This window comes from Cheilinus undulatus, linkage group 12 (genome assembly GCF_018320785.1).
Source record: "Cheilinus undulatus linkage group 12, ASM1832078v1, whole genome shotgun sequence".
NCBI classification, from domain to species: domain Eukaryota; kingdom Metazoa; phylum Chordata; class Actinopteri; order Labriformes; family Labridae; genus Cheilinus; species Cheilinus undulatus.
The window spans coordinates 30,778,535-31,040,936 of NC_054876.1; the positions used below are offsets into that span (position 1 = coordinate 30,778,535).

Genomic DNA, 262,402 nt, shown 5'->3' on the forward strand with positions numbered 1-262,402 from the left:
ACTGGCAAATGGAGAGACAGGAGGTTGTGTCCTCAGTATTCTTGGAATCACATTACTCAAGAGGAGGCCCTGGCTGACTGCTGTATACACCAGAAACAATGTGTAATGGTGGATCCCCTCTATAGCTGTTCATCTCTATATGATATTTAGAAATTCTGAGAAAGCATATAATTGTGACTTAAGGATTTCGGGGGAAGACTTTGGGTAGAAGGAACAGACAGATGGCAACCTTTACATTAAATTGTATTTGGGAGATATTCCAACCTATTCTCATATCCAAGGGTTCAGTTCCTGACCTATACTCAGAGACATGAACCCCCTGTTAATGGAACAGAAAGACACACTTTTCATATGTCTGTAGACACCACTAAAGGGTTTCAATATTGGAGAACACACCTTCAAACTCTCATTCAACAAATTGGACAATTTCACTGCTTTGACTTCATGATAACCACTGAGCTTGTTCAAGATGCCAATCATGAAAAACCTAGACTGATTTTGATAGAGCCTTTTCTGGCTTAAACACTGATTTGTCTCCTCTAAATATAGCTGGCTCCACTTCAAAGTGTGTGACAGCGGGAGCAGGGGATTGGGCAGTAATCATAGATACTCTAATTAGTGCTTTACGCCTTATCTTCTGCGGTGTGGGCGCACAATAGCACTGCTCATGCCTACATAGACACACTGTACACTAATTCACCACATATTTTGATGGGAAGTAGCCAGTAGGGGTAGGCAGCTGCACAGTTAGAAGGGCTGTGTAAATGGTTTGTAACAAATATGATCAGTTTGCATACTGACTCTGCTTCTCTGTCTATTATACATTTTTTCAGTGGTGGTTTTAGAATTGCTGAACTTTTGATTGACCTTTAAGGGTTTTTTTGGAGGAGTAAGCCACCAGTGAAGCCACCTTGATACTGTTATGCATGACTGCAATATGAGTCTGGTTTAGCTGTTGGTAGCACTTTGGATTCCAATCTGGCAGAAGAATGGCACATAAGTAATTGGATGCAAAATTGTGAAGATGAACAGAGATGTGAAGAGGAGAGGGATGCTAAATCTGGAGGGCTGTGGCAACACATTGGGGGGAAATTTTAAATAGGATGAAATGGGGAGAGAGAAAGAGAAGAGATAGAGAAAGAAAGAAGCTTAAAAAGATTGATGCTGTGGAAACAAGAAAGTCTGCAAACAGAGCATTAAAGGATGTTTAAATCTGTATTTAAATGGCTATTTTTGTCGGCAAAAGCAGTCTGTATAGCGTGAAACATTTTACAGATGATTTCTTTGTGTCTTTTCTGAGACAAAATTCCCCGAAATATCCTTAAGAAAAAAGGGAATTTTGCAAGGCAAAAATACTGTAATGTTGTACTGTTGTTGTAGAGGGAAGCATTCTTTTGAATCCAATAAGCAAATGGTACTGTGCAAAATTGTGCAGCAACTTTGGGGCAAAAAATGAGGCTGAAATAAGGCATGCAATGGGGAGTAAAGCCCAAAGGAGGATTGACACAACCCAAGCCATGCCCTGGATGTCCTTGCATATTACCAAGGGTGTGGGATAATAATCTGTTGAAAAAAATAAAGTCCATACCTTAAGGATGGCGAAAGGGTTGAATGTGGCAAGTGAGATAAATATTGTCTCTCTGCATGTTTTACAATGCCCCTCTGCCCACCCTGCTTTGTAGGAGTCTTCTCAATCAAATTAGCAACCCACACATTTATCTCTAATGGCTGAAGAAGCCATTAGAATCTCATCATCTGCAAAAAGCAGAGATGGAATTCTGCTGTCACCCAACTGAAAACCCTCCTCCCTTGGCTGCGCCTCGAGATCCTGTCCATGAAAATCACATACGTAACCGGAGATAAGGGGCAGCCCTAGAGGAGGCCAACACGCACCCGGAACATGTTTGACTTCGGGCCTATATGTGAACACGAATCTCACTTTGGTTATTCAGGGACCTGATGGCTTGCGAGCAGTGTTTGCCAAACTTTTTTTCTGGTGACCCATTTTTTTTTACGAGGTACAAGCCATCGCAACCAAATAACTTTATTTGCTGTATGGTATCGAGCTGATGGCTAGTACTAACTTGGATAAGGTTTATTCTGGACTCAATATGGTCCTGACCTAGTGCTTCTCAAGCCTGGAAGAAGCCACTTCACCTCCATCACATAGCCTTCAACGCATGCTCAATCCTTTGGTCTTTAGTGGCTGTCTGGTCTGGAACAATGCGTTTCTTTCCTATAATACTGAGCTTTGACTCTGTTCTCAAGAAAATGGTTATGCTGACCTTGTGCTCAGATTATGAACACTTGTCTTGCTTTGCTCATACAGTGAATACATGTTTTCAAACTCTTAAAGGCAGGGAGAAAGGCATGTGGCCTTGAAGATAATGGCCATCCAGTTGCTGGTAGAGTCTTACTTTGTGGTTTATTTTGGTAGGGAGGGTGAGTGTTATAGGGTGGAGCTCCACCATGTGGTTATAACGTGTACTGCAGACATAAATGTCACCTTAGATACAGTGGCAAAGAAATTTTGAAAACACATTTGGCAAAAAAAAAGAAATGCTGTGATTAATCATGATTAATCACAGCATTTCTTTAGTTTTAGTAATTTTGAGATTTTTAAACATTCTTATTTTTAAGTGTTTATTTTCATTATTTTAACTTTATGTACAGCACTTTGAAAGTGCTTTTTAATAAGAAAAATGCATTATCATTCTTATTCTTCTTATTATTATTATTATCATTATTATTATTATTATTGTCTACAAATTAACATTTAAAATACTACCATTTATTTGCATTTTTTTCGATAGATTAGTACAAGTATGGTGTTTAAATGAAGAAATATTAAACAAACTAGAGTTTTTCAACTTATTTGTGGTTTGTAAATCAGAGTGTCTTAATTCACTGAGCAATTATTTACAGACTGCAAACAAGCCCAGCAGACAAACACATCAGGTGCAAAATAACTTCTGCTGTAAAATGAATGATCAGGTGTGCTGTTACCTCGAGAGATGCAATGTGTGTGAAAAAGGGTGGGAAGATCAGTCTCAGGTGAGATCTCGGACTAAGTGGGAATAGTTGTGAATCACAGGATTTCGCAGTTACTATTTAGTTCTTACTGGTTTTGCTCCTGTCTCCTTCTCCTGTCTTGCTGTTTCTCCATTTCCTTGTGCTGGGTGGCATAAGCTCTCTAAACAGCTCAGATTTGTTTGGAAATTGTGAGAATAGACTGACAAAGAGTGAGAAAGAAAGCCATCTACTGGTGTATTCTTCAGCTGAGTGTATTTACCAGAAATGTCTGGTGAAGAAAAAGGGATCAAGGGCTACCGCTGCAGACATGAAGGCTTTTGGAGAGTGAATCCCAAACTCCACACAGACTCAGACTTGAGGTGTGTTTTCAGTGTGTGTGAGTGTCACATTGTGAAATCAACAGGTGAGTGAGGGCTCTATGTGGACTTCTGACAGCAGATTGCTCACCTTCTGTGAGTGCATATAGCTGCAGACTTTCCTGTGGTTTTACCCAGAATTCATTGCAAACTTGACGTGCAGAAAGTGATCATATAGGCCCTGTAAAACAAACAAACATAAGCTAAATGAAGCAGGATTCAAAAAAGAAGTTAGATCAAGACAAGCTGGAACATTATGGAAAACCAATTAAATTTAAAGGGGGAATTTTATGCAAAAAACACTTTTTCAGGCTTTTCAGGGTCCTCGTGGGCTCACACATCAGACACCATTAAATCCGATGAGCGTTCAGTGCTTAGGATGTGATAAGCTGAGAGCAGACCTCCGGACCAAAACAAATGCTCTCTATCCTCTCTATCCTCTCTCCAGTTTCCAGCCTGCTCTGTCCTGTTTCATCACTCATGATTTATGACATCCTTTCTGAGACATAAATATATGAAAACAAGATCCTGCAATAAGTTTCAAGAAATGATATAAAGCTCAGACTTCATTGTGTTGTCTCATGAAGGCTTTTTAGTCAGAATCCCTTTCCAACGAGCAGGATTGTTTCATGGATGGAACAATACGTTTTTTATAGATGACATCATGAGTAAGGCAATGCTTAAGCCGTTTACAACTATGCCAAATGTTCACAGTGCGACAAATATAAACATTCTTAATTTCCTTAAGTTTTAAAAATCAGAGAAACAGCAGCAGGCAGGACTGGAAAAAACACCATCTACAGGCTGTAGTCCAGTCTGGTTCAGTCTAGTTTAGTCAGCACATTAAACTCTGATCTCACCAGTGTTTCATCAGTTGATGTCCATCTCACTAACCTCCAACCTCGATATTAGCGATATTTCTATGTTGAAAAAAAAGGTAAGAACCAACCAGATTATAGGCATGGTGATCTGGGACTGGCTAAAAGAAACACCTAGATTGTGAAGAACAGGTTTTACACAAGAATATAAGGTACCACGTTGTTGTAGTATAAATGGTACTAAGCTATCTGGGGCACATACGAGGACCTCAGTTTTGTCAGTATTAAAGACCCTGTAAAGTAAAAATGAATCCATGTTTAGGTTTGTTGCATGACAGGTCACTGTGTTATGAACCCCTTCATCAAATTTCAGTCGACTTAAACATCTCTTAGTTTATGAAATTAAGCTTCACCATCATAAAAAATGCAAAATCTGCTCTAGGATGGTGTGGGCATGTCTGTTGAATGAGATGAAGCCACGCCCACTCAGGAGAAATACGATCCTCTTAGATTTAAAAAATGTTACAGTCTGAATGTTGACCTCATGACTGAAATGCAGCTGCCCGGCTAGAGAAGAGTTTTCTGGCTCAAATCTCTGTTATGATGCTTTAAATGATCCACAGGTCACTGTAGCTGATAGATTTAGCAAATTTACCTCACAATGAACAAAAAACAGCATTTAACTTTCAATTAAGGCAGTGACATCAGCTAACAACAGACTGTACTGAGATGAACTGCTCTGTGATTTTATATTGTATAGTTAGAGGGGCGGGGTCATTCCCTACTGTGGGCTCAGGACATCATGAGCCCACATATTGGCCCTGCTCACATGAAACCAGACCAGGAAAGAGTCAAAAAACTTTCTAACACTCCAAATCGAGAATTCAGTCACATGTAGATCTCAGTGTTTTCACATGTTTACAGCAATTATCCGCCATCAGATCTTTAATGGCACTCAACTTAGTATTGACACTTTTGAGAAATTTTGAGTTGTAAAAGCGATATGTAATTGGATGTCATCCACATAACAGTGGAAAAAGTGTATCTTCAAAGCTGCTGGTTATGTGGCTGAGTGAAAGCAAGGAGAAAAAAAGGATTTGTCCCGGGACTGTACCTTGGGGAACTCCACAAACCAGGGAAAGATTTAGAAGCAACAAGCTGAAGAAAGTGGGAGCCTGCCAGTGTGAACACAGAGCTGAGAACAAGAAACTCAGCGGACCTTTGACACTCTTTTCAGGTGGTGGTTATTTTACCATTTGTTTTCTGTATATTTGACATTATAAAAGGCTTATTTGGAATTTTCTTTACTAACATTCAGAATTACAAGTTTAACAAAGTCAGATTCAGTCCAGTCTATTTCATTATAAAACTTTTGACAATCTAGAAGCTTTTGCAAAGGAAGCAGACACATTTCCCAACATAATAATGATAATTGTACACAGTGATTTATCTTAGAGTGGCAATAAACATGTGAATGACTAATGATTGCAACGTCTTTTAGTAAATTATTCTGAATATAAACAAGCATCGTGCATACTTTACCTTCATAAAAAGGTGACTGAAATTACTTTCATTTGTTGCTGCTAATTACCAGCAGACTGGCATGCTGATTTGTTACCAGGGCCTCACACATACGCACACTTCACACAACCTTTCCACATTTTCAACACTGTTCTTTCTGCCCGACTGCTGCCTTCGGTTTCCTTTTTCTCCTCTATCTTCTCTCCCAACACTTATCTTCAGTTTACGCTTCATAACCCCCACACTGTCTCCATCAATCTTCCCGTTACTTTCAGATATCCATGCATCCTTTTCACACTAGTCCGCAGCACTTCCTTACGGCGTCTGATCCATTCTGAACGAAGCATGGGATTAAAATGGATGCTTGTCTGCTCATGGCTGTTGGCCTTTAATGTGCTTCTGTCTTGACATCTCTTTGACAACCTCTTTTCTCTGCTGCTACCTGAGCTACAGTCTGTCTGCAGAATTGATATGCTGCCGACTGCAGATTGTAAATGAGCACTGTGTGTGAGAAGAAGGGGTCATGCTGTGAGATAAGACACACATTTTTTTACAGAGAAGAATCATCTGCCAACACTGGGTATAAAGAATATTACTTATGTAATACGGCGCCTTGTTTGGAAATATGAAATAAATAGGATCAAGTTTGTTCTTTTTTTTTTTCATTCCCTAAACCCACAAAGCATTCACCTAACTAAATCATTCTGTCATGCATCATTAAATTGTGGTAACAGCATCTGTGTGTGCATATGCCAGAGTTTGCTAGACAGACGGAGAGTGTGTTTTAATGATATATGTATTTGGCTTCTAACTTGCACCCTTGATTCATTTTGTCTGGTCTCAGTGCACGGCCAGGATAATGACTTGTCTCCTGGAGAGTGTTGGGAGAGTGCATTAACAACAGGAAGTTTAAGCACATCTATCAATAATATTAATAGCTGTAGGAGACGGTGAAGCAGTGCTGTACATCCAGGAGTTATTGACCATACAAACAATATGCCAGAAAACTTTATGAGGTCACAACGTACGCCTCAATGTTTGAGCATATTTTGGGAAAGCTGCTTTTGCTTATCATACCGCCTGTGTGTTTACACAGCCCAGAAACTCTTCTCAAAAGCTCAAATTTAATTACAACCTACGCTGTGGATTATGCAAAGTGATTAAACATTAGAATAGTGACACAGGAGGTTTGTCACCGGAGGCCTTTCTGTCAATGGTTTCGCAAAGATTATTCATCAGCATGATTTATTGGAAATTATGGGCCAGACATGGTGATTAGCATTGTTGGAAAATCTTTGATGCTGTCATTTCTAAGGATGTGACGATACACTCAACCTGCAATTTGACATATTAAGATACTAGGCTTAAGTGACCTTTCTAGTTTTAACTTAAGCTCTATTTGCATGGCATTAGTATTACCTGGGACCTCTGATAACTTGTATTAATCCCAGAGGACATCTATGTTTTTATTCCCATGTAAACCAACCATTTCTGTCATTTGTAAAGTAAAACTTCAGGGAGAGGAGTCTGGCTGCGGACATTAGATCTCAGATGCCCCCTCTCGCAGACTGTTACTGTGAGATGCCACATCTGTCAGAACATAAATACATGCTGACACTTTCAAAATAAAATCAGATTTAACTTAAGGTATGGTCAGCGTAAGGGTAAGGGTTAAGGTTAGCGGGAGGATAACAGAAGTTTAAAGTTACAACACACTGAATAAAGTTAAGTAAACAGTGTACATACATAAAAAAAGCCTGTCCTCCACAAAAACATGCTAATGCAGCTCTGTAAGCTGCATAAACTACGTAGATAACTGGGCTATAGAGCTATGAAGCTAACATAGCTAAAGCTAAAGCTCAAATAGCTGATGGATATCGATACTAACAAAGCTAACATTAGCTACGTTGCAGTGTTTTCTTTGTAGCTTACATAGCTATGTTAGCTTTAGCTAGGTTTACTAAAGCTCACATCACTATAGCTAACTTAGCTACATTGGCTTATCTAGCAAGATATAGTGCACTAGTGAATATGCCATTTTGTAGTGGTGTCCAAATTCTGAGTGAGCATTGTTATACACTATATAGTGCACTCATTCTATCCCACAATGCATTGTGAAAAGTAGTGAACAACTAATGGTCACTAGCCCAGCACTATTTACCATCATGCATTGCGGTTGCTACTCTCAAACATGACAGACAAATGAGGGGAGCATCGGATCTAGCATCAGTACTTTTTTAAAAGGTTTTTTGGTTGTTTGGTTTTAACTAAAGTATGTAATCTGTAAGAAAGTGTTAGCAGTGTCCTAAATCATTTTTGTGTTTTGCAATTGAGTCCATTATATTGTCCACTATATGCTGCTCACTATGTAGTGGATAGGGAGTAGAGAACGAGCGTGTGGTTTCTAACACAGCCATTAACTACGTAGTTAGCATAGTTATGTTAGCTTTAGCTACACTAAAGCTAACAAAGCTAAAGCAAGCCACTGTAAAAAAAATCTACTTTTAAAACGGGTCTTTACATAATCTAATCCGTGGTTACACCTCTTGACTTTTTTCTCTGTTTTATGCATGAAACGTTGCTTAGCCTGTTATGTAGTTATGTAGTCTGCAATGTAGTTTTTTCAACTGTATGTAACTGCCAGACTTTGTTTATGAATAAAGCTGAATATAAAAAAAATCTAAAACTGGAAATAGGCTGTGCTGGTAAATTATGGCACGGCTGTTCTGACAGAGACAGCGTCTCACAGTAACAGTCTGCAAGTGAGGATGTCTGAGATCTATGGTACGTAAACACATGCTAACACTTTCAAATTAAAATCAGATTAAACTTTAGGTATGGTCAGCGTAAGGGTAAGGGTTAAGGTTAGAGTGAGGGTTAAGGTTAGGGTAAGGAAGTTAATAGTTACAACACATTGGATAAAGCCAAGTAAACAGTCTACAAACATGAAAAAGTGTTCTTCATAAAAACATGCTAATGTAGCTCTGTTAGCTGCATAAACTATGTAGATATGAGGACTGAGGACATAGCAGCATTTTATTTGTAGCTTACATAGCTACATTAGCTTTAGCTATAGCTATTAAATGCCTATAAAGTCGCCAAAATGAGTTAAAAGTGGCAAAAATAAGTTTAAAGAGGCAACAAAAATGGGATAAAGCAGGAAATATAGGTTATGATAGTAAGAAAGTAGCAAAAATGGGTGGTAAAAATGGTGAAAACTAGTTATAAAGTGCCAAAATGGGTTCAAAAGGGAAAACACAAGGCAAAAAAGTGCCAAAAAAGTGGCAAAAAAAAATGGGTTAAATGTGGAAATAAATGTGGTAAAATGGGCAGAAACAGTGATGAAAAGGGGCTAAAAAGTAGCATGGATATATAATTTTCAAAGTCAAAGTTTATTTATATAGTACATTTAAAAAACAACCTTAGTTGACCAAAGTGCTTTACAGGCTTTGACAAAACAGTAAAAGCACATAAACAGTTTTGAATAATTGGCACACTTTTTGGTCCAATTCCAGGAGATCTGCCATGGCATTTTTAAGGTATAGTTGCTTATCTAGGTTTACCTGACTTCCTGTATGAACCCATCCCGTTTCTCCTCCAGAATTTTCTGATAAAGCAAAATTTGATAGTTTGTCCACAACACCACTCCTCTAGTTACTCTGCCCTCCCTTCCTCCTTCTGTACATGCAAGCACCACAGGGGACAGCGAGTGACGATGAAATTGAGGGATTTAAAGAATGTTCTTAGTTTGAGCTTATTGGCCAACAATGTCTAGGACTAAGAGAGAAAATCCAGGAAGAGACAATAAAGAGCAGGTAAGTGGATACAAGTAGGACACAACAAGTCAAAGGCAGATTTTGTAAGTGTGAAAAATGACATGCCAGTGTTGATTAATACACTAAAACCCAGCACCTTTTTCCTCCACGGTATTAAAATAAAATGGGACCAAAATAGAAATATCAAGTTATGAGTCATGATGGTTGTGGATGGATTCTGTATCTATGTAAATATATATCCCTAACCTTTTGTCAGTAACAACACCATCATACCAGTTACCTATATCACATCACTTAACATTACATCTTCTATGTAGAGGATTTGATCAAATAAATGGAATTACTTAAATTTGTAAAAGTATTACTCGGCTGCTTGAAAGCCTACCATTTTGTTTAAATTGGCACATGACTATTGGGATATATCAGGCCAATAAAGGATGCTTCCCATGCATCCTTCATTTGCCGAGGAGATGATGACACATTTGTTGGCTGCATTTAAAGTAGTCTTCAAACTTGGACAGTCTAACTCCCTAATTCCATGTTCTCTGTCTACACAGCACTCCACTCCAGTTGCACCCTCACTCATTTCTTGTCAACCTTTGTAACTGAGCAAGTGATCATGGAGTAATACCAAAGTGAACGGTCTCAGAAAGGCAAAGTAACCTGTTGTTTACATGTTACTGTCACTTCATATGAGGTTGTTAATACGTGATATAGTTTGTGTGCAAACTTGTGATATCTTCTTTCAGCTGCTCTTGTCTGTGCTAAACTTCAGATACAGACATAGTGGGCAAGGATGATTGCTGCTGGTCAGAGAAAAAACAAAGAACGCATGAAACACTGCAGACATAGACCATGTCGGATTTGCAGGTTAGACACGCCTCTGTGACATGATTGGTCTTCAAATGTGAACTTTGTAGAATGCAACTCCTGGATTTGGACACAGAAACATTGTTTCTCAACGTCTGCTTTAGTCTTATGACTGTCAAATTTCTCTTTAATGACAGTCCAATGTATGAAATATAAAACTGCCTATATATCTGTATATTTTTAGACCCAAATATACAAAGATGTGCTGGCAATTTAGATCACGGACTCATGCACACAAGTTGGTTGTCTGAAAGAATCAGCTAAAACAGTTTGACCCCTCTGACTCTGAATGCAACAAGTTTGACTGGTGTCTGCATGGCACAGCATTAGAGGATTAGATGTTTTTAGAGTGAATTCACCCAGATGATCTTAAAAAGGGAAAATTAACACTGCAGTTATGACAGCCATGAGAAGATAATCCCTTTAAGTCATGGTTATGTAAGCCTTTCAGACAACAACACAGCAGTGTGTGATAAATTTAGTCACTAAACTGTACACTTTTCATCGACAGAAAGCATGCGAAATACGTATTTTTCATTTAATTGTTTAATGATATCGTTGCTTGAACTATGAAGACTACGACATAATGAAAGACATAAACTGTGTGAATATTCTGCATTTCTATTCTTGAGCCATATTTATTCACAGTAAGCACCATTAATAAATTCATCCAATTTAATGCTGTGGTTCAATTTATTAAGCATAATGATGATAATAACAGACTTTTGTTAGCTTTGTTTAAAGGTCTATTATAAGAATAAGAATACTATTATTTGATTACACTGCTAATGAGCAATGCTGTTAGTTTGAAAAGTTCAAATGAAAAGATACACACAAAAACAACCTTGATTTACATCTTTTATAAATTATTTTGATATGTATTAAGATGCAGTTCTTTCACTTGACAAGTAAAGGGCCTATAAAATGTATTCACTCTCTCAGATGTTTTGCCCTTTTAATGATTCTATTGATCAGCCATGGTCAATTTAATTTGACTTTTCAGAAAAAATGACAAAAAAGCCTCTTTAAAGTCAAAGTGAAAACAGATAACAACAAAGTTATGTCAATAAAATAAAACTATGTAATGTAGAATAAATTACTGCATCCATTTTCACTCTTTTTAAAGTGACTAATCCAATTAAACATAGGTCCAGCCAATTGGTGCTCACAATTAGTGAAATTTGGATCACCTGATTGTAGTGAATGTGTCTTATGTGATTGTAGTATAAAGATGCCTGTGTCTGGAAGGTCCAGTCATGGGTTTATCAGAATTCCTGACTACCATTACATCATACAGACAAAAGAACACAAGCACCTCAGAGAAAGGGTTATTAAAAATTATAAGTCAGTTGATGGATACAAAAATAATCCAAGGCACTGAACATTCCTTGAATTCAGTTAAGGAGTTACAAGCTTCAGCAGCTGAGATGGGAGAGACTCTGCATACAACAACTGTTGCCCGGGTTCTTCACCAGTCAAAGCTTTATGGGAGAGTGGCAAAAAGTCAGACACTTCTGAAGAGGCTTGTAAAGGTAGGGAGTAAAATGAACGTGGCTGAATATAGGAAAATCCTGGAGGAGGATCTTATTCAGTGTGCAAGACAACTGTGGCTTGGGAGAAGATTTTTTTTTTCAGACAACGACCCAAAGCATACAGTGAAAGCTACACAGAAATTTAGGTAAATGTTCTGGAGTGGCCGAGTCAAAGCCCAGACCTCAATCCAATAGAGAATTTGTGGCTGGGCTTGAAAAGGGCTGTTCACGCCTGATCCACATGCACCCTGGTAGGGCTTGAGCATTTTTGCAAAAAATAATGGTGAAAAAATGCAGCAACCAGATGCACAAGCCTGATTGAGACCTATCCACACAGACTCAGTGCTGTGATTGCAGCCAAAGATGCATCCACTTAATACTGACTAGAAGGGGGTTGAGTATTAATGCTATCATTGATTTTACCTATTTAATCCAGATTACTTTGTAGAAATCTGTCTTCACTTTGATGGTAAAGAGTTGTTTTTGTGTTTTGTTTTGTTTTTTCAAAAAAGCCAACTTATGTTGACTGTGATTAATTTATAAAATCAAGGAGGGGAAAAACTTCAAGGGGGTGAATACATTTTGAAGGCACTGTATATTGTAATATGGTTTGCCCTCCCGGTGACCTTTTGCCCCAGCATTGCAGGTCTGTTTGATAAGCTAAGCCCATGCTTAAAATCACATCTTAACTCCCACTATCAAAAATAGCATGTTGCCAAAAGGTTACGGGCTCCATATTTGGGCATTAATTATGCATAGCCTCCATATATCAGACTTTATCTGGGTACATTTAAGTGCCGGAACATGGGGAACAGAAAGCTGGCGGCTATATGCAGCTTTAAAACAGGTCATCTGATGATTTTCTGGTATTTTCAGCAGAGGCAGAGGAGAGGTCAGGAAACAAATGGAAGGAGTGAGACTTTTTGAATATCTACATTTTGCCCTTTCATAACACTTCAGTATTTCTAGGGTCATCTGCTTGTCTTTTATGCTATATATCCTGACTGAAATAATTTGGAATATAAAATCCCTGAATCAAAAGCAGCACATAAAAATCAGACAACTTGGAGCTCTGAGGAATTACTGTGGGGGTGGTTTGTGGAGTATTTGTAGCAACAGAATGTCCTACACATAAATCGAGAGGTGTGTTTGTAAGTCACGGAGTTCTCTAACTGTTGTTGTAGACACGGATATCTCTTAAACCGTGCTCAGCTTACCAATGGTACTGGCGTTGCTTGCTTTTTCTCACTGGATCTGTGCTGGTGTGGCAAGTATGCCCTTTACCTGAGGCCGTGTCAATATCTCAGTTGAGGCAGTGAGAAATAATACAGACAGTTCCACAGTGACCTTTTCCTGCAGTTATAAAAACAGCACTTGCATGCACATGTTTAATGCATGCACAGCAGACCCATATGTGCAGGTCTGTTTGTTTTTGAGTGCATGTGCACACGTTCGCATGTATAAGCAGCAGGATCAGCATTGATTACTGTTATATTCCTGCAGGTAATTGGCATTTTTCCTCTCTCTATGGGACCTGCCTTTGGTGTGCTAATAAGCTCTTCCATGGCAGACTGCAGTGGCTACATTCAGTATTTGAATGCATTTACAGGAACCCTCAAAGGGGATGATGGACAACTGTCATATTTGTGTCTATCCTTTCTGCTTCAAAGCAAATATTTCAGCTTTACCACTATAATACACAAAGACAGTGCATAAAAAAGTAGTTTCTCTGCGAAGCCTTGTTCCTTATTTGATCAAGGGGGATAAAAACAGGGAGACACTTCAACAGACAACTTCATTAAAATGTTCTGCAACTTAGATTTGCTGAATTAAGTGACAATTTCACGCTAATTTACATCAGATTAAAGAAAGCTGAAGAAATCTTTTAAATGTTTTTGATTTTCAACATCTCGACCCTACATGACTCCTATACAACCCTACGTATTCTCCCCCCCCCCCCCCCTTTTTTTGTTACATAAACTGCTGTAAGCCGTCCTTTGTTCTTTTCCAGCTTTACCACATCTTCCTCTGCATTTGTGCTTGTTTCTGGGGAACACCAACCACTGAAATCCCAGAGGTGTGAACCTGAGTGTCTGCACTGTAACTCTGAGTCATCATAATGAATCTGCTCCTATTCTCTTTGCTGGCTGTCGTTCCACTGCCTCTGCTGCCTCTCTCTCGTTCTTTTATTTCTCTGTTCCTCTCTCTGCTCCCTCTGTGCAGCAGAGAGTTTCTTCAATCATGGGCAGAATCACAGAAGCTCGGATTTATAAGCAATTAAAAAATGTATGTTTGATTTTTTTATCATTTATGGATTTTTTTAAAGTTTGCCTGCATGCCTTCTGGTCTTGTTCAGGAAATGGAACTCTTCCTTCCTCTTCCTTTCACATATTTTGTTGCAGCACTTCTCGTCTCCTTTCACCATAATTGGACTAGACTGATGCAAGCAGCGTGACTTGATTGCAGGGGCTGATATTCAGCATATGGCCAATTTTCCATATTGTTTTTTAAATTTTTCTGATCACAGATCAATTTAGTTATTAAAAAATTGCACTACTAACAATTTTAAACTTAACAATGGCTTATTCTTATTTTAAGTTCATACCAGTTATCAGCCTCATTGACTACTAATAATCAGTATTGCTATCAATCTTTGAAAAACAATTTCAGTTGACCACTCTCTGTCTGGTGTTGCACGGTATAGGCCTACTGAATTTTTGCTAATTTTCTGTATTTTTAATCAAAACAGTATGATACTTGAATTTCCTGATGTTTGGTACAATTTGTAGGGCAAAGATGGCTCTGGTGCTAGTGGCCAGTAGAGTAGTAAGCAAGCTGGAAGAATTAAAACGTTTTATGTGGGTCTCCACAAGATGGCAGTGTAAGCAAGGTGGGCAGGCGCAGTGTCAACGGTGAAGTACACAGCTGTCAGCGGCTCAAGACATCCATTCAGTTTAATACAGCATGTGTCTTAGCCACAATGAGAGAAATGCACATCAACCACTTTACCTACAGAGCAGACACTGGTGGCTTACCAATGGATTTATTGGACCTACATGCTAAGGATGCGCACGGTTAAAATTTGTTTATCAAATTAGCTGACTTAAGATTTATGTGTCAGCTAAACTAATTAACAGTCTTTTTTTTTTATAAACTCAGGCTTGAAATCCTGGTCTATAATGCTCTTTTACACTGTAATGAACCTCCCGCCACTAGAGGCCCCTGTAACTTCAGTTTATGGCTGCTGCCTTCATTTCTGAGTGTTCCCCCAGCACTTCACCAAATGTAAATATGAGAAGCTAGCAGTTAGCCTGTAGTAGGAACAGCATGGTATGACAGTGTTTCAAGTTATTAATGGAAATAACATGGTATGTTCTGAGTCTGTCAAGGGTTTAACTAATATATACTCAAACGAAGTGAAAAGAGGCCACATATCAAAAATGCTATTAAACTGCAAAGAGGAATGAAGGCTGGCAGAGCTAGCAGCTAATGTTAGCCACGCTGTACGTATATCAGGCTCACATCATACCAGCTGACAAAATGACTCTGTAAGGAATTGGACTGTTTTCTAAGTATTTTCTCCTCTTTAGACTAGAAGGTCAAACACAGTTTAAATCAGCATTTAGCCAAATGGGGAAATAGGGGGACATCCCTACAATGTGCTTAAGGAGCTTAGAAGCAGTGTCGTAGCAGCAAGCAAACACTTAACAGCTCACCCTAGCACCTTAGTGACAAACACACCTTTCTATGGAGTAGCTAGGCTATAAAACATGGCAGTAGTATGATAAGGTCAGGTCAAGTATGGGAGCATGTACCGGTTTGACACTTTGCTGCATCACCTCTTGTAAACATCCTACTTCTGATTCATTAGGTATCAAGTATTGAACCAGTAACGTTCAGTTTCTAGTTTTGTTTCAGTGTCCAGTATTTCCATGCCAAACTTAGTATCAATATTGAAGTTAAATTTTGATATGCTGGCAACACTAACACGTTGACAAAAAGGATGCATCAGAAAGTGGCATACTTGGATTGCAGAAAGCAGAGACTCTGCCAGTGCAGCCAGACAACCAATTATCTAATCATTTAAGACACTCACCTGCTTTGCTACATCAACCAGGCTCAAAATTCTTTGCCAGGATTAGTACTTTGCTTAGTACACAGATTATCTGTAAACCAGTAAGTTTTTCCAGATTAAATAATTTAGTTCTTCTTTTGTTATAATAATAATAATAACTTGAATTTATATAGTGCCTTTCAAGAAACCCAAGGACGCTTTACAGGAACACATAGACATGGACAAACTGTTTGTTCTATTACATTGCATTGATTTGTGGGCTAAACATAGAAAATCATATTTTAGAGGGTTAATGCTGCCCATCATACTCTTATAGCCCACTGTAAAAACCCTGTAAAGGTTTGTATTCATATTAATTTTGCTACTGTAACGGGGGTATGTCCATGGGGATTGGCCAGGTATGATACGGGCCAAACAATTAATTAGTTTCTTTTGCTACAGGCAGGACCTATGTTCAAACCAACATGGTACACTGTTTTTAAAAGGCTGCTGCTGGTTTGTTGTGGATCTTTTTACAGACATCTTGTTGTTTCAAAAAGAAATTCCCTGCTCTCTTTTTTCAATTAAAAAACATTCAATACCAACATGACAACAACAAGATAGGATTAAATGGGACTGAAAACTAAATTTAAGAAACATGGTATTGATATCTGCCTTCAATAGAGCATAAAAACAAATTGCTTTGCACGTAAAGACAGAAAAACGTGAGAGATAAACTATTTCAATAGGTTTAATCTGATAAAATATGCAGTATTATCTTTTTTCATTCGTCTTTAGGGACTTTGGCCTTATTACACAGTTACATTTTAATCAAGGCATGTTCATAGAGGTGACATGACCCTGTATGGAAATACAATTAATGATTGCCCATGTTCAGTAAAAGCAAATTTTTCAGACAGAGAAATTTTTATTACTTCATCATCACCTTACAGAGGACATCCTCTTATCTCCACTATGCCAAAGAAAATGCTTGTGCGCGTTTTATGGTCCTTTACGGCAAACGTTTGGGCGTCTCATTTAAATGCCTGTCCAAAACCAGCACAAATTTACGTCAATTTCTCGACAGTATTATACTATAGTAGAGCAAAAAGCTAAATTAGAAACATATAGTGAAAACATGGGGAATACAGCTAATACGAATTTATAAACGTTGTTCAAAAACAGGGTTTGAAGGATGACGTGTATGTACGGGTCCTTCGGACTTCCGGGTGTGTATAAACAGACAGCAAAGGGAGTTAACTCGCTCTAAAGATGTAAGTTTCTGCTATATTGTCAATATTATACCTGAATGAGTTTCACGTTTAGTTGTCTGTATCAAGACGCTGTTAACATTCATGTCGTCCTCTTCGGTAGGTCTAAAGTAACGTTTAAAATCACGCTGACGTCGGATCCCCGGCTACCATACAAAGTGTGAGTACACTAAATTCTCATCAGCTGTACCGTTGCATTCAGCTACAGTTCATTTCTGTTTAACTAATTTTAGACCACCGCTGCCATAGATTTTGTTTATCAGTCAGCTTTTGAATAACATAATGATGTATTAAAATCTAGTCGTTGTAATAAGGGAACAGCTGTTTGCTCAGGGCTGTGATTCACGTGCTGACAGTGATTACACCTAGAAAAAAAGAGTCATGCTTTACATGAGTTTTCATGTATTCTCTGGCCAAACAGTGTAATAACATAGTATGTGAACCTGATATAACAGGCTGATCTTAGCAGACATCGTGGTTGAAAATAACGGCACTTTTTCATCGGACTGCTCTTTCAGTTTGTGATTATGCTTTTTTATTGTGCTTTTGTTCCACGCAAGAGTCTGTTTCACCTACGAACACATGTTTGGACACATCTGCTGGCAAGACACCTAGTGTACTCAATACTGGACACAGAATTAGCTCTCTGTAGCTCTATGGCTGCCCAAAAGTCCTGTACTATTGTGAATCAATGGACCCCAGTCTTTATTGCATCTCAAGCATCTATTACCTCTCCTATGCTAACATTTTTGATGGAGTTTGTCCATTTGTCCAGTGGACCTCATAAGACCTAATAAGACGAACCTCTGAGCATTTGTGCCAGGCAAGAAAATGGAAAACCCACACTCCAGTGTGGTTTTAACAAGCGACATTTTCATCTGCAGATGTTCATTTTGATCTTAATTTGAGGAGCTACCATACATTTGAACTGTACCTAAAGCAGATGTTATTTCAATTGTTCATTAAAGCTCTACTTTTATTGTGGTTAATGAAGATTATGGTAACGGTGCATCCCAAATATAGACTTCTATAGATATATCGAACTAATCATTAACACTGTACATAAAAGACTCTTAGAACCAGTGATTAAATAGCTTAGTTGAAGGGAAAAAGGCATCTTAATATAGACTTTGAATTAGGAATATAACATATTGGATTTTTGCCGATATCCGATATGCTGATATATCCAAATTGTTTTTGCATGTATCAGCACTGATTTATTATTGCAGTTCAGAGCTAAAACGTCAGCCCTTAAAACACATAATTCCATTTAGGATGAACACATTGATAATGTCAGTCCTTAAAACACACTTCAAAATGTAAGGAGGGATGATGCAATAGAGAAAAAGACTTCAGCTGAGACAGGTCTGTTGGACCAGCCTAAGACGCCACTAACTTACACTATATTGCCAAAAGTATTTGCTCACGGGGAGCAGGTGGCCTAGTGGTTAAAGGCGCTCCCCGTGTACACGGGTGGCCCGGGTTCGAATCCGGCCTGAGGCCCTGTTTCCAACTCTATCCACTGTCCTCCTCTATCTAATGAAGGCACAAAAATGCCCAAAAATAAATCTTAAAAAAAAAAAAGTATTTGCTCACCTGCCTTGACTCGTATATGAACTTAAGTGATATCCCATTCTTAATCTATAGGGTTTTATATGATGTCCATCCACCATTTGCAGCTATAACAGCTTCAACTCTTCTGGGGAGACTTTCCACAAGGTTTGTTTCTGGGAATTTTTTAACCATTCTTCCAGAAGCGCATTTGTGAGGTCACACACTGATGTTGGATGAGAAGGCCTGGCTCTCAGTCTCTGCTCTAATTCATCCCAAAGGCGTTCTGTCAGGTTGAGGTCAGGACTCTGTGCAGGCCAGTCAAGTTCATCCACACCAAACTCTCTCATCCATGTCTTTATGGACCTTGCTTTGTGCACTGGTGCACAGTCATGTTGGAACAGGAAGGGGCCATCCCCAAACTGTTCTCACAAAGTTGGGAACAGGGAATTGTTCAAAATCTCTTGGTATGCTGAAGCAATCAGAGTTCCTTTCACTGGAACTAAGGGGCCAAGCCCAGCTCTTGAAAAACAACCCCACACTGTAATTCCCCTCCACCAAACTTTACACTTGGCACAATGCAGTCAGACAAGTACCGTTCTCCTGGCAACCGCCAAACCCAGACTCATCCATCAGATTGCCAGATAAGCGCAATTCGTCACTCCAGGGAATGCGTCTCCACTGCTTTAAAGTCCAGTGGCGGCGTGCTTTACACCGCTGCATCCGACGCTTTGCATTGCACTTGGTAATGTATGGCTTGGATGCAGCTGCTCGGCCATGGAAACCCATTCCATGAAGCTCTCTACACACTGTTCTTGAGCTAATCTGAAGGCCACATGAAGTTTGGAGGTCTGTAGCGATTGATTCTGCAGAAGGTTGGCGACCTCTCCGCACTGTGTGCCTCAGCATACCCGCTCTGTCATTTTATGTGGCCCACCACTTCGTGGCTGAGTTGCTGTTGTTTCCAATGGCTTCCACTTTGTTATAATATCACTGACAGTTGACTGTGGAATATTTAGGAGCGAGGAAATTTCGCCACTGGACTTGTTGCACAGGTGGCATCCTATCACAATACCACACTGGAATTCACTGAGCTCCTGAGAGCGAACCATTTTGTCATAAATGTTTGTAGAAACAGTCTGCATGTCTAGGTGCTTGATTTTATACACCTGTGGCCTTGGAAGTGATTTCAATTATTTGCATACATGAGTGAATACTTTTGACAATATAGTGTATGGGTTCATATGGCCAATATTAACAGCTGATAGCGACACATTTGTGGAGCTGGAATATCAATTGTAAATATTGGCTGAAATTTTATTGATAAATTGCTTTCTAGCCTAACATCTGCTGATACATTTATCATGCTGATAATATCGGATGTTTACTGTTTACTCTGCCAGTATTTTCTCAGACCGAGTAAAGGTATTTCAAGGGTACTCCCCAATAGTGAGTACAAATATGAATACTTAATACCTCTGTGTTGATTCTGATAGCTATTTACATTTAGTCTTTAGATTATGGTGTTCACTTGGTTTTGTCACATTTTAGTAATTTACCTTTTAAATTTGTAGTCTCCTTTTAGCCAACAAAAACTCAAACACATTTTATCTGGTTTAAGTCAATAAAATGTCCTTACATTATCTTTTATTGAAAACATTCATTTTCTGTATACTAACTTAAAAAGCCAAATTGTGAAAATAGAAGTGTAAAACACTCGGGATGTTGCAGCAGCAATACTTGCATTAATTCAAAGTAAACTGATATGAAAACTGACTTACTTGAAGTAAGGACTTAGTATTAGTATAAAGCAACTGGGTTGAGATTTTTATCTACATTTTTGTTAATCAATACCTTTATTGATAGTCTTTAACAATCCAAGCCTTTATTGATAGTATGAATACCTTTTATCATTTAGTGCAAAAATGAGGCAACAGTTTGTTTTACAGAACTCGTTTATTGGTTTGATATCATTTGGAAAACAAACACATCTCTTCTACAAACTCTCCTGTTTTCACCAAGATTACAAAATTAGAAGATTTGAAAACATTGCTTGATCTGATGAGTCTTGATTTCTACTGGGGCATTGTCATGACCATGTCTGCATAAATAAATGTATGGTTGCTGCCATGTGATTGGCTGGTAAGATATTTGCTTTAATGAACAGTTAAACAGGTGTAGCTACCTAATAAAGGAATCAGCCACCTTTTCTGTCCATTTACATAGTCCAGTATGTTCAGTGTTTACCCTGCCTGTGGACATTACTAACAGGAGACCATGAGACAGTTTTGACTGAATTACACAAAATAATACAACTTCATTACAACTGCATACCTCACCTGTGTCTATCTTTGAATGTCAAATACATAACAGCCACTAGCCACAGTATACCATTTCTGTACAGCTCAAACAAATAAAGAAAAAAAATGTAAAAAAAATCACACTGAATATCCATTCATATTTGGGTTTGATTTTATTCCCTCAACCGTTCAATGCTGCATAATGCAGAGCCAAATTCCCTGACAGACTTTCACACTGAATTAAGAATTGAGTCATCGCAATTAAATAGCTCCAAAATAACAAGTCCATGCAGACCACTGTAGCCTTAAAGTGTTGACAGGGAGTCGGCTCTCTAATGAGGTCAGACAAGGCTGTGCTGCAGCTGTTAATGTTTTAGTATGAGGAGAGGCGATAATAATGATCATAAATGAGGCATCATGTGAATACTGGCAGAGGACTGAACTTCAGCTCACCATCACTTCGACTGACTTGCTCATAATTCACATAAAAGAAGTAGGAACTCCCTCTCAGTTAAGATGGTATGGTAGGTTTTCATAATTAGAAAAGTTTCATTTTCATTACTGATTACAACAAACAACGTGACACAACGAACAACGCAGCTAGGAGCTAGGCTAACTTTAGCTAACGTTAGAGATGTTAAAGATAACTTTATATTTCTTTCCAGCAAAGTGACAATATGCTGCCTCAAATACAATGTTGGCTTACCTTAGAACAGATGTTGTTCATTTTATCCACGTTGAGTTGATGTTGTGGTCTACCGCAAAACTTTTATCCAAAGAAGACACTTTTCTTGGTTCAGATGTGGCTTAGGAAAGGGTAAAAAATACACTCCATTGCCCAGCCTCTCAGGATACCTTGTGCTGGAGTCGCATGTACCTCATGAACACCGTTTGTCCATTTTTAAACTTAAAATTTCAAAACAAACCTCATAAAACCCGACGAAAACTGACTTTCTCCTCTTCATTTCAATGGACGTCCAGGCAGCCGATGTCTGAGCGTATTGGAGTGGCTATATGCACTGTGATTGGCTCATCGCGTTTGAGGGCAGGACTTAGCCATAGGTCAGTTGCATCCCTGATATTTAGGTTTTAGTATTTATGTGACTTTTTTTACATGTTGCCTTTTGCTTGGTACAGTGGTTGTGGAGGTTATTGAAGATGCTCCCAACTGGAAGTCTCTTGATTTAGAATGGACTCTGGCAAAAGCAATGTTACGGTCAATTGAACTCTGAAAAGAATTTTTGCTTTTGTTGTCTTCTAAGTCAAAGTAAATGGGCAGCTACAGAGCTCATATGAAGTGTAATTGACTTTCTTTGAACCAGTAAAGCATCCCGGGCAGCTGTCGATCGATGCCCAGGTCAGCAAGTTCAAAGATGATATTAAATCAAGAGCTGTTAGTGCTTTTAAAGCAAATTGTTTAACGGTGAGTGATGTAACACTGGATTTAATGGGCTTTTGAAATGTTTATCTACAGATTAAGTGTCCCAGAGAGCACGCCGTTCACAGCAGTGTTGAAGTTTGCAGCTGAGGAGGTAAGCTTTCTTTCTGTGCTTTCATTGAAAAAAAAAAATATCATAAGCAATTGAATATTACTGAAATAAATGTCAGGATTTGGCTGTCAAAATCTGACCGGAAAAGGCAGGGAAACAGCTTCATCGAGTGTGAAAATAATGACTATTTGTTTTGGGGGAAAATCTTTTGTCACAAAGCTTTTAAGTCACAGTATGATGATCAGACCAGGTGTGAGCAGTGGTACTTAGAGCTGCATGGGTGTCAACAGCCAGGATTCACTGCCCTCACAGATAGCCCCACTCACTCTCTCTCATCCAGACACTATACCAGCTCTACTCGCATCTTTTGCCTCTATGACTACATTCACTTTGATTTATACTGAGAGTAACATCTTCAGGATTTTTTCCCTTCACCAACAGTGTGATCATGTTCATAATGTAAAGAATTGATCGGTGATGGATGCATAGAAATAGTGTAGGCACGTGCCCACTGTAGCTCGATAATGTCACACTACCCAAAGGACTAAAACATGGCGGCCTCCTGATGAATTTATAACTTCAAATTTTCTCAAAAAACAGGTATCTAGTGTATGTTTTTTGTTTTATGTACATGTGAGATAAATGTCTATCTAATGAGATGAACTTGTCTTATCATGTAGGGCTCCTTTAAAGTTCCTTTGGAAAAGAGAAGAAGAGTGGGGCATAGTTAGAACTTTCTTCTGCAGACTCTGTAGGGGTTTTTGGAAAGTGTTGCACCATAGGAAGTTTATTAAGTTATTTTTGTTTCACAGAGAAGCATGTACCAGTGAAAAACAAAAACAGCAACAAGAAAATACTGGATGTTATTGCATAAGATCTGCTTATGACATAATCAGAGAAATAGACAGAAACATCCTGACACTGTTGTTCAACTCCTACAGCCACAAACTAGGTTTCAACAATCTGCCCAGGGGAATGTAGTTAAAAAGAAGCATACTGGCTGTCACTGGCACATGAACAGAAATGTTCTTAATGTGTGTTATAATTAAAGGTCATGAAAAAGCTGCAGTGCCACAAACAGCAAACACACAACTCTGACCTAGAGCCTGTCTAATACAGTGCCTATAGAAAGTATTCACCTCCTTTGATGTTTTACCCTTTCATTGATTTTATAAACCAATCATGGTCCATATAAATTTGCTTTTTGGCAAAAAAAAAAATCCTCTTTAATGGCAAAGTGAGAACAGATTTCTACAAAGTAATGTGAATTAAATGCTGTGTAATTAGCGATTACATAAACATTCACCCCCTTTAAAGTGACTGATCTAATTCGACAGCCAATTGGTGCTAGAAGTCTCACCTGGGTGCAGTGAATGTGTCTCACATGATTCTAGTAAAAAGACGTCTGTATCTGTAAGGTCGAGTCACTGCCTAATCAGTATTCCTGGCTACCATTACACCATGAAGACAAAAGAACACTTGAAGCAGCTCAAAAGGTTCTCTATGGAATTCAGTTCAATATATCATCAAGAAAGGGAAGGAGTATGGCACACGTGTAAGTCTGCCTAGATCAGGCCAAGAAGGAGACTAGTAAGACTAGTGAGACTAGTAAGGCCAGCAAGACACTGATGTGGAAAACTTGTGTCAAATCTCGACTAGATTTTACCAAAATGCATGTGGGAGACTTCATGGTCAAGTGGAAGAAAGTTCCAAAATGGTCTTTAGTCTGATGACACCAAAATGGTGCTTTTTGGCCATCAAATAAGGCGCTATGTTTGGTGGACACCAAACACTGCACATCATCACAAACACATCATCCCCACTGTGAAGCACGGTGGTGGCAGCATCATGCTGTGGGAATGCTTCTCAGCAGCCTACCCTGGAAGGTTTGTAAAAGTAGAGGGTAGAATGAATGCAATAAAATGTAGGAAAATCCTGGAAAATTGCATTGTCCACTTGATTTTTTTATTTATTTATTTTTCACAAAAAGCCAATGACACCATGACTGATTTATTAAATGCAATGCACTTGTAAAAAATCCAAGGGGGTGAATACGTTTTATTATTTACTCTGGATTTCTATGTTTTCTGCACATGTGCAGACAGGGTTTTAATTTGTTTCTGTTGTAAAGTTGCATGCTCATAGATTGTAATGATTACTTATGACTGGATATACATTTTTTACTTTTTTCTGTGGCAATCAACTGTGCTTCATTTCTGATTTTTAGACATCTGTTTTTTGCAGAACTAATCCAGGAGTATCATGTGCAAGGCTCAAGTGCCAGAGTAGTTTTTTAAGTAATTAGTCAGTTTAAAAAAAAATAGTATATGTAAATTTTTAACTCGTGTCTTAAAGGATTTTTATTTATGTTATTTTTTGTTTGACAGAGGGAAAGAAAAACCATAAGCTTAAAGGAAAATTACAACTTTGTCTATTTAATGGTACTGACATCTTTACCATAGTCATTTTAACTAGATTTTCTCGGCCACTTACATGCTACATGAAACAAAACATTCACTCCAGATTTGTCCTGTTCCATATGCTACTTGTGCTACCTGGCAGTAGTTTGTAGAGCAGCACTTAGCTAACCTTATCTACCCGTCAACAGGCTCTTCCCTGCACCCTTCACTGCAAATCTCAGCAGCCCACATCCTCTTTGGTCGTAACCTAAAGTAGGACATTTATTGTGACCATGCTGAGTGATTTTCTTCCAGAAATTCAAGCGTTGCTATCTTCTCCTCAAGCTGTCTCCTGACTGTTTGCATAAGTGTATGTGTAAATACACAACTGTTAGCAAAAAGATATGTTTGTCAAATGTTTAAATGACAGAAACAAAATGTCTTAAATACTATTTTCTTTTTTTCTTCTTTTAAATTGTGTCTGAAGACATCGTAACTGTATGAATCTCAGTCTGCATCTTCAGTGGATGCAGCTTTCTTTCTTGATGATTTATTCAAACTGTCTTCAGGCTGAGTGGGGTTTGATGGCAGCATGTCTCTGGTTATTAAAACCAAAGTATTTCAGCCATGCTTAAATCTCTGAAATGTCAAACAGAAGCTTTTGTTGTCAAAGTCTCAAAGAGGGATTTGAGTGTGATCATTTTCCTGTGCTTCATTTTCTCTTACAGTTCAAAGTGCCGCCAGCAACCACTGCAATTATAACAAACGGTGAGTTTGGAGGGTTCAACAAATGGGTTTATGTCTCTTCAGCAAAAGACTCTAAGCCCAAAAATGACACGTTTCCTGGACTTCTTAAGAAATACCAACCTTCAGAAAGACTATTAAGTCTTTTATAAACTCTGGATTTGAAATATTTGAAAACTCAGCTGAGTTTGAGTCAACAAGAAGCTGTGAAGTGTGCTTTAGTCTAAACAAATTAGTACAGGGGTAACCAATGGATGATAAGATTTCAAGTTAGCAACAAATTAGAAGTCTTTGGCAACTGGCATTGGGTCATTTCTGTCTAAAATTGTTGTGCAATGTAGATAAAACTATCTGTCTTTGTCACGCCAGTTGAAAAAAATAGATGTGCTTTTTTTAAAGAATTATTTTTGGGGTTTTGTGGCTCTGTTTCATGGGACGATGGAGAAGAAAAGGCGCGACTGGGAAATAACATACAAGAACGGAGCCACATAATGGACTTAAATCATCAGCCACTGGCACTCCATTAAGCTATTCTTTTCTTCTTTTTTCAGTACTTTTTGATACTAGCAACTATTAAGATAACAGAGATTTTATTGTTTTAAAACCTGGGATATAAAAAGTATAGAAGAATAAAGTATTAAGATGAACCTTGAGTGAAAAATGTTAGAAATGCTGTCTTAAAATCATCAATCATTCATTTATTACATACTCAGCCAGGAGAAAACAGACACAATCCCCCCACAGTTTTACTCAGTTTGGAATTAAGGTTTGATAAAATGTACCAAAACAATAAACAAATAAATTATTAATGCATTTCAAGCCCAAGATGAGCTTCTCTGTCTCCACTAATTCTGTTTAGGAAACACTGAGTAATCTGTGGTCTGCATCGATCTGTGTTTGTTCTCTGCAGGAAATGCAAACACACTAATACCACTTGTCTCCTGCCAACTTAGAAGCCACATATTGGCGTAATATTGACCAACATTATGTTTTCACATTAGAAACTGAACACTGGCTAATTAGAGCTGACCTACAGCAGGAATGGTTATTAAAGATTTAAGAGACAGGGATTGAAAATGAATTCTCTCTCCATTTGTATGGCTAAGTAGAGCATAAGAGTTGAAAAGGTTTAATAAATGTACGTGTGGAATAAATGAACTTTTAGCCTGTAAAGCCAAAATGTTTTCCAATGGACTGAACCTTAACAAAACATGTACTACCAAAGTCATAATTATAAGGGGAACAAGCAGTCAGTGAATACTGAATATACTGTAAAAATCATCTTTGTAGGAATAAGTTTGTGGAGTTTGAAGTCAACAGACCTCAGTTTAAGTCTTTTTCTTTGTCCTCATTCCTTGAACATTAAGTGTGTTTTAAGGACTGCATATTTAGGTTTGAGCAACATTTTTATGTTAGTACATTTATATACTGTATATTTAGGTGTAGTTATCTCTGCTTTACTTTCACACTTTCCGGCAAGTAAAACTGATAGAGTAGTGCTTCTCAAAGCATTGTAGACATCAGACTCTGATATCTACAGTCTGATGATCAGATGTATTGCAAATGGGCTACGAGAGGTCATTTACAACAAATAAACACCGTAAACATAATTTTTAAGATAAAATTATGTGTTAAATGACCATCTAATACTTAAATACATGGTAACAGTGCCTATAAAAAGTATTCACTGCCTTGAATGTTTTACTCTTTTATTGATATTGGCAGCATCATGCTGTGAGGATGCTTCTTATCAAATCAGTCTGCAGGAGAACTAGCAAGACATGAACCAAAGCAAACAGCAAAAGCAACACAGAAATGGTTTAAAGACAACAAGGTGGATGTTCTAGAGTGGCCAAGTCAAAGCCCAGACCTCAATTCAATAGAAATTTTTTGATTGATTTATTAAATTAATAATGAGAGGGTAAAACATCCCCCTGGGTGTACTTTTATAGGCATTGTATAAATACTTTCTTTAGGTCCAAAAACCAAGGAAGCTATCATGGGAAATACATTAAGATGAGATTTGTGTAAATATAGCTGAGATATGTCAGATATTAGATTCATTTTAACCACTGCAGAATGAATTCTCCAATTTTGTGTTGTCTCCTGTGGCATGTTGTTTTTTTTGATAAACTGCTGATCTTGTAAATTTTTTTGTGTGTCATGTTCTGTGCTGCCGATTGTCCCAAAAAGTTTTATTCACATTTTTTTTCCTGGTTTTCTTTTCAGATGGCATAGGAATCAACCCTGCTCAGACAGCAGGTGAGTTCCTTTGATTACCTTTGAAAAGCTAACTGTCCTCCACACAACCCACACAAACACTTTTAATGTTGTTCTACCTCTCTCCCTAGTAAGTGTTAGGTGCTTTTCCCTTTTAGTTAGATGTATCAAAGTGCATGGGCCTGCTTTTAAGAAACTTTTCCATTTGCTGTCATCAAAGCGTTAATAACCCAAGGCATCATTTTGAGGCTCTAATAATGTTTCATTATGCATTTTGATAGAGCTGGTAGTATTTTTTATAGTTGAAAAGATGAATTTGACAAGGCCCCCACAGGCTGTGGCTGCAGTAGGTGGCTCAGTGAAGACACAAGGCTTAATATTAAAAGCTGCACTTGAGGGAACATAACGAATCGATCTGGGATCAAGTGGTTCCAACTAATCTAATCAGGATATCAGGTTTGGGGTTTTGTAAAGCACACTGAAGATTTCAAGCAGTGATGCAGAGTGTTGAGGACAAATAATGTGTGATACAGAAAAAGTTGTCAAAGGTTAAAGGCAAAAAACAAACTTAGAAACACTAACTCTGACCAAGACTTTATAAGAAATAAAATCACCCAGTGGCGTGAACTATTAGTCATATTGCACCAGATTGCAAAGTTACATCACCATGAAGCATGGTCAGTTAGGCATCCACGTTCCTGTTTATTACAAGCGTGGTTTGTAGAGTAGTTTCATTAGTGTCAAAAGAGGCCTTTTTTGGAATATTAAAGGAAAAAGGCAAGGCAAGTTTATTTATCAAGCAGTGTTAATAGAAAGACCAATTCAGAGAGCTTCACAGATCTAAAAACAGAAGTTTTTGAACATCAGGAGCATTAATAGAAATAGGCAAGGCAAAATTGACACAAAGCAAAACACAATATATTGAGCAATTTAAAAAAAAACAAGAACAAGCATGATTAATGACTGAATTAATGATTTCAGTAAAGGAGTCAACAAAGAGATGATAATAATAATAGATAACACATCAAACATTACTACCGGCTCCCGCACTGAATGCCATCCACTTCCACCTCCACCTACAACAGGTGTGTCATACCCGGCCCACATCCCGCATGGATTCTGACAATCTATGTTAAATATTCAGAATAATGGACATTTAATTAAAGGGAATATTGACATTTTTACATAAGCACCACATTAAGTTTTCTCTCTGATTACAACAAACACATCCTCATCATGCATAACACTGCCACACATTGATTAAGAAAACAAAACAGGGTATCTAGTAATAGCTAGGATACATGATATTGGATTTTTGCAAATATCCGATATGCAGATACTTACAGATTATTGTAACCGATACTGATACCAATATTTAAATATGCTTTTCGGACAAGAAATTCAAGTCCATTTGGACACACTTTAAAGTTTGAGGATGGCCAAGGAAACAAACTTAAGTCCTTAAAAAACACTTTAAAGTTTAAAGAATGAGGATAAATAAAGTAAAAGACCTCAACAGACATAGGTCTGTTGTTTCAGCCTAAAACTCCACTAATCTATTAGTCTATATGGACAAAATTTGCAGTTGATATATGCTGAAATACATGGGCAAAATATCGGATGTAAATATCTGCTGATACCGACATTTGCCTTTTCACGCTAATATCTGCCGATACCGATACCAGACCGATAATGTTGTGTATCCCTAGTAATAGCAATGTCAAAGTAATATTGTCCAACCTTATTTATACATAATTTGTTTTAAAGTCAAACAGAAATGATATTGTTTCCTGATCTCTGGAAAGTCTATCAGCTTCCATCAGCTCTTGCTGATGTATTTATGCCGTGTTGTTACCATCCTCATCATTAGAAGCTTAATGCAATAAGGTAAATTTGCATGGAAAAGTTTGGTTTTCAACCAAATAACTGCATTGTAGCTCAGCATCTCTGTGCCCCTTTGCGTATGTGCGATGATAGGCCAACATCACAATAAGTGGAGCAGTACAGCTGTGCCTTTTGACTTATTTACAAAGTTTTAGTGCAGGCACTTTTAAGTGGAGCTTTAACAAAGCATCATGTGGCTCACCTGCCCTGTGATGCTGGCTGCGCAGGGACAGACCCATGTTCAAATATGTTTACGCAGAACCAGCAACTACAGCAGACAAAACAGAAATTAAACTGTGATTCTCAGTGAATGATTCTAACAGCAACACGTGTCACATCTCCTATATTGTCTTGCTTTATATGAGTGCAGAGGAGAGCTTTAAAGAGGGTTTACTTTAATCAGGGATCTTGGAGCAGTTGTATCATCTCATCCTAAGTCCAGTTGTTTTCTGGCTCTGTCACTTACTTTTAAGAGCTCGTAGCAAATGGAATACATTCAACTCATCATTCCCAGCTCTGATATCCGACTTCTGAGGTAAAGGGAACGCAGCAGAAATTGAATGATGACTTGCTGCAACATTTGGGGATTTTATAGAAAATCTGTACATATTTATTATTTTATTATGGCACCAGTCTCCAACCTGTACACCCAAGAAGTCTTCTGAGAGGTCTCAAGGACAATGGAACAATGGTGTGGTGTGCAAAAACAGGCACACAGACAGACAGGCCGCCAATTACAGTAGTAAGATAAAGTAGATATAAAAGTATTTAAAATACATGGGTGATGTGCATAATGCAGAAAACCTAACTACACTTGCATCTCTATGTTTGCATTCTAGTCATTACCATGGAGATTGTGTTAACTGATTCTTAAAAGCAGATTGATGCCCTCAGAGGCCGTTTGTAATGTTGAATTAAAACATAAATTGACCTCTGACTGGAGGCGTACGAAACGCACCAAGCTGTTAAGACCGTAACACTCTACTTTAGATGAACACATTATTGAGGACGCCTGGTGAATCATTTTTCTGTGTCAGCCTTTTTCATATTTCCCTGAGGTTCTTCCTTAATGTGTGGCCCACCTCTCCTCATGTAAAGTCATCATTCTTCACAAAGATAGGCTGCGCATGAGTGGCCTGTCTGCATAGAGCGAGGATGGGGTAATGCCTGTTTGACCAAAGGCAAGATGGAGTCTTTTCTGCTAAGAAAGCAAAGAATTGTGGGAATTCATAACAGCCTTGTATCTGTGAAAAACCATCCATGCTGTGTGCGTCCGAGAATAGCCTCAGTAGAGACACCTCTGTCAGACTGGCTCTTTTTTTCACCCGCTGGAGCCACTCTTCCTCATGTTCACATGATTGAGCACACTAGAAAGACTCAAGCTTTGCATCATACATGTCCTGCTGTAAACCACAGTGTACTTCCACTGATGGCTATGGTCAGGAGTTGTGCAATATGAGAATAATTGCTGGTTAAATGGACAAATGGATAGAGGAGTGTGAGATCAGTGATTCGCTGATAATGCTGTGAGGTTAATTATCAAAATGACTGTTTCATATGCACTCAGTAAACAATGTAAAAATTAAGCAACTAACATGCAGGCTAAAAATGAACTTTTCCAAGAGAGTTGTTTTTCTGTTCATCCCAACTTAAGTTTGATATTGTATATTGAGTGTTAGCTTTACTCCTATGAATTTATTTTGGCTAAACTTAATTGTAATATTATCAAATTTTAATGATTAAGGGACATTTTTAGAAAGTAAGTTCTATGAAATATGAGAAAAATCCTAAAACAACAGCACTGATAGCATAATATGGTGTGTGTTTTATCTTGAGTAGACATACAACCCATCTTCTCACTCACAGTCATCTTCTTAAAATTAACTTGCTTCATAGTTTTCAGATCACTGGGACAGGGAACTTTGAACACGCATGAAGTGGTCAGCTCGTGGGATAAATTTGCCAGTCGGAAAGCTTGCCTCACCCCTTGTTTTGTTGAACAAAGTGAGGCACACGTGATAAAAGGGGATTTGGTTGTCATCCAAAAGAGTTTGAGCATCCAAAAGGATATCTTAAACCATCAAGGATAAGTTTACATTTTCATACTTGAGGAAATCTGCAGACCTCATACTGATGGGCCAGTTATAACATAAATATGACATAATCTTGGGGGCCTGATTTGGCCCCCGGGCCTTGAGTTTGAAATCTGTGGTCTAAGTGGTAATTCTGTGTAAGGATGGAAACAATAGCAGAAAGACTCAAAGTATGGTGGGTTAGTTTTGATGAGGTAATATTTAGTTTTGAGCTATTTTACTTTACAGTAGCGTCATTGTAGAGGTGGGAAAAAGGCCCAGATGATTTACTTTAGAAAAGAATAGTGATAATACTCAGGGATGAAATGTTACATGTTAAGTCCTGCATTAAGAACTTAATTGGTGTATTATTATTAAGGTACTGGTGTTTAAATAAGGCTCATCTTTAAGTAGAATTTCCTGTTATGCTGAATATTTTACAAATCGATATACACCCAACAACTGAATATTATTAACATCCATAAAAAATGAACTCTTTAACAATTCTTATTTTTTATGAGAATTGCTCATCACAGTCTCATATGTAGGGAAATATTTTTTTCTGTAAAATAAAATTACAGGTTTGTAGGAGGACTTGACAACCACTCCCAAATATCACATCCTAAAATTGCCCCTGCTCACAATGGTACAACATTTGATGTGTTATTGATCATAGTAATTTTAAAAATGAGTAGTTTAATGTTGAAGATAATCTCACAAGAGAATTGTGTTGCATTGTTGCATGCATTGTTGAAGTGATGTGACTGCTCGGCTATTTAGCGCACAGCTTTCACTTGCAGAAAGCGTTGTTGGAGAAGCAACTCAACCTCAACATCCACACAAATGTTAGTGTGTTAGTCATTTTTGTGCATTAACATTTCACTGCCATCAAAACATTACCTCTGAATTGGATCTCTTTTGAAACTGAAAATAAATAAACATTGTTTTCTTTGGATGGTTTTGGCCATAGTGTTTCAGCAAATGCCAAAAAACTGTAGTTTGTTGGCCCAAATTGTTTTAAATATCGGCTGTTTGTCCCAGGTTTAAAAGTAACTTTCAGAAATGATCCTGGAATCTTTTTCAACTCTTCAGAACTTAAAAATAAAAAATTTAAAAAAAGGAAATGGCACATATTTTCAGGCCAAAACAGATTATTTGTCTGCTCCAAGTTCATAAACACAGGAGGAATATTTTAGAGAAGAATGAGAAAATGTTTCAAAAGCACAGTTTTTACTTGCCTTCAAAGCATTTATTAAACCTTTGCTTGAAATCACAGTCATCTCACTACAAGCTGTGCAGCTTTATAAACAAAGTCTGATTTTCAACCACAGTTTTGTCTTCCTTTATCTTGCTGAAGTTGGAGGCTAATTAGATACAATTAAACTTACCACAACAAAAGTTTTCTGTGTTGGTAATCACTATCTTGTGCAGCTCATCTCATCTGGGAGTAGAAGCTGTATTGTTTGAAACAGAGCTACTTCCCCTCCCAGCTCATAGGTTGCATTGATGTAGGCTTTGTTGGCAGTAAAACCCTTTATTAAGGATCACAGGTAATAAATTATGAGCTTTCTGTGTTTTTCTGTGTTGTGTTTCAGGGAACGTGTTTCTAAAACATGGCTCAGAGCTTCGCATCATTCCCAGAGACAGAGTGGGAGGACAAGGAGACCGATGCTGCTTTTTTTCTCGTTGACGGCATAATGACTCACCCGGCAGAATCATATAACACTTGAGACCCAGGAAACACCTCAACGTGTGTCATGTATTTATTTTCTGGCCCAAAACTGACAGTGACTCACATGAGAGTATGGATATATTTAAACTTGATGAGGACATGCACTCACTCTTGCATGCTCCCTGCTTCCTCATTTTTTCCCACTCACTCTATTTTGATCAAAAGATTAAAGTGACATCAAAACTTCCCCGAGGTGCTGATTAATTAATAAATACACACACAGAAATGCATCCTGGGAAAATTTTTAGCTTAGATTAACAAACAAATGAGTCAGTCAGAGCTTTTGTATGTTTGTAAATGAAAATAAATCATCAGTATAACCATCAAAAAATAGTTTTTTTGTTTTGTTTTGTTTTGTTTGCCTATGTCTTAATCAGCACCATTGATATTTTTAAAACTGTACAACAAGCTTGAAACAAATCATTGTTTTAGGTGTCTGTTTAAATGTAAAATGTATGCTTTTCAAGTCAAACATTAGCATAATAAAAATAAATATGCACCTGAATCTAGACTGAACTTGTACGTTGGGCATTCGATAACTTTTAGGAACATTTGCAAATGTAAAATTTTGATCTACTGTCATAAATGTGATTTATTTATTTTCTAATCAGTCAAACTTTGCAGCTACATGGATCTTTGCTGCCCTCTGTCAGGCCACATTTAAACATCAACAGTATTTCAAGCCATTAAATATCAGACAATAAAGACACAATTACCTAAAATAAGGTGATTTTTTTTTTCCTTTTTCTTCATGAATAGATTGTAATCGTACCAAGGAGGACATTTCAAAAGCACTGATTTAACTAAGGCCTAAAATGTTTTACAATGACAATCATTGCCTTTCATCTGTAAAATAATGCTGGATTCCACTCGATTCTCTTTAATAGTCTATTAGATTTTTTTTGTACTGAAATGTCTTAGGAAAGTTCTAAAAAGCTCCTTTGCTCTGTCTCGATTTTTGCTGATATTTATTGAAACCCATTATGTTTCAGTTTAATTGACCTTCATCAGATATGAGGGCAGAATACAAACAGTTCAGTAAATAAAAAAAAAAACTGCCTTGCATTTCAGTTATCCAATCAGGGAAACACTGGCATGAGTGATCACCTGGAGCTGGTTAGTTTATCATCATACATCTTCACAGTTCATAAATTAGTAGATATATAAAGTGAAACATGTCCTTAAATAACAACATTAGAAAACTTGAAAACTGTAAACTTTACCTGTCTTGTGTTTGCGTGAATGGACCCTGAGTCTGAAATAAAATCTATCTATCTATCAAGGTTTACACAGAAAAGGAAAGGCTCAATGGGTTTTTTAATAGATCTACAACACCAGCATGGGGTGGAGTGTCACATCAAGTGTTTCTTAAGCCACACATTTAAAACCTACAAATATAAAACATCTCTTTAAAACATAATAGCATTGCATTTAGCTAAAGACTGAAGGGACTAAATGAATTACAGCCAAATTAAATTTATCATTTCGTCCCTTAGGAGCTGAAGTGTGCATAGTGAATAACCAATAAACCTCCCTTTTTTTCAACAGCAGGTCGTTATCTCCACTCCATTGCTTTGCATGTATTGGTTTTACCAATACATGCAAGGAGACAAGGGCAACTTTCAGTTAGACTGAAATGTTGTGTGTTTTAATCGATTTCAAAAATAAGCTAAACCACGCTGGAGTTTTTAAATTTTTTTTTTACTTTTGTGAGCCTTATCCTTCTTTGACACACCTGTCACAGCTTTAATATTGCACTGAAACGTCTACATTAATTCTTATTTATATTTTATACAGCCTAAGGTAAAACAATACCTCAAGTAATTCCTAACAGTTTTCAAATTCAGAAACAAACTTAGTTTTTATAGTTGTAAGGATCTATGTCTTGTCATGGCATCTACTATGAGTTCCAGGACAAATGCTAATTGTTTATCATTGCCACAGAAACAGCAGACATCATGTCATAGATGGGAGCTGCTACTACTGTATCTCATTTATGTTTTGAGCTGCTTAATTTTGATGGATCATGATTATTCTCTGCCAACAGCTACTTGATCTGATGGTCAGGTTTCTCCAGTAAACCAGAACTCCACCCCTGGCCACTGTAATACTACAGTGTAGTCTTGTGGTGCCTGTTATAAACTGCACTTCCATATTAATTACACCTAAAAATAGGCCTTTTGTATTTACACTATGACACTTTTCAAGTAGTAAGGAATTACGAAATAATAATGGGGGCAGCAACCTGATAATGCTTTGTGAGTAGCTTGCAGTGCTAACAGGGTGAGCCACTTTTAAACAGCTTTCCTCCTCATTATGTGGTATTCATCTGTGTCAATAACAAGTTAACAGCAGAGATGGGTGGGGCTCGTCTCTTCTGGTCATCTTTGTTTGACTAAGGTACCCCTGTGTCAGGAGTGTCTGATTGGTTACTAAGCTAAAATTAATACCAATGCAGCTTTAGGACATATAGAAGCAAAAAAGGCCACTGGTTTGAATATAGGTAATATGAATGCCAGTGTGTGGTGATGAGGTGTCAGACGTGATTTTCCACACAGTTAATAATTTGTGTAACATCTTTAAATCATCTCAGTGAGTGGTGCGTTTGATTTAAAAAAGTCTTTTTTCTCTTTATCTCAGATTATGGGGAAGGCAGTTCATTAATCCCCTCCACATTAATCAGTTTCATCAGAGAAGGGCTGGAGCATTTGTTTCAGGATTTCTCCACACTTGAGAGACAAAAATGCACGCTTGGAATAGAAAAATAGGCTGCAGAGAAAGTGGAGTAATGCACAACAGAGAGCATGCAGTTGTGTCTCATTCATTAGGATTCAGACTCAGACAAAAGGGAGGAGAGCGGGAGTGCCGTCACAAATGGATTTTCTCATTTGTTTTAATCAAAGGCATAGCTGGGCACATTCAGCTGAAATTACAAATAAATAGGAAAAGGCAACAGAGTGCTGAAGATGCACCTTGTTGTTTTGCAGTGAACGCACCTGGTTAAAATGAAATCTTAAAGGACTTTAAAGATGTTTTCCATTTCAATTGGGGGGGTTCATTGTTATTTAATTTGACCAATATAAATATTTAGCATTATTAATTGCTGACTCATAGCAGGAAAAAGATTAGATACATTTATTAGAAAGTAAGAAATCTTCTGCATCAGCTGAATTTACGCTTTTTAAGCATGAAATTAAAAGTTCCACTTAATACAACTATCTTACAGTGTAATCTTCTTTAGCAGCGAGGCAGAAAGATGCTTTATCATCACATCTCATGTTGAGTTCTTTGCTTTTCCTGTCATACTAATCAGACTAAAATGAACATATCCCTGAAAAACTATCATTTACAGATGCTTTCCAGTCAACTATCATTGTCCCAAGATAACAAGAAAAAATAGCTGATATCAATTCCAAATTGAACTAAAAGTATCCTCATGTTAACAAATCTTTTAGCTCTTGACGTCATGTTCATGGTCCAGTTGACAAATGTAGAAAGAAAGTAAAGTGGCAAATGCAGACATTTCAGTAGATGGTCAATTTGTCTGCCTTTAATGGAGTTTGCAGGTCTGTCTTTTCCTGCCCTAAAAAAGGTCAATATTTGTCGACACAATACGACATCTAATTGTCCTCAGAGTGCAGCAGAGTGGGTGGTAGGAAATGTCTCCTGCTCTGGCCTCTTGCCCTTTTGCTTGAGTTGTTCAGACATGCCAATAAAGAGGACGACCCAGAGAAGAAAAACATACTAATGATGGTTGTAATGCTCCTCTGTGGATCTTTTGGCCACCTGTGAAATGTTTGCTTTAAACTGACAACAGTGAATCTTGATCTAGGTATGTACAGGGTTCATGGTGGTTATTTAAAGTGACATTTTTTTTTCTCCAAGTGTTTTTGCTAAGATTCAGTCATAATGATACTGTAACTTGGTTAATTATCTTCTGTATCTTTTCATTTTATTTTTATATCATCAGACCAGCCATAGCTGAGGCTAGAGGCACTATGTATATTCAAGTTATCAATTTGTCCTTGTAAGCTGTTCTTATCAATGCAAAAACTCCATAATCCTTACAGGGCTCTTCTTCAAACTTTGCTTGAATGTCCACTCTGACTCAATGATTAGATTTTGGAGGTCAAAGGTGAAGGTCACTTGGCCTTATGTGCACTCCTTGATTTTGAACATATTTCAACTACACTTCAGGGTTTTTTCTTCACACGTAACAAAGTGTTTTCTCTGAGTCATAGGTCAAAGTTCAAGGCCATTGGGCTTTACATTTGGAATCAGAATCAGCTTTATGGGCCAAGAATGCTTACACAACAAGAAATTTGATTCCAGTTAGCTTTTCTCTCAATGTACAGGAGTAAATATTAGAGAAAGAAAGAAGAGTAAGAAATAATTCAGTATAAAAAAAGTATAAAAATGTGAGATTTAAATATGAACAATCTCTTGTTAGGTACTTTTTCTAGTGTATAAAAATATCTGTTTATTGAAAGTATGGTTGTAAGATGTGCAAAGGGTGCAAGAACACTGACCTAGCCATAATCGGAAGAATTAGATAATAAATGATGTGGACATCTACATGAGGAACATGAGATAATTATGGATAGTTTACAGTGTTGAGTGCAAATGTGCATATAAGGTGAGGCATTTTACCACAGGGGAGAGTGGAGTATTAAAGCCACACTAAAGCTGAAATAGCAGGACAGGCTTAAGGTGCTTGTTAAGTGAAAGCTCCAATTTCTGACACTCAGTGACTGTTGAGTGGTCATCAGAGTGATTCTGTGACTGTTGAGTGGTCATCAGAGTAACTTTGTGACTGTTGAGTGGAAATTAGAGTGATTCTGTAAATGCGGACTGGTTATCAGAGTGATTCTGTGACTGTTAAGTGGTTAGTAGAGCAATTCTGTGACAGTTAAGTGGTATTTAGAGTGATTCTGTGACTGCTGAGTGGTCATCAGAGTGATTGTTGATTGGTCATCAGAGTGATTGTTGATTGGTCATCGGAGTGATTCTGTGACTGTCGAGTGGTCATTAAAGTGATTCTGTGTCTGTCGAGTGGTCATCGGAGTGATTCGGTGACTGCTGAGTGGTAATTAGGGTGATTCTGTTACTGTTAAGTGGTTATTAGAGCAATTCTGTGAATGTTGAGTGGTCATAAGAGTGACTCAGTGACTGTTGAGTTGTACTAAGAGTTACTTCATGACTGTTGAGCATTCATCAGGCAGATGTCCAGATGAAAGAAACCTGTTCCCTGCTTAGCAATATTAGATGTACTTTGAGGCATCTTTTTCAATCTTTACACAGGTTGTTTGTGACTCAAGGATGAACTGATTCCAGGTCAAAGTTCAAGTTCATTGGGCCTGATGTCCATTCTTTGCTTGTGAATGTAACTTCTCAACAACACTTTCCTGGATTTTCTTTACTCTTTGCAATAAATATAGACCCTGACACAGTAATTAATTAATTGGATATAGGAGGTCAAAGGTTAAAGTTATTGGGCTTTTTTGGAGATATTTACACATCACACTACCACAAGAACCAACTTGAGCCCTTCTTTTTGACCCCCCATTTTACATTCACTGTCCACAGTTGTGTACCTAATGTTGGCATATAACCACCAGGCTGGGTTCTTCTTACAAGCATGGTGTAACCTGCATCATTCATAGAGAGCAATCATGTATATTTTTCTTAATCTCTTTATTTTGGGATAACAGCACTAGTATTCCAATGATCACAAGTTAATCATTAGTTCAATGCATCAGTTAAGTTATGGAAATTGTCTAATTATGACTGTATTTCAGCATTGCTATGCCAAGATTATGAGTTAATAAAGATAGGTGACAAGAAAAAAAGGACATTACTCACTATAAACAGGATAAAATAAAATGTAAGTGCATGTCATTCTAAGGTTTTTGTACTATTCTTACATCATGTTTTTTTTTTTTTGTTCTTTTTCAAAAATGTTTGGCAGTTTCCTGCAATGTCTAAAGATTCAGTTTGGAGTGTGCAAACAGGTAGGGAAACAGGAAATAGGATGATTTAACAGATATGGCAGTAGTATTGAAAGTTTGACGCTTTACATTGGATCTGTGTGTTTGAATGAGAAAGAGGTGATGAATCAGCTCACACTTATAAAAACAGGTTTTACTCTCCTCATCTTCTTTATCTAGCCATTGTGCCCCCACTCCTCCATAAATGATGTGTCGAGCCCGCTTCTTCGCCTCCTATTAAAGGCAGCGGATCTAAAATGAGATCTGGTCATCGTCCTTAACCCGTACAGCGCAGATAAAACCAGCAATGTAGAAACAGGTCAGTGAGCCAGATAACGAAATAGGGAACCGGGGAATAGAAACAAACCCCCCCACCTGACAGCCCATCTAGCTCATTTCCACTCCTCTCTCATGCAGCTGTCACTCAAACTCATGCAGCACAGATAAATGCAGGTATGCAGGCAGAGTGTCAAATGAGCAGGAGCTTCAATCAGCACATGCAAACACTGCTGGGTTATGTCTGACCTGAAGAAGACTGATAAATGTAGAAGAAGCAACATGAGGCTCTACATTTTTAGATTCTGAGAGTGACTTGACACTGCCCTCTGCTGGCTAAATACCAGAATGGCAGCTGGAAACATCTGCTATGCTGATGTTACCCTTTGAATGCCTTTAATTGAGCCCAATGGAAAATAGAAATTAAGGCACAAATTAAATGTAGACATACTGTAGTTTTTTAGAGCTCAGCACTGAGAAACATTTCCTGCAAAGAAGAAGATCTCACTTTATCATCTCAGCATCTGGTCCTTCAGGCTAAAGTCAGATGCATAATGTGTCTGCTTACTTGGATTGCATTTATCTTGGTATATAGTTTTATAATTTTCATGATGCATTATAGGATAATAGGTATTGTTCATATGAATATCACATTAAACTGAGTCTTCCTAAGCACAAATTTCTCTATAAGAGATAAATTTGGATTTCATAGTATGTTTCGTAGTATGTTCTCAATTTACACATTCCTGGGCTGGCTGCTGAGAAGCATCTCCACAGCATGATGCTGCCACTGCCATGCCTCACAGTGAGGATTGTGTGCTTGTGGTGATGTGCAGTGGTTGGTGTCTGCCAAAGATAGCATTTTGTGTGATGGCCAAAAGTACCTTAGTCTCATCAGACCAAAGAACTTTCTTTCACTTGACCATGGAGTCTCCCACATGCCTTTTGCCAAACTCTAGTCCAGATTTAATTTGAGTTTTCTTCAACAGTGGCTTTCTCTTTGCCCAAGAACCCAGGCAACAGTTGTTGTATGTAGAGACTCTCATCTCACCTGCTGAAGTTTGTAACTCCTTCAGTGTAGTTATAGGTGTCTTGGTGGCCTCACTAGTCTCCTTCTTGCACGGTCACTCAGTTTGTGAGGACAGCCTGATCTAGGTAGATTTACACATGTGCCATATTCCTTTCATTTCTTGATGATGGATTTAACTGAACTTGGGGGATGTTCAGTCCTTGGATTTTTTTTTTTTTTTTTTTTTTTTTGCATCCATCAGCTGACATACTTTTCAATAACATTTTCTCTGAGTTCCTGGGGGTGTTCTTTTGTCTTCATGGTGTAATGGTAGCCAGGAATACTGATCAACCAGTGACTGGACCTTACAGACACAGGTGTCTGTATACTACAATCACTTGAGACACATTCACTGCACTCAGGTGATCCCAATTTGACCGACTGTGGGACTACGAGCACTAAATGGCCGGTCCTCTGTTGAGTTAGGTCAGTCACTTTAAAGGGAGGGAAAATTTATGCAGTCACTTATTTTACATTAGACATTTTTATTTCACTGACATTTTCACTCTGATGTTAAGGAGGGGTTTCTGTCAAAAAAGCCAAATTATATTGACCATGATTGATTTACTGTATAAATTCATTACAAGGGTCAAACATCCAAGAGGGCAAATACTCTTTAAGATCAAAACGATTAGGTTATATATAAAACAGGATCTAGGAGAGAACCCTGAGCATCCTTACATCACCTCCTCTACAACATGTGAACCAAAGGTGAATGCAGGAAGGTACAAAAATAATGACTAATCAAGATTTGTTACAAATCTCACAGGAAAAAAGGCCTTCAGATGCAAAATGATCCTTCATATCCAATAGATGAGTCATCCTCCGACAGGGGAGTTCATGGAAAATACCTTCTACCTCTTACAGCCTATTCACGTCTCTGAATGTCATCTGTTAGGTAAGATATGACTCAGTCCTGTGCGCATCTGAAGATCCTTTTCACATTTTTGTACTAATAAGAAGATGTTCACCTTGGAAATAAAAAAAATACCCTCATTCTGTTTGTGTTATAGGAATGGATTCAAAATTACCAATCATAACAGATGTGGTGTCAATATCTCCTGTAGCCTTCATTGATTTGACATTGTGCTACATTACACGGTATATAAGTTAAGCTCAAAATAACCAATCACCCAGTTGTTTTAATCTTTGACTAAAGGATCAGAAGTTATGATCAAATTCAAATTGAGAACAAGTTTCCACAATAGTTTAAACACTGTAGAAGATATGTCTCAAATATATCAACGAGTAATGACGTTCTTATAAGAATGACATCAACTGTCTGAGTTTGTTGTTTTCAGCTCTGTGTTTGCACTGACATGAGGGTGCTTTCTTTAGCTTGTCTCTGTATCATTCAGAGGCTCATACATGTTTTTTCACATGAACCTCTCTCTCAAAATGTTATCTTCAACTTCCACTGGGCACATGCAACGGTTTCGCTTCGCCTGACAAAACGTGCCCTCGTCTGCTGGGTGCATATCTGAGATAGTGAAGCAGTGCAGTGGAGGTCAGCTCAGCTTAGAGCAGAAGGATCATGGGATCACAAGTTCACACAGGAACGAAGAAAATATCAAACTGCATGTTATTTTGCCTACATAGGGTTGATTTGCTTCCCGTTTTCCTGGACATAATGTTGACTATAAGTAGTCTTTACATGGTGTTTTATTTCTAAATTGCCCTGATGCTCTTGGCATTCTCATATGTGTCTTCCCCTCAGCGTTGATCAGCTCTGAGAAATCAGTCGTCTCCCTGATAGTCTATTTTGGTGGTACGAAAAGATCCATCAGCGTCAATCTCAGCCACACCACCTTAACACTCCTATACAGTAGCTGTGCTAACACTGTATGTTACAAGTATAACAACAACAATTTTAGTGCATTATAACTTTGTGAATAAAAGTTTTAAAAGTATTCAAAAGTTGCCTCACTAAACTGTTTTCTGGCATTTGAGTTAAGTGGTCTCCAAAAATATTGAGGCAGTCCTCGAGCTAATCTTTTATAATCCTTTTTTAACTTCTATCTCTTCTCTCTCTGCACCAACTTTCTGTGTATTAAGGGCTTGTGGGAGTATTAATAAACCGCTCAGAGAGTGTGTTTTAAGGACACAGCAGCCACAGGCTGAGTTTAGCTTGTTTGTGCTATATCCATGAAGCTTGGTCAAAACAGAGAGAGCAAAGAAGTTTTAGCTGGTTATTTTTCCAACATCAGCTTGTTTTGTCCCTCTGATAGTGTGCTGGGTGCTCCCAGGGAGCAGGGTTTACTGTGGAGCCTCAAAGTTTTGTTGTTTTTAGGCCAACACTAGTAGTGGGAGTCTGTGGTGGGAGACCAGTCTGACCATCTTCACCCTGACTGAACCATATCAACATATATGTGATGAAATCAACACTCATAGTCCCCAGAGGATTGATCCTCTAACCTCAGATAATCCACTGATTTTCCTCTGATGCTTACATCATGTATTATAAAAAGTTCCTACAACTATGAAATGTATATGAATGTGAAATCTGACAGTCTGGGATAACATTAGTTTCATCAACTAAAACACTAAGATGTGTTTCCAGAAGAATGTGTCTTTATTCATTCCTCATTCTCTTTTTCTTTTTGTTCATCTCCCTTGCTTTTTATTTTCTTACTTTTTAAATAAACTGTTGATAGTCATTAATTTATTCATTCTTTTTTCTGTCTATTGTGTTCTCTTCTGTCATTTTGATTTCATTTATTCATTCATCTTTTTATTCGTTCAGTCTGTTTTTTCAAATATTATTTTTTATGCATTCATTTATTTATTCTTTCTTTCTTCCTTCCATCCATCCATCCATCCTTCCCCCCGTGGTTGTACATGTCTGTGTGCTACAGGTGTGTGTGTGTATGTGTGGTGGGTGGTTGTACATGTCTGTGTGCTACAGGTGTCTGTGGTAAAGGAACAGCTGATCATCAGAGTAAAGAGAGTAAAGGGCAGGGCTGCAGTAAAGGTAAACAGTGACACAGATGGCTGTTGACCTTGAAAGCAGCTGCCCTCTCTGATCTCACTGACCCTGAGGTCAGCTGGAAGAGGTCAAACTTGATCTGTTTTCTTCAGGCCTGTCTTTAACAGAGTCACACAGTCGCTGCACAGAATTTATCTATGAGGGGTGGGAAACAGACCCCCACCATCACCATCAAGGTCACTCAGGCATGCAGAACACTTACTTGTAGTTTTTTTTTTTTTTTTTTGTCTATCAGGTTGCCCTTTACTATATATTTTTAAATGCTGTCCTAAAACAAGTTTATGTATTACTTTTATTGATAGTGAGGGTTGCCCTCCTATTTTTTGCAGCATTATCTCTTTTCTGTTACTGTTTTCCAGTTGACCCTAATCTTTTAAGCTTGTCTGTGTCAAAGAGTTCAGATGTGTGAAGACAGCTCGCAGGTTGAACATTAGGATCAAATTTCCTTCTACTTTTTTTGTTAATACCTTATATGGTAAAAGGTAGAGAAATGTAGGCATTTCTTTTCTTCATTAATCATGGAGTCATAGAGACGTCATGTAAGAGAACAAGAGTGACTGCATGTTGAATTTATTCTCTTTAGATAAGGTCCCTGTACTTTTAAAAACAGATGTCATCTTCTCAGATTTCATTCTACATGAGGATACAACACAGATGTGGATGTGTGTGGATGTGGCAAGTAAGCCATCTGAGGGCACCATTGGGCAGGAGGGAGGATTGACACAAGTCCTGTTGTGCTCTGGATGTCCTTGCATATTACCAGGGCATGCAAAATTAATTACATACTTCTGTTTCGTTTTGAAAAAGTTTTCGGTTAACATGGGATCATTTCAGGAAATGTCCGCTTAAGCACAGAACCACTGAAAACGACTGAAAAATGCTGTTGTATATATGCCACGCCTGTAAGTGGCGCTGTAACACTGCCACAGAAATGCACGAAGCGGAAAACTGCCCTAAACTTTCTCCTGGTTGCCTTTCTGGTTGTTCTTTGTGGTTGATCTTAGAACATCTGTATGCAGCTGGCTGTCCACACGGAGACGAAATGGTAAGCGTTTACAGATTTGTTCACTCTAGGAACCGGTTTCAAAACGTAGCTTTTACAGTCTCCCAAAACTCTGTTTCCATGTGGATGAAACGCCGATACAACAAAAAAACTTTTGCATATACTCCTGAATTCATCTCTGTGTGGACGGGGCCGTAAGAAAGAGTGAGGGGTGGATGTGATGAGTAAGTTTCTGGGTGTATCACCAGGGATGAAAAGGCTTGAACTACAGAAACGCCGTTGAGCTTGACCTTGGCTGCCAAGCCACATACGTGTGTCAACGTATTGAGCTTGACCCTGCGGCAATTGTTTACATTTTAAAAAATTATGTAATACCAACTGACTAAATGTTATTAACTCCGCCAAGGAGGTTATGTGATCAAGTGGGTTTGTTTGTTTGTTCATTTGTTCGTTTGTTAGTTGGTTTGTTTGTTAGTTTGTTAGCAACATAACTCAAAAGTCATGGACGGATTTTCATGAAATTCTCAGGAAATGTCAGAAATGGCATAAGGAAGAACTGATTCGATTTTGGGACTGATCCGGATCTCTGTCTGGATCCAGGAATTTTTCTACGGATATTTTACTATTGGGAGATAGGGCTAATGGCCGAGGTCTGCGCTGTTACCACTTCACACCAGGAGATGGCAGACATGAGTAACTTCAATCCCAGCAGCATGTTTTTGGTGTGTTTCTATTCAAAGTTTTGGAGTTTATAGAGTTTGAAAGATGCATGCCTGGTTGAGGAGATGAGCCAGAGTGTAACAGAGAGAAAGACAGCAAATTACAGCGAGAATACTCACAATGCTGGGAGGAATAGAGGACTATTCACCCTCTGCCATGACTTTCAGTCGTCCGGTGAGACCATGGGTGAGACTGTCAGTGCATCTGTTGGCTAGGCAGGCAATGCTTCCGCCATGACAGTCCACATGTAGTGAAGCCAATGCTTTGCATCACCGTGATTCCACCCCACCGGGGAGGGAGTAATCGGCAAATTAGATTATGGGAGCGATCTGGATCGCTGTCTGGATCCAGGAATGTTTTTAAGGGATTCTTCACTGTTGGGAGATGGAGGTAATGGCAGAAGTCTGCGCTTTCTGAGTGCTTTTCTAGTTTCTTTTGTGGCAGGTATTTAGCCATTTTAAGTTTTACAACTCAATCATACTTTGAGTTTAATTTAAAATAAATCCAATTCAACATGTTTGTCTTTTCGTAAAGCTACATGTTCTTCATCAACTGCAAATTTCCCTATTTCTATCACATGCTTTAACCTTGAACAATCACGCCACTCAAGGTAGGCAATTTTAGAGATTACAAGCAGCATCAACTGAAACCAGGAAGTCCTCCTTTATGTTCACTATGCCATTGATTCTGTTTTGTCTTTGCTCCCCACAGCAAGGTTTTAATAGTTTTGGATTTTTGATTAGTTTTTATTCTTATTTCGTTTTCAACTTATGTGTTCAATCACAGTTTAGTGTTACTTCGTTTTTACTGCTGGTTTGTTAGTTTAATTTAGTTTTTATTAGTTTTACTGTTAGTTTTAGTATTTTTTTCCAGATACATGTCAGCATATTCAAACAGGCTACTCTTCACTCATCATTTTATTTATTTAAAGATAATGTTTGAATACAACTCCACACATAAACCTACTACTGTGTGAAGTCTTGACCAATCATTTCAGGCAATTTTACACTCCCCAGACTTGGGTTTTGGTTCCAGTTAGTATGGTTGTTTGAAAGACTAAAACTAAGGATATTTTGTCTCTATTTTTATTTTTTTTAGTTATTTTTTGTAAGAGGGCTTCATGGTGGCACAGGGGTTAGCACTGTTGCCTCACAGCAAGAAGGTCCCTGGTTCACCTCCCAGTCAGGCCTTTCTGTGCGGAGCTTGCATGCTCTCTCCATGATCGCATGGGTTCTCTCCAGGTACTCTGGCTTCCTCCCACCACCAAAAACATGCTTGATAGTTGAACTGGTGACTCTAAATTGGACGTAGGTTGTCTCTATATATCAGTCCTGTGATTGACTGGCGACCAGTCCAGGGTGTAGCCCACCTTTCTCCCAGTGACAGCTGTGATAGGCTCCAGCCCCCTGTGACCCCCAACGAGATAAGTGGTATAAAAAATGGATGAATGGATAGTTTTTGTGAGCGCACTGTACAGTTTTAGTTTGTTTTTGGTAAAGTGAATTATTTATCTAGTTTCAGATAACTAAAACAATTTTCAAATTTTAATTTTAGTTACTTAGTTTTAGTTAACTATAATATCCTTGCCCCACAGGCGGAACTTCTCTAACTGAGTTGATAACTTCACTCATGGTGCAAAGTGTCTATGGCCCAAAGGCTTTCTTGGAAAACTGCAGATTAAAGGATGATTGCCAAATAATTTAAGTACAATGACAAAAAATACTCAAAGTGATTGAGTACCGCTTACTTAAAACCAAAAATGTGTTCTGTTGACTCAGAAAAATAGAGCTGAATGGGGTATTTTGGATTTGTAAGTTAACAAAATTTAAGTTTTCACAACCTTCAACTTTTTGTTCCTACTGTACTATGGCACCACTTTATTCCCTTTTGGCTCCTTATTTATTTTCAGGTTTACACCCCTTTATGACTGAAAGTAGTTTTAGGCGTGTACCTCAAATTTGATGCTGACCATGATAACTATGTCTTGAGGCCCTTGGTGCATGAGGTCCTAAGCAGTAACCTACCTTTGCCTGAAGATAAGACTGCCTTTGAGCATAATTATAGGTATTTAAATGAAAAATAAGACTCACTCACTTGCTTAAATTTGCGGTTCTGCTGTGTATATTTTCCCCTCATGAACTCTCCTTCTGAATGGCCTATGACCAGGATCAAATTTAACCTGTAAGGGGATCCATGGCTCTTAGAATCTTTGTAACATTTCTTCAAATGGTCCCTGGTGACCACTGAGCTTACTTCTTGCATGCTTTTGCTGCTCTTCACCACCAGAGTGCAGTAGTCTTTTGAACAATAATTGCTCAATATCACTGCATGACTTTCAAACGGGAGATCGTGAGGACGGCTCTGCCTCTTAATTACAGAGAGGATTCAAGCTGGTATTTATTCTGTTCATAGCCAAACTAAATCTTTTGGTATTACTGAATGACAAAAATAACCAGCAGCATGTTTTGAGTTGGTTTTGTGCTTCTACCCTGTAACTATACACATGTATTCAGAGTAAGTTTCCCCTTTCCTCTGCAGTATTTTGGCTCAGCTATTCTTCTCTACAAGCCTTCTTTTCTTATCTGCATTCACACTCCAAAAGGTTTATGTAAAATCAAAAGACAGTTAAGGCCAAAATTTAAAAGGATTTATTTTTGCATCTCTTTCTTCTCCTTCTTTTCATCTTTGGTCCATAACATCAATCTCAGTAACAAGAAAATGCTGTAAAAGTACTGTAACAAATGCTAACGTCCAGAAAAGCTGTCACGGCTGACATCCACAGCTCCAAATTGACTGTGCCTGCAGGGCTGAGAGCTTTGTCTGATGTGTGATGGAGTGTGGCAGGCATGTCCCTTATTAGACTCATCAGCTCTGTGAAATCACATGAAATAGAGAGTTGCTCTGTGAGGGGATATGTCGCAAAGCCCACCAGCCGAGAAAAAAGTCCCACACATCAGCTGTAAACAAGTGATTATATATGTATAGAGGAGCATGAAAGAAGTTAAAAGCCATTGATGTCAAAACAGATGCAATATGTAAGACTGTGGATAAGTTTGATGTAGCCACTCGGCCTAAAATTAGGGTCAAGGAAGTTGTCAGAGGTCTGTGTTTTCTCACAATGTTCCAGCCAATTAATGTAGAAAAGGATTCACATAAATAACAGATATTTACCCAATTCTCCTCTACTCATAATGATAACCTTGTTCCTTTAACTGAAAGGCAAACCCACAGCAGTGTTGTCATTTGTGATGCAAATGAGCGTGAGACGCAGGAACAAATTGGCAGTTTCACCAGACAGTAAACGTTTACCAGAACGCCACTTTGTGTAAACTCACACGGTCATTGTGTTGATGATTACAGAGCGGCGGCAGTGCTCAGAAACAGTTCCTGGTGTGTTCTGCTGAATGCACAAAGTATAACACGGGAACAAAGCTGGACCAGATGTGAGTGTGGGTATCTGTTTGAATGTCTTTGTGGGAATGCGTACATGAATGGGGGGGTTCCTGTTAAACGTCTTCAAGCTGACCCAGACAGGATGTAATTGCAGGTTGGTTTCTGCAGAGGGGTAAAATCAGTGGGTTTGTACGTGGGGTTGTTGATTTTATGCGTGGGCTGCCTCATGAAGCAGCAGGTTGTTCTCTGTGTGGGAGATTAAGAGGACAGAGCGGAGAGTGACAAGGGAAAGGCCCCTTTTATTGACACTCAGCGCTGAAAGACTGAGAGCAACAGCTGTGTGATGGGTCTGCACCAGGAAGAGCGGGGCATGTAGCCATTCATTTGTATTATTATTCCTTTTTAATGTCTGAGAACAGGAATGATGGCACTACGGAAGCCTGACAAGGGAATATTCCATGCATTTTTTCCTGTTACAACAAGTTAATTTCAGTCATTTGCTCAAGACTTCAAGAAATTCACTCCTTATCATTAGACCTGCTCACAGAGTTAGCTGGGCCCTTGACAAACCCAGAGAATGGGCCCTCCCCAGTTATGATTTATGGAAAGTATCAGTGTATGTGTATCAGATCAGTAGCATTGGTGCTAGCATGTGTCCTAGCCAACAGCTGATTCATTGTGCAGCTGAAAAGTGTGACCAGCTATTATTGGGTTCTGATGGTGAAATTATTTATCCGTGCCACTTTTTAATCACTTTTAACCTCTTTTTCTCCCAATTTTTTGGTCATTCTTTTAAATCAATTTTGCACACTTTTTACACATTGTTGCCTCCTTTTACCCATTTTTGCCACATTTGAACCCCTTTACATCAGCGACCAAATATGTACTACTTTAAACCCATTTTTGCCATTTGCTAATTTTAAAATCCAATTTCACTACCTTTTCAACCCTTTTTTGCCACTTTTAACCAATTTTTTCCCACTTTCTGCCTATTGTTTTTGCCTCTCTTAACCCATTTTTGCACTTTTATTTGCCATTTCAGCTCTTTTGTTGCACTTTTTAGCCATTCTTGTATCCTTTTACACATTTTTGCCACATTTGAACCCCTTTACATCCCCCAACACACTTATGCTACCTTGAAAACATCTTTTCCACTTTTAACCCCTTAAAAGCCTTTTGTATCGTATTACACACTGAGTCTCCTATCTAATCAAAAGGATCTAAAATTACTAAACAGCCTTCTTTATACAATCTGATCAATGATAAAAATGCCCTCCAATGGATTATCAGTTGCCAAAATGTCAAATCTATCAAGTATCATACAAAGAAAAATGTAAAAGCATGATGGTTAAATAAACATTTTAGTTTTAAAACATGGAAATTTCCTAGCTATTATTTGAGATTTCACGCTTTTTATTACCTCCGCCAAGGAGGTTATGTGATCAGGTGGGTTTGTTCGTTTGTTAGTTAGCAACATAACTCAAAAAGTTGTGGACAGATTTTGATGAAATTTTCAGGAAATGTCAGAAATGGCACAAGGAAGAACTGATTAGATTTTGGGAGTGATCCGGATCAACATCTGGATCCAGGAATTTTTTAAAGGATTCTATACTATTGGGAGATAGGGCTAATGGTGGAGGTCTGCGCTCTCCAAGTGCTTTTCTAGTTTTATTTTACTTTTAAAATCCCATTTCACTACCCGTTTAGCCCAATCTTTTTCTTTTTTTCAGTCACTTTTCACGACTTTTTTGCCCTTTCATCACTTTCTGCCTTTTTTTCCCCTTAATAACCATTTTTGCCACTTTTATTTTCCATTTTTCAGCAAATTTTTTTGCACTTTTTACCAATTTTGTCACATTTAAACCCCTATAACTTTGCTATTTTGAACAAATTTTTGCCATTTTTAACTCCTTTTGCTGCTTTTTAAAATCCAATTTCACTACCTTTTCTGACTATTTTTGCCACTTTAAAACAACTTTTGCCACTTTCTTAACATTTCACCCATTTGGGAATGTTTTTGTTGCCCCCTTTGACCCTTTTTAAATAAAAGGTATTTACATTTTGAAAAAGGCTATATTCTATGCCATAACTAAATGAAAATAATAATTCATATAAATTACATAATCTTACTTTAGCATCTTTTCATCTACTAATTTTTAAACCTTATTTCACTACTTTAGACACTCATTTTTGCCAGTGTTAACCCATTTTTGCTGCTTTCATTACTGCTTTTCAGCATTTTCAACCAATTTTTGTATATATATATATATATATATATATATATATTTTTTTTTTTTTTTTTTCTAAAGATTTATTTTTGTGCATTTATTAGATAGAGGAGGACAGTGGATAGAATCAGAGGCAGGGTCAGGGGTGGGGGAGGGACATGCAGTGGGGGGCCTCAGGCCGGACTCGAACCCAGGCCGCCCGCGTACGTGGGGAGCGCCTTTAACCATTGGGCCACCTGCTCCCCTATTTTCAAAGATTTATTTTTGGGCTTTTTCGTGCCTTTATTACAGATAGGAGGACAGTGGATAGATTCGGAAACGGGGAAGAGGGCAGGGAGAGACATGCAGGAAATGGTGCCACAGGCCGGATTCGAACCATACCCATATTTACCACCTTTATCCCATCTTTGGCCTCTTTTAACCAATTTTTGACACTCTTTAACCACTTTTCACCACTTAATTGCAACAATTTTCATAACTTTTGACCAATTTTGACACTTTTCACCTTTACTTTGCAACATTTTTTATTTTTTCCATAAATTTGTCTCATTTTCTTCTTTTTTATACTCTAGGATCCTGATGTTGGTGAAGATTTTCTTCTTAGCTATGAAGTCTGACGTTACTTTCCTAAAGGGTTACTTCAGTGTACCCACCGCATTGTCAACATTACAAATAAAAAGGTAATTCTGTGTCAAGTAAAGGGGTTTACATTTTGAAGGAGGCTATACACTACAGCATAAGTACATAAAATAATATTTTTTGCTTTGATATCATTCAGGTTTAACATAAAATATTACTACCACAGATTAACACCCATCCCCTTAACGGGCAGCCCTGTGCTTGTCATTTTGATGCAATCATGGGTAAATGGTGTACCATTAAATTCATGGATGTATGCCCACATTGGGCTTCTATATATGTGACACTATTTCAGACATTTATAATATTGTCTTTCCAACTGAGCCAGAAACCTGCCTATGGTGAACTTTTCTAATTAAACCCTAAAAAATTGGACTCACTACCAAATTCAGAAATTCTGCATGGCCTTTGCCAAAAAATGTCTTCTATTAAAATGGAAATCAAATAACTGCATTCCAATTAGATTGTGGCTCACTGAAGTTAATAGCTGTACCTCATGGGTGCCAGTTCAGCTCATTTGGGAGAACTGCCCCCTCATGTAGAGACTACAGTCCTCATTGCTCTGGTTCTGGGTTAAACTTCCTGTCCTGAAGATATCTGGTGCATGTCACTCCCCACTCTCTTAGCTGTCCTGGCAGATAAAGGCAAAAAAGTATTATTATTAAAAATGTGAATCCCTTGACAAAAAGAATTACTGTATAAGAAATGAGAATGAAACTCAAGAAAAGATATAACAACCCTTTTTTAGTTAATGGAAAACCTTTCCACATGACTCCCTGGGCCACTGCATAGCTCACTTGTATTAAAATGCCTTCAGTGTCACTTTTGTTTGTAATTTTGTCTCTTTTATGTGGTTGTAATTTGCAGTTTTCAAAGATCAGCAAATCAAATTAATCAATTTTATATTACTGATAAAAACATGTTTGAATACAAATATAAATGGCAAATGGTAGGACATAAAAACAATTCATTGTTTGAAATAACAATAATTCTCATTGCATTCCACCCAGCAGATATAGAAGCTTCTGATCCTTGTTCATGCAGGTGAATTCTTTTTGTTTGCAGGTGAAAAGTGAAACGTGCTCGTCTCTGATGTCATAGCGTTAAAGACAGATCATTAGAAAGTGCAGCTCTGTTTCCACCTCCTGCTGGCTGCAGTGGGTGCACAGTCTGTCTTCTTTAGGGATCCAGCTTTGTCTGTGGCATCCTCTTTCAGTTAGAGGTTCTGCTCACTCACACACATCGATCATATCGTGATTCAGCTGTCTAAAACTCAACTGTCCCATTGTCATAGTGAGGTAGTAATTTAGGAAGCTTCTTTAGCTTCAGCTAAAGATAAAATAGCTATGCCAGCTACATAATTAACATTACAAAAGCCAATGCAGATAAGTTAGCTTTAGTAATGTGAGCCTCAGAAAACTAATTAAAGCTAAAGTAGCTTCGAGATAATGTTTCTGTGTAGCTTATATAGCTGCTTTGTGAGCTTAGATTTGGCTACATTGCAGCATTGGCTATGAAGCTTTGTTTTCTATAACTAAGTTGGCTTTAGCAATGACAGCTTAAGCAAACATAGCTAAAGCTAACTTATATACAGCTGCTTTGTGAGCAAAGCTTTAGTTATATTAGCCATGAGCTACATTAGCTACACATACGGGGGCTCTCTTTAGCCAAAGCTTGCATATCTTAGCTTTAGCTGCATTGCATCGTTGGCTGTGAAGCTTTGTTTTCTATAGCCTAGTTAGCTTTAGCAATGACAGCTTAAGCAAACATACCTAAAGCTAACTTAGATACAAAATTTATGTAGCTGCTTTGTGAGCTAAGCTTTAGTTATATTAGCCATGAGCTACATTAGCTACACATACGGGGGCTCTCTTTAGCCAAAGTTTGCATAGCTATGGAAGCTACATAATTAATGTTACTACATAAGCCAATGTAGATAAGTTAGCTTTAGTAACAAAAGATTGAGCACTGTGAGAATTTGCAAAGTGAGCTTTAGCAAGTAGCAAAAGCTCCATTAGCTATGTAGTTTACGCAGCTAACAGAGCTACATAAGCTTCACTGGCTGCATTAGAATATTTCCATGGAGGTCAGGCTGGTTTTGCAGGTCAGGTTCCCACCTACTGGTGTTCATAACCCTTACCTTAATCCTAACCCCAGAAGTTTAATCTGATTTTATTTTGAAAGTTTTAGCATGTACTCACATTCTGAGATATATGGCATCTCAGCTGAATGGTCTGCAGCAAGACTGTCTTGGTTTTTAAGTATGTAGATGTTGTGATTCACAAGTTATAGGCCTTCTTTTGATTTTGTAACCTCAAGTAAAAGTGTTATTTTGTACATTTAAAGTCGCAAACACAAATAAAAGACAAACTTGTCAGTTCTAGACTTATCAAATGATTTGTATGTGAAATAGTATGGCAGGAATTGCCTAGGTTTTGCAATAATGCAGTAAAAATAGGCTTTAATAAATCTATAAAGTTGCATACAATGACAATAGTCAGGCACAAGTGTGTGTTCAGTTTACTTTGGCAAGAAATCCTTCCCCATGCCTCACTGCATGCTCCAAAATAAATCAGATTTTGTTATTTACTTCTACTATGGATGATATTTTAACAAAAAATAAAAAATCAAGTGAGCAGCGTACATCCAGCTCAGTGCAGTCATGATACACAACGTCATAAATCTCCTTGAATGGTGAAAATGCTGAACCGACTTTTTTTCATGGGCTCAAACCCTGCTGGACGTCTGTAAAAGCACATTAGAGAAGTAAGAAAGAATTCTGAAGCACAAAATGTCCCCTCAGCTTTGTCACAGCAGTTCACATTAAAATTCCTACTTCTTTATTCTGCTGGGAATAAAAGTGTGTGGGTGTTGTGTGTGTGTTTGTGTGTGTACAAAAATATCTAATTTCCTCAGAGTGGAACAGTCACATTTTCAGGTGGATCAGGGAGAAATCGTTTGGTTAACAGTTATTTTGGGACTATTTGATAGGTATTTGTGAAATTCACCTCCTGGTAACCAATAAAAACATTTAACCAAAGATCACAAAACCTGCTTTTTTTTCCATTTACAGGCCGAACAACGATAATCAGGAGCATTTTAGAGTCACTAAAAGAATCACATGAATATGTAAATTTGATTTGCATGAATGAGCTCCAGGAAAAATCCAGCTGATTAAAATGTTTGAGAAAAATCCTTCCACTTTGACTTGTAGATGTGAGTCCAGTACACCATGATATGTCTGTTAAAGCAAATAGGCTTTCATGTTTCCTTTCTTTTTTTGAGCATGCATGGATGTAATGCAAATGCAGTGAATCTGATGGTACCTAACCCCCACACTGTCTCATTACCTCACAGTTTTGGATCATTCACATGCAGCTCGAACTCCTGAATCTCCATGAGGGGCCTTATCACAGCCAAGCAGCTGCTCTGCAGAAGGAAACCCTATTTCCCCTCGCTTTATGAATATGTCATCCATCTGACGCTGGACTTTACGAAAGTTTTGGAATTCTTAGCAGGTGAGTTCACGGAGCCTGTGAGGATGAGCCAGATTTTCAGGGATAATTAGTCAGATAGGAACAGAGCCAAAATAATGAGAATTTCTTGCAAAGAAGTGTTTGTGATACCTTTATATAGATTTCTTTAGGGGTTTTTAATTATAAAAGAAAACAATTCGGCTGGAAGAAAGGATTTTGTTTTAAATTCTAGGTGAAAACATTCATTAGTCTGTTCCTCATTATTCACAATCTCTCTAAATACACTCACTCCTTTTTGAGTGCATCTATGCGGATGCTTTCTCTCACTTAAAGGCACAAGAAGAATGCTCCTGCACTTATAAAGAGTATGACAGCTGGAAAAGCACACAGTGCCATGTTCTTTGAAATAACAAGGCACCAGAAAGCCTCTAATCACCTGGCATTTTAAACATGGGTGGTGCTGCTGGAGAGCCAGGGAGAAAATGTAGTGACAAGCTGCACAACTTCTAAGGTTCGGGCTTATGTGAGAGGATTTGAAAGACCGCAGGCTGTCAGGTTTGGAGAAAAGCGGTGTGAAACATTTTACAACTTGTAAGTAGCTCCATGGGAAAAAAAGAGCCTCCAATGGAAGCACAGCTGCTTTATGAATCTGCCTCGTAATGCATTTGCATGAATTGGTAGAGGTCCACTTTTCTCACGCTCTACTTCTAAAAGTTTCCTAAAAGTACACCATATTCCTCTGCAATCACCTGCATTTTACACAAACGTTAGACCTATATTCAATCACATCTGCTGGTCACATGTTTGGTGAAATAATTCGCAACCGTGCCTTTTTTTAAGTGGCAGCAAAAGTCATGAAAGCTGCGGCAAACCTCTTTGCAAACATGCTGAAATATCAAAGGGAGGAAACAAACTTAATAGTAGCAGTTGGGATGAGTCTGTCATGACTTGGGTTTCATATGTGCTTCAACTTGCCTCTTAAATCCACCACCCCTTCCTCCAAGACCACCAAGTCAAGCCTCATTGTCAAGTCAGCATTTGCACCTCTTTAAATCTCTGACAGCCAACAATTAATTTAAAAAATATATTTTCTTCGTAGTTTATTTTTGATTTTCTGTTGGTTTTACTTCTGCTTCTGGACTGGGATGAATTCAGCAGGAATTCCTCCAGGATGATTTTATCAAATTTAAATGTTATCTGGACTGACAAGGGCAGCTGCAATGAAGCTTTTTACTTTCTGTTTTTCTTGCTTGTGGCGAGGTCAACATGTTTCTAAGGCCCATGTTTAAGTGCTTTTTCACTACAAAGCGACAAATTTAATAAATCTGTAATGAATAGGAACTAAACATTGCTTTTACTTCTCTCAGCTTATTTCCCCCTCAGCTTTGTGCAGGAAGTGTGGGGTTAGAGCGACTTAGGAGGAGCATTAAGGGGATTAATGAGCCAACTACAGGCAGACTAATGACAGCGTCCCTTTATTTAGGGAATATAGCCCAAAGCCAAAAAGTTAACTGGCCAATCATTAGATCTTATACATATCTTAGTCACAGGGCTGCCCACAAATTTGGCTGGTGAACTGGCCCTCCCCAGTGGAGATTTATTGAAGATATCAGAGCATGTTGGATCAGTAGAACTGGTGCTAACACCATGGCTAATGGTTACTTCACTTTTGGAGCTGAAAAGAGTTTCAAGTTTTTTGTAGGTTCTGGTGTTCAAATAATTTAATTATGTCACTTATTAACTCCTTTCATCCCGTTTCTGCCCATTTTTGCCACATCTGTCTCCCTGTTGAACCCACTTTTGCATCTATTAACCAATTTTTGATTAATTCTAAACTTTCTTAGATGATGTTTTTTCCACAATTTCCACTTATCAACATCCTCTATCCATTTTTGCCTTTTTTAACCCATTTTACCACTTTTAATCCATTTTTGGCTCCTCTCTAACCATTTTTCACTTTCAATTTTTGCTACTTCTAACTAAGTTGGCCTTTTTTACCTTCATTTTGTAACAATTTAATTACTTTTAAGTTGTCTGCTTCCTTCTTTCTTCTTTTTTGGTACCCTGACATTTCTTGGATGTGAAGTCTGACATTATTTTTTCTCTTTATCTCTTTTTCTCCTCATTTTTGTCAAATCTTTCCCTGTTTAACCCGCTTTAGCATCTTTTGACCAACTTTTACTCCTTTTTAACCCATTTTCACTACTTAAGCCACCCATTTTGCCACTTTTTTATTCCTTTTTTACAATTTCCTCCCCTTTTTTGCCTTTTTTAACCCAGATTGACCACTTTTATCCTGTTTTTGGCTCCTTGTAACCCTTGAAAGTCTGATATTGAAAATGATTGTCAGAAAATACTCTTTTTTTTTTTGGAAGTGATGTGTTTTAAAGCTTCAATGAAATCCAAAAAAAAAATGAAAAATTGCCATAAAGATTTGCATACTTTTTTGTCGTTGCATTTGCTACATTACAAATATCTTTGAATTGATAATCCACTGGGGAGCATTTTTATCATTTAACAGGTTAAAAGGTTTTTAGTCATTTATTGATCGTGTTGATTAGATAGAATGTAAAACTGTGTATCAAATATAATACAATTGGCTTTAAAGAGTTAATCCATTTTTGTGACTCTTGCCACTTTACACCACTTTTTTCATTATTTTTGGCCACTTTTAACCCATTTTTCCATTTTCACCTTCACTATACAATTATTTAATTTTTTTCTTAACTTTTCTCTTCATCACTGTTTCTGCATTTTTGCCACATTTGTTTCCCTTTTAAGCCCAAATTTGCATCTTTTAACTAGGGGTGCACTGATTGCAATTTTCTGGCTGATCACCGATCACAGATCTTCAAAAAGCCTGACCTGCCGATTCCGATTTTGGACGATACCGATTTTTTTTATAACTGACAGCATACACCTTCAATGTTCCAATCTTATTTTATTGAATAACATTGAACAATACCCGTGGAACAATACAAACTTGTTGTTTTAACTGCACACGAGGTAGTTCTCTCAAATATAAATGAAAGTTTAAAGCATTGCTGTCCAAACTACTAAATTATATCAGTTCCTTTAGCCTTTCATTTTTCACATTTTAGTACATAGAGGCATATGAAACCGATCTTATCCACCGATCTTATTTACAAGGATCAGCCGATCGCCGATCTCCTAAAATTAAGGAAATCGGCGCCGATACCGATTTTGGCCTGTCGTTCCATGCACCCCTACTTATCACTTTTATCCCATTTGTGGCCCACCCACATTGTTAACATGTCAAATAAAAAGGTAATCCTGTTTTAAAAAGGTGGGGTACATATTATATATGGGTTACTGTGCTCCAGCATAAAAAATAATGTTTTGTTTTGGTTTTTTTTTTTTTTTTTTGATAAGAGTGATTATTATTTATGTGAAATATAAAATATGGTTATTACCGATTAACTTTTCAGTGGTGTATGATTTTGCATACCCCCAAACCCTCCATTTGCCTGGGCACCAGAAAGCTCTCACTTTATCCTCCCTTATTGGTGGCCTGCCTAGACATAAATTGAACCAACTCAAACCCATTTCTTTTTGTCATTTGTTGTCAAGGTCTTGCCATAGCCAAAGTGAAAATGTAAAACTCCAGGAAAAATGAAACATCTATCTTCAGGTATTGTGTACGATTTATTTTGACCAAAATGGATGTCTGATGTGCTCCATGCTGTCAAGAGTTCATGGACGTGTCATGATGTGCAGAATCATTTGTGCTCAGTGGACGAGCTTCTTTAACTTATTTGAAAGTCTGGGATATTTCTTGGAAGAGGGAAAGAGTGAAGACATAAAAAATGATGCATATATGGTCATAGTAGAGAAAATGAATACTGCAATTAGGCAGTGAAGCAAATAGGATGTCCTTGAGCTATATTTTGAGGTGTAAAAATTCAGGACAAAAATAACCTTTGAGTGCATAAATCATCTGGCTGGTGTGCATTATTATGACTGAGAGTGTAACATTTTTATCAAACTGGGAAATACCCAAACATTTAGAGTTTTTCCTTCCGAAGTGATATAAAACATAAAGCCAATCTTCCCCTTGGAAAACAATTTGGACGTTTCTCTCCATTTCATCAGTGTCTGTATGCACATAGATGTGTGTTATGAAGAGCATGAACAACTCTTTTTTTCTCAGGGTGTTCATTTTTTCCAAATCTCTTTTTAAGTCTTACAAAACAGGAGAAACTCTGTAATTGCACTATGTGTAATGAATCTTATGTGTGCTCTTCAGCACCTCGCACAGCCCCGCCTCCCTGTGATTGTCAGCAGCTCTGCCCAGTGGCGCTAACCCTGAGATAACAAGCCCTTAAAATCCTCCAATATGCGCAGAGGTGGGCGGTGGCTCTTTTACGCAGGCTCTCAAGTGTCTGAAGTTAAAAATCCTGCGCGCTATATTCTCGCTGAGTATGAGGGTCCGTGAGGAGAGACGCATGGGAAGTACCGTGTAGTCATCCAGCTGACTCCCAACACTTTGGGGATTTTACCTTTTTGAGGAAAAAGAGGAGGACGGGAGCGTTTTTTAACCTCCTTTTGGCAGAGTGACTGTTTTTGGATCTCATCCGCTGCCAAGATGCTCCACAGACTTCTCTTCTGCCTCTCACTCACAGCTATTGTTTTCGCGCAGCCTGACAGCGATGGATTATTTTACGCGCTGAGATCTGAACTGTCAGAGGATGCAATCTTGGTGGCGAATAACGGAATACGCGTGCCTTTCGGGAGAGCGGTCTTCATCGATCCAATCAATGATCTGGTGATTCAGACGCAGCCTGGAGACCGGTGCAGCATCACTGTGCTGGATAACGATCCGCTCTCACAGAGACCGGGGCATCTCTCTCCTAAAAAGTTTCCGTGTGATTTCGGCCCCAATGATGTGACATATTCCCACTACGGCTCCAGGAGTCCGGCTAAGGACAGAGTGAAGCTGCAGCTCAGGTATGACGCGCAGACAGAAACAGTCATCATCCCGTTCATGATGGAGGTTGAAGTAGTTTTTACGCAGCTTGAGCTGCTCACCAAAAACATGCCTCTCACTGTCGATTCTCTCAAAGGGACTAGTAACCCTATCGATAAGAAGATTTTAGAGTTTACTTACGACAGAGACTCTCATAAGTGTGAGGTGACATCTCTATCCAGTGGCAGCGTGCTGCCTAGATATGGAAGACTCGTTGACGCGGGAAAACTTTCCAAAATGATGGACTGTGATGAATTCACACAAGCTGACATCCGCTACGAGCACACGTTTGACCGGAAGTCCCCTAACAGAGACTATGTACCCATGGTAGTGGAGCTGCACGATAAAGAAGGCAACCTAGTGAAACAAGAGTATTTCCACCTCATGATTCGTATCAAAGAAGGAGAAGAAAACACGCCGCCTAAACCCAGCTTTGTGTCCATGATGATGATGGAGGTCAGCCAGTTTGTCATGACAGCTCTCACTCCTGATATGCTAGCTGCTGAGGATGCAGAGTCAGACTCAGATGAGCTTATTTTCAACATCACCTCTCCCCTGTCATATGAGGAAGGCTACATAGTCAGCACGGATGACAGAAACCTCCCCATCACGTCTTTCTACCAAAGAGACCTGCGTGATTTGAAAATCGCCTACAAGCCCCCCTCCCTGGACTCAGACACAGAGAGGATTTTCCAGCTTGAGTTTGAGGTAGTAGACACAGATGGCGCTGTCTCAGACCCCTTCGCTTTTATGATAGTTGTGAAGCCGATGAACTCCTTAGCCCCCGTCGTGACACGCAACACAGGTCAGCTCCTCTATGAAGGGCAATCCCGGCCTCTCTTCAGCGCACACAACTTGGAGATCAGCGATGAAGACAACCTGGACTCTGTCACCATCACGGTGGTGGATGGGCTGCGCCATGGGGACCTCATGGTGTTGGGCTCACAGAGGAAATTCTTCACCCCTGCTGATCTAGCAACTGGGGTTGTTGTGTACCAACATGACGGCAGTGACACATACAGTGACAACATTGTGTTTAAAATGTCAGATGGGAAAAATGAGGTCGAATTCCTTTTCCCAATTACAATCGTGCCCACTGATGATGAGCCGCCGATTATAAATGCTAACACCGGCCTGGTGCTGTTCAAAAATCAAATGATGCCAATATCCCCGCTTATGCTTAGTGCAGCTGACATCGACTCTGAGGACTCAACTATTAAGTTCACTATTGTACCTCCTTTTTCTACCATTGGCACCGTGCTCTTAAGGCAGTCGGATGCCCCGGAAGACCCCTCGTCCTGGAAGTTCAACGCTGAAGATGAAGTATACGAGAAAGAAGTGACAGAGTGGCTCCAGAAAGATATAACAGACGGCAAGCTCTTCTACAAGCACACAGGCCCCCATAACACAGAAACCATCATGGATCAGTTTGTGTTCACAGTTCAGGATGACAACGACCCCCCTAATGAGTCAGGAGAGAATGCTTTCATAATTCGAGTTCTACCCATAGATGACGTCCCCCCTGAGCTCTTCCCCGGTACCACCCTGCAGATGACGGTGCAGGAGTACAAGCTAACGCACTTTAGCAAAGAAGTTCTGCGCTACACCGATCTGGACTCTGAAGATCGTGACCTCAAATACACAGTTATCCAACCCCCTGTTGACACAGATGAAAATAAGCCAGTTCTGTTTGGGTCTCTGGTTCTGACAGACAGCCCCGACACCGAAGTCACAGAGTTCACACAAGCTCAAATCAACCACCACAAGATCTCCTATAGTCCCCCAGATATAGAGCTTGGAATTACGGCCCACGTTGTACAGTTTCGCTACACTGTTGAAGACACGGCTGGGAACAGTGTTGAAGGGGCTTTTACTATCTTCCTCCAGCCTGTCAACAACAAGCCCCCTCAGATTACCAACACTGGCTTCACCGTGTCTGAACGCGGAATGCACATCATCAGTATTGCTGAGCTTGAGGCTATAGATCTAGACACAGAGAAGGAAAAGATTACATTCACGTTAAGCCAGCTCCCTAAACATGGCACAATCCAGTTTGCTTTCACTGACTTAGAGGAAAACGGGGTTTTCGGGCTTGAGGAAATCAAAGTGGGGAAGATTTCATACACCCATAGTGGAGAGGAGACAGTGAGTGATGAATTCCAGCTGGATGTAAGCGATGGGATCCATGTTGTGCCCGTGACTGTAAAGGTTAATGTAAAGCCCATTGATGATGAAACTCCCACCATCAGCCTTCCGGCAGGAACAATCGGCTCTCATATGGATGTGCTGGAGAACGGAGCCACAGAAATCACTACAAATGTCATCCAAGGCCATGATGATGACACAGATGACCTCCAGCTGACCTTTATAGTGGAAGATCCACCACTTATGGGTGAAATATTGGTCAAAGGAGTGCCTGCCTCTCGGTTCACACAGGCTGACATTATTAACGGGGTGGTCGTGTACGCACACACCGGAGGGGAGATAGGTCTCACCTCTCAGCAGGATGGCTTCAATTTGACCCTCACAGACATGTCCGATGAATGGACAGTAGGTGGCAATAAGGTCAACGGAGTCCACATTCGAGTCACTATCCTTCCTGTTGACAGCCAGGCCCCTGAGGTTGGAGTTGGGATTCAATTCAGTGTCATTGAAGGGGAGAAATACGCCATCGGCCCTCAGCACTTGGACGCTGATGATAATGACACTCCAACGGGTGATATCCTTTGCACCATCATTGTCCAGCCGACTGCCGGCTATGTGGAGAATATATCGCCAGCCCCAGGCTCAGAAAAGTCCAGGTCAGGGACAGCGATCAGTGCTTTCACTATCAGAGACATCAGGGAGGGGAATATCTACTATGTTCAGAGCATCCACAAAGGAGTAGAGCCGGTGGAGGACAGGTTTACGTTTAGGTGCTCTGATGGCATAAATTTCTCTGAGAACCATTTCTTCCCAATTGTCATCATCCCAGCAAATGATGAGAAGCCTGAAATTTATCTAAGAGAGATAGTCGTCATGGAAGGGATGAACATAGTCATCGACACGCCTATTCTGAACGGTGCAGATGCTGATATTCCACCAGAGGAGCTCATGTTTATCATTTCCAAACCCCCAAAACATGGTGCCATTTTGAACCAGCTACCCACAGGCTCAGTTGTAGTGACTAATTTCACTTTAGAGCAGATTAAGGAGGCATCAAGTATTATTTATGAGCATGATGACTCGGAGACAACAGAGGACAGCTTTGATGTCACTTTGACTGATGGAAAGTACTCTGTGCAGCAAACAGCCAAAGTTTTGATCATCGCTGTTGATGACGAGACCCCGAGAATGCTTATTAACGATGGCCTGGAGGTTGAAATCGGAGAGACCAAAGAGATCAACAACAAAGTACTCAAAGCAACAGATTTAGACTCTGATGATAGTATGCTCACATTTATAATTCGCTTCGGGCCAGGTCAAGGTCTTCTGCAGAGAATAAGCCCTTCTGGGACTCTTGAGAATATCACACTCGGCATGAATTTTACTCAAGCAGAAATCGATGCTGGGCTTATACTCTACTCGCACAACGGACAGGAGGGCATCCGAGACTTGGTGAAGTTTGATGTAACAGATGGAATGAACCCACTGATTGATCGTTATTTCTACATCACTGTTGGCAGTATTGACATGGTGTTCCCAGATGTGGTCAGTAAAGGTGTGTCCCTGAGGGAAGGTGGCAGAGTGACTTTGACCACTGATCTTCTGAGCACTACTGACCTCAACAGCCCAGATGAAAACTTAGTTTTCACTGTAACACGAGCCCCTGTTCGAGGCCACTTGGAGTGCACAGATACTCCTGGGATGCCTGTTGTGTCCTTTACTCAACTCCAGCTGGCTGGCAGTAAGATTTACTACATCCACACATCAGATGATGAAGTGAAAATGGACAGTTTTGAGTTTGAAGTCACTGATGGCTACAATCCTATCTTCAGGACATTCAGAGTCTCCATCGTTGATGTTGATAATAAGAAACCTGTCATCACTGTGAATGGTCTATTGGTCACAGAGGGGCAAAATAAGCTCATTACACCATTTGAGCTCACTGCTGAGGACCAGGACACAGCTGAGAAACTGCTGAAATTCACCATCACCCAGCTTCCTGTTCATGGTAAACTCCTCTACAACCAGTCCAGGCCTGTCACCAGCTTCACCAAACAAGACCTCAATGAAAACCTGATCAGCTACAAACATGACGGCACTGAATCGTCAGAAGACTCCTTCTCCTTTACTGTCACTGATGGCACACACACTGACTTCTACGTTTTCCCGGACACCGTTTTTGAAACCAGGCGCCCACAAACCATGAAAATCACCATTGTGGCCATCGACAATGGCGTTCCCCAGATTGTGGCAAATAAAGGTGCCCACACTTTGAAGACCTTGGCTACAGGCCACCTGGGGTTCCCCGTAAGCCCTAAAGTGCTGAGGGCTGAAGACAGAGACAGCAGCCCAGCCTCCCTGGTGTTCCACATCACCACCCAGCCCAAGCACGGTTACATCATCAACCTGGGACAAGGAAACAACTCCATCGACACATTTAGCCAAGGTAAGAACTGAAAAACTCTAAACATGGCACAACACATGATCCTTACATTGAATGTAGATGACTTTATTTATAAAATGGCTTTGAAAAAAGGTGCTCTGTGATTGAGTGGTGAGAAACCATAAAACAACCAATAGCTTAAAATTGTGACAAGCTTATTTTAACGACTGGCAATGCAACAAACCAGTCAAAGCAAATCCTTTTCCATCTAGTTTGAAGTCAAAAATATTGAAATACACTTATTTAAAACCAGATTCATGTGATAAGTCCAGGTAAATATCTTATTTCAAGAAATAAAACACAATAAATAAGGCCTGCATTGCTCGTAATGGGTCTAAATTCCTAATAATATTTTAAAAACATTTCCTGTTCTGAGGGTCTTGGAATGAGCAGGGGTAATTTTGTCATCTATGGCTGAAAATGTTTTTTGACTACCTTTCTCTCTATGAGGGAGGCTGGACTAAGACTTCTTAAAAATACAATTTATGATGAAAAACTGACAAAAGGAGGTCAAGTTTTTATAAGGCGACGTAAACAAGACAAAAATGTTAGTGCTGGACTGTTGGACTTTGAAACATTGTGATATTTCTCCACTGTTCATACAAGATATGTCACTATTTTCATCTGTATATTTTAAATCAGTGAAAGTATTAATTGTGCGTTATTATTAGTATTCTATATTTATATTAAATTTACTATTTGGCAAATACTATCATTTTAAAGAATTTAATACCTTAACTAAAAGTAAAGACTACAATGTACAGAAGACTATTGTTGACTCCAACTAGACTAAAAGTAGGGCTGGGAAAGTTCTCCAATTAATTGATTTTTTTTTAAATATCAAGAAAATTGTTTTTTTTTTTTTTATTAATTGCTTTAATACCAAAAGTTATAATAACTGTCATAAACTTTGATTTTATGTTATCTTTGAAAACCCTGTAAATAAAATGTTACATCTTTAATGTAGACACTGCTCATTTATAACCATTGTTCTGAAACTAAAAGAGGAATATCCTGACAACATTAAATTGTATTATAACATTGAATTATATTACTCACCCTAGAATCTTTTTTGTGGAGATAACAAGCATTTCAATACAAATACAGAAATAATAAAAAATTCTTATGAAGTTGCTTTGTTGTTTATGGAATTGTTTTCTTGCATATTCACAAAGATATATCAGCACTAAGATCTCAAATCTGTTTATTAGGCAAATCAATATTTTTTAGTTTGAGTGTGAATGTAAATAACCCCTGTCCCCTGAAACTATAATGCACTTTTACAGACAAGTTTAGAGTTTAAACTTTAACCTGACTAAGAGAAACACAGTTAATTTTTGATAAACGCTACTGATGAAATAAATGCATAACTTGTTGGAGTTGTTCCTTTTGTTTTTGTAATTTTAGTTTAAATCAGAAAAGAAAATCAATTTAAATTGTAAACTGACTTTGGTGTGGAAAAAAGGAAATTCAATTCAGCAGGATCGCCCAGCCTTAACTAAAAGTATGAAAATAAGAAATGACTTAAATGCGATTAAAACTAAAGACTACTTTAATCTAAATACTAAAAGTTAGACTAAACTTAAAATGGTTGAATTGACAAAAAAATGAAGTTAACTGACATTTGCACTGGAACCGTGATGCACTATCCAGATTAGTTAGTACATCTATCTCGTACATGTGTTTTAGGGCTGTGGTTCTATACTGGTGAATTCTGAGGATCTACCACCACTTCCTTTATGAGATATCACAACTCAGGTTTCAAAAACTTTAAACTACTCAAGTTTATCCAGTGAAAAATGTTGCAGTTTGGACTTTACATGGAACAAACCCTGGGAGGACATGCATCCATTCACATTTCATTATTTTTCATTTTCCCATGATAACTTACATTTTTCTTTTGATCTTGAAAAATTACAACATTTCATTAGAAAACAAGCTTATTTATTCCAAGATGACAAGATAAAAGTTGTAAAGATTCTATTAGATATTTATATAATATAGTAAGAAAATTACATTTATTGTTAGAAACATTTCATATCAACAGATTTGAACATTTATATATTGGCTTTAAATATCAGCAGTTATACCTTGCCTTACGCAAATATACACTAAAAGTTATGTTTTTCCAGCTGATACATTTCAGCTTTATCAGCCCTATGTATACTAGAAAGCAATCTGCTGTAGCCAATTAAAACTTTTTGTGTCTGTCATTTTTCACAGTTAGAAAACACCAGAAATAAAGTGGAAAAAATACATTTTCTTAAAGGTTGTTCAAATTTTTGACATTTAGATTTTATGTGATATTGCAGTTTGTTAAAACAACATTATAGTATTAACAATACCATGTGAAAACACATGTAAAAGTATCTTGATTTATTACATTATTGTTGTACAAATTCCCACAGCACACCAAGACTTTCCTCATTTGAAAACCAATGTTGTACATTTAAGACCCACTGTCAACAGCCCTGCGGCCCACTTTTGGGTCCCCTCCCACCTGTTAAGAACCACTTTTTCAGGGGGTTCTAAGCAAAACAGGCCTTATTATTTGTGTTTTATAGCTTGAAATCAATTTTTCTTCCATTGTGCAGCTAAAACTCAGTGTAATCTGGTATTTTTTTACTGAATATTGGAAGTGTGAGTGAGAAGTGTAAAAAATTAAATCAGGTATAAAAGCAATTATCACACATTTGAGACTTTTATGAAAAATATCAGTAGTATAAATATGATGCGAACTAAATGCCCTTTAATTATCTTCAAAATCATAATATTTGTGCTTGTAAATGTTTTTCTCATCACTTTTGATAATCAATTAATAACAATCTTGGTTCTTGAACCTCAGAGAAAAGTTAAAATTCTGCTGCAGACTTGTGTGTTTTGATTAAAGCTTCACGCTGCATACCAAAGGTTTTAATTTATGGAGTAATAATTATTCGTATGTGAGACAAGTGCAGCCTAGGGAATTTCAATAGTTAATTTGTGGCGCCTGATTTAGATGTGCCTTGCTCATCAAATCATAATTAGCAGACCGAAGTTAGGGGCTGATGTTTCACGCAAACGTCTTGTAGACGGTTTGAGATGAATAATTTATTATTTCTGCATCTCCGGAGAAATGTTCACATCCGATGTTCCCTACAGTGGTTTGTTAAATGAAGCGGGACAGAAGTAGAGGATCGTGTGAAAAGGTCAGTGCAGACCTTTTAGTGACAGGATGGCATTTGAGTGGGAGCACATTTTCATGGATTGGCTGGGACGGTTGTATTCTAAACCGTTTGTGGCCATTTTGCATCTAAAGAAATTAATTAAGGAAATAAATACCTCACAAAGATATTCAGCAAGATATGCAGCTAGAGAGATGAATTGGCAATCATTTTGCATGCCTGTTGGTCCATAATGAAGGCCAAATCAAGACAACAGTGCCTCTGATTGAGGTTTTAAAGGAATCATCACGCAATCAATGCAGTATTTCATGTCATGCAGCGGCAATTAAAGAAACAAGTAAGGGAATTCACCTGCTCCACCACAGCTTGGTGTAAGCACACGCAGGGCTGAGAACACAGGGCGAGAAATGGCTCTTCAGCGTGCAGGGGACGGACACTTCTGACAACAACTGTGCAGCTGCAGTCTTTGAGAGAAGACGGCACGGATGAGACAAGTGGCGGCTAGAGAGAGAGGCAAAAGGGCAGAAGAGGTGGCCGAGCGAGAGCAAGTAAAGTGGAGGAGAGTGCAAAGGAGGCAGAGGGGAGGGTGGGGGGGGTGTATGTGGCATGAGAGAAATAAAGAATGAGGCGAGGGGCGTGAGAGAGTGACTGAGAGAGAGCAAACAGGCTCGTCAGAAGAATCAGTCAGGTGAAAGAGACAATCCCTGGCTCTTTATTTACTGTGCCTATTTCCAGGGCACATCCCATGAGGCTTTCTCTTTAAATATTTGATGAACATGGTGCCCCCAGTTCACAGTGTTGACTTTAAATTTGCAAGGTCCTCAAGTTCAAGGCTGCGTCACCGCAATCCAGAGAACATCCTTCACTCCTCGTTTCTTCTGTGCGATCAAACAGAAGGTCGCCAGCCTTCAAAGATGAGCTCTTCCCTGAAAGTAGAGCCAAACTCTCGGAAAGACACTTCTTCTGATGTAAAGTTGTCATACATTTTCTCCGTCTGCGTTTCTTTGTTTGAAGAGAAGAAGGAGAGGCAGCCATGACAGGAAGCCACCTAAGAGGTTTCAGACTCGCCCCAGCTAGGAGTCAGGGGTTTATACTTTTATGAAGCTCCTTCCTCTGACATCTATTATTGAAGGAGGTGGTTTGCAGGGGCCAAGCCCTTTCACAGTCTTGATGATTTTTCTACACTGTAATAGACGTTTCTGCAGAATGGTGGAAAAAACATACAGTCTGAGTGTACCCTGTAATTCAGAGAAGTTAGGAAAACAGCTGTGGAAGTGTAGGTGCCCACTACAAAGCCTGTTTTTAACATTCTTAGCCTCGTCTGTCATTAGAAAATCCACTGTCACCTGGTTTTAGGGCTGTTGACACAGAAAACTGACATGTCTCAGGGATTTCAACGCTCTCTGTTGGTTTAGCTCGGGCTGTCTCTGGGATTTGAAGTTGTGGCTTTATCGTCCAGGATTATGGATGCATGACTTTCAGAATGCTTTCTCTAGTAGAAAATTGTTCATGCTGAGTGCTGATAAGGAGCAGAATCAGTGTGATACTAGAGACCTGCTGTTTCTGTGGCTGATAGGGGGCTGGAGCGGGACAGCTTCTATCTTTGAACAATTATTTGACAGGGAGAGTGTTTGAACAATCCATAAGGCAACTTCAAAGTGTGTTTGAGGCAATTTCTGTAGCCAGCATGGAGCTACACATGAATGTTTTTAATCTGCAAATGCAAATTGTTCCATAAATGCATTTTACTTTATCTTAACAAGGGCAAATCTCTCTGATATACACTTTGTAACATAGCAATCACCTTGTCTTAACTCTGAGGTGGTTGTTAATATTCAAACTATGTACCATGTTGCACCAATAAGACATTGTTTCCCCTCCCTTTAAAATGCACAGTAAGGTTGTCAAAGTTTCTCATACCTAGATACTTTTCAATTCATTGTGTTTAAATAGGGATGTCAAGATTAATCAAATTAATCGCATTTAATCAAGGTCCACAATTAGTTCACTATTTTTTTATTTTAGGCTTTATTGTTCTTTCAGTACACTTTGGTGAAGACATGACAGTGTTGCCCTGCAACCACAGAGATGTAAAATAAGTTTACCACTGCTCCACAATGTCTCTTTTTACTTTAAAAAAAATATAGACAGCTCAGTGGACAACTCAGAGTCATCTGAACCTTTTTAATGTTCTCTTATTTCATTTTCAATCCATAACAAGCTCCTTTTTCCGCATTTAAGTTCATGTTAAAATCTTTGATATACCAATAAAAGCAGGTCTGTATCTAAATAGGAAGTCAATTATCTCTAATTTACGAAGGTAGAAAAAAAGACTAAGAAAGGTTTGAAACACAAAATAGTGGAATTTTAAAATTTATTGAAAAGGGAACGATAAATCAGATTAACTACAGAAATTCTGAGATTAAAAACAATAAAAAATTTAAATCTTTCAATAGCCCTAGTTTTAAAATAATATTCCTGCTTATTTCTGTTACTCTCTTAACCGGTTAGAGGGCTCTCTTAGAATTACTCAGAAATAAAAAAAGGTTAAGCCTTTGAATATTATTGGTGGAAATCCCAATACTTTTATCAAGGTACTTGTATATTATAAAAATATTTAAACACAAAATATTCATTTTGCAAGACATGGTGAGGTTGCCTTTAGAGTCTGACCCCTTTTAGAGGCAACATGTGACTGGCTTCAGAATACTGTATAAGAAATGATATCAGTGGTTGTATCTTATACTTCCAACAACACACCTACATTAATCGCAAATATTGTATAACGAAAGGATTTTTAGCAGCGATAAAGCTCACATTAAAAATAAGAACTGATATATGTAATTTAAGTTTAATAAAACTTTAACACTGTTGTAAAACTGACTAAACTGACACTTTTAATTTCACTATTTACACCATATTTTTCTTTATATATCCACCAGAAAATGTAAGAAACATCATAAATACTAGAAAAGCGCCCGGAGAGTGCAGGTGTCCGCCATTAGCCCTATCTCCCAATAGTAAAGAATCCTTCAAAAAATTCCTGGATCCAGATGGTGATCTGGATCATTCCCAAAATCTAATCATTTCTTCCTTATGCCATTTCTGACATTTCCTGAAATTTTCATCAAAATCCATCCATAACTTTTTGAGCTATGTTTCCCTGCCGATCACATAACCTCCTTGGCAGAGGTAATGAAATGTCTGCATTTATTTGAGCAGAAATAAGGCTAACTGTGAAAATAAAAACTGGTTTTAAACACAAAAGTATAATAAAACTGACCAAAAATCACCCCAATTTTACATTTATACCTTGAAAGTTTCTATAAATTAGGAAAATGTACCACTGGATTGCTCTTTTATTTTTTCCAAACCTGTTGCAACATCCAACCACACTATAGAGTACTGTTATCCTACTGTCTAAGAAGTTATTTATCAAGAAAACACCCTTAGTTTTAATGCTAGATGAGTTAGCCTTACATGTCTTATATCAACAGTTTTTTAAAAGATTGATTTATTACTAATTACGAAATATACAAAAGAGATGTTAGCATTTATAGTTTTTGGGTGTTTCAAAAAAGAGAACAATTAACTATATGAGAGAAAAATTATTAAATAGAAAAATTAAATTAAAAAGAGAAGAGTATATCAAGCATACACAGTCATGATATTAAATTAATAAAATGTATGTTTATGATTAACTGTAATTCACTTAAATGAAAGATTTATCAGTTTTGATAACAATATTAATAATAATAACCAAATATAACAGTAAAACAAAACAAAAATATAGATAATGAAATTGTTAAACATAAAAATAAAATGAAAACACACCTAAGACCTGTATGTGTAATTTATATAGACATTTTACATCCTTAAACAGGCGTGTATCCAAATATGGTTCCTCCATTTTCAAGCTAACATTTCAGTAATTGCTAGAAATCCTCTGCAAACAAAACCTATCATGACATTAAGCTCTACCATCCACCTTTATAATGTGTGAGTTTCATCAACTTGTCATAGTAAGTTATGGTGCTAGGTCTGTTTGTCTGGAACAAAAAGAGGTGTAAAACTGCATTTTTTGAGTTCTGGAGGAAACAGGAAGTTTGAGACAATCTGGGCCCCTGCTGATTGGTCGGATAGTGTGATGTCACTTTCTGTGACATTGACTGATCTCCACTGATTGGCTGAGAGCAGCGAACTTTATAACTGAAACAAGTATTTCCAAACCAATCCACTCCAAATTTATTAACAAAGTAAGCACATTTTAAAAAAATGACCAAAGAGCTGTACAATAAAAACCTAAAACAATAAAAACACATTAAAACAGCGCAAATTAAAGAAAAAAAGATAAGGACATAAAAAGACCAGTGAAAATGGAGAGAGTAGAAAGCCAGTTCTCATGCAGTGCCAAAACCCAGGAAATAAAAGTGTGTTTTGTGTTTGACAGGTGAACATGTAGAGGCAAAGCATTCTAGAGCTTCAGTGCAGCTACAGAATGGCTCTTTCACCCTGAGCTTTAACTTTGACCTCAGGATAGTCAGAAGCAACTGATCGGTGGATCCGAGAGCCAGTGATAAAACACTGGGTTTAAAAGGTCAGAAGGATAGGGAGGAGACTTCTCATTTAAAGATTTATAAGTTAATAATAAAATTTTAAAAACAATCCAGAAACGAACAGGGAGCCAGTGGAGAGAGGTTAAAGTGGGGCTAATGTGGTCCTATTTATTTTTACCTGTTACGAGACAAGCCGCAGTATTCTAAACAAGACGATGAAGAGAGGCTTGGCTGGCACCAGAATAAATTACATTACAATAATCTAGAGGAAAAGGGATAAAGCAAGCACAACCTTTTCAAAATCATTAAAGGATTAAAAGGATTTAACCTTAGAGAAAAATCTAAAATATTTAAAATCTTTGTCCATTATAACCCTAACATTTTATTTCTATTTCTATTTCTATTTTTGTTGTTGTTCCATCAAAACAGATATCGATGTCATTTCATATTTACGAGTATCATCAAAGGTCAGTATTCTGGTATTGTGACAATCCTAATGCACAGCACACTCTTTAAAGTTAACTCAGTGTTGTTCAATTAAAGCAATTATTAAAGTAAAGTAATTAAAAGTAATTTCTATGTCTGTGAATCGGTTTGAAACCTACCTGTCTACCTTAATATGTAGACTGGTTAAAGCAACAAAAGCTTCTTGATTTGGAGCAGCTTAACTTTGCTAAGTACATTGCACGGATAAAAACTGGTCAGTAATGTTCTGGATGTGGCCAGCTGTGGAAGCTAAGAGGTTAACTTCACAAGACGAAGGAAATGACAGCGCTGTAAGAATGCTTAAGATTAAAGACAATCAGTTTGGGTCAGTTTTTAAAGGCAAACATTTGTAAACAATTTATTTTCAAATCAGAATTTCTTGTTTTATTCGGTTAAGAATATCAAGGAGTATCATCAAAATATCACAACATAACTCTTTGAACCACTAGTGCATGTCTTTGAATTAGTGGATTACTGGTCTTGCATTCAGATTATGGTTCAATCCCAAGCTCTTGCAACCTACATGATGAAGTAAACATAAACTGTAGTTCCCCAACCACCTCTTAAAAGTTGAATTTAAACCTTTTACTGTCATAAAAGCATTCTCAGGGACAGATGTTACAAATCAGCATTCACTATAAATGATGCATTTAATTGAGTTCATTTCAACAGGCTTTATTGGCAAGAGCAAAGATCAGCTGTCATTGCCAAAGCAGAGTTCTCATTTATGATAAGAATGATAATAGTGATACTTGAAAAACAGTATTATATTGATGTCAAAAATCTGTGTTAAACTTTAAGATTATGCTTTAAAAATGTAGAAATTCTGTTATCCTTTTGTTCATGGTGGAGTTGTGGTGTTTGAGGTTCTTCTTCATTACAGCAGCTCACGTAATGTGCTGCAGCACACTGTTGCACCTCACCCTGCAGATATGGAAGTTTCAGCTCATTGTTCATGTTGGTGAATTGTTTTTGTTTGCTGGTGAAAAGTGGAAAGAGCTTGTCTCTGATATCCTTGTATAGAGGACAGGTGGTTAGTAAGTGCAGCTCTGTTTCCACCTTCTGTTGGCTGCAGTGGGTGCGCAGCCTGTATTCTTTAAGGATCCAGCTTTGTCTGTGGCGTCCTCTCTCGATGGTGAGCTTGTACATGGTCAAACATTCCCTCAGCCATGGATCAGTCACTATGCTTAGGTATTCTGCAAATGCATATTCCCTATTAAGGGACAAGTGGTATTACAGTTTGCTTTGTTTTTTTTTTCTTTTTTTTTTTTTGGTCGATTCTTGCCAATGAGGGAAATAGTTTTCTTGAATAGTTTGGTTTAAACTGGTTGGTTTTGTGTCTGAGGACTCTGCACTACATTCTTACATGAGATGGCTGTTCCAAGTTTGTCTATTTATAGTGTTAATGCCCTAACAAATAAACCATAAATGTATAAATAAATAAATACTCAGGTGAAGGAGTTAAACTGGTGGAATAGCCAGTAACATGGGGTTGCATGGGGCTAAAATGAAGTTATTCTTAAGGGCCATTAGCACAGCAACCCCTGCATCAGTGTATGAATGAATGAATGATTGTAAAATGACAATACTGAAGTAATAAATGATTATGTAGAAGTTTGCGCATTTAATTATTTACATTTAATTTCTTAGAGTGTACACTGGCCTATTTCAGCTTCGATTATTTGACTGTCTTTGCTATTTTTTGTTTTCCCTTGGTGCTCTAAGGTGACACTTTTAGTCTCATTTGAATAACAAAACCATCCTCCATGCTTTCAGCAGAACTTTTATTTCCCACTAAACTAAATTTTCCTCCTGTTGCAGCTGATATCGACGACCTGAACATCTGCTACGTCTTAGGGAAAGAAGAAAATGCTACAACTGATGTCTTCCATTTCTCCGTGGAGGATAACGGTAAGATTTTCTGCTTCATCTCTGCTGTGCAGACAGACTTTTAAACATTACCAGCTGAAAGGTCCTGAGTGTAGCCAAATGACATTTTGACAAAATGTTGATAGAGACAAATTGTCTCTGTTGAAGATCACACCTGTCACTTTTTTCAGGAGTGGTGTGCTCTCTTTAACCTTTAGACTCATTCTTTTGGGGGGTAAAATGTGTAAGTGTGCTCTTTTCTCCGGAGCTCCTGCAGAGAATCAGTCATTTCTCAAAAAAGAAGCCTCAAACTTTTGCTGTCAAGGTCGTGTGAGTAAGCTGTCAAGCATCATATTCAAGCTTTGATTTTGCTAATTAGTCCTGGCAGTATTAGCAAACAATTATCCTCTAAATTTCTCTTGATTTCATGAAGAATCACCAGGCTAAATAGATCCTTCTTTCTGTCAGTTTCACATTTAGCTGACTGAACTCTGAACAGACTAAATTGATTGAATTTTATTCACTGCCGTTTAGGGCAGTTTCACTCTTGAAGGTCAGAATTTTAAGTTCCATAAAATGTTGAAAAGCCTATTTTTACCGTACCTCTCACATTTCAATACTTTATTGAGAGGGCTATCAGAAACTTATTTCTGTAGTGCAGATAATAACTCACGTCATTCTCCCACTTTATGATTGAAGACAATCTTGATAGTGAATCTGCTAGATAGTCTGATTTCTCAGCCTGCCTGAACAGAGAAGATATTTGGATTCAGCTGTTTGCCTGTGTAACATTAGCATAACTCTCACACCCAGCGTGTAGGGCCTCATTTTAAAGATATTAAAAACACATAACCATTTATATGTATAAACCCTCTGTGTTATTAGAAGCATAAAGTGAAACCAGGCATTCTCTGTCCATAAATTGCCCACTTGAAATTCTTTGCATTTCACTCCATACGTTGACTCCTAACGCATGAAATTAGCATCCATTTACAGCAGCAGCCACTGATGAGCAATCAGCAACCAAGAGCCTTGAATAGAAAATTTTCTGCCAGAAATAATCATGCTCTCGAAAGTTATCCAAATGTTTTAATACCATACAGAAAAAAAATCTCACAAAAGTAGCATAATATCAACCAAACAAATACAAGAAGACAAGCAGGAACATTGAGGACAGTGCACTCCAAATTCATAAATGCTGCAAAACACCTACAAGAGCAGGAGCATAAAAAGTAGGACAGCATTGCAAATACTTAAACATACACAAAAGGATGGTTGTCTCGTTCTTTGTTTTGTGTTTCTCCATGTGATTGGTCCTGTGGGGCCACCGTATGCATTAAAAATAGGGATTATTTATTTATGACGAGGTTTTAAAGCAGTGTAGAGTAAGCTCAAAATAAAAATGAAACACTCTAATGTCACTCATGATGATTGTTTTCATTAAAACCTTCAAATTGTGGTTGAAGTGCCCACTCCCAACACACACGATGATGCAAAGAAGCACTCATACGATAGGAAATCATGGGTGTAATGTTTGAAGGCTTATAATTGATGTGGATGTCGCAGATGTAAAAAACAGAGAATAAAGATGAATTAAATATTTTCAGGTACACACATTTCCTATAGTACATTTGCAATCATGCACCTATTTTTGTGTGAAGTCTGCTAAATCTAGCAGAGTTTACAGAAGTGCTGACGGTAAGCAATACAGCCAACTAGTCACTTAATGATAGAATGCCAATTTTTTCTGTTGTTCACCTGATAAAGTAGTTTGACTCACAACTCGCAACTCATTTTTCCTGTAAAGTTTGAATTTATTTATACAGTTAATCAACTTGAAATAATCATGAAAAAATGTTTTTAATGTTTTTCTTGCATTAAACTTAAATCTAATCTCATTATTCTGGTGAAATAACTTGTAATATATTTCATATTTGACTGTTGTGTAAAATTTGTGACAGGTTTTAGAGTCTGTGAGTCTCTATCTAATTTAATATACTTTTTCATTTTATTTAATGTATTTATGTTTATAAAAAACTTTGGATTCTTTGATTGCAACAGAAATATTACATTCAGCATAGAAGGATGGTTTAGATAATACTATGGTATTTACCCTTCTCTTAAGTTCATTACAATCACATTCTTACACTTAAACTAAAGATGGTACTCATCATCTGGATGATTATCCTTTGGTCTCTGTCCAGCTGTTATATCGCCCAGTGATCTTGAGAATCCTGCTCTTTTTAAAACCATGCTGCTTTTCTGTACTGTCACTAAAATAATGGTGAGTGTATCATTTTTAAATGTGAGGTATCAAAAAGAATTACGGTTTTGAAATTTTTTACTGGGTTAGTTAACAGTCACACTTATTACAAATAATAAAGCACCAATTTTTGTGAAATTTTTCATCAAACAACAGGGGAAATTGAGTGTCTTTCATACAGTACCTTAAATATAGGTCTTATAAGAGTGTACTGAGTGTGATGAGCAGCAGAGTGTATTGGCCTTTTTCAAGGGCTGAACAATTTTGGAAAAAACTGTCATTGAGATGGACATTTAGACAGATAAATGCAGTGCCTTTGTATATTTCTTTCTTATTTGTGTCTTTCTTTTAGTCTGATAGCACACACACATATGAAAGAGAAGTAGCAGAAGGAGAACTGGTGGAGTGACATGTTTCTTCACGGCCTAAAATGAGCTTGTTGCTTACTGTGTTACTTAAAGTCACTGACCATTTCTAAATGACATTAAAGTTGCGTTTAGCCCCATAACTAGCCAGCCCTGTCCGTGTAACTTCTCATTAAAATGAAAGCTCACCATCTTGAGCTCCCTGCAGCATACACCTGGTGCTTTAGAATATTCTATGTGGACATGGCATTGACGAGGTAATGCTGGTCTTAATTGAGCATCTGCTTCAAGATGAATGTACATGTAAGGGATACATGGACATAAAACAATATATCATTCACCCCTGCTCTGTACATATCATCAGGTACTAAGACGTGTAAAAGATTTAGAACTCACAAAATAACTGATGCACAGCCCTATAGGCTTGTATTTATGAGATATTCGAGTGTAATGGACTTGGCAAGAAAAATAATCTAATTCACAACCAGAAACTCAAAAAGCTTTTCAGCAAACTTCTATACAAAAAGGCTATAGCCTCAAATTTGCTAAGAAAACAAAATGAGAAAACCATGGGTCATTTTTCAAGGTTATTTCTGCACCAGAGCTGCAAGTATCCTTAAGAATGAGAATTCAACTTGTCTGTTAAGTAAGACTATGACTCGGCCTATCCCCTTACAGCTAGATAAACTTAGGTGCTTTCTTGATTACAAAGAACAGGAGCTGAACACTTTTTGCTTGCAAACGTGATTTTACTCTTATGAATCAGCTTCTGCAGCCTTTGTCATGCTGTTGCACTTAAGCACTTAGAGAAATAGGGCTGTGCAGAAGTATAACACAATGCACATAATAAAGACATATTGACTAGTTGATTGTCCTGCTGTTAGTTCTTTTCTTTCTTTCTTGTGCTTAATAAAATGAGCCACCAGATTTTTAAAGCATTTTATTACATCAATCCTTAAGATAACTGATTCACTTGGGGCTTAAATTCCCTCTCTGGAGCTGGTGTTGTGACAAACTGGTTAGGAAATATGCAGAGAAAGAAGAAAAGTATGAAAAACACATTGTTGACAGGCAGTTAAAAAGCAGAACTACAATGAATCATGTCTGAGGGAACAAAAAAGTTCCCAGCTTCTTTAAAAAAAATCCCCTAAAGTCCACAAACCTATATTTTACAGGGGGTGAACATTATGTTCTTGTCAAATATCAATGTATGTATAAGCAGGAACAAGTATATACAGCATGTACACTTAAAAGATGCAGTAAACCAGTATTCCAGATGTGCACTTGTAAACCCTCACACAACAATCCCATACATGCATGCACAGCAGAGCTCAGAGGCGTAGCCGTAGGCTAAGGTGCAGTCTGGCCCCCAGCACAAAGACGTGTTTGATATATAAGAGCCCAAGCAGCATTGTGGGTAATGAGAGCCCTGGGCGTTTGAGCTGGGCAGAGCTCGGAGGCAGCCACTGGTAATTACGTGGCCCTATTAAAGGCTCATCTACAGAGAAATAGTGTCAGGAAGCTGCCTGTGTCTCAGGTTAAGACCAGCTGGGATCACTATAGTTAACCGTAATGGGCTGGAACAGGACGCGTTTCCCAGGCTTGTCTTTGACTGAAGGGTGTTCACACGGGCATAATGGAGCAGAGGAAACAAGACAAATTACAATGAAGCCAACGTAAGGAACATGCAAACCAAACAGAACAGCACATCTTTAAGTTGAACCTGTTTGACAATACAACAGAATACTTGTCTAATTTTGCATGCAAAGGCAGACTTTTGTCTTACTCATGTGTACATATATGTAATTAAGCATACGGTATATGTGGCATATGAAGCATTAAGAAAACAGCAAATACACAATGAGTCAGAAGCCACACAGTACAGTTTTGCGCCTCATAAAAAGTCATTTTTGTTACAATCCACCATTTATAGCAGCATTTATTGTACTGACTGGTGGATTAATTATTCAGGTAAAGGATTTTTTTTGTTTTATTTATTAGATTGGACTCTGAAAATACATAATCTCAAGTCAGCTTCATTTAACAGAGCAGACAGGAGAAACAAAGGAGTTTAACCATATTTACAATCATAAAAGACTGCACTAGAAAAGAGAAAGCTATTAAATGATAAAAATAACTGAATATAACTAGAAAAGCACTCAAAGAGTGCAGACCTCCGCCATTATCCCTATCTCCCAATAGTGAAGAATCCTTTAAAACATTCCTGGATCCAGACAGTGATCTGGATCACTCCCAAAATCTAATTCGCTGATTACTCCCTCCCCGGTGGGGTGGAGACACGGTGAGGCAAAGCACTGGCTTCGCTACATGTGGAAGTCATGGCAGAGGGTGAATATTCCTCTATTCCTCCCAGCATCGTGAGTATTCTTTCTACAATTCCCTGTCTTTCTCTTTGTTACACTCCGACTCGTCTCTCTATAAACTCCAAAACTTTGAATAAGTTACTCATGTCTGCCATCTCCCGGTGTAAAGTGTCAACAGTGCAGACCTCTGCCATTAGACCTATCTCCCAATAGTACAGAGTCCTTTAAAAAATTCCTGGATCCAGACGGTGATCCAGATCCCTCCCAAAATCTAATCAGTTCTTTCTTATGCCATTTCTGACATTTTCTGAAAATTTCATCAAAATCTGTCCATGACTTTTTGAGTTATGTTACAAACAAACAAACAAACAAACAAACAAACCCACCCGATCACATAACCTCCTTGGCGGAGGTAAAAATGAAAGAAATGATATGTTAGAAAGCAAAAGGACATTTGGATAAAATGTTGGATGAGGAAAAAGTAAATACCAGAGATAAAGCTCTGAAAAAAGCCTGTACAGATAAAAACAAACTATATAATGTCCTGTCAAAATACTAGGAGAGACCGTTTTAATAAAATCAGTGAGTTTAGGAGCATAAAACAGAAACAAAACATGTTTTTTTCCTTTAACTGATGAAAAAGTCTTGCTTTTATTTGTGCCGGTTTTAGCAGTCTGTGTTTACTCTGCCAACAATGTGATAAATTATTGTTGATTGAAATTTAATTGGACCCCTACGTTAACAGTCTGGGTAAAACAAAATCAGATCTGGTTTCTAAACACATTGTTTGTGTTGGCAAGAAGTTGCTCTAAAAACGTGAACAGATTGAAAACTGTAGTAGACTGAAATATGGACTTAATCAAAGTTTTTCAATAAGTGGGGCCTCAGTGACATACTGTTGGTTATTTAGCATAATCTTGGCTCCCTAGCAACACTTTAGTATTTCTCATTCTCTTGCTCAATTCCTAGTCATATAAGTCACAACATTAGAATCTGCAGTTTTTCTTGCTACACTGTAAAACCAAACAAGTTGAAAATATGCTCAAAGATTTTTACTGAAGCTGATTTTAAGTAGTGGAAATACATATATTAGGTAATTATTAGATGTACATTTATGTTGGTTTGACTTGACTTTTTTAGTTTAATTATATTGTGGAAACTTTCCTCCACTTAAAGATTCTGCTTAAATACAAATCATAACAACATATTAAAGTACTTTTTGTAAAGCTATATGTATTTTGTCCATTACAATTCTCCCTTACCTCAAATTTCTACATACAGTGCCCGCCTGGGAATCATACCACAGAGCACATTGCTCCCTCTCTAGTCTATCAGAGCATTTTTACAGCTGACACTCCAGTCCAGCGGCGCGTTCCTGAAGCGCTGCTTCGTTTGAGATACGCTGCAGGTCTGTTCTCAGCGCTGGGCGCTGCCAAACCGTGTCAATTCCTGCCGATCAGAAAACCCCACACAGGAAGTCATAAGCCTAGAATATCGGTTCTTTCAAAACACGACACAATGCACAAACTCCCGATCGTAAATCATCACCTTATCAACATTAAGTCTCATCCTGCAGCAACAGCAAAGGGTCACCGAGAGGTCAGTGGGTCACAGAGCTACACAGAGCTACAATTGACGAGAAAAAGTTCACTTTTGAGGACATCTAGCCAAAGAATTTTACTTAAAACCACAAATCCTTTAAGCAAACATTAACCTTTTAACTTCCTAATGTACTCACCTGATGGCAGAAGCATCATGGACTTATACCTGAAAGGATGATAAATTAGCCCCAAAAGGTAAAATTGTCCGCTCTTGACATACTATTCCTGCATGAACTCACAGTTCTCCCGTGATATCTGCCTGCTGATCAGGGCTGTGCGCAGTGCTCTAGACATGCTTCCAGTGGGCGAGGTTGCTCGCCCTTGGTCAGAGCAAACCTGCAGCACTTCGGTGCATGGTGCAGTCATCCTATGTGGATTGCAGGTTACTTACATCAAATACTTGCTACTGAAAGTCCCAACTCAAGTCACTACAGGTGACAATAACTGAAAGGTGTACACTGTACCAGGAGGTTCTCTTCTATTATGTTCAGTGTATATACGTAGTTGCTCCCAGGACTTTGCTAACCAAGTCAGTAACTTCACTCATGGTGCAAAAGTGGCTAATGTTAAAGGAATTCTGGAAAAAATCTGCAGATTTGGGGATGATTTTTAAATAATTTGGGTATAATTACAAAGATTCTTTAGAATGAATGAGTACTATTTACTTGAAAGAGAACAAATATGTTCAATCAACTCAGAAAAATATAATTGAAATATCTGTTTTGGATTTTAAGTTAACACAACTTAGTTTTCTTAACTAGCTTCAACTGTTCAGTCTTACAGTGTATCTACGCCTTTCTTTTGCAATTGCATCTCCCCTGGATGCCAAAAACTTAACTCTTAGTTTCAGTTTGACAGCTGAGAGAAGCATCATTTCCATGTTGGTGCGGTTTGTTGGTTGTGGTTTTCACTAAGGATGTTCCCAGACAGCTATTTCCTTATTCAACTAGACGTGCTTTTAAATTGTTATTAACTGACTAGTCTGAAGTGGAGAAAATGCTCAGAAAAAGGTCTATTCAATAGCAGAGTCAGTGTGTCAGTAGGTAAATGATGTAAGGTTGGTATGCTGTTTAGAGTGTGGCTAAAGTTAGCAGTTAGCCCCACAAGCATTTGTTCCTCTTTGCAGATTAGTATTGTTCTAAATATGAATGCCAGCGGGAAAAGTATCAGACTATTGCACTCTAGTACAGTTACTTTAAATTTGATTTTTTTTTTTAAGTAGAAGTGAAAGTACTGCGCTAGAAATTACTCAAGTATAAGTTAAAAGTAAGCCATTTGAAGTTTGTTCAAAGTAAAAGATTAACCCAAACTACAGTGGCTACTAGTGGCAGGAGGCTTCATTATGGTTTTAAAAGAGCCTTTGACTGGGGTATCAGGCCTGTCTTTATAAAAAATGATTGATAACTTAGCCAACTTGGGAATCTCGTGCTACCTTATTTGATATCTGAATTTAGTCATCTAGCCGGATAACTGCGAGCATCCCTAGTTTTAACAATAGACTCTGGAAAGCATTGGATGAAGCCTGAGTGATATAGGCCATACAGGGTCTTATGAGGCTGATCCAAGGCGGCAGTTAAGTTGAAAACAATGTCTCAAATTGACTTTTGCTCAACCTAGAAACAGAAAAAGAGGCGGAACTTGTGTCCTCCGTAAACCAAAACACAATAGTTATGAAACAAAATTCTCCTCTGTTTAGTGTGTCCCTATAAAGACAGTAACTGATCAGGCAAAATCTGTTTTCAGAACCAGCCTGTAAAAATGTTACTTCTGCTGTAAAACTAGTATTTTCACATGGTACTTCTACCGCCAGCCTCAAGTGGACACTCAAGGAACTCCAGTTTTCTGCTCTTTTCCATTGGCTTCACTCTTCAAACACAGAGATGGTTTGAACTCGTTCAGCAGAGACAGCAGCAAGCCAGAGCACAGATCACGGCCTCATTTTTCAGGCTGCTTTACACAGAATTTAAAAGACAAACAGTAACATGTTGAGGCTATCCAAGAGCAACTTTGCAGTTGCTGGTGATAACAACTATCACCGTTGATCACTTTCATATCAAAAAATGCAATCAAGGCTGGAAAAGGGAGCATTGGTGTGACACATTTTTGAAAATGTGATTTTTTTCTACAAAAAAATCCCCCCAAAAACGAAATTGAATTTTGTTGCAGTGTAAATTCCAGAACTGATTTCCCAACCAGAGCACACAAAGCCATTCCTCTCACATGAAGGTCTTTGCTGAGAGGGCCGCCATGTTTCCTCTTGACCTCTATTTTCATCCTGTGTTGTACATCGACTGAACACCATATTGATTGTTACAGAAGAATGATTTAATCTCAGTTTGTGAGCAGCCAGACATATCACTCCATTTTTTATCTTTACAAAATTGTATCCTTCGCCTGCACATCTTTATCATCCAGGTTTCAGTGCATACATCACTTATTATATCCGTTATACTGTATGTCGTCTTTCAGACTATTATCTATACAAAAACAGTCTGTGTGGGTTAAGTTTTCCTTGTTAGTGTAAGAGTACCAATTATATCTAGATATTCTCCAGCAAGGGCATCACTTGATTGTGGATCTGTGGCGCCGCTGTGGCTTTTATTCCCACTTCAAAAGGCCTTTTCTTCTTAAAAGCAACGGCAACACTTGTGATGAAAAGTCCTCCTTTTGCTCTCCTATCTGTTAAATGATAAGTGAAAAAAATCATTTATGTATGTGAAGACTTTCTGTGTAATGGATTTAAGAATACAGCTCTGGAATAGGCATAAATGATTAAAATTCAGACAGCTTTGTAATAACTTTAATCTCAGTAGTATGAATCAGAGAGTCTGATTGTGTCTCAGCTTATGACGTTTGAAGTCACCTATGAGCACAATGAATTAACCGGGATGATCCAATTTTAGATGACTTGATTTTAAGGGTGTTTCTGGGCAGAAAAGGCTGCTTTTGATTTGTCTGAACAAGTTGAAATGCATCTTTTCCCTTGAGAGCATGTCTAGAAGAAAGGTCAGAGGTTGTAATCTGTGAAATAAGGTCACATCAATGTCCTTAAGTACAATTGGCATTTTGCCTCGAAAAGATGTGCTAAAATCAACTATTTGGGCTTTTTATCATTTAATTTGGTACAGTCCTTTTGTTTGTTCTTTACATTTTGAGTTTCCATTCATCTTTTGAGTCTTTATAGAATAAGGCTACGTAGTGTAAGCGTTGATCATTCACACTGTTTGTTGTGCTGGCAGCGCCAGTCAATACAAAACCTGTGCAGTTGAGCATTTTTAGCTCTCAGCTTTGTAAGCACAAAGAACCCTGTTTTACATTGCTGCTTTCTCAATGGTTTTAGTTCAGGTCATTTGATTTTTAGAGCACTTTAGTGCTTGTCAATGTCACTTCTTCCTAACCAACCAATCAAAGTCAAGAAGGGGCGGGACTTCTGATATCAGCTTTGTCAACAACAATGCTAAAGGTGAACTAAGCTGTTTCTGCTCCTTTCATTCCTTCTTATTTCTGGGTCTGGGGCTGCTGCTTTTGTCAGGACTGGGTTTCTTAACATTGTTTTTATGCTGTCTTGTCCATGTTTCCTTAACCCTCTGAGACCGACATTGTGGTATATTACAAGAAGTGATAGTTTATAAAAAAGTTAAATAACTTTTGAACCAACCAAACTAAACATTTGTTCTCGGTCTGAGAACAAATGGACTGTGTAGGTTTTTTTTTTTTTTTACACAGCACTACCATGAAAGTTATGAATGATATTCTAGAGGCTTTGGATAACAAACAATGTTGTCAGTCTCTGCCTTTGACACTGTGGATCATAGTATCTTACTGGTCTGTGTCAAAGCTATCAGGTTGTCAGAGCATGCTGTCAGGTGGTTTTCAAACTACCTCAAAATTCACAAGAGAGTGCCTTAAGGTTCAGTTTTGGGACAACTCTTATTCACTATTTCTTTTCACTGCATTGGACGAAATATTCAAAATGCTTATTTTTATTACCTCTTTATGCTGATGATACAGTTATCTATTGCCGTGCATCTACTGAATCACAACTTTCTAACTCAAGCAATACTTAGTTCAGACCATTTCAGCTGTAAATACTTGTCATCATTTTGTCTTTCCACCAAACATGAGAGAAAAGTGGTATTGATAAGGACTTGGATCTGTAAGGAGTATCAATAAGGATATCGTTATCAATAGAAAAGACCAATCTTCATCCCTTGTTGTCAAGTGGGAATCTCCTTTCATTGGTGTTTTGGTCAGTAAGTCCAATGAAACCTCTAGAGGACTGCACAATAAGCCACCAATGTCCAAAGCTCCCTCCATTCACCATGTAAACACAGAGACCCTCTTTATCGTACTTACTGTATACTGGCACATGGCTGGACTTGCTCGTACCCACTTTGACCATTCCTTTTAATCTTTTGCCTTGGAAGTGAGTTTAGATTAGGAAGTTGCTGAAAACAAGCATTTACAGGCTTAAACCTGCTGTTCCCATGGCTACAAATGGGCTAGGTTAATCCTTTGACCTTTTTTGTGTTGCTGTTAACCTGTCCTGAAAACTTTCCTGATTAGGGCAGTGTATCACATCAGCATGCAGCACGCATACCAACACGTCCCCCAGCTTTAGGAGAGGATTCTCTTTATCTGTCTGCATTCAGGAATTTACTGTCACTCACTTCTCCCGGGGCCCGACTCTCCTGTCTTTATCCTCTTCATCTCTCTCTCCTCACACTGTTAGTCCTAGATCTTGTTGGATGTGTTTTATTCATTTCCCATTCTATTTTACCCCGCTCAGCCGGCATTTTCATTATATATTTTGTGCTATTTTTGTCCCTCTCTCTGTCTATCAATGCCCTTTTTTTGTACACTCCAGGTAGGTTTGTAATATTTTGCCCTCCTGTCTGATTTAGTTTCATGTCAAACTATGCTGGGGTCTGTTGTGCCAAGTGTCAGCTCTGTCTCAGGATTTAGTTTCACTGTCACACCACCGCCGTCTCCCCCCCACCGCCTGATGTATTTGTCAGCCCAAGTTGCTGATGGATCTCTCTGTTGTAGGATTACAGCACGTTCTGCAGCCGCGAAACGTCGCTCGCCCCATGATCTGCATCTCATTAGAGTGCCGAGACGGACGCGTGAGACTTGTTGAAGGGAATTATAATCATGTTAATCATCTTTGATTCAGGCGTTTCTCTGAGCTTGACAGCCATTGCTCCACATGTAAACACACCAGTGAAGCCAAACACCAAACTAATCTGACGGGTAAACAAAGCACCGGCTCATTTCAACATTTTTTTTGTCACCTAAATGTTATGATTTACATTTGGGACTATTGGAATACATTAACGGCTCTGGATTTTCTTTCTTCTCTTCTTCTTCTTCTTTTTTTTGTTTTTTTTTTTTTAGTATCTTCCCAGCAATTGTGTAAAATCAAACTGTAAAAAATTGACAGTTCCAGCTCACATTAAATCTCATTCTCTTTTTTCTTCCTTTACACTCATCCTTCCTCCTGATATTCCATATTTATTTATTTATTCAATGTTTATTTGTATTGGGGCAAGTATAAAGTAGTTGCCACACACATGATTAGTGGTATATTTCTCTTTATTAGCAGTTATTAATTTGCTCTCTTTGCTGTTATTTATATTTGAGGCTGTTCCGGGATCCCCCTGCCATTCTACAAGCCAATACAGAAAGCATCAAGCAGGAACAGCACACGTTCCTGCTCTTCCTGTGCTTACAAGGAAAGCCTGAGGCGGCAAGCGAAGCAGCAATAACCCCAGAGCAGAGCAGACATCACTGACAATGGAATGACAGTGATTAAATCAGATACAGCTTAGAGGAGGAGGGCTGGGGTGGAGGAGGGTTGCAACAAGCTGCTTGCAGAGGGAGCAGCGAAGCATAGCCAGGCTAAAGCAGTTTTAATATGGCAGCATGAGTGTGATTAGCCAACGGGGTGCTTAGAGTGAATTAGCTGGCCGTCAGCTGATGAGGGCTTGCGTGAGATCAGCTGATCTCAATTATATGGCAGTGTTTGACTATGTGGCCTGCCTGAGCTAATGCTATATGCTTGATAAAAGTCAAAGACTAATAGATTAAAAAAAAAATAGAAATAAACAGCAATAAAACAGACAGAATACAGGAAGCAAAATGTCATTCAATAAAACAGCACAAGGCAATAAGGCTGTGGCTGAGTGTAAAATTACCCCGGCCTGTATCCAGTGTGAGCTCTGCTGGCAAAGTGTTCTATTGATCCCCTGAACAGAAAAGGCTGTTTTTCCCAGTTAAACCTAACTGTCTCTATTAGATGCACCATGTGATTTAGAGCCTACTAGAACAATAAGGTCGATGAGGAGCCTGATGAGTTAAACATTAATGGGTGGGTTTAAGATCAGCCAACTCAAAGTAATCAACACTTAACATATTTTTATCCAGAACATGAAAGGATTGGATCTTATCTGATTTCAGTCTAACATTTTAACATTTTTTATTTTTTGCTCTTTTATATATCATCATCAGAAGCTTTATTATTGTAGGTGCTATATTATTTAAAAGCTACTATTTTTGTGGCTACCAGTCAAACTTAAGGCATCGCAGACTGCCTACATGTGCAGTCTGAGCTGTCTGATATCAAACTATTTCTAGTGTGCATAGAGGTGTGTCCACAGAAAGCATTAAGGATTACTACTTGGTATCCAAATGCCCAAAGCAGATATAAATCCCCATCATTGAATTGGAAAAGTGCATTTTGTACTAGAACCATAATGTGCAAGAGTAGTTTTGTTTCGCAGAGGGACCTCTGTATTGCTGTTCACATGAATCTGCTCTCTGGAACTCATTTTCAAATGCCTAAAATGTATAAATGCAACCAAAGGTTGCCATTTTCAGATGCAGTCATTGTCTTATCAACATAGGTCTTTTAATGCTTTATTTCACCAACTTTTTTAATAGATTGCCTGCTCATTTTTAACTTTAACTCATTCGTTTTCAGTGAGTCTGCCTTGGAAGAAGAGCAGACAAATACAGTTTTCTCAGTGGTAACTGTGGGACATGAGCGCGCACACTGAGCTGCTAATGGCTCCTTGGTTGACATTTAAATTGTACAAGTCTCAGTATACAAAGTGTTTCCCATTTTTCTGCTCAGTTTGCAATATTGAAGTTGTCAGCACTGGGGAGTTATTGTGAGCTCTGATTTCTTGTTTGTATCTGAATCCCTCCAACAAACAACATAAAGTCTGCAAGTAAAAAAAAAAAAAATTGATTTTCTGACCAAATGAAATAATGCTTTGATCAGACGGAGGCGATAATGGAAGGCAATGAGAGCTTAGAAAAAAGCAGGTTGGAAAAAGAGAGGATTTTAGTGGCTAGTTTATCTTCTCTGGCTCCGACACAGTTTGTTCTCTGGAGCTCCACTCAAACATCCTGAGATGCGTAAAACTCATCATCTGTTAAATATTATATACGCGGCGTGGGGACAAGCTGAGTGATAAGCGTGCTACAGTTCTGCACAAACAAATCCTGCAGGAGAGCAACTGCTTTTAGCTGCTATCATTCATCTGAGCAGCACACACACAGACGCACTAACACCTAAAGGAAGCCACCACTTTCTTTGTCCTCCAGCCTTCTTCCTGTAAGCAGCGCTCTGGGTGAGCATCGTACACATCAGTGAAAAAAACTCATGGTTATTTGCGGTATCACAAGAACTTCAAAGGAGTGAGGAGTCTGCGGCCTTGATGTCAGTTTCATGTGGTTTCATGCGTGAGGTCGCCAAAGGTGTTTCTGCAGGACATGCCTGATGGCTATAGGCCGCAGGGGGGAAACATTATTCTGTCGCAGCAACTTTTATCTCCTAGGGCTACTGTATGTGCTCTTCACTTCCTCTTGCCTTCAGGAACATGTGCTTGATCTCGCTCACTGTATGTAACACGGAGCACTAACAGATCTGTTTTTTTAGATTTATTTTTGGACTTTTCGTGCCTTTGTTTGATAGGGGAGGATGGTGGATAGAGTTTGAAACGGGAGAGAGAGTGGGGAGAGACATGCAGTAAAGGGCCACAGGCCAGATTCGAACCCAGGCCACCAGTGTACATGGGTAGCACTTTAGACCACTAGGCCATCTGCGTGCCCACAAATCCATTTTTACATTTTTTTTCTCATACTTCTTGTGAACCACATATGTATATGAATACCAAAGCAAGAGAGAAATCCCAAAACAGCATAAATTTGGTGTTGCTCCATTGTTTATGTGGTGAAAAGCCAGTGAAAGGAGATGGATTTCTGGTGTCTGTTCTGGCCAGTCAGGTGTCTTCTTCTATGTCTTCTTTTCTTCTTAATCTGTTTATTTGGGATGACAGCACTACGAATGTTGATGTTATCCAAACTGTTTGGTTTGTTTGACCAAATGCAATGTGCAATTTCAGTCAAACCCCCAGCCTATCGGGTGTAAAAACTTATTTGTGCCTACAAGATCGCGTGGCATGAGATCTCATCACACCCCTGGTAGATACATTTTGGTGAAACTAAAAAAATTACAACAGGAATATTTTATAGAGAGCATCTGTTAAAGTTAAATGGGACATTTTCTGGAACTTTCTGAGATATTTCCAGCTCACTGTGGCAGCAGACCTCCGAGCTCTTCCTCTCAGACAAAAAGACAGAATCTCTCTGGTCCAAACGTCATACTTTCTTCTGATGCGAGAAACTTTTTCATGTGGTAATTTCTGGTGCACACAAACCTTTTTTCTAACCATGTCCCTCCAGGAGTTTTGTACCAGAATTCTAGCTTTTGAAAGAAAAAAAAATCTCAAACTGATTGAAAAGAAATATCTTAAAGTACCTTTTACCAGTGAGAGCTTCCCATTTACATAAGCTGTTGCAGCTGTTAAGGATATTAAAACAGATAGGTGTCTTCATTGGACAGAGTAGGAATAGTTAAAGAGAACCAACAAAGGGGCCTCAGTGATTTTTGGGGGCATTAATTGATAAATGATGAACCCATATAAAAAGATGAACTTCAAATCAAGGCAGTGTGTTAATCAAGCACAATTACATTTTAAAACTGCTTAAAACAAGCATTAAAAGATGCATGACATAAGGCACAACTTGGAAAGTACAATCAAAAATGTGTTGCCTGCCAATTGTAATACATGAATGTCCTTATCCCTGCATGCATGCTCCAGGGAGTTTCTCCTGATTTTTTCCCACTGCAATCAAACAAAAACGTCACCCCCCACAGCTTAAGGCAGAATTGTACTGGTTGCACTGTCCTCACACATGCACTGCTGAAAATCTTAAAATTCAGGATCTCTGCCCCTGAAAGTTTCATGTTCACACTCGCCCTCACAGCTGTAAGTTTACCCTGTCAGGGTATGGAAGGTGGTCGGGGGAGGGGAAAGTAGTCGGAGGCTGGCAAGAAAAAGTTTCAGTAAAGTTGTTTTATTCATTTTTTTAAGCATATGCTGTTTTAATGGAGTGGATGTATAGCGGCTGTGTCATGGCTTGATTTTCATTTTAGTGTGTTTGTTTACACATCAGGGCTTTCATACTGTTTGCGCGAGTATTGCATCCTCACACCTGATATGCGCCTCATCTTGAATCTTGAGAGTAGAAGGCTTCAGGTTCAGGTTACTTTATTTGTACTTGTAGGTAGATTTGTTTTGCAGCCAGTAAGCTTACAGCATTCATTAATTGGATACAGTCTATTTTAGCTGACTTTGTACATGCTTTTACAAAAACAAAGATTAACCTTTAAAACAAAAAATGCAACATATGCTTATATATTTTCTTAGACATGCATGAATTTAACTTGGCTCCCACATTTAAAATCAACTGAATGACCCTCCACCCAACCCCCAGAGAGGTACCGTGAAATAGATAAGAAATTTAACAAATCAATAGGTCTTAATTGAACTAGGGTAAAAACAAGTTTAGGATTTAAATGTAGGAATAAATACCTTAATAAATAAACAAATAAATAAGTGTGTGCAAAATATGGCTACAACTTATCAGATCAGCAATAGCATCAGGAACAAAGCTTTTTCTGTATCACTTTCTTCTGCACCTTGGGACTAAAATCCTCCATCCAGAGGGGAGAAGCTGAAATTCAGTGTGCAAAAGGGTGGGAGACAAACAGAGGGAGACAGAGTTAGCTACCAGCTGTAACTGTCTAGTATACAGGGATGCTGGAAAGAGCCGTGGCTAACCTATCAGCCGACTCAACCATCCCACTACACAGTTCAAAGATTTTTTTTCTCTTAAGAAGTGTGGCTGAACCATGACACTAAAGAAAAAGACAAGACTGATTCAATAACAGCACAATAGAGCATGGGCATTAATGTTTAATCAGTGTGAAATTGGACAGTTTCCTTAAACAATGTTGGTAAATCTTTTTACACAGCGCTTCACAGTTAGCTTCAAAGTTCCGTTTCGAATCACTGATTGTCTCCGGGTATTTAGAGGATTGCACATACTCTGATTGAAGTGGAATCATTTTGTTGAGGTTCCCTCTTAATATCAATCAGTTTATCCTTGGTTTTTGATGTATTTAGCTGAAGGTAAGACTCCTGGCCGAGGCCGGTCTCATTCAGAGTCATCAGCAAACCTCATGATGGCTCTGTCATCATATTTGCTCTGACGTGCATTTGTATACAAAATAAACAACAGAGGTGACAGCACACACCCTTGTGGTGAACCTGTGGATGAACATTTTTGATCAGATAAAATGTTGTTTAGCCTGATGCTTTGTGTCCTGTTTGTTAAAAAGTTAAGTTGTTCCTAAGATTAAATTGCTGTAAAAGCCTTCTGGTCAAGATGTGGGGCTGGATAAAAGCAGAAGAAAAGTCTACAGCTTAAAGGCTCTAGTCCCATTATTATCTATTTGCTTATTTTTATGTCTCTCAGCTATAATAGAAAAAACAACGGTAAACAGGGAGCCATATTTATCTAATTTTACTGATATGTATGTCCACATTGGTAAAGTATGACACAGGCAAGATAAACACAGTACGGTTACACTTCCATTACCAGTTTTTTATTGCGCTGTTTAGATTTTGTGCAATTCTAAGAGTAATAAAAATGCAGCTACACTTAAAAAATGTATCCACAAAGCTTACATAGCGGCTTTGTTAGCTTAGCTTAAGCAACCATAGTTGAATAGCTAGCAGTAGCCTGAGCAATGTTTTAACTTTTGGTATCCTGTTTCCTTAACCCTTATCCTAACCCGAAATAGAAGTTTAATCTGATTTTATTTTGAAAGTTTTAGTGTGTATTCCCATTCTGAGAATAATGTTGGGGAATTTTTAGAAATTTTGTGCATGTATGAAACCAATATAACCCTCCTGATAGCAAATCAGTTCTTATAGAAACAGTCTGCAGGTGTAGTCTCATACACAGTGGGGTTGTGTGGTCCATACCTGTGCTTTTTTCTTGCCAGATTAACACAAAAACCTCTGTTACTTCAGCTTCAGCATGCCTCCCCCTCCATTGCATCTAAAAAAAATTTGTGTTCATTTGCCCAGGGCCATGAATTCCTGGTCAACCTGCTGATATTTTAACAAACCTCGGGAGATAGCCACTAACATGCTGATCGCCTGGGGCCAAATGTAAATGAGGGATTTAGCACATAAGCCCACTGATCTCTGAATTAGGTTCTACTAGAGACAATAAATGAGCTGTTTTCAGTCAGATATTTGCAAGACCACACAACATGGTACACTGAAATGAAGAAAGAAACAGGTGATCCTATTTAAAGCTTCCTCACATGTCTGGATAAGCTGAAAGTTATTGAACATCCTCAGGGGGAGTAGGATTTTACATATTGTTACCTGTGATATTTACCATGAATAGGCACCCCTGTATCATCAGATGAATAGTGTGTGGTCTGTTATTACCTCAGAAATACTGTATTATTCTCTGTTTGAGCAGAATAAGTGTTAAAGCTCTCCATATATACAGTGCTTCCTTCTGCGTAAGAGGGAATGTGTCGCCAACTGGATAAACAGCATATTTAGAGATTGCTTCCTAATTCAGATTTTCTAGAAAGGTTTTGCTCATTCAAAGGGAGCTCATTTTTTGTTGGTTGAATGTAGCTGTTAGGTTGGCAGAAGCACAGGGAGCTGGGGACTCATGTACAAAGGAGCACAGACGGCAGATGGAGAAGTAGCAGCGAGGAGAGGGCCGTGAAGCCAGAAGCAGAATATGTACCGAGAAAAATGTCGTCTTGCTGTGAAAATTGCCTTTGATTTTGGTTTCTGAGGCTCAACGCACACACAAATACACACAGCAGAAAAAAAATTGACAACAATTAAAAAATACGCTATTGTCATGTTTATTCTGGTTTCAGAAATAAACTCAGTTAAGATCTGCATATTTTTAAATCTAGGAGTGATGTTTCGGGTCTTTTAAATCATTCAGGACTGTGGGTTGTTGCTCTGGCAGACTCTGTTATCAGAAGCACAACAGTCGAGCATAAAGAGAGGCGATTTCCTGCAGGATAAGCACCCTCTGTCCACACTTCACTACCACACACTTCAGCACTTACTTCACACACCCACAAACCTGTGAATGATAGTTTCACATTCTCTACACAGAAACATGAGAGATATTTTTTTTTAGCTACAAGCAAATTCTATGTTACAAAAATGCTTTTCTATTTTCAGGGCCTGTCAGGGTGCAGGATAGGTGCCCTCCCCTTATAAGCTTTGCTTTGTGTTGGTCACTGACATACCTCATTATTCTTCAAAGCCTTAATTGATCAGTCTGATTATGCCTCTGCCTCAGTGATAGCTAAGGGCCAGGGGCATTATGTATTCTGCTTGTCCATCCACACATCTGGCAAAAGGTGCATAAGGGCCATGCTTGGGAACAGGATATCTCAACAATGGTTTGAGGTTTTTTCTTCAAGCGTTGAAGAAAAGTCCACTCTGACTCAAACATGATCCTAGATCAAAAGTCAGTCTCACTGGGCCTCATGTTTATCCCTTCCTTGTGGGTGCAAAATACCAGGAATGCTCGCATCATTCTGTGCACACTGACCTCCTGATGATGTGATTGGATTTTGAAGGTCTAGTTCATGGGGCCTTACAATGGTCCTCCCTTGTTTGTAAGCCTGATATCTCAAGAGTCCTTTGAAGGATATCTTCATTCTCTGCACAAATGCCAACTTTGATGCAAGAATGCACTGAATACAGTTTGGAGGCACAACGTACCACTGTGCTTTCCAAGGTTGTCTGGCTGCACTCTGTCGATATCAGACACCCATTCTCACAGATTGTTACTGTATGACACTGCCTCTGTCAGAACAGAGCGCCCATGATTTGCCAGTACAACATATTTTCAGTGTTAGATTTGTTTTTAAAATTCAACTTTATTCATAAATAAATTCATTTAAAAAAATACATGAAATTACTAAACTGTAATCATTACAGTCTCAGCAACGTGTCATAGATAAAACAGAAAACGTTCAGAGATCTAACCTGGGGTTAAACTAAGCATAGAAGTAGATATGCTAATGGTGGCTTGCTACTAAGTCAACATGACTATATAAGCCGATGAAAGTAAGTTAGGTATGGGAACATGAGCTTTGTACATGACGTAGCTGCGTAGCTTATGTTGCTAACAAAGCTAACATCAGCTTCATAGCTTTGTTAGCACGGTATCTATGAGCATATTTAGCTTATTTTTTAGTTACATTAGCTTATAAGCTCCATTATCTATGTAGCTTCTGTACTTAACAAAACTAACGTTAGCTTTGTAGCTTTGTTGCCAAGGATATCCATGACCATCTTGAACTTAATATTTAGCTGCTTTAGCTTCTTAGATCCATTGTCTACTTAGCTTATGTAGCTAACAAAACTATTTTTAGCGTTGTGTCTTTGTTAGTATAGATAGCCATAAGCATCTCTAAATTTATCTATAGCTACTTCAGCTATTTAGCTCTGTTGTCTACATAGCTTATGTAGCTAAGAAACTATTCTTAGCATTGTATCTTTGTTAGTCATATAGATATCCATAAGCATCTTAAACTTTATCTTTAACTACATTGGCTATTTAGCTCTGTTGTCTACATAGCTTATGTAGCTAACGAAAGTAATATTATATTTACAGCTTTGTTAGTATAGATGTCCAAGTGCCTCATTAGCTTCATCTTTAACTACGATAGCTATTTTGCTCTGTTATCTACATAGCATATGCAGCTAACATAGTTACGTAAGCTACATTTGTCATGTCAGAATGTTTTCATTGAGGACAAGCTTTTTTCTTGTAAGCAAGTTGCTTTATTAAATATTTTAGAATTCGGTTTTGCAGGTCAGGTTTAACTTTTAGCTTATGGTCTCATAACCCTTATCTTAACATTTACTGAAATTTTAATCTGATTTCATTTTAAAAGTTTTACCTATCTTTCTGTCTTTCTGTTCTGGCAGATGTGGCATCTCACGGTATTGATCTGGGAGCTACAGTCTCAACCAGACCCTTATCGTACTTTCACTGTCTTTCAGTCCTATAAGTTGCAGATCCATCTAACTAAGGTAGTAGTTCTTGTTATATAGCTGACCCAATCAAAATGACTATAACTTTTGGCTATGTGACATATTACATGCAGCAAAAACAACACTTTTCCTTCTCTGCTCGCCGTATCTTGTAAGGACTCTGGGAGGAGCTTGCATTTGTCACATATGGTGCATGTGATCATTTAAGCATTGGTAACTTATTAAAACAAAACTACTCATAAGAATTAGCGCTGGGTTATAAATCAGAGTTCTAATTTAATTTACTATCATGGACTCAATGCAGATGTCAAAATCATATTATTTTTCAAACTGAAATGGTGTAGTCAAGAGCCAAAAAAGTAAAAAAAAAAGATGTAGTGTTTTTGTCTCACACTGAACTCAGATCATGAATGAAAGCAGATTATGCTTTACAATATCTGAAATAACTCCTCTAAACTCCTCTCTGACTATAAAACTAAGGCCTCTTGACTTGACATAGCCTCAGGTTTTTATGACTTAAAAGACTCAATCCTCTCCCTAAGCCTAAAGTGTGAGAATCTCGGCCGTTGCCTGGCAGCGTGCACCGAGGCAGAGCAGGTACTCAGGAGTATATGAAGGTCTGTAGCACTTTTGAATGAATGATTGTACCTTCATGAAAGCCTTGTGTTAGAGGTTGAGGATCTATAGTAGATCTTTAGAAGAAAAAGTCTGGAGAGAAGAGAGAGCCTTGGGACTATGGGATAAGAGTTGGCATTTTCTCTTTGAATAGGAAGAAATCGTACTTGGTAAATAATAGTAAGGACTATTCCTCTGTTTTTTAAAATAGTATTGAAATTTTGCTTTTAGTTTTTATGAAGCACTTCTCTCAGGAGGAACTGCTAATGCTTTCATTGATACCCCCCCCCCCCCCCCAAAAAAAAAAAAAATATGAAAGATTTTTTTTATTAAATCTTAAACATAAAAATCATACTGGTCAGAACAATTCATAGTGCGGGGGTGGATGAACATATACCAGTCTGTCCATTTTTAATGAAAGCTCTTTTCCTCTGTTGTCTTTTCATCAGTAAACCATCCCTACTCTCACAGACAGATGATTTAAACTTTCTACAATGTGCAAAGACAAGAGGTGGTCATATAGGGACTATTAATAACCCCTAACCTCTAGAGGCAGACTGGGGGTTCCTCCCCTGGGATTTTCAAGCTCGATTTTTATGCTGTTTTATGCACTTTAAACACTTTATTTATCACCAGTGTGGCCTCAGAAAATCTTAAATGTGTATTTTCAAATTTAATTCAACATTTATTTTTAGTCTAGAAGGGCAACCTTCAATGCAGCCCAGAGTGTTTGTATGGAAACCTCTCCTTGGTACAAAGCACATGAAAGCCTGCTTGAAGTTTGCAAAACAAACTCCACGTGAAAGCCAAGTGACAAAAAAATACCACCCTTGGTAATAACCCAGCCTTAAAGGGGCCAGTCCTTATTTTTTTGGGGCGAATCATGACCTTGGCTGTAAAATGGGGCACTGCCACAATTTGACTGTCTTTATTTAAGAATTTAGAGTGCACAAATCTTTGCCACAGACTGCATACAGAGTGCACCAATAAAGAATTAGCTTTTGATATCAGATTGCTTATTGAACCAAGCTGTCACCATGGTTATTTATGCTGTAAAATTGGACATTTTAACAAAAGTCAATGGCTACAATCTGGCACATTTACATGCCCATTAATTTGCACTGTCTCTTGTAATAAATAAAGCAAATTAAAAAAAGTGGGAAAGGGGATTCCTTGGCTTTTGCAGCCAGTCTCAAGTGGATACTCCACGATATGCAGGTTTTTTTTAAACTTCTGACACTGGAGATTGCAGCTTAGTAAATGCATGCTAAAACGTTGTGGACAATTTTTCAATTACAGCAGGAAGTAGAACACCTTGGACACAAACAATTGTATCACTTGGTCTTGATTTCTGTGTTCATATGGAAAATCTTTTAAAAGAGGAGTGTGGGTTTATGACAGTTTGCTGAATGTACAGTAAGCCATGTATTAGTCTTACATCTCTATTGTTGCAGACAAAATGGCTTGATGAGTAGGAAAAAGAGCACAAACATGAAGCCCCTTGTAGATGATGATGCTGTAAGCCCTAAGCTCTTAGTATATCAAGGGGTGGCCCCCTATGCCTCTAACAAACATCATACAGACCGCCTACAAAAACCAGTCTTGGTAAGCATAAAAGTTTCAAGTGTTTTGAGTTTAACCCTTTAGGATCTTAAGAGAAACCCTTCTGCCTGGACAGCTGTCGCTGATTATTCCACAAAGTCCATCCTACATCACAAGCTAGCATCAAAACTGTGGCATCAAAGTTTCTCTTGCCAGATTTCTCAGAGTGTCCTGATCCTTGAAATTTTTCAGTAGAGAAACTCTGATCCCTAATTGGTTCAGAAAAAAAACCCTCATGGTGTGTTTTTTTGTTGGGAAAGCCTTTGAAAGTGGGTGTAAAGTGAATTTAGCTCTATTGAGGATGATTTCAAAGCTGCTTTTTTCTGTATGGTCAGCACATGTGAGAGGTCTTTTATCCTTCTCAAAAGCTGGAGGAATGAGACAGTCTGAAGCCCAGTGACTCCAAACTCTATTGTCTGTGTACGGCTCCTCGCTGAGGTCATGCAGAAGGACTGCTTCACACAAACAAACACACGAAGATCTCAGGCAGCTTATGCTGTATTTACTATCAGGGGGATAAAAGCCAAGGTTGCAGTGAAATTGGCATTGAAAATGTGTGTGTGTTTGCATGGGTGTATGTGTGCCATTCTGTGTTTGCACCAGCTAAGTGGAGCCCGAACTTGGCCTGCAGGCTTTTTGGAGGATACATGAGCTCTGATTATATTAGCTGTCTCCTCACCTCAGCATGTTGTAGCTGTGTCTGCCAAACCAGAAAGTGCTGAACTTTTCACCTCTGCTGCGTTTTAACACAGTGACGGTATACCATGTTCCAGCTAACAGAGCTGAACCTGTATATGTGCTAGCTGTGGAGGTGTTACATCTCCATTTTTATGGCACCATTTCTGATTCCCTTATTCATCAGGATACAGCGATGCCCTGTCATTTCAGCATGAAAGTGCAGGATTAGCAGCACATTTTAACACAGGGAGGTTTAAAGAAGTATTTTTATCATGATTTGCACACAACGATGGTGTTGGATGTAAATAACTCCAGAACAAACAGCTTTAAAGTTGTTCTCAGAAGAGCTAATTGAGATTTCCCTTCAGCCTACACATTCAGTAATGTTTGCATACAGTGTTTAGTCCACCTGCACCTCTGTTTCCTCCTGCACACATTAAGTTACACACTCACAGGAATACTGTGGATAGTTGTGCATCATTCATACACACTAAGACAGAAAAAGATCCTTCTTCTCCCTCTTTTATGATCCCTTTACAATGTCCTCTCATTATTTCCTTCGTCATCACTATTGTCCTTCTGTGCAGGTGGGTAAATCAGACTCACAATGCATCATCCTTTCTGCCTGCTTGTTTAAGTGGCAGCAATTTAGTAGCTCTGTTAGCCCAGCGCTAACAAGACCATTTACTGTGCAAACCTCTCCTTAATAACACTGATTGGCTGCCACGCTGGCATCAGCAGTAAGGGTTGTTATTTTTTCACACACACACACAACCACAGTTTAATAAAAGAACATTTTATTAAAATTACAAGTCAGATAAAGTATAGAGGTTATCTTGTGGTTCAGTCCTCCATTAAGGAAACTGTTAATTTTCTTGAAATGTGTTGTAACGATGTAAACTACACAGTGAAATATGATAAAAACAAACTTTCCTCATTCTTTTAAACAGTAATTACCCGCTTTGGCCTCATTATTTTCTTTCCAGCTTCTATGGAGTATTCTTTCCAGCATAATTTACATCTCATTTATAAGTGGGCTCAGACCCAACCAATAAATACAGCATCTTCATAGAGATCTTACTTAATAAAAAGGTATCCTGACACTTCCTTGATGTTATTATAGCAGGAACACATCCAATCAGTTCAGGTACTCTGCTAATGGGAGTGTTCCTTAGGGATTAAAATTGTCTGCATGTTTTAATGTATTTTTCCGCAGGTGGAAATAAGCTAAAGGGACAGCAGTTTCGTCTGGACTGGGCCTGGATCTCTCTGGAGAAGGAGTACTATGTTGTGGACGAGGAGGACAAGTTCCTAGAGGTGGAGTTGAAGCGGAGAGGCTACCTGGGAGAGACATCCTTCATTGGTGAGTCTGTTTTTCATTGTGCCTCTCTTGCTTTTTCATCAAAAGCTCCATTCAGTCCATATTCTAACAATAGGTACCTGGAGACATCTAGGAATTTGCGATTAGTCCCCTGTGTCAGAGTTAGGTGTGGTGCATTCACAGTGGATAAGCAAAATCTGTTATTTACTCAGATTTACTGACATCTCAGATTGAAAATGTTAAAGCACTGGCATCCAGTTTGTCTAATGGGAAAGCTTAAGATCCATTAGGCAGTTAGCAGCTGATGTCCTGACTTTTCTCCTGGCTCTTTTATCAAGTCAAGAAATCAGTTTTTAAAATATGTAGTTTTTTACTATCTACTTTGAAAACTGATAAACAATCAGTCCCCCTTTTATGGGGCAAGGAATCATATGTGGTCACTTCAGCTGACTTCCTTCGTGGTGTCCCCCCAACTCTCTGTGATACAGTAGAACCAGAATGATTTATGTAGGCCAGTCAGTGGAGATCAGTTAATGACTCAGAAAGTGACATCACACCATTGGCCCAATCAGCAGTGGCCCAGAGCGTCTCAAACTTTCTGTTTCCTGCAGAACTTGAAAAATGCTGTTTTACATCTCTTTTGGTCCCAAACAAATGGTTCTACCATCTACCGCTCCCTCCGTCCTGAGCCATGATTGGTTGCGAGTACTAGCCTCCTCATCGGCTGGAGCATCGTCCCTTGCTGGTTTTCCTCCAGTGAGAATGCAGCGCGAGGAGGCATTGCAGAAGTGTGTTATTCTTTTAGATGGCTTCAATAACAAGACCGTGACAGGTTGTGTTGTTTTTGTGGGCATACAACACTAAAATAAATAGTTTACTACAGCTTGAACAGGTATAAAAGATGATAGGAACACTGACACTTTAAACAAGGTTCATCGAGGCAGTGAGAACCAGAGCCAAATGGATAAGAATCTTTAACAGATAAATTAGTAACTCAGGAGTCCATTAGGTGTCAGCTGAATAAAATAAACATTCAGCTTAATTTTACATATAAAGACCCTTCACACCTGCCTGAGCAAGACTTAGAAATGTTCATGAAATCTGCAGTTTTTATTTAATTTTAGAATAGACAGTTGATTAACAGTTAGCGTTTTATTGTTAGTATAAATTCACTACCATTAAAGACTTATATCTGGCAAAAAAAAAGAAAAAGAATCTCCATTGACTCAGTGTCTGTCTCTATCAGTGAAATTTGACACATCTCTGTAGTGTTTCATATCTACACAGAGAAGAGCTTTATTAAGAGAGACAGAGAGAACAGCATGTAGCTATACATTTAAGTAACCACTAACAATAAATTTAGCTAACAAAAAATAACAATAATGACAAAATCCTTCTGCCAGTCAGGCATTTCAACAGGCATCACAGATAGTTGCGTTCAGCCATATACTAGGTTTTCACCTAGTCTTGTTTATATTTCTATTTTTGTTTAATAGACATGAGAGCCAAAATAGTATCAAATATAAGAGCCAAAAGACAAGCACTTATTACTGAGCTGAGCCAAATTATCTAGATCCCTAAAAAGAGCCGTAGTTCCCATCACTACCAGTGAGGCTGGATGAACTTTGGCTGTAACCTTGCAAAGCAGATGGATCTGCTCGTTTCCTTGTTTTTTCCACTGGCGAATCTGTCTCGCTAAGCTCCCTTCTGAACTGTTTGGGCCCGGTTAGAAAATGACAGGACCAATCAGCGACGAGGGGCAGTACTTTCAGGCGCAGCATAGTCGTGACGTAAACAAGCAGCAGCAAGAGCTAGTGCAGTTATGGAGGAAGATATTAGCGTGGATGCTGCTAAAGCGCCAGTCTGATTGGCCCGTAGAGATGTGACAGACAGAACGTTCACCCAATCACACTCCAAGTTTTTTTTCAAATCCTCTGTCTTTTCTCAAACGTTTCCTATTGAAGCTTTCCCAGATGGATGTGTGAAACACCTAAAAGAAAAGCGCACATAAAATTACTTATTATGCTTTCTAATTCAGCCTGAACTTCACTTTACCATTTCAAGTGTCTTGCTTATGTGATTGCTGATAGTGCACATAATTTTCTCAATTTGGACTAAGATTTATTTGCTTCCCATTTATCTTGAGGGGTGATTGCTGTTTCTCCTACTCCAGTGAAGCTCTGTCTATGAAAGTAAGTCCAAAAAAGCCTTTTCAATGCTTTCTCTCAGCAGACCTTTTAACCAGATTTGTCCTGAAAGCCAGAGTAATTTTGTTCAGCCTTGAGTCATTTTAGAATTCACGACGTTTTTTTCATGAGTTTCAGCAGGGTAGATGAAATAGCAGGAAGGTCAGTAAAGAGTCTCGTGCAGAGATTTAACTTCTTATTTAGAAGCAGGAAATAAAATAGAAAAGAGAGAATACTTGTGAAGCAGCATGCCTTTTGCCCCCAATGTTCTCAGTTTGGCTGTGTTTATCACATTGAGGACTTTAAATAGGCTTAAATGTACATTAGAAAATTGCCTGTAGTACTTTGCAGTGACCAGGTTTATAAAAACATCAAACAAAATGCAGAGCATAATATCTGTTGATGCAACTGAGGATTGGATGAAGAAATTAAATAAAATCATTGTAATCATAAGCATCCTAATTAACCAACTTGTAAGACTTGCCATCCGTCATTTCTCAGTGTTCAGGCAAAGCAAAGCTGTATCCTTGAGTGATTCTTAATCACTTTGAGTGTCTTTGATTTGGAGGTTGAAACAGCAGGCTGACTGTCAGACATTCAGTGGTGCAAGGTTGTCTGTTTGAGTTCTTATAGTCTGCCTCTTCCAGCGTTATTGAGAGTAGAAAATGGATAAATTCACACCTGCATTTGTTGGCTGTAGTCTACGCAGCTGTGTCTGTTATGTCAAACACTTTCTAGACACTAGAGTGAAGGCAATGCATGTCAATACATCGTCACATTATTGTTAAGTGGTTTTATGCTGGGAGGACTGATGTGCATTGGCAGAGCGTTGCACTCTGCTTATGTAGAAAGACTTCAGAAGAGAAATTATTTGGTCAAAATATGTTACAGTTTTTGCAGGTATTACAAATTTTTGTCTGTGCCTATATGGTTCCAGAAAATGGTAGACAAAATCAACACAGCTGGGTGGAAGGCTCCATTTGTATTCATAAAGTCAAGTTCTTCCACACCAAACTCATCAAACCATGTCCTTCTAGTCCTTGCTTTGTGCACTAGAGCACAGCCATGTTGAAATAGTAAAGGGCCTTCCCCAAACTGTTGCTACAAAGTTGGAAGCATAGCATTTTCTAGAATGTCTTGGTATGCTGAAGCATTGAGATTGCTCTTCACTGGAGATAAGAGGCCTAGCCCAAACCCTGAAAAACAACCCCATACTATTATCCCTCCTCCATAACTTCACAGTTTACACAATGCAGTCAAGCAGGTAATGTTTTCTATGATCTGCCAAACTCAGACTCGCCCGTCTGACTGCTGAATCCCACTTTCCTCTGACGGATCTGTAACACTGTTTAAAAATTTCCATGTGCTTTATAATTCTTTATTTCAAGGAAATATCGTAGACAAAACATGCAGACAATGTGAAGGAATCCTGTCCTGACACAGGCAGCAGCTGCAGACCTGAAAACTGCCCTTGAAAAGACAAGTCAGATCGAGTCCTCTTCAACTATTGTCAGAAGTCCGGTCCCTACTTGATTTTGATTGGCAAGTGAGAAAGAAGTGTCATTGACAAGCACAATGCTGTTCTAAAAAAAGGATGGTTTTCAACTGAAAGCATGGCAAAGCTGGCATCGATCACAGTACCACACTTGAAGTCACTGAGACCTTCAGAACAACCCATTTTTTATCACAAATGGTTGCAAATGTAGATGTCATGGGTAGGTTCTGGAGTTTATAAAGCTTTGGCAGCAGGTCTGATGGAAACAATTCTGTAGTTAACAGGTGTGGCCGAATACTTTTGTCCATATAGTGTAGTCGTAAATTAGTCACGACATTGTCACATCATATTACTCTAATTTAATTTTGTCCATCTATTTTTTCCTCCTCAAGATCCTAACAATTAAACTCATAATAATTCAGTTCAGTTACTGTTGAAGAAATGAAAGTGACTCCAGAGAAAAAAAGAAATCTGCCTGAATTTCCCTGTGCTGGTTTGCTCATGAATGGCCAATCAGAGCATTTAGCTAAATTGGGCAGTTAATTCTCTTGTCACGGCAGATTATAGTTATGTCTACAAAGTTAGATACACATTAATCAATAAATTCAAAAATAAAGTTAGGATAATTCTGGTTGTAACACTCATTTTTTAAAATGAAGAAGAAAATGCCTTGTGCTGCAATTCTCTCATAGCCAGCCATAAACAAGCTGAGTATTTTAAAAAGCCTTCTGACCAACAGATGGAGGAGATTATGTGTCATATACAACAGCCTGGCAGGTTTTTGTGCCTCTGTGTGAGTGTTTGTGTCGGTTTTTGAGGTTAAAAGGATGATGATGTTGTCCCTGAACGTTCCTCTTAGCCCTGACTTTGTCATGCTTCAGCTCATTCGCAGTGGGACAGGCAGCAGCAGTAAGCAGCTTTTACTCTCTTCAACCTCTCATCATTATTCCGATCCTTGTTAATCGCTGGGTCAGGTGTTGTCATCACAGTGAAGCAGTTTATGAAAGCTTTAAGACTTATCTACCTGTGTGTGAGCCTGTGTGTGCCTCTCTGGAAGCTTTGTGTGTATCTCTCGGGCTCACATGAAAGCTTACGTTCTGACTCTCATCTCTTCACACAGTTGGTGTGTGAGCACCTGATTATCTCTGACCACAAGTATGACACATGCACAGACACTTTCAAGTCCGCCTGTTCAACCAACGTCTCACACGTCATGTTGACATTTTGATGCATCCATGTGAAATCACTTTCAATTTAGCCTGATATAACATAGGCAAAATATGTTAGAATGAAGCGTTTGATTGCATGGGTGCAGGGTTGAAATAGCATTAAAAGTAATAGTTACACCTTAAAGATCATATCTTGCACAAAGGCACCAACATTAATGTCATATCTGTATGAGCAGCACTCATCCAAGTTCATATTTCTATGCATTGGAGTCCATAAACCCAGTATGGGTCTGTTGAGGCACTGATGATGAAACATGGTCTAGTTTAGAGCAACACAGAATGAAAAACAGAAACTGATCAAAGTCTAATAACTTTCATAGATTTCAATTTGCTGGGCGGGTGCACAGAAGAATGGGAGCAAGAATGAACCAATAACAAGTGCAGCGACATACTCAAGGTGGACCAAAAAAAAGCAGCAACACAACACAATGTGCAATGCAATACAAGCCAATACTGCCACAACAATAATAGTGTTATTGATTGATGTTTAGTGTTAACTGAAGTCATTGAAAATGTAGTTTGAGTCACTCCAATGATCAAATATATTAAGATGAACTAAAGAAGTCAATTGTCTTGAACTTCATAAATGTTACAGTTACAAAGATTATACTGACCACCATGAAGTGGAGGTTATCAAGACAGGGGCTTATAAACGCTTAAATGTTCAAATGTTCACAAATTGAAAAGCAGTTAATAATGAAATGTCAGAGAGACAGGAAAAAGGTCATCAGAATGGCTTAGATTCCAAAGATATTGACAGTACATGAGATACAATATGATAATGGTATGGTAAGATATGATACTGTGTGATACAATATGATATGATACGTAACATACAATACGATACCATAAGATATGATACGATACTTGATGATACAATACAATGTGATATGATAATGTACGATACGATATGATAAAATACCATATGATCAATACTATATGATATGATACAATATGATACAATACGATACCATAGTATACAGCAGGCCTAATCAATTAGTGGACCAGGGGCCACATACGGCCCAGAACCAACCCCCAAGTGGCCCAGCCTGTGGTAATGCCAGAGATGCAGAGGGCAACCTGTTTCGCAAGCTTTCATAAATTCCCACAGAATTTCAGTCCGAGAATGCAACACTTCACGTTGCCTAGCAACAGTCCACCTACAATGCACTGCGCTGTTTTGAAGCGTGGCTATTGATGTTGACAGAAGTAGCCCCAAAAATACTGAGTATAAAACATGTCCTTTCCAACTGTAGCTACATCTGTGCAAATTTAGTTTGTATGCACTTTAAGATATGCCTGGGTAAGAAGTGACCAAAATTATTGTTTACAAAATTTTATTTTATTTTGTCTTTCTAGTTATTTTATTTTCATTCAAGTCAAAAATAAATTTCTTCTACCTCAGGTTATGTTCAAATTCAGCTCTGTTGTTGTGTTATTGTACACTTTTTCATGTGCTTTTGTCATGTTTCCAAATTTAAAAGGGAGGCTGTGAATAGAAATTGCATATTTTTCATCAAATTGATCTGTATTGGTTTGAAATTTCACATTACCAGCTGCTTACTGGGCGCCAAACAGGTCTGGCCCAGCTACATTTCTTGATTTTGAAATTTGGCCCAGTAGAATTTGTAATTAAATAGCCCTGGTATACGGAATCATATGTTACTATATGATACAGGACAAAATGATACGATGCAATATGATATGATTTGAAATGGTACGTCAGTCAGATACAAAATCGTATGAAGCAATATGGGATGGTGCAATATGAAACAAAATATTACAATGTGATGGGCCACAAAACGACATACAATGTCACATTGTTAAAATGTTGCAATCTCATTTAGCAGTTACTTTTGTCCAAAGCAATGCACATCTAAGAGTAAGTATAATACAAGCAAAGATCTACACAAGAGGAAACTACACCAAGTCCAGTTGGAAGAAGGTGTTGCCATGCAGTGTTAGAGGCAACACACATTGTGTATAGAAACAGTTTCTCTCCAAATAATAAACAGCAGTGAACCAGCTAACCATTAATGTGAGGCCATACATCATTACCATCAATAAAATTGTCTTCACCTACAAATGACCAAGGCACCAAGTGCTGGGTAGTTCACAAAGAGCTGGGCGCAAAACCCCCAGAAGTAGAGAGGGACTGTGCAAGCTAACTATATTAGGAGACTCATTCTACCAGTGGGGACAACAGCGGAGAAGAGTCTAGCTAAGTGCTTAGTGTTCTCTAAAGAGCTGGGTCTCTGGGACTCAGCTGATTAAAAGGCACTGGGTAGTTCATTCCACCACCAAGGGACAACAGAGGAGAAGAGTTGCCCTAATGACTTAAGGTCCTGATGGGATGGAGGTACCAGGTGCCCTTTGCTGGCTGAGAAGGAGTGTAGACCTGGATATGTGGTTTCTAGGGAAACAGACACAGTTTTAGTTTCTGCTTTAAGCAATGATTAAAGTAAAGTGTAGACCTGGATATGGTTTCTAGGGAAACAGACACAGTTTAAGTTTCTGCTTTAAGCAGTGATTAGAGTTTTAAATTTGATGTGAGCTGCAACTGGAAGCCAGAGAGATGAACAAATAAACTGGCAAGACTGAGCAGTCGAGGCCACATGAACCTTGAAGGTTAGCTGGTCATCAAGCGTGACACCTAGGTTTCAGGCAGATTTAGTGGGCAAGAGTATTTTTTAGCCAAGCCAGGTATTGATCTATGGTTGCATGGTGGGACTGGCTGGAATGATAATAAGTTCAGTCTTGTACAGGTTGTGCTCAAGGTGATGCTCCTTCATCCATTTAGAAATATCAGCCAAGCAGGATGAGATCGGGGCTGAGACAGTTGTGTCATCTGGTGGTAAGGAGAGGAAAAGTTGTGTATCATCTGCATGGCAGTGATAATAAAAGCAGTGTGAGTAGATGTTTGCACCAAGTGAGGTAGTGCAATCAAAATATGATCCAATTTGTGACAATAGGATACAATATGATTCTATTTACGAGGACATGCAACTATTTGGCACAAAAGGTTACCATACAATTGGATGTGACGTGATAACCTTATGACATGACAAGACATGAAACGTTACAACACGATACGATAAATAAACTTCAATACAACATGGTGTGGCAAGGAAATACCGGGCCAAATATCCTGGACATGCATTGTTACACTGCCATGATAATTTCAGTATTACTGTACTCCCCCCAACACATAACACTGTACACTGCTTCATCACTTATTTCACTTCATCTGAGTCATTTTTCCATTGCAGTATTTTTAAGTTGGACCAAACAACAACTCCATTACTGATGCTTTCCCACACTATGTGCAAGGTGAGTTTGTATGAGGTGTGTTAATGAAGGTTATCAGCAGGCATGAGCAAAGATCAATAAATACAACAAAAACAGAGCTGTAAGCAGAAAGATAATTAATGATGGAAGGAATCCATTAATTATAAAAAGATGAGAAAATTAAGAAGAGAAAGGAAAAATAAAGCCCCTCATACTGTAGGAACTGGGTGCAGAAGTGAACTCTGTGTGTGCAGAAAGATAGATTTAAGGATTACATTTGATTAGACAGGCAGTGTTAGGGGGTGGACAAGCAGCGGGAAAGACAGCCGGAGGTGTTTTCAGAAGTTTGCTGCCATTGCAAAGGTAAGCTAATGAAAGCTGCTGTGGTGCGAGGCCATGCTGGAGGACAGCTGTTATACATGTCCATCACAACAGGAAGTACAGGTAGAGAGGATCAGTGAGGAGAGAACGTAGAGATAAGATCAAGGTTCAAAGACGCCCCCGCAGAGCTGAGCTCCGGCTGAACGGGGCCAGGGAGTGTGGGGGGATCAGATCGGATGCTCCTCCGTTGATTTACAGAATTACTCCTCAGTTTCTCGCAACAAAGGCTGTGCACAACTACGATAACAACCCTCAGCTCATTCCTTCATGGGTGTGTGCCCTCTGCCTCCTGCTGTGTTCTCTTCTAATCAAGTTGCTTTTTCCTGCTATGTCTTCTGTGTGTGACACAGCCCACTTAACCTTTGTCACCTCTTCTATTTCATTTGTAATCTCTTCACATGTCAGTTCAACTCAGGAGATTACTCACTTTTTTTATTGGCTTTTCGTACAACGGATAACAAGAGAAGACTCCCTGCAACAGCTCCTAAGGAGAAAAATATAAATAAAGCAACAGAAACTTAAGCAAACAAAATATGCCATGAAAAGCATTAAAAGATACTTTAACATATGCTGCAAAAACCCCTCGTAATGCGAAGTTAATAAAAATGATCAAACCCAGTAGAGTATTTCTGTAGCCAGCCCTGATGATTACTGTGTGGAAATATAACACTTAAACTCTACACATCTCATTCTTCTTTGCAAAACTGCTCAAGCTCTGTCAGGTTGTATGGGGACCAGACATAAACAGCCCTTTTCAGTTTCAGCCACAAATTCTCTGTTGGACTGAGGTCTGGGCTTTGACTCAGCCACTCCAGAACATTCACCTTGTTGTCTTTCAACCGTTTCTGTGTAGTTTTCTTTGCATGCTATGGGCCATTGTCTTGCTGGAAAATAAATCTTCTCCCAAGCCGTAGTTCACTTGCAGACTGATTAAAATTGTCCAAGATTTTCCCATATTTTGCCTCATTCAGTTTACCCTCTACCTTTACAAGCCTTCCTGGGCTGGTTGCTGAGAAGCATCCCCACAGCATAATGCTGCCACCACTGTGCCTCACAGTGGGAATGGTGTGTTTCTGATGATGTGCTTGTCTTCCAGGTAGCCAAAAGCACCATTTTGGTCTCATCAGACCAAAGAACTTTCTTCCACTTACGCATTTCTTCCCACTGCCTTTTGGCAAACTTTAGTCAAGAATAAATATGAGTATTCTTCAACAAGGACTTTCACTTTGCCACTCTCCCATAAAGCTTTGATTGATGAAGAACCCCGGCGACAGTTGTTACATGCAGAGTCTCTCCCATCTCAGCTGCTGAAGCTTGTAACTCCTTCACAGTAGTCATAGGTGTCTTGTTGGCTTCTCTCTCTAGTCTCCTTCTTGCACGGGCCCTTAGTTTGTGAGGACAGCCTGATCCAGGCAGATTTACACATGTGCCATATTCCTCCTATTTGTTGATGATGTATTGAACTGATCTCTGGGGGATGTTCAGTGCTTTGGAAAAAAAATGTATCCATCCTCTGACTTTTCAGTTACCTTTCCTTTGAGTTGCTTGGAGTGTTCTTCTGTCTTGATGGTGTAATGGTAGCCAGGAATGCTGATTCCCTCTGATGTCACATTGACAGGAAAGGGATGAACATGAGGCCTTACAAACTTTACTTGTCACCTCTTAAACCTCCTCAGTTCATCCTTAAATCATTGTCAACATTTGTGCAAAGTTTGAAAAAAAAAAAAAAAAACATATATTTTTGACCTTGTTAACCAATAATTTTGTATTTTACCTCATATTTTCAACTCCAAACTTTGACTTCCTAATCCCATAGTTTGACCTTTAGACCCACAATTTAAAATTTTGAATCATATTTCGACTTTTTTTTCATGATTACAAATTTTATTTCATATTTTGACCTTTTAAACTCATGATTTTGACTTTCTTTCTAATACATTTGCCTTTAAAAAATTATTTTTCCATTTCATGTTTTGACCTTTTTGAACTAATAAATTTACTTTTCTCAGATTGTAAGGCTTTAAACTTATCTTTTTAACTTTTTAAATGTCAAAATCATTTATCATCAGTGCTACGTTTTGGGTTTTTTTTTTCATATTCTATTACTGGTGAAATAAGGTTGACAGTTTTTGGTTAAAAAGGTGACCCTCTTAGGCTCTCAGGTTAGACCTGAATCCAGGATCCAGCCCCTGCTGTGATTGAGATTGTCACACCCGCCTTAAAGCATTTCTGGGACAGCTCTTGACATATCTTTTGATACAAGTTTAAATACTTTTTTTTCTGTAATTAATTTTACTATAAATTAAGTCACAACAAAGGAATAAACATGAGTCCTGATGACCTTGATGTTTTACCTCCAAAATCAAAGTCAGTTTAACCTTTAGTCAGACTAGACATCTGTGCAAAGTTTGAAGAAAATCCCTCAAAGAGTTCTTGAGATACTGCATTCACAAGGCCATGGCTCCTCATCATGCCCTCGCACTGACTTATAACCCTGGGTGCGCCATAGGCAGTGTCATATATTCTCCCTCCACCCACTCATAATTAATCCATCTACCTTCTCTTCTTCCTCACTTGCTCCAGTAATTCTCTTGTTCCCTGTTTGTTCTCACTCTTGTCTTCTATTTTTCAACTTCCTCTCATAAGACTTCCTTCTCCACATATTCCTCTTCATTTCCTCTCCCCTCTCTTTTCTATCCTGTCTGCTCTAATATGACAGACCCCATGGGGAAACAAGATAGAATTGAATTCTCATTCTTCTTCTTTTCCCTCCTTGCATAATTCCTAGCTCATTCCTTGAAGACTCTTTTTCTTCCTCCCCCCTCTTGGCGCTGTCCTTTTCGCTGGTCTGTCCTTGCACTGAGAGATAAATTGAGGATAGTTAACAAGGTTTGCATTGGCCAGGTTAATCATCTCCTGTGGGATCTTCCCCAGCCTCATTATTGTGTCCAAGCTGGTAGATGGGGGGATAATGTAATATCGCCAAGAGAGAATAGAAACCGTCGCCCTTCGAACTTTTTTTTCTAAAGATTTCCAGTTTAGCTTTCTTGGTGTGAAATGACCTTTATGTATAATGAACATAAAAGGAGCTGCAATCATAAAGTGTTGGATGAAGTGCATTTCTTACGCTCAGCCAAACACAGCTTATTATGGCATTTGTTTCCAGTGAGAGATAAACCACAGCACAGAGGAAAAGAAAGGGAAGTTTGCACCTAGAAACAAAACTTTGTGACTATATGTGACTGATACAGAAACATAAACATGAGGATCTGTTGCTCTGAGGAACACAGATCAAAAGCCCTCTGGTGGGTATATTTCCACCCGCAGGGAAGGAGCTTCAATATGACCTAAGGCGAGGCGTGCCTTCTCTCCCCAGGGGGTCCAGCAAAGAAGCTCCACCCTTTTAAGATCAACAGTTCCTCTAGGTTGAAGACATCTTTGTGTGCGTGTGAGTTTTTTTGATGTGAATTGACTGATCATAAGGATAGAATGGATGAAGAGATAGTATCGATAAAAACATCCTGACTTTTCTTTATCACCTCATTTTTTCAGCCAGTTTCATTTTGGTACTCAATGTATAAGCCATTATTGTTGGTGGAGGCCTTTTTTTCAAATCTATGAACAGGAGATACAATGGAAATTATCCAAAGCACACACCAATGGTGGAATGTTTGTGTATTATTACATCCCCAGTAGTGATGTAATAATACCGGGGGATCGAATCCCAGTCTTGGTGCTGTTAAGTGCATGTCCTCCCCCAAGCCCTCTCTCCCCATATTACCTGTCTGTCTTCAGATGTCCTGTGTTAATAAAGGGAAAATAGAAACCCTTTTTAAAAGGGTAACTCATAACAGATTAATTATAGTTGCAAAAGTAATGCATTCTGCTTGTTCTGAAAAAAGTATGTATGTTTTCAGATTGCTTTGTAACATTTTACCCCAATACTGTACATGGCAGCCTGCTTTACCCGCTGCATAGGTTAACACTGCCATGTACAATTTTATCCAACTCCCTAGTCAGCCTGTTAACCTACTCGCAAAATGACTCGTGGGTTGCCTTGTTAGTCATAAATAGTCGTTAATAAAAGTCGTAAGTGAATTGTAGGTCACATGGATGTTTCACACTGGCGCACCTCTAGGGATGTTCCTAAGCAAAAAATTTCCCATCCCATTAAACACAAATTGCACTTGCATTTAGCTGACTAGTCCAAAGTCAAATAAATATATTCTGTAAACCAATTTCACACTGCAATGGTAAAACAACTACACGCTGTAACCGTAGAACGTTGGTTAACAGAATGTGGCTAATGCTAGCTGTTAGCCAACGTCTTTCCCACAGGAGGATATCGATGCTATCAGTTAGCAGTTGTTATAACATTACTAGCTACGATAGTCTAAGAACAAAAACAGTCATGGACTTCCTTGGAACAGTGAGGAGGTCGCATGCTCAATTGGCATTTTGGCAGATGTGCATATTTATCAAATGTCTGACACCGCTCACAAAATACAGGAGTTAACAAACTCGTAAATCAGCACATGAATGAGAGGATCTTTCACTGCTCAGCTGGTGTTTTATTCTAACTTCAGACCATGTTAACTAATTTACAATGGCGTTTGAATTTTAGTGGAGCATATTACTTGATGAGCAAGTTTTTGGATTATGACTACAAAATAAACAAAGAGGCAGTTATGATTGCTCTTGCCATATTCAACTTCTGAATTAAACTGTAATTCAACTGAATTACAGCATACCTGCAAACACTCCTATTTTCCCTGGGTTTCTCCTTATTTTAATCAATTTAAATCCACATTTATGATTTTCATTTGCCTTCTATATTTGTAATTGTTATACATGTTTTTTTTCCATCAACGATGTTTGTGTAGACATCGGATTTTTGAGAACAAAAATCAAGTCTGTTTGTTATTCCTTCCAGACATTGTTGAATTCCTGATGCATTTTATCAGGTGCAGAACGCAGCCATATCGGTTGTGTTTTTGGCTGAGGATACCAAAGTTGCCAGATCATATATGAATCCTATTACAATCCACAACTACAGTAGATAATTTTTCAACATCTCTGTACCTGTGAACTGGCAACCCACAACCTGATTAACTCTTTTTCTTTTGTTCTTTTTTCCAGCCCACACTTCTATCTGTTTCCATGTTCTGTATTGTTATAATACAACATAATTTATAATTTATATAATAATCAGCACTCACATATCTTGGTAACAGCGGGTTAGTATTTTTTAGTTTTTTTTTTTCCTCCGAAACACCTTCTAACTCCTGAAAACAGGCATTTGTTCTCAGAGTGTACAGTCATTAGATAAGAGTCGATGGTTGTAGGATTTTATCTGGCAACATGGTTGACCATCTTCTTTAGTCTTCCTCATTGAAAGTACGAACAGTGAACTCTCTCACTCCACAGTTTGTCCTTTTAAAAACAGAGCAGCAATAACGTCTGTTTTCTTTGGACCCTGGTGACCCTCTGTAACATCACAGCCTAGCTGAATTTTATATTTCTACAAGAGAAACTGAAAAACTTTAATAGAAAATTGCCACAAATATTGAAGAGTACATTTTGTTCTTCTAGAGAAGGTAGATTTTGTGAAGAGGGAGTGAATTTGAAGGTTTTTTTTTAACACTCACCTTAAGGTTTTATGAACACATTTCCTTATTTTGAACAGCAACTGTTACACAGAACATGACTTTTAAGGATGCAGCTATTTCACAATAAGGTGCTATTGATTAATTCACTTCTTCTTGTATCCACTTTTGCCACCCAGGATTGTACAACCCTAGATAAGAACACTTGACCCAGGTTAAACTGACAGGACCACTCAGCAAATGAACCAAAAGTTGTTCTGGCTGAACTTCCATTAGTAACACTGTACATTTCTCAGAAAGCCTTGCAGCAGCCTTGTGAGAGGAGGATATTTTATGACTTCTATCACTGTAGCAGCAGAGAGAAAGAGCATCATCTTCTTTTACTGGTGAGAAAAGAATAAGAAGAAGTCTGGATATGAAAAAAATGAAATTAATAAATGTGGTGTGTTTAATAAGCTGCAGGCTAAAGTCAAGACAGTTACTAGCTTTTATATTATAGTATCATGGTTAGCAAAGGTTCTCATGAATCATCTCATTTATCTGGACATTTGTCTAGAACTAGTGCAAACAACAAGTTGAGACAGAAGGATTTGCCGGACTTTTAGTGTACAATTGATTAGTTACCAAATGTACTGTATGCAAGAATACACTGAAACCTTATTGGACCGGAGTCCTGTATGTATATTCCTATATTCATGTAAAAATGTATATGTGGCTGTGGTAAAGAAGAAGTTACTTGTTATTATTGTTATAAATATTATATTCTTTCAACAGATGATTTTGTTAAGAGATGTGGATGTGAGATTAAGTACAGCACAAGCAAGGATCTAAACAGAGAGGAACAACATAAGTAAGCGCTATAAAATGTCTAAAGTCCGATCAGACACAAGTGCTGCCATGCAGTATTCCAGGCAATACACAGGATGCATTTTTAAATCGCATTATTATAGCTTTAAAGCACTTTTCCAGTTGTCTGACTACCCAAGGTGCTTTTTACACTTCAGGTCTTTCTCAGACATTCACATCACATTCACACTCTGATGGCAAAAGCTGCTATGTGAAGTGGCCATCAGCGTAAACTAATCCCTTTTACACATATTTTATACAGGCTATTATGTACCAGTTATCATCAACTGGAGGCCCGGGGGCCACATCAGGCCTCTCCATGGCTTCCCACCCGGCCCCCAGAGGATATTTTAATAATTGAGAAGGAATAAATATGGCATGTGATTTTTTAACTTCTTTTCTTATGCTTAAATAAAACCTTCAACTTAACATTTCAAACAAAAAGCAAATAGGTATTGTATTTCTGCAATTTTGTATGGAAAAAAAATCTAATTCCTGCTTTGATCAAAGCTGCATTCTTTAAGGCTCTTTGAGAGTGCAATTTTCCTTTCTGTGAATCTACATCAAATATCTGTTTCCTGCATGTGTATCTGACCAATCACGACACAACTTATTAGCATCAAACTCAGTGATCAGGATGGTTTCAGAAATATATAGCTAAAATATCTCAATCGCTCTCTTGTGGCTGACTTCAGTATACTGTAGGTGATAAGTATATAAGAGGTGATAAGTATATTGCCTCAATGTTAAAAGCTTAAAGTTCCATTCATTTTTAATGAAAAAAATGCATATTTACAAGAATATGTTGATTCAACCAAAATACTGATTTTAGTATAGTTTATTTCAATGACGGCCCCCACAGTGTCTGTCAAGAAAAAAGCTGGCCCCTGTGTGAATGAAGTTAATGACCCCTGTTTGGTTGAGAGCCCTAGCTACAACTGAACCACAGTCATGTGCTACACTAAATGGACAAAAGTATTTGGCCACCTGACCATTACACAAACAGGGTTTGTAATGACATTGTAATAAAATACATGTACTTTAATATAGAGTTGGCCCACTATGCAGCTAAAACAGCCTCCACTCTTCTTGGAAAGCTTTCCACAAGATTTTGGTGTGTTTTTGTTGGAATTTATGCCCATTCATCCTACAGAGCATTTGTGAGGTCAGGCACTTTTGTTTGACAGGAAGATCTGTCTCACAGTCTCCATTCTAGCGCATCCTAAAGGTGCTCCATGGGGTTGAGATCAGGGTTCTGTGCGGGCCAGTCAAGTTCCTCCATCAAACCACATGGTCCTTGCTTTGTGCACAAAGTTGGAAGCATAGCATTGTCCAAAATGTCTTGGTATGCTAAGGCATTTAGATTGACCTTTACTGAAGTTAAGGGGCCTAGCCCAAACCCTGAAAAACAGCCCCATACCATTTCTCCACAGAACATGTTTCTACTGCTCCACAGTCCACTGTCTCTGTACTTTACATCACTCCATTGGGCTTTGTGCATGTGGCTGCTTGGCCATGAAAACCCATTCCATGAAGCTCCAGTCACATACTTATCATGCTCACATTAATGCCATACCCTTCTAAATAAAATATAGATAAGCATCAAGCAAATAATTTGTTGTAGCTGAATTCTTTTACGTAGAATTGCTGTTAGCTTTGCTTAATAATACCCAGACTGTGTAGAGGCCTCCAAAGTTACATCTTCCACACTATCTCTAGATTAGTGAATGAACTGATCACCAAAGGTCCTCACATGTACATTGTAATGAATGAGCACAGCTGCTTAAATTTTGCATACAATGCCCTGCTCCTAGTTGGTACAGTAGGTATGCATGATCTAATGCATCCAGTCTCATCTGCATATGTTTTCCACCTTCTATCTGTGTTTGTGCGAGCTTTGTGCAGGAAAAAAAAGAAAACAAATCCTTTGTATTTGCAGGCGCATGCATCATCAGCCTGACTCTGCTCACCTTGCTCTCATGAGGAGCTGTGAATGTAGACAAAGGGAATAAACAGCCTGTTTCTGAGTGTAATACATCTTTGTATGGGTAATGCCACCTGGATTTTATTGATGTGCTTTTGATGTGAAACCCAGTAGTGCCAGTAAGCTCTTCTACTTTAAGGAAAGTGCATCGACAAGCACGAATGCTAGATGGATCTTTGTGAGGAGGAATCACATGAAAGAGCTGCTATTAATGAAATGAGAGACATTAGGAGAGAAATGGAGGTGACACTCACATGCATAATCGATCTTTGGGAAATAATCATGGTAGCTAATCCATCTCAGTAAGGTGGAATCTGCTTATTTAAATGCTTCAGTCACAATTTCATTTCACACATTCCTGAGGCACTGCAAGTGATCAGTGAAGAAAAATAGACCAGACGCTCCTTTTCTCACCACTTTCCGAGCAACATTAAAGGGTGTGAATATCTAATCTGTTTTTCATCTGCTTCTCTTTCCTATCTGTCACACTTTCATGGTCGCTTTCTTTGTTTTGTCTACCTGTCGGTCTGGCCTTTTACTTCCTCTTTATCTAAACTGTCTGTCACGTTCTGTATCTTCCAGGAATTGGCACCCAAGACGGCAGTGCAAAGACAGATGAGGATTTCAAGGGCAAATCCCAGAGGCAGGTCCAGTTTAACCCTGGGCAGACCACGGCCACATGGAGGGTTCGGATCCTGACTGATGGGAAGTATGAGCAGGCTGAGACCTTCCAGATTTTGCTGTCAGAGCCAGTGATGGGGGTGATGGAGTTTCCTGCTACGGCAACAGTTGAGATCCTGGATCCTAATGATGGTCAGTACTGTAATGCAATGCAACAAGTAATGCAATGCAACAGAGTATACTACTACATTTTTTTACACCAACATAATTCAGACTTTTTCCTGGCAGCCCACTAGTAACATTTCCAGAAGTCTGGTTGAGGCAATGTGTCAAAACAGCCTGGAATATTCAGGAAAATTCAACATAAGTAAGAGGAAAGGGGTGGTAGTATTTAAATCATGTAACCAGCGTGATCCTCATGTGTGTTAGGAAGCTGCTTCATAACAGCAGGGTCTCTTAAACTTGCTCATACTGTGAATACGCCCAATAATGCAGTGATATAAGACAAGAACAGACATGTCTTTACTCTAATACATCATTCTTTCAATTCTGTAGCTTCTTTTTAAAGTTACTAGAACCTCTGACCACTTTGTTCAATAAAACCCCGGATACATGGGGATTTAGTCGGAAGGTTGATCAGCTCAGGTTGAAATCTTGGTGTTTTGATTTAACTTAGCTCTAGCAGAGGTGCCAGCGAGTGTACAGAGCAACTGTGTTTACAGCTGCTTCTCCGTCCTCGTTTATCACCACAGCCCACTTCTTTTACTCATCTAGGGCTTTAAACAAGCAAGTCATAAGTAAAAACACACCTATTAACGGTTGTTTAAGCTGTTACAAGATGAATTGCTGTAGCAATGGGCTCAAGTGAAACTTAGTTGATCCATTACAGTACAGTGCTTGTGTTAAAACTCCAGACAGGCCGACATAGACGTTTTGCAAAGCGAGCACACTTGCTGTTTGTCATTTACATTAAACCTGAAGAGGAGAGAACACATTGTAGCTCATTACTGCGCTTCATGTTTATTACAAACACAAATGGGTGACGTTGTTGAGCTGTTGTCTGCTATGCTAACAGTGGCATCACCTATGCCTCGTGTATGCACTACAACACAACACATGCGTTTAAACCATTAATGACAGTGTTGCAAAAACCAATCTGTGGCATATATTTTCAAACAGTCTGGCGGCAGACCGCTCATCTCTTACAGACACTCTTACGGACTATTCATCTGAGACGCCGTCTATTTCAGAACAGAAGTGCCGTAATTTGCCGGTATAGTGTTTTAGGTTGTTTTGTTTTTTTTTATTTAATTAAGCGTTATTCATAAACAAAGTGTTGCAGTTGCATTCATGAAATAACCATATTGCAAACGTTATAGACTAAGCTATATTTCATGAATAAAACAGAGGGAAAGGTCAGCGGTCTAATCAGGGGTTAAATTTTGTACCTGTTTTAGAAGTGATTACACAAACAGTGGCTCGCTTTAGCTTTGGTGAAAGTTAGCATCGCTATGCTAGATAGATGCATTTATGTAGCTAATTTAACTTTGAGAATGTCAGCTTTAGCAAATGTAGCTGAGGCTAATGTAGCTGATAGAGAGCGTACCTATGTAGCTTATGCAGCTGCTTTGTGAGCTCAGTTTTAGCTAGCTGTTTTCTATGTAGCTTATGCAGCTTACAGAGCTGTACAGGCTTTTTTAGCCTCGTAAGAATGTTTTTATGGGGAACAAGCTTTTTCCTGTAAGAAGCCTGTTTACTCTGCTTTATTAGATGTATTTTTTTTTTAACTGGGTTTTAGTATTTTTTTAATACTCAGTGCCCCCGAGACCCCATTTTTCACCCAGTTTTAGTCATTAAAAAGTCTTGACATTTAAGTCTTAACTTTGAGTCCTATCGTTTGTTCTCTTGCCTGAATCTGGTGCCACTACTAGTACTTGTCTCTTTCATGCCGGCTAAATTAAACCTGCTTTATACACCTTTCCTGAGTTTACATAATTCTGGGTTCTGAGTCAAATGAACACTTTAGAAAGTGTTTTTTTTTTTTTTAGATATCTTAAAGTGTTATTTTTTAACACTCAGTGGTGGTTACATCTTAAAGTGTTCTTTTAACAAAATACTGTGTTATTTCCTCCAAATTGGTTGTAAGTCGGATGTATTTTTAATTAAATTATTTACACTATGCCAATTTAAAATCATAATATAAATATATTGCCATAGGGCCCTGAGTTGCATGCCTGCACTACCCTGTTTATGGAGTCGGAGACCACCCACTCCCACAGTCAGAAAGTGACCAACTTAGTAGAAACTACACTCATGGTGCAGAAGTGTTTAACATTAAAAATAATAATTCACAATTCAACAGGAGCAAAGAAATCCCAACAGTGATCACTGTACAACAGGCAAAATCTAAAATCAGCTAAACATCTAAAAACATCAGAAAGAAAAGATAACTTCAACACTGAAAGCCATTTACTCTGAACAGACTTTGAATTACACTTTGAGAGTTAAAAACAACTCCTTATTCAACATTCCAGTTTTTGCTGTGCAGGGAGCTGACCAATCAGAGGAAAGTGGGCTTGTAGGTTCTGAAATTGGCTGTGGCAGAATAAGGAGTGAATGGAGGATTTTTACAGACACTAGTGTGAGATAATTAGATTTTTGTGACTTTTAAATCCTGCAAATCTACTCCACACAGTAGGTTTTACTGAGGGAGAACATAAAGCTTGAAATGAGCATAATATATCCTCGAAGCTTCCCTGCAGTCTATATGATAGTTATGTTTGGCTCCACAGGGTGTTAGATTTCAGCTCTGACAGTTAATTGCCAAAGTTTCCTTAAAAGAGTTCAGAAGTTAAACTTGATTTGAGACTGTGTGCCATCTCAGATAAGTATGAAACATACAGAGCAAAGACATCATTTCTTCTTCTTTTTCTCTCTTAAAATAGGTCATTTATTTAGCTTGGTGCCACTTAATATTTATGAATGATAACCGAAAATCAAGCAGTCTCTATGGACAAACTATTAAAGGGATTGAAATTCAAGATGGTTGAGTTTTTACATCAACAGGGACAAGTGAATGGGTCTAAGATAAATATTTATTGTATCAGATGATGTGATAATTAAGGCTTGTCAGAAAATCTCCGATGCTTAGACTCTGCAGGGAGATTTTATGGATGTATATTTTGCTAAGTTAGAAGACATGTAGGGTATGTCATAATGCAAATGGATAAATCTGTCAAGCTGATAAGAACAGCTGATACCTCGACTGACAGCTCCAGCAGAAAGCTATAGCTAGCAGGAGAGCACTGAATACAGGATGATGCAGGAAACAAGCAACAGGCCCAGCATATAAAATATAGTGACTTTTTTTTTTTTACACCCAAAGCAGAAGTGTTTGCTTTTCCCACCTCAGTACACAAATATGATGACAGCAGCTACAGTGAAGTTTCTGACACTGTTAATGCTCACCACACAAAATCCCACCTGCCACTCAAGTATTCCTGGAATAAAGCACAGAACAAAATATAGGCAGTCCTTTGCTGCTGAAGACATTTGTCATGTGATGCATCAGTCAACTTGGCACACAGAATGAAGATGTCAATATCAACAAGCCGACTGTAGATCTGATCTCCAGTCCTGCTAAATATGGCCTCAGGTAAGGAATAGAGATAGGGATTTGACTTGACAGCCAGGAGACAATTAGGGATGTGGATGGTGCATTTTTCATCATTTTCTCACATTTTCATCATGTATGGAGAAAATTTTGACTGTTCCCAAATTTAACGAAATAGAGGAATTATAAAACTCTGTGATTTTTTTAAAATTCATTTATCCAAATTTAAAGCTGTTAGGGAATCTCCTTCAGCCCTGAGCAGCATTGACAGCTGCACTTTGAGGAGCAAATGTAACCAACATCATGTAAGTTAACCTATTATTTAAAAAAAACCTCAACATTTTATGGCCCCTTTCAATATCTCATGTAGCTACTAAGTCCCGTCACACACTAGATGATTTTTCATCTTTAATCCTGTGAACGTACACACCAGACAACTCAGCTGGATTGTCAGATCACTGGAAAAGTACAAAGTACGAAAAGTGGGTATGATCCAGCTGGTGATGCCACCTCGTCTGCTCGCTTTCATTGGTTGTTGTGAGTGCTCTGTCAGAGGCACTCAGATCTAGAATTGCAAATATCAAACTTGGATTCGCCCCCATGACTGTCGGTGAAGGTAAATCTTGTCTCAAATGGGGCTTAAAATCCTGTAGTGCTTTATGTAGCCAGTTTAAACCAAATGATTACATCAGTGCCTAAAAAATGTTTTTACCTTTTATTGATTTTTTATTAATCATGATCATTATAAGTAGGTTTTTCTGACAAAAAACCTCTTTAATGTCAATGTGAGAGCAGATTTCTACAAAGTAATGTTAATTAGATAAAAATACATAAAAAATAATAAACAATAAATGAATAGATAAATAAGGGACCTAACAGTTGGTGAAATGGGGATTGCCTGAGGGCAGTGAATGTTTCTCCATTGATTGTGGTATAAAGACACCTGTGTCCAATCAGTATTCCTGGCTACCATAACACCATGGAGACAAAAGAACACTCCAAGCAACTTTGATATAAAAAGTAGAGGTGTGACCCCTTGGACAAATTGCAATGTTTTGCTTTGTTTTACCTTTATTTTACCAAGTTTGTTCAGCTAAATGCTACTAGGCTAAATATTACACACTGCACCTTTAAACTTGCGCTTTATGAATCTTAGTATATGTTAAGTTGTGACCAATGCCATGCATGAGAAATGTTTTACTAAACACTTGAACACTTGACTAAAGCACTGATGATGTTTTATTTCATAAAATCCAATACAACAATAAGAAGAATGGAAACTGAGTTTAATTGCTTATTTATTTGTCCAGTTTCAGTTACGTCAAATTTAACCATAACTGCCTAAAGGCTCATTTATGCTCTGTATCTGCACAGATACAGACAGAGCTTTTGGTCCCCACTCTGTATTCATTTTGTCCATTTTTCGTTTGTTCTCCCCAAGCTCATGGATAAAACCAAACGTTGCAGGACCATTGGAAATCATTTGGGCAGTGTTGAGCAATAAAGCCAACAGTTCAACCCAAAGTGGCAAAGCACAACGAAGAAGAATCATTTGAAAAAGGGCTGAACTTAATCAAGTTTCTAAAGGAAATATCGCTATTGAGTGAGTTGTTGGGAAATACAAACATATCAAGGATGTTAGCTCATATGGGCATGCGTAAGGAATGAGTACAAAAAGACCAGGATAACTGATTAGAAGATGGTAAATATCAAACTGTGGAAAAGGGGGCATTTCTGTATTTCCAAAAAACTGAATTGCAGACTTGTTCCAAGTGCGCCACTGGTTAAGTTTTCCTGCGTTCCGCCGGCCTAAGGTTGTCGATCCCTCGTCCAGACTATTCATATTACTGTAGAAAAGTTAATAATTGGTCAAACGCTCATTAAAAAGTACAGAAGTTGTCTTTTACACCAAGAGGTCTGTAAGGCTTACTCTCTAAATAGCTTCTAATCTGCCACTTTCATTCTCCACTTTCTTTGTGTTGTTGGCTGCAAATTGAAATGTTAATGGATTATTGAGCAGTGCGACAAACTGTCTGCCCTCCTCCATCACGGCTTGATTTACTTTACTGCAGCTTTTAAATCCATTTTTTTTCCCACGTATGCATTATCGCTATCCTCTGTGCAACTTTTAAAATAATTATAGCTGTGCGACAAAGATGGAAACACCGAAGCTTCCATTACAGTGCCACACAGCAGCCACTCTCCTCTCTCTCCCACTTCATTTGTCTCCTCGTTGGGTCGCTTTCGCTATGTTGTGATCCCTCTCTCACATCCTCCCTGCTCAATCTATCCTCCCCTGTGGGTTAATTATGGTGTGTGTGGAGGACAGGGGCTGTTTTGTTTTCTGTCGTCTCAGGGGGTTTGTCTAACGTGACAGAGATGTGCCACTCTGTGCTATAATGGGCCTGTGAAGCTTCAGCTATGCCTGTTGCATTAGTTGTACTCCAGCTTCTGCCTTTAATGATGAAAACTGGCTATCTGGTCTTCTGCTTTAGCCTGGAGATTGCCTCCCCATGAGGATGAGTTAGTTAGGCTAATAGGTTGAGAGGAGGAGAGGGGACCACTAAGCCTTAACCAAAAGCCAAATTAAATCCAGCATAATATGTGGAGTTCATCCTAACGGCTGCTTGGAAACTGTGTTTGTCTGTTTAAGTGCCTGGAGCTTATCTTTAGTGTTGTTTTTGTTGGTTGTAGTTGTAAGAAAGCGTGCACTCTAACACCCTTCTGTGGGTTAGCATGGTGCTGCTTTGATTAATAAAAAGAAGCGTGCTTGTCCTGTGGCATGATTTGCCACTGGTTCACCCGCTGTTAGAGCTCAGCACACAAACTGTTTAATTACAGTGTGAAAGCTTAGCTTTTCTCCTGCAAAACTTTATGACATTCTTTCATATATAATCCATGCACAGTGCTTACTAAAGATGAAGGTGGCAGCCTGCTGTTCGACTGTTTGCTGCTAGCAGTAGCTGCCTTCTTGCTACTTTCAGTGATATCTTTCTTTTTTCCTCTGCAGACAGGACGCTATACATCAGTAGAGCTCTTATCCAACTGCAAGGTTGTTCCACAAAGTGATGAAGAGCTGGTTTCTGTCTGTGAAATCTCATGGCCAATGCTGTTATACACATCCTTATGGTATTCTAAGTGCTTTGTCTCAGTTAGACAGGTGTAGGCTGCACTAAACAAGGAGATACAGTATAATGCTGCTGGTTCAGCAAGGGTTTAGTTAGATTTACAATAACAAAGATAAGTAAATCCTTCATCATATAATATATTTGAACCTGCAGTGGCAACTGAGGTTCATAGTCACAAGAAAAAAAATATGCTCTCTCTTAATGGGCTTGTGCTTATATTTATTTCCATTCTGTAAACTAGAGACTAGTGTTATGGCACTTAACCTAACATGCCAGATAGACTGAGTCATATCCATTATATATTTCTTATCCATCTGGAATAGTCTATACACCATATTTGTAAAGGGCAAGGCAAAAAAAATCTAGAAAGGTGATTGGATGAACATTTTGTCACATTCATTACAGGCCAATCAGAGTGTCAAAATATTAAAGGTAAAAGACATGTGCCACCCCGTTAAGTAAACTATATGTAATATAAGCTCAACAGTCAGACATTGTAGCTGTTCACTATCAGTGGAGCCAGGTGCGTAATTGAACTCAATCAGTCGATCTTTGTTTGTAAAGCGCCAATCCATAACCAAAGTTATCTCAGACACTTCACAAAGAGGGTAGGTATGGACTGTACTCCTTGATGTATTATCATAAAGACCCAATGCTAATCACCATGAGCTCAGCGCTAGTTTTATTTACCATTGTTACATTGGCAAGATAAACCTTGCCTTTAATGGGCATAAACCTCGAGCAGAACCACACTCCTGTTAACAGCCAATCTACTGAAGCTGTGCTGAGGTTGGAAAGTGGTAGGGGTGTAGGGGGGTGCCTAAGCCTGAGCAACACATCTTATCCATCAAGGAAAGATTTAGTGTGTTTTTTGCTCTTCTTTAAATGAAGAAATATTGTTCAGTTCTGATAAAATTTCCTCTATGTACATCCATGCTAATCTCTTCACTGTAAGCCATTGTTTACTGGCTTGCAGTACAGTTAAACCACACCCATATCTCCTGCCTTGTTCCTGTCAAAAAACACTGGTTGGTTGGTTCATTCAGTCTCAGACCAGGAATAAATGAAACTTTTTACAGCATGGATCTGCTTGATGGCAGACATGGAATCTGGGCAGCTTTGCAACATCACAGGCCACTGACTTTAACCAGTGACAAATCTGTAGCACTGCAGACTATAGAGATATTGAGAAACTAATTTTAATTCTCTAAACTTAAATGTACACCTATGAATTTTTGTACAGAAGTAGTTATAATTACTTCTCACTAGGGATCCATGATGTTGGATTTCTGCCAATTTCCAATATGCCAGTATTTCAAGGTAAGGTAGCTTCATGTGTACCTGTTGGTAGATTTAATTATAACTGCACCCCATGTCTTTTAAAAACAAGAGCATAGAGCCACACCAAAAGCTTGTCTGGGCAGAAAAGATGTGTTTACAGTCTCCCGACTGACCTTGTCATCTATTTTATTCACCATTATTAACAATCTAGGGCAGCGGAGCATGCGTATTGCAATTGCTTAAAAAAAAAAAATTCAAGTCCTGCCCTCCCCAAACACTTTCTATGGGAGCTTTCCCAGATGAATATGAAATATATTAATGCTGCGGATATATGAAACAGTCTATCTGCTGTGTCGAGTTAGGAGAAAAGCTGTTGAAAGGGGTTTTCCTGGTTCACCTTGTGAGTAATCCCAGAATAAAGGTTTGAGGCGCAAACCAGGAAAGTCACTTTTAACCGCTTTTCTACCTAATGTGACTGAGAATCATCCATGAAAACAAACTGGTGAATTACTGTTTGGTAAATACACTTTTTGGAGTTTTTATCAAATAGAGACCTCATTAAAAAAAGCAGTAAGCAGAAGAGGCGGGCGGAGCTTAGCAGCTCACAATCTCTTTTGTTTTTCTTTCGTCTGAGAGCCTGCTGGTGGCTAAATATGCATACTGTGAGTTGAAGGAAACATGTCTTATCACTTAGTCAAATAGATTGAGTCAACACAATCATGAAGCTCATTCTGTTAGCCCACTGATAGCCATTTCCATTATGTGATCGCAAATGAATTAAAGTCCATCTATGAGAAATTGCATCCCCCATAGAGAATAATACACCAACTGCCACTGACTATTCGTCCATTAAGGTTGTAATGTTTTCTATAAATTATATTTATGCATTAAGCTGATGGCTGAAACTAATTTTTCAAGCTGTAAACTTAATAACCAAAACAAACCATTAGAAATATCATACATAGAATATTTATGAGCTATATTTTTGTTTTATTTGTTGGCAGGGTAAAAGCAAGATCAGGTGCAGGTTTTGACTTCATAACACCTGCTGTAAATGCTTGTGCATTTTTTTCCTCACTATGAATGTTTTAAGATGACTCCACGGGCTTTCCTCCAGGAGGTGAACTTGGCTGAAAAATTTGCTTTTTTTAAATCCCAGGTGCACAAGAAGAGAAAAGTAGGGGGTGAAAATGTGAAAAGAAGCTTAAGGAAAGGTGCAGATGTGCGGAGAGTGAGAATAAAGTCCAGGTATCGGTGCGTATTCAGGAGCGTTTGTCTGTAATAGGTAAGCAGTGGGCCCTAATCCCCTGCTATGAGTCCCTGTAGCCCCCTGGGGAGTGACAGATTGTGGGCAGTGACAGAAAAAAGGAATGGAAGCGAGGGGAGATTGAGAGAACGATTTAGGGAGGGTTACTGTAAGAGGAGAGAAATGTTTGACCCCCCTGTGGTGTGTGAGATTGTTTTATGTTGATGACTCCAGGCTCAAAGAATCATCTCAGGTGTGGATGTCTTTTTACTCCGGTTGTTGAATCGCCAGATCTGTTGCTTTCTGAGACTTCAGCCCTTTTGTTCGCCATTTCAATGGAAGCTTTTGCTGCACAAGCGAGCCACAAGTATCCTTAAGCTCCCATCATTCATGCACTCCTTGAAAAACGGACCAGGGAAAGAGGGGAAAAGGTTGCAGAGATATGGGTTGCGAATAAGCTCAGTCCACTCTGTTTATATTTTTATTGGTCCCTCAGCGTCTGTGCAAAACAGCTCCAACATTTATTGTTTCTGTAATGCCTGTAAGTCCTCCTCTGTGATAGATGATGCTCTCACTGGCTCTCAGTCTCTCTCTCAATCACAAACTCCCCTCAAAGACAAAGAGAGGAGAGTTTGGCTGACCCCTCTGTGTATATCTGAGTGGATGTGTAAAACTCCCAGCTGATTCACTCAGGAGCTTCAATGTGTAATTGTCTGTGACACACCAGGCAGCGAGAGAAACTTCCAGAGGGGGTCTCTTTGAAGAGCACCTCTGGTTGCATTAAACCCACCCCAAAAAAAATCTGTGATGGAGTTAGTTTTGAATATGAATAAACACACCACAGGAACTCCACTTCAATAGATCTTTTTTTTTTTTTTTTAGAGTTGGTTGTGCAGAGGCAGAACAAAAGCCTGTATCCTTGACGGCCTAATGTGGATTTTTGCAGATTGTTATACATATCATTACCCTTTTCCTTTTCCTGACTCCCACTGCTTGTTCTCTTTTTCTCCTGCACACAGAGTCGACCGTGTTCTTTCCTGAGCAGATGCACTCAGTGGAGGAGGATGTCGGGGAGCTTTTCATCCCGGTGCACCGCAGCGGAGACATCAGCCAGGAGCTCATGGTGGTCTGCTACACACAGCAGGGTATGGACTTGCCTTTTTTCACCTCATCTCACCCGCTTAGCCTCATCATACCCCTCCTGCCTGTCTCATTGATGGTCAGGCTGCTCATAACACTCGCTGAATGTTGTTTTTGAAAGCTTCTGTGAGGAGTTTTTAGCCGGTCATGAAACAAGCTAAAATTAATCCTGGTGTCTCTTTATCACCTCATCAAAGCAGGCAAAAACACTGGAAAGAAGATTAGTTTTTGGTTATTTTCATACTCCTTGCCTTTGCCACTGGGCAAGTGTCTATTTCTTATTTTTCAGTTTTAGAGATACATCTCAAATTGTCCATGATTCATTTAAGATAAAAGGGGTGAGATTTTTTTTGTGATTTAAAGAAAGTACTTAGCCATGTACAGGACAAGATAAGCAAAGAGATAATTGTGACACCTTATCTACAAGGGGCACCATAATCAACACATCTCTGGAGCTTTATGAGTCGAGTAATTAATAGACTCAAGTTTGAAGAATTATCCAAAAAACTGAAGCCCTGCATGGGCCTCTGTTCTTAATCCCGCTCCTGCCTGCTGGATTTCTGACCATTGTCACCTGCTCCTGCAGTGTGTACCATCTACTCCTGCCCTCACCCAAAGCAGGTGTGTCCAATCCTGCCCACATTCCACATGGATTCTGATAGATCCATGTTAAATGTTCAGAATAACAGATTGATTATTGCATCTGTGCGCTGATAGGCCAACAGCACAAAAGGGGAGCATGAAAGCAGTGCCTTTTGACTTCTTTTCAAAGTTTTAGTGCACACACTATTGTGGAGCTTTAACAAGGAATTTGACAAAACAGCAAATAAACTTTGATTTCTCAAAGAATGATTCTAGCAGCAACATGTGACACATGCCCTGTAATATCTTGTTAATATGAGCACAGAGAAATTCTTTAAAGAGAGCTTATTTTCATTGGGGACCATGGAGCATCTCATCCAGATACGTTTTCTTGTGGGAGTATTCCAACAAAGCCTAGTTGTTTCCAGGCTCCATCACTTGATATGACTATCACTGGATTTCATAGAAAATCTGTACATACCAGTTTCGAACCAGTACATCTTAGATGAGACAGGCAGACAGATATGCCATCAATCATAGTAGGAAGATGAGAAAATGACTGTTAAAACCAAACTAAAGAGATAAAATAATGGATAGAATAATAAATAAGTAAAAAAAATAACTTTGAGTAACTCATCATTGAAAAATAATATGGCTCTTTTTATTGGTTAAGAATTTGTAAATCCCACTCACGTATGTAACAGGTGGCCAATAGCACTGATTTATGTTTCATGAGAAGTGGAGATATGAGGCTTCGGCCTGACACCAGCGATATGCAGGCATTATATCTATCTTAAAGAGTGGACAATCTTCCCCTGCTCTCTTCTCCTCCCAAGCCTGAGTGCTGAGGTAGCAAGGTGGTAAATGACTGGGGTGTGTATAATGCTTTACTGGCCACCTTACTACTAAACATACCTTTTACACCACAGATCATACTTAACAAGTAACCCCCCCCCCGATAAAAATATTTGCTCGTTCTTGCAGTATTGCATGCTTTATTGTCATTTTTGGTACACTTTGAATAAAGGCTGGCTCAGGCTACATGTCTTTTTTTTGGTCATTCATGGCTGAACCATTTCAGACTATGCGACCTACAGTATCTTGGCCAACAGCTTGGCCACATTACAAGTGTGATCCCACTGACGCCACCACTGTCTCCATAACTATGTGTGAGTTCACAGGTGGTTTGTGGGGAGGTAGGTTGAGGAGAGTGAATCATAGCTTCAACAGAAGCCCTGTGTGTGGTTTCTAGTGGTTTCTTTTGCTCTGAAAAGAAGAAAAAACAAACAATGAATAAAAATAGAAATAGAAATAGAACTTGAGGTGTGAATGTGATAATGATAATAATAATAATAACTTTATTTGTATAGCACCTTTTAAAAACAGAGGTTTACAAAGTGCTTTGACAGTAAACAGGATTACAATTAAAACAAAACATCAAAACACAAGCAAAGAACACAACAGGAAGAACAAAACCCCAACAACAGAAGAACCCATGAACACATAACCCCAACATCATAATCATCCTGGTTGACACATTACAAAGCCCAAAAACATGTCAAGTTAAAAAGACATCATAATACCTCGGTATGTAAAATTCCAGATTAAAAGTAATGACCAAGAATAAACGAATAAAAACCCAGAATAACCCAGACCATGATGAAATGTCAAGAAAATCACTGTAGGTACTCATAAATCTCTGGAGGGAGACAAGGTGACTATAGTAAATGATGATGCAAAGATAAGGAGCAAATGCTCTTCTTTTCTCCCAGGACTCCTGTCGTCAGGTCAAAGTTCTGCCATGCTAGTCTTGCTGAATTGTGGTCATGGAGTGTCTTGGATGCACCATTAAGTCACACTCTAAAACTGTTCATTGTTCCCGATGCTAATAATCGGGTCTGAGGTTTTGATGATGAGCTGCAGTGTGTCAGTTGCACCAAAATCTGTCTGAATTTGTGTAGTCTGAGCCAGCCTTACACCACTGTAATGTATCCCTGCAGTTACAGTGGTGTAAAATTAGTCCAACCCTGCATCTGAATGCCTCATTTTACTTTGAAAGACTCACAGACAGCTCAGTGGACAAGTTAAAAGACATTTTCACCTTGAGTCATCAAACATTTCCTTTCTGCTGTTCACTTATGCCCTTTACAATATATAGCAAGCTCCTTTTTTCATGGTTAAGTTCGGGTTATGATCTTCAGTCTATCCGAAGTTCCATATTTTCTTTTTAAAAAAAGCAGGGCTGTATCTAAACAGGAAATCATTACTGTTAGAGTAAGATTGTACAAAAATCCATTCAAGGATATGGAGAAGTGTCAATCATGTTTGTGTAAAATACAGACACAGAAAGCTCCAGAGCACATCAGGTCCACCTCAGATTGGGACTTAAAGTAGTATCAACATAAGTTAAGTGGCAGCACTGTTAGTATTTACCCTGTGCCTTTTTTCCAAGTTTTTGTTTACAGTTTTTGAGTATCAGTGGTTACAAATCTGTGCCTTTGTTTTCTCCTCATACTGTTAAATGTCAGTGAATACATTTAAACAAAACATGAAGGCAAAATTCCTGCATTTGTTAGCCTAATGAGGGCTCCACTGTTAAATGTCAGAAGTCTGTTGTTGATTCACCGCAGGTTTGATTGTGTGTAAACCTGTGGGGGCGTTCTGATCCCATTGTGTTCTGACATTAAAAGTAAGCAACTGACTCACGTGATGGGCTTTTAGTAATTAAAGGTCAAATGTTAGCACCTCTAATGGCGTCATTAACTCTGGATTTTATTTTACAGAAATAAAGTGGAGTTGTTGCTGAAAAACATGAACCAGAAACTGATCACTTGCTTGTCCTCATCTGATACTGTAGAAAAAAGCTGTAATCAGCAAAAAGTACAAAATGACAAAACTCCATCTGGATGGAAGTCACTTTAAAGGATTGCTATATTTCAGAGTTGAGTTTCCCTTTTTAAAGTCTTATGATGATTCTCCCTCTGTAGGTTCAGCTACTGGGACCATTCCAACCACTGTCCTGTCTTATTCGGACTACATTTCCCGTCCAGAGGAGCACGGCAGCATCCTTCGCTTCGACAAGGGTGAGAGAGAGAAGCACTGCCGCGTGGTGGTCATCGACGACTCTCTGTATGAGGGAGAGGAGAGCTTCAATGTCACTTTGTCCCTACCTGTTGGGGGTCGTCTGGGGATGCACTACCCAACCACCAAAGTCAACATCTTGGAGGATATGGATGACGGTAAGACGTAATGATGCATTCCCCGTCTTTCTTTCCTTATCTAAACCACCACAATGGGAGGCCCTAGTGCAACATGAAAAAACGTGTTTCATCAAATCTGACAAGATTTAATGAATTCTGCTCGTGTGGTTAAAGTTAAACAACACATGCATATGGACACCTGAGCTTGTGAATAAACAGTGTGAGGGTGTAAATTGACAATGCTGTGAGATATGCTGTTTTGATTTGTTGTCACAGCCTTCATATCAGAGAGCTCTTCTTAATTAAGCTTGTTTACAATAGAGTGAATAGAAAAAGGGTACAGGAACACCCTGGCATACACCCTGAACCCTGTGCAGACAGATGGAATCAAGCATCATTTTCATTGTCATCAGGAATGTTAATTATAGACGAGACTCATCCAGGAGTCCAGCGGGACTACATTATCACCCTTTCCCTGGCTTACTTTAATACCTTTACAGCACAGAGGAAGAGGATTATATTTTCTTAAGGGAAAAGAGATGTGTAGAGGATTTACCTGGGGGATGAAAAGCCCGCTGGGAAATGCTAATTCCAATCTACTGGCCATCCTGCCCAGATCACTTTCCAGCAGACACAGAGAAACTGAAAGTATCTGAAAACATATTTCTGTTAAACCAATTTTAGTAGATCTTACATAAAATATCATGTGTTTTTTATCCTGAAAGAGGCAAGAAAGTTCTGATGGCATGTTCAACTCCTTGGATTTTTTACCTTATTGTTAATGGTATAAATCAATCATGGTCAATATAATTAGGATTTTTTTTACAAAATAATTAACAAAAAAATCTATCGAATCTCAAAGTAAAAAGAGATTACTACAAAGTAATGTCAATGAAGATATATGTAAGGTAAAAAAAAGATATTGCATAAACATCCCCTTTAAAGTGGCTGCCCTAATTCAACAGAGGTCCAGCCTTCTGGTGTTTCTCAGTCTCACAGTTAGTGAAATGGGGATCACCAGAGCGCAGGGAATGTTTCTCAAAGAATTGTAGTATAAAGACACCTATGTCTTGAAGGTCCAGTCACTGGTTAATCAGTTTTCCTAGCTACCATTACACCATGAAGACAAAAGAACACCCCAAGCAACTCAGATTAAAGGTTTCTGAAAGTATAAGTCAGGGGATGGTTACAAAAAAAAATCCAAGACCCTGAACACCCCCCAGATATGGAAGGAATATGGCACATGTGTAAATCTGCCTAGATCAGGCCGTCCTCACAAACTGAGTGACCGTGCAAGAAGGAGACTAGAGAGAATCAACCAAGACACCTATGACTACTCTGAAGGAGTTTCAAGCTTCAGCAGCTGAGATTGGAGAGAATTTGCATACAACAACTGTTCTTCACCAGTCAAATCTTGACTAGCATTCACCAATAGGCATGCGGGAGACTCCATGATCAAGTGGAAGAAAGTTCTTTAGTCTGATGAGATAAAATGGTGTTTTTTAGCCATCAGACAGGACAACAAACACTGCACATCCCCACAAACACACCATCCCCACTGAGAAGCACGGTGGTGGCAGCATCATGCTGAGGGGATGCTTCTAGGCAGCCAGCCCTGGAAGGCTTGTAATAGTAGAGGGTAAAATGAATGTGGCAAAAAATAGGAAAATCTTGGATGACAATCCTGTTCTGTCTGCAAGAGAACTACAGCTTGGGATAAGATTTATTTTCCAGCAAGACAATAATCTGAAGAACACAGCAAAAGCTACACAGGAATGATTTAAAGACAACAAGGTGAATAATCTGAAGTAGCTGAGAGAGTGGCTGGATTTGAAAAGGGCTGTTCACACATTCAGCAGTTTTACAAAGAAGAATCCAGAGTGTCCAGATGTGCAAGCCTGAGTGAGACCTATCCACACAGACTGTTGTGATTGCAGCCAAAGGTGCATCTACTGAATACTTACTTGAAGTGGCTGAATATTTATGCACCCACTTATTTTACTTTACATATTAAATTGGCATTACTTAGTAGAAATCTGTGTTCACTTTGACATTGAAGAGGTTTTTTATTTTTTGTCAAAAAGCTAAATGTTGGGGCGCAAGTGGCTTAGTGGTTTAGGACACGCCCCATACATGTGGTCAGCCCAGGTTTCAGTCCAGCCAGTGGCAATTTCCCGCACGTCTCTCCCCAGCTCTCTTGTCCCTGTTTCAGATTCTATCCACTGTCCTACACTATCAATAGAGGCATAAAAAAGCCCTAAATAAATCTTTTAAAAAATCCCATTTACACACCACTGACAGAGCAATTTGGGTTACTTGTCTTGCCCAAGGACACACCACACTAAATAAATACACTATATTGCCAAAAGTATTCACTTACTCATCCAAATAATTGAAATCAGGTGTTCCAATCACTTCCATGGCCAGAGGTGTATAAAATCAAGCACCTAGGCATGCAGACTGTTTCTACAAACATTTGTGAAAGAATGGGGAATGGTAGGATGCCAACTGTACAACAAGTCCAGTCGTGAAATTTCCTCGCTCCTAAATATTCCACAGTCAGCTGTCAGTGTATTATAACAAAGTGGAAGCAATTGGGAACGACTCAGCCAGGAAGTGGTAGGCCACATAAAATGACGGAGCGGAGGCACATAGTGCACAGAGGTCGCCAACCTTCAGCAGAGTCAATCGCTACAGACCTCCAAACTTCAGATTAACTCAAGAACAGTGCGTAGAGAGCTTAATGGAATGCGTTTCCATGGCCGAGCAGTTGCATCCAAGCCATACATCACCAAGTGCAATGCAAAGCATCGGATGCAGTGGTGTAAAGCACGCTGCCACTGGACTCTAGGGCAGTGGAGACGTGTTCTCTGGAGTGATGAATCGCGCTTCTCCATCTGGCAATCTGATGGATGAGTCTGGGTTTGGCGGTTGCCAGGAGAACGGTACTTGTCTGACTGCATTGTGCCAAGTGTAAAGTTTGGTGGAGGGGAGATTATGGTTTGGGCTTGTTTTTCAGGAGCTGGGCTTGGCCCCTTAGTTCCAGTAAAAAGAACTCTGAATGCTTCAGCATACCAAGAGATTTTGGACACTTCCATGCTCCCAACTTTGTGGGAACAGTTTGGGGATGGCCCCTTCATGCAGTGTTACTTTCGTCAACTCAAACTATGACTAAAACTATTCGTTGTCAGCCCTTTTTTCCATGACAAAAACTAGACTAAAACTAACAAAAATACTAGATCTGTGATGACTAAAACTGACAAAAAGTAAGTTTAGTTTTCGTCAAGATGACTAAAACTAACAAGAATGTTATTTAGTTTTCGTCAGACCTTCAAAATCCATGATATTTCTCCACTGTTAGTAAATCTGTCTAAATACAATGCAACTGTAGGTATTCAGCCTCACAGCTGTATAAAGCAGGGACACCGAGTTTGGCAGGGTGCGTAGAACACATTACCCTGATTTGGTAACAGAGTTAGGCAAGAAAATAAATGCTTGAACTAAAGGTAAAGACTAAAATGAGAGGACTTTTTATGAATAAAAAACCTAGACTAAAATGTTTTAAGTTTTCATCAACTAAAACTGGACTAAAACTAAGAAGGATAGGAATGACTAAAATGTGACTAAAACTAAAATACATTTTATTTAAAGACTAAAACTAAGACCAAAATTAACACTGCCTTCCTTCCAACATGACTGTGCACCAGTGCACAAAGCAAGGTCCATAAAAACATGGATGAGAGAGTTTGGTGTGGATGAACTTGACTGGCCTGTGCAGAGTCCTGATCTCAACCTGATAGAACAACTTTGGGATGAATTAGAGCAGAGACTGAGAGCCAGGCCTTCTCGTCCAACATCAGTGAGTGACCTCATAAATACACATGTGGAAGAATGGTCAAAAATTCCCATAAACACACTCCTAAACCTTGTGGAAAGCTTTCCCAGAAGAGTTGAAGATGCTATAGCTGCAAAGGGTAACCTTGCAAAGCAGATGGATGTACCCGTTTCCTTGTTTTTCCACTGGTGAATCCATCTTGCAAAGCTCCCGTCTGAACTATTTGGGCCCGGTTAGAAAGGACCAATCAGCGATGAGGGGCAGTACTTTCAGGCGCGGCAAGTCGTGATGTAAGCAAGCAGCAACAAGAGGCTGGTGCAATTATGATGGAAGAGCTTAGCGTGGATGCTGCTAAGGTGCCTGTTTTATCAGAACTTGACGACATTTCTTCGTTAAAAGAATAACAAAGAACAGCAGTGAGTTGTTTTTTTTTTTCTCTTTTTTTTCAAAAATGACAAAAGTCGTGTACTGACATGTCTATAGTTGCCATGGTTCACATTATTCCTCAATAGCTGCACACATACACCTCCGTTACAGCTAAGTCACATGTTTTGTTGCTCTGATTGGCCTGTAAAAATGTGATTGACAGAAAGTTCATCCAATCACACTCCGAGTTTTTTTCAAAGCCTCTGCCCTTTCCCAAATCCCATTAGTATTGAAGGTTTTCCAAATGGATGTGTGAAACAAATCCATCTGGCGTGTCAGGTTATGCAAAGGGTGGACCGATGTCATATTAAACCCAATAGGTTGTCACTTAAGTTCATATGCGAGTCAAGGCAGGAGAGCGAACACTTTGGGAATAAGGTGTATGTGACAGTAGGAATTTGGGATTAAACCAAAACCTTCTGATTATGGGATGACCAACTCTACCTACTGAACCACACTTGCAGACACAATTGGGGCTTTTCCATTACATGGCGTGGCTCGGCTTGACTCGGCACAGCAGCCCAGCGCAGCAGGGGGTTTGCTTTTCCACCACAACCAAACTACCCATTTGAGTGCGCATCTAGTGGTGATGATGCAGTGTTTTGAGCCCTCCTCGATCTCTCTACACTCTCTAACCCAAAGTTACATCACAACACTCAGAACAATGTCAGCTCTTATGTGTCAAATGAGCTGAGCCGCTCACAAACAGAAATATCTGAGGATTGAACTGAGAGGTGTTTCTTCATTCACATGCAGTGATCTAAAAGCATAGAAAAGCCTTGATGCCTTCATAGTACTCCTTGTGAACACCTCTTTGTTTTATTTTGAATTAGAATATCAGAATGCTGTTATCAGACCAGTATTTAATGTAAAAGTACACAAAGAGGCAGAAATACTTTTTTTCATTCACTAAACAGAGTCACAGTTCAAACTCTAAAGCCGAGTTCAGACCAAAGATTAATAAAGACAGATGTAATAATTTCCAAAATCCACAGTATGAATATGACTATTCTACTTAGAACAAACATTTGATGGCGTACTTTATCAAAATGAAATTTCCATTTCCCATTTATCTGCTTGCAACATCCTTCAACCAGCTGTCTGTGGCTTGCCAAACTTAATCTTAGGCAACTTCACAAGATGGCTTGATACGAGCTGCGACTTTCCCTGCATAAAATGTGCACTACACAAATTATTCCAGGGAATTTGTGGACCAGAGTTGATTTATCACTGGTAAGTGATACTGGTAAATCACATGTGCCATTTGCTTAACAAGCTAGAGGGAAACAGACATTGCAACAGCAGGTCCATATAGACACATTATATAGTATCTTCAAGCATAAGTGGAGTTCGATTCTTTCCCTGAGACAAATAAACAATGTTTGAGTCCATCACTTGTCTCCATCAGCTTCTGTGTTCCCTCCAAACATGTCTAGGCCAGTACTCAGGGGTCTCTCTCGGCCTGTGTAGTCAGAGCATAACAGCACCTTTGCATGTGCAGTCTTTTTTTTTTTTTTCTTCAGCGATGGGGTTGTGAAATAAATATTTAATAACTTCCCTTAAAAGTCTGAACCTTCTTGTTGAGGTCACATAGCCCAAAAGGCGCTGTATTTATGTTTTTTTTTTCTGTGAGATTTTGCAGTTCATGGCTTCTTGATTGTTTCTAAAATAGATATTTTGTTGTGCGGTCAGAAGGTTCAGCAATCCAAAGAAAAAGGCCAACCATTACAGCAAAGCAACAGCCAGAGAAATAAGATGAAATATAAATGTTAAAGGATGATAGGGGTTCACCTTACACAGCAGCTTTGAAGAATGAACAATTGTTAAAATAATGCCTTAGTGTAGACCAGATTTCACCAGAAATGATTTAAAGGAATGCGCTACAATCATCACCCTTTATATTGTAAAAGGAACAGATTAACAAAAGTGTTGAGCAAATTTGTCATTAGTGTATTTTTTGTATATATCTCATGAATCCCTGGAAGAAATTCGGTGTTTAAAATCTGTTGTTGGACGTGATACACACATGGCCTGGCATACATCATGCAGGATCCTGTAGACATGCATTGATAGAGGGATGCCAGAGTGAGGAGCCTGCACATAAAAGGGGCCTGAGTAGTAGGGGTTTGGTGCCTTGCTTAAAGGAACCTCAGCAGTGAACTGGCACCTCTCCTGCCACCAGACCAATGTCCACACTTTGGTCTGTACTTTGTCTAATGAACCTATTTTTTGTTCCCTTTTTTGGTACAAATAAAATATTTTATCAAAATGAAGTATTAAAAAGATTGCAAGGAGTGAAAACAACAGTAAGATAGGTTTCAAATTATGAAATTATAAAATAAAAGGTTAAAATCAGATGTCTAAAGTATCTAGAGGATAAAAGTGACTTTACTTTAAAGAGATTCTATTACTTTTTTGTGAGAAAGGAGGAAAAAGTAGACTTTTCACACTCTTACCTGACTCATGAACATTTAACAGTATCATGTCAGGGATTATTGATGATCTCCAAAAGAGAAACAAAGAAGTGCTGGTAGGTATGATAGTAATTAACTTATGAGACTTTTATAAATAAATTGGGGCAGCAGTAGCTCAGTATGTACTGACTTGGGTCGGGAGCTGGAGGGTTGTTGGTTCCTAAGTCAAGCCTAGAAATTTGTCTGGTTGCAGGAGAGGAGTCGGGTTTGCTGTGTCTCCCTACTGTCACAGCTCTGTCTTTCGTCACAGGTTTTACCTCAGTGAGTCTCCTTACAAATGACTTGATTCATTGTATGATTTAGCTGTGAAAGCATTTGGTACATATGATGTGAGTTTCTCAACATAGATGCCCAACCAGGCTTTTACTTTGAAAAGCACAAACAAAGTTTTTAGTAATACTGTGTTTATATTCAGTGTGACTTATTATACCAATGTGGAAACAGAAAGCTCCAGCAATACTTGTAGTTTAGAGGAAACACTGAAAAATTTTCAGAATCAATCATCTCCCATATTTAATATAGTGTCCTTTGTCTAACATGATTGGTCCCATCCTTCTTCATTGATGAATGGCTCAGTTGTTTGTAGGAGGAAAGGATTTTACAGCTTTCACTTTCTCATTTGTTCCTTGTAAGCAGGATCAGAAATCGATTGAAATTGTTATTGTTTTTTTAATGAAAAACTTGGAGGTTCTTTTGGCCATATCTCCAAGATCCAGTGAAGTTCCTATAAAAGTATTCACCCCCTTGGATGTTTTACTCTTTTATTGGTTTTATAAATCAATCATGGGTCAACATAAATTAGCTTTTTTGACAAAATTAAAAAACATCCCCTTTAATGTAAAAGTGATCACAGTTTTCTACAAAGCAATGCCAGTTAAATAAAATATGAGTTGTAAAATAAGTGACTGGATAAATATTCAACCACTTCAAGTCAGTATTTAGTAGATGCACCTTTGGCTGCAATCACAGCACTGAGTCTGTGTGGATAGGTCTCAATCAGGCTTGCACATCTGGATACAGCAATTTTACTCCATTCTTCTTTGCAGTAGTGCTCAAGCTCTGTCAGGTTGCATGGGGATCAGGCATGTACAGCCTATTTAAAGTCCAGCCACAAATTGTCTATTGGATTGAAGTCTGGGCTTTGACTCAGCATACAGTGAAAGCCACAGGAACCTTCACCTTGTTGTCTCCAAACCATGTCTGTGTAGCTTTTGCTGTGTGCTTCAGGTCATTGTTTCAGTTTGTGAGGACGGCCTGATCCAGGCAGATTTACACATGTGCCATATTCATTCCATGTCTTAATGATGGATTTAATTGAACTAACGTTCAGTGCCTTGGAATTTTTTTGTGCTTGAAGTGTTCTGTTGTTTTCTTGGTGTAATGGTAGCCAGGAATATTGACTACTAGCACCAATTGGCTGGACCTCTTTTGAGTCACTTTAAAGGGTGTGAATATTTATGCAGTCACCTATTTTACCTTAAATATTTTTATTTAATGGACATCACTTTGTAGAAATCTGTTTTCACTTTAACATTAAAGAAGGTTATTTCTGTCAAAAAGTCAAATTATATTGACCATGATTGATTAATAAAGTCAAATAAAATTGTAAATTTTAGTTCAACCTTTGTATGTGTAACATGTTCAACAACAGTGTGTAAGAGTTGAATTTCCCATTTAATAAAGTATACCCTCTTCTCCGTGTTAAGTGCCACAGTGCTCACCGATATATTAAAGATGTGCACTGTGCATCATTAATCAATAAACAAGTGTGATCTATTTGAACCACCTCAGCTAATTGATTTGTTTTCAATGGCTCCTGTGCTGTAGGTCTATTTTTTATCCTTTGTGGTTTTACCCTCCTCATTAAGAAGAAATTCCCCTCATTATTATTTGTCATAATCATTAGCCTTATTTGGCTGCAATCCAAATCATCTCTACAGAACAATGAGATCAGATTTATCAGACAAAGTGTTTGAAACTGTGACAAGTTTTCATCCTCATCCTCTCTGAAACTTCTTTTTCTTTTTGCCATATGTGGGCCAGATTCTGATCAAATCTGAGCCTTCTTCTGTCGACATTTCAAGTCTTTGTTTTCTTTTTAATAGTCTTTTATGTTGTCATTAATCATTTGTACTAGAAAGAGGAGAGTCAGAGAGGACTTGTCGTGAGGATAAATAAAACAATGACGACTTACGACTGAGAACTCATTTAGAGATATGAGCAATTGTGTGTGTATTTGTGTGCATTTGTGTGTGCAGGCATCTTGGGGCTAGTTAACAAGAAACATGACACACTGTCTGATTGTTCGTAAATTGTCAGTAGGCTTCAGCCGAGCTGCTGAATTCAAAGGAATGGAAATGTGTTTGTGAAGGCCCAGCTCCGGTGAGACATGATGTGTCATTTTTAGCCTCCCAAAGGATAACACACCTTCAGACGGCTCTGATACCTGCACCCAGGCAGTCTGACTGCAGCCTTCTGCACAAAAGCTCAACTCTGCACGGGAAATAACGAAGCAAAGGCGTAGATATGATGCCTGTGTGTGCTGTTTGTGTGTGTGGAGGTTAGAGCTCAAAAAGCGTCAGAAATAAGAGGTGAGAAAAGTGCTTGTGTACCACTAGTACTCTCCCTTGCTCCATTTTTCCTTCCCCCAGGTCAAAGTCAAGTTCAGTCCGTCTCTCTCTTTCCATCTTTTTCTCTTTCACTCCCTCGTTCTCACACACTTCTCTCACTTTAGGTGCAAAAAAAGACCCAGGGGTGTCTGCTAGATTTAGTACTTTATCAGATTAAACTCTACAGTACCTGTCTCCCTGAGTGTCGGGCTCCGCATGGCTGCGCACTCTGAGTCACAGTGAGTGTTGTCATCTCCTTGTTCCCTGCAGAGGAGGGACGGCTGTCAGGCTCTCTCGGCCGGGCGCATATGGCCACAGCTGACTTTGTAGAATTGTAGATTAGCTCAGAGGAGTCCTTGGAAACCCCACTCCTTCATTTCAATATTGGGCCGGTCTAACTGTTGGTCACACCACGGCGGGAGCAGATCAGGTCAGCTAGTGCTCGTATGAACATTATAGGAAAAGTTTTGATGTTTTTTTCAACTTTATAAAGTGAATTGCTGCAAGTTTTAGAGCTGAAAGAATTTAATTTCAGCTGCTATCTCTGTGTTGGCACTTATTCCATCTTTTATCCAAATCTTCAAACTTTTAAAGTGTGCAGATCCTTTTCCTGATTTTTTCCCCGTTAGCTTGCAGAGACAAACATAATAAGATAAAAACAAATGAAAGAAAAAGAATTTGAAAAAAAGTGAAATTCAAAAGTAAATTTGTTTTCAGGATCTGAGGCCCATATGGGTGCTAGAGCTCTATTGTGATCATAGAATTTTTTCCCCCCTCCAACTTCCTCACATTTTTGGAGCATTAGACATGCACCAATTTGCATGGAAAAAGGCAGACACATAAAACTCTGAAAAAATGCTGGTTGGTTCACAGATTAATGTGGCGACTTTGTTCTATAGTGCTGAATCCTACTTAAAGTCAGTTCTATCTATATTCATGAAATTTGGTGGGTAGATGCAACCTGAAGGAGATCTCCAAAAATCAACCTCTTAGACACGTTCCCAACCAGGAGTCCAGGCACACCTTTAGGGCCCCATGTCCCCCATAGGTGTGCCTATAGGGGACATGGGGCCCTGTTTGCTCTGATGTGTCAAAATTAGATGTGCATATAGCTTGAATAAGATCTTGATTAGAAACACTCTGACTGTGTATTGGTGCCACCCTGGAAGAAAAAAAAGAGGATCCATTAATATTGGAGAAAAAAGGCTGAAGTTTTGGGGGAAAAATCAAAATATTTGAGATTGTAAATTGGAATATTTACAAGAAAAAAACTCACAATTTCAGGGTATGAAAAGTCACAAATTTATGAGAAATACTGGAAAATTGTCAAATGTCTTACATAATGATATAAGAAATCCATACATTTCAAATTATTAGCATCAAAGGGGACATACTTTACCCTTTTAAGACAAGTTTATATTGTTCTCAGAGGCCCCCAAAACATGCCTGTGAAGTTTGTTGCCGAAAAATCACTCCAGCATGGATGTTTGCATGTCTAAAAAGCCCTCTGTCTCAGCCCTTCTCAGAATGAGCTGTTTCTGTGTCCGTGGCTTTAAATCTTACTGATCTCTCTGACTTCGCCCCTGACCACACCCCTCTCAGGAAATGGATGTGGCACTCCTCATGTTACAATGTTACAGATGTTTTTTATCCGATGTTAAGGACCTGACATTGGATTTGAACTATCAGTCTCCCAGGGGTGGTGCTAACTCCCCTCATGAGGTCACTGGGGGGAGATCTGAGAACAGCTTGTTTCAGCACACATTTTCTGAAAGGTGGAGAAAGAGAGGGCAGAGGGAATGGATTTGTCTGGTACTTGAGGGGATTGTTGACAGGCCAGGGGCACATATTTTTGTTAGAAAAACCTGAAAAAGTGATTTTTGCATAATATGTCCCTGTTAAAGTCAAAACTGTACAAGAAGCTAAACTGAAAACAGTGGTTTGACTTTCATCTTTTAAACTTCAAATCTCAAAAATGTTAAGGATTTTTTTCTCACAACGTAATGACGTTAAACCTGAGATTTTTTTTTTTGAAACTGATAATGGGTAGTTAATACATAGATTTTCTCTCAAGAGAAAGTATGTTAGGTTTTTTTTTTCTTTGAAAATAATTACAAGTGATGTGTAATTTTGTAATTTTTCCAAGTGTGTTCAGGAGTGCTTCCCTTTTCTTTGATACGATCAGGGAGGCCTTAAGGAAAAGAGGTTGGGAGTCACTGTCTTGGACTATGAGAGTGTTACAAGCATACAGCGGCGTGTCCCAAATCATGTACTTCTGTTAGTATACTGTTTTACAGTACATGCAGCAGAGAGCACTTAATCACAGTTGGTTAGCATAGTTTCTTTGCAGATGATATCACGCAGCAGTGGAGAACTTCCCTTGAGAGGCAAGTCGGTATTTCTGCATAGAGAAACTACCCAAAATGAATTTTTTGAGCTTTTTACAAGTATGCAAAGTGGAAAATAAAAATAATTGTAATTTTGGAGCCACTTTAGTGTCCTGAAAGTAGTCAGGCAAGAGAAACTTTATAAACCCTCACAGTGAAACAGCAGGAGGTAAAAGCCTCCGTCTAAAGCCTGAGGGGTGAGGTCCAATACAGTTTTCTACTGGTTGAGCTCAATAATTTCTGTATAAACTCTTAACCGTGTTTCCTCAGTTGATGTGTTTCCACTGTGAGGCGGAATCTATCTCTTTTAAGGGATCCAGATCTCTGATCCAGATTTCATTTGGCTCAGCTCAGTGGAGCTGGTTGTTTGACTCTTCATTTGGTACCAGTTTGGCTTTTTAAACAAATAACAACAAAAGATGAAGAAAGGAAAACTGGCACTTAAAGGAGAGCTAGCTACCATGGCTCACATTAGAGAGCTGTTCTGTAGCACAGGCTCATTTGTGAACAGTACATCATCACTCGATCGCTCACAACAGAAGGTTTACTCGGTTAATAGCACATCAGTGTTTCATGAAAGGCATGTTTGTCACAAAAATATGATTTTTGTTTGTTTATTAAAGGTGCTTAGCAGGCCTCTCAGCTCAGCAGAAGACTCATCTAAACTCTTGTTTCCCATTGTCGAGCTAGATGACGCTAGATGTTAGGAGGTCGCAGGACTGAGTCATTTGTGATATTGCCTCCAAGCCAGGTAGATCTGTTCAACTTTGGAAGGACAAAAACATTTTTGAGAAGTGTAAGGATCATATTTGATTTATGAGGAATCTTTCTGATGATTACTGCAGGCAGAGGTCAGTTGTGGATTGAGATGACCACGGCTGCCTGCTGAGCTCACATTGCGTAGTTTACTCTTTGGGGTTGCACACGCCTACTACCACGTGAGTTTTATTTTGAAAGGTTCTGCCCTTCCTAAACATTGTATATGGGATGCTGCCCAGATGGATCTGAAATATGATGTGAGATATGATTTGTGGGCCAGTCAATTTGGCAAGTCAAGTTTTGCTAAGGCTCTGTCATAAATATAGTAAAATATAATGTGATTTATTGATGGTGCCAAGCTGTTGGTGGTCTGGCAGACTTTCATGTTGTATACACAACATTCTGACCCTCTCATTTAAATGTGGCAGCAGAAATCTAGACTCGCCAGACCACAGTACTAGAAAACATAACAGGAGTTGTTATCCTAAGATAAAAAAGTAGAAAACATCCAAAAGTAAAATAATAAGTTGGGATAAATATCCTTTTAAGGCTTTTGAATATTAAAAATGTAAAAAAAACATTACTTCTTCATGCATGCAAAATTAATTCATTTTGGCAATTTAGTTCCTAAGCTTTTTGGCTTTGCACTTTTAATATTGAAGCAGGGCAAACTCACAAACTCCTGTAGAGCTTGCAAATCTTTAATCAAATTGGCACTAAATGACATTTTATTTGAAGATTTTGAAGGCTAAACAGTCCAATTTTCACACTAGGAAGCCAAGATTAAAAAAAATAATAATAATAATACAAATAGAGAAAAACGTGGAGGACCTGTATTGAATTATTCCTCCTTTCTTTATTTCCTTTTATTTCCTAAGCCAGGAGTATTTTCAAAAATATGTATAGAGGGTTTTTTTTTTAGATTTTGTGATTTATGAAGAAGTAGTTGACAAAGATAAATAAAGCTTCTGATTCTGAATATTTTGTTGCTTTAGATAATTGTATGTGTATGTGGGTTATAATGTCTTTGCAATATCCCTGATGTTCTTAAACTTTCATTGACCCCATATAGCATTAGCTCCCTGGTAGGGACCCGGTCCTGCAAGATTTCCTGAATTCAATATATTATAGTATGCAGTCATGTGAAAAGATGCATGTTAAAAATATTATTGTCACAAATAATGTAAGTTGATTGCTATTTTTGTTATTTTCTGCCCACTCATCCCTCCACGTTTCCACAACTGATTGGCAACTTTAGCAGAATGTTTTTCTGTTAATGCAATCAAGATATTGGAAAAACTTCATCCTGGTCTTAAGTGTTGATCAGAGCGCTATTGAAGGCTCAGCTGGACACTGAAATATTGTTTGCTTTCTTAGGGTGCATTCACACTAGACAATCAGTACCGTGACCGAGTATGTTTGACCCCTAAAGTTCAGTTTGTTTGACTGGCTTGAGGGTCATGCTTAATGAGGCAAGGCTGGCTTTGACATGGAATGCTACCTCATGCACAGACATAGGTATGCAACCTGTAAATGATATAGAAATAAATGCCAATTGACGCACCGCCTTAAAGGTCACATATTGTGCAAAATACACTTTTTCATGTTTTTCTAGCAAAAATATGCACCCCTGGCCTGTCTCCCCCCCCCCCCCCCCCATTAAGCCACATGCATTTCCTGAGAGGGGTGGAGTCAGGGGTGGTGTCAGACAGCTCATTGACATTTAAAGCCACAGATACAGCTCGTTCTGAGCAGGGCTGAAACAGAGGAGTTTTTAGACATGCAAAAATCCTATACTGGAGTGTATTTTTTTTTTTTTTTTTCAGAAACAAACTTCACAGGCATGTTTTGGGAACCTCTGAGACTAATATAAACTTGTCTCAAAAGGGTGAAATATGTGACCTTTAACCTTGCAAATCAGATGGACTAGTCAGATTCTATGTCTGTCATCAGGCAAATCTATCCTGCAAAGTTCCAGTCTGAAACAATTGTGCCAGGTTTGAAAACAGACTTGACCAATCAGCATCATTTGAGGAGGATAAGGCAGTGACTACAGTGGGGTAGCAATGGCTGCCACCAGTGTTAACATTTATCTTGGATGCAGCTATAGTATAACCACATTGCTCTATTAAAACAAGAACAAAGAGCCCCACTGAAAGCTTCTGTCGGTAGAGAAGATGTTTTGCACTTTTCCCCGGGCCTCTGCATAAGTTTTATCCACTGACAAGCTCCACTGCTCATAAGCTACAACAGTGCCTGTCTGTTGAGCTCAGGTTACTACTGGAGCTGCACATGCCTGACTACCTCATTTTGTCTCACTCTGACTGGCCCGTAATTCATGTAGCAGATAAAACGCTTCTCCAGTCACCTTAAAAGACTTTTTTTTTTTTTAATTTCTGCCCTTTGAAAACCCTTTTCATTGGAGGTTTCCTAGATGAATATTAAATATTGAATATATCCCATATGAAATACTCAATCTGGCATATCAAGGGACACCCAGTAGTGTAAGGGGACCGCACAGTGCCCTGAAAAAGAATTTGCCCCCTCTCTGATTCATGATGTTTTTGCATATTTATGACACATAAATGTTTCAGATCATCAAACCAATTTTTATATTTCACAAGTAAATACAAAATGCAGTGTCCCAAAGTGGCTTAGCAACCTTTTCCAGACTGATAGATTTCAATCACTTTGTTTCATATTCATGCTTGAATTTCTTTGGATCGTGGCATGATGCGTTTCTTTTCTGAGATCTTGTAGCCTACTTCACTTTGTCTGACAGGTTCCATTTAAGTGATTTCTTGATTCAAGAAATCTGGCAGTAATCAGGCCTGGTTGTGGCCAGTGAAATTGAACTCAGCTTTCCGAGAACTGTGGTTAATCACAATTAACTCATGATTTAACAAGTGGGGCAATTACTTTTTCACACAGGGCCAGATAGGTTTGGATTCACCCCCCCCCCTTAAAAAATTAATCATTCAGACACTGCATTTTGTATTTACTTGGTTTATCTTTGTGAAATATAGAAATTGGTTTGATGATCCGAAACGCTTACCAGTAATAAATATGCAAAAACATCAGGAATCACAAAGGGGGCAAATACTTTTTCACTGCACTGTATGTGACCAGAGTGACTTAAAATAAACCACAACGTGAGCTGCAGTAAACAAAGCCATGCCTGAGCTGTATTATGAAATGATGTATAAGAGGTAACCATGCAGGTCAACAGGGGACTGGAGCAATGTGAGTGCAGCAGGGGGCTGGGGAGGGAGCATGCTTCAGCACTGTATAGGAACTAAGCTTAATGTGGATGACCTTTCAAAGGCTATGGCAGTCCTTGTTATTGAAAGACAGTCCTCAATGTATGCATATATGTATACGCCATGAACCAAAAGAAAGTTTATAACATAGAAAAGCCCCTAAGGTTGTGTTTATAAAGAATTTTATAAGTCACATCCTTCCTAAAGCAGGACCCCCTCCTTCAAAGTACAGCTGAGAATGCTCTATAAACTGCATTTAAAGGAGCAGTGACACACAAATGGCTTCAGACACCCACACATAATAATTATCGCAATTTGGGTTTTACACCTGCCCCAGCCCTCACAAACACTTCAGAGTGCTAAACCACAGGGGTAGCCTCAGAGGGGGAGAGAGGATGCAGTTTTCACTCATCACTCATCACTTTTCTCATCACGGCGTTAAGAATTTGTCGTCCTGGGGCACAGTCGAAACATGTGTGAATGCAGACGTGTATATTAACACTGTAGGAGACATTAAAGGAATGTGTGCCAGATAAGAAACAGTGTTTACAGATGTGTGACATGTTTCAGCACTATCATAATCATCCACAGATCCCACATAGCAGCTCCCTAACTCTTAGAAGAATATTTGGTCTGATGTTTTTTACCCATCTGTTTTCCCCTCCTACACAATCTGCAATCACTGTTTTACTCTGCTATTGTGCAAATCCACAAATCTCTCATTTGCATTATAAACCTGCGCTTTAGCTGTAAGGTGAGGCATACTGTGTAGGAGGGAAAAAAGAAATAGTTGCATTGAGAAAGCGAATGTTTAGGTTGAGAGAGAGGACACCGCATGCAATTGATGTGCAAGACTTTGTGGATATTGTTGCCCTGGGCTGTCACTTATTTTTCAAAAATATGAGTTAAAATAAAACTGCAGTAATTTTATCGTTCCCTTCGTTATGTGCACTATTCTTAGCTTTTGTTATGTGGCCCAGTTAAAGTATATAAATAAAATATGAAAGTATGTATAAAGAAGGAAAAAATATCTCCGGACTGCTGAAGTATTTGATCATGACACGAAAAAAATAACAGTACGCCTGCTATTTTTGGATTACATTCCAGAATGTAAGAGAAGAAGCTGAGCGAGAGACTTAAAAAAGGAACTTTTATTCCTTCAGCTTTTTTGGACTCAACAGTGGGGGGTTGTGAGAGATGAAGCTGTCAAATACACACTGGACTGCCTCCACTTTGCTGCCTCAGGAAACAATGCCAGTTCAAACAAGCCTTTGAGCAGTCTAGGGGGCTTCTGTCTCTTTCTCTCACCGAAGAAGAAACACAAGCACACACACAGGTCTTGTTTTTCAGCGCTAACTGCATCCTTCTTTGTGCTGCAACTAGTTATTTCTGTCAGAAGAATTGTAACAATGAGGTTGGATGGGAGGCCAGCAGAGGTTGAGAGGCCACGCTCCCCTGCAGTTTAACTCGAGACTAATGGGGCTGTTGCTGTTTGACCTCTGCGTCCGGCCGCTGGCTTTTACAATTGAATCATGTTAGACTGCGGGTGGCTGCTGACAGCTCTAATGTTACCACAGGTGCACACGTAAGGAGAGAAGACAAGATAAGTTAACAAAAAGCCAAACTGCAAATGAACCTTGCAGCAAAGGTGGGTCATGCAAGGTTGAACAACTTTAGTGACAGTCAGCGCTTTGATGTGCAGGTTGAGGTAAGTTTCAAACAGCATTAGACAACAAAAAGAACTGAAAAGGGCAAAATCATCCACAGCACTCATCAATAAAAGCTCCTAAGGTTAATATGTAAAACAGTCTGCAGAAGTAAGGCAGGATTTCAAAGTGAAAGTAAAACTTCATCAATAAACAACCAGGATGAGACTGCAAGTTGAAACAACAGAGAGAAAGTTATAAAAGAATAAACAAATACTGCTCATTAAATTTTATCAACTTTCTCTTCTTCTTCTTTTTTTTAATTTTTTTTTTTTTTTTTTTGCTTTCCAGTTCCGGTGTTTTACTTCGGAGAGGTGGAATATCACGTGGATGAGAGCGATGGCTTTGTAGAGGTCAAAGTTTGGAGGACAGGAACGGACCTGTCAAAGACTGGCACCGTCACCGTACGCTCTCGCAAGGCTGAGCCTGTGTCTGCAGAAGGTAGGCTCCCAGTCCCCGAGGGATCCTTGTGACTAATTAGAAACAACAGAGTAACTGCTAAAAATATGTTTCCTCTCTTCGTCCTTTCTGCAGCTGGCGTCGACTATGTTGGTATCAGCCGTAACCTGGACTTTGCCCCGGGTGTCAGCATGCAGACATTTAGGGTAACCATCCTGGACGATCTGGGTCAACCAGAGCTGGAGGGTCCGGAGAGCTTTGAGCTTGTTCTTCGTATGCCAGTGAACGGCATTCTTGGAGAACCTGGAAAGGCTGCAGTCTTCATCAATGACTCAGTGTCTGACTGTAAGTTATTTGGTACCTTACTTTTAAGAATCTATGAGTTTATTTTTAAGTCAGTTTGTCTCTGTATACTTGGTTAAATTATACAGGTATAAATGATGCATCGAATACTTAAATGAAGTGGTAAAATGTCTCAGTTTTAACATCTTATGTGTTGTCTATGTTCCACTGTTAATAATAAAATTGGTTTACTGGATTTGCAAGTCATGCACAGCATACATTCTACACAGTGCCCCAACTTTTTTAGAATTGGGGTTTTACATTTGAAGCTAACTAACAAATTTCAGCATATTTATAAAAGACTTAGTTAACAAACCAAGTATGTCAAACGTTTCACTGGCTCTATGTGAGCATACTGTTAGTATTTAGCCTAAGCACAGCCTTAAAGCTGCTAGCAATGCTGGATTTTTGCTTTTCAAAAGTTATAACGTTTAAATGGAGAATGTTTTTCCATACATGGGCCAAAAATCTTGTGAATCATTTGTTTTTGCTTCAACACAAAACAAAACTTTACATTTACTAAGTATAATCATCTCATTTCTGGTCAAAAATCTCATCACACTTTATATAGCCTAAGCCAGTTAATTCAACAAATACAGAGGAAAAACTTACATGAAGGTATTACTAGCAAATTATGTTTAATTCACTTGAGATATAATACATCATATTACATAATTTAAAGCAATTTGACAATCAACCTTCTCTCTGCACTGGCTGCTGTTGAATTGTTTCAAGAAATACTGGCTCTTTAAGGCCTTTAATTAGGGATGCAGGATCATGGATTTTTGCAGATGTTCGATTTAGCTGATACCATTATTGATACAAATATTTAAATGCAGTTCAGACTTAAAACTTCAGTCCTTAAAACACACAATTTAAACTTTGAGGATGAACAAGTTAACACTTTTCAGTCCTTGAAACCCACTTTAAAGTATAATGAATGATGATGAATAAAGAAAAGGACTTTAACTGATGTTGGTCTGTTAGTCCAGCCTAAAACTCCACAAATTTATTATTTCGTGTGGCAAATATTTACAGCTGATATAGTCAATATATCGGTTGTAAATATTTGCACATCTGCCAATACAGGTATCATACTGACAACATTGTGCATCCCTACCTTCAGTATCTCAAAAAAGCATGCTTTATGTGGGCTTGTCAGGTCAATGTGTAATGAGATATTTTGACCATATGTATTGAGAAATACCCTTGGTTAGATGAGCGTTTGTGGTGTAGGTCAGTGTTTCCTAATAATTTTTCCTTGGGACCCCCCCACCCCTCCACATACCTAAGAAAAACAGAAAAAGTGGCACACTGCTGCCAAAAATCAACATAGATTTGAATTTTTTCACTGATAAAACCCTAATAAAGGCCTGTGCATGCTTTTCTTATCAAAAGACCTTTGTGTGAACTACTTAACAGTGTTATCATGTCTTTAGTCTATATTTGCAAATCTATTTTTGGCAGCCTCAGAGCAGACAAAGCCTCGCACCACCCCTAAGATCATTGGCATCCCCCCGGGGAGTCCCAGACCTCAGGGGGGGAGCCAATGGTGTAGGTGAAAGCTGCATGGGTAACTTACTTTTTCTAGCCTGTTTTGACAACTTCTTTGCTCTTCCTTTTAGCTCCATTACCCAATTAACTTTTTGATTCTTGTGTGTTTATTGTTTCAAACTAGACAGATGTTCAGTCAGAACAAACACTTGTTGTCAAAGCTACCTGAGGGGATTTGATTTGCTTTCAATCAGTTAAGATGAGGCCAACCACAGAGAGAGAGGGAGACACAATGACTTCCTTGTCGTTTCTAATGATTGAACTCGCCTGTTGACTGACAGTGCCAAAGGTCCAGTTCCGTGAGCCCATGTACAGCGCAGAGGAAAGCGACGGTCAGATCACAGCGACGGTGTACCGCAGCGGTGACATCAGACATAAATCCAGCGTTCGCTGTTACACTCGTCAGGGCTCTGCAGAGGTCGCCTCCGACTTTGATGAGAGACCCAACACAGATGCGTCTATCATCACTTTCCTGCCAGGTGCTCCAGTCGTCACACTTCTCATGTTTTCTCTGAAAGATTTATCTCCAGTGTTGAAAGTTGACACCTTGTTAATCAAATACAGCTTTGAACTTTTTTTTTAGTTACACATTTCCTGCAAAATCAACAGTGCCTTGCAGACATAGCACCTAGTATATCTTACAAGTCTTAATGTTCCTGCTGCACTCATTTTCAGCGATTTTTACACAATATGTGCAAACAGCTTCCAGGAACTCTGCAGGAGCTGAACAAAGGGAGAAATAGTTATATAAATAAGACATGATTTGCTTCAAAAATGTTGTAGGATTTATTCTCTCGTCTCAAATCTTTTGACGTGTCCCGTCGTCACTGTCTCACTGTGCACTCCAGGCGAGACAGAGAAACCTTGTGTTCTGTCACTGGTTGATGACACGCTGTACGAGGAAGGAGAGGAGCTGCGGTTGGTCTTAGGGAGCCCAAAGAGTGACTCGCAGTTCGGTGCGTCAGTGGGAGCTCCGAATGAGACCCTGCTGAAAATCAAGGACACGGCTGACAGTAAGTTTGATGAGGAGAGAGAGACAGAAGCAGAGACAGAAATGAGATACTTGAATTGAGCACAGTGATTCCTGCTTTCTGTTTCTATGAATAGAAGAACAGTTTCGGTTTGATTAAAAGCACCTTGTGGTGAATAAAATATGGCTTTGATTTCTAGTTTTTACCAGCAAGTTTATTCAAGGTTTGTCTTTGTGTGATATTTTTCTCCCATTTTGTTCACCTCAGAGCCCATCATCCGCTTTTTGGAAACAAAGTTCAGCGTGAGTGAACCGAAGGAAGCCGGCGCCGTAGCAACTGTGAAGATTCCTGTGGTACGAGTGGGTGACACATCAAAGGTGTCAGTGGTCCGCGTTCACACCAAAGATGGGTCAGCTATTTCAGGAGAGGACTACTACCCTGTGTCTCAAGGTGAAAATAACATTCTCTTATGGTTTTAAGGAATAAAAAAGCAAACATTTACTAGACTCCACAGCCTCATTTGTTAGGTGTAAGTCCACATTAAAACAGACTGAGACTTCTGGGGACTGAGACAGAGCGAGACAGGACCAAGACCATGACAATCAATTTTTAAAAATACTCACAAAGTTGAACAGAGAAAGAGCACTCTCTCTTTGATTTAGGTTTGCTATTAAATACATTTGACAGCAAAAAATGAGGTGCCTGCACCTCTGTTTTCAAAGCACTACAATGTAGAAATCTCAAATCTTTGTTCAACTCACTTCTTGTAAAAAATGTATCCCTGTATGTATTCAAAGCCACAGAAAAGTTCGGAATTGTTTTAATTGTCTGAAGATTAGATGTTTATCTACATTTGTCAGTTAAATGAGGCTTAAAATAAGCGTTAAAAGGTATTTCTGACTAGAAATGAGATGGACTGGTTTGTTAAGATTTGAGTTTTTGTAGGTTTCTGACACATAAAGCACTTGAATAGATTTCCAAGGAGGCATAACAATCAGTGACCTAACGGCAAACGGTCAAATTAATTAATGAATTGATTAGGAATTGTTCATTAATGATGCTGAAGAATAGCACATCAGTGGTAAACCTGACCAGTCTGGATGGAGGATCCTGAGACAAGACGGAGTGAAAATGCTCTTGATTCTGAGGCAAGACCAAGACATTCAAAACCTGGTCTCGAGACCAAGACTGTACAACTCTACCACTTGGTCTCAAGATTCTGTAGCTGGGTTCCTGTGTTGGCCTGGTGTTCATGGGTTCCTGTGGTGTCATGTGACATCTTAATTCTTATTATGTTTTGGGATGTCCTGGTTCTTATGACATTTTGGGATGTCTTAATTATTACAGTGTCTTAGGAGGCCTTAGTTCTTGTTGTGATGTCCCGGGATGTTGTAGTACTAATGATGTCTCACGATGTATGGGTAATAATTTTGCTTGGGTTTAATATGTAGGTTGGGGTTTTAATTATTTTAGGTTCCTCTACCTTTAGGTTTCTCTTGGTGTTGTTTTGCTGCCTTTATCTCTTCTTTGGGTTCTGCTGCTTTGTTTTTCTGCATGTCAAAGCACTTTGTAAACCCTTGTTTTTTTTAAGTGCTATAAAAATAAAAATTATTTTCATATTAGTTTCCATTATTAGTTTTATTAGTTTTTTCCATACTATTTTTTAACCCTTACAGAAAAATTCTCAAGCAGTAAATGCTTCTCAAAGTCTTACAAATTAGCAACAAATTTTGCAAAAGAGGTTTCCTGCATGTCCTTTCACATAACTTCACAAAACATCAATGTCTTTGTTCCAACTATCCTGCAAATATCCCTCTTATAGATTTGCATTATGCACTGGTAGCAGTGCTTGTATTAAAAAGGTTTTGAAACAAGGCTCCTCAGAGGGATATGGAATAAATAAAAGACGGCATGGGGATTTATTTCCGCGAGGGTCATTGATTTCTAATTTCATCCCAAATGGGAAAAGGTAATTTCTGCACTAGTCCAGTGGAGGGTCAGGTAATTTTAAATTGAATTTCAGCATTCTTCATGCTTTGTCAGCACGGTGAAATCTTCCTCTGTATCCACTCAGCTTTTTAGCGCACTGAACCTTTCCTAGCTTAATCAAGGCTTGAAATATTTATATAAATACTCTCAGTCTATTCAAATCATACCTGCCCAGCGACCGTTCACACAGTGCCAATTTTCCAGCAGTTTTGAATCACACACCGTTGAATTTCTCATTTTGCACAGTATTTTCTCAGTGCAGCACATTTCCAATGCAAAGCTCTGTTACTTATCTTGCACAGAAGATGGGCCACCTTAAGAACTATGCAAATAAAACCTGTGATGCTTTTTGGCTAAGTGATATATTCCTCTGAAGCACTAAATCATGATTTCACCTGACCTGAGAGGCTTATTGTGGAAAACTAAATTCAGCAAAAAACTACTTTGACTTTCGGTAACCTTGCTATTTTTATCTCTTCATAAGCATTGCACTTCCTCTAATGAAGTGTTTTGTGCTGTATTGTGTGTGCTCAGACATCGAGTTCAAACAGGGGGATAAGGAGCACATCGTGGAGGTGGAGGTGTTGTTTGATGGAGTGAGAGAGATGAGAGAAGCCTTTACTCTCCACCTGAAGCCGGATGAAAACATGGTGGCTGAAACTCAGGTCAGATACACATTCACGCCTAGCCACGGTGCAAAAATCACACAAAATCCAACCTGACAGTTATGGTATTCCAGCCTGATAAAAAAGTAACAAGACAAAAAAGACGTTCTGATTTGACCCATATTCATCCAGGTTAGTCCCTACGAGATCAGACATCTCTTTTACAAGCGTGCCCTGGCTCGGACAACAGCAGCACTCTGCTGTAGTTGCAACCAAAAGAGCGATGAAAAAATTTGCAATAAATAATAGATTCTGCATGAAAATGCAGTGAGTGGAAGAGAAGAAGCAGAGAGAGAAGAGATAAAAGAGGGAAGCCATGGCTGTGAGACTGTACACTCTGGGATGAGTTTAATCATCTTAATTCAGGGTGTCATGATTCACAAACAGCACTGTGTCATTAATTCTTATTAGACTAAACCCTTGTTTTCTGGAGCAGGTAACTAAAGTGATAGTCTACATCGAGGAGACCAACAGCATGGCTGACGTCACCTTCCCCTCCCTGCCACATGTGGTGTCGCTGCTCCATTATGACGATGTCGCCAGGACACCAGACAACCTCCACCCACCAGCTGGCTACCCCGTCGTCTGTGTCACAGTGAGTCAAACTGAAGCCCAGGGACACAAGTGGCCTTTAAGAGAGAACTCTAGAGTTGAGCTGAATTTCTCATATTAAAAAACAATCTACAGAAAGCACCCAGCAGACTGTAACTTTAAGGACTACAATAAAATTGAAATATGAAACAGAAATATTATATATCTTCTGAAAGATTTTCATCCCACTGTGATTTTTTTGCTCTGAGCTCCCGCTTTAAAGGTGTAGTAGTAATAAAAAATAGTTGAAGTATAAGAAGTATCTATTCCCTAATATCTCTTTTTAAAAGTTACTAAATGCTAAAGTTTCGGCTTTTAAATGTCATGGACATGGCTGTGAGGGAGATGATAAGGCATGCCCTCTCACTTCTTCATGCTGCCTCCGTCAGCCACAGCATCATACAGTCTGTCTTATATTTACAGAGTTGATCTTCAGCTGTATTGTTATAACCATTTATGTAAACTTGTAATGAGTGACCAGAGTGGTCCTGTAGAAATCAGAAGTTCTTATGTTATCAACCTTGTTCTGAGAAAATCATATAGTTTATTCACAACCTCAAGTAAAATAACTATTCTACCCACAATTCAAGAGTGCCAGAGACATCTCTAAGTGGTGGAGCCTGCTGTTTCCTGTGAATTTTGGCCATTGATTGATACTACTGAAGTTAACAGTTGTGGAAATGTTGAGCACTGTGGTGACGAAAGCTGCCACCACATACTGTACGCCACCTGCCACCAGATCATAGAGGGCCGTGCTGCACATCAGCAGCGCTGGTGTGTCCGATTTTCTTGCATTCCCATGAAGGCCTATTGTTGCATTTGTCTTACAATGGGGAGGGGTCAGCTTCCTATCTTAAGGACTCCAAAGATGACATGTGAGTGGTTCCCAAAGTAGGCATAGGGGCATAGCTGTGTTCAGCTATGCTTCAACCACCTTCAGGAACAGTGGCTGTTCTCAGTCCCCAGCACCGTTAGTTTGGGGGTCGTGGGCTGAAAAGTTTGGAAACCCCTGCCTTTGACCACCTCAAACCTGGTCTACAGTCCTATGTCTGTGGCGCAGTATTTCTGCTGAGCTTGTTCCACACATACAGCCAGCAAACCTTCTCCACAGTTTAATACCTCTTGATACGTTTTCAATGGAATAGGAATATAGGGCCGAGAGATGGAAAGCTTTTGTGCATGTTTGTTTGTTTCCAAGCTCTCCTGTGTGCTCATGTGCTTCAGTGTGTTTTGTCTAATTGATACAGACACACACATTCTCCTTTATCAAGGAGTTATTTTTAGAATAAAATGTATACATAATGAGTGTTGAGGCAGTTTTAGCCCACAGATATTAAAACTAGCTGTCCAGTGTCCATTAGAGAATAAAGCATAGGACTCCAGTAGAGATAAAGAGTAAATAATCATTTACAGCCTCCCTTTTCTGTGTTGATCTCACAGAAGATCAACACAGATTCTGTGCCATCATTTCTGCATGTCTGCAGAATTTAATAATTAATGATGGTGCACTTTCATGTGTGATGCTGAAATGTTCACAGCGTCCCTCTGATTGTTTCTGATGTCAGCATGTTTTATACAACATCCTGTGTGTGATCAGCAGCACAATAAAAGTACGATATGATGTAGAAAAAGTAGACAGTATTAAAGAGGTCAAAAACATTACTTATACACAATCTAACCTGCCAAATGATTTATAGATCATTCGTCATCACTTAACCACAATGGTTTGCCATATTTTGCATACACTTAATTTAAAGTTTGAGGGTTTAGTCTGTTAGCGGAAATGATTTTCAACTGTCTGTGTAGAGAAAATTACCCACAATTTCCACATACAGCAGCTATGCCACGATTTGCTGTCAAGTCATACTGCAGAGCAAATCCCTCCTTCTCTGTAGTCAGGTCCACTGCCCATGCTCCAGTCCGGCACCAGCACTTCCCTCAATCTTGTAAGGTCTCTAAGTTTGTAAGGATGGTCTGATCCAGGCAGGTTTACCATAGTGCCATATTTCTTTCATTTCTTGATGATGGATTTAACTGAACTGCGGGAGAAGTTTAGTGTCTGACATTTTTTTGTATCCATCCCCTGACTTATATTTTTCAGTAACATTTTCCCTTAGTTGCTTGGAGTGTTCCTTTGTCTTGATGGTGTAATGGTAGCCAGGAATACTAATTAACTTGGGACTGTACCTTCCAGACATAGGTATCTTTATATGAGTAGCTGGACCCCTGTTAAGTTAAGTCAGTCACTTTAAAAGGGGTATATATTTATAAAATCACTTGTTTTCCCTTACATATTTTTGTTTAATAGACTTATTAGTTTCTAGAAATCTGCTTTTTTGTTATTTTTCCTTGTCAGAAATGCAAAATTATATTGACCATGATAGAGTTATAAAAATCTATAAAAGGATAAAACATCTAAGAGGATGAATACTTTTATAGGCACTGTATACCATTTATACTCTTCAGGTTTGTGTTTGCCTGTTTAACTGTTGCATTAAAGCAATAGCACACATTTTAGGCTAAGATTTTAATCTAAATATCAGCGTTTCTGATGGACAATAAGATGTCACTCTCCTTCATTTGGTACTTCTTAATTAGATTTTATTAAGCCAATATATCTTTGTACATAAAATCACATCTTCAATTTATCTGAACTGTTATATAAATACAATGGAGTCAAAGTAGAAAAAATGTCTCATTTGATCCCTGGCCATCAGATCAAAAACATAGTTGACCATTCAGCATATTCTTAGTTTTTGTACAAATAACAGAGTAGGCAGAGTCCTATTTTTTGCTTCAGCAATCTTCAGTCCTTTCTTAAGTCTCCAGTTAAGTTTGTGTTTCGTTTTTCTGTAATGATGTGACAGGACCTTGAGACCCGTACTTTCTTCAGTCAAAGTTAAACCGTCCTTCTGGACTTGGCCGGTGTGTCCTTAACAGACACATCACACGGTTTAGTCCTCATGCTCTCACTCACAGGAGAATGCCTTCTGTTCTTGGATGCAGATTGAGAGAGACACCTCAATGAATCCTCCTGATGTGTCGAGACATTTGCCTCTCAGGTGGCTCCTGTGTGTGTTTGTGCGCTGTGGCCAGGGAGAGAAAATGAAGTAGTCTTGTCAAAGCTGAAATATTGAGTGCTGTATCAGGAGGCGCAGTGTCAACAGGTTTAAAAGGATATACATGGCAGCACTTCAAAGCTTAGCCCTAAGTCCCATATCTCTATCTTTCTCTCTGTAAATAAGACGTTTTTAAATCTTAAATATGAAAACATAACACTCTGAAACATCTGGATTTCCTCAGCTGCACTCATTTGCTAGTTTGTATTTTGCATTTCTCTCTCCATTTGTCCTCTGGCATGTGCTGTATCGTTCCCATCTCTCTGCTGTCCCTGCCCGTCCGCCCACTCCTGCTAACATCCTTATCCGTCCCCCAGGCGTGCAACACAAAATACCCTGACTACGACAAGACGGGCTCCATTTGTGTCAGCGAGCACATCAACAACACTCTCACCCGCTACCGCTGGCTCATCAGCGCCCCAGCTGGCCCCGATGGCGTCACCAGTCCCATGAGGGAGGTGGACTTTGACACCTTCTTTACATCCTCCAAGATGATCACACTGGACTCGGTGTACTTCCAGGCTGGCTCCAGGGTCCAGTGTGCAGCCAGGGCCGTTAATTCAAATGGGGATGAGGGTTTAGAGCTCAGCAGCCCCATTGTCACCATCAGCAGGGAGGAAGGTGAGGATGGAACAATGGATTTTTGAGTCTTGTGTTGCCAGATTTCTTCTGGAGGAAATGAACAGATTTTGGTTGTATAGCAGTGAGGAACAAAAGATTTTTTTTCCTCAAAGAACCAGAAATACAGAAGTACAGTGTCTTTGATTTATCAGAATTGTCTTCACAGTACTTCTGCACAACAGGCACATTAAAATGAAGAGTTCAAATGAATCACTTAAAAAAAGAATTAACAATGCAAAATTCTCAGTGCCACGGTTTTGTTTTCGCTTTCTTCAGCTACAAAGGGTTTAAATCTGTCACTCAAAGCTGCAGTGAGGAGCTGGTAAAGCAAGTGAGTGAATTTATTACTGATCCATCTGTAGGAAAAAGCAAGAAAAATCAGGAGGATTGCCATATGGATATGTTCAGTGCTGGCCACCTCTGTCATCTGGTCATTGTATATTGAATGGATTTACAGCATGGAGACTGGAAGTTACATTGTTTTAAATTCACATTGAATAGTGCACAGGAAAGTCAAAATCTTTCTTTATAAAACACTTTTGCTTGCACAGGGATGTATCAGCAAAGAGAAACTTTGTCTGACTTTGGCCAAAACAAGATCAACAGAAAGTGAATTTAAAATTACTTCAAAATGATTTTTTAATAATATTATGAAACACCAGAAAATGTAAGTGTTAAGAAGATCTTTAGGAATGCAAGATATCTGTGTGATAGCTGTATCAGTATTTATAGACCAGCTATAAATATTGGCAGAAGGTTTGAATACATTTTTACAGTTTTAGGCAGAACCAAAAGTCTTACTGTAGCTGAAGCTTTTTTTCTTTTTTCATCCTCATTCATTAAACTTTAAAGTCAATTCCAAGGGCTGAAGTTTTAGTTTCGTACTACATGAAGTTTATTTAATTATTTTCTTTTGCTCTTGTGAAGGTTTTTTTCCTGTGTGTTATTTTGTGTTATTCCAATCACTTTGTCAGGATTGTCTCTGGGAACCAGCCTGCAAACCTGCCATTAGATAAGGAGAATAAGTTCCATTTTTATTAGGTGCATCAATGTCTGAGCAGGTTGTTACAGCTCTGTTTCTAGCCTCATAAAGGCAGATCAAGCTTGGTTCTGCTAAAATAAATTTTACACACAGTCATGTGCATACGTTTTAAGCATGTAGGAAGGATTCATCACAGGGCCTGAAGTGCAACAACTCCAGGCTAGAGAGGAAGGGAAGGGTGGCCAGTCAACACACATATTGTTTGCCATAACTGCTGATGTTGTTTTTTGGGCCAAATCATAAAATCTGCCTATCTATACTCTCCCCCCGACGCTGCTGATTCATTTTGCCTTATTTTAATAAACCCTTAAAATATGTCTTAGGCATTATGCTATGAGGCTAACGATATGCGTGTGGCTCAGCAGCCGAGGTCAAGCTCAACTGCATCTCTTTTGTTCAGGCCTTGTCACCTCTGGTGATAAGCCGGAAGATCCCGTCAGGTTTCAGGCCCTTGGAACATCCACAGCATGACCAGGGGCTCATGGTAACACCAACTACCCTAGCTCAATAAAACTCTGATTTAGTAGAATCAAGAAAAATTAACTGATGTGGTTTCTCTTGGCTAAGGCAATATTCGCCATAGTTTCAGTTAATGCATTAATTGTTTGTGTTTAGTGAATACATTTTTTAATCCTGATTAATTGTTTTAACATTATTGTTTAACAGGTGGTATTTAACAGTTTAAAACATGATCTAACTCTTGATATTTTACTTATTTGCTCCTTTCCACTTCTCACTTCAGCAGTATTTTCAGTGGAAGCTAACGAAAAAACAAGGTGGATGAAGAATTTATGTCTAATAAGACAGTTTGTTTTGTTGTTTCCTACCAGGCTAATGAATTAGAATACTGGAGCATGGTGCATCGAGTGGGTACCTGAGGCATTTTTCAATACCGATGTCAAAAGTGGAGCAGCTCTCTCAAGACCTTTGCAGCCTGAAATTTAACTAAATCTGTTCAAAAAAATTTAAAGGTAGATTGTTTCTGCTGGAGCATAAGATTGTATGAAATAAAGGGTACATGCACTTTATTTTTATATTTCAGTTTAGTGCAGGAGTAAGTGTTCTCCAACACAGATTGTTACCTCAGTGTGAGGCAGTGGTAGACAAAGTACTCAACTTGATTACTTAAGTCAAAGTATAATTGATTAGCTTATTAACCTGTGATAACCACAATTTATTGTTTTTAACTAAATAATAACAACTTTGTCAATGCCACATTTGTTTATACCGTAGCATATAGCCTTTTTAAATGTGTGAAAACCTTTTCCTAAAATATAAATAAAATGGGTTAGAAATGGCAAAAATGGGCGGAAAAGATGGTGAAAATGTTTTTTAAAAGTGGCAAAAAATATGTTTAGAGTGGCAAAAACTGGTTTAGAGTGGAAAAATGGGTTAACTGAGGCAAACACATTGGGCAGAAAATAGTGAAAAATAGGTCAAAGGGTTTCACAACCAGCAGAAAAATGGTTTAAAGGGGTTTCAAGTGGCAAAAAATGGCATAACAAATAGTGAAATGTGGTTAAAATTGGAAAAATTGGCAAATTATAGTGGCAAAAATGAATGGTATAAGTGTTGAAGAGGGGTACATAGTGGCAAAATAGTTTAACAGGGGCAAAAACAGGCAGAAAGTGGCAAAACTAGGTCTAAGAAGGCACAAAAGTGTGGAGAAGTGGTGGAAAGGGTTCAAATGTGTCAACAATGGGTTTAAAGTGGCAAAAATGGGCAAAAACTGCACAAAATCAATGTAAAGGGGCAAACAGTGGGAAAACTGGCAGAAAAAGTGGGGGAAAGGTTTAAAAAGTGGCAAAAAAATGGGTTAAAGATGAAAAATGGGCAAAAATTGCATGAAATTATTGAAAAGTGGCAAATAATAGTGGAAAAATGGGTGGAGAAAGTGATGGAAAGGGTTTCAAATGTGGCACAAATAACTAATTTCAACATCAGAACACACACTTATCATCTCCAAAATAAAGTAACTGCTAGCCAGTCCGCATGCTAACACTAATGTTACCGATCCAACATGCATATATTGATAATATCACAACTGGGCCCATTGTCCAGGTTTGTCAGGGGCCCAGTTAAATCTGTGGGCAGGCCTGGCTGGATGCATCACGCTCTATCAATCTGCCTCCCTTAACATTATTTCATAATAATCCTTACTGCCTGAAATAGCAGCAGGAGCTGAGTATCAACGTGGAAATACAAAAGGCCTATTTAAGGTACAAGATATGCAATATGATGCTAAAACACAGATCTTTTGTACTTTTCTGGGTGTGTTGTTTTAAAATGTGAGGAACTTTTACAGATCTTTAAGAGACCAAAGAAATTACAATTTTTCACAAATTTGAAGTAAAATAATTTTGCACACAGCATTTCTAACAAACCATAATTTTCCTTTTGACTCAAATGAAAGCAGATTTTACCTTCCTGCCATCACTTGCTCGCCTACACATCACAGCTGAATCAAATCCAGTCTCTCTCTCTGAAGATGGTTGCAACAGAAATGTGAACATCACTACCTGGCTGTGGAATTATTAGTTGAGATTAGAGTGAGTAAGTGTAAAATATCATTAAAATACTGAATTTTTGGCACTCCCTGTGGAAAAATCTGTGGAATCTTTGTTGTGGAAAACGGCAAAGGCTTTTTCTGCAGCGTGTTGTAAGTCACCTTATTTGACTCCTACACCATGGCACTGGCTACAAGACTTAAAAACATACCGAATAGAAACCATCAGTTTTCTTGCTGATGGCCAGGATTACTTCAGCTCATTTAGAGCATCAATTTATTTTCTATCTGTTGAATGACGAGCTAAAAAATCTCACAGGAGCTTTACAATGGATTTTTTGAAGCCAGTTTGTCGTCCTCCCTCCAAAGTGTAAAAGTTTGTCCTTCATGTCTCCTGTCCTCTTTTTCTTTCATTTTCAGGCATGTGTCAACCACGTAAGATGGGGACAGTCGGTGCTGAGCCTTTCTCTGCCAAGCTACGCTACACTGGAGCAGACGACCCTAAACACCCCAACCTCATCAAAGTGACTGTCACCATGCCGCACATAGACGGTAGGCAGGAGCTGGAGGCAGGGCTAAGATGAAGTGAAGTGTAATGCAGTGTGTGTAATATTCACGTCTGAAGATCCTCAGAAGCGTGACAGCTAGAATATAGATCTTGCCGAGTTGTATCGAACCCCGCTGTAGGACCCCTCCAGCAGAGCTGCTACTTAACATTCCCTTCTTGATATTTAATCAGTTTCCTTCTGCCCTAAGTTCCCTACCGCTTTTTTCTGCTGCCCCCTGCTTCTCTTATCATTACTTTCTTGTTCAACTTTTTCTTTCCTCTGAGTTTCCTCAAATAATGCTCTCTTGTTTCAAAGGTAGTTGGCAACATTCTGAATCACATCGTGTCTTTTTGCCCCGCAGGCATGCTTCCGGTAATCTCCACTCGCCCCCTCATGAACTTTGATCTGACTCTCAGTCCCGACGGAACGAGGGTCGGAAACCACCGCTGCTCCAACTTGCTCGACTACAACGAGGTCACTACAGGTCACGGCTTCATCACCGCATCGACGCGCAGCCAAGAGAGCATGGGAGACACGGCGCCCTACCAGTTCAGCGGCTCCTTACGGGGGAACAGCACCCTGCGCTTCTACAGGAACCTGAACCTGGAAGCCTGTCTGTGGGAGTTCAGCAGCTACTACGACATGTCCGAGCTGCTCACTGACTGCGGAGGCACCATAGGGACTGACGGACAGGTGTGTGTCAACAATATATAAATTCCAATCTAGGGTGTGTGTGTACATCTGTTTGACTGTCAGCCTTTCTGTGTTTTTGTATGTTCAGTCTATTTACAGCCACAGACAGAATGGCTCCTCATCTGTTTTCCTGTGTTTTACCTCTTAGTCATGTTTGTGTTTGCCAGCTCTGTTCCCTGATATGTGAATGACATTTTTGTGTGTGGAGTAAACATACGCATGAAAACACCTGTCATAAATTCCCCTTATACACATACTCTGTTATCTACTTGGAAAAATTAAAGCAAACCCTCATTTTTATATGCATTACACTTCCAAAAATGTTTTTAAATTTTCAGGGTAAGCTGCATGCGAATAATATTTTTTGTCTAGACTTTTTCCTGCCAGCCTCCTAGTAAAATTTCCCCATAAAGCTGGAGCCGATGGTGTGAGTGCAGCAGGTAATATTCAGGAGAATTCACAGCAAGCAGCAGGTTGGATCTTCGTTCAGGATATGAAGCTGCTTCATTTTCTGCTCCCCAGTATCTAAATACTTTTGTTGATACTGCAATTATGACCAATTACACATAGAATCAATATAATGCTGTCATCACAGTGTCACACAACAGCTGTGTCTCAATTCAGAGGTTGCATCCTTGCAGCCTTTGCAGCCTGCATTGTGTTGGGGTGTGATTATAATGTGGGGACTGCAAGGTAAAGCTAAGCAACACCAGCTGATGACTTTAGCATTGCAGAAGCAGAGCAGTTCATTGAAATCACTCCAGATTCAAGGCAGGTGAGCCTTGGCAACACTTCTCCCTGTTGCAATATCTTACCTGTATGAGATAGGCTGCCTCAATCAGGACAAACTACAGATCAAAGACGGGCATGGAAAATGTACTAAGTGTGGCAGTCTCACAGATGCACCTGACTCACATAGATCTGCAGCAAAATAAGCCCACAGTAGTCCCTGGAATGACTGTAGCACTGGGAATATAAATCTTAAAAGATGTTCACAAAGTTTTTATTTTCAGGGAACTGATCATTTTCAGAGTCAGATTTTCAAAACTATGTTTAAGGTGAGGGTTGTTTCTACGAATGTTGCAGTAAATTTTCAAATGTCCCCACCAAATAAAGCAAACCCTGAATTGAGACACAGCTTCTCTTGCTTCGTTAGCCATCTTGGGTGTGTTGTGAATATTACACAGCAGCAACCTCCTTATGTCATGTCTTTCCCTCCAAGGTCAGAGATATTCTTGCTGTTGACTACATATATGCATGCATCATGACTGCAATGCTTCCCCTGTGTCTCTTTGGCACACCAGCTGTGCACATCCTCAAAAATTAATGCTGTTTACACACAAGATGCAGTGTACACATGACTGGTAGGAGGACTGTAGAAACTGAGGGGATATGACAGAGTCAGCACGACAACAGGAGCAACAATGACAGAAAGATTTAATGAGAAACTGATAAACTAAGTCCACAATAATCCACATGAATGATGTGTCATTGACACTGCATAAACATGGCCATCAAACTAGCTAGCAACAGATAAATTCAGTGATGAAAGTTGATGTTAAACCTGTAAAAATAACTATTGGAAAAGAGATTGGTGTACTGGTTCAACCATTGATTATAGAACCGTTAACTCTTAGCCAAGTGTGCCCATAGGTCTTTTTTTAATATTAGTTAAGTTTCATTAAATACATATCTGATGAGTATAGTTTGACAGAGTGACAAACTGCACACAAGGCACTGAGAGGGGCCTGGCTGCAGGCTGTACATCTCTGACAGCCCCTCTCGCAGATGGGACATGTGAGACGCCATCTCTTTCAGAAGGGAAATACACGCTAAAATTTTCAAAATAGAATTGGATTAAACTTACACATGTTCCATATTCCATATGCACACATATCTTCTGTAGCTTCATTTGCTGCCTAAAGCACATAGATAACGCAGCTAGTATAGCTGAAGCTAAGCTCACAAAGCAATTACGTAACTATGTTATCTGTGTAGCTACATTAGTTTTAGCTACGTTTACTAAAGCTCACACTGCTAAAGCTGACTCAGCTACACTGGCTTATATTGGAAAGTTAATTACATAGCTAGTGTAGCTTTGTTAGCTTTAGCTTTAGCTAAAGCTATTGTACATAGCTAAAGCGAGCCACCATTCGTGTAACTACCTCTAAAACAGGTTGATGCATAATTTAATCAAGGATTAGACCTCTGACCTTTTCTCTTTTTTTATTCATGAGATGTTGCTAAGTCTGTAATGTTTGAAATGTGGTTGTTTTATGAATATTACTGCCAGATTTTGTTCAGGAACAAAGTTCATTTGAAAAAATCTAAATCAGAAAATACATTGCTGTGGCAAATTACAGCACTTCTACAGAGATGGTGTCTCTCATGAACGGTCTATGAGAGTGGTCATCAGAGACGTACCGTCTGCAGCCACGCTGTCTTGAATTTGCTGGAACACCCTCACTTTCAAAAAGCTGCTGTAACAGAGCATTCTACCAACAGTCAGCTGAAAGTCACCAGTTAACACGTTTACTCTTAAAACCAAAACACTGCTGTTGTTCTGTCCATGCTTGGATGGAAAATGTTGAGGAAGTGGAGTTTAGATGGTGTGTTCTGACCACTAGTAATTATCATCAGCTGATCTGATGTTGCTTTTGATTGTTGATGTGTGTTATGTTTGTTCTGGTCCCACAGTTAACTTCACGAGTGTCGCCATGTTTGTAGTTTCTATCCCAGGTAGTTGTACACAGCCAGACGAGTACACGAAAACAAGGTTAAACAATATATCTCTGACCTGAGGCCCCCTCCCCCACCCTTTGTGACAGCTGAAATATCCTACTATGAGGAATATGTGTGAAAGGGCATGTCAGAAAATTGTCACAGATGGGCTGTCAACAACTTTCCTAGAGATTTTAAGAGGTGCAGATATGAAGGGTGGCTTTCATTCATCTATGAAATCATGAAAGAAGGGACACTATTTGTGTGCACAGGGGGGTGTGCACACCCCCCCTGTTGGGGTTTTTACTGGAGACCTTTTCTAGTTTGTTTTACACTGGTTTGCTGATGTGACAGCTCAGCTCACCAAAGAAGTCAATTGCGTTCTGGCATCATATCCAGCTGTCCATAGTTATTGTTGGATCATTGTTGCAGTTGATTTTGTGGTTGTTGACGATGTTGTGTACCGCACACAGCTGCAGCACTCTCCCCGCTCTTGTTGTTGTTGTGGATTAGGAAACAGACCCTTTGCTCTTTCGTTCATGTCCTGCTGCTCCTTTGTGTTCCTCCAGCCTTTGATCTGCCAGCGTCTTGTTGCTGATCAGACTGCTGAGAGAGTGTGCAGGCGTGTGTGTGTGTGCTGGCTTGTGTGTGTGGTAGATGGAGAGAGAGAGAGAGAGAGAGAGAGATGGAGAAGAAGTACGAAATTAATTTACTTGTCCCCGTTGACAGCTTGTACACACAGTTACACAAGACGCCCGTCATCCACAGGACCTCAGGTCCACTTCGTTAACAGAGATCACTGTCACTCTGTCACTTCTGGTTCTGTTTTTTTATTTTTTTCATAAAGAGTGCTAAAAGAACAAAAAGCAGCAGTCATAACCTCGCAGCTTAACGGAGGTTCAGGAATTAAATATTTCATCTACCTCTGAAAAACAAAAGACCAATTTTTTTTTAAAAAGCTTGAGATTTTGCCCATGATAAAAGACTTTTACAACAGCATTAATTTTGATTTATTTAACTGCTGAGTTGTTCTCTTTTCCTGGTAAAGGGATGCTGAACTAACAAGGAAATATGTGGCTGTGGATCTCAAATTAAATCTCTCTGTGACATTTGCTATCTTAATTATGCTCCAGTCAGTATACATTTATTTTAGGAGGTTCTTCAAGTAAAGTCAGACTTTAAAAAAGCCTTGGTCTTTGATAGTTTGTCTCTCAGATAACAGTCATCTTAATTTCTCTTTTGGATCCTGATTCAGTGATTTTTATAACAGAGTCCAGAGAGGTTTGCAGCTCAGTGAATAGCAGTGGAGTTGAATTCATTGTAGGGCTTCCTTGTGATTAAATGTTGTTTTTAAAGTAAGATCAGATACTAAAAATATACATACAAGTAAAGAATAATGCCATCAACAACCTCTACCAAACTGGCTCTCTAATTAGTTATTATCCTTTACCTTTCTGAAGCCTTTTATTTTGAAGTTTATATGTCCTTACTGTAAGTCAAACAAAAAACCTTTTGTTTTTATCAGTGAGTTGTTATGAAAAACCCCGAGGTTGTTTTATGTCTGAGGGCACTAAGTTTACATCTGTATGCCTACAAATCATTATTAAACTCTTGGTGAGCAGAGACACCTAGTGGTGGGTAGATGTAAATACAGCCAAGTTGACTTGTACAGAAGAAAAGTAGAGTCTTAATCAGAACAGACAAATAGAGCTGTACTATATTTATTGGTTTTATTGTTTTAGTTTTTAAAAAATCACACAATACTTAGCTGTATTCATACTTGAGTGTGTGGTTATACCTTAAAGGTTATGCTTGTGCTTCTTTAATGAGTAACATGATTGGTTAGAGAGGAGCGCCTATGAATCAGTGTTCAATTCCCAGCTCCTGCAGTCGCATGTCTGTGCATCCTTGGGCAAGACCTCAATTGGCTCCCACTGCTGTGCTTGTGCTGTGTAAATGTGTATGAACAGATTAGTTAAACAATGATGGAAATTTTACACAGCAGCTTCTGCCATCAGTGTACGAAAGGCAGAGATGAAAAAAGTACGCAACTATTGCACTCAAGTAAAAGTGCAGTTACTTTACTGGTCTATAAATTTTACTTTAGCAAAATTACTGGTCTATAAATCTGTTCAAGTAAAGCAAAAAGTTTACTCTCAACTCCTGTTTGGAGAGCAGTTTTAGTTTCTCACTTATTTGGGATGAGTCTGGTCTGGTAAGTTAAAACATCAGCTTTGTCGTTTTGCAAGAATTTCTTGGAAATTTTCCTTTCCAAAATCAATCCATCCATCTTCTTCCACTTATCTGTGGCCGGGTAGCAGGCTAAGCAAGTCCACCCAGACGTCTCTTTTCCCCAGCAGCACTTTCCAACTCCTTCGGGTACTTTTCAAAGTATTCTATGAAAGTTTCAATGAAACGTCATCATAAGGCCTTAATTTTCCGCTAAAATTTTTCCTAAAAAATTCCATGCAAATTCCTGGAAAATATCAATTAAATTCCCCAAATTTCAAGCAGATTATTCTTGGCAAATTCTAGAAATGTGCAATAACATTCTTCTAACTTCCATGAAAAATCCTGAAAATTTCAAAGGATAGTCGACTACCAAGTTACGAAATGCAAAAAAGGAAAGAAAATTTAAAGCCGTGAAACTAAATTTCCATGAAAATACTTGATAATTTCCAAGTAAATTGCCCAAAATATCCAAACAGCAAATTAACCTCGCATTTCAAGCAAATACCTTAAACTTGAATGGACATTTATTTCATCATAACCCCAGATATGATTGCTATAATGTAGGAAAGCCAAAATCTTAAGGGTTAAGTACTGAGTAGCCAGCTACTATGGAGTTGTGAAGTGAGTAAAGTATGATCTTTCCTTATTGGCAAGAACAACAAGAGAATATATGTCCAACCAGGTTGTTAAAGTTAGATTACACCTCTATAATAAAGTTAAATGCACAGAAAAATTGAAAGTTATGATTATAGAGTTCAATTTAACACTAAAGTGTTTAGTTCAGTCTTACTTCATATAGTTAAACCACACTTTTGAAAGAGTTAAATATTTTACAGTATCACAGAGCTGCAGTAAATCTTGAAAATCTATTGAAAGTTGGGTCTCCTCTGGCAAAAACAAAGCAGAGAATATGAACTATGCAGCCCTTAGGAACACCTAAAGTCACAAATCTAACTCAGTGGATAACTTCACTCATGGTGCAAATGTGTCCCACATTAAAAAAAAAAGCAATAATTCACCGACACATGACCAAAACAATGCAGCAGTCATCAGCTGGTGTGGGTTGGGCTACAGTGTAGTCAACAGAGAAGCTAAAAAGTTCATAGAGTTTTGTACTCAAGTAAAAGAACGGTCACTTTGGTTAAAAATGTACTTAAGTAGAAGTAAAAGTACTGATTTCAAAATGTACTCAAAAAGTGCCAAAAAACTACTCAATTACAGTAATTTGAGTAAATGTAATTAGTTACTTTCCACCCCTGGTGAATGGGTGTGTAAGGGTATGTGTGACCTGTGGTGTTAAAAGTACCTTAAGTAGTCAGATGACTAAAAGAAAGCTATTTGATATTTACCATTTACCTGTAATACAAGCACATATCACTTTGCATGATTTGCTTGTTGTGTACAACACGGTGAGTTTAACTTCTCTTCATCTTTGACAAAAGTGAGTAGGAGTGAACGAGTTCATGCCCTTTGTGGAGGAGAGCAACGTTTCCAAACAAACTGTTACATCTTTTTATTCTTATTATAGATCATAAGTCATAAGCCTACAGTGAACCATTCATCCAGAAGTAAAAACATTTGTTGTCAAACACATTGAGTATTCCTTTCTCACGTGTAGCAAACACTTCTTTATCAGTAACTATTGCAATGTGTTTTCAACTATCTTTTTCTTAACTGAAGTTTTATGAATTCCTATTTTTAGGTGCTGAACCTGGTCCAGTCATATGTGACTCTGCGTGTGCCTCTCTACGTGTCCTACGTGTTCCACTCTCCTGTGGGGACTGGAGGCTGGCAGCACTTCGACCTGCAGTCAGAGCTGCGTCTCACTTTTGTGTATGACACAGCTATTCTGTGGAAGGATGGCATCGGCAGCCCACCACAGGCTGAGCTACAGGGTGAGTTTACAAGACAGTAGAAACGATAAAGTTTCTATAGTTTAAACACCTATGTATAATTATTTACGTCTATCTGCCTGTTTTCTAAGTGCCCTCTAGCATACATTAAACTGAAGAGTTCTCTGATTTAAAACCCTCAGTCTCTATTTTTATGGTCAGAGCTGAACTTGTGAAAAAGATGTCTAAGTGGGCTGCCTCCTTTGCTTGGAAAGAAGCACAAAAAGACCTGAAACTTTAAGACTGGCCTTATTTAAATGGAACCTTACAAATTAAGACATATTGTCGTAATCAGATGAACAGAACAGTCTTTTCTATGTATGTTGTACAAAGAAACACATCAGATTTCAACGTTTGGGGAAGATGTCAACAATAGGTTGACATGTAGGCTGCCATAGTGCAGTGCACTCAGGGTAGTGATGTAGGATGGTTCAATTGTTCCTTCCACATCTTTCCAACTGTAATCACCTCATATTACTTTACAGTAACTTCTTCTTCAGTGTCATCTTCAATAATACTGCACTCAGAGTAAAGATTAACAATGCCTTAAGGAAGACGCTCCATAGGAAGAAGAATGAAGGCATTTTCTCAAAATGTAGAATTCCATTGTGTTTTTTACAACATACATAATGACCTCATGTTAATCCAACAAAGTCAACATGTGTTAGTATATAGAGATCCTGTTAAAATTATTTTAATGACTTAAAGGAGGCAACTATATCTTGCTTTAGATGTACTGTTATATATATATTTGTATTACAGCCCAATTTCAAATAAAGTTGGGGCATTGAGTAAATGAAACAGAATTTGTGAGTCTCAAAAAAACAAATTTCATTCACAGTTGAACTTAAAGAACATAGCTGATGTTGAATCTGAAACATTGTACCATTTCATGAAAAATAATTGCTTTTTCAATTTGATGGCAGCAATACATCTCAAAAAAGTAGGGATGCAAGGACTTCCCTGAAAGAGACATGGTCTGGATGGGAGCATATATTGCACCAAAACCTCTACTTTTCAGCACTGATAGTACCTTTCCAGATGTGCAAGCTGCCCAAACCATAGGCTGTAATACAGGGGTGTCCAAACTATGGCCCTGGAGCCAAATGTGGCCCGTGGTCCACATTTTATTGGCCGTTTAAATTCTTTAGATTAAATGAAATATGGTCCACATTAGAGCATGAAACTTGTGCTATTCTTCTTAGTTTCAGCACAGGGAGATGCTAACATTCTGATTCTATAAACAAACATTTTGACAAGAGGTAATTACTGATTTTGTTTTTGTGACTAAATTGAGACAACACTGTAATTGGTAAACATATTGGCAACAAAATAATAAAAATATCTTGATTTATAACGCTCTAATGGATTGAGGCAGCAAATAGCAGTACGGGTGATGTTCCAGGGGCAGAGCAAGAGGTAGCCAGGGCCAACCAGGTCCCCCTGAATCTGATTGGCCCCCCTAAAATCATTTAAATGATTGGCAATTTACCTTGTCAGTCATGAATTAGCCATTTTAGCTTGCCCAATCACTATGCATATCTTGACCTATTAGCTTGGTTTTACTAACTTAAATAGCCTCATAGTGAGGTATATGAAAGTGGCCCCATCATCCTTATATATGTCTGTATGTGGCCCCCGACGGGAAAAGTTTGGACACCCCTGCTCTAATGCAACCCCGTACAATCAGAGATGCAGGCTTTTGAACTGTGTGCTAATATCAAGGCCCCTCCACTTAAGTTCAACAGTGTCCATGGTTTCCACAAGGAATTTCAAATTTTGGTTCATCTGACCACAGAACAGTTTTCCATTATGCCTCCGTTAATATTTAATGAGCTTTGGCCCAGAGAAGATAGGGACGTTCCTGGATCATGTGACATGTGGCTTCTTCTTTGCATGCATTTGTGGATGGCAAAGTGAGCTGTGTTGACAAAGATTTCTATCTTTTCATTCCCTTTTGACTGAAAACAAGGTAGAGTTTGTCCAACAGGTCACTTCTTCTAAAAAAAACTCTCAGCTTACCAGTTTCCCAACATAAAACTGATTCATCACAGCAGCTTCATGCTGATGTTATTTCAAGTCTTTTAATGAATTATAGTCATGTTTCTTGTGTTAGATTTTTATGTATGGCTGCTCATTGTTTGTTGGAGTCTCAAAAACAGATTTTTAATCTCAGTGGTTCAATAAATATTTTTCAGAAGTACATTTTAAAAACCAATGAACCTTTATTCCTTTGTTTTTGACAGGTGCATTGTATCCCACCAGCATGCGTATCAATGAGCAGGGACGTCTGGTTGTAAACTTCCGCACCAAAGCTCGATTTAGAGGTCTGTTTGTCCAGTCCCATTCTGGAGGCAGAATTAAAAGAGGTGAGTCAGGCATTTTCATTTATTTGTTTATTTGTTTACCTCCATTTAAGATCCAGATATGAAATGAACAGTTTAAAAAGCATCACAGTCTATAAACTCTGTTATATCTCGGTCTAACTGTAAATCTTCTCCCAAGAAACCTCCATGTCCTCCATGGTGATGAGTGTGGACCACCCTGGCCTCACCTTTAACCTCACCTTAGTAAGGAGTGAGCCCACCTACAACCAGCCGGTGCAGCAGTGGACCTTCACCTCCGACTTTGCTGTAAGTGTCTCCAAATGAAATGTGTTTGTGCTCCGCATGAAAAAGCTGCTGTTAATCTGTTTGTCTGGGCAGCTGGAAGAACAAATACAGAGTGATGTTTGTGTGTCTGTCCCCTCTGCTCTGTACAGGTGAGAGATTACTCTGGGACCTACACTGTGAAGCTGATCCCCTGTACAACAGCTCAGAACATGGAATACACAATCCCACCTGTCTGCAGCCCCCGAGAACCAATCACATTTGATCTAGACATCCGGTTCCAGCAGGTTAGCACACACTGAAAAATTCCACAGAGTTCATTCATATCATATTATTTAGTATTTATGAGTTCAAACTATGGCGGCCCTAGTTGTCTTCTAAGCAGCTTTAGAAGGCTAAAATCACTCTTAAAACACCTCACACTGCAGGAAAATCTGTCAACATAATCATGAGAACCATCAGATAATCAGGCTTGACTTTGGTCCCAAATTAGGCTGATTGTCTTGTAGTGTTCACCCCACCAAGGCCATCTTTGTTTGAACCTGTAAATCTTTAAGTGGCATCTTTGTAAAGAAGACTTCTGTCACTCCACATTCTTTCTATATTCATCTTTTTAGGTGAGTGATCCGGTTGCAGTGGAGTTCAGTCTGAACACTCAAATGTTTCTGCTGTCTAAGAGGAACCTGTGGCTCTCAGATGGATCCATGGGCTTCGGTCAAGAGAGTGATGTAGCATTTTCTGAGGGTAAGTGCTGCCTTAATAGGACTTTAATTGGCTCTGCGGTGAATATTTAAGAGACAGTACTGATGTTTGAGGATATCTTCTTTTATAAACAAAAGGTAGAATTTGCTTAACATGAGCTCCCCTGTCTCAAGGTGTTCCCCAAGGTTCGGTCCTTGGTCTTCACTTCCACTGTTAAGCAGATGATATCTAACTTTACATCTGTACCAGCCCAATCACAACAAATACCCTCTCAGCCTTGGCAAATTGCTTAACAGATATAAAACTATTTTTGTTAAACTACAGTAAACCTGACATCTTAATCATCAGCCCCAAGTCCATTAGTAAATACATTTAAATTTCTGCCTTAATATTGACAGTTCTACCCTAACCCCTTCCTCTCACATCTTCAATCTTGGCATCCTTTTTAACAGTAACCTTTCTTTCAAACAACATGTAACCCAGCTTACCAAAAGCGCCTTCTTCCACCTCAAAAACATAGCCGTTTCCATCCATTACTCTTTTCTGCTGCTGAAACTCTAATCCATGCTTTGATCACTTCCAGACTTGACTATTGAAATAGCATCCTCTACGGTACATCTAGATCTAAGACAGGTTTTCTTGCTGACAGTAAAAAAAGATCATGTGGCCCTAAAAAATTTATATTGCTTTACTAGTTAAATAAAGATTTGTCAAGTATGAGTACTTTTTCAATTACTTAGCAAGCTTTGACATTGAAAGTCCTGTTATCATACTAGGGGATACAGTTTACGGCCGTGTGATGGTGGACCCTGTGCAGAATCTGGGAGACTCGTTCTTCTGCAGCATCGAGAAGGTGTTCCTCTGCACCGGTGCTGATGGATACGTACCAAAGTACAACCCCACCAAGTTTGAATTTGGGTGCCTTGCTGACTCTCCTTCATTGCTTTATAGATTCAAAATTCTTGTGAGTACATTTGATCTTTAATGTTTCAATTTTACTATGCAGAGTAGATGGAAATAATAACTTCAGTTTATTTTTTTTTTAATGTTGTTTTCTTTTTCCAACCATTTTTCACGTTAACAGGACAAGGCTCAGCCAGAGACTCAGGCTCGCGTGTTTGGTGATGTTGGATTTAATGCTGTTCTGGCAGTGGATGATCCAGCAGCTATGTCACTCGTCAAACAGCCGGGGTCTGATGGCTTTAGACTGGATTCCACAGCCATGTTCCAGGTATTTTACATAGCATTCTTCCTCAGAAACAGTTTTCTTTTTTATCAATATTAGACGGTTACTTTGCCATCCGTCATATCTAACTTAAAGAAGCTTTAGTGGATGTGCTGACAGCAGTAAAAAACATGTATTGCTTTAAAAATGTATTTGCTACCAAAGTATTATCAAACATTACTGTTTGTCTTTTTGAGTGATTTTTATGTTGTGTTGTATCTAATGAATAAATGGACAAATGAATGAATGAATGAATGAATATTTTATTTATGTGTCGGGTCATTTACATGACCCATCCACCATGGAATTGTTCAGACACATTAACTGACAAAACAGTAAATATTCCGAAATTAGGCCAGCAACACACAGCAGAGTACAATATCAGTAAATGAGTATACACCCCCTCCATATCTACCGCGCTCCAGTAAGTAGAATTAGACAAATAGACATACAATACTATAAACCAACACCCCACAAACAAAACAAAATATATATACAACAGAAATTTAGAAACCACATAACAGTCTGATACATTTATCCATTGGAAGTGACACTTCTTCTCCTTTCCCATGCTTTAAAGAGATAGCCAGACAAAGCAAAGATATTACCAAAAAACTGTTTCATTAAAAACTGTCGTCCATATTAATTAACCAAGACCAGGATCCTGAACTTTCCTAAACAATGTTTCCCGTAGATCATGATACATCGGACAATAGGCTATAAAATAGAGTGAATTTCAATTCCACCTCATTTCGCTCAGAGTATTCACAGAGTCTCTCATCCTTGCCCACCCCTCTATATCTGCCAGTTTCAATGTTTAGTGGTAATATACCACACCTTAGCTGTGCAAACAGGGATTTGTGGCTTTTTGGCAAATTATATTCAACTTATTTTTCAAATGTATAATCCTTCTTAAACAAGCAATGAGTTTTGGCTTCAGCAGGATTTGATTTGCCCATGATTTGGTCCACTTATCAGTTGTATTATCTTGAACAACAATAAGGGTTAGAGTTTTGTAATTTTATTCACAATGACTGTTACAGCTGCTGTTTAAAGTTATTATTAAGTATTGAATGTGAGACTGATGTAACTGGTTAAGTATAGCTCGTAAAATAAGAGCCCATGAATTCAATGCTATCAAACTTAAATGATTATATTTTTTCGAGGTACAGTATTGTTCTTGTTTTAGACTCTTGAAGATCACATGACGAGTTATTAGCTTGTGATGAAACAGTCTAAAATAAATACTGATTCTTCTGTATGACCTAAAAAAGCAAACAGTGCCTCAAAAGCAAATCCTGATTGTTTTTTTTTTTTTTTTTTTTTTTTTTACATGTAAAGTACTGTGCAGAATTTTAAGGCATGTTTGGGCCAAAACTTGAGGCTGAAATAATGCCTGTAATGGTGAGTTAGCCCACCTGGGGGCACCAATGGGCGGAAAGGAATATTCACACAACCCAGGCCGTACTCTTGATGTCCTTGAATATAACAAGGGACATAAGAAAATAATCTGGTAAAAAAAAAAAAAATACAAAAGTCCACACCTTTAGGGCACAGTAATGAGTGCATGTAGGGAGTAATTACTGCCTATGGTACTGTCCAGAAGGGTAGTAGGGCCTGAAAACCACTGTCAGTCTCTGGGCCAATTCCTGGGGTGAAAAGGCCCGGATGAAAGAAATGCTTTTAAGCTTGACCTTGGCTGCTGAGCAACACACACACGTGTCAACACTGACTCTGGCTTCTTAAACAAATGAGTAGGAAATGTGTTGACAGGACCAGGAATTTACAGCGAAACTTCACTGCCAAGTAGTGTTTGGGAACTGCACAGCAGCATGGACACATTAATGCACAAGTATGTGATGCTCCCACAATGGCCGAGCTAGCAGAGCTAGCAAAGACTCTACACAAAACCAAGCTTCAGACAAGGTGATCCACCACATACTGCCTTAACAGCCTTCTTTAAGGGCGCACTTACACTGCTGAAGTACAATTGTTCCCCTCTCCAGTCCCCCTCTGATCTGCAATCACATTGTTCCTGCCTAAGCCTTGTTAACTCATATACAAATGTCTTAATGGCATAAAACAACACATGCATGGGTGTTTTGACCAAAGCTGGGCCTCAGTGTCACCACAGTGGAGAATGTATTGCAACATTACACACTTTCTGACTTATTTTGAGTCATTTTTGTCAGAAACATCATGCTAACACTTCTGTCTATTATGCAAGACGACACATCGGCATCATGTCCACGTGCATACCTTTGCTTTTGCTAATGCTTGAGTACCATGCCATGCTGAAGCCGACCTCTTCCATCCACACTGACAGAGAGGGGTTTCTTTCTTATAAAACATTTATAAATGTAAAGGAGGAGGGTATAAGACAAGAGATATGTCGTCTCCCCTTGTCTGTAAGCACCAAAAAAAGCACAACCTGATAGTTTCTCACAGAAGTTTACACCAGAACTGTTTTTTCTGTTTTGTGCAACATTTTATTCAGTAATAAATTTAAAAAATGGTTTGGAGATGGGTATAAGCTTCTGTTTTTGTTTTGTTTTGTTTTTTCTATCAGGTTGCTGCAGGCCGTGAGTGGTACATTCACACCATTTATACTGTCCGCTCCAAAGAGAATGCAAACAGAGGCATAGGAAAGCGCAGCCTGGAGTACCACTCCTTTGTTTCCACTGGCAACGATCTCGCTCTGACCTCATCGGGCAGAAAAGGTCATCGCTCTAGGAGGTCTGCTGGCGTTGAAGTCCCAGAGGTGGCAGAGGATATCGGAGCAGAAAACAGCAGAGGCACCAACATCATGCACATCACTCTGGACCGTACCAAGCGTCGGGCAGGGGGGTCAAACGAGTTGTTCTCCCGTGGGCTGGAGCCGAGCGAGCTGAATACCGAGGAGGGAGAGGAGGGTGTGGTGACGATGGTGGGAGCACTGGTGGGACTCCTGCTGACTGTCCTCATTGTGGTCACCATCGTGTTGGTGCTGAGGTCCAGACAGAAGGATGGGAAAGATGGCTGGAGGGAGGGTGTACAGGAAGTGGTAAAAGGGTCTGTGAGTACAGAGCCCATGCTGGTGGTGAGGATGCAAGACTGCCACAACAGCTCGGAGGTCTGAGAAATGGATGCCTGTGTGGACAGATGGACAGAGGGATGAGGAGTACGTGGGGCCTTTTGTAAATTTGTTTTTCAATTACTTTCATTACACCAAAAATCTGAGACTGATCATAGGGGTTATTGGGCTAGTGTACGATGTTAGCGGGGGCTTTTTTACATTATGTAAGGTGACAACTGCTACAGCATCACACTCCTTTTCGGTGTCCTTACTTCACATTCCTCTTTGTGCTGCTGGTAGTCCAGTATTTCCTTTTTCTTACATGCTTCCTGGTATTAAAGTGCCTGAAGCACTTACACCCTTCAGGAAGAGTCCCAGTCACAGAGAAATCTCTTATCATGAAGCTAGGTCAGCTCAGAGATGTAGAGCTAGGGGTGTAGCACTCACAGAGGAAACAAGTTAATGCCAATACTCAATCTAAGTGTAGAAAAATTCCCTAAACAAGAACTATCAGTTGTGAACGTGTCCCTATGTCAGTCAAAACTTGACAATTTTTTTACCCAAAAGTTAAGTAGTTGCTGAAACATCATATTTATTCGACTTGCAAAAATAAAGTAAATATCCCGAGAAGCATGTTTGGAGCTCCTTAATGTTCTGTCCCCAAAAGCCCAGTAAGTTGATTGAGGTTTGTCACGGTACCAGATTTTAGACTTAGATTTGATTCCACTTAAAATGCGATATTGATACCTATGTGTACAATCAGCCTATAGGGACCACTCTGAAGAATAACATAAAGTCAAAATTACAAGAAACCAAACTCAGTAATTTTCATATGTGCTGACACCAACAATTCACTTTCTAAGCTAATATCTGGCAATGGCATATCATCCCAATAATATTGTGAATCTCTAATCCTTTTATTAGAAGAAGTTACAGTGATCAAGTATTTGGGAATTTATTGTCTTCATTTTCTAAAAATTCAAACCACTGCGCACTGTCTAAATTGTGAACAAACACTGACAATATTTCAGTGTTGTATCTTTGCCAACATATCTGTGCAGTTTAGACAGTGTGTAGGAGTTTGCCTTCAGTTTCTGGCAGATTCAGTCCCTCTCTTATGCATCTGTCTCATTAAATAGTTTTTGGTATTAATCACTGAATTTAAAGAAAATGTATTGTTTAAAATGTGGTATTATAAATAATAAAGTATCCAACATTTAGATAGTCTTAACGATAATGTCAACAACTTTCCATAAAAGTATTTAAGGAAATAAAGAGTCACCTCTTTGGAGTTGTTAGAAATAATGGGTTAAAAGTGTTAGGTCTTAAGAAAAATTTCCTGTAGGTTGATCTGGACTTTCCTCCTAAAACATTTACTGAAACAATCATATGAAGCCTCCAGAACTTCAAACAATTAATACCACTGCAGATAAGATTTGTGTATCACAATCTGAGTCTTATTTATTGCCCTGGTATGTGCATGTACAAGGAATCTGACTCTGCTTAACTTGGCACAAGCATTAATAAGAGCAAAATATCAAAGTAATTTATGCACACCTACATAAGACAGTAGTCCAATGAAGAGAAGTGCAAAAGATGCTGCAATCATGATCATTAATTTAGGTTACGGTTGATGTAAATGCACATTCTTAAAGTTCATTATTAAAAGGAATATAAAATTGTTTTTGACATCTGGATGACTTTCAAACTCCAAAGTTAACAAACTGACTAGTACATTAAAAGTTTTTGAGCTCATTTTCATGCCAGACCAGTATTTGAATATAATATCACTGATTTTCATTCATTCCACATAAATAGTAGTATTTAGGGAAATATTAGGGATTCAAAGGAAAGAACTACACCAAGGCCAAAGCCTGAGTCTGCGGCCATGATACATTATAGAAAATGTTGCTTTAGGTTTATTATTCTTCTTTTTTAACCTGTAGAGCTACAATTTCTTCCTGAAATATTTGCTTGAACTTTCATTTTTCATTCTTTGTACTGGAGGCGTGAAAAGTGCAAACATGCTGAAATTAAAAGGATAATATGTGAACCAGCTCCTCATATTAGATTTCACTTATCACTTTCTTTTACCATAGTGTGAGGAAGAATGTGTCCGCTGATGTTTGAGCATTTTTGTTGCTGCTGAGATGGTTGTTTTTATCTCTTTTTTTGTATTTTGTGAGCTCATTATTTACCTTATCGTGTATCATGACTGCTTCTGTTGCCACTGTGTTTACTGCTCTTTATCTTTGCAGTGTCGTTCCTCCACTGTGTCTATCTTGTTGTAATATTTATACAATTTATTGATACTTTGGGCATAATTTTTTCATATCTTTTTTAATAACACTGGTTAAAGTTTAAACTCTCAGGAGTTATGGAGCGTGTGTTGTAACACTATTTACTACTGAGGAAAATCTCTGCAGAGACACTTTTTCCACATCTGTGTTACACTGCTAAGTGTGGTGCTGTGAACATGCAAATGCTGTATCCATATCTGATGATTTGACCCTTATCCCTCACACATTATGTTCCTGTGAGCCCTGTTGTCACAAGTGCTGTGTGGGATTTCAGTGTTCTGAGTCATGTTTTTTGAACAAAGGATGCAAACAAAATAGCTGCTTACAAATGTCACCATGATGAATGTTTTTGTTGGAGACATTTTTACATGAATCTGCTGTCTCGTTATTTCCCACTGGTGAAATTTCTTGTTTACATGTGTTGTTAAATCTGTGTCTTACTCTGTGATGGATATACAACATGCTGAGATCAGTGTTCCTTAATATTTGTCTTATTATGGTGTTGTCAGTCATCACTGTACCATTATTTCCAGAGATGATCAGGGCTAGATAATACAGTGAACATGAGCTGAAAACCAGTAAGATGATGGTACGCACATCTAGTAATCTGCTGAAAACCAGGTGTGTTTTTAATTTATTTTATTGATTTAATAAATGGGCCCTGATAGTCTGGAAATAAGACCATATCTGACATTAAATGCACTTTTCTAATCACATCCCTCACATGCCAATCCAAGCTATGCAATGTAATGTATATCCCACAGCCAGTTTACCCCATGCATATGACAATTTTAGCACAAACAATCAAACTTGATATTCAGTTTGTGTCTTTTTATGAATGAGTTTTTATGTATATGTATTTAAAAATAAATATTGTTGCTTAAATATTGTTGTTTTTATCTTAGTCTTTATGGAGTGCTGTAGAGTTGAGTTTGAGTATGAACATCCTTCCTTGGTGATCTGAAAACAAGTGGTAAACCTCCATGCTCGGTATGAGCACACCCCAAAGCCTCCTCAGGATTGATATCTGACAGCTCACACAGCATACACAGGTGGTTTGGATGCATTCGTCCACATTCATTTGGTAGTGTAAACACTTGTGTCCTGAGCAGCATTAAGGGCCAACCCCTCACTGGGAGAAACTGGCTCCCACTGGTGGGATGAAGCAGTCAGTCTTTTCTAATGGGCATGGGAAATTTTGATGTTAAGTACTCTATTGAGATTCACTTTTATTATCAAGTGTAAATGCCTACATCAGTGACCATCAATTGGCAGTCTGGGGACAATATCAGGCCCCCCAAAGACTTAAATTCAGAAAATGAATGTTTTTTTAAGAGAATCTCTTGTCTTTATATACCTATAGCTATTAAATCAACCTGAAGGTCTTCGCTAGTAAATATGATTCATGACAGGCAGATACTCATCAATCAAGTTCTAATAAAATCTATGTTATCTTACTACTTCAGGCTATTGGAGAGTGCAATGTCCTTCCCTGAGATTTAACAAAAATACTTTTTTCCTGTATGTGTTTCTCATCAACCAGGACACAGTATAGCAGTGTCCAACCCAGTGATAGACAACACTGAAACCCTAGAGCTAGAATACTTCAGTTGCTTCCTTAGGGTTTAGTATAGGCAGTAGGGGCTGTCTTCATTGTAAATGCCCAATAATTTAAGTAAATACAAATATTAATAGTATAATATGTTAATATGACCAAAATATCTATTTGATTTAGTTAATTTGATAGTACATCCCTCACATTGTCCATGAAAACAAATTCTGGCCTGTGTACAAATGCAGTTGATGACCTCTGGCTTACACAAAAGGGCTATCACCTTGTTGCCAGATCACCCTGAAAGGATATTAATGCAGTGTAAACAACCTTTGTGTGTGTGTGTGTGTGTGTGTGTGTGTGGGTGGGGGGGTGTGTGCGTATGTGAATGACTTCTAGGACACATTTGTCCTTATTGGTTCCGTAATGTCAACTCTCATGAACCCAGGGACCGATCCCTCAAATAACTTCATCTGCAATATCACAACTAAGAACTGTACAATGCCGACTCCTAAACAGGAGTATACAGGTGCTTATCTACACATTCAGTACATGAGATCCTAACACAAGTGGTCATTAGAGACATATGTGCCCCTTTTGTGCCATGCATCAACAATGATTTCTTTCTAAATTGGACATTTGGACAAAAAGTGATCAACTTTAATGCTTTGTGTGCTAACTCAGTGCACACTGAAAATGGTTTCATATTCAATAGGTCAGCCTGCATGCAGAGAGGTTGTTTGGCATGGTACTAGCATGCATTCAAGACCACTCCATTAACTGACGTTATCACTTGTATTCCATTATTAAACAAAAACACAACTTGATATATGTAGACAAAAGTATTCTGCCGCCTGACCATTACACCAACAGGGACTGTAATGACAATTGTTTCTGTGGGAATTTGTGTCTATTCATTCTGCAGAGCATTTATGAGGTCAGGCACTGATGCTGGACCAGGATAATCTTGCAAAGCAGATGGATACGCCCGTTTCCTTGTTTCTCACTGGCGAACCCATCTTGCAAAGCTCCTGTTTGAACAGTTTGGGTCCAGTTAAAAAGTGACAGGACCAATCAGCAGTACGTTCAGGTGCTGCAGAGTCATGACGTAAGCGAGCAGCAACAAGAGGCCGGTGTAGTTAGGCGGAAGACATTAGCGTGGATGCTACTAAAATGTCAGTTTTATCAGAACTTGACGACATTTCTTTGTTAAAAGAAGAACAAAAAACAGCAGTGAGTTGTTTTCTTTTTAAAAACAACAAAAGTCATGTACCTACATGTCTACAGTCGCCATGGTTCGCGTTATGCAGTTCTATATGGAGTTTATTACTCGGTAGCTGCGCACGCACACCTCGGTAGCAGCGATGACGTCATGTGTTTTGTTGCTCTGATTGGCCTGTAAAGATAAGACAGACAGAATGTTCATCCAATCACCCTCCAAGTTTTTTTTTTCAAAGGCTCTGCCCTTTCCCAAACACTTTATATCAAAGGTTTTCCGGATGGATGTGTGGAACAAATCCATCTGGCATGTCAGGTTAGGACAAGGAGGCCTGGCCTACAATCGCCATTCCAATTCATCCCAAAGGTGCTCGATGGGGTTGAGGTCAGGTCAGGCTCAGTTTTGGCCAGTCAAGTTCTTCCACACTGAACTCATCAAACCATGTCTTTATAGTCCTTGCTTTGTGCACTGGGACACAGTCATGTTAGAAAAGTGCGTCAGGTCTCATATTAAGGAACTGTGACAATAGAAAATGGCCTTTCCCAAACTGTTGCCATAGAGTTTGAAGCATAGCATTGTCCAAAATGTCTTGGTATGCTGAAGCATTAAGATTGTTCTTCACTGGAGATAAGGGGTCTAACCCAAATTCTGAAAAACAGCCTCATGCCATTGTTCCTCCTCCACCAAACTTCACAGGTGGCACAGAGCAGTCAGGCTAGCAGGTAACATTCTCATGGCATCTGCCAAACTCAGACTCACCCATCTGAATGCCAAATGAAGAAGCGTGATTCGTCACTCGATAGAACACATTTCCACTGCTCCACGTTCCAGTGTCGGTGTGCTCAAGCCATCTTATTGCAAAGGTGGCATCCATCACAGTACCAAGCTTGAAGTCACTGAGCTCTTGAGACTGACCGATTTTTTTTATCATAAATGTTTGCAAATGAAGACTGCATGGCTAGATGCATGAGTTTAAACACCTGTGACAACAGTTCTGATTGGAACATATGAAATCAATAATTAACAGGTTTGGCCAAATACTTTTGTCCATATGGTGTATGTCCATCCAGCTTCGTTTGGTTTGATGGTATTAAAGTCAACACAAAAACCTATTGGCACATTGTAAAGCTATGATAAACATATTTTACCACAAAAATATTATTTACTTTTACTTTTGTAATAAATACCTTACTTTTGTAATAAATACCTTTAATTTACCAACTACACCTGGTTTTATGTTACTTCCTTTACCCACAACGAGCTGGTCGTAACATAATTGGGGGCTCGTCCGGGATCCATCCGTTAAAGGATGCCCGGTTATTTGTTAAAGTTATTTGTTACGAGGTAAGATTGTTCAAGTGTTTTGTGTGTGTGTGTGCAGCTAGTTCTTAGTGTTATATTGATTAGTGACTTTCAGGAAGTCTTTAGTGTGAACTCTCTTTGTGTATTTGCTTTGTTGGAGAGTCTTCGTTAAGTAACAGTCTACTTCAGTAAACATTCGATGAACCTGTAGTTTGAGAAAACAAATGTGTAGACCTCTCATTATTTGGGAGCTTGAGGAACGGAGGATTAGTTGTGTCCTGGGTACCCTCACTCATCCACAGAGATGGCAGCCATGATGGAAGAGGGGCATGTACTCCACCCTGGTGATGGTCATCCTGCAGGAGAGACTGACAGCCGTATGCTGACGTGCTGTACGCCTGAAAGATTCTGGTTTTGTAGATGCAGCAAGTGGAGTTTTGCCTGACCTGAACCACCAAGCGGCTGCCAGAAATGCCAGCTCGAGTGAGGAAGCCAGTAACACTGAGAAGACCCTGAACCTGTCTGCTGGAGCCTGGTGGTCCCTGGGTGCTGTGACAAATCCAGTGCATCATCTTGACTCTGTGGGTGCAGGTACAATTCCTCCTTGACTACTTCAGGTCATAATTCATTCGATATTCAACATAACCCCTTGAATTTGTGCCAAACCATTTGGAGACAAATGTAGACTGCTTTTTGTGAGCTAATGGCTATTCGTGTTTTCGTGCTGCTACCTACCCAGTTTAGCAAGTCTGTGTTGAGTGTAATTTTGTTTTCTGTGTATTTTGTAACAAACCATTGGGTTTGTATTTTAAGGGGAGGGGTGTTACGGCCACAGCCGCATCCCCCCCTTTGTGTAACTAATTACTTCTGTGGAGTGTCTGTGCATGTGTGTGTGAGTGGCTTGGGTGCTCTCTAGGCTGATTCCTGACACCTGTGCTGCTGGTGAAGGTGATCGGTGAGCAGCTGCAGCAGAACCAATCAGCCAATGAGAAGCAACACCAATCAGCCCAACCCTCATAAAAGTGTGGACTGCCAGCAGTTGAGGCGCAGCTTCACCTTAGTTTTGAGCTTGCCACTGTGCCTCTTTGTGTTTGATTTGTTTAGTGTTTTGAATTTCTGTTAAGATTCTGTTTGAGGCACTTGTTTGATGCACTGGGCCAGGTTGTAGTTTAGTTAGGCACACACTCACATGTAGGTTTTGTTATTTGTTTAGTCACACTAGGTTTAGGGGTGCTGTTCTGTTGTTGCTAGATTTGGTTAGTTAGTGTAGTTAGTTAGGAGTTCTGTTCAGTTTGTATCACCAGTTAGTTAGTTTTAAAACTCTAGTTAGACACTGTTTTATTTGGTTATTAGTTGAACAGCACTCATTGGTCCTTTCATTTTGCCTCACTTTTGTTAAGCACAGTTTTACTTTTGTAATAAATACCTTTAATTTACCAACTACACCTGGTTTTATGTTACTTCCTTTACCCACAACGAGCTGGTCGTAACAACCTGACTGATCACTATTTCTAATGACAGCAACAAAAATGCATATTTTATTTACTGTTGCCTAATTAAAATATTTTCAGTTTGAATAAAGTTTCCTTATCTTGACACAGAGTTAGGGTTAGGGTTTTTTTTGTTTGTTTGTTTTTGTTTTTTTTTTTTACAATAAATGTATGGGCCCATTGAACCAAACCATTTGGCTTGTATGTCAGGCTTTACAGCTAAACCATTACCTGCACTGGGGTTTTCAGGGGCCAGTACTGTGGGCAGGCCTGTCAGCTTATGTATTGATGGAATTTACTTCTTTAGACTAGTAAATTCTAGGACACATACAACAAAAACAACACATAGGTTGATTTTGCCTGAGGAATTTCCAGATTAGTTGTTTAATTGTTCTATATAAACCCAGCATAACAATAAACATTTTAGAATTACATTTACAGAAAAGTTAGAATTTTTTTTGCTTAAATTTTAGGAGCCTAAGGTAAAATATCTGAAGATGTAAATGCGGGAGATAATTTTTAAAACGTCATTACCCTACTTAAAGTGTTATGAAGCCTTTTCTCATTGCCTGTGTCAGAAACTGGACCTGTGATTAGAGGGGGGTGGGGAGGGGGGATTTGATTGGTTAAGAGAGAGAATGACGCACCACAAATGAGCGCGCACCCCTCCCTCTGCTTCCTTCACTTCCTGCAGTGGCACAGCGGTGTTGGCTTGTAAACATGGCTACTGCTGGAGCAGCTGGAGACGACCTGAGAAAAGAACTCACATGTGCTATTTGTTTGGACTTCTTCAAAGACCCTGTCATTCTGAAATGCGGGCATAATTTTTGCCGGTTTTGTATCTGCATGCACTGGGATGAAAATGGCGGAGACTATGGGTATCAGTGCCCTCAGTGTCGAACGGTAAGTAATAAACGTTATGGATAGTCTTTGCTGTGTTTAATTTCTTCGTGATATATGTCGTGACATTTATGAAAATAACACTGTTAAATTTCTATGAGTAGTTTTAGCGTAGCTGGTTGTTGGTAGGTCCTCGAAAATGGCTTAAACTACGCAGTGCATGTCGTGGTTACCGTTGCTTTGATAGTCGCTGGAAGCTAGCCTAGCTAACGCTTGTCGATTAAGTAAATCAGCCAGCAGTTACAGACTGCTGTGATTGTCGCCTCTCATTAAAGTGATAGAAATGTTTTGTTTATAGAATCAATGTAAATTGAATTGTTATATACTTTGAATCAGCTAAAAGCAGATTCCTGTCTTTGTTGTTTCAGGTGTTCAACAAGAGGACTTTCACTAAAAACTACCTGGTACAGAACCTGGTGTCCAAACTGGATGATTTGGAGTGTCTGGGGTCTCGTCCCACTCCATCTAAGCCAGTTAAAGTAGACGAAAAGTGTGAACAACATGGCGAAGAGCTGAAATTGTACTGCCAGACTGATAAGAGGCCCATCTGTGTTGTTTGCAGGGAATCTAGAGCACATAGGTAGGTTGTCTTCTCACCATGGATGTCACGCTTTGGGTAAAAAAATAAGGACATGATGTAACTGTGCTTTTAGCTCCTGTGTGGTTGCTTAGGAAAGGTTGACTGTGTACCGGCTCTTTAAATAAGGATGCACAAAACAGAGATGCATGGATGCCTTGCAGTGCAATCAGTACAAACGTGATCAATTTAAATTGATGGGGCAAAAGTTGTTTTGCAATAATTGGAACATCAGATATTGGAATGTAGGTTACATCATGCTATTTAATTTTGAGTAAATGTTTAAATGAAAACATGTTTAAAATGTACATATATCTACCGTCTTAGCTGCCCCTCTCTATTTGGAAGAATTGTGTCCTTGACTGAATGCCATAAGAATCTCAGCAGCCAGTTGGCTGTCCGTGATTGGATAAAGAAGGTGCTAAAGATAAAAAAAAAAAAAAAAACAACTAGTCTAAACAATGTTGTCTTCCAGAAGAGGGCATTCAGTTTCCCTGCACATATTTACTTGAACAATCCATGAGCTTTAGTAAATGTCAGGGCTGTTTGAAATTTTGTTAAGGATTAATTCATTGCTAAGCAACAGCACCCATGGGGTGTTTATTCACACCTTTTTAACGTGGATGGAAATAAGAGACACAATGTTAGGAAATGTTTCTTGAAGCACAAAACAAGAGTTTGTTCAAGTGCCCTGTTGGTCTTTTAAAATGTACTCCAGGGAGGTTTGAACTACATTTCCTGCAGGCTATTCTGTCTGGCTTTCCCCAGTGAAGACAGAATGTAAACATTAATTCTTTCTAAATATATATTTATGGGCGTTTATGCCTTCACTGACAAACGAGGACAGTAGAGAGGATCAGAAATGGGGACGAGAGGTGCCACAGGCCTGGCTTGGCCTGGCCCGCCAGCGTGCATGGGGCGCAACCAAACCACCAGGCCAGGGGTGTCACAGCAGGGCCCAGATTTGGAATTTAGGTGGAGCCTGAGAGCCTAACAGGGTCAACATTTAACCATAAACTGTCAACTTCATTTTCAAAAGTGATGAATTATAGAAAAAAAAAAACAGCACTGGTGATGATTCTGAGATTAAAGAAATAAAAAATGAAAAATTTAAAGACTCAAAGTCTGAGATAAAAAGTTAAAATGATTAGTTCAGAAAGTCAAAACATAAAGTTAAAAGTCAAAATAATGTTTTAAAAGGCAAATATAGAAGAAAGTTAAAATCTTGAGTTGTTAAGCACATAATGTTAGATCAAATTCAAAATTGTGAGTTTTAAAGGTCAAAATCACAAGTTTAAGTCATAATTGTGAGATGCAAAATTAAAAATAATAAAAGCAGAAATTAATTTATTATACTACATTTCGTACTTTTTTTATCTAATTATTTTTACTTTTTCTGATTTTTATGGCTTAAGGGTATTTTTAAATCATTAAGGTTAAGTTGACATTTTTATACTGGAGGAAATCTGCAGACCTCATACCATCGGGCCAGTTATAATAAAAATCTGATATTTCATCCTGGGGATAGGTATAACTATAGACCCTAGAGTTTGACACCTCTGTACTAGGCCACCCGCACCCCTGAATATTACTACTTATGTGCAATAAAACACAGCAGGGACCCATAAGAGTTTGGGGTTATTGTGATTAAAAACAATTCTCTGTAACATTTAATGCCTGCTCACCTGCTTTATTATTTCAGACACCATGAGGTAGCACCAGTGCCAGAAGTAGTGAATGACATGAAGGTAAGTGTAAATGTGTGACCTTTCAGTGCTTTAGTTTCACACTGTATAGTCATTCACACAGTTGCCTTAGCCACACATATTATTTAGTTTATGTTGTAATGATACATTGTGTCCTGTGTTTCTCTTAATGTGCATTTTTTTTACAGATGGAGTTGAAACTGAGGCTAATGGAGCTGAACTGGCAAAAGTCTCAATGTATGAAAGTTATTACATCTGATGAACGGACCAGGAGCGAAGTGAGGGTAAGAAACTATCTCGTGTTTATCTGTATTTAGGGGTGGGGGGGTCAAGATTTGTTAATTGCTCGATTGCGGTCTCAATTTTACTACATTTCATTTACATTTAGATTTTTAAGGACAATATCTAAGTTATTGTCCAAAAAATGAAATTGAAAAACTTATTCCCCATACAATATTTTAAATGCACAAATACTGACTTTGAAATTAAACTCTATATTGTTTCTTTTTCCTCTGCAACAACCTGTCGGTCAAAGCATGAAATATTGAAATATTTGCCATTTTTAAGTTGGAACAACCAGGTAAGGGGGGGTCGTCTTGTCTTCTCCCAAATGTTTGAAGCCTCTAACATTTTTATCTCCCTGTATTCACCATGATAAAATGATGATTTTGTTGTCTGTACTTTGTTGTTTTTAAATCTAGTTTAGTGTTCATGTGCGTTTTTACAGTGGTATTTATCTTAAATGTGGACCGATGGAAGAATTCATACAGCTTTAGCTTTATACAAGTAGCCTGTTCTTATGCATATTATGGCAGTTTCTTCAGTTCTGCTTATAGATAAAACAAGTAAAAGTTAAACATAGTCCAGGATGGGATTAATTTCTGTGATACATGGTCATGCAATGAAGAAGTAACCTTGGTTATTGTAATATGGTGCCTTTAATGATAGCGGAGGAAGACAATGGATAGAATTGGAAATAGGGACGAGAGAGTTGGGGAGACACGCGGGAAAGGGCAAGAGGACGGATTTGAACCCGGGCTGCCGACACACATGGGGGTGCACCTCAAAACACCAGTCCATCTCTGCCCCATAGCCTCGATTTTTTTTTTTTTTTTTTTTTAATTCATAAAGGGGTTGGGATATTGTTTATTTACAGACAAGGAGTGATGATGTCGTAGCATAGCATGCCATGCATGTAAATAAATGCCTCGAAATCACTGCCAATGATATTTAAAAATAATGTCAGAGGTCCAAACGTTGTAAACATCACTGCCTCCCTCCATAAAAAAGACTTGGTATATAAAAATTAGTGACATTATACCAACAGGTTAAGCCTCATATAGAGAGGGGTGGAGATGCTAGTTTATAATTTAGTAAGACACTGAAAGCAGAATATTGGCTATAACAGCTGTAGCTCTGCTGGACTCTCTGTGCTATATGGCCATCCAGTCAAGGCATGTGTCTGTGGCCTCTCACCTGTTTGTCTCTAAGGTTGTTGTGCCTTGACCTTGTCAAAAAAATTTGCAGACTTTATGCAAACAGTCCAAATAACTGTACCTTGCATCCTGATGGTTTAGAAAGACCTGACGCAGTTTCCTATAGGTCTATTAGAGTTCTTTTTTAGGATAAAATCTTGAGGTTCATTTTCAGCCTTGATCCCCACTCCGCTGAAGCAGAAGGGGAGGGGATGAGAGAACGTAGATCTTGAAAGTAAAATCAGTTCTCCTGATTCCGCTGCTTTGGCCTTCATGATCTAAGATCATCCTACCACACAGCCCTATCTATATTTATATGTACCAGCAGGAATATATTTATAAGCCAAGCTTAACTCTCAGCTTGATTCTGATCTGTGGAACCGAAACCCTTTGTGTTTGGTTACAATTTCAGTTTGTCTTAAAGTTAATTTAAATGCAAAACTGCAAACCAGCATAGATGGCAATTAGTTGTGATTTCACAGGTAGCACTAATGCAGTTCTTCAGTACTCTCATCATGAAACCAATCTGTTTTTTCCATCTTGCAGTTGAAGAAAAAGAGGCTGAAGGAGAAGATTGAGGCAGATGTGGGCGCCTTGGTCCAGTTCTTGCTGGATGAGAGAGACTCCCTGCTGGAAAGCCTTGATGCCGAGGAAGTGGCCACCATGGCAGTCATAGATGAGAACCTGAAGATTGTGGAGACAGAGACTTCAGCTGTGGACAAAGCGATTGCCAACATCCACAGTCACATCAGTGGAAAAACTAGTTTTGAGGTCAGTGTAAGATACAACACTATATGATACACTTTGTTGTCTCCATAGGGAAATTTTTCTCTGACCTGAAGTAGTACATTCATTCTTATATCTCTAAAGTAGAATCAATAAATAATAAAAACAGAAACAAACACAATCCATATGTAAACAGAAAAGAACATATCAGGTGTCTGATTTACAGAGGTAAATACTCTAATAAATTAAAGCTAGATCCTCACAGTAAGGACGGATTACAGTTTCTGCTGAAGTGCACAAAGGATTAAAAACAGAAAAAATAACAATGCTTCACTGAATAGGTTGCTGTTGAATAAATGATAATACAAATATCTTACTACTATAATTGGAGAGCTGTATGTCTGTCTCGATTTGCCAACCTCTCTGTTGCTCTAAGTGTCATTCATACCTGTCAGAGGACTTCATATATATATATATATATATATATATATATATATATATATATATATATATATTTTTTTTTTTTTTTTTTTTTTTTTTTTCTCCTATAAAATCCCAAATTGCTGGTTTTTGCTTCAGTTCGCTCCCCCTCATGTCCCCGTCCACCAATACAGCTGAGGTACGTCCAACGCGTTTGTGAGGAAATGGTCATGGCGAGAAAAGGCAAGAAATTTTGTTTTCGGGCTGCACGAGTTCACCTGGCTGAGGTATTTCAGGGAGACAAATTCAATGAACTGCAAATTCTGCTGTCGATACCCACAACATGCAGGGAACACGAAATTTGCTGATAATACTGGCACTACACAATTAAAACACAACACTTTGAACAAACACAATGCCAGTCTGAAACGTAAAATGTGCCGTGACCTGTGTAATCAAGTGCAACTCCACAGTAATACAGTGAAAATGAGAGGAAATGTGAATATTTACTTGGCAAGTCGATTTACAGTGTGTGCCCCTAAATTTTATGCTTGCACCCCTAAAATTTTAGGTTAGGGGCCACTGTGCTCCTAGTAAAAAAGGTTAGTCTGGAGCCCTGGTTAGTTATGTCGATAGACAAAGACTTGGGCTAATTGACTGCATCACCTTCACTGGAAGCCTCAAATGTGTTTTGCTGCTCTTCAAAGACTTTCTGGAAAGGGGTATGGGCAAAATGGCTTTTTCAAACAAAAAGGTTCCTAACCCCTGGTTTAAGTGTATATATAGTTAACAACAAGCACCCTCGCAATTTAGCTGCATTTCTCTTAGCCTCCCTTTTCTCTTTTACAACAACTTAGCCTAGCTTAGCCTCGGCATCTCTGTCTGCTTCTGCCTCTTCTGCTCAGTGTGCCACATGTTAAGCTTTTCCCTTTCCTCCTTTACTGATAATGATACGTGTATTAAATGTAGTGTATTTGTTGCTCTGGAGGACAGGGTAACTCTTAAGGAAACACAGCTCCACAGAACTGAACCCAAACCTTTATTCAGCTTTAGCTAGCCAGCCCCCTGTAGCTGGTGAAGGGCAACATAGCATAGTTGCAAGATGTATAACAGGTGCAAGAATGCTGACTAGACATGATCAGAAGTATGAAATATGTAAAGGTGTGGGCAGCTTTACATGAGATAAGATCGTTTAACACAGTTGATTAGTGCAAAATGTGCATATGAGGTGAGGGAGCCTTCTTACAGTATCTGACTTACAGTGAAAATATTCTGATTACAGTAAATAGATTAGATTAGTAATTGGTAAGTTAATAGGTTAATTGGTGCAAATGTGCATATGAGATGAGTGAGATGTTGTCCTGAGACTAGAGAAGTCAGCGGGCATAGTGAGGTGGAATCCTGGGAAGAGCTTGGCAATTAATCAAAAAATAATCAAAACCGACATTTAGAGGCTCTAACCAACATAAACGTGCTGTGTCAATCATTTCAATTTTTTTTTCCCCTTTTAATTCTCTCTCTTATAATGTTCCACCCCCTTAAAAACAAACTACAGGATGTGTAGTCACGTGATTGGTAGCCAGGTGCTGCAAGGCACGTAGCCTGCTGTAAACCTAAGAGAAGAGGTACTGGTCATGTGCTCATTCCCATTCAGTCCACTTAAACTCAAACACAGAGCTGACTGTGCAATGTCAGCAGCAAAGTTATTTTCTACTTTTATACAACAGTATAATAATAATTAATTTTGTTAGCAAGAAATACAAGTTTATGTTCTACTTTTCTTGGAAAATTTGACTTTTTACAAAAAGTCATTCCAGCTGATGTGTGTTTTGTTTTAAATTGTTTCAGTAAATAACAATACATTGTTAATCCGTGCCTGTTCCTTTAAGTTATTTGTTTTAAAATAATACAAGCATTTTCAGAACAGAGCAGGAGGTTGGGGGTGGAATAATCATTCATTAATCGTGATCAAGGTAAAAAGTTCAGTTAATCGTGATTTTGATTTTTAGCCCTAGTCCTGGGGCCAGAGTGGTCTTGAAATCAGAATCAGCTTTATTGGCCAAGTACACTTACGCAACTAGGCATTTGACTCTGGTTAGCTTTCCTCTCAATATACAGGAATTAAACATTGAATACAAAAATATATAAACTTGCAGAGTATTAGAATTAAGATTTAGGTATGTAAAAGCTTTTAATGGTATTATTTTATTTATATATATATATATATATATATATATATATATATATATATATATATATATATATATATATATATATATATATATATATATATATATATATATATCTAAGGCCTTAAGAAGTCTTAACAATTCTGATGGTCTGAGGTCCTAAATTTTAGCAGGCCCTTTGACTTTGTTTTCTGGTCAACCTCTTATGATTTTAATAATCTTCTTCCACAAATTGTTGCATAAATATTCTCCATAGTTCAGGGAATTCAGTGTTGAATGTTCTTCAAGGAGCGCAGACTCTGATTTTATCTGACTCACTGTGATCAAATAAACTCGTGCTGCTGTGAAATACTATTCCAGTTCTGGGCTACCAGGTTGCCCACTAAGAAATAAAATATATTTTTTCCAATATCATTTGATATTTCATAAGCAATAAACTAAATCAGAAAATTCAGACCTGGACCTCTGCGCCAAGAAATCTCATGTCTCTCACTTTTGACCATTTTCTGTGGTCAGGTATTAAAAGGGTCTTAAATAAGATTTTTTTTAAAGTGTGTAGGAACCCTGACCAGTCACCAAAGGAGAAACCTTTGCACAGTGTGACACCACAAGTCCAAAACTCAAGAGTTCTCTGTACACACAAGCAAGGTAAATGTAGTATCTAAAAATCTTCACTCTGCAAGTTGACTTGAAGTTGCATTTTCAGTGACCTAAATGGTGTTTGCATGTTTACAAAAGACAAATGTGTAAGAAAAACCTTGGTTTTCTTAAACACCCACCTACATGTGATCTAGGCCAAAGAAAGATTTTCTTGCCAGTCTTGTACAAACAGATCTCTACAACAATGATTGTCATGACAATGAGGTGTAAAGCACAACTCCAGTTTTTCACTCTACAAAGCCTAGGTAGGTTTTTTTTCACAAAGCATTTTTTCTGTCTGTTCAAAGAGTATCTTCATTTCTTCATATTAAAGATTTATGGCTGGCTGAATCACCGAGCTTTGTTTTAATCAACATTCAAGGGTCTTTTGGATAAAAATGGATGCATAATGTGGTAATTAAAATAAGATGCAACTAAAGTGAATCAAAGTTCTCATTTGATTATGAGATTGATTTGAAATGTGCTCAGTAATAATCAGGGTTTTTTTTGTTTGTTTGTTTTTCCAACAGAGCCTGGCTGAGACGTTTGACGAGTAAGTAGATTAAAGTTGCTGTTTAGTTGCTTAATATAAAAAAAAAAAATACAGTTTTTACTTTTGGAAAATAAGAAACCTACAAAGTGCAATTATGGCACTATTGTAGACTCAAAGGCCTTTGTGCAGGCATTTTTGTAAACCTTTCAAGTATTACTTAAAAATAATTGCAGCCTTTTAGCGATTATGTAATTATAAAGCCTGCAGTTGCATTTGTGATTAGATTAATTGTGCAGCATGACTATATAAAATGACTAAATTTGTTTTGGCTTAACCTTTTTTCTCTTCACTTTTTATCCTCTGCAGACTCCTCCATTGCAAGCCTTTCGCATCTCTTGAACCAGTTAGCATTCAGACTGAATTTACCGACTTCTCAGGGCCCTTTCAGCTCATCATGTGGAAGAAAATGATGCACGTGCTGCACACAAGTGAGTTTAAACACACACCCATGTGCACATTTAAAGCACAAATGACATTGACCATGAGAGTGAAGCTTGCCAATAGTCTGCAGTTTTTTTTTCTGGTGCAAATCTTCAGACTGTTGTACATTAATAGTCATTATGTTTGACCAAAGTTGGCTTATTAGGCTAATCTGTCAGCAGCTTTTTTTTTTCCTTCTGAATCGAAAGCCTGCTGGCTTTGAATGACCAGCCTCAGTCCTCTTTTAGAACTAAGTTTCTTAACCTTCCTGGATCTCCCTGCAGTGCCACAGAACCTCACTTTGGACCCGGACACTGCTCACCCAAACCTGCTCATCTCAGACTTTGACACAAAGGTCGAGGAAGGACGGGTCCGTAACCAGGAGCCAGACTTGCCAGCTCGCTTCAATCGCTTCTGCGGTGTTCTAGCCACAGCCCAGTACGCCAGCGGGCAGCACTACTGGGAGGTGGACGTTAGGGACAAAGGTGTGTGGTACCTGGGAGTCACCACTGAGTGCAGCAACAGAAAAGGCTTTGTTAGCCTCACTCCATCTGCAGGATACTGGAGCCTGTGTCTGCAGGACCGGCTCTACGCCAACGGAGAGGACGGACGTATCCCAGTCGCCGACTACTGGAACTCTCCTCGGGTGGGCGTGTACCTGGACTACGACAACGGGCGTCTTAGTTTCTATGATGCTGTCACAATGAAGAGACTGTACATGTTTGACACATGCTTTGAGGAGCCTGTCTATCCTTTCTTCAGCCCAGGGAAGAATGATCCAGGCAGCAGGGTGCAGATATGTCATTATTACTGAGAGCTGTTTAGTATGGAGATGTTCAGATTAATCTCATAGGTTGAGTAGGTGTTGGCACCCTGAGCCAAATTAAAGTATGTACGCATTTCAGCTGTTACCTGTTGGTCTTGGTGGATGACAAAATGGTCGTGTGGAAGAACTTGTTACTTATAATTTGGTATCTTTTGACCTAGACACACACTGTAGGCTTACACCCCTGGCTGCAGTGGCTGTGGGGGTTTGAGAGGTGCTTTGCTGTTTGCATCACTGTGTCTGCAGGGTTTCTCGTGCTCTCATCAGAGCAAACACAGCTCTTGTTCTGTTACTAACAGTTGTGTCATTCTTCTGTACATTAACTTGTAGTCTTCAGGGGAACGCTGCTGTTACCGTGTTATCACACTGATAGTCTCAGACTGTTCTGTTCCCCTCATTAATTCTGCAGAGCAGTGAGTGAGCATGGATGCTTAACACAGTGAAAATCTGCCTTGTCCTGGGATTTCAGCTCTCAGACAATAGTTTGACTTCCAGGACAAAGAGCATGAAGAGTCATTTTTTTGGACACAAATGTTGGTAGAGAATTTGAATGTTTTAAAATCTTACTTGTCCTTTTTGTTTACTCTTTACATTACTGTTAAAATGGATTTGATAATTCCTCTGTATTGCTTTGATTTACACTCAGATCTTTTTATGAGCAGTGATGGGTCTGTTGTTAAACATGTTTTACCTTCAGGAATTTACAGCTCAAACTTTCAGGTTTCATGGCCAGGATCATGTTGGGACTACATTGTTAACTGTACTATTTTTATTAACTTTGCTTTAGATTATTACTTACTGTTGGTCCTGTTGCTGCAGCTTGTCCTATATATATGAATTTAATTATCCAACATTGTCCAGTGTAATTTTTAATTTACTTGTAATGTGGTTTAATTAGATGTAAGATGCACATTTTTTCATGGGCTTTGATTTCAACTTTTATTTTTTGCTAGTGCAGTTGTGGATAAACAGCTGGGATGTTTTAAATCTTCAGTGACTTTACAGGTGAATTTTTTTTTTTTTTTTAACTTCAGTTTTTAAGGAGCATAAAAAAGATTTAACTCTTAAAATTTGAGATTGGTCATATACTGCCAACCTTAAATAGCTCCTTTTTCATCTTAATTTGACATCCAAGGTGTGATGGGGGAGAAAAACCTGCTTTTACATGTTAGGTCCAAAATGTGATACCTCACTTTACTGCTTTTCATATTTTCTTTGCTTGATTTTATTCATGTACTCAGCTTTAATTGTTTTTCAGCTGTGTCTTGATGTAACAAAAATATGACTGGTAGAGCCAGTTTGTGACCCTTTCACCTGCTCAGTGTTTCTGACTTCAGAGGAGATTAAAAAGAGGGAAAAGAGTGCTTGTGTTGTTGCCCATCTTTTCTTGATACCCAGCCTTACTGTTTTATCGATCATGTAGAAGCTAAATGTGATGGTGTGTGTTTATGTTAAGGCCTTCCTGTATTTCGCTCTAAAAACAAACTTATCAAAAGAACTTGTAACTCTTTGCTGTGACCAGACTTCTCACAGAAAGTGGTTTCTTATCAGGCCTGTTACTCCCTGTTTGCTATGCGGGTCCTAAAATCCTGATTTAACATCCTAATGAGACAGTTTAGAGTCGCTGACTCACTTCTCATACTGCCAGAACATTTAAGGAGGAGGTGAGAAAACAGCTCCCTCCATCTCCTCCTCTTGCTTTGGTAATTATGACTCATTGGTGACTTTTTTCTGCGTGTCTCTTGGCAGAAAAGTCATTTTAAAAAGGGACATCTTAAAGGTGAATTCTCAGTGGTGTAATAAGAATATTACATGAATGAGCTGCACTGAAGGAGACCACTTAGTTTCAATAACAGATCTTTCTGAAAGCAGTTTAAAAGAGTAATACCTGCCCATGTCACATTTTACTGCAATGGGTAAAACAAAACAACTATTGTAACTTGGATAGTTTGCAAATAAAATGCCCAGTTAAGTGTTGCAAAATACCACAGTGTTTAATGAGAAGAGCCTATATTGCTTAAATCACTGCTGAAATAAACTAGTATTTTATGCCTTTATTTAGAGAGAAGGACATGGACAGAGTTTGAAATAGGGATGGGCGAGAGATGGGAAACACGCCACTGGCCTGACTAGCCCTACAGATTTGGATGGAATTATTTGCCTCTCTCTGAAAACTGCATAGTCTTCATACTGTATACTGGGAGATAACCTTCAGTTTTAACTTAATTGTTAAAGTTTTGAGCATTAAAAAGTTAAAGCACACTGTTGCACAATAGTGGTTTATGCTGTGGCTCAACAAAAGGTCAATTTTAAAATGGGGTTAATAAGTTAAATCCTGGTAGTTTTTGTTTTTTTCTGTGAAAAAGTTTTGTTTCTGAGTGCAAAGTAAATTAATGTAAGCATCCAAAATAAAGCTAGGATGTTTGGAAAAGTTGTATTAAAAAAGGTCTTGCTTTGTTTGCACAAAAATGAAATTTTCATAGGGAGCTTATCATTTTGTCCTTATCTGTAGCTGCTAGGCCATTGCCTCCTACAGCAGGTACTTCTTCCTTATTATTCTGATTGGACAAAACAAGAGGAATTCTACAAGAGCTGATATTCAGTACATCATTTCCTCATGTGTAAAACTGCTGAATCAAAAAGTCCTCTTAAGTTCCTGATAAGCTTTAAACACCACTTTAATACAATAAAATTCAGTCAAGTTGTCTTCCTTTTTACCCATTTTCTACAGTGTGTAAATGACCATATTTTCAGTTTACTATTTTATAAACAGCCACAAGGGGGCAGTGATGAGAATTTACAAAAAAGCTTTCTGTTTGATGTTGTGAGGCAGTTAGTTATAATGTTAACAATGTTACAATGCGTGTGGTTGGACAGTTGTGCCAAATGATCAATCAGAAAAAAAGAAAGCAAAATGTATTTAGTTTTACGTTGAATTGTGCTCATGGCTCATCGTCTGCACAGTGAGAGTGGCTGTTCTGTGTCCGAGCAGGTGCATTCAACTCTGCATAACATCACTGGTGTAAACAACCTTATAAATTGTACTTATTTGCCAAAATCAAGTTCCAGAAACGGAAAGTTTCTTGTGAGAAATAATGTCCACCTACACAACTCCACACAAGGCCTATCTTGCTTCAAAGCTGCACGACACTACAATATATACATCATCGACCACTTCATGAGATCTGTCTGCAGAACTGCTCTTTAACCTCCAGAGCTTTTATTTCTAACACAATTTTAGATTCTCTCATTTATTTGGGATAAGTAGGTCCTGAAAAGTTTAAAGGCACAGCCTTGTTTTGGAACTGGAATTAGTTCTTACCAAAAATAATGTCCATAGACAAAGTTCCTATTTCTAAATAAAAAAAAGAGCCCTGGCCTGGGTTTTAGAGCAGATGTTTCATCTGTGTGTCATCCAGATGGTCAGTTGTTGGGGGTCTTCAGTCAGGATGCAATGGCATCAGCATTGAGAGAGGATGGTAATGTTGGAGTCATTTTTCTTTTGTTTTGATGATTGACCACAAGGATTCGTTCAAGCCAAGCATCAACAAAATTTCCTCTAAAAAATCTTAATTTCTTGGAAATTTTCCCTTCAAAAATTTTGGGAAATACTTAAACATATTTTTAAAGTTTCCCATTAAACCACCCCAGAATTTCTTCAAATAATCCACAATCATTAAGTGAAACTTAAACTTAAAGCCAAAACATTTTTATAAAATTTCTCCCAAAATTTTATAGAAATTCCCTTTGAAATTTCAAGCAAATTTCCTTAAATTTCAATGCAAATTCACCCTAGAATTCTTATCACATTCACAAAAATGTCCCAAACATTCCCCCAAATCCCATAAAAATGATGTAATTCCCCTTAAATTTCCATATAAAATTTTTGAAAATTTTAAAGGACATTCCCCAAATCTACCAATCAAACTCTGAGAAATGTACAAATACATTTCCATCAAATTACCTAAAAACTTAGAAACAAATTCCCCCCCAAAGTTCCAGTCAAATTCACCAGAATTAGAAATACATTTCCCAAATTTCCATTAAAATGTCTGAAAATTTCCAAATTCCTCCAACAATCGAAACAAATTTCCCAATTTTCTTTGAAACTAATAACAAAACTAACAAAATAATAATAGTAATAAGCAAACCTTTAATGAAACTCTCAAAAATATGCAAACGTATCCACAAAATTTCCATCACATGTCCTGAACATTTCATATCAAATTCTTTCAGCATTTTAAGAAAATTTTCAAACTTTAGTAGACGTTCTGGACAACTATCCCAAAAATGCTGATAGCAGAAATCATTACTGTTGTAGGAAAGCCAAAATCAAATGAACATTCAGGGAAGTCAATGCAATCCAACCAGCAAGTCTCTTGGAAACAACCAAAGCATTTAGGCATGCAGACCAGATCAGACAATATTTTTTCAACTTTCTATTGTCTAGTTTTTGTTACTCTGTGTGAATGGTAGCCTCATTTCATTGGTCTTTGCTGATAGGAGCTACACCTGTGTGGTCTGCTGCTGTATCTCATCTGCTTCAGGGTTCAACATGTTGCACATTCAGAGATGCTCCTCTGCATACCTCACTTGTAATAAGAGGTTGTTTGACTTTTTGTTTCCATTCTGTCAGCTCAGACCAATCTGTTTATTCTCCTCTGACCTCTGGCATCAGCAAGGCATTTTGGCCCAGAGAACTGCCACTCACTGGATATTTTCTTCTTTTCGGACCATTCTCTGTAAACCCCAGAGACAGCTGTGTGTAAAAATCCCAGTAGATCAGCAGTTTGTGAAATATTCAGATCAGTGCATCAGCATTAGCTGGTCTGATGAGTCCTGAATTTTTGCTGAGATGTTTCTGCACTTTGATTGGAGTCTACCTGTTGTCATTTAAACTGATTGGACATAAGCAGTTGAACAGGTGTACCTAATGAAGTGGTTGGTGAGAATATCCCTCCATCCTTTGCATCTAAATGAATTAATTCAAAGTATTTTCATACAAAGAAAGCATGAGCACATGAGTTCATAGTGTCATTCTTTAATATTTACAATCATACCTTTGCCATGATTACATAAATGCAATAGTTCCATTTTGTTAGACTGGCCTTTTGTAGTACACAGCAGGATACACATGATGACTGATGTTTCGTTTGATTCATATGTGCTTCCTTTATTTCACACAGACATGAGGAGGGGGTCACGTACAGGTGGGATGGAGATAAAAAACATTAACACTGGATGGGGAAGGAAAAAATACATCTGAACAGAGAGTCCATGAACAGTCAACATAGATGGGAGAACAAGAATGAAGTATAGCTAAAGAACAAACTGTTTATTCACAAAGCACGGGTGACGAGCTTTTTGTGTCACTGCATGTTAGCTGGTGTTGTGTCCCTCCAGACGGAAAACCCTCCAAACACTGAACTACCAACAAAATGAATACAAAAAATCCTCATGATAAAGGTGCTCTTCAGCTACTACAAGAATATGATTGTAATATACAGTACACAATCTGATTATGTCCAATGATAACTATACACAGAGGCATATATTACTCTTGCAAACAATAGAACTCTTATAATAATTGTGTTTTGTGCAATGTTCAACTACAACATACGGATTTCTTTCTATTTTTTGGCAGAAGGAAAGAAGTTTTAACTGGATGTGAGCTTTGGGGAAAGAGGCGAGCTTTCAGTGCTACAAGTCACAAGGCCTATGTACAACAATGTTTGGCAAAATGCACCAATTAGAAAAATAATTTGTAGAACAAATTATGTAGAAAATAAAATAAAAAATAAATTAAGTCCTTTGAAAAAATAAAACACAGCAAATAATGCAACCATTGATGTCTTTTCATCGGCTACTACTTGGCATGACCTTCTAATGTAATCGCATATAATCCAGTGTCGACATCCTTGATAAGTAGGCTATATAGTGAAATAACATGGACACAGAATCCATATATACACCTAAATATGTATATTTACAACTACAATAGGTCTTAGATATGATACACAAAAGTGCAGGAACTAGAGGGGGACTGTTTTGGTTTAAAGAACAGAAAGACGAGCAGAGAGGAGCTGGTTGCGATGCCTTCAAAAACCTCATCAATCAATTTACCATTGTGCTTTTAATGCATATAATCTATGTTATCTAAAAATCACAAAGAAAACATCTTTTTCCATGTGCAGGTGTCTTGCTGAAGTGATAAGGTGCAGAATATGATGAAACATTTCTGTAAACGCCACATTCCTGTCTGTGTTTACTGATGAGGAATCAAAGGCAGTAATGACAGGGTCAATCTTTGGGAGCACACTGACATGCAGCAGTGTTCAAGAAACAGCCTGAGCATTGTTCAATCACAAAGCAGGATCTTTACAACAGGGAGGAAGACTACTGCTTCCATGCTGTGCTTTGTTTGCTAGCTCATTAGAGAGTTGCTCATCTGTGTTGCCCCCTAAAACCATAACGTAACGCCAAATTCAGGTTTTCTAGTGGCGAGGTCCAACTTGTGTGATAGAGCCAAACTACCTGGAGAACGATTTCTACTTCATTTTTCTGATGCCGATTTGGTTAAAAATACTCAAGTTTGTAGTTTAATATAGAAAACCATGCATGGATAAATAATATGTAAGAGCAGGCTTTTAATTCCTTCAAATCTTCCTTTTCAACTCTCATTTGACGAGCAAAGTATCTTGACCTTTTTGTCTCTCAGAGGGAGCTCAAAGAGAACCAATCACTAAATCACCACTGAAATATTACTGAACTGAGGTGGTCTAAGTTGGAAAGAAACCTTTCTCACTAAAATTCAACCTTATTCATGTATGGACAAAATGAAAAAGAATGCATTCATGGTCCAGGGTTCACTGTAAACTGTGCAGGCATGTTGCAGCTCTACGTCCACAAGCAATGTGTGATTTGAACCTGTAGAAACAGGAGTGATGTGTCAGCAAATGTCTTTTCTCAGCTTATTGGAGATATCTGTAAACCTTAAAGCAATGGTTGCCAGAGTCGGCAACAGCCACATGTCCGTCTGAAGTGAGAGCGAGGCCCTGGGGGCCATACAGAGGGTCTGCTGAGGTGTTGATGTACGATAAGAAGGAGCCTGTGCTGTCAAACACCTGCAATTAAAAACACAAAGGTAAGAGTTTTAATGCACTTAATTTGCACATGCACATGGAATACCTTCCTTCCCCCCTCCAAAAGAAATCAAGACAGATACACTAATGCAGAGTTGCTTCTTCTACTGCATTCTCTTAAACACTTCTCTGGTGCATTCTCTGTCAAGTTCTTCACTCACGGTGTATCTGCTGGTTTTTTTTGTTTATTTACCATGAAGCAATTGTTAAACTATTTATTCACCTAGGTTCAATCACTTCATTTCAACCCTTTGTTAAGAAGATTTTTTTTAAATCTCAATCCACACTGCCATGGATTTGACATGTTAATACTTCCAAACTGATGTTTGCAGAAACCGACAAGATTCAGACAAGGATCTGCCTAAAACCTACAAAGGTTAACCCTGATAGCTGAAGCAGTTAATTCTAGCACAACTTCATGGAGGATGACTACAGTCTTGTAGAAAATAGAAAGCTGCAGCTACATTTGTAATTCAGAGAACAACATTATTAGACTTAACACTTTTGGGCCCATAGCCTTCATCAGTCATCCACCCTGCTGAAGGCTATGAGGCAAAACGTGCCAGCCACTGTGGGTCTGAGGCTTATGGTGCTAATGTTTTAATTATAACAAAGATGATAGTAGTGTTCTCTTTATAATAAAATATTTTTCTCTTTAGTGTTTCATAACACTCTTCTACATAGATTTAAAAATATGATCGTACTGTCTTTAATTTTACAATCGGTCAGTCTTACCTGTATTCTGCTGTTACCCCAGTCAGCTACGATGATGTTTCCATTAGCATCCACAGCCACACCAGTAGGAGCATTGAACTGTCCGTTTCCTTCACCATGGGAGCCAAACTTGAACAAGAACTCTCCATCTGCACTGTAAACCTTTGTATATGTATAAAATCCTGGTCAGGTTTCTGATTAAGATATTTATGCTGTGTGACAGTGGGAAAATGGTTTGCATGCCTTACCTTTACAGAGTGATTGTGGAAATCTGTTACTATAATCTCATTCTTGTTGTTCACTGCAACAAAGTGCGGACCTGTGCGAGGAGAGAGAGGGAGGTTATTTACTGTTAACAGAACAGAAACTGATTGCTGTAATTTGCTCAGGTCCTTATGCTGTTAGTAGGCATTTTAACAAATGTCATGAGTGGTGCTTCAATATTCAGATACTAATTGAATGATCAGGTGGTTAGCTTTTCTGATTTGTGGGGACTGACTTTGATGCCTTATAGCAGATGTATGACAGAAAAACAACTTTATTTACATTTTTACAATGTTTTTCCATTATCACCCATTAATGAGCTCCTTAGCTCTGATTGTAATAGTCAGTACATTTACATAGAGTTAGAAAAAGTCAAATTATTGTGTTATTGTTAGACTAGAGCTTTTAAATGTGTGTCACATGGTAGTCTAACTGAAATTAGACTTAGTAAAGTGATTCTCTCGAAGTTGGACACCTAGATAAGGTTGGAGATGGATTTACTCCTCCATGTGCACATCTCAGTCAGACCAGACCGGACTAGCAATGTGTTTCAAATAGCATATTAGTTTACTTTACTGTGATTTTCACCACTACTCTCAGCAGGGTAGTGTTGTTCCAGACCTTGCTCTCCTTTAACACCTTTCAGAAGTTTTGTAATGTGGCTGTCATTAGCTATCCAGCTTACTACAGCTAACACTACCTTCCTAAGTTTTACAGATTTTTACAACCTGTCAAGAATTAGGCAAGTTAGACAACAAAAAAAATCATAAGTCATAATTATGAGATAAAAATCAAAATTTTGAGATTAAAAAGTCCTAATTATGAGATACAAAGTAATAATGACTTTTTCCACAAGCAAAAAGCCACACCAAAAGCTTCTCTTGGTAGAGAAGATATTTTTTCATGTCTCATGACTGGCTTTGGCATGAATTTGATCCACCTTCAACCTGTGCCATCATATACTAAGGTAGTGATAGCCTGTAGAGCTCAGGTTATGACTGGAGCTGTGCATGTCTACTACATCATTACGTCTTGTCACTCTGATTGTAACGTGACAGACAGAACAATCATCCAATCACCTTCCAATAATTTGTTGAAAAGTCCTGCCCTTCCCAAACGCTTTGTATGGGAGGTTTTCCAGACGTTAAGCATAAATGCTAATCACACCTGAAGTTCTCTATGTTCACATAAAACCATAAGTGTGATAGGAGAGATAGCGTGCATTGCATTTGTTCCAAAAGTAAAGTGTAGAGTATGCACTAAATGTATAAAGCTGTATGATTTGTCTTTTTTTTGCAACGTTCAACATACAGTCAATGCTTGATTAGCAAGATCAACAAGAAGTATGAGTAAATCCATTCTTCCACTGTATACTGGAACAAGGACATTAGTCCAGTTAAATAACCATAGTTTGACTTTACTCTGCATGTCAACGTACTGACTGACTGTGAGGTACCAAACACAGATCATAAGTAAGTTTCATTACTCTGGAGTCACAGTGGTAAAATCATTCACATTGATCGTTTCATAATCATAAACACAAACTACAAGATGCATGTGACATAATGTTCATTACCTTAAAAGGGAAAGGGTTTTTACAATGTGAATATACTTGTTTCTGTGATGATTATCATACAGTGTGTTCCAACAATTCACCCACAATCGGAGTTTTCAGGAGTCAGACACAGAATCAGGGGTCGGGTTAGACAGGGGAGGGGGCACTGCACTGTGGGATTAAGGTTCCAACAAGGCCACACTTAGTACTTACTGAAAACTGAGCCAGATTTATTATAGTTTGGGCCAAGTTTTTCTGTATCGATAAACAGGAGGAAGAACAGAAAGAAAGAAAAAAAATGATGGTCAGAGATAAAGGATAAGCAAAGAAGAAAAAGAGATGGGTGGTCAGCGCAGGCGCAGTGTGCTGGGTGGGAAGCAAGGGGTCAAGGCATTCGCTGTTGGTATACAGGCTTACATTTTTAAACAGAAAGTAACATGATGTAATGCTTTAAAGTAAACTCAGCAAAAGAATGAAAGCACAGGGATACAATGTTGTTAACAACATGGGTGGAGAAAAAGACACTGATACCAAAACACAGCAGTTTTTTTTTTTTTTTTTTTTGCTGTAATTCTCAAAGGAATACTTGGGGCCATAAATGAATACATTTATTTACAGGGGACCAAGATTTTGACTTGATCCAATATCACAGGAAGACTTGCTGTTCTGCTGTATAGAGACATATAATCTATTGATATTATAGTTACAACTCTCTGAAATCTTCTGTCATGTCTGTCTATTTATTTGACTCTGTGGTCTTTTATAGTATATTTTTGCCGCTTGGTCGTAGTTTTATTTGTCATTTTTCCATTGTGTTTGTCAGTTTGTAGCTTCTTTTATGTCTTTGTCATTCTTTTTGTCTCTTAAACAGTTTTGTATTCCCATTGGAAAGTATCAAAATGGCTGATCTGTATCACCCTACTTTTTGGCACCCTTCTCTTGGGGTACCAGGCGTACCTATCTGACCCCAAAGAGTGGAGCTAGACTTACTGCAGTCTGTTGATTGGACAAAAAACTCCTCCTTACCTCTGTAACAGCAGTAATAATGGACAAACAGAAAATGCTTCATGTTTTATACGTAGCTGAACAGTTTTTCCTCCTCATTTTGTCATCAACATACTTCTATTAGTCATGGTGATCTACTATTTAGCAAATAAACCTTATTGGGTGATAGTTACAATTAAGTGATCAAGATGACAAAGCCATAAAAATATACAAGCCATAGTGGTATGTCATTCTTAAAAAAGTCAGTTCTAAGAGCTGATCCTTTTAAGTACACAACAGGAGCCAACCCCTGATTGAGAGCCAGTTTCCTTTTTTCTAATATTTTTTATTAAACAGACATGAATGGTTAAAATAGTACAATATGAAGAAGTGTTGGGTTTTTCTGTGTCTCTAAGTCAATAATATATCTGTTATTTCATTCTCTTTGTTGCTGCTCTTGTATTACTTTGTTCTTCACTGTAATTTTTTTTTCATTTTTTGGCATCCTATTCCCCATTTCTTTCTCTGTTTTAGGGTTAAGGAAGTAGTAAGAATGCCAAAAGATATAAGTCAAAATCCTGACCTGCAAAACCTAGTGATAAAGCCAACTTGAACTAAGGCTAAAGCTAACATAGGTAACAAAGCTATGTAGCTAATGTAGACAAAAGTTACGCTGTGCTAGTTAAAGCTAAAGCTAACAAAGTTACATTAGCTACGTTAAATGGAGAAATTGCAAGAGCTAGACTAAACCATTCTAGAAGTAGTTATGCAAACGGTGGCTCATTCTAGCTTTGTTAGCCCTAGCTAAACCTAGCCAAATTCTCTTACATAACATTAAGTATGTATCCAGTATCTAGAACTGAAACTGGAAATACATTGTTACAGCAAATTATGTCACTTTTGTTATGACAGGGGCGGTGTCTCACAGTAGTAGTATTCAAGGGGGGATGTCTATGATCTGCAGCCTGCAGAAAGACTCCTCTCCATTTTGCCAAGCTTTTCTGTCTCTTTGTAGTTTTGCTGCCTTTAGTTTTCTGGGGTTATTTACTCTTTTATTACCTTTTCAAGTTTACAAATTTTCCATAAATTACACATAAATTAATTGAAATTCTTCACTTTTCTTTGTCCTCATTGAGTTTATAAAGAGGCTGTCATGCACAAATGTTCTCAAATGCTGCTGTCTGCCACAAGCTAACTTTTAAAACCAACATATACCTGACCCTGTCAGATGGTGGCATATATAAATAGGGCTCCCTGTGAGTGCTTCAAAGATGTCTGTCCTCCTGCTCACCTGCAAACTGTCTATCAGTCGTCCCCCTGCCTCCAAACTTGGTCACCAGCTTCCCATTTGATTGAAAGATGAAGACGCAGCAGGCTTTGTTGTCCACAATGATGATGTGTCCATTCTTATCCACAGCCACACCCTTAGGACCCATGAGCCGGCCTGCACCGATCTTATTCTGTGAGAGATGAAAGGAGAAAGGGCTTTTATTAGAAGGGAAACAAATACACTAAATGTATAAAAACGCTGTTTTAATACAAGTCATAAGGTCTCACCTTGAACTTTCCATCAGAGGAGAAAATGCTGACCCATCGATTGTCATAGTCAGCCACCACAATGTCACCGTTCATGTCCACAGTGACACCTGTTGGTCTCTGCAACTGTCCTGGAGAACGTCCTCTGACACCAAAACGCATCTTAAACTGGCCATCATTGGAGAAAATCTGTAATTGGTTCCAGTAAAGAGCGAGCAAATCAAGAACACAGTAATAGTGCTGTATTTTCCTCTTCTATATGACTACAGAGACATTTATGGATGTCCTTGTTCCTCTGTGTGTGTCTCACTTGTATACACTGATTGTTGCTGTCTGCCACCACCACTCTGCCATTACTCGTGGCTGAGATTCCCTGCAGGTTCGTGAACTCCCCCTTTTCTCTGCCCCGGGTACCTGTCAAACAGTAGATTTAATAACTTATATATGTGCCATTTAACATTCTCACCTTTCACTCATAGTTTGTAAATAGATGTTATGTGCGGCTTCCTACTTAAAGTTTCCTGTGCTGATCATCTTTCAATGCATAGCTTGTTTACAGATAGGTTTTCTACCTCCAAGGTAAAAGCAGGTTTGGGCTCATACCTCTGTAGTTCAAAAATAGAACTTGCAAAGACTTGAAAGGTCTGCTTATGATAGATAATCCCTCACAGACAGATCAGTGAACCCTGGTTTATTTGTGGAAGTTGAACAATCTTTCAATAGAAGCGGCACTGCCGCCATAAAAACCCTTCAAGTCCAGACATTATAAAGTAGAGAAACAAAATTCCACAAAACTTCATTAGACTCCTGTTTGTATTTTTTTAATACTGCCCATCAGGTCAGAACAACTCCATTTTCACTCTGTAAGTTTGTGGTAGGAGTTGGAATCATCTGTCCAGAAAGGAGGATGCCAAGTTAAGAATTGTGTTGGACATGTTTGCAAAAATGCAATGCAACATGTTGTACTGTATAACTTTTTAGTCAATGATTAAAAAACATTTAAAACTAGAAAAGCACTCAGAAAGCGCAGACCTCCGCCATTAGCCATATCTCCCAATAGTAAAGAATCCTTTAAAATATTCCTGGATCCAGACGGTGATCCGGATCACTCCCAAAATCTAATCAGTTCTTCCTTATGCCATTTCTGACATTTCCTGAAAATTTCATCAAAATCCATCCACAACTTTTTGAGTTATGTTGCTAACAATCAAACTAACTAACAAACAAACTAACGAACAAACTAACTAACAAACTAACAAACCCTGCCGATCAAATAACCGCCTTGGTGGAGGACCCAGAAACCCAGAAACTTCCACTTTTCTTGGTAGTGACCATGCAGTTAGTTTTAAATTGCTTTGTGTTCTGCCTTTACTTTAAATGTCTTGCAAAAACTGAACACATAAAATGACATGTGTCATTCTTGACTGTAGACAACCTAAAGGCAACTTAAACATTCATAGAACAAAAAAATCAGTTGCCATTGTTTTCAAAACTTTAAGCAAAGTTTCTGTTAAACGATTCTATTTCCTGTGATTAAATCTAAACGGGACTTTACCTATGCCTTTGCTCCTGTATCCTCTTACCCATTCTGTAGATAAGCTCGTCCTCTATGGGGTTTTCCTTTTTCTTTGTGGTGCTGTACATACTGGAAGGCCGTCGCACAGCTTTCTGCCGTATGTGGCCGCCGGTCCCACTGGGAGACTTTACCCTCCTCTTCACATCATCTGGAGATTGCGGCACATCTGAGGGTTTGACTGCCCGCAGGCGGAAAGGGCTGCCGCGTATCGGCTGGCCATACAGCAACAGAGAGAAGGAGTACTCTCCCTCCGAGCGTAACGTGTAGCCCACTTCATATGTCCCGTTCTTATTGTCTGTTATCTCTGTCTCTGCAGCACGGTTTCCATCTACAGACGTTATCTCTGCTTTTAAAACTGCGTTTCCTGTCCGTACTAAATCCCCATCCTGCAAAAAAAAGAGGTAACTGATTAACGTTTAGAACACAAAAAAGCTAGTGTTAAACATGTTACATGCACAAAGTTGCAGAATCAAAACCAGAACTTCCTCAGACATGATTGATGTTAATACTTAGCTTTAGAATTTGTATCAAAGCAGAAATATGCAAATAAAATGGGTAAAACTCTGAACATATGGTAAATGTCAAATGTGAGGTTAAACTAAAACTCTACTTTATCCTTTGTTGTCACAGTAATAGTGTGGTGCTGTCCAGTGACTGCATGGCGGAGGCCCTCTCCTGTGGCGACAGAGGTGTGTGCGACCGCGGCTGTAGTGAGGAGAACGCCCAGGTTCTGGATAGAGCGCCGCAGACCTTCAGTCTCCACCTGGAGAAGAAGGCACACAAGATCTAGAATATTTTCCACAGCAAGATCAGTTCACTAAAGTTTGATTTTCACTGCTGGTTTCTTTTATTGTATGAACAGTGATGAATGACTGCAAAAAAAATCCTTAAAGCTCAATTAAGCAAGGTGACTGGAAAAAAAGAGACTTGTGAAGAGACTCAAACAACTATGTAGCTAATGCCAGAGTCATCTGAGGACACTGGGCTTTAAAAATGAAGAGTTAAATTGCTGTTGTACTGTGGCTTGACATATTTGGAAATATGTATTACATTACCATAGCAAAACCCTTAAAGAAAGACTTAAAATTAAACACAAGATATGTGTGCCCTGCTGAAGGGATAATGCTCTGTGAGGAAATCCCTAAGCCCAGTTAAGCCTTTAATATTGTCCCCCCACAAGTCAATCATACAGACTGATGGGCAGCATCAGCACTTTACCAGGGCTATCAAGCAGGAGCCCCCCTTCATTGTGTTTCATACAGTCAGTCCCACAACACCTCCAGTGATCTCCAGCGTCCCAGATCTACCTATCCTACTGGCATCTCTACCTTCAAGATAGTTTGAATCAGAACGCACTGCAGTGTTGTTTACCTGACAGTCCAGGTGTGCATTCTGGTGTGGCCTCTCTGGGAAGTCGTGTCTGGCCAGCGCTGTTACTCGTTCGCTCATCTGCTTCTGAACCAGCAGCACCTGCACTTACAGAGAAACATATTTTGTTAAAATGCCTTTCCTCACAACTTGTGCTTCAGTTTGAAAAAAATTCAAAAATACTTAGAAATGAATGTATTTATCTTCAAACTGATGCTCCACTACTGTAAAGTGCTGCAGTTGATCACTGTTGTTATCACAGTAGTAGCACTTTCAAATTAAAACACTGTAAAAGTCTGAATTTCTATGAAACTCACATCTATGAATATCTATGAAAACAATCCTTTCTCACTCTGTATGTGTTTGTTTTATCTGTTAGATCAAGGTAGGGCTTAATGGCCAGGCTTTCACACCAGTTTAATACAGTGTAATAAGGCTTAGTTATCTGCTACCATCAGATTAAAGCTATATTTTATAGATTTTTTGCCGTAAAATATCTTAACATTTGTAATGGGACATGTCTTATTATGTTGGCTGTCATAATAGAGCCACCATGACAAGACAAGACTATTTATTTTTATTTACTTAACCTTTATTTAACCCATTGAGCTACAACATTTCTTTAACAGCAGAGCCCTGGCCAAGACAGCAGCAAAATAAGTTCCACAAATAAGACCAAAAACAGAACATAACAACAAAGATTAACTACATAAGTAGACAAGTCAGCAGCTTCAGTAGAGAAATTTGCACACATTGGTCAAATGTTCTCTAATTCTGACCTCAAAATCTCCTAAACTAATACAATGCTCAAGCTTAAGATGACCCTGTAGCTCAGACCAAGATGATGGAGCAAAAACATTGAAGTTCTTCAACCAAAGAGAGAGTGAGTTCAAGGAATATTTAGGAAAATAAGAGAAAAATGTAATTTGCTTAATAATGTGGAAAGCAGTGTAATGCTGCTGTGATTATTTGGCTCCCTATTGTCTGACCCCCACTGCTCATTGAATATCTCCAAAACAAAAAAACAAAAAAACAACAACAAAAAAAAATCCACAACCCCTATATGTTACTGTAATGTGTAATCGCCTTGTCTCTGATATGGATCAATCGCTGAGACCTTGACTCTTAAATCATCTTTTCATACTGTAATATTTTGTACACAGACATGCATATTCTCCTGCTAAATAAACTAACAGCTGATTTTCATATGTGATGTAACCTGTTTGTAAGCTTGCTTGTACCAGTTTCAACCTGCCAGCCCACCTCTGTAGCACTCCCATGGCTGAGAGCTTGCTCTGTAAAGCTGCAGCTGCTCTGGATGTGTTCCTTCCCCTGCAGGAGAGATGAGAGCTGGGCCTGCAAGACCTGAAATCAGGTGAGTGGAGGATAAGAAAAAGGAAAACATAAGAAGAAGAGAGAAGAACCAAGAAGTGGAAAAAGCAAAATTAAGGCAGAGGGCTGAAGTGTTTTCATCGTAATGTTAGATATGTGGTGGGCAAGTTTGACTACATCTAACAATGAGTGTGCAAAGATGTATGTGTACCCCTGCCACAATACTCTCAATACAGTATTAGTAAAATTACGTGAACATGTAGCTTCACAAACCTTCTGCTTAGCACTGCAGATGTTCTCCAGGTCTGTGATGAGGGCCGTCTTACGCTGATTCAGCGCCCGCTCCAGCTCCTCAAATGTACAGGTGATCTCTGCCACCGCCTCTGTCTTCCTCTCATTCAGCTGCCGAGAGATCTCACTCACCAGCTCGATGGCTGCTGTTAGCTGAGGGAGCCTGAAGGTGACACAATGAAAATCTTCCTTTAGAAATATTGACAATAAGGACACTACAACCTTAAACCCATACAGATCCCAAAATATAATGTAATATTCTGATGCAGATCAAATTACAAAGCTACAGAATCTATTTTTACTCTGAAACTTTCCTCAGTAACAAATGAAAAGCTTCCAAAAGCCTTGATATGAGGTAAATATTCTGACATCTTTCCCATTTATCAAGCCTCAACCTGCTGTGAATAGCATCCAGCTGTGTCTTCAGTGCAGCCTTGTGCTGTTCTACAACGTCCCGCAGAGGAACGGTCACATGCTCCCTGTGCTCGCCCTCTGTGCAGTCTAAACACATGGCCGTCTCACACGACTCGCAGTAGAACTCCATCACCTGCAGGGGGAGACAAACTGAGTGAGAAAAAAAGGCTTTCACTCCTGTGGGCTTTGCAGGAAAGTAGGATTTAGTGCTTTCATCAATAATTCATCAAAACAGAAGAGATGAGGAAAACTAGTGAGGTGATGACATGAATCAGACATCACTCACCTTTCCCTCGTGGTTTGGGCAGCAGAGGGGCTTCCCTGCGACAGCAGCGCTGACTGACTCCAGGACGCTGCAGGCCTCCGGCCGCGAGCACTCTGGGTCTCGTTGGAGGACCTGGTCAAACATTTACATCAACATCAAACATATTTAACTCTGTTATGCTTCCCTTTGTTTCATTGACACAATGAAACAAAATAAAGTCTATAATATGTAATTCATTACAGCAAAGTTGGGTTAAAAAAGGAAGATTTTTGGCCAGATGGCCCCAAATGTATGCTTTTTTTTCAATTTATGTGGCAAAAAAGAAATTTAAGCCTGTGTATAAACATTTTCATGTTGATGAGTATTTCAACTTCACTGAACTGAAAAGTTGTGACAATTTTATGAGAAATAAAAAAATACATAAGAAAAGTGTGGTTAGATAAGTATGCACACCCCCAGGACTAATACTTAATTTAATCACCTTTTGATTAATTACAGCATTCAGTCTTTTTTTGGCTGGAGTCCTTAAGGGGAATTATTGAATTCAGGTGTATCAATCAGACCCTTTGCCACAGATGTATAAAGTCAAAAACCTAGACATGCAGTCTCCATTTGCAAACATCTGTGATACAAAATGGGTTGTTCTGAAGAGCTCAGTGAGTTCAAACATAATACTGCAATAGGGTGTTACCTTCGCAATAGGGCAGTTTGCGAACCACCCACTCACTATTTGGAAACTTTAGTGAAACTTAAGTTTAAAACTAATCCTAAATAGAGCCCAATAAAGGAGAAGGACAGTCCAGAATGATGTCAGTCTACAAAAATGACCTCCCTTTGTTTAACGCCCAGATTAGCTCTTATTAAAAACATCAGCACAAAAACAGACAAAGAGCCTCTACCCCATTTCTTGTCTGCATTTGTATTTAATTAATGTGACTTTGTTTTGAACCACACCATTATTCTTAATACACCTCAAAATTCTTTAGGCAACACGTTTGTGTCAGTTATGAAGTAAAGCAGCAATCAAACCTCCATGAGATTAGTGATGAAGAAGTTGTTCTGTAGAGCACAAACGCCTTTCTCTGGCAGGATGGACGTCTGCCGGCACACTGGGCACGAGAGGGTCAGGGACTCTGGGGGAATGTAGTTCTGGAGGCAACTGGAAGGAAAAGGGAGAACAGGCAGAGAAAGCCAAGAGGTTAAAACATACTTAAAACAACTCTTCAGCACTGCCTTAACAGGTCTCTTCTCACAGCAAATAGAGCAAATGTGTAAACCAGAATCAATACGACAAAACAGCCGCCTCAGGAGAAAGCATGTGCACTTCCTCTATAAATAAGTGAATCCCAGCAAAACGATTAGCCTAACAGAGACCTGAAGAGGCTAACTTTAGGCAGAAATGGTGAGGATGTTTTCCGTTTTTCCTTTGGAGGTAAACTATTTAACATGAAATACCTTAAAGCCAAAACCAAATGCACAGTCAGCAGAGTTCAGCTGAATTATGCAGATTACAGCACACCCCTGGCCTTCTGCCCAGCTGCATGATGTACAGTTGTTTACTTTAGTTTCTCTTAGCACTAAATTGGTTGTTAATGTTGCAAGAAGCCTGAGGTCAGTGTTGAGAATAAGTCTCACTTGTTGAACACGAGGAAGTCTAGCCGCAGACTGCTAACAGCATTCTGTTTAATTTATTTCACCACACAGTCATGAGTTTTTACATCAACTGAGGGCTAAAAAACATATCCTACTGCTCTGTCAACAACACTGTAACAATGTTTAGCTAGATAAAGTACTACTGCTCTGTCAAACATAGTAAGTGGGTGGATAATTACATGGGGAAAAAAGTTTGAAAAGATTGAAAATGCTTAGAAAGCCTTGTATTATTTCCTAAAGCAGTAGAATACACGAATTTACTTTAATGAAAGTATCAAATTGAATTAGCTTAAAAGCTGTTAACATTTTGTACTTCCAAATTCCAGGTGGCAGGAGCATTATAGTAAAAATCTAAAAAGTTGTGAACATTTAACCTCTTCCTAAGTGACAGGCAACTGAAAAGATCACCACATGTCATATTTTTCATCGTACATTATATTTTGATACCTCTAGTCAGAAAAGAGTTAATAAACCACACTTTTTGTTTGAGTTTGTATTATGTGATACTGACAAACGATTATGGTTTGTTGTCAATTAGTTGATAACTTACAGTAAATCATACTTTTCATCCAGCACACAAATTTCTGTCAGAAAGGGGCATTCAACAAAGTTCTTGCTAACTTGACCATTAGGCCTAAATGGAGGATTAGCATTGTGTAATTCCATCAAACAATAATGTTTGCAAAGAAATACAGTTACACTAATATTAGCTGTTGTACAACTCAGTTATTGTTGTGAAAGGATTAATAATAGCCAGCAATTAAACTCCTTGCTCACCTGACCATTAGGATTAGCATAGTGTAGTGTCATCAAAAAGTACTATTTGCTAGGAATTAGTTTTAAGCTAATATGAGCTGTTACTTTGCACATCAGTTACCATTAAAAAAAACTTTGTAATAGTTAGCATTCACTAAACTTCTCACTCACTCAACAATTATCATAGTGTAGAGCCATCAAAAAATAAATATATGCTAGGAATTGGTTGTATGCTAACATCAGCTGTTGTTCAACTCAGTCACCATTAGGAAAGACAGAATAGTAATAACCAGTCATCAAATTTCTTGCCAACTTGACCATAAGTGGGGGATTGGCTTTGTGTAATTCCATCAAACAATAATGTTTGCAAGGAATTACTGACATAGCTGTTGTGGAACTCACTAGAAATTAGAGCTGGCTCAAGTGGTCACAGCAAAGGAGGGAGACAACACCATGGCAAAGTTTTTTAAAGAAGTCTTTATTTTCAAATCAAGCCACATTAAACCAAATTAAGCATTTAAATCAAACAATTCTCTAATTAAACCAAATAAGGCAGAACTAAACCAAATTAGGCCAAATCAAATAATCAAATTAGGCAGTTTACTAATAAACTGAATTAAACCAAACTAAAGAGTCAGAAATGCCAAATTAGACCAAATTAAACTAAATTACTTAGTTACTTCAAATAGGACCAAATTAAATACCTACAGCATGAAGTGTGTAAATCAGTAGAGTCAGTAGTGTGGGATGTGCACAAGTGAAGATAATGTGTGTAAATGTTGTAAAATGCAAACTGAACTAAACCTCAACCTATTCTAACAAAACTAAACCAAACTGTAGTATACCTGTGTGGAGGTCAGGTCAGAGAGAGAGAGAGACTGTGTGACTGCAGGAGCTCAAATAACCTCCTCACTCTAAGCCCAGGTGTGTGACATTACTCTAATCACTGAGCTGCACTCACAGACACAGACACTCAGGCTGACAATACCAAACATCACATGATGTCATGGACATCACAAGATGTAGTAAAAACTTGCACCAAACTTCTTGCTCACTTGATCCGAGCATAGTGTTGTGTCATCAAAAAGTAATATTCACTGGGAATTAGGTGATGCTTAAATAAACAGTTATCTTACTCATCAGAAACCATTAAAAATAGACTCCAAATAGCAAGCATTTACCTAAATTCTTTCTCACCTGACCATTTGCAAAGGATTAGAATGCCATCAAACTATAATGTTTCATAGGAATTTGTTGTATACTAACTTTAGCTGCCTTGTAACTCGGGTGCCATTAGAAATGGCAAAATAGTTGCAAGCATTTGACAAATTCTTGCTATCTCAACCATTAGCAAAATGTGCAGCATCATCATATAGGGATGTTTCCAGGAATTAACTGTTGTGTGCTAACATTAGCTGTTGTCCTACTCCTCTGTTACCATTAGAAAAATACTAGCTAGCATTCAGCAAATACCTTATTCATTTGACCATTAGCAAAGGCTAGCATAGTGAAGTATCACCTAGCACAGATGTAATAGTATTGACCATTGTTGTCTTTCTTTTTCTTTGACAGCAGAAGTAGGCTATGCTCTTTTATAGTCCCTCATATTTTTCTGAATAGTATGTGGCTATATAATCTTGTATGTTAAAATTTACAATAAAACTCAATTCTGATTCTGATTTAAGGACCGATTAGTCACAGGGTTACAAATTATCAACCTTATAAGAATCCCTTCTTTTACTTTTTACAGTCAGCATTACAACAACATGTGATATCAGAGAAAAATGACCGTGATGTACATACTGTGTATGCTCCTTCTTTAACATTTGACCTTCCAAGTAAAATCATGCAATCAAGAGTACAAAAGGCTAAAATCCCCCATCCAAATAAGGGTGACATCATTCATTTGGCATTATTCAAACAGTGGCTTAACCCTCAGCAGAGGCCAAACTCATGATCCTGATCTCTGACCAGTAATCACACAATTAGGATTTTAAAAAGAGCGTGCCAAAAGATGATGGCGTTAAGACAAAAATAGACCAAAACTAAAAGAGATACAACACCATACCAAACAGACCAGGCCCAGCATGGTTGCCCCACCTCAGACCTAAAACCCCCTACAAACTACATCAACCCATTTGGTATTACAACATCTGTCTGGCAACATCATGTACCGCTCCAGACAGAAATCTGTTCACCTCAGCAGGGCTCCAGATCACATGCCATCCAGTTAAACCAGGGGATTAAACTTGCCCTCCGGTGGGCAAATGCCCCCCTACACAGCCTGGAAAAAGGATTTACTGCGCACTGTGCATGGCTATACAAAATTGCTCCATAAATATTTGTCTGATCATAGGTTTAGAAGTAAACCAGTTTAAAGCAAAATCCCAGTTATCCTCTGTACCTAACAACAAGCACTCCCTTTTCTGTCTCCATCCTCCAACCCTCACGACAACTATTTTTCCACAAACCTCCTCTGCACGAGAGGCCACAGTAAGTATGGCCTGAGGGGGTGTCATCTTTCTGAGGAATGGGAGATTGAAACATTGTAAATGTGTCCAGCAAACAATGAGCCTTTTCTCAGAATCTTTAACGGTCCCTGGTGCCGAGGAATGCACTTATCGCAGCAGAGACGAATTATGGGTAAGGATTTCCAGTGGACATGGTTTCTCTGAGGGGACCTGTAAATAAGATTCCTCTGTAATAGAACAGGGGGATAAGTACTGGCGTGGAAATAGCTTTGGTAGAAATTGGGTTTTTCTTGCTTCTTTGCACAGCTAGAAAAAGTTATATGTAGGAGAAAGTACGAGGCTTATGCAGAGATAATTGACTTTAATAGAAAGATGGCTAAATGGGAAAATGTCAGGGTGTTTCACTGGCAACACAGAATTTATTTGTGTATAGGCAGCTGATCAGGCTGTAATTAGAACTTCATTAATCTACCAAGGCAGCAATGTGAATAATGTCCATAACACTGAAAACAGCAACACACTGTAAACCCCCAACTTGGGATATAGTACACCTCATAATTTATGGTTAGAAGACTTCTGTCCTTTAGGGATTACCCACCTGACTCTGGCTCATAAAGCAACACTCAATGTCAGCACAAAAAACTCACACAAGATGTTCAAAATTAGAACTCGTATAAAACATCCATGGTCTATAAAGGTTTTATTTAAAAAAAAAAAAAAAATTTCCACAGTGCAACAGGTGACACGACCATCTCTGATTTTACCAAAACTAATCTCCACCAGAAAAACAGTGTCATAGCCTTTATTTCCTGTATTAGTGTTTACTTTATTCCATAAAAGGGACCGAGATATTTAAGGCAGCTGTATTCATTCTAACTCCTGAAAGAATTAAGAATTATCAAACAAATAACAAAAGTCTGTTTCACTCAGCTGAACTGAAAATCTTTTATCTGACTGCCTCTTTCCTTGGCTCTTCCTTACTAATGAGTGTAAAGAGTTTTTAAAATGTTTTAATCTGCTACAATACTGTTGTTATTTCCTGTGAAGTGAAGCACCTTACTGAGGCTCAGTCGTCTCAATTACATGCTCACATGCTGAGGTTTTGTCACTTAAGATGAGAATATTACAAGATCACGTTTTAAATTAAGGTAGCGTGCTGTGCAGCTTGCATGCACACGAGAGACACACTAGCTTGATTAGGTGAAGCTCAGTAACACAGTTCAGAACACACGGCCGTGCCACACTTTGCGCTCAGCATTGCTCATGGATTCACTGCTGAGCATGCCGGTGGGATGATGACTTTGTGAAAATGGGATGTTGATGGGGTAAATCAGACTTTGGTGATAGAAAATTAAGACTATGGCAAAGCAGTTCAGGAAATTGATCGGACATACTGCTGAGGAAAATAATGAAAATTGTCTCATGCCCTTTTCCTGAATTACATCAATATGAGGGCCAACAAATGATACTTATATCAGTATGCACTGCTCAAGAATCTTGCAATTGTGTTTTCAGTTCAACAAGTGTGCTGTAACACATGAAAGTGTCTTTTAAGGGCTACATATCCTCCCGATGAAGGCTTGATGCTGAAACATGTCAAAGAAAATGAGGGCATTGTTTTAAGAGAGTGCTTTGGAGAATTATCTTATTATTTGTTTTGCTATATGAATCCCTCAACAGTCATAGGGATGTAGAATGTTTTTTAATTAATTTAACTGGGGTGACTTTGGTTTTTTCACATTTTCAAGGGTGTCTTAACAGAAAAAAGGTTGCTCCAGGGATTTCAATGCTTTCTGTTGCAGGGCTTTTTTTTTAACAATGGTTGGAGTCCTTGCTGCAGTGACCCTGCTATTTTAACAGCAACAAAGGCCCCTGTTTTTTGTTGTCCCCACCTTCTGTAACCCATGTTTCCTGTTTCTTTTCAGCTGTACGTAACAAAGTAAAAGCAAGATGGCTGAAACAGCTGGTTAACCTGGCTTTCTCTTATCATTCTCAGGACAGAGTTTAAAGTGAGGCATAAATGAGCAAACAGAAGACAGAACTGAGACAGAGGATGATCCTGAGGTGATTTTTTTTTTTTTAAAGATTTATTTTTTGGGCATTTTTTTGCCTTTATATGATAGGGGAGGACAGTGGATAGAGTCGGAAACAGGGTCAAGGGTGGGGGGGAGGCATGCGGTAAAGGGCCTCCGGCCGGATTCGAACCCCGACTGCCCGCGTACATGGGGAGCGCCTTTAACCACTAGGCCACCTGCTCCCCTTTTTTTTTTTTTTTTGCATATTTAAGCATTTTATCACTTTCATCAATTGTTGAGATTTGCATCATGGTTTAGCATGTTTTGAGTAGTTTTTCCTAATGTGATGTCTCATTTTACAACTGTTTTGTTATTTTTTATACCAATATCTCACTGGCTGCAAAATAAATCTACCATCAGGTACAAATAAAGTAACCTGGACTTGTGCTGAAATCAGCTGTTTGGGCTGTTTAGTGCGCAACATGCTGCTGCTAGCTGTCTTTATATTTCACATGGCTCATTTTCTTTTGTGAACATTTAAACTGAATTTTGATATAAAATAAGCATAAGCCATATAATTGAGATCAGCTGATCTAATGCCAGCCCTCATCAGCTGTTATCCATCACTGTAAGCACAGTATTGGCCAACTGCACTCATGCTGCCATATTTAAACTGCTGTAGCCTGGCTATGCTTTACTGTTCTCTCTGCAAGCTGCTTTTTACAACCCTCCTTCATTCTGCTTCTGACTTAATCAATGCCATTCTGTTGTCATTGATACCTGCTCTGCACTTGGTTTTTGCTGCTTCTCTGCCTGCCTCAGGTTTTCCTTGTAGGCAAAGGAAGGGCAGGAATGTGTGCTGTTTCTACTTAATGTTTTCCTCATGCAGTAGGCTCGTGGAAGGGCAGGGGGATCCCAGAACAGCCATGCTGCGAAATATAAATGACCAACTTTTGAGAAATTTCTAGGGGAAGTTTATAAGGTTAAGTCCTTATGGTATTTATCTAAGAGGCTCTATGCTGTCTCTCTGTTTTAGTTTTTGAGTTCTGGAACTATAAAACACATAGCTTGTATACAATATCTACAATACCTTAATGTTAGCTAATTGTAGTTAAAGTAGGTATAATCAGTAGAGCTTGACAGTTTAAATTAAACTTATTCATGAACATCTGTTCGCACAAACTTAACACCACCTTTCATAAGACGGTGCCCAATTTTGGCCACCCCAGTCTTATAAATCTGTATCCACCCCTGGCTGGATTGGTGTGATCCTGGTGCAGCCAATCACAGCGCACACAGGACCTACAGTAGACCCTGTACCATTATCAAGTCTTTGATCGAAATATCTCGTAATATCTTAGCCAAAATATATACGCTCCTAGTAATGTTTATTACACTGCAGAAGTAAAAGGCAGCCTCTTGCAGAATTATAGATAAATAAAGGCCTGGTATAAAGTGAGTGTAGTTAATCAAGAGTTTTGGCAATAGTAGTCATACTCACCTTTCACAGAAGGTGTGCAGACAGGGAAGGACCTTAGGGTTGCGGTAGTGATCCAGACAGATGCTGCAGACCAGAAACTGCTTGTCTATCTGACGCACCACAGGGCTGGTGTTCCCAGCCTCTCGCTTTGCCATGGCAGAAGACATTTAGAGCCACGGATGATGACAGCAGTTATCCTGCAGGGAGAAAAATATATATACATCAATATGTGCTTATGTTTTGGTTGTAAAAGCCTTTCCAGTAAGTGCCATGTCAGGGCTTTTAATGCTCAATAAACCCTGCACGTGATGTGCCAGGAACCAAAGTGCACAAAGCTGTTTAATTCCTTGATTAATTAAAAATGTCTATTGTTAGGGTGTTATTTCTGGATTATTACTAGGTAAAATCTGCCTGAAATGGAACTGTGTGAAGTAAAAGCATGCAGCAGTCCCGAGTGTACAGTTGCAGATGCAGACACACCAGCAATGCCATGTGCTTGGCTTTTTACTAGATTTGCATCTCATGTGAAGCAGGTAAATAAAGTTTTATAAAAGAAGTGTAACAAAACATAAAGTTCACATTGTGGTTAGAGAGTAGTTTTAAATGAAGACAAGTGAAATGAAGAGACAAATGAATTTCCCTTCGGGGATAAATAAAGTTATTGTATCGTATTGTATTGTAAATTACAAATTGATACTAATGCATTTAAATAACCTTTCCAGGCCACAAAGGTACAAGGAAATAGACTACAATTATAGATTCCTGATACATTCAACTCCTCATACAAACAAAATCACTGCACAACGGCCATCTCTGTCACAACACTGCAAAATGATATTTTGGTGGCAATTAACCATGGCCATATTGTCTCCAAACCAAACCATTAAGATATTGTTTATGGATTTTTTTGCTTCAATTTTTCACTATTTCTCATTTAGGAGGTGGTGTTGCACCCTGACACTAGACCAATTGAGAACAAATCTACCTATACAACTAAAAATTAATATCAAAATGGAACGTTTTTATTTGATTGGACAAAAACTATTGCAAAGTACTGAACTACTGCAAGAAAATGATGTACTAAAAGATAGCACATCCCCAAAAAATGCCACACTTAAAACATTTTTTGAAATGTTTTAAAAGCGAAACATTGCAGAAGCGCCGGAAGGACAGGCATGCATACTGTACATTTGATTTTACTGTTTTTCCAAGACAACATTTTGGTCATTTTCAGCTGATTTGAAAACTAGCTTTTTATCCAAAGGTAGTCAAGCTACAGACAGCAGACCACCCCCACACCCTACAGACCACTATGGCTCTGTCATTAGGAAATACATGCTAAAACTTTCAAAATAAATTGGGATAAGATGTTAAATTAAGGGTTAGGCTAACAAAAATTACAAGTCAAAAACCTGACCTGCAAAACCTGATTGTAAAACATTTGACAGAGCTGAGTAAACAGCACACTGACAGGAAAAAAGTGTGACCTCTAATGCATTCCAATGCACTAAATGCAGTTAAGGTAAGAGCTAACTAAGCTACATTAGCTACGTAAGCAACTTAAGTTACGTTACCTTCTAAGCTATGTAGGTCACAAAGCAACAAAGCTAACAAAGCTAACTCTAAAGCTAACAAAGCTATGTTAGATACATAAGCTACATAGGCAACATAGCTATATCAACATAGCCTCTGGCAATCACAACACAGCGATCCATTTAAATATGACATACTTCTCACTAATCCCTACTTGCTTTAATGCAGATTCACCACACTGCTGCTGCTGGCAAAGTTTAACCTCCACCACCCCAGCCTCCTCCTTTATAGCATAAAGTATGTTGCACCCTCATATTGGTATTCATGCTACTGTGTATTAATTGCTTTTGAAGTAATTTTATTGTATTCAGTACACACTGTCATAAATGTAGCTATCCCTATGGAGTTTTCTAGCTATGTGCTCCCTGGAAAGTCAAAGCATGCTGCTTGACTAACCCAGGGACCTTTTGAAAAGAGCCTGCCAAGTAAAGCCTTATGTCCATTTGCAATCAAATGGTAAAATGTATGACAAGAGTGTTCCTGACTGAACAGTGGTTTTCACACCTTATTTGCCCAAGGCACACCTAAAATTGAGCAAACTTTAAACATGTTAAAGTATATTTAGTTGCTGTATTGTTGCAGTAAGAACATATGGTTGTACAAAATCCCACGGCACACCTCAGCTTGCCTTAAGGCACACCAGTGTGCCTTGCTACACCATTTTAGAACCACTGATTTATATCACAGACACTATGACACATTTTTCTCAGCACAAATTCACCACACACTGTAAACTGCTCCTTGACCCACTTTTAGGTCCCGACCAACTAGTTTAGAACCCCTGATTTCAAAGCTTCAATTGCAGAAACGTGGGATGCAACACTTTTTTTGTTTTTTGTAAAAAAAAGACTTTCCCAATTTTTTCTAAGCTTGTATTTTTTTTATTTGGGATGTGCTAATATCTTTTAAAAGTGAGGCGACTAGAACAAAGGAGTTATTCTTTTAACATGATCTCATCCGTTACAGAAATACAGCATTAAGGTATGGAGGAAATCTGCCTAGCAACACACAACAGAGCATTTCTGTTATGTGGCCCATTTTCACATTCTTTAGAGCACATATGGATTTGAGTAGTATGTTAAAGACGCTGGTTTTGTGTTCTCATTAGCGTGTAAATGAAGTGGAAAGATCAGGTGTCATTGACATTAATTTTCGTACTAAAAGACACAAAAAGCCATGACTACGTGTAACTGTTAGACGCTGCTTGGCCTTATCTGACCTACAGCTTAATCTCTGTACCTTTGATAAACCCTGTGTATGCCATTTTTATCTCTGTGTTGCTAACGTGCTGCAGCCTCATGTTCTCAGTAGGTCAACACATGTTTTATTCATGTATCAGACAGACACTCACTGCTCATGCAAACGCAGGGATGAGAGACAAGCAGCAAACATGCCAGGCTTTGACATAACCAGCACGTATGAGCAGTATACACTCACTGACACACATGCACAAAAACACACTGATAATCATCATCCCTCCACCAGACCCCCCTGCCCCCTCCTCCTGGCTGCACATCTGTCACGGCTGCATCTAATACAGCTCTCAATCCCCTCCGTCTCCTCTCTGCTAAGGCCCTATTGTAAGTTGTTGACGACTACACGAGCACACACACCAAACACACGCAAACACAGCATCACATGACAGTGTCCAGACAGGCAGGGTGCAGGTCACTTCTCAAGCTGTCTACCATAACAAAAGACACGGCTCATTCACTCAAAAAGGCTCATGTAAGTAGCCCATGATTGTCTTCATCTAAAAATGCATTGTTCTATAATCATCTTGTACATGAAACTTGCATTTCAAGTGTATCCAGTTGTCCCTGTTTGATTCAGATAAAAAGGTGCAGGTATTTCTCTCCATAGAAAGTAGAACCAAAGAGGGATCAGCCACAGGATGCACGCTCTACTTCAGCAAAGTTCTCACACTTCTCTGTCATTATCATACTGTACCAGAACACTCTGATACAAATATCTCTTGTAATGACATCTGTCTATATTTAGACACATGTTGTAGTGAGGGAAGCAGCGACAGTCAAACTAAAATAAGACCAGGAGTCTAAGGAGTGCTGGAGGGTGAGGTGGCTGATGTCTGTTTGTTTACCAAATATACTGAAGGACCGAGGCAAGGGTACGGCCCCAAAATACCAAAAATCACATATTTTTTCAAACTTAACTGCATATACAATTAAGTTCTTCATTACCTCATGCAATCTTTATACATTACTTAATTTGATGTATTGTTGCAAATTTTAGCACTTTTTAAAAAGGCCAAAACTGAAAATCAATGCAATAATAAAGAATCACTGAAGTAACTTGGCCAGAACTCATGATGGAAAATTCAGAGTGACATGGAGAGTCGGTGGATCCACATTGCAAAGCTTCAAGCTGGAACATTTGTTCCAAGCAAGAGAATAACCGGACTAATAATCATACAAGGTTTAGTTGTACTACAAGCCTGTAAATAATGGTGGGTGGTGAAGAGATTAGCAGCTATAGCAGTATTCTTGTCAGAACTGAACAACATTTGTTGAATCATTCTGAAATATTTTTTTTCTGCTACTAAGCAGGTATAAGGTATGCAGGGTGATAAGAACTCATCACAGAGCTCAAATTGCCACAACATTGGGCTGGAGAGGTGGGGAGGGTGGCCCAGTCAAACTGGGAAGCCAAGGTCAAGCTCAACTGCATCTCTTTTATCTGGGCCTTTTAACTCCTAGTAACATGCCTGAAGATCGCTAGCAGTTTTCAGGCACCTGGGAACAACCACAGCATGACCAGGGGCTTATGGCAACAAGGTGCTTGTGGCAACCCTACTACCTGCCCGGAAGGTACCCTAGGCTATGCTTACTTGCCACATCCAGACCTACTCCACCCTAGAGGTATGGACTTTAATTTTTAAAAGATTATTTCCCTATGCCCCTTGTAATATGCAAGGACATCCAGAGAATGACCAGGGTTATATCAATCCTCCTTCCCACCTGATGGTGCCATTAGGGGAGCTTAATTGCCATTACAAGTCTTTTGAAGGCTCAATTTTTGGCTCAAACATGCCTAAAAGTTTTGTACAATCGTGTGTTTCCATTCCATGAATATATTAAATGGTCTATCTAATGTATCAGGTTATATAGCTGCTAGAAGTGTCAAAATTATTTCCAGGGTCAGCTGCAAGTATGCAAAACAGCTTAATGGATGGGTGTGGTTAGCCAGGTAAATGGATGTAAATCAAATTAACCAATGCATGATTTCTGAGTCAGTTAGCTAATTTTCTATTTTTTAAAACACAGGCCTGAAATCCTGACCAAATTATCATTTTTTTATTATAAAGACACCTCCAGCCACTAGTAGCCACTGTAGCTTCAGTTAATGCCGCTTCCTCACTACAGAGCTTTACCCACGCCACTATGCCAGACAAAAACACTAAAAGCTTGGCATTTACCATGTCATAGAAACACTGCAGTATGCCAGAACTAAAACTAGTTTCTTTACAACTAATAACTGGAAATAAAGTTGTATGTAGACTGTTGAAGGTTATACTTATTTATAACTACTCAACAGAAGTGAAGAGTAACTACATCAAGCACAACATTAATCTGCAGAGAGGAACAAATGCTGTTGAAGCTAACTGCTAACTTTAGCCACACTGTACAAGGCACAGCAGCCTCACATCATGCACCCACTGACACAGGAAACCTGTCATGAATTTGACTGTTTTCGGAGCATTTTCTCCCCTTATAATAGTCAAGTAAGTACAATTTAAATGTATTTTTAGCAAAAAGGAAAAAGAGGCCTTGGAACTTAATTGAAAGCACATGAAATATATGTAAAGGTTGTCATGCTTGTTATCCCTGTTATCAGCCTGTAGAATTACATATCAGTCTACAACTAGGCTGTAAAATCACTGTAGCGCTGACACATTCAAAGGCAGACTTACAGTCAGATTTGGGCTGTTTATACAGTTGATGTGAAATAAAAAGTTAAAGGGTTTTAATTGTTGGTAAAGTACTTTATTATGTTAACTTTACTCAGTATTGAACACTGTATGTATGAAGTGACACTACCTAATCACTAGTTAGAGGTGAGTAATTTTAAACAAACTATTCAGTATGTAAATCTGTACAGTGTACTCTACATTTAACTAGCATTTTAGTTGATACATAAAAGCTCTGTTAGAAAACATGCAAGCTTTACTATCAGAAACAAACTGCACACATGGTGCAACAGCACAATTAGGTCGTGTATGCATCCATGTAACATTGCTTGTTTTTTTTTAAATCCTGTTAAGTGTAAAAAGTGTCCTATGTAGAGAAATCTCATCCAGATTTCTTTAAACAGTCTAAAATGCCACTTACTGTGAATCTTTACTGTGGAGATTGTAAATAAAAGCTGTTCTAGCAGCAAGCTGTAACTCACTCATGTGACAACTACCCCACAGCAAAGGTTTCAGGCATGAAAAATGACTACATATTCAATCTTGTTTGCAATAGTGTTGCTTTCATATGTCATACGGAAGCAACATTATTGCATGCATGCATGCACATGAGCGGGTGGGTACAAGAGCAATGCATGTTCACAGTCATGTGCGTCGAGCAGACTTGTGTTCTGACCTGGCTTCAGCTTTATTCATGCCCATTTAAAGTCTTAAAGTAGGCCATGATGTTTAGTTAGATGCTTAAAAGTGACCATGACCAGTTTACTGACAGGCTTAAATAAAGTGTTTAAAAAGTTTCTAAAAGTAAGTGAAGACGTGCAGATACAGATTTCAGGCTCTGCGGTTAAAGGCAGCGGGACGGGATAAAGCCGAGCCTGGGCAGGACTGCAGGAAGCTTCAAAAAATGAAGTATGAGAGGACACATCCTGCAGAGAGCTGCCAGCTAATACCATCAAAATGAAATGTGCTATAATTCCTCTGGCCCTTCTATGCGCAGTAATAAAAGCTGTAATGGTGCTGTTGACCTTAGCCTGGCTAAGTCTGCAAAATCTCAGGATTAAAGCTCCTGAATGTGTATCTAATTGTTTGTGTGTGTGTTTAAGTCATGTGTGAAGCGGTTTGTGTGTGACAACAAGCTCACAGGCGTGGAGTTAACACACAATGCATCTATTCAGAGCTGGCTTTACTGAATACAAAAGTAACAGTTTTCTTTGTCTTGTTCAACAGTGAAACCTCTGCTTTCTTCTTCACATGCTGCATCTCTTATGACACGCAAATGGAAATAGAGCAGGAAAAATGTACAAAAGCAGGACAGGAAATTAAACGTCTTCTTCAAAGTTCAACAAGAGGGCAGGTAGTGAAACATGGAGACAGCTAAATGAGGGATACAGTCAGAGTTTGAGCCCTCGTGCACCTGTACATCACCAATTATTTTATGCTGACAGCTTGGAAAAACACACAAACTCCTCTCTGGTAACAGCTGAGCTCATACTGTACGCCCACAAACATATATCTGAGGACAAACAACAGCAGATCAACATAAACACTACCTACTGTCAGAAGAGAGAAGATCAGTCTAGAAGAGTCCATGGCAGCTTTGAGTATTAAAAACCCAGCAACACCCTGGCTCACACGCTCACGTACACACCCCCCTCCTTCAACCTTGCTGCCCACTCTTCCTCTTCCTTTTCCCCTCTCTTGCTTTTTCCCCTTTCCCATGCAGCACACTTACTGGAAAAAGGCAGAGCAGGGATGACAACAGAGGGAGGGGGCTGTAGAAATTTAAAGTCCCGCCTTCTGTCAGTTATGTTTACAAGCATGGCCCTCCTACTGCCACGCTCTGATTGGCTGGGAAAGTTAAACGAGCAGGGATTGCATCATGGGGTAAAAATCTGAGTGGAGAGTATGGAGAGAGAAGCAGAAATAGAAGACAACAAAAAGAAAGCGACAAAAATGATCAACTTAAAAGTTGCATTCAAGATCTGCTGTGAAACTGTGAGGTGTATCTCCCTTTAACGACCGAACGGGTGTCGAACATCCAAACATTAGGATCATCCGGCCTCCAGTTACAGTTATGAAGCGTTATGTCATGATGAAGCCTGCCAAGTACACACACAGAAGAGGGGACGCCAAACAAAACATGCAGTTACATAATTCATGATGTCACCTTTAAAAAAAGAACTTAAAAAGGGACTTTTTCTCCTCAAATGAGCACTACAGTATCAAATCACAATTGTTGAGAGTTAAATTGGGTTATTGTTTTGAATTTCAAGCAACACCCTGTGACTAAATGACTTTAGACCCAATCCTTTAAAGCTACAGTCGGGAACTTTTGGTTTGCATTGGTAACCTCTGTGGGTTAAGCACTATTAACTCTTTGCTGAAGTGAGAGAGGTGTCTTAAGCCCTCTACTGATCTGGGCTTATGGCAAAGTTGCTACAAAGGAGCCTCTCCTCAGTGCATAACACATAGGAGCCTGCTTAGAGTTTGCAAAAAAGCACCTTAAGGACTCTGAGACTTTGAGAAACAAGATTCTCTAGTCTGATGAAACCAAGATTGAACTGGTTGGCCTCAATTCTTAATGTTATGTCTGGAGGAAACCACACACCACTCATCATCTGCCCAATTCCACCCCAACAGTGAAGCATGGTGGTGGCAGCATCATGCTGTGGGGGTGTTTTTCAGCAGCAGAGACTGGGAGACTTGTTGGGGTAGAGCGAAAGCTGAATAGAGCAAAGTACAGAGATATCCTCAATGAAAACCTGCTCTGCACTGTGCCAAATGTTCACCTTCCAACATTACAATGACCATAAGACAGCCAAGACAACACAGAAGTAGCTTAGGGACAACTCTGTGAATGTCCTAGAGTCCATTGATGGTCCCTATCCAACGTGACTGGGCTTAAGAGGATGTGCAAAGAAGCATGGCGGAAAATCCATGTGTGCAAAGCTTGTTATGACATATTCGGAAAGACTAGGGCTGAAACGGTGATTCGATTCAAAAAATTCCTCAAGGCAAATTATCTGCCTCAAGGCTTCGCTTAAATCACTCATGTATAAATATACGCCCATGCTGTAGCCTGGACATTGCGCGCTGTGTGTTGCATGGCATGCTGTGTTTCACACAGACGGCTAGTTATGTGGCACAATGTACTTGTTTTCGCTGTTACTATAAGGTAACATGCATGATACGAGGCATGAAAATCACAAAGGAAGAGAAGTTGATGCAGTGATGTTTACAGGCAGCGTCCTGCGTTTTTACGTATCCACTTGCCGTGGCTTTATGGCAGATATGGCACTATGCCTGCACCAGTAAACCCATGCAGACCTCTGAGTTTACGTGCTGCCTGCATGACTCGCTAGAGTGAGACAGCACTCAGTTTGTGTCTGCAGACTCGAGGGAATTTCAAAAACTTCTCTGATTGACCCGACGGTTTCACAGAAGACAGTCACACTTCACGATTTAAGTCCTGTTTTGGTGCTTTCCTCCTCTCTCTCTCGCTCGCTCTCTCTCTTCCACATACGCACATTATACATTTAATTATACACTATTCAAAATTCAGCACACTGACATCTTGATTAAAGCGTATTTTTCAGAAAGTTAATAATTGAATAATTTGATAAGACTTATATTGATAATTAATTGACACCAATTAAACAGAAACAGTATCGCCACAGACAGTGACTGAGACTAAATAGGTCAAAGTTCATCATCATACAGTCAGGATTCAACAGGTCATAGAAGCAGCTTTATCCCTTTAAATGTGTTCTTCATGTCAGTGGATGGTCTTAAAGGTCAGATTGTTATGGTGGATGAACTCACAAACAAAAATGTGCAAAAATTAAAGCGAACAACCTTTGAAAAATAGACATATTCCTGTAATCTAAAGGTTGGCCTTTCAGACACCATCAGACCACTGTGTGAATGATGGAACTTTATTCTTGCTAGATTGTGAAATATTACAACTATGCATAAAGCAGAGGATGTTAAACTGATTAAGTATCCCTTTACTTTAATGACAACATGGGAAATAAAAATAAATTATTGTAGAGGAAATAAAGTGTTGGCGCCAAACATTTCCTGGGAGAGGATCCCTAAAACACTAAATATGGCATAATCTAATGTGATTATTTCACCTCCTTTCCTTGTAACTTTAAGAAATGTAAACTGTCATCAGAACTTAATTGCACTTTGTAAAATATATTTTCTTTGGAGAACCTGTTAATACCAATTTTTAATAAAGAAGTAGTTAATTTAAGGGACCTAGTTTCTTTCCTCATTTGTCTAGTACTACTTCTCTTGAAAAAGCAAAAGTGACTGATTAAAAAAAGTGCAATATTTCTTATTAGAGTACTCGATTAATTGTCAGAAGAATCAATAGAGTACTCGACTACAAAAAGAATCTATTACTGCAGCCCTACTTCACTGCTGCAAAAGGTGCTCCAACTAAGTACTGAGTAAAGGGTCTGAATACTTTAGCCAATATGATATTTATCATTTTCCTTAAATTTCCCAAAATTCCAAAAATTCTGTTTCCACCTTGAAATTATGGGGAACAGTATTCCTGGCTACCATTACACCATGAAGATAAAAAAAAAAACACTCCAAGCACCTAGAGAAAAGGTTATTGAAAAGTATGTCAGGGGATGGATACAAAAACATATCCAAGGCACTGAACATCCCTCAGAGATCAGTTAATCCATCATCAAGAAATCAAATGAATATGGCACATGTGGCACATCTGCCTACATCAGGCCGTCCTCACAAACTGAGTGACTGTGCAAGGAGAGTTCACCAAAAGGCATGTGGGAGACTCTATGGTCAAGTGGGATGAAAAATGGTGCATTTTGGCCATCAAACAAGACACCGAACGCTGCACATCACCACAAACACACCATCTACCAATGTGAGGCACAGTGGTGACTCGAGGCATACAGCGAAAGCTACACAGAAATTGTATTAAGATGACAAGGTAGATGTCCTGGAGTCAAAGCCCAGACCTCAATCCAATGGAGGATTTGTGGATGGATTTGAAAAAGTCTGCTCACACCTTATCTCCAAGTGACCTGACAGAGCTTGAGCAGTTTTGCAAAAAAGAATGGAGTAAACTGCAAAAGTAGTAGTAGAAGTGTAAAACATCCAAGGTGGTGAATATAGGCACTGTATATATGTGGGAGTGAATCAGTCCCTACTTGGATTATTAAGGCTTGTTAGTCCAACTTTGAGAAATTTAGCCTGGAATGATATCAGAATATGTTGAAATGCATTTTAAAGGAACAGGTTTGACTGAAAATTAGGGCTGTAAATCAATTATGAATAATCTAATAAAAAACTGGCTTTCTTATTGATTAATCATATATTTATTATAAGATGGTCTGTATTACAGGTAGATTTAATGCTTAATTTGGTCATATGTAGCTTTCACATTGTTGTATATAGTGTATTTGTAACTCAATTCATCTGACACCTACCCCACGACATCAGTTTATTCAAAATTCCTCCAAAGTAGTCAGTGTAGCCTTGTTTGCTTTCATAAGTGACACAGAAGCAACAGTATCATTTTCATATTGTCTCATAATAACTGTTAAACTGCAGGACTTAATTTGGAACAAAGAGGTGACAATTCCCTGACACAAGCATCACTCTACCGTTAATCTGTGCAGATTGAGCCTCCATTTCTGACTCTGTTTCCTCCACGCCCACACACACCTTTCCCAAATCCCTCATCCCAAACTCGCGGGACAGATTGCTGTGGTGGGTGTAACAGGAAGTAAAAGATAAGAGGATGAAAAATCACTCACAGAACAACATATTAGTTGCTCCAGCTGATGACTGTGGTTATGAAACATTTCATATTTGATAACCAAAAAAAGTCATGCTTGATTTAGTTTCCAAACTCCCTCAAATGTTGTACATTCAGATAAAACACCCCACTAAGATGTCTTGTTTTCATGCTACACTGTAAGTAATTATAGAGCATGTTATCTGACATGGCTGATATAAAAATACAGTCCTCCAGCGTGGGCTGCCTTTACAAAACCCGCTGTTGTCTTCCCTGCAGAGAGCAACCACAGCATTATTGGTTTACCGCCATGCTCTCTGCTGAAACAACAGTTTTATGAGAATATACGACTCCTGCAGTTATTAAACGAGAGGAAGATGAACCACCAGTGGCATCCATAATGAGCCTCCGAAGACCAGTAGACAGATATAATTTAATGGGAGGACTGTACCTAGGAAAAGACTTAAGATAATGAGAGAATAAAAAGCAAATGAGAACCATATACCGCATATTTCTAGATAAATCAATCAAAATGTTAATTTAAACTGAACCTTTCAGAAAAAGTCAATTGTAGCTCACAGTGCTTTACAAGGGAGAAGGAAATAAAAACTGAAGGTAGAAAGTCTAAACGCCTTACAGTAGAAAAAAAAGAAACTCTGTCTTATCTACAAATAAATGATACAGATTGCTTTCACTGCCCCATTTTTCATGATGAGAAGTATGGGGGGTTGTTTATGTTGTATGCTAATTCATGCCACCTTGATCTACTTTTGTCAAATGCATGTTAAACATATGATTACAAAGATGTTTTAAGGGGATTTCAAGGTTCATGAGGTTAGGCTTCACACACCTGTACACACAGCAGGTTTTCCCCAAGAACCTTAACTTATCAAAAAACATTAAAAACTTACAGATAAATATGGTTTAAATCAAGGGATAACCAACAGGCATCAAGGGCTATCCCAGAGATCTGATTGGTCACTTCAGGAGCCCAAAAATCCAAAACAATGTCAGGCTATTTCATTGTCAGAGGAGGGACTTCACATAAAATCAAATATTTAGGCTTTATAGCAACAGGCCAGTAGTTAATTTCTTTGCATTTTAATATGGAATATTTCCTTTTGACCCAGTTTTTTCAAAGCATTAACAGGGATTTCAATCCGATTTGGGCATTCGGATACCAAATGTTAATCCTTGATGCTGTGTGGTTGCACCTCAATGGATATGGAAAGTAGTTTGATATGTTGGTTGATAGCTCAGACTGCATACAAAGGTTGTCTGAATTACCTTCTTCTGGACTGATCTGGATTGGTTTTGTAGACACAAGAGTACTGGCAGGCATTAAAGCGTGCCCCATTGACTGTTGTGATCTCCAGTAGTCCACCATTAAACCAAATGTATGGCTATATTTATTTATATATGTTCGTCCAGCCTTGGTTGGAGTGATGGGAACTGCAGCTGTTTTTAGAGTCCAGTCTCATCTCAGAAATTAGTGTCTGTCTTTTGGTTCCAGAACGGCTCTTCGTTTGGAACTGTTTTTACCCAATTTTATGTTTGAAATGACAAAAACAGAGAAAAAGAGGAAACCATCTTTCAAATGGGAGCTGGCTCTTGTTGCTCACAAAAGGATGCAACTCTTAAAACCAGTTTGTCTAAATTAAACCGCAGCCCATGTAGATACATAACATAGGTTATGTATCTACATGGCTTACATAGCTGCTTTAAGAGCTTAGCTTTAGCCACATTAGCTATGTTGCTACGCTATCTATAGCTAAGTTATATCTAGCAACGTGAGCTTAAGGCAACGTGAGCTTTAGCAAATGTAGCCAAAGTTAATTTAACTACGTAGACAACTTAGATATGTAGCCAACATACCAGTCTTGTGAGTTTAGCTTTGGTTAAGTTTGCTATATTAGCTACCCGCATCTACAGAGTTCTATAGCTCCTTTATCTTCATCACATACACAGCTGATGGAGCAGCCTGTTTTTATTAAATGTTTGTAATTAAGTTGTGCAGGTCAGGTTTTTAACTTTTGGTATCTTAACTATTACTTTAACCCTTACCTTAACTCTAAATGGAAGTTAAATTCAAATTTATTTTTGAAAGATTTAGGGAGTATTTTTATTTTGAAATACTATATAGTGGATGAACGATTTGTGAGAGGGGCCACTGGAGATGGTTAAAGAGGCATATTTAGCCTCTTAGCTCATGGATAAATTGTGGCCATTCATTTGTGTTGCCAAGGGCCTCAGTACACAACATGACGATATTCCAAACCAGCAAGAGATGCAGAAATGATGTACAGGCTGTTATTTGCATAAAGGGCAGGCAGGTAAGTTGTAACTGAAGACATAGTGTGGACGTACAGAACATTCTAAAGTGCAGTTGTTCAGCATCCAAATGCCCAAAATGAGAGAAATTTTGATAGATTATTTTGGTGGCTTTTGCCTTTATTCAGATAGGACAGCTGAAGAGAGAGAGGAAAAAGGGGTGAGGGAGTTGGGGCACAAACCAAACAGTGCTGAGACCAGGAATTGATCCCACGACCAGTGTACTAAGGACTACAGCCTCTGCACATGGGAGCTTATTCCACCAACTGATCTAAACCAGTGCCTTCCAAAAATTAATTGTTCATACCTTATAGTGCATTGTCTGAATAACTCTATGGTAAGTACTTTAGATTGAACTTACATAATGATGAGGGAAAAATTCAGACCACCCCATCATAACAACGAGGGCCCCGGTTAGAAAGCCTGCATCTGCCCCTGGTTTGTCAACAAAAAGTATTTAAATAGTTTGTTTTCACAGAGATTTTAGTGTTGATAATGGCACACTTCTTTGTTATATGATAAAATCATACACATAGTTATTCACACTTCATTTTAAGCCAAATTTCCAGAAGCCTTTAAGCGTGAGAACGGTAGAGCGCTGCAGTCTTTGACTCCGCATCTTGTGCAATATCTATTGAAAGAAACGGTTTGGCCTCAGGGCCAGTAAGAGGCTGAGAGATTACAATTATGATAGTGATGTTCTGCACAAAATCCACACACACCTCAGGCTGGTGATACTCTTTGTATCCTGTACCTCATGCATGTCCAACAACAAATACTGTGAGGAGAGGATCAGTGAGAGGGAGTAACAAGGGTTAAGGGTGATGCTGCAACACTTAGTACTGCACACCTGATGCCTTGTCAAGTCTTTTTATCTGGATTTTGTGTCTTATGATATCTCCCTATACTTGTACATGTTGAGTGTTCTTTTTTCTATCTAGGAAAAAATTGTAAAAATATAGGAAAGGACATCCACAACACAAAGGTAGAAATACATAAAACAAGTTTTGTTGTGTAATAAGGCCCTATGCTGATATCTAAGGGCAGCCATGATGGCGTCAGAGTGTGACAGCTCTGGGCATGACAGCCCCACTGACATACACACACAGTCAGCTGTTTTAATCTGAGTCATACTATAGACCACCTCCTCTGTAGCTGTTCAAACATGCATCAAGTTCTTAAAAAGATATAAATGCAATAATACACGCACATAGTTCTTATATTGCGTGCACAGAGCTGCCATTGTAACCCTTGTTAGTATGCTCTGCAAGCCTCTATTCTCCTCCACAGTCCGGTCTTAAGCCTGCCTGCACATACATATACTTCTATATATAGAGCTTTCACTTCTCATCCCCTTCACACCACTGGCAGGCACGTGCTCCACGCTGCACACACTGCAAGAGGAAAAAGAACAAGGATCCTCGGATGACCAGCATAGTAATAAGTCAGAGACACACAACAAGGATCCACATGCTCAACATTTCTTCATGACTCCAACACATGAGATGCACATATTACTGAGGCACCTATTTATGTTTATCACAGGATTAGCACACTGAAGAGTGCCATCATGTCCTCAGGGTTATTGTGTCTTTAACTGCTGCATGTACATGTAAAACTACTTGTAATCACCAGTAAGTTGACCTACATAACTTAGACTTAATTACCAATAAGCATTGTGTTTTAATAGTGAAATATTGCCATGCATATGATGTCAAACAGAGACTTCTTGTTAGCAGTAAACACGCCGCTCTGCTGTACAAATCAACGATTGATTGATGGGCTGTGATGACAACACTGACGCTTCCTCTCACATACTCTGGAAGCAACACAGCTGTCTTTATACCACAGCTCGCCTCAGGGAAAGCAGGTGTGTGAGAGGAAATTATGCAACATGTGCACAAATCAACATTTAAATACTTTGCTTTATAAGAAAGAGTTAATCAGTCTTGTTTTTTTACATAAAAATCACACAAGGAAACCCCAACCATCTTGTAACAATGCAAAGACAAAACATAAACTTAGTCTTGTGATGTTACCCAATGGTTTCTGAAGAGATGTTCTTAAGCACAGTGATGGTGGAAATTGTATTTCTACCTAACTCAACCTAGTCAAAGAGTCAGAGCTGAAGTAGACCTTGAGCCTGGCAAACAGCCATTATGTACCCTTCTGTCAGCCCCCCCCTGCCACACACACACATTTGTGCAAATATAAGCATATCCTTTAGCCTTTTAACAACCAACATGGATGGGTAAAGACAAAGAAATGCTTTTGCATAGTCTTGACCTATGAAGAAGTAATCTCTAAAAAAAAAAAACTGTTTCTTCACCATGCTGCGAACATGTTTATTTCTGCTGTCAAAAAGGGCATTATACTACATTGGATCTCAGCATCATTTGGCATCACAGGCCAGTGAGTATTTTTTTTTTTTTTTTTATTTCATCTTGCCCCTCAAACCCCTTTTTTTGTTATGTTGCTCTAAACTAAAGCGCCTATAAAAAAGTAATCAACCCCTGAGACTGAACTTTTGCTCCATTCTTCTTTGCAAAACTGCTCAAGCTCTGTCAGTCACTCCAGAACATTCACCTTGCTGTCTTTAAACCATGTCTGTGTAGCTATGTGTAGTCATTGTCTTGCTGGAAAATAAATCTTCTCCCAAGGAAAGCCATAGTTCTCTTACAGATTATAAAAAGATTGTCCTCCAGGATTTTCCTTTGCAAGCCTTTCAGGGCTGGCTGCTGAGAAGCATCCCCACCGCATGATGCTGCCACCACCATGCTTCACAGTGGGAATGGTGTGTCTGTGGTGATGTGCCGTATTTGTTGTCCTGTCTCATTGTCAAAAAGCACCATTTTGGTCTCATCAGACTAAAGAACTTTCTTCCACTTGACCACTAATTCTCCCACATGTCTTCTGGTGAACTCTAGTCCAGATGTGATATTAATTTTCTTTCCCATCGCAGCTGCTGAAGCTTGTAACTCCATCTGAGTAGTCATAGCTGTCTTGGTGGCCTCTCTTACTAGTCTCCTTTTTGCACAGTAACTCAGTTTGTGAGGACAGCCTGATCTAGGCAGATCTAATCATTACTCTGAGTTTCTTGGAGTGTTCTTTTGTCTTCATGGTGTAATGGTAGCCAAAACTACTGATTAACCAGTGCCTGGACCTTCCAGACACAGGTGTCTTTATACTACAAATACTTGAGACACATTCACGGCACTCAACTGATTCCCATTTCACTAATAGTGAGACTGTTAGCACCAACTGGTTGGGCTTCTGTTGAACTAGGTAAGTCACTTTAAAGGGGCTGAATATTTATGCAGTCAATTAATTAACATTACATATTTTCATTTAATTGACATTACTTGGTAGAAATCTGTTTTCCCTTTAACATTAAAGAGCTTTTTTCTGTCAAAAAGCCAAATTATATTGACCATAATTGATTTATAAAATCAATAAAGGGGTAAAACATCCAAAGGAGTGAATACTTTTTTTTTTTGGCACTGGAAGTGATATTGACTTTTAATTAAAAAATAAGTCAACCTTGAATGAGCTGAGCTGAAGTTTGAAAAAATTATGCAACAGAATTTGGTGACACTTTGCACTATCATGTTTTAAAAACAGTTACACAAGACAAGGTCAACTTTGATGAATGCCTAATCTAAGGGAAGAAAGCACGAGAGTTAAACAGAAAAACAGAAACGGAGTTCTCTTTTTGCAAGTTGCCTTCTAAAGTTTCTGCTTAAACTTAATATGAAAAGTTTTTGATGGGTTCTGAAATAGTCTCAGTTCAATACAGAAACAAAGATAAGTAATTCAGCCTCTCATTGAGATCGGCAGTTTCAATATAGTTCCTCTTTATGCCTGTCATTGGCTCCAATTTCCTGTGAAATGACATGAATCTATTTCGTGCACACAGGCCAGAGACGCCAAAGTTTATATTTTGTCAGGCAAAGTTTTTCAGTTAATAGCATGTTAGCCATGACAAAAAACACCCTCCTATGTTTCTTATGTACAAGAAAAAAGCAGCAAAGTGACAGAAGAACAATAAAGCTACAAGGCAAGTCCGTTAACAGTTAATGAGGATTGCAGGGTCAAGAAGGATCATGAGGCGCTTTCTTCCACCTTGATATTGTACTATATAATAAACACATTGCTAGAAATTGTTGGTGTAACACTTTCTATACTTGTAGACTTTTGGAGGCGGCGGCAGAGAGAGGATTTTTCCACTATTGTAGATATGCCAGCAGATATACAGTACAGATTTAAATATCACTAATAAACTAAGATCTGGCTAAATGAAGCTTAGGAAGACTGTTTGATTTCCATTCATCCCTTCATTTATCAATAATCATTCATTTATGTCTCTCTTTCCCTGCTCCATTCTCCTGCTCTGATAATCTGCTGGTATGAGCATCTACTTACATTTTTTTAAGATTTGCTTTTGGAGCGCTCTACCTTCATCTAAACTGGACAGCTGGAGAGGGACAAGAGACATGGGGAGAGAACGGAGGGAAGAGATGCACAAAACATGCACAGACTGGGAATCGATCCCGTGACAAAGGCCACTCATGGGGGGGGTGTAAAGGAGGGAGCTTTCTGGGGCTCATGGAGGCCAGCAGAATAATGGTCCATTCTAAAGTTAAGCTGTGATGACTAGGTTTTATTTTTAACCTGAATAATAACCACTTATCAAAGCAACAGAAAATTACATGTATTTATTTACACCATAGAACAATATAGCCTTTTTCAAAATGTGAACCTCTTTTTCTTAAAACAGAGTCAGACTTTTAAGATGAGCCAAGATCTGCACATACGCCAGGATGCCTGAAAATTGGGTAGAAGAAAACTGAGACCATTTTTCAAAAGACCAAAATAATTGTGACAAGAGGCAAAAAATGGGTTAAAAGTGGCAAAATTGGTTAAACTTTGGTTAAACAATGCAAAAAAAGGGCAAAAGTGGCAAAAAGTGGCAAATATGGGCAAGGGGGCCAAAAAGTGGCAAAAATGTGCAAAAAGTAGCAAAAACATTACAAAGATAGTCAAAAAAATTAAAAAAAAAAAATGGCCAAAATAAGCAAAATGAGGCAAAAATGGGTATAAAGTGATAAAGAATTGCGTGAAAATTGGCAAAAAGAACAGGCAAAAATGGGCAATAAAGTGGCAATTATGGATACAATGTGGCAGAAAGGAGTTGCAGAAATGGGCAAAAAGTGGCAAAAATGTGCAAAACGTGGCAAAAACAATCTGAAGATGGCTGAAAAATGGAAAAAAAAAATATTAAGAGGGGCCAAAATGAGTAAAATCGGTCATAAAATGAAATAAATGGGTGATAAGTGTCAAAAAGAAGTGTCAAAAAGGGGTGATAAAGGGCAAAAATGGGCAAACAGTTGCAAAAATGACAGAAAATGGTTAAAATGGGCAAAAAGTGGCAGAGATATTTTACAAATGCGCAAAAGTGGCAAAAATGACAAAACTGCTCAAAAAAATTGCAAACATGGGCAAAAATGATATATATGGAAAAAATAGAGAAAAAAAACTTGCAAAAATGACAAAAATCTGTAAAAGTGGCACAACAGGCAGAAAGGGTAGAGAAGGCAAATTAGTTTCAAGTAGAAGGCAAAAAAATGTTCCAAAAACTGGGCAATATGGGGCAATAGAAGTGGCAATAATGGATAGAAAAAGTGGTGAAATGGGTTAAAAAGTAGCACAAATAAATAATTCAAACATCAGAACCCAACGATAGCTTGATACTCTTTTCAGCTCCAGAATGAGGTAACTGTTAGCCAGGAGGCTTGCACCAATTAAACTGATCCAACACACATACATTGACATCATCATTAAGTTACAACTAGTAGGGGCCCATTCTCTTGTGTTTTTAGGGGCCCAGACAATTTTTGGGGCAGGCCTGCCTGACCAGTGTGCTGAGGATTATAGCCTCTGTATACAGGTGCCTGCTCTATCCACTGAGCTAGACTGGTGCCCAGTATCTACTCATGTAAGTTTTAATCTAATCCCATTCCGCCACAACCTCTCTCAACGTGCTGCCATCATATTTTTCTAATCAGTTCTCCTCTCCTCTGCAGTCATTCTGTTGTTTCAGTGCAGATGCTGCAACTCACCTCAACCCAAGCCACCTCCAAGTCATCTCATCAGCGTCTGGGTCAAGCTCAGAAGTCCATTCCTCATCTTATCCTATTTCTTCCACCACCACCACCAGTGTCTAGACTCTATAGGGGGATAACCCACCCTTCTGTTGGCCTCACCTTTCAAATACATAACAACAACATGATTAAGTCTATTCGTCAAAGATATTTCACATTTTCAACCATTTCTAAACTTAAAAAATAAATTTGAAATAGTGTCTTATACAATATAAGGCCCCAAGGTGACACAAATGAACAGTTTAAATACATAGTTCAGTTTTCTGCAGTACATGGATGATGTAAAAATGCAACGTTTTGAAGAAATGGAGAATAAAATGCCCAGCGCTGCTGTGTCACATAATGTTTAATGGGAGCTGCCACTGTTCAAAGCTTTTTTCCCCCTCCAGGCCTCTGTATAGTCACATGACTCAAAGCTATAAACTCTGTACATGCTTGAAATGAGCTGCCAACAAAATGTGCTTTTGTGAGCGCCTGTTATCATCAAACCATTTTATCTCCCCTCACATTCACTCTGTTACAAACAGAACTTCATCAGGAGTCATGTCATGACTAACATCAAGGCAGACATCAGATCAGCAGCTCTCCTCCACTGAGCTCTGAGACACAGATCCATGAGCGGCTCAGATAGAGTGATACAGACCTCTTCACATCTCTGCAGAGCGAATATGCACACTCTCATCCTGTCACCTCTTGCTAGCATGAGAAATTTCAGGAAAAAAGGCAGCCCCTCTTCCTTTTTCCCCTCATCTGGATTATAAACAACAAACAGAGCCTCTTGACAAAGACGTCCATTCTTTATGCTTCATCAGAACATCAAAAGATTTCACAGGGACAGCTATAATCCTTTAAAACAACAGTGTCAGCAGAAGACATAAATCTGCGATTTACAGCTTAAATATTTTGAAGTGAAATACATTCAAAGGGAATATTACATGACGCACAGATTCTTCAGCCTCTCCCAGCAGAGAGAATATTTCAGTGAGAGAGGAGCATGTGCCACGGGGTGAACGAGCTGATCCTGAAATAATTTGTTTCTTTAAATAACTGAGGGAATGACGCCTGGGGCTAAACTTAAATTAACATAAACAGCTCCATGACACATGGCGGATCAGATGAGACCACAATGATGTTCAGGTATCCAAGTAGACCCTCCGTGCTTTTGTGTGTTTATTCATGCAGGTACGTGGGAAGTTTAGATGTTTGTCGTCATCTGGGTGGAAAAAAGGTCAAAATGTGGATTATGTAAGAGGCAAATATCCAGAAAATAAGCACAACAGCAGCAGAATAAAAGCACTTAGCCACAGGCGCTCTGCTCAAATGCCCTCACATTACAGCAACACACCAAATCAAACACGGTGTAGGATGTAGGATTTTTTTTTCATGCAGCATGACCTGCTCATCTTCTACGGATGTAATTACAAACTCTGACACTGATTCATGAATGTGCATTAAAGCCTGAGATGCTAACAGGGTGGAAATTCATTTACTTAAGGAGATTAGAGAGTCCATGATCTGTTCGTCATGCTTATTGGTAAGATGATTTATAATTTGAAAAGCTCTACAAATTAATTAGAAGAACGAGAAGACTGACCTTCAGCACGTTACGGCCAGGTGAAATAGAAACAATCTTGTGTTGACCAGTGGTTCTCAACTGGTCAAGTATCAACTGTCATTCGTAATCAAATATTTTGAACAAAAACGGAGTTTAGACTTGAGATGAAACAAATAATGTGATGGAACAAAGAGAGTGAGATATAGCCTTCTAAATAAAAGCACATCATACCCTATGTGCTACATTTTTTGTTCCACTGAAAATGGACCCACTGAAAATGGCTTTGTGACCCACTTTTGGGTCCTGACCCACCAGTTGGGGATCAAGAGTGTAGATGCTTTTAGTGCAGGAAAAAACCTCAATTTAAAAAAAAAATAATCAGAAAATCAATTCATGTCATGGCCTGGGGTTGTCAAAATGTTTGATTGTTCAAATAGTCAAGACTATTTCATAAATCCATGGCATGGCATATATTTCTCATCCATCTGGACAAGAGCCAATAGTGTTTGGGAACGGCCAAAAGCTTTCAGATAGTGATTGGATGAGCATTCTGTCACTTTTAAGGCCCATCCATTACAGGCCAAGCAGAGCAACAACACATATGACGCAGTGGGCTACATTACAGGCTAGACAGGAAGCTAATGTGCTGTTAATACAGGATTCTTCACTGCTGCTGCTTTAGCTGTGTACATGCTAATCTTTTCACCAACTGCCATTGTTTACTTGCAGTAAAACTAAACCGTTCCTGTAGCTCCCGCCTCTCCTTAAATGATGCTGATTGGTCTGGTCATTCTCTGACCGGGAACAAGCCTATCAGCTTGAAGATTTGCAAGATGAATCTGCTTGATTACAGAGAAGGAATCCAGCTCATCCATCTGCTTTACAAGATTACTTTTTAAGACTACTTCTATTAAAATGATACAATCCACTATTTTCATGAACAATAGCATTATAAGTACAGAAGCCTTTAGCAGACATTCATCAATAGTATATATTGCATGGATATATTTCACATTTACCTGGGAAACACCCATACATTTGGGCTCATCTGTTGCAGACCTCTACAATGGGGCAATCTCCACTGTCGGGTGGGAAATGACGTATATTACCTAAGCTGGAACCAGAATGACATACTAAATGTCTTATATTTTCTGCTCGCTGTCAGAAATTATGGTAAGTGGCTATTTCATTTTATGAATAAAAATCCAAAATGTACCAAAAACTAAGGATACTTAAAGAGGGTTAGGATTACTGTAAGAGGGAGGGGGATCAAATTAAAAATAACACCAAAAACTAAGGAAAAACCCAACAAGGGTTAGTACGTCAAATCCTGCCCCACGGTCAAGGTTGCCCCATTACAGAGGTCTGCAACAAATGAGCCCAAAACACCCAACCATAGAGGTCTGCAGCCAGATGCCTCTAGAGTGTTTGGGAAGTGTAGGACTTTCCAAAAAAAAAAAAAAAAAAAATCCTGGAAGGTGATTGGACGACTCTATATATGTCACATGCATGACGAGTCAATCAGAGCAAGAAGACAGAATGAAGTAGCCAACATGCAAAGCTCCAGTGCTAACCTTAGCTAACACAGGCTAGTACTACCATAGTGTTTTAACAGCCAAGCATGTTGGTGGCTAAAATTCTTGCCAAAGCCTATCAGGAGACATTCAAAATCATCCCTGCTAAGAGAAGCTTTTGCTGTGACTCTTCTCTTGTTTTAATAAAGAAATGTAGTCAAGGTCTGATTAAACTGCTGCTTTTCTACAATTTCATCCAAGCTAATCACTACCATGGTAGCCACTGTATACACCCAAACAAATGCAAAATCATGCTGAAACATGTCGGCTGAAGAGTAAGAACGTCTTTTCTGTCATAGAAAGTGTTCAGTGCTGTTAATTACTCTTTATTTAATAGAGAAATGTGGTTCAGTTCTGATAAAACTGCCACTATACTACGGTACATCCAACCTGAAGGGAGCCATTGCTAACGACTCACAGTACAACTTAACCCCACCAGTAGCTACCACCTCGTTTGGTCAGAACCAATTTTGGTTTGGCACAAACGTTGTGAAATGGAGCTTTTCAAGATGGATTTGTCTGATGACAGTCTGAAAACTCTTTGCAGGGTTAAACTGCTACTTCAGCTACTGATGTCCAACAGGAGAAGCCAAAACCAGATAGCTCCCTCTGTATTGTAAGAATGTTCAATATTAAAATATATTTTTTGTCAAATGGATATGAATCGTCCATATTAAATGCATTTTTGGGGTCTTTTATGTCTTATTTATCCGATAGGACAGTGGATAGATCTGGAAAGAGAGAGAGAGAGTGGGGATTCAAACATAGTCCTCTCTCTCTGAGGACAACAGCCTGTGTACATGGGAAATGGCAACTAGGCTACCAGTTCCACATTTGTGTCAACTTTTAATTGTATTTTGAGATATCATTACATCCATATTACCTAATAGTTGTTTTCTCTAGATGTAAACTTATTCATCTCATTATCTTGAGATAAAAAAAAAAAAAAAACGCTGTTTTTCCTGTATTAATGGTTTTATTTCAGGGCATCTTGAAAATTGAGTAAAATGAGACACATGTCCTCTCAGAGCTCCTGTTAGAACTGCCATATTCTTTTGATCCCATATGAGGATATGACTTGTATTTCTGTTGCAGGTACCCATATTTTCAGACTAGAGTTGTACCATATCTAAGTTTAAAATCCCAGCATCATTATGACCCCACTGTGTCCAAACACATGTGATGCCATCTTCAGCACTGCAGCAGACAAACAGGGAGTCCTGACTCACATGTTTGTCCTGTGTAGTCCTGTGGCAAAGATGATGTAGTGGATGACAAATGCTGGAGGAGTGGTATCGTTTCTGTGCTGTCCACACACAGCGGGCCTCACATAAGCGCAGCTAAAATTATCAGCTCGTCTGATCTGAGCCAAGCCGGGCAGGAATGTGTCACAGGAACCGCCTGAATCAACATATTAACACACGGCTCACACTCCTGCACGCAAGCACACAGGGACACACAGGTGCACACAGCAACTCTGACTGCACAGCATTAGCACAGATGCATGTCAATGGGAAAACAGAGCACAGCAAACACATCAGGATTTTGGCAAACATATACACAAACAGGCTTCAGTTAGAGAGCTCATATATCAAATTTGGCCTTTTTTTTTCTTGGCGGACTTTACTTTGCGTGTTTATATAATGAGGTTTGATTAAAGCTGATTATAAGTGGTTTTAATTTGATCCCAGAAAAGCATTTAGACACAAAGTGCTCTAACACATCATCCTTAATCCACACTTAATTACTCAATTACATGTTTTTTCTCACCTTAATTGCCCTGTGAGGAAGGCTTTCCTTTAGTCTAAAATGCTCATACAATACACTTCATAAATGTGAGGAACATAATGGGGTGTTTGAAGTCATCATGGTCATTTTTTAGGCCAAGTTGAGCATCCTCTAGCTGTAGGCTGATACATAGAGTTTTATTCGAATAACTTGACTAATAATTTTTGAACTAGTGAAGCAGCTTTTACTTTAAAGTAGCGCTGAAACTCTTGGGTTACGTGGTGTTACAGCTTTATGAATACTGATGAAACAAAGGAAATAAATGAGTGCTGCAGGGTCTTTGTAGTAATCACATTCAGGGGTTCCTTGCTTTTGGCATGCTATGCTTGTTTTATCCTGTATTAGGACAAAAATGTCAAAAAAATACAAACTGTCCTTCAGTAACAATCTGGGTGAAAATGGCTTTTTTCTTATATGGAAAAATGCTTAAAAGTAGCTGATGCTGTGTGACCAACTCAGGCCTTCATCAGGACTGTTATTAGCTGTGGCTTACACAACTATGCACATATTTAGTATATGATGCCAATCATAAATTACATAGGTAATGCCATAGGTCAATAGGATTTAATGCCTCAAGGGACGGGTTTATTGTAATGAGAAAGTCATGGTAGTTATTACAGGCCTTTTTGATTCATCAGGGTGTTCACAGGGACTTAAAAAGTATTAAAAATTGATAAACCAATAAAGTGTATATTAAGGTTTTAAAGAGTCTTTAAAATATTAAATGAAAAATAATAATGTCATTTAGTTTGCCCGTTTATGTTCCAGCTTACTGACCTGTCAGTATTCATGCAAAGCTCTACTGCCCCTGTCGCTAACAGGCCAACTGTATGTGACTGAGTGTCATGTTAGTGTATGACAGTAAAATGCAAGTTTCCTGCAAAGTAGTTGGAGAAGTCAGAGCCATGGCTGAGGCCTGTGCTTGTTCACATTTTAGATATTGGAAATAAATAAACTTTTTGGTGAAGCTTGTCCCGAGTCTAAGACTTGCAGAGAGACTGCTGATGTTAGCACCACTGGCATTTGTTGCACAACAGAAGGCAGCAGCTGACTAGTCCAGGATGAAGCCCAGGAGCAATCTGCGATCACAGGAATCCCCATGATGTTTTTTTCTAAAGCTATTTTGCATGGGTTATTAACTCAACTCATTCTTTTGCTTTATTCCACACAAAAATCTGAATTACACTGCATGATGAGGATTCACCAACACTGTTCAGCTGTGTCATCTTATAATCAAAACACATAAATGTGCTGCTAATGCAATCAGTTGGAAATTGAAGATGCAACTAGGTTTTATTATGTATGAAAAGGTCTTTAAAAGTATTAAATTTAACTTCAAGTTGTCTGTAGACACCCTTTTCATTATACAGTTAGGTGCCATTTTTGTATTTAATACTGATGTCACATCTTGATAACATACTCTGTTTTCTGTGTTTGTTGAGATTAGGGATATATGTATTTTAGGCATTATTGAAAACAGCATCCTCATATGATAGAGACAGTATAAGGTCTAAGCTGAAAATTTGCACCTCTCCTGATGGCTAATAATAGCCAGTTCTGCAGGCCCAGCTTCTATCTGGCAGGAACATCAAGTCTTAGTTTGTAAAGAAATCAGTGTGTATGTTTGCAGATGCAGACATGTCTTGTATATGTACAAGGAATAAATACATGATGGCACGTCTGTGCTTCTGCTGTGGGCATTCAGGTCTCCAAAGAACTCTATTTACTGTGTGTGGTGGGGGGAGAGCCATGTGGTGAAAGCTCAGAGACGTTGAGCTGAGAGATGCCGTCATGTCACATTGGATATATTTAGACGGATCCCTAAGGGGGGTTCAGTAATAGCACGAGCCATATTGTGCCATTTCCTGAGCATTCCATACAACATCTGCATCAGAAAAGCATTGATTTATACAGTAAGTTAGCACAATTCCTACATTTAGCCAAGCATTTTCCAACAGGATATTTAATTTCATGTGCTGATTTACTTTTGCCATTCTCTGCCTTCAGTGCTACATATTTCAGAGAGTTTTGCAGGAAATAAGGATTCAGTTATTTATGTTCTGCCAAATAACTTCAGATTTTCTCCTGTCCTTGCAGAACAACATTTCTGACTTCTGCAGTAATGCAGAGATTTGTTTACTGATGCTTCATCATAAACTTTGAACCAAAGGTCTGAGAACTTTGTGCTTTGAAAACCAATGAGCCCCACTGATATACCCTTTGTGTACCAGGCAAAGCTCTTGTTCTGTACAAATACAGCAGAAAGGATTAGTTGCACTCACTGACCTGCTGTAACAAAGCACCATCGATGTTCCTGTGTGCACTGTATTGATAGTAATCCTTTAAGCAGTCATGCATTGGTTCATTACTTCTTCAAGGACGCATACTGTCCCTGGTGTGAGTGTTGATTGTATGTAAAGCAGCATTTACACAAAAAAACAGAATTCTCCTGATTGCACAGAGGTAAAAGAGAGAAATAAGATCACATGAGAGGGAGTAATGCTTGAATATCAGCACAGCTTTGTTACGGCTGAATCACAGTCGCGCTGATATCGGGTGTGTTATTTATTATATACAACAATTCCACTAGCAAGTAGTAGAAGAGTAGAAATACCAGTTAGTTAGTTCCTCACTTCACTGTTGCCTATCCATGCATTTTCATGCAGTTTTCTTCATTGTGCCTATGCCACTCATTTCTATCTGCATGTTTTAATTGACCATTACAACAATGAAATTACAGTGCTTAACAAATTTATTAGACCACCCTAACCCTAACCTAACTAAGGTTTATGCCACAGCTGCCCTCAATTAACAGCATTGGTAATTACCAAAATCATTTTTTATGTTTCTGCAGTGGTTAATACACCAATATGTAGAAGCTCTTTAACCCAAATGATATTTTTAATGCTAAAATATAATCATTATTGTTGTAGTGTCTGCTTGTTTGTGTCCGTATGTTGGCCCTGTAATTGACTGGCAACCAGTCTTGCTCTTATCACAACTGGAATTGGCTGGAATGAACCCTGTGACCCTACAGAGGACAATGGGTATAAATCAGTGGTTCGATTGGTGGGTTGGGACCCAAAATGGTTTGCACAGCTGTTGTCAGTGACTGGAAAAGAAAACTGTGGCAAAAAGACTAGCATGTATGGAAGCCCTAAGTGGACATGCATCCATATATTATATTATTGCATGCATATATTATTATTGTTTTGCTCCATTGGGCTGTGATAACGAGCAAATTTTTTTCTTAAAATATTAACTTTTTAAATCTTATAATATGAAGCCGTAAGCAGTCATACTTTTTAATACTTTTTAAATCCCTGAACATCCTGATGAACCAAAAAGGCCTGTACTAACTACCACGACTTCCTCATTACAATAAACCCGTCACTTAAGGCATTAAATCCTATTGACCTATGGCATTACCTATGTAATTTATGATTGGCATCATACACTAAATGTGTGCATAGGTGTGTAAGCTGCTGCTAATAATAGTCCTGATGAAGGTCTGAGTTGGTCGCACACCATCAGCTACCTTTAAGCAAAAAAGCACCCAGGAACCCCTGAATGTGGTAACTATTAGAATGAAACTTCATAAATCACCCTACAGCCAGAGGACGTTCAACTTGATCATAAAAAAGAACCATGATGACCTCAAACAATGTCTAAAAATGTCTTATCATTAAACTAGATACAAAGGGATCCACATTCCAATGTTATCATAGCAGGATGGTGTTTCAGGGAGGGAATTAGAGAAGAGTACCTGGAATAATCAGTCAGTAAAAAAGTAATTATGGGGCTTTATTAGCCATCACAGTGAAGGGTAATAATAACCAAGGAGACCAGACTCTCACAAAAGGTCCCAGCTGAAGCTGTTACATCTCTCTGTGGACTTCCTTGTCTTCACACTCCACAAAGTTAAAACTGAGATTGAAAAAAAAAAAAAAAAAAAAAAAATCTGAGCAGTTCTTGTTGGTTTTATGCTTGAGTACGAGTTTCACAAAGATTGTTTTCTTTCTGATGGGCTCATATAAAAGTAGCATAAAAATGTACATAGAAGCACATTGATAACATTTCTAGATGGTGCAGAGAGGAGGAATCTGATGCTGTTACCAACGGCAACAGTCACTTTATAGTGAGTCAAGTCTGCAAGAGGGCAAAGGAGTGGAAAGGTATTAATGCACACAGGTTAGAACTGTGTATAAGGTACGTTTTCAGTGTTTGTTTTTAGGTTTTGTGATGTTTGTTTTGGTTTGTCTTTTGATGAGACAGAGAAGTTTTTTTTATTTGTGTACTGGTTGTGTTGTCTGTAATTAGCACCTGGTATGTTAGGCAACACTGTAAGGGCGAACAAGTGACAGGTAAAGAAAAGGAAAAACTATTTCAGTGAAAAATGACTTAAGAAAATAAATGGATCAATAAAAAAAATAAGACGAAAAGAAGAAGAAGAAATCCCCTATAGGGAGCGTGGTGGTCATGTTTAGAAAAATAACAAAACCTAAAAAAAATCTAAGAGGTAAAAAACCATATCCATATCTGTAACAGCAGAACCAAGCTTCATCTGCCTGTTGAAGAGCTGCAGTTTGCAGAGTAACATCCCGCGGATGGACAAGCTCTTGAAACAGTAAAATGAGACACTTTTCTGGACATCATTAACTCATACACAGCATTTGTGAAAGGGCAGAGCCTTTGAAAAAAACTCAGAGGGTGACTGGATGAACGTTCTGTCTGTCAAATCCTAGGTTATTATAGTTAACTAAAACTAACTAAATAACTAAAACTATTCAAAAATCATTTTAGTTAACTAAAACTAAATAAAAACGAAGCTTTACAAAAAAAATGTAAAACTAACAACTGTATAGTGTGCTTACAATACTAACTAAAATTAAAAAAAAAAAATAGAGACAAAAAATCCTTAGTTTTAGTTTTTGACACAACTTAACTGACTGGCACCTCCACCCATGTCTGGGGAGTGTAAAATTTTCTGAATTGATTGGTTAAGACTTCGCATAGTGGTTGTTTTATGTCTGAAGTGGTATTCGAACATCATCTTTGAATAAATAAAGTGATATGTGAAGAGTAGCCTGTTTGAATATGTTTTTTTAAAATGTATGATGCTCACTCAGCCATGACATCTAAAAAAACTAAAACTAACACTAAAACTAATGAAAACTAAACTAAAACAAAGCTTTTTTGAAAAATAAAAACTATCCAAACTAACTAACAAGCAGTAAAAACTAATAAAAACTAAAATTGAACACAGAAAATGAAAACAAAATGAAAATTAAAAACTAATGAAAAGTCAAAAACTATTATAACCCTGGTTACATCTTTACGGGCCAATCAGAGCAACAAAACATGTGACGTAACCGCTACCGAGTTGCGCCCCTACCGAAGGATAAACTCCATAGAGAACTGCATAACGCGAACCATGGTGACTGTAGACATTTTTGAAAAGAAAACAACTCACTGCTGTTCTTTGTCGTTTTTTTTTAACAAAGAAATGTCGTCAAGTTCTGATAAAACTGGTGCTTTAGCAGCATCCATGCTAATCTCTTCCACCATAATTGCACCGACCTCTTGTTGCTGCTGCGCCCGAAAGCACTGCCCCTCGTCACTGATTGGTCCTGTCACTTTCTCACCGGGCCCATACGGTTCAGACGGGAGCTTTGCAAAATGGATTTGCCAGTGAGAAACACGGAAACGGGCGAATCCATCTGCTTTGCAAGGTAAGGACATCATAGTTTCAAATTAGAATTCATTTTCCTAATTAAACACCATTTGCAGAGTCCTTCTCTGAGTCAGTCACAACAAAGTGATTGAAATAACACAAAAAACATATTTGTCTTCAGTGGTGAATACTAAACTATTGGTAGTTCAGAGCTGAAACATCAGTCCTTAGAACAGACTGAAATTTTCAGTCCAGTTCAAACCAAAGGTTTGCGATGAAACTAATCTATTTCAGAGCATGACAGGAGACATTTGCAGCTGTTTACCCTTTGCAGTCGCTGCTCTAATCAGGCTGGCTGATGATGTTATCTGATCAGTTGATCAGATTCCCAACAGATGTTTTTGTGTTTAACACTGCAAGCAGATAAATGGGAAATAAAGATGGAAGTCTCATTCTGAAAAACTATACATGCCAACAAACATTGATAAAATGATGCTGCTAATTTTGGAAATAATTACATTGATATATCTTTTAAATAGAATTTTTACTAGTGAAACTTCAGCCCTCCTCTAACAGCTGTGCACATAAGTAGAACACGCAAAGTTATAGAAGCTAATACATGAGGCATTCATCAACAGTGACTTTCTCTGTTCCTTTCTTCCAAAAAGCTTTGACTGGTGAAGAACCAAGTTGTTGTATACAGAGTCTTTCCCATCTCAGCTGCTGAAGATTGTAACTCCTTCAGAGTAGTCATAGGTGTCTTGGTGTCCTCGCTCACTAGTCTCCTTTTTGCATGGCCACTCAGTTTGTGAGGACAGCCTGATCAAGGCAGATTTACACATGTGCCATATTCCTTCCATTTCTTCATGATGGATTTTACTGAACTCTGCGGGATGTTCAATGCCTTGGATTTTTTTGTGCACATCCCATGACTTATAATTTTCAATAACCTTTTCTCTGAGTTTCTTGGTTTGTTCTTTTGTCTTCATGGTGAAATGGTAGCCAGGAATGCTGTTTGAGCAGTGACTGGACCTTCCAGACACAGATTTCTTTATACTACAATTACCAAAGATAGATTCACTCAGGTGATTCCCATCATAATTGTGAGACTACTAGCACCAATGGGCTGGACCTCTGTTGAATTAAGTCAGCCAGGTTAAAGGGGGTGAATATTTATGGTATAGACACGTGGTATCAAAAAGTAGAAAATTATCAAAAATTGGACATCTGACAAGGTAATTACTGTTGCTTCTTATGTTACAGTGCAACAGAAATAATGGATCATACTGTGTAATTGTGTGTTTTTGTGTACAACAACTGCCATAACAACATAAACCATTTGAATGAGAAAAACAATTCATCTCTGTGTCCCTCTTTGGCTACCTGATTCTGCAAACTGCATCAAACCAGCCGTTGATCAAAGCATAGCGACAGCTCTCTGACGACTAGAACTTCAACGCCTGCACCCAAACATGCTCAGAGGGTTTCAATGACAGCCGATACAAATGGAGCTGAAAATACAGTGGTTCCAGTCCTGACGACAGTTCAGTGATTAATACAGCATGTGATGAGGTTTACATCTCTCCTCGCCTGACATTCAGCTCTTCCTGCAGCTCTGGTGACATTCCTCTCATGCCAGCTGGACATTCCAGCCTCCACTTCCCCCACAGAGCAGCACCCAGAGGTGCCTCTCTGGATCACTAGTTCAATGTTTTAACATCCTGAATTTAGCTTGGCAATGCATTCTTCTCTTCCATGAGCATCCTGACTCAGGGACAGTGTTAAGCTCTGCTTGGACGTTATAAATTCCTTTTTGTGGTAGATTACAGTGTGAGGTTTTTGCAGCATCTCTGCATGAGTTTAGGAAGTTTACTGAGGAACTACAGCCTTGCTTTAAGGCTGATGTCAATGAATCAATGATGCAATCTAAGGAATTCTGAGAGGTTTTCTGGGACTATTCGTAGAAATTGTGCTGCCTATATTATGCATGTATCACCAAAACATCAAAATAATTTCATGTAAAGTGCTAAATATGCTCATTTTGCTCAAAATTAAGCCCCTAGCCCAGTTATTACACCCTCAATGCAAACAATGTGTGACTAAAGGTTTCCAAAAACATGCAGCATCAAGCCACAAATCATTATTTTGAGTGTCAGACAGACTGCAATCACACATCATCATCATGCCATCCAGCACAGCCTATTTCTTCACTCATGTATAATCACGGTCAGGTCAGCCTCACGTACACAGGCAGCAAATATTTACAGGTTATGCTGCAAACCAATCATAGGCCAGCAAATAGCCTGCAGCAGTAGTTTGCATACAAACAACATGGGCTGTATGTGTGAGGGAGGGGAGCCAGGAGAGAGGGTTGGAGCGGGGAGACGTGACAGAAGGACCCTCTGCCAAGGAGGAGAGATGGGAGATAGTGGAGGACGAAAGAACGAGGCGGGGATGGCATGAAAGAGAAGGGAAGAGAGAGAGATGTACTTACAGTGGGATCCTGACAGATGAGAGGAGAGGTACAAGGAAGTTTCAGCGCGCTCTCCTCCTCCACAGGGAGCAATACATGTCCGCCAAACCCGACATCATCAGAGCAAAAAAAAAAAGCACCTCACGCAGAGAGAGAGAGGGAGGCAGGAGCAGGAGCAGGGCGTGTGTGAGATCAGGGTCTGGCATGTATGTGAGGGAAAGCACTGAGGGAGAAATAGAAAGAGGGAAAGAGAAAGGGGGGCTCATAGGAGGCAAGAGATACAGAGCGATTGTACAACCTGAGTGGCTGGTGTGAAAATGGGAGGGGGCTGGATGGACCAATAGTGTGCAAGATGAGCAGAGCGAAGAGGAGATGGCAACAAAGAGACTGAGGTTTTCCTTTTTTTATGATTCCTGTCCTCACTCTCCCTCACCTCTCTTTTTGATTGAATTTGTAAGCATGCAAAACTATCAAGCAGTAAAATATTTGATGCTTATATAAAAAAAACAGTGAGTCTGTGTGATAATCAAAAAAAGAGAACGGGGCTGTCACTCTCTCATATGCGGCCGTGAGTTAGCAGGGAAGCTGAAATGAAGAGCATGAGAGAAAAATGAGCGAATCCTGCTGGGAATGGCAATAATTGATGGCTGGGAATTGACAAATGAGGAGGTTAAAAAGGAGAAAGAGTGGAGAGTAAGGGGAGGAAAGAGTGACAAACAATGATTAATTTAGAGGATGTTGAGAGAAATGGGGATGAAGTTCTTACAAAAGACTACACTGGCTTTTTATAGTATGTGTCTCATTAGAGGGAGGGCAGAAGATTAAAATAAAGATGTTTAAAAAGGGATTTAAAGATAGAAAGAAACTGTGATGCTATCATTTTTCTTATTTTTCTATGTGCGTTAGATGCAGATTTAAAACAACAGTACTCATGCATATGTGTGAAGCGTATGTGTGCATGCGCATGGGGGTGGGGACCAAACCATCTTCCCAGGATTTTGCTGCGGGAGCACCATGTTGCCATGGAGACTGCATCCAGTGCAGCAGAACACGCAGATGGCTGCTCTCTCTCTCTCTCTCTCTCTCTCTCACTCAATCTCTCAGACAGTCCAGTTAGCTATTCATCCCTGATGGGCAAATCATAAAAGCTTAAAAAAAGCATCAGGTAGAGACAAGCTTTTGACTCAGCATGCTGCAATTTCACCCAACAGACTGGGTCGATTCATCACCTGTGTTTTCTAGAGAGTGAATGGGAAGGATTATTTAACAAAACAGTATCATCCAGGGTGTTTTAATAGACTGTGACACATCAAACCTTTTGTTTATTAAAGGAACATTATGTAATTTTTGCCCACAGCGAGCAGCACATACTTCTTTTTTTGGGGATATGTGAAGAGGACATAGTCTGCATCTGAATGTGTGGACAGCATTATAATGTGATAGCCAATGCAGATAAGTTGAAGAAGACATTACATTTTACTGGGGGTCTCTACTTCCTTTTGACAAACTTTCCATTCATTCAGACCCAATTTTCAGATACTTACAAAGCATTGTTAGAAGTAAAGTTGATGTAACAGTGGTAAACATAATCCTTTTCCAACTTTGCGGAACATGTTGCAGGCATCAAATTTAGCATGTAAGCACATATACTATATTGCCAAAAGTATTCGCTCACCTGCCTTGACTCGCATATGAACTTAAGTAATATCCCATCCTTAATCAATAGGGTTTAATATGACGTCACTCCACCATTTGCAGCTACAACAGCTTCAACTCTTATGAATTTCTTCTGAACTCTTCTGAATTTTTGACCATTCTTCCAGAAGCGCATTTGTGAGGTCACACACTGATGTTGGACGAGAAGGCCTGGCTCTCAGTCTCTGCTCTAATTCATCCCAAAGGTGTTCTGTTGGGTTGAGGTCAGGACTCTGTGCAGGCCAGTCAAGTTCATCCACACCAAATTCTCTCATCCATGTCTTTATGGACCTTGCTTTGTGCACTGGTGCACAGTCATGTTGGAACAGGAAGGGGACATCCCCAAACTGTCCCACAAAGTTGGGAGCATGGAATTGTCCAAACTCTCTTGATACGCTGAAGCATTCAGAGTTCCTTTCACTTGAACTAAGGGACCAAGCCCAGCTCCTGAAAAACAAACCCACACCATAATCCCCCCTCCACCAAACTTTAGACTTGGCACAATGCAGTCAGACAGTACCGTTCTCCTGGCAACCGCCAAACCCAGACTCGTCCATCAGATTGCCAGATGGAGAAGCGCGATTTGTCACTCCAGAGAATGCGTCTCCACTGCTCTAGAGTCCAGTGGCGGCGTGCTTTACACCACTGCATCCGATGCTTTGCATTGCACTTGGTGATGTATGGCTTGGATGCAGCTGCTTGGCCATGGAAACCCATTCCATGAAGCTCTCCACGCACTGTTCTTGAGCTAATCTGAAGGCCACTTGAAGTTTGGAGGTCTGTAGCGATTGACTCTGCAGAAAGTTGGCGACCTCTGTGCACTATGCGCCTCAGCATCCGCTGACCCCACGCCGTCATTTTACGTGGCCTACCACTTCGTGGCTGAGTTGCTGTCGTTCCCAGTCGCTTCCACTTTGTTATAATACCACTGACAGTTGACTGTGGAATATTGAGGAGAGAGGAAATTTCAGGACTGGACTTGTTGCACAGGTGGCATCCTATCACAGTACCATGCATGAATTCACTGAGCTCCTGAGAGCGACCCATTCTTTCACAAACGTTTGCAGAAACAGTCTGCATGCCTAGGTGCTTGATTTTATACACCTGTGGCCATGGAAGTGACTGGAACACCTGATTTCAATTATTTGGATGGGGGAGTGAATACTGTTGGCAATATAGTGTAAGAAGATATAAAGTTTATCAGTTTGAACATTAAATGTCTTGTCTTTGTACTGTATTCGATTGAGTATAGATTGAAAAAGACATGCATAACATCATATCCTGTTTTTATTCACATTTCACACAATGTTCCAACTTTTTTGGGATTGAGGTTTGTTTAATCAAATATGTAACTTTCTAGAAGATTGAAGTCAGCAAGCAGTAACCTAAAAATGTTATGGTACAAAAAAAAAGTGCACAGCCATGTGGTAACAAATTTTCTATCCTCCTTTTATCTTTTAAACCCTGATATAAAACCTGTGACGACTAGTCTGTTACTTAATGAATAAAACATTCTCTCCCCAAAAATCTCAGCTAAAAAATCCTTCATTAGCTGTTCCACTCATAAGGGCGCTCTTTCAGTGAACTGGTAGACCATGTATTAGATGGATTTCTAAATGGGGCTAAACCCTTGTGAATGTGGTCTGATGGGTATTAGCAGTGAGAGTAGCCAGAGAATGAGGCGGTTATGGAGCTTTGGCTGTAGAAGCAGTGAAGAGTGTGGGGGGGGGGGGGGTTCATGTCGTCATCTGGATGTATTATACTTCTTATTCCAAACTGCAACAATAACAGTTGTGACTCATTTAAATTGAGGGCTGGATTTACAAGGCTTTTTGTTTCTGCAACACTGTGGTGAAATAAGAGGGTTTTTGTATCATTGCAGTTGGATGAAGTTATTCTATGGCAATGTACTGCAATACAAAATAAACGATTTCATGATAAAGTCATAGTTGAAAACATCAAACCTTGTGGAAGTAAACCATAGTAATCTTTGGTGTATGTTACTGTTAGTCTTGTGCAGAACAGTTCTACAGAAATATCGCAGTACTCCTCTGCATCTCTTGTTTTGAAGTAGCAGTTTTAGTTATTACCCCGCAGTTAAAGGCACTCTTCAGCATTGTACTGCTATTTTGTGGTAAAATCCCAGGTAAAAAGTTATTCTACAGCATCTTCTACCCTTGAAAAGCTGATGGACAGGCCAGATGCCATGTGTGGCACCAGGCAGATCCATCTTGCAAAGCTTCAGTCTGAAATGTTTGTGCCCAGTCTGAGAATCACCTAACCAATCGGCATCATTTGAGGAGGATGAGGTGGTAGCTATGAGTGTGGTTTAGTCATACTGCAAGCTAGTTAACAATGGCAACCAGAGATTAGCTCAGATGTAGCTACCGTGACAGTTTTATCACACTGGACCAGATTTCTTAATAAAAGGATGAGCAAATTATCGTATTGAAAGCTCTTCTCCTATCCAGTTTTAACTCACCAACTGGCTCTAATGGGAAATGAAAGCGGCTGCTTGTTTTGTAGTTTACTTATCGTATGTCTGGTCACTCTGATTGGCCCGTAATGAATGAAACAGAAGAATGTTTGTCCGATCACTTTCCAAGGTATTATCCAGTGGTTCTGCCCTTCCCAAATACAGACTACGGGAGGTTTCCCAGACGGCTGTGAAATATATCCCATGCAATGGATAAATAAAACAGTCTATCTGCCATGTCAGGATAAAATACTCCTATATCAGAATGATCACCCAATCTGCTTGCTTTCCATAAAGTAGCAGTACAGCCTACCTAAAAATTTGTAATAAATTCTGCTAATAAAATTCTTTATATTTTCACAAGAGTTTAAGTAATTTGCTTAGGATGGGGGGGGGGGGGGGTAATTGATTTTTAGGGGGACTTTTATAAAAAAACATTTAAAAGAATATCCCTTGAAATTCTGGGTGGAATTTGCCTGATATTTTCTCACAATTTTTCTTTCTTGGAGTTCTGATTTCTGAAATATTTAGGCAATATTTGAGGATGTTTTTATGTTTTTGGCAATCTCAGATCATTTTAAAAGGAATTTCCAATACCTCCAGAATTTCAGTGTATATTTAGTTCATACCTGGCCTTACTGACTGAACAGCACCCTACAGACTGCCCAAAACACACTCAAAATGTATAAAAGTTAAAAAAAAAAAAAGTAAAATGCATTCCAAAAAAAAAGCTTGTTACCATCTCTTTACACCCATTTCCAAAATGAACCTATAATTATAATATCCTTCACTCTCTTCATGAAAATAAAGCATATTCATGCCATGTGCAGTACAGCTTTTCTAGAGTACAGTATTTCACCCAGGGCTATTACATGCTCATTATCCTGTGCACCCATCTACCCATCTATCATTTTCTATACCTCTTGTCCCATTTGTGGTCTGGGGCTGGGGCCAAACCTGGCTGTCATTGGGTGAAAAGCAGGGCACACCCTGCACTGGCTTTCAGTCAATCACTGGACTGACTTACAGAGACAAACTTCCAGGAACATTCACATGCACATCTATGGACAATTAACCAGTTAACCTAATGAGCACATCATGGACAAGTTGACCAAAATTCATGTATAAGCCAGGAACCTTTCTGCAGTTTAGTGACAGTGCTAACCACTGCACCACCGCAAAGCTCTTACTATGCACAGTAACATGCAATTGCTTTACGTACATTATATTTTCATCATACTTTTGCAACAAGTAAAGAGTAGAGTACATACGAAAAACATGGGGCTGTAACAGTTGTCCATGCTTTCTCCTTTGGCAGACAACCGCTTCAGTCTGGCTAACTTGCTCCTTTTTTGGTGTACAAAATAACTTAAATATATGGAGAAAAGCATAAATACTGACAGAACTTACATCAGTTCACCTTGCTGGCAACAGTGTGACATTTAGCTTGCTAATCAATGTTCCCTGCACTGCTCTAGCTCCCTGATGTTTAAACCCGGCTCATCAGTGCAGACAGAACCCAGCATGCATCCTAATCAGAGTGGCTACAGATGGAGCAGGACGGACAGTTATAAAAACACAGAGTATGGGTATTTAATAGTAACTGATGAAAATAATCTGCTTAATGTTACCATGATGACAACAAAGTCATCACTGTATGTGAGAGAACCAAATCATTCTCAAACAGCTATGGGAGTTTTAGCTGTGTTATGTTTACAATTGCTCTGACTTTATGTAGTGTTGTATAATTTTTGTGCACTTACCCGTCCATGTTTTTTTTCTGATCAGGCCGGTCACCGATGGAGTTCAGCATGTGGGTGTCCAAGATTCTCCAGAAGTTCCTCCTCTTATCTAAGCAGAAAACAGGTAGGATTAGAAGACATGAAAGCATTTCAGCAGCTGATTAAAAGGATGACCAGGAGAACACAAGGACTCTAGAAAATTTGCTACTGAAGTTTTGATGCAGCTACAACTGTAAGTTCTCTGTTTGTAAAGGACTATGAACAAATAGCACATAACATGTGAAAATCTTCTATTAAATGTATAACTTAATCCAGATTTACTGATATATTACATTTCTAACTAAACTTTAGAAGCCTACCTGTTTTAGAGGGTCTTCCTGAATCTGTGCTCAAAAGTTTCAGTGAAAGACGGGAGCATGCATAAGTCAACCTGGTTGAACTGCACCATCTAGTGACTGACTGCGGA

At 38.9% G+C, this 262,402-nt stretch overlaps 4 protein-coding genes across 6 annotated transcripts; 3 read left to right on the forward strand and 1 right to left on the reverse strand.

The window, feature by feature from the left end:
• The first annotated feature begins 17,079 nt into the window (after positions 1 to 17,079).
• ufm1 (ubiquitin-fold modifier 1) lies at positions 17,080 to 34,134 on the forward strand. The gene is made up of 6 exons (XM_041802262.1): positions 17,080 to 17,234; positions 17,335 to 17,391; positions 22,557 to 22,614; positions 25,700 to 25,739; positions 27,945 to 27,977; positions 33,487 to 34,134. Coding segments are annotated over exons 1-6 (285 nt in total). The 5' UTR covers positions 17,080 to 17,232; the 3' UTR covers positions 33,582 to 34,134.
• Positions 34,135 to 59,757: 25,623 nt separating this feature from the next.
• Positions 59,758 to 179,162, forward strand: frem2a (FRAS1 related extracellular matrix 2a). The gene is made up of 25 exons (XM_041800867.1): positions 59,758 to 59,848; positions 59,930 to 64,978; positions 75,003 to 75,092; positions 100,192 to 100,338; positions 117,894 to 118,124; positions 128,220 to 128,345; positions 131,910 to 132,161; positions 149,870 to 150,019; positions 150,113 to 150,322; positions 152,155 to 152,352; positions 152,722 to 152,886; positions 153,112 to 153,294; positions 155,368 to 155,498; positions 155,935 to 156,093; positions 159,526 to 159,829; positions 163,798 to 163,929; positions 164,287 to 164,618; positions 171,274 to 171,466; positions 173,710 to 173,832; positions 173,969 to 174,096; positions 174,225 to 174,359; positions 174,690 to 174,816; positions 175,551 to 175,738; positions 175,859 to 176,005; positions 178,569 to 179,162. Exons 1-25 carry the CDS (start codon positions 59,758 to 59,760, stop codon positions 179,115 to 179,117), a joined length of 9,540 nt encoding a protein of 3,179 aa, XP_041656801.1. The 3' UTR covers positions 179,118 to 179,162.
• Positions 179,163 to 187,521: 8,359 nt separating this feature from the next.
• Positions 187,522 to 198,710, forward strand: trim47 (tripartite motif containing 47). The gene is made up of 8 exons (XM_041801647.1): positions 187,522 to 187,820; positions 188,186 to 188,397; positions 190,097 to 190,142; positions 190,289 to 190,384; positions 192,122 to 192,346; positions 196,080 to 196,102; positions 196,409 to 196,530; positions 196,807 to 198,710. Exons 1-8 carry the CDS (start codon positions 187,638 to 187,640, stop codon positions 197,334 to 197,336), a joined length of 1,437 nt encoding a protein of 478 aa, XP_041657581.1. The 5' UTR covers positions 187,522 to 187,637; the 3' UTR covers positions 197,337 to 198,710.
• Positions 198,711 to 202,662: 3,952 nt separating this feature from the next.
• trim3b (tripartite motif containing 3b) lies at positions 202,663 to 230,395 on the reverse strand. 3 transcript variants are annotated; one of them, XM_041801095.1, is made up of 17 exons: positions 230,240 to 230,395; positions 223,186 to 223,361; positions 215,819 to 215,948; positions 214,811 to 214,921; positions 214,506 to 214,657; positions 214,093 to 214,273; positions 213,751 to 213,852; positions 212,491 to 212,589; positions 211,730 to 211,882; positions 211,127 to 211,505; positions 209,854 to 209,957; positions 209,565 to 209,732; positions 209,299 to 209,467; positions 207,237 to 207,278; positions 205,453 to 205,523; positions 205,226 to 205,366; positions 202,663 to 204,472 (listed from the first exon to the last, which is right to left on the reverse strand). In XM_041801095.1, exons 2-17 carry the CDS (start codon positions 223,329 to 223,331, stop codon positions 204,320 to 204,322), a joined length of 2,301 nt encoding a protein of 766 aa, XP_041657029.1. In that variant the 5' UTR covers positions 223,332 to 223,361; positions 230,240 to 230,395; the 3' UTR covers positions 202,663 to 204,319. The 3 variants fall into 3 exon arrangements, with proteins under 3 accessions (XP_041657029.1, XP_041657030.1, XP_041657031.1); XM_041801096.1 differs by lacking the exon at positions 207,237 to 207,278; XM_041801097.1 differs by lacking the exons at positions 223,186 to 223,361; positions 230,240 to 230,395 and adding an exon at positions 218,044 to 218,068.
• Positions 230,396 to 262,402: the final 32,007 nt, after the last annotated feature.

What these genes read in the sequence shown, in the direction of transcription:
- ufm1 (XM_041802262.1), top strand. An exon ending in CCCCGGCTACCATACAAAGT is followed by an intron (nt 17,392 to 22,556) that starts GTGAGTACACTA and finishes GTTTATCTACAG; the next exon opens with ATTAAGTGTCCCAGAGAGCA. An exon ending in TGAAGTTTGCAGCTGAGGAG is followed by an intron (nt 22,615 to 25,699) that starts GTAAGCTTTCTT and finishes TTTCTCTTACAG; the next exon opens with TTCAAAGTGCCGCCAGCAAC.
- frem2a (XM_041800867.1), top strand. Translation starts at nt 59,758, where the DNA reads ATGCGCAGAGGTGGGCGGTGGCTCTTTTACGCAGGCTCTCAAGTGTCT. An exon ending in GGGAGAGACATCCTTCATTG is followed by an intron (nt 100,339 to 117,893) that starts GTGAGTCTGTTT and finishes TGTATCTTCCAG; the next exon opens with GAATTGGCACCCAAGACGGC. An exon ending in CACCATCAGCAGGGAGGAAG is followed by an intron (nt 159,830 to 163,797) that starts GTGAGGATGGAA and finishes TTTCATTTTCAG; the next exon opens with GCATGTGTCAACCACGTAAG.
- trim47 (XM_041801647.1), top strand. Translation starts at nt 187,638, where the DNA reads ATGGCTACTGCTGGAGCAGCTGGAGACGACCTGAGAAAAGAACTCACA. An exon ending in AGGGAATCTAGAGCACATAG is followed by an intron (nt 188,398 to 190,096) that starts GTAGGTTGTCTT and finishes TTATTATTTCAG; the next exon opens with ACACCATGAGGTAGCACCAG. An exon ending in GATGCACGTGCTGCACACAA is followed by an intron (nt 196,531 to 196,806) that starts GTGAGTTTAAAC and finishes ATCTCCCTGCAG; the next exon opens with TGCCACAGAACCTCACTTTG.
- trim3b (XM_041801095.1), bottom strand. Translation starts at nt 223,331, where the DNA reads ATGTCTTCTGCCATGGCAAAGCGAGAGGCTGGGAACACCAGCCCTGTG. An exon ending in CTGTGACAACAAAGGATAAA is followed by an intron (nt 211,506 to 211,729) that starts GTAGAGTTTTAG and finishes TTTTTTTTGCAG; the next exon opens with GATGGGGATTTAGTACGGAC. An exon ending in CCTCTGATGGAAAGTTCAAG is followed by an intron (nt 209,468 to 209,564) that starts GTGAGACCTTAT and finishes CATCTCTCACAG; the next exon opens with AATAAGATCGGTGCAGGCCG.